Below are 287,288 nucleotides of genomic sequence, written 5' to 3' on the forward strand. Positions count from 1 at the left end.
TAGGCACCACAAGGCAATTGCTGAGCTTAATGAGGCAGCCAGTTTATATCCCTCCATGTTTCTCCACACTTGGGGATACCAGCTTGTTCCATCACTCCATTCCAACTGCAGGGGTCAATACACCTGCCTGCATTTTTACGGGCTTTATACCAGTGAAATTTCTTTCCCTCCATCCGTTTTTTTTTTTCTCTATAACAGAAGTCAAAACCAAGAGGCAAAACTCTTGCTCAGGAAATTAGGCAGCAATGGCCTAGAAGGTTCTGTTTTACACTCTTTTACAGGCAGATTCAGCATTGTGCTGAATAATGGGAAGAAGACACTGAGCAACTATTCACATGTCATCATATTAGCTCTTCAAGAAGTCTGTCCCTCTCCCATCTCCTTAAATATAGATTTTCCTGTGCAGATATCAAAACCAAGATCAAAAATACACAAGCACATTTTAAGTGCTTGTAGGCGCAAGGTTAAACAGGAAGCCATCCTTCAAACTTATGACTGAGTTGTCAATACAAGAAATGGAACAAACGTTACTGTCTAATTGTCCTCTGTGACCTCCATGTATATTAAAAACTGCTGCTGTTCTCTTCTTTGCCAACTGCAAAGGTGAGTGCAATGCAGCAGTCTGCAGATTCTGAGTATTGTGAGACATATTTCTCAACTACAGCAACTCACTTGATTCACTCACACCTACAAGATAAAGCCACACCATGTAGGTAGGCAGGAAGGACATTTTTAAGTAATTTCAAATACAGGCTCATGGCACTGAGGACTCTTTAGAAGAGGTGGATCTTGGGGCTTCTTGAGTGCAAAATAAAGTACAATGGTTCATGAACTAATGTCACCAACAATTCATCTTAAATTTAGACCTTGAAATACCAAATGCTACTGAACTAAGCATGAGCCACAAGCTATTGATGAATCAATTAAGACCTAACAGATTGAGTGCTTTAAATATTTTTAAAGTATATCTGAACAGCTTAAGTCATGTTTCAGCTCCGCACCTTAAACAAATGAGTTCAAAGCACTCAGCCAGCAAATCCTAGGATATTGGAGAGTATTTCAGGAAACAATGGATTCACTGAAAGATAATGGATTTACTACCAAAGTGCCTAACGCTTTGCTTGTCAATCCTCATGCCTTCCTATTCTGCTTTCCTTAGGACTGTTAATTCCCTCCATTCTGTGGCTCTTTTTCTCCTTTTGCCTCTGGATTTAACTGTGTCCACCTCTTTTCTCTGACCTTCCCTCCTCACCACAAATCCTTTTCTTCAATGGTCTGCTCAACTCCCATTATTTTGATCCACCCAGGTCAACCACACCAGGTCAGCCCTGCTATGTCCACCAGGGCTTGGCATAAATTTTGCAATTGCTGGCTACTCAGCACGTGTGCAGCCAATCACCACAGTAAGTCCTGTGTCCTGGAGAAGCTGAGATGCTGCCAAGCCAGTGACAATTGACTCCTTGCTGATTATTGACTCGTAAGGAACCACAAGCTTCCTGATCCACAACCCCACTGAGCTCAAAAGCAACATAGCTGAATCTGAGAAACATTGATCTCACCTCCAGCTGTGGCCAATACCAAAAGCTTCAGAGAAACAAAACACCCTTTATGGGCAAATACGCCAGAATTTGCTGTGATCAGATGGACAAAAACTACAGCTAAAAGCAGGTTATGTGACTCTTCTAAAAATAACGTCGAAAAACTCACTTTGTTTTGAAATATACTTCAGCAATATCAGGTTTGGAAAGAGCTCCTTCCTTGTGGAGGCAATAGTAGAGAAAAGCTTCACAACAGTGTTATTTGTAGATATATTTGTGAAGACGAGGATTTTGTCAATTTCACTGAGTGGTGACTTACAGCAGTGAATCCCACCTGGATTTTCATTTGAGCTACAAATTTATCTTCCCTGTAGCATCAATTACTGGGTATGTTTTTACCATGTTTTCTTCAACAACACGGTTTGTTTCCTTTCTAAACTATAAGAAGAGAAGAATATCTCTTACTTGTTTTAGAGATCTAAGCCACAAGAAGAAAAAGTAATTTTCTCTCATAAGGCTTATAACCTGCTTCTTATCATGCCCTTACCTTCTAAAGTTCCTATTTAAAACAGGGACACAAACACAGTATGACCAACAATGAAAGGTAATACATTGCTATCACTTGCATTCTCTGTACTATTCTTTTCACAAACTCATGCTTTATGTTTTATTTTTGCCCACTTCTGATTTGCTCTTAGAGGCATCCAGGACAAATAATTGATTACATTCTGTCATGTTGAAAATTAGTATTTTCATTTTCATTTTCTTCTTCCATTTGCGATCCATTATGGCACTTCAGGTGAGTAGCTTTCTAACAGTTTTATGAGACACTATGGCCTTTGAAAGTCCAAATAAATAATTCATACTAACCTCCAAGGTTGAAGAGAAGTTAAATCCCCTTGACATTTTAAAAAATAAGGGCACTTCTTTATGAATCTTATTTTCATAAGAAAATTTCTGATAATGCTTCAAAAAATTTTATTAAAAATATGAAAGAGAATTGTGTTTTCAAGTCCATTCCCACACATGAAATTCCTAAGGATAACTGAAGTGATATCAGTATGAACTTATACCAGTAGAGTACTACACTTATACATTTTTCATTGTTAGTATTTCTAACATAGAGCTGACTCTTCCCACACCATCATTGTCAGGAAAATGTTTATTGCATCTTCATCTAAAACAACAGAAGACAGCATTCCTGATTTTCTCCAGAAAAAGTTATTTTCTGTACAGAATACCAATTATCAGTTCTGCCAGGTGGCACAGATCAGACAAAGGAAGAATTAGTAGTTTAGGCATAGCAGAGTTCTTGTATCACCAGTGGCTCTCTTCATTACTGCTTTTGGTCTCAGTTTTCAGCAATATTGTCAATTTTACAGCAAAGTTCTTCTTTTCCTATCTCAGACTCATGGTGTCTTACTAAATGCTAAAATGAATAGAAGAGTATCTTCTATTAGAATCTCTGTATTTCAGCCTTATTTCTTCAGATGAAACAGCAGAGACTGATGAGTTTTGGTGTGCTTGTATCTTGGCCTCTCAAACACTTCCAGAAAGACACTCCATAGATTTCTACGAGCTGAGTTTTGGGTTCTCCCCTTATTTATTCTCCTGTCGCTGAGACAAGTGAACAAGTGAGACACAAAAACAAATTCATTAAATTAAATTAATAGACAAATGGAAAAGAAAAATTGTCTATTAATAAGAAATCACTTACCAACAACATGATCATTTAAACTTTGGCAGACCCTCTGAGATGTATTTGTAACCAGAAGGAAAAATAGAACAAAATAAAAAATTAACTAGTCTCTGTTGCTGGCAGAAAACAGTGAAATTAAATTGCAGGATATGTTAGCATTGAAAATCAAGTCACCCTGACAAAACAATCCCTGTCTTTTTGTGATTAGTACAGTTGTCACAGTGACAAGCACTTTTGCAAAAACCTTCCAAATTCTACACTATAGTTTTTAGTCCGAACTTTCAGCAGATATGCATCTGCATGTACTTTCATATCCAAAATCTCACTAAAACACCTAAGATTTTTTTAAAAGTCAAGTAACAAAATAACCTCTTGGACTTAATTAGCTTGCTTGTACTTGGACTATTAGAAGAAAATCCAAAATTAATGCTAAACTGTATCAATTATCTGGTGGGTTTATCGGCAGTTGAGCTGCCAGCAGTTTTAATTTTTCCTTTCAATACAATACCACCTCTTAAGCATTGCAATGGGTTTTTTTTCCTTGCCATTACTAATAGAAAAGCAACCATTTTTTATCTCCCCACCTGCTGTACACTTTCCCTTGAATGTCTCATCATCTTCTGTGAGCAGATAAAACAAAAAACTCAGTGCTTTCCATATTATCTGACACTGTTAAAAATTCAACACAACACTCTCTGTCACTCCTGATGATGCTGCTGCAGGCTGCATCACTGGGTCTTCACATCTACCAGACATGCACTGAGTAACACAGTGACAGCAGCCTTGTGAGCCCTTCTTTCTTATCCATTCCTTTGGGAGAGATCTGTATGTGTTGTGCAATATCTGTCCAACCAAGTGAAAATATCATATTTCAAAGTAATTTTTCTAACCCGTCTTCCCACTTGGGATGGTAGAGGCTTCATCCCTGGAAACATTCAAGGTCAGCTTGAATTAGGCTCTGAACAACCTGATGTAGTTGAAGATGTCCCTCCTCATTGCAGTGGGCTTGGACTAGATGACCTTTAGGGGTCCTTTCCAATCAAAACTGTTGTGGTAGTCTAATTACAGCACACTGGAATTTATATCTCAAAACTTCCACTGAATCCCAGTGTTTCAGTAAGTCAAACAGATATTCCCATTAGATGCCTGACTCTTAAATTTTGTCATGCTTCTCCCTTGCTTTCCTGTTCTACCAGCAGATCCTTCTCCCAGATGCTCTAGAAGACTCTGAGCTTCCTGCCCAGAAACAACTTTGACACTGAGTTCCCTCATCAATATATATATATACATCCTTTATTAATCTAAATCACTGCTTGAAATCCATCTTTAATATTTCACCTAGGAAAAGAAGTCATATAGTTAATGACAGCTTGAGGCACAAATAGACCATCCACCAACTTATAAAAACAGTTAAACAGTGTAAATGTGTCTCATCTCAAAAAAGATTTATTTTATTTTCTCCTTTGTGTCTCTTTTGAGGTCACATCTTTCCTTAAATTGTGCATGTTTATGCCACACTTAGCACAGTGGGGATCCCAATCTTGGCTGGGCTGGGAGAAAAACATTACAAGCATTAAGTACAAATGTTACACATGCTTTATTCTGATGCAAATAATAATGTCTTTAGAAGAGGAAATTTGATTACATAACTTGACAATGTGATCAGCTAAAACTGTGGTCTCATTGCTTGCATACATTGTATTATTAACTGTGTTCTTAAAAGTTATGTTCATTAAATAAAGTCCTAAATATTGGACCACATAAATATGCAAGCATAGATCACACCATGTTATTACTCTCGTCTTCCTAAGCTTTGTTTTCCTTGTAAGCAATCCTTACTATCAAGAACTATCAAAGAATCCTTACTATCAAAACTATCAAAGAAAGCCACGTCAATCCAAAGGGGCATCAATTATGTGGCTGGGAAGAGAAAGACACATAGTTCAAGTCACAGTTTCCTTATTAACACATATTTGCTGACACAAAGAGGTTCAAAAGTTCTTGCAATTCAACAAAACCTTTGGAGGACTGAGACTTGGGAGGGGTCTCACCACAAGCACCCCACCAGCCCCCATGGTGCTGTGCTCACATCCCTGTTGAGCCCTGGTGCTGAAGGGACAAGTCCCCTGGGGACAGCGCACCTCTGCCCAGGGCCAGCCTCCTGTCCTTGGCTGTTCCTGTCATGCATATTCGCTGCCTCACTCCTTAGGGCACAGCTGTGCACATGTGTGTCACATCCAAGATTGGTCTATGAAATACCACTGGTGAAGTATGAAGCAACAGAGGGAGCAGAATCTGCACTTACTCCTCTCACTTCTCTCAGAAACCTTGGCACTGAGGTAAGCCATGCTCCCCACGCTTGTTCTCTCTCACACATCAAGGACCTTGCAAACAAATGGCCACATAAATCCAGACACATGTTGGTCTCCATTTTACGCTCAAATAGAAAAGACAGAAAAATCTAAGAGCAACTCAACTTTTAGGGAACTCTCTCATGACAATCCCACACCCGCTGCTCATGGCACGCTCCTGAGAGATGTCTTTGAACACTGCCAGGCTGAGGAAGGAATTGACCTGCATCTTCCTCTTCCAGGGATAGAAGATTTTATGTGGACCACCACTATTTCTTCTTAGCTGCTACCTTTTTAAACTAAACATCCACACCTCCTGCACTTCCTCCTGCATTTACTTTCATCATGACTAGTCCATGGGCACCCAGATGAGCTAAGAGCAATTAGCAACCCTGCCAAGGTCATCCGAACAGCACAATCTACACATTCACTATGCTTATGAATACTGAAACACTTACACATGAGATTGTCACAGCAGAGGTAGTTTCAGTCATGTGCATGTCCTTCAGCCCTCTCCAATTCACAGGCAACTCTTTCTACCACTGATTAGTGCACGTGGATAGTGGATAGATAATGCAAAACAAAACTATGAGAAAGTTTGAGTTATTGCCTTAACTATTTCAGATTTTCTTTTTCCTCTAAGTAACTGCTGAAGTAGCTTTGTTGTTTTATTTCTTTTAAAAGTGCAAAGAGATGGGGTTTGTCTTCAAATTTAACTAGGGACATTATTAATAAGTCTTTTAAAGCTAATATTTATAAAAGGACAAAATCAGACATCGTCATCATCTGTCACTGAGGCTCTACGTGACTTTAGCTTTGCTCTGCACAGCTGGGCTTAAAACAAAAGCCTAACCACAGACATACAGCTCTGTGGTCATCTTCCTCAAACAATGAAACCAAAAACTTTTCAAAGGACATTAGAGACATTCCCTTTTTGAAAACTGACACTGATGCTCTATAATATAGCCCAGCTACAGATAAGCAAGTTTGCTGAGGCATTGCAGCTGAAGAGGGGCATCTTCCTACTACATCTGTAACAGTCAGCAGCTCTTGTCAGTACAGATAGGAATGTTTTAACTGCTGAGTTTTACACATCAGCCAATCCCCTACCCAAAATTAAAGCTGGGGAAAATGGCCATAATTGACAGTAAAGTTTCTTTCCATGTTTCCTGCCCAGTTGCCTAACTTTTATTACAGCATAAAAGAGAAATTACTTGATTCCACCAATACAATACACATGCTTTACTGTAGCTCCTTTCTGCCTCAGGCATGGCACAAGTTTAGCTGAATTATTCTCAGGAGAGCTATGGAAGAGATTATCCATATGATGAAAAAAAAAGAGCGGGGGGGGGGGTGGCAGGTGGTGGGAGAAGCAGCCAACAAGCAGCCTAACCTTGCATTATCCATCTGCAGAGTCACTCAGCTGTCTGCTCTGAACTGTGTCCTTAGAGCAAATGTTCAATGCTGCTGTTAGTAATGCCACTCTCATTCACTCAGCACTGATGGGCACTGCAATCATTACAGAAAGATTGTTCTATCTTCTTTATTTTAAGTATCAGCCTTCCAGCCTTTTCACATTTCAATGGAGGAGCCTTTCCAATTTGAGGTCAGATGAGATACTGCTGCTAAGACAGAAACACTCATAGTATATTAAATATCTGACTTACACTTGGGGGAGGTATTAAAATACACCAAATACAGAAATGGACTATACTCACTGACATGCTGCACTTCAGGACAAAAAAAAAAATTTCTTTTTTTATTATAAAAACTTGTTAGCTTTGAATCAGCAAAGACAATGAAGATCAAGATCTTTAAAAGTTTGTGTTATAAATGCATATTTTCAGTACTCTTACACATAATTGTTCAATAAGCTTCACTGAAACCTTTCCAGGTGAAGAAGAGGTTAATTGTTCAGTGAAATGACAGAAGGTAAGCATAAAATATAAAGATCCATGATGCATATAAAAGAATTGGGAGACTTGGTTTCAAAATGGCTTACATTACTCACGAGTGACAAAGCCTCATGAGAATTTTACAGGTCACCCTAGGTGTCAATGAGGCTGCCATGCCCCAAGACACCAATAACTTTTGCATCTCTCCATCTGTATTGCTGCATTTCCTTAGTGCCACAGGTTTAACAGAGGCTCGGAAGAAAATTAAATTGTAACTCCTAAATAGAACCTAGTTCAAGCCAAGCACCCTTCCATTCTGGAAGTTAACTCTTGCTGGGAATCTCACCTACCTAATAATTCTCTGGCACATAAGAATTTGGAGCACTAGGCAAAAGTGGGATTTATACCACTATTAAAATAGTTCCTCCCTGTGACAAATGCTACTGTTAATTTTAAACAGATTTCATGCAGGTCAGGTCATTATTGAAGTTCAGGATTGCATCAAACACAGCAACCACAGCATTGGTAATGGTCTTGTCTGACCAAACGTTCTGAAAGCTGCTCTGGGAGTGTGCCAATAAATCCAGCAGGGAAGTATTTGTGGGTAAGGAGGCACAAGTCAAATGTAGAATGTCAATTAAGATTAAGCACATAAATATTGTATCCCATTGATACATTGTACATGCAATGAAATGCTATTGAGACAGTAAGATCTGCAACTCAGACCATTCAGAATTTACAACTGGGGTACTATAAGAAGGAACTGCAATCACCACTGAAGGGGGGAGCATAAATTAGGATACTCCATAAAGAAAAAGAACAACCTGTGCCTACATCTGGACAACCTGTGCCTGTGTCTGGAACAGATTTGTGCAGAAAAGGCAACCAGAGAAAGCCAGAAACCTTTTCCAAGAGCTACACATTTCTTCCAACAGACCGACAGCTAGGGATTACCACGCGCTGCCCTGGCAGGAAAGCATACATGTTCATGTGTCAGTCTCTCAGAAAGCAGCCCTGACCTGCATAGTGGCCAAAGATGGGGAAAATCAGCCTCTACTGACTCTCATACAAGCTTTACATGGGATAATGTTTCAAAAGCTGGCCTTCTTACTGCACACTTTGAAAACATACAGCCAATGTTTCTCACATATTATTATATTATATTATATTATATTATATTATATTATATTATATTATATATAATCCTACCTGCCAGTCAGAATTCTCACTCTTGCCTAATCAGTGTAGGCTGGAAGATATTGGTAGCTTTTTATAAGAACAATATTTCTTACCAAATTCAAACACTTTTCATATGTTTCATATGGACAGATGAAGAACTGAATTACAAAGCACAACATTTTTATGTGGTTTTATGACTTACTGAATTATCATTATGAAAAAAGGTCTGTATTTCATAACACAGAGCATTGAAAGGCCATCACTTGGGTATTATTTTTCACTCATGCAGTGGGAATAATACTAAAGGACGATTGTTGACCAAAAGTTTGACCATTTCTACTCATAAAAGCAGGAATTAAAACAAATTTAATGCTCTATTACATCTCACCACTTTCCGTGACTTTTATGACCACAGTTTTCAATTAAATTTTTTCTCTTTCACTGATCATCATGGAAAAAGACAAGAGGGGAAACTGATTAAGACTCTGTTAGGACCTGTCACATTTAATAACATTAGGTTTAGGTATTACCTTCTAAATCAAACAAAACCCAACAATCTGAGCCCTAGATTTCCTACCCTGCAAGGGGACCTTTACACAGAGAAACCCCAAGGATCACAGGGAGTTAGCAGAGTTTTAGGATTGTGATAACAGGCATGACACAGGCAATGGAAACGTGGACTTAAGAACAAAACAAAAGGAGGGGGTGTAGGAAAATGGGGAAGAAACCCTCTATCACCACTTGTCTGTAACATTCTTAAATATTACCAACGTGAAACATAAAATAATGTAGATGGAATAACTATATTTAGGTTGGTGGTCGCTCTCTATCACCACTCTCAAAAGAGGTATTTGTACATCAAAGAAAGTAATTTTTCAAAAGGATGGTGCTGCACAGGGCAGAAATGCAAATGTCCAAGTTAGATTTTGAGCTAAAATGCTAGGATCTCCATTAGTTTATGTTGTCTGTGATTTCCATACATTTCCCTGCTGAGGGCAAGTTATGCCTTAACAATTTTTACTGCATCAACTCTCCTTTTAGGCAATCCAAAACCCTTGTTTAAAATTACAGCCTTGAAGTGCTGATAACCCTTAGGTAAACAAGATCTAGTCAGAAATGCCTACTGAGTGCCTTCAGAAATACATTGACTCTGTGTGTGAGATTCCTCTTGTCTCACTTTCATATTCTAAAATGTAGGCTTATGGTTGACACTAATGGTCCCCCTGTAATTTAGAAAGGGAATGCAGGTCTGTTCCTAAGAGTGATTCATTTAATCAGAAAATAAATTGGATATACATTCTGCTGGAAGTGCCTGGTCTTTCTCCACTGCCTACAAAAAAGCCTGAGGACAACACAGCTAAAGAAGAAATATTCATCTCCAAGCACTTAAATGGCTAATGGTGAGAGAGAAAAAAAGCTTACCCCAATTGTCTATGGAGTCCACAGAGCTATAGGTAATTTTGAAATATGAAGTTCTCTGATTAAAACATTTCCCAGCAGCCAGTTTCCAACATTTTTTTATTCTGGCAAGCTTCTATAAATTAGAACTACTAAGAGGTGAATGTAGGCCAAACAGATATAGCAATATGACATTTTATAGGCAGTTTTTCAAAAATAAAACCAAATGGTTTTATTCACAACTTATGCAAATTGGAAAGATGTTTAAATTAGAAATGGAACTGAAAAAGAAGACACTTACAGAATGGCATGGGCATTCACACAAGGAATGAAAATTTATTGGAATAACTCCTTGGAAAAAAAATAGGTCTGAAGAAAAGATGGGAGGCATTACATTGTAACTCCAAGGAGATAATGACAGATTATCAAATTTGTACTCATTTTCTAAGTTTTAAGCTCACACAGACTAAAACTCCTTGTAGATGCCTCAAAAGGTTTCTTCATCATGGGTAATCTGTACCTTCAAGAGACACAGTTTTATGCACAATCTTATACAGCACTTTGACTAAAGGATATATACTTTCTCCCCAAAATTTTATTCCTGGGTGAGAAAACAGACCTGCAGGCCTTCATTTTCCCAGTTTGGAGTAGAATATGAATTAATTTTTTGCAGTTTCATAGTTTAAAAATGCAAAAGGAGTCTGGTGTCCCATTTAACACAGATTGCAGTACTTCAGTCAGAAATATCTTCAGTACCTGCGTTTTGCTTCTCTATCACAGAAGGCAATGGCAATGAGACAAACTTTGCTTGCTATGATTAAAGCTGAATTGGATTGTGTTCCACTGTTACACTTTCCAGTCACTTAGTACACAGTCTTTGGATTTTAGAAGAAAATGCCTGCATTTTTTCCCCTTCTATTTTCATCTAAAAAGAACATAAATCCATAGAACTAGTCATTAGAAAAGCTATTCCACAAGCAATTATTGTAAATCCATAGCTTTCAGATATACATGCAGTGAAGAATATGCATTCCTTACATAAAATGACAAAAAACTGGTCTTCATGCAAGCCTGAAGTTTGAATAGACTCTTGCTTTTGGTACTGGCTGAGTGTTTCTAAAGGGAAAAAAAAAAACCCTATGCAAAATAAAACCAATTATGAAATAATATGTCATTGAACTGTATTTTTTCCCCAAACAGATTAGTCTATGCTCTGAAACATAAAGAAGATAATCCTCATTATTTGTTTTCTAATGTGATCTTAGTTCTTTTAGATGATTATTCACAGAAGCAATTAATCTTCTTGGATTACAAAATCTTCTTGGATTACAAAAACTATTTCAAAATTCAATACTCAGTACAATCAGATGCTCCTGTCTATATCTGGGATGTCAGGTGTATATCCTAAAGCTCCCAGGGAGGTGCACTGTTACTCAGCATGATAGAATACATAATTTTAGTCATAAAGCATCCCTATGAATGAAAGCAGACCTACTCTTAAAAAGTATTTTGTGGAATATGAACTCTCTTATTTGGTCAAGGACTCTAGCCACACATGAGACTAAATCATCTTGAAATATAAATGAGAATACAAACTAATTCTCGCACATTTAACATATATATTCTATTTATAGGCTAAAGGTGAAAAAATAATGTGCTGCAGAGAAACAAAGTATATCTGTACTTATGGAAGAATCACCAAGACCGCTAGCACCATATGTAAATTGCACTGCAGGAGAACAGAATCTTTTCCCCCGTGTGACTCTGAAAAGTGTACCTTCCCCATATTTGATTAGATAAATTCCCTGTAATTGTACTTTTTTGGATGATCTTTTACATCTAATTGTAATCCTAATAGGCCTATGTCAGCACAGCCTTTGCAGCCATAAATCTTACTAATGACAACATCTTTAAAGCTTTTTTGTTTCATACCCCAAGCACAGCAAAATTGTCAGCTCAGTTCATGAAGAAGTGACAGGCTATTGTTCTTCCTTGCATTCATGATCAGATCATTAACACAAATTTAATGCCCATAACATTTTAGTGGCTTTGATTAGGTATAGAAATCTTACTACACTACGTAAGGGACAAAAGTGTGCCATCACATTGCAGAACACAAGTGAATGCTCACAAAAATCCAGTTGTTATTTTTTAAAGGGAAACAAGAAAAAATTGAGCAGGTCATTAAAAGCAATCCTTTCCAGCTAGTCTTGAAGGATAAATACTTTTGTTTTGAAGAGGAATACATTAATTATTTATTTTAGTCAAAAGAGAGCAGTTTACATTAATCCAGGTTCTTTACCTTATGCCCAGATTCAACTGACTGTAGGCTATAAAATTACTCAAGGGAAGTTTGTTTCATTTGGATTAGCACACATATTTAGTGTATAACTCATAATACAGAAAGATTTCACACTGGGACTGAGAGAATGCCTTTTAATAAAAGAGATCTGGATTGCAATGAAGTCATGAGACTTTCTAGTCAATGGTGTATGAAATACAATTTAAAAATTGGTTATTCCATAACCTATGTTTCAATATCAGCTTAGGAAAAAATAGACTTCACTTTCTTGCAGAGCAAGTTGACTTCAAGTAGTAAAAAAAGAGCAAATGGAGCTTCAGGCTGTTCTATACGGTCAGAAGCAAGAAAAACCTCAATACAGGAATAAATTTCAATACCTAAAGCATATTAAAACAAAGGGGTTAAGCAGAACAGTTAAGTTTTTGGTAGTATTTCCTCAGGTCCCTAATCAGTCAGTAGCACTAATATGTTTTCAGTAAAGATTTCATATTTACAGCCCACTGCTTTCTCACATTCAGAAAAATACTTAAAGGGAGGTACCATGTTCATATTTCTTGGTATGAAGCTGTTTCAGGGATTATAGGCTGCTAAAGTATGCAGCCAGTGGCAGGATTAGAATGCTGCTATTGGCACAAAAGAACAACCAACAAACCAACCACAAACCAACCAAAAAACCCCAATGAATTTAAAAACATGTAAAAGGACAGGAAAGAAGGACTCTCCTGATAAAGACCTTTGCCTGAGATTTGATACTGGAATTTATTCCTGCCTTGTGACTTAATTATCCTTAACCTTTGTCTGTTTGTAATTATCCTTAACCTTCCCTGTCTTCCCTACCACCATAGGGTCAACTTAGAAAGTGCAGTTTTCAGAACAGGGATGTCACTCTAGTGCCCTAAGTGAATTACAGATTTATAAATATATAGGAATTCAGAATTATCACACAATGTGATAGCACACATCTTGTAGCACCCCAACCACATATGCCTTCTGTTACATGATTCAGATTATTAAACATGTGAGTTTTTCTCATAAGCCTCTCGAGCTGAAAAGGCATTCATCTCAACTCTGCAAGCTGCCTCTATGGCTGGAAGGTTAAACATATTTTTAGGTTCTGAAATACTACTCCAGTGTAGTCAGTATTCTCTGCCCACACGCATTTCCTGTGCCTTCAACACGGCTTCTACAAGTGATTGTTGGAATATGTCCTCAGTCAAAAGTGAGGCAGCCTCTCAAAATTTCCTTGCAAATGAAATCCAAGAGGAAGAGCCTGCAGGCTTCCTAGGCATAACTGAAGCCTCCTCTCAAAGAGGCTCTGGAGGAGACAGCATTTACAGCATCTTGTTTGCATGAATAATGTAAACCATCAGGGTGGTGTTTGTGCACAGTGAAAAGTAACAGCATCGTGCTTACATAGTATTCAAAGTGTCCAGAGGGCTTTCAGATCAGAATTTTCTCAAAGTACAAGCACAAAATATTTCTTTTCCTAGCTGCTGGCTCTGAAAACTTCAACTGAAAGTAGATCTGAAATGCTTACATTTATTGCACATTGCAAAGATTTTGTGAGCCAAAATGCACTCTAAATTACAGGTATGAAACTTCATTTGTCTTCAAGGCGTTTATGTCTACCTTGGAAATCTGTCCTATGTCTGAAGCTCTGTTAGCAATTGTTGATAAAATTGCTAACAGAGGCAGAATCCATTTTGCCTTATTACAACCACAGGTTCTGTGATTTGAGCAGACATAAAGCTGTAATAAAGCCTTTTTATCTGAGAGTGGTGACGACCAATACTGAGTCAGAAAATGTCATTTCTATTCTAATTTCTCAGATACAGCTGCAACTCCAGGAACTACCGTGAATTAATTATGTAATGATATTCCCAATAAAAATAAAAAAAATTTTTGAAAATTACTGGCTTTCACATGTGGCTTCTGGCACTAGGAGGAAAATGCCAGTGTTAACTTCAGCTCAATCATTTGGGGGGGGCACCCCATAGCTGGCAGTTGTGAGACAACACACATTTTAGGTAGGCAGAGAAGTGTGGGGGAGCTGCCACAAGTTCACCACAAAACCACAGCTTGTGTGAGTCCAACTGGAGTCCCTGCTAAGTGCTTTATACAGCTGTAAATCCATATGTCCTCCTGAAAATCTGCTGTTACTTTGTGTAAATCCCTAGCACTCTTTAGCCTATGTGACCCTTCTAATACAGAGACATGTAAAGTGATAGCCAGATTATTTCGATTTCTCCTCCATCAATGACTACAATATTCCTTTGGAGTTACGCTCTATTAAGAAACACCAGCAGAGATCAATACTCAGATCTTTATCTGTTTCAACTTTATTTGCTTATTCCCCACTGTGCTTTCTGTGGGGGAATGATATCCAGTACTTTCTGGTTTACGGGATTGTGAACTGCACCAAGATAATACAGTTCCGGAGAACTGTTTGTCTGAATACTAAACTCATACATGTAGGGCTGAAATTAAGATAAAACTTTGCTTTGTTGATAGAGAAAGAAAGTAAATTCAGAATCTTTTTCTCTGCTCTAATCTTAGCATTTTCTGCTCAGTCTGCATGAGGTAAAAAATTTCATATCTTGCTATAAAACCTTCTTTAGAGCCTCTGTGGCAGCACTTTACAGCAGCATTTGAACCTGGAGGAAATGGATGAGGCAATGGAAGAACCTGCAGACTGCTCTGGATAGACGGTCTCTTCCCAAATTCCTGTGCCAGCTAGGAGCATGGCCCCTCATCCTGCCCTTCCCTCCTCCCAAGCCTCTGACCTGCTGTCCCTCTGCTGAAAGTCATTGTCCTCAGTCTTTTCCAGCAGAAGGCCTGGCACACAAGCTTCACACAAAATCATTATATCTCAAGTGTCTCACCTCCTCTGTGTACAGCCTTAGGAAAGCAGGGCCCTTCTTCCACCAGATGCTGATGAGAAATACAAGGCAGTAGCATCTCCCACTATCCATTACTGGCCAGCTGGAGCACAGGTGGGAGAGGGTTGGCTGAAGGCATGTAGGTATTTCTTTAGATGTTCAGATCTTCACAGACAGGTAAGGAGAGAGGCCCGAGTTTCTGGAACCAGGAACCCCCACTAGCAGAATCATCAACTGTGGGATTGTTAAATCCAACCATGAAACCAGCACTGTCAAGCCCACCACTAAATCATGTATTTAAGCACTACATCTGTCTTTTAAATTCTTCCAGGGATGAGGACTCAGCCACTTCCTTGGCAGCCTGACCCAATGCTTGATAACCCTCTCCTGGAAGAATTTTTCCCTAATATGCAATCTAAACCTACCCTGGCACAACTTGAGGCAATTCCCCCTTGTCCTGTCACTTGTTGCCTGGGAGAAGAGACTGACCCCCACCTCACTACAGACTCCTTTCAGGTAGCTGTAGAGAGCAGTAAGGTCTCCCCTCAGCCTCTTTTTCTCCAGGCTAAATATACCCGGCTCCCTCAAGATGCTCCTTGTTAGCCAGACCTTCACCAGCTCTGTTGCTCCTCTCTGGATACGCTCCAGCACCTCAATGTCATTCTTGTAGGGAGGGACCCAAAACTGAACAGAGGATTCGAGGTGAGGCCTCACCAGTGCTGAGTACAGAGAGAAGATCACTGCCCTGCTCCCACTGGCCACACTATTGCTGATACAGGCCAGATGCCTTTGGCCTTCTTGGCCACCTGGGCACGCACTGGCTCATGTTCAGCTGGCTGTCAACCAGCACCCCCAGGTCCTTATCCAAGAGGCAGATTTTCTACTGCTCTGTCACAAGCCTGGAGAGTTGCATGGGGTTGTTGTGACCCAAGTTCAAGATATGGCCCTTGGCCATGTTGAACTTCATAGCGCTGACCTTTTCCCATCTGTCCAGTCTGTCCAGATCCCGTTGCAGAGCCTTTCTGCTCTCCAGCAGATCCTCACTCCTGCCCAGCTTGGAATAGTAACACATGCCTGAGCCTATGGGCTGCTGAAGGACAGTCAAGCCCAGGCACAATGTTGTGCCAGTGCAACACTTAAGCATAGCTCCCTCTGGATGCATCTGCATAATTATTACTCAGATACTTTCAAATTGTACTTTGAGTTTTCACAAGAGCAAAAATTTGTATTTTTGGCAAAGGTGCCAGCATCAAAATGACTGGGTGCTTATATTCCTAGCACTTCCATGCTTTCCTCTGTGTCTTGGGACTTTAGAATATGGCTCCTTGCCTTGCTCTTCAGTTTTTCTGTGAGCAAGAATTGCTCTATCCTCACCACGGCTTTTACAAGTCTTTGTTCATTTGCAGGGCAAATATCTAGTGAATCTCAGCTGGAGGATCTGCATTTAGATTTATTCTTCCAACATGCCCACCCCAATGTGTGGGACTTAGTAACACACCCACATACTTAGAGGGGGCGTTCATACTTTAGAAACAGGCAGGCATCCAAGAGCTTTGCTGGATCAGGATCAGAGTATTCGCCACCAGATGGCACCCACAGGTGGAAAGTTTTTATTCCCTTTATTACATAGTTTTATGATTTTTTTTTGTGCAGTAGTGACTAGACACAAGAGTATTAGGTACTATCTCAACAGCTGTGATTGTTTCTCATTTGTTTAAAACAATACAACATTTTAAAACCAAATTATTTATCATTTTTATCTGAGTAGTCGTGTGAAAGCAGGTGCATCAGCAGCACAGCACACAAGTCAGTCATATGCTCCAACACCACATTCCCCTTCTGTTCAGACCTGTTAGCCTGCTGCATGTTCTTGTGCTTTAAGATCCAGCACAGCCCTGAAGATTCCATTTAATTTTATCCACAAGCACCCCTAAGTCACAGGACTGTGGACTGGGATGGAAAGACTGAAGGGCATCAGAGGCACCAAGATGAGATGCCACAACTGCTTTCTGTGTATCATGTCACTGAGACACAGGTTAATAACTAGGTCTGAACACATTGTCTGCAGCATCTTCTTCTGAGAACTTAGTAACACATCATTACAGTCTGTGTGATGTCAAGCTGTTGACATGTCAGTAATCCCAGCTCTATTTTATAGTTCGCTTTTGCAAAGCCAAATGCCACTCTGCTATGATCACAGGTATTCCCAGCCATACAGGAAAGCTGAGTCACACAGACACAGTTTTAAACCTGTTCATGTTTATAGAAGCTATTGTCCAACACAGTGGGAGGTGTGCATGCCCCTAGAAAGTTTTTTCAACGAACTAGCAGAGCCTGAATATGTGCCTCAAAGCATTTGGGCATGCTAGTCACAGAAGCTCAACACCTCATGGAAATACCTCCTGGCTGTGGGCAACAAGCACACTCACATGGGTGTTGAGTCACAGAATGACAGAGTAGTAACAGACAGGATTTCACAAGAGAGAAAAAAATCCCCAAAACACAACACAAAACTAGTGCCACGTTTTCTTCTAGTACACGAGAAGATATCCAGATCTCCAGAAATCTTCATGGCCATATACTCCCTTACTCCTACATCAAGTCCATACTCCTAGCATCATAACTCACCTATAATGGTTCTTTACTTACCTGCTTTTTTCCCACAGGTTGTGCCACCTTAATGCCTCATGAAGACTACTACTACTACTACTATTATTATTATTATTATTATCATCATCATCATCATCATCATCATCATTATTTTCAGAAGAATTCAGAAGAACTCAGAAGAATTCATCTAAGTACTCTCCAGTTTTCATATCTCTTTATTCAATCCATTTTAAGCAGGTTCCACTATGAAACGGAGGCTCTGATATGGAAAGGTACATTGACATACAGCTTTAATAGTTAAAAGCTGTTTGCATTGTTTTTAAACACAGACAGCGAAATTCAATATAGACAAATATAGAAGGATACAAATAGAGAAAAACTATCTAAGTTTTAAATCTGTAGGAGAGGGCTTAGAGCTGACTCCTGGCCAGATTGAGATCTTCAGCTTATAATAAATCATTTAAAGAAAACACCAGCATGATACTGAGCAGAAGCCAAAGTAAATGTTCAGAATTATGAGAATTCTACCATGGTAGCTGGTATGTTTTGGATTTGTGATGAAAACAGTGTTGATAACAGAGAATTTTAGCTATTACTGAGCAATGCTTTCACAGAGGCAAAGCTATTTCTGCCCCTCATGCTGCACCACCAGTCAGTTGGATGCACAAGAATTTGTCAAGAGGAGACAGCCAGGACAATTGACCACAAGTGACCAAAGGCATGTTCCATACCATGTGGCATCACACCCAGCATACAGAAATGGAGGAAGGAGAAGCAAATGGGAGATGTTCTGAGTCACAGTGTTTGTCTTCCTAAGTCACCATTATGCCTGATGGAGCCCAGCTCTCCTGGGGATGGCTGAACACCTGCCTGCCCATGGGAAAGAGTGAGTGAACTCCTTGCTTCATTTTGCTTGTGTGCACAGTTTTTGCTTTACATATTAATCTGCCTTTATCTCAACCATGAGTTTTCTCACTTTTACCCTTCTGATTCTTTTTTTCATTCTACTGTGGGAAAGAGAGCAAGCAGCTATGTGGGGCTGAGCTGCCTACAACAGTAAACCCTGGTATGCCACTACTTACATCTCTTCATGAATACTCTGTACTGTTCTTGTGCCACTCTCCATAGCAAAAAGGAGCTCATAAAAAATAGCAGAGAAGCACAACAACATTGAAGCCAATTACAGAAGTTGTCTGAAGCCTTTTTCAGAGTTATTCCCATTACAAAGAACTGAAATTACTTATAGTCTTATATCCAGAGTCCAGCTGAGGGTGCATTGCAGAAGGGATCTGTGGAACTGTGAAGATGTGAACAATGAACAAATAAATGTTTGGAGTTCACCAGCTCAAGATGATGAACCTGTGTAAAAGTAAGTGTGGCAGAAACATATGCAGGAGAACACACAAATCAGTAAATCCACATGAGATTAAAAGGGGATTGAACAAAGAAGAGAATACCAAAGACACGATGTCGTTCAGGAGCTGCAATATGTTAGACAATAATCTAGGGAAATATCACACTGTGTTTGCTCCTCTCTTACACACTTCCCTGCACCTTGCTTCTCAAATCAAGGTTGTTCTTGCATCCATTTCCATTTTTAAAGAATTACAGAAAGCAGTTTCCTGGTTTGTCACCTGCGTAGTAAATGTCAGGGTGGTTTCTAATGGAAATAGTAATTTGCAAGATGCTCAAAAATCCATATATATAAGCTTCTATTTAATAGAAGAATCTCAACCAAATGGATTAATCAAGCTATTATTGTTTATGGGGAATCATTGATGAGCACAGTGGTTTGCAGATGTATTAATTACTAATCCTACAGATCTTCAAAACACAATGTAGACATGGAAGACAGTCCACATGAGAAGTATAACCAGTGCTTGCCACTGCCTTGTCACTTCCAGGACAATTTTGTTGTATAGCCTAAACTGCAGAAATAGAGTGAACACCCATGGAGAAAAGGATAACCAAAATGGGGACAGTGTTAAAAGGTTAAGCAAAAAAGAAAACACCAATAAAGTTAACAAAGATCTCCAAGGAAGATTCACAAAGAGGAATTGTTATCAACAGGGCCGAGTCAAGAAAGTACCATGGTTAAAGGAAATACAGCTTTCATTTGGGGAGGTGAAAGAAAAAGGAGCTTTTAGCTCCTGGTCCTTAAAAAACTATCTGAAAAAAAACCTCACAAATAAACAGGTGCAAATAAAACCTCTGTCTGGAGACCTCTCAGTTCAATAATTCTCAAGAAACTGAACTGGCCTATCTAATTTATTAGGTTATTAGCCCCAAGAAACTAGGTTTTAAAGAGCCCTAGCAACCAAAAACCACTAAGAGAGGGTCTTTGCTTACATATCACTTTTATCTCCAAGGTCTCTCAAATTCTTAAGGTACATTTACATTAGACTAAAAACAATAAACTGCCTTCCTCTCACAAAACCCCAGCCACAAAAACACAGAGAAGAGCCATTTGTGCAACAGAGAGGCTCTTACCTGGAAGGCAGACTCCTGGCCTCAGGACAGAGAGGAAAACTCTCTTGTGACTCCTGCTTGGTAAACAGGCATCACCCTAAATCACATTAATTAGTTTAATTTAAGAGTCTCACAGAACAGTGCACAGTGGCAGGAATGCAATACTGCCGTGCACAGCAAACGGGAAATTGCTGGTGGGCAGTTTTTCATTCCTGTTCATCACAGATCTGAGTGGATAAAAAGTGCTGGTATTTTCCTGACTGTAACTGAGTACCAAAGTTGATACCTTAAGAAACAAAAGTAGAACACAGGAAGGACTGTGAATGAAGAAAATATAAAATATGAATGAGAAAAATGCTGAATTGGCTTAAAACAAGAGGATTTAGACCCTGTAGCCCAGAGCAAGCCTGGAGACTGGCCACAAGTTTGTGCAAAATAGATATTTAAGTGGATCAGCAAGTTTGGAGATTTCTTTATTGATATTTTGACATTGCTTCAAACTGTGTTACACATGTAGCCCTCTATATCCATAAGAAAAGTATAAACATTCAAACAGTGGATATTTTTATCCCATCTTCCTTGTGATTAAGTTGGAAGGCTGTCAAGGATGGACATCAGATAGGCACAACATATTTTCTAGGCTATTTCTGAGCTTTTCCTACACTGAGAGTGCTGGGGGAGTGACAGTTTAGACTGCTCCAAAACCACACAAATGGGCTCTCAGTGTGGGATGAAGCATCCCTTTGGAGAGCTAATTGAAAGAAGCAGTTCCACAATAGCTGCTCAAGGCCAGATCTCTATTGAAGACAGTTTGGCTAAAACAACTGTTGACAAAGCAACCAATATCCGAATCAGCTGCTTGAGCCAGCCTCTGGCACACCCTGCTCTCTGCCTTGCTCTGGCTGGAATGCAGAAATTGCAGGTCCCTGTGTGGTGCAGTGGTTCCCAGTGCTTCATCTCTGCATTCGGGGCAAAGAAACCCTCCAGTTCTGGAAATGTAGCATGCTGGCAGTTGATCCCAGTGTATTAAGAAGTGCTAGATCTAATAAGTCGTATTTATAGGTTAACATTGGGACGACTTGAGAGATAATATCTATTGTTAGATCAAAATGCAGTAGCTGCAAATTGTTTAAAAAGGAGGTGTAAATCTACATGTGTTCAGAGATTTAGTTCCTCAGCTGGATGCTTGCAAAGTCTGCAAATTGGGTGCTGTTTGTACTGATTTGAACTTCTTTTATCACATTAGAACTACCTCTGTGGGAGAATGAGTGTCCTCTTCCTCTCAATGCAGTTAACAAAGCAAAATGATCAGAACATTTTCCCTGCAAAATTCCTCATTAAAGGATGTTGATGGATAAGCAGAAAATAATGTGGTGAGGAAAGAAAGACTATTACTCCACAGATGATTTCCGCCCCCCCCAGATCAGGAATTAGATTCCTTAATTTACAGTGATGTGTTATGGCATATCCATCTAAAAATAAATAATATAAACTTATATCAGATTAAGTCATCTTTACATTTTCTGTGTAAATTAAATCAGATCTGATCTGGAATTCACTGACACAAGCAGTGAACTCTAAAACGCTCTTTTCATCCAGACACTGTTCACAGAAGAACTGCACTCAAATTATTTTCACTCTTTTCACCAACTTAAATGTCAAAAGAAGGAAGATGCAAAAGTGCACATGAGGGCATATAATTTTTCTCATTCCAATAATTTAATATATTAGTGATATAAGTAGCAGCTATTTTAAGAATGGAATATATGCATTTCCATCTATGCCTTTCCAAAACTGCTTTTCTTACTGTACCTAACAGCCTTTGCAGTGCTCTCCACAAAGTATAAACATAATTAATTGATTGTGGTCTGTATTAAACTACTCCAGCAGGGGACATCACACATGCAGCTGTCAGCTGCAAAACTCAATTCTGTCCCTCTGAGCTTTGTCTTCCACATTTACATTATGCTGCACCTGGAAGACATTTTTCACCATTACCAGACATACATAAACTGTAGCTTGAAAGTATAAATAAACATACAGAGGAGCTACTCATTAAGACTCAAGCATCTATTACAGACAGTCATCAGCACCAGACAGCACTAGACATGACAAAGGATGGCTTTCTCTTCCATTTTATTAAATCTGTGAAAATTTGTAAGTCTCCTGCCCAAAGATCAGTTGTCTCAGATTTTCACTTCTTTAGCTCATTAAATTACAACCAATATTACTTATTTGATTACTGGACCTGTTCCTCATGAGAAAGTGGTGATCATTTAATACATCAGGCACAAACGTTGCTCTGCATTCCACTCATTAGACTACATCAACACCATTTGCATATGTAAGTTAGCACTGTGGAGTGTCCAATTTTTCCCATTTGTTCAGCAGCTGAACATGCATGGCAGTAACTCAGTCAAAGTCTGCCTGCTGTCAGAACCAGATGACAATGAATGATTGGGTGACAGTGGATGACGTTCATTTCCTTTTCTTGCATACTGATGATCATCAAGCATAAAATTGCAAATTTCTATTAATCTGGGACTTCTGAAAGTCTGCTGAAACCTGTTTTAAATGACTGCTCAAGAAATAAGAAGCAACAAAGTGTTCATAGATCAAATTGCCTACTAACAGGGAAACATACTCCAGGTAAATCAGCTTGAAAATAATAACAAATAATAACAATTTAAAAATCTAAGAGATTAGTAGAAATCTGAATTGGAACTTTTTCTGCCCTGTTTAGTTAATGCATTTTGGCACAGATTCATAGCCTTATCTCCCCCATCAGCACTAATATTTTAACTAACATAATTCATTTAATTATGGGTAAAAGCTGAGGAATGTTCATTAGTCAGACCATAAGACTAGTTTAAATGTTTTAAATTGTTTTGTTCCCTGACATAGACTGCCTTGAATCTGAATTTTTTTTTCATCAATTTTGTTCTAAATTTGCTATGCCTTCCTCTCTATATTTTGCCGTTGTAAGTATACTTATTCTGAAAAAAGTTCTAAATTTGTTAAAAAAATACTAGCCTGATCTGCTTTTATTTTACTTTAAAACACAAATGTACTCTTTAAAGTGGTTATATTTCCAGGTTTCATATCTTACAGATAGTGAAACATGGTTGGAATATGCACTGTCATAACTTGCTAGGACAAAATAACTTCATACTGTCTGTGAGTGGAGGGTTCCTTCTTTTCTTTTTTCACTCCAGGTTGCATATTCCTGTGCTCAGAGGGTCACAGAAGGACAGAATCATTAATTCATCTCCCTGAAAAATAGTAAGAACCAAACAGAGAGTAAATAAAAATTGAGACAGAAAGTATCTCTTTAGGATATGGAAGTTCTTTACACCATTAAATCTCTAGAAGATATAGATTCCCCAGGGGCTGGGGAATAGCACACAAAGCAGAGCCCAGGACATACATCTCACTTACACTGCTCCTGGGCTTGGGCCTGTCTATCAGCTCTGCTATGAAAACATTACCACAGCATAAATGTTTAATAGTGGAGAGAGACAATGTGATTGATATAACTAGAGAGCAAATCCAGTCATGTATTGACTGCGCTATTCCACTTCCTCTGCAGCCTGACTCTGGGACTTAATGAAAGAAAAGGAGTACATTAAATTCATGCTGACAACAAAAACCAAAGCAGGGATCTTTTAGCTATTCTAGGAACCATCTGTAAAAGTTAGTTGGCTTAGAGCAGCAGTAAGCCAAAATCTTCATGGGGAAATATGTGGTGATGTAATGTGGTCATCCCAAATGCACAGCTATAAAATTCTGTAGCACACCACACTTTGCAAGACACTATAAAGATTTTATGGCCATGCATCTGGGATGAGTGCTTTGTTCATGAGTGATGGAGCCACCAGTGAGTTTTGTAAGTCTTTGCCAGAGGAGCAGCATAGAACATAAACATTTTTATAGGACTCCACACCATCTCATGTAGCAATTTGAGGACAGACTTTCTCATTTTTACTTATTTTTGGTCCCTGTTGGAAGAGTAATGGTTAGAAACACTGTTATATGAGGAACAGCAGAACCTGTTTCCGTCCGTCACCACTCCCTTCAGCAGCTAAATATATAATGGAAGTTTTATCAATTTGGTTGCACAGTTGTAATGTGACTTACAGATGCCTACAGATTCATGGATATATGCTCAAGAGGAGTCAGGAAGACAGCAGTGGCCACTGTGCTGGCAGACTTACCATCCCTCTGCTTCCATAACCACTGCACCTCTGAACACATCACAGAACAAAGTGGAAACCATTCCATTGCATTCCTTTTGATGGGCTCTGTGCTTTGTGGGTTTTCTGTAGATCAAGTTATCCAGCCAATGTACAACACAGTTCCTATATTTAAATTTGCCCTGTACAAATCTGGGCCCCACAGCAACACAGTGACCTCATTAGAAGGTAATTCAGCTGGTCTCCTTCCCCATTTTACAAGATTATCCAACAACCAGATCCTCAGAGACCTACTTGAAAGGAAATGCCATTATATACATCCAGGATTTCATCCCATGTGTTAAAAGGGAGCCTGGACCCACCTTCAAAGAAGTACTTGGGACAGTATCCAGTCTGGAGACTGCCATGGGAGGTCTACATCATTTGAAAGAAGCAGAGCTAAACCTCTAGAAGCCAAAACCAGTATGATTTTATGAAATTACTTCCTTTATTTTCTTATATTTGTATGTTGTATTCATCTCTCTTGCATGCAATAGTGGTGGCCTTCTCTGCGGCTAGAATTCAGGAGGCATATTGCTGTTTCTTCCATGCATTCTTAAGTACACTTAATTTAGTGAAGAACTAATCAACACACAGTAGTTTAACTGGTCATCCTGAATAGGGCAAGTTAGCAGCCAGACAAGGTCTACTGGATCCTTTTTTTTCAAAAAAGTGGTTTGTTTGATTTTTAAGAGATTTGTATTCTTTCTTCTTCACAATCTTGTCAAACTATTCATCAAGAAAGAAATACTACTTTAATTGAACAAACTTCCTTTTATATTGTGCTCCTTGACTGCTGAAGAACTAACTATTGTTGGGTTCTGCTGCCAGTTTTAACATTTCAGAATTCTGGGGACTTGGTTTGTGAAAAAAGCTATTAGAAAAATATGTCACAGCATGCACACTTTTGTTAATATATGCACTGCTGTATGTATATCTGTATAAAACATATTTTAGTACTTCAAGTAAAGAAATAAAGTGCAGAACAGTTTGAACAGCAAATGTTCTTCAACCTACAGAGAGATGGGAGGATGTATTAATCAAATGGGTTGTATAATCTATGACAAGATTAGAGGGGGCTACAAAAGAATACAAAAGAACAAGAATAACAAGAAAACCAGGACCAAGTAGTTCATACTGAGCAAAAAACTCCTTTTTACATACTAAAAACCACAAGAAGATGGTATATATTTCCTTTTGTCATACATCAACAGAGCTGCTTAACAGGCTGCCGTCACCTGAGTAAAACTGGGGGTTTACAGGTGGCAATGAGGTGCATAGATGGCAGACTTGCTATGGTGTAACTGACTTAAATTGGTCCATTGAGTGCTCTATTGCTGGCAATCACAGGGAGAAGAAAATACTCCAATGTGAACTTCAACTTTAGGTTATGTTCATGGGGGCTGACAGACATGAACAAAATTAAGTGTCTTTTTCATTGCTCACAGAGGACACCTGATATGGAAATAATTTGGAGATGACAGGCACAGAACCTCACAATGCCATTTCCAGAATCATTTTTCAGCATAGAGCTGCACTTTAAACTACTGTCAGATAATCAAAATATTTGGGAGCAGCAGATGATACTACCACTATCTGATGCTATTACCTTTTTGCCAGAGACCATCAATTTATGTCACTGAAGAAGAAGAAAAGCAAACAACAGATGAAAGGATGAACCAGTTGCTCTCTTTTGATCCAGTGGCATGATCTAAGGGAGACCCTCAGCATCCAATTTCACAAAGTGAGATTAATGGAGTCCCGAACCATCTGCCTTGGCAGATGTTCATCAATTGCTTTGGGGCGGGGTGGGGGGCTTGTTCTGCAAACTATGTGTGGTTCAACACTTCAACACTGAAATCAGTGCTTTGTACCTCACCTTGGACACTCCTGAATGTCTAACTTCCCTCCTTAACAAATTGAAAGTTTCAGCAGTGAGAGACAACTCAACCAGAGATGAAGAAGAAATGTCTGGGGAAGACGCCTATTAATCACTGACCATGTGGTTTGCAGAGCTGGGCACGGGTCCTGTGTAGCAGAACCAAACGTAAAAACAGGGAGCCATTTCATACAGTTCATTGTGGCCCTGACAGCACCAAAGCCAATTTTACAAGAGGGTCCAGCACATGGGTAAATTGAGCAAGGCAGTATTTAGAAACATAGTTGGAGGGCAGAGGATGGAAGGACACAGAGTCTTTCAAAGATACCTGTCGCTGTCGAGCAGGATGGGAACAGAGAACTCCAGATCAGAAGGCAAAGAAAATGAGCTCTGATTTATTTCAAATATACCGCTCTATATATAGAGAACATCGAGAAGACTAATTTCATTGGTCTTAGAGTAAAAACATGTCACACCATTGGTGTGCAGTGAATGATGCACAGAGGCAGAACATTATCTATAAACAATGTGAATAACAAGATAGATTAGAGAATTATTTACATTCTTTCCCAACTGTTTCCCAGGCTCTTGCCTGGTTAGAAAACCTTTCTCTTTCTCTCTGACTGAGCTGAGAATATCCACAGATACCCACGAGAGTCAGTCAGGCTCTCACACCTGTATAGACACCCTTTCTCAGCAGCTGGCAGCAGGTTCTCCTCTGGTGCTTTAGGAGAAGTTTATCTAGCTTTGCTCGCAGTGAAGCGTGAGATTAGGTTAGACAAAATATTCACATGGCTGTCTCAAATACCTTTCTGTATTGCTTTTCTCTACTGCTAAATGACAGTGACTCTGTATGAAGAAGGATTCTGGTCAAGTATCACAGTATTTCAGAAGAAAGGAATGGCAGGTGCCATGAAAAACCTAGCTGGAAACAGAATGTGAGGAACTCACTGAGGTACATCAGTAAGCTTACATGTTGTCCTGGAGATGAAAGCAAAGGGCTCAGTTTGAGTTGGATTTTTACCTTAACATAACTTCAGTGCAAGTTAAAACAAACAAACAAACAAAAACAAACAATCTTTTCAGATGTGCAGATAAGCCTACAGAAAGGCAAAAGGGATACAACACTGGAATCACAAACATGGCTAAGGACTCCTTCCACAGGGGCATGCATGGTAGTAAATCCTTCATCTGTAGGTGTCTAAGAATATAAGGACAGAAGGTAAGGGCATCATGTGCAACACCAAGAGACTTAATGCCCACTGATATTTCTTTTTTAAGTGGGCACTTAACTTTTACTAAATGACTGATTTACAAAGTCCTGTTGGGTATTTAAAAAAATCTAAATACTTACAGCTCATTACCATGCTTTTATCAGCACACAGCTCAACATGGTACACCCCTGGCTTGCCACTGGTAGTCTGCAAATACTGTAAAATAGATCGAGCAAAATTAAGCACAACACTTAAAGTTTGCCTATTTCTCTAAAAAAAAATGTTAAGTGCTTTGATTGTTCGAGTCGTATCTTCTGTCATGAGGCTGTTGGTGAAACCCTACTGCCCTTCAGTGGCAATCCTACTGCCAATCAGTGGCAGTGGCTGGCAATCCTCAGTGCAAGGCTGCCTTGATGTTCAAGGTGGATGACTTGCTAACTCACAGTGCAGACCTCTGCCTTTCCACTATGCTTGCATATTAGTTTAAACTGGTAATTTCTCTGAAAACATCCTGCTTACCTTGGTAAATGAGATGAGGCTTGTTTATTACTTTCTTGTCATTCAGAAGTTACGCACTTAAAGAAGAAGGAAGACTTGCGAATAAAAGGGAGAATGTATGGAATCCAACGTTGAAAACTTCTACAAATATCTCCATTAATGTCATGTTTTAAATCAATGTGTTTTCTTTACCTATAAACAAAGTCAAGTGAAAAAAACACAAATCATGCTTGGGCAATCTAATATCCTATGTATTCTGTCTTCTTGTCGTACATAGTAAGGAACATGAAAAATAGATGAGGAATTGTTAGCTATATGCTGCTATCAAGCTGTATGATGGCACAGATAGGACATAATTACATCCCAGCACTTCAAACAAGCCTGTGAAATCTGGGTCTTGTACTGAGGCCATATTTGAGTTGTAGCTGGTTTGGGATCCATTGTCTCTCTCTTGTGTCTTTTGGAGGGCATGGCGCAGAAAAACTTATGGAGGAAAACCTAAAGGCAAATAAGAAAATGAAGCTATTATTTTTTGAAACATCAAATGAAAGATACTTTTAACAATGGAAAATTCCCCAAAGGGAAGGAATAGAAGGCCTTTTATTTGACTCAGTAAATATGTTCAAGACTGATGTTCAAGAGCTATAATCTTGCATTGACAGAGCAATGGACTACATCACTCAAAGCTTTTCTGTTTGCTGTGGACTGTTTTTTTCCTCTCCTAGTATAAGTCTGCTAAAATTTCAGATTGACACTGTTGTAACTGAGGAGAAGGGGTCACTGTAGTTTAATTACCTAAGATTCTCCTAGACAGGAGTCACACCCTGAGCTCACATTACTGCTCTCCCTCCACTGTGGAATGCATTAGACTAAAGTGTCATTCTCTCCCCATTCCAGCACATCCCTCATTAGCTTCCAGCAACAGGGTCAAACCCCTCAGGAAAATGGTCCTGAGCTACCCCCAGGTGGCTGGGATTGACATGGCTCATCAACCATCCACATGACATTACATGAAACAATTTGAATTTGCAGTGGAATACCAAGAGTGAATTTCAATTTGACTGCTCCACTTCATCACCATAAATAGTAAAACTCTTTGCTTGGCCCTGTGATCCCTCAGAGGCACAGACACACATATCACTCCCAGTGTTTCAATGGTATCTTTTTATGAGAGAGAAAAACTTTGTCTCTTGCTTGACATCAGTGAGTATTGAGCATTACGAACAGATCTTTCACAAGATCCTTCACAAAACAATTATATTAATTTTGTAATTAAAGAACCTGTGAAAACAAAATGCAGTGGACACAGAACTGAACAGAAGAGAATCAAATAGAATTTTCCACAGGCTTGCCATACCTCCAATATGGCAAATCACCCTGAAATGTAGAAAACCAAACAGCAACAGTTCTACAGTTAGGTAAAACCTTCATTTCAAATACTACCAACAAAGACAGAAAATATAACCTGTTACATGTGACCTCTTCTTGGTTTTTTATTTAAAATTATCATGAGATCTTTAGCTTCTACCCAGCTGCAAGTCATAAACAGATAAAGTGACTCATCTTATGGCCTTATCCAAAGGAAAACATTTCCTAACAAATCACAGAGCCAAAGTTGAAAGCCCTGAGGCCATATCTATATCTACACTAGTAAAGGAAATGTGCCAGGGCCTGTTTTCTGGCTCTGAGATCAGCTGACACATGTTGCCACATCTTCTACTAAGTTCCCTTAGCCTCCAAAACAGGGTCATCCAAGGTGCCACAGGAAGTACAGTCCCTGGCATTTACTAAGTCCCACACTGAGCCTGGAAAGGCTTTGAGAAAACGCTAGTTACTCTGGCTGAAAAGAGTGCCAGGGTCTATATCAACAAGTGCCTGGGAATGTTGTGACATCATTTATTTCAGCAGCATAGGTGCAGCCTAAATCTCAGTTATCAGAGCTTTAAATCTGTAGAAGGAATAGCAAGGCAGGAAGTTAGATCTGGGACTTTTACATATGGGACTATCTTTAAACTGAGTGTCTGACTCATTACAGAAAGAGGACTCACTGTGAAAGTCACAGTAGGATTAAGCATCCTGACATTTGAAAGATGTTCAGATCTAAGTTATCTGTGTCTGAGATTATGCTTAAAGTATATCTCTAACTGAAACATTCTGCTGACATCAGTCTTGAGAAATGAGAATAAGGTACTTTCCCACTGTAACCACAAAGGTAATATTAATGCTGAGAGACTATTTTACAGTGTTACTTCACTGCAATAGAACCAGTACGGAATTTATTGTACCTGGAGAGCAGCCTCAGAAAATCTTAAAAAAAAACCTGTGAAACTGACCTTAAATAGCTCCTTGGTTATGAATGATCAGCCAAACCCTTGTGTTCTGGTCTGCAATATTCCAGAAGCAGACTGAAACATAGAACTTCAGACAGAGGTATTGCAAACTGCCTCTGATTAGGGAGACCAGTACACACAAAAAGATTTAATCAAACGCTGAGCAAAAGATCAAAGGGAATTAGAGATGTACAGCTCTGGAAAGAAGACCAGATTTCTTTCCTCTTTGCCTCCTATGATCCCCAATTCCTTTTAAACCAGCAGGAATTCCAGAAGATTCATGCCACTGACAAGAGCTGATTCTGTCTGTGCTCCTGTGTCTCAAAAAGAAGCTGCTCTCAAAGATAAAAATCTACACAGTTCTCTAAAATCTGTTTATTCATATGTTTTTAAAATTAAATCTACTCAGTGGGCAAGGCACTTTACTCAGATAGTCAAGAGAAAAGCAACTCACACAAGGTAAGTAAGCAGGAGCAAAGTGAAAGGTGGAGCTTGGCAGCTGCTAAACATAAACCCAGTCAGGGTGTCTGATTGCTTTTTGTTTCTCACAAGTCCTGTGGCTCCCCTTAATTTCAGGGATGTATCTACCACTCTAATTGCTCCCACAGCTGCTGCAGTCATGGGCATTACCCCTGCAACTCCTCCTACTTCTGTAGAAGGCAATGCATGAGCAAAATGCTGCAAGGCTCTCTGTTTCTCTTAGAGGAATGCAATCTCACTTCTCCTTGATGCAATAGCAATACTTTAGAGAGAACTATCAATAAGGATAGGAACTAAACCTTCTTGTGTGAGGTGTTGTCCAAGTGATTAAAAAGCCCAGATGCAAAATGTCAGCTGAAAGACAGAGAAGCATCACAGCAGTTGGAAACCTCGGGAAAAGACTCATAAATGGTCTTCTCATTCACTGGAATATCTGTATTGTGTGGCTCATTTTTCCTCTCTGCCTATTTGCTCTATAAAGCCAAGACCTGAAATTTAAATGGCTGCTTGACATGTCTGTTTTAAGCAATTTCACCTCAATGGACTTCCTTCATCTTTAGTTGTTTATCAAAGTGCTGACCCTTGAACTTTATTTCCCTACTAATCTTATCTTTTACTGATCTCTAGGAAGCTGACATATGGATCAGTGTCACCAGAGTGACTGAACAAAGTAAACTTAATAATCCAGTCTGTGTTTTTACATATTTACATAGAAGGGTGAAGCAAATGCAGGAGACTAATCTATGTTTGATCTTAAAGGACATGAGAACATGATGTTCTGATTTTGCTAGATGAAGTCATTCTGCTTTCTCTACTGTCCTTATTGTAAAATCCTAGAAGTGCTATAAAGAATACTATTTGAAAAATAAATGAGTAGCTCATTTCAAGCCAATAGGTGTATCATGGCTTAAATATAAACTTGGTAGCAAAAGGCTGAGAAGTTATTTATTCAAATAGATGTTACTGACAGGTTAAAGTAAGTGTCTTTAAGCTTCTTTTTCTTTATCTTGAAATATTTCTGCTCTAAATATACCTCCTCTACTTCTGCTTCACAAACATTGAAATAATCTTTTTTCTGCTCCTGATCACAGCTGATATAAACAGTTGAAAGAGAGAAAATGTTAGGACTGATAGTACAAAGGAATAAGGCAACGCTATGCCTCCTTTTCCTCCTTTGCCTCCTCCTATGCCTACTAACCCTGTTCCTATAGACACAACTTCTGCTTTCTTCCCATTGACTGAAGGTTAAAATGAGAAAAATCAACACCCATCACTAATAATAAAATGTTAAGAAAACAGTGGAAGCTCTCTCTACATTTGTAAGAAACTCATATTAAGAAGTCAAGGTGGGAGGGCAAGGAGGCACTTTCCTCCAAGGCAAAACTTAAATGTCAGTATAGATTATCAGCTAAAGCTTTGTTATTTTGTGCTCATTCCTATGCCAAAAAATCCAAGCACTGGCTTAATAATAGTAATCAAAACATGGATAGAGGATAGATTGCCAGTGTTATTTTCTTCAGGGGATTGGAATAAGCAGTATAAGCAATCTCCATTTGCTGATAAATCTGCACCTATATTTGTGTATTTTGTCAGTATGATTAAAAAAGCAAACCTTTCCCCAGTGTTGGGTAATACCTCATCTGGAAATCACAGAAGAGAGAAATCGTTATTTATATGCCAAAGAAAGGGCAGAGAAAATACTTCAGTAGATCCCTACTTGTAAAAAATGTTTAGCCTTTGCACCATGTACACGAGTTGTATCTGCAATCATTATTTACTTATGTTAACACACAGCCTCTGCCATTTTTCCTGTTGCCATAATCTCTAAATTCAAGGACAGTGCATAGTCATGTAGACACCAAGTCACAGATGGCACTGCTCAGGTTTTTACATGCTATGCTATAGGACTTTCCTGGAGAAAAATCTGGTATCGTTACAGGTGGCCCTAATGTGAATACACAAAAACAAGGTTAAAACTTATTAATTGGTTGGTCAATGCCAAGGCAAGTCAGCTGGAAGTGTGGGTGTCCGTCTGCTCTGGGCATGACACCGTAGGCACAAGGGTCTGCTGTGAAACACTGTCTCTGTCACAAAATTACAGACCAGAATGTCCTTCTGTTTCATGTTCACTAATTCCTGTGACAACTGACATTTCCTGAAGCAGGAAGCATGGAGGGACTCAATACCAGATCCAAACCACAACCAGCTACTTATTTTTCTAAATTATGTCATTCTCCGTACTTTCACTGAGAAGTATAATCTAAGCAGAAATAAAGAACTTGCATAATCAGTACTTGGTTATTTCCAAATAATATAATGATCACAAAAGTCACTACCATACATTGGATTTTACAATTTCTTTCCTAGAGAATTTCCCCATATATACTAATATTTCTTTCTAATTGCTATCAGAAACAGTGCTTCCACCCTCCACCTCCTCAGTTCTCAATTTTTCTCACCATGTGAGAAAATGTTTCCCAGCCCCAAAACCCACGAACTACTTCCCTAATTTCAAAATGACAGCAATACAGTGTGACAGCATAGGCAAGGGAGCTAGAAACTTGAGAACATGCAAAATGTCAAGCTAAAGTTTTCATTCAAAACTGAAAATGAGCTTTGGGTATCAGTTCTACTGTTCAAAAAGCTCCTTCCTTCAGCTTTCAATTTTCATTTGATTTCCAGTATTTTCTGGTATTGGAAAAATACACAAGATCAGAGCCAAAATAAAGGAAAAGCTGGTCCTAATGGTATGCTCACCACTTTTGGAAACAGAAGTTCACAAGAGTTTGAATCTGCTTAGGTGGCTGGAAAATATTCATATTCTTTAAGTGCTTTTCCAAAGTGAACTTTCAGTGTTTTTGACATGTAAGTTTTACCAAACCTGCATGTTTGCCTGGAACCCTACTCAACTCCTAAGCAGCTTTTCTCATTGTTGCGCAGTACTGTGGTATTCACACCACTTTTGACTTTAGAGACACATAGTTCTCCTACATATCCATGACAGAAATTGATGCAAGTATAAAAGTAAATGCCCAATTCTACTATTTTAATACACATCCCATGTAATAAACTGTTGGGCTTCAATCCCACAAACTTGCATACCTAAGAAAACTAGTTTCCTTTAAATTTATGGAAGAAATTAGGAACCTAAAATCTTTCCCTGTTTGTTTTCAGAAGCAGGTTGTTAACCACACGCTAATGTGCTCTTTATAGATTTTTAGGTAAAGAGATTGCCACTTATCACTGACTTTTGAGCTTACAGGATGTCATTCATAGTAGTTCTTTCTCAGTAATATCTTGTCTCATTATCTGCCTTCCTTAGGGAGACTTGTTTGAAATCATTATTTTTAAACTAAAGCCCATGTATTTTAAACAACCTATTCCACTGCATTTCTTGCTCCTCCTTGACATGTCCCTGCCCATGGAAGGGCACAAAAGATCCCAGTGCCTTCCTTCCTGGCTGCAACTGAGTTTGACCAGTGCAAATCTTTCCCTCCTGGGATGCTAACAGTGACATCAGGTACTATCACATATCCATTCTGTCATTTGGCTACTGCTGAGAACAGGATCTGGAGACAGCCAGACCTCTAGTCAGACACAGAGCGACTGCTTTTACCTAAATTTGTTGGTCCCATGTAGGACCACCAGGTCCTACAGGCCTCAGATGGGTGAGGAACAGTTCTCAGAGTGAAGGGCTTGGCAACATTGTTGTTTTAAACCAGTGCAATTAGGTCGGTCCCAGCCAACCTCTCATGGCACTGAGCTCCCAGTTGGCATAATACTGCTGTTCTGAAAGTAAGATAAAAGAAAGCCACACAAACCAAGCAATTAAAGCTAAAATTTTTTGTACCTACGTGAATCTCAAGGCAACATTTGCCAGGGATTATTAGTGCTACAGTGAAGAATTAAAAACCTCACTCCTAGGATTTCTGATTAACTGTCTTCCTGCTTTCTTCTATCCATTGCTCTGTCCTAATATTTTAGTTGTGCAATTACAAAGCCTTGCCTTGTTAACCCATCCCACCTATCAAACCATTTTACCTTCCTAGTACAGTATTTCAACATCCTAATCTTATTGTCCTGTGTTATATTGCGTACCACCTTCTATCAGATTTGATGGTTTTAATCCTAGGTCCCCGCCTTTCATTTCTGTTATGTCACACTGTTTAAACATTGCACTTGTGTTTGCATTGTCCTCTGTAGACTGTCATCCATACACAGAGTATTTAAATGAGAAAAAATTCAAGGTCAAGTAGAATTTATACACAGTTACTCCACAGATTCAATCATTTTTTTGCTGGGTTAACTGAACAGTTGTTAATAGATTGAAGCATCAATACAATTCCCATACAAAACCTAAAGGAAGACAGGTTCCTTTCCCTGGAAACTTTTATTTCAAATTATTGATCAACAATATAGTTAGGATATACTAAGCATATATATATATATATAATTTAAATAATGCACTTAAATCGGGTCATTTCTTAGGAGACTTTTACCCAGTCTTGCTTACCCATATTTCAATCTTCAGTTTTTCGTTTTTTGGTGGTTTTTTTGTGGGTTTTTTTTTTTTTCTTTTCTGCTACTTATCAAAAACAAAAAAAATTCTTTCTGGACACATCTAAGATATTTGCATACCACAATGATATTACCTGGGTTTAAATAATTTTCTAAACTAAGTTGTTGATGTTGTGGTACAAACCACCTAGTCATAAAGAATTAGTAGATGATGCCTTTTTCAGGGTATTGGAAGCAATGTCTCTCTCACAGGCCTTTGTGCTCATAGGGTACTTGAACCACCCTCCTGAATATCTGCAGGAGGGATGGTAGAGAAGAAAGAAAACTCAGGAAGTTTCTGGAGTTTATGGATGATAAATGCCTGGACTGTGTGCACCAGTACCTGCTGGGGACCAACTGACTGGAAAGCAGCTGTGCAGAGAAGGACCTTAAAGTCTTAATGAACAAGCTGAGCAAGAGCTAGCAAAGTGCCCTTACAACAAAAAAGGCCAATATCTCCATAAGGCTGCATGAGAAAAAGCACCACCAGATGACTGAGGGAGGTGATCCTTCCCCTCTACTCAACACTGGTGAGACACATCTGGAGTGTTTGGTCCTCTTCTGGGCTTGCCAGCAGAAGAAAGATGTGGACATACTGGAGTGAGTCCAGTGAAGGGCAACAAAAGTTACTAAACTGCTGGAACACCTGTTATACAAGGAGAGACTGAGAGAACTGGGACGTTTAGACTGGAGAAGAGAAGGTTCAGAAAGATCTTATGAACTGAGTCTATAAATACCTGATGGGGAGAAGTAAAGGAAACAGAGCCAGACTCTTTACAGTAATGCCTCATAAAAAGACATGAGTCAGTGGGTACACAATGAAAAACAAGAAAGTCTATTTAAAAATAAGAAAAACTTCTTAATTATAAGAGTAATTGAACCAGATTATCCAGAGAGGTCACAGAGTCACAATCCTTGGAAATATTCAAAATCTGAATATACACAGCCCTGACCTGCTCTAGGTGACCCTGGACTGAGCAATCTCAAGATACCTTCCCAAAGTCAGCCTTCCTCCATTTCTGTGAACTATCTTTATTTGAACGCTCAGTGAGTAGGTTCCAATCACCCAGCCTTAGGCAACCAGTCTGCCCTTCCTTCAGTGCTCTAGATGGGAAAGTCAAAGGTCCTTCTCTAATCAATAGAGTGATGCTAATGTCTCCAGTGGCAAATTTTACCTGTCTAAGCATGAGAGGCTTTTTAGTTAAAGCACAAGACTGTTAGCAAAATTACACAGACTGGAATTCATCCATTGATTTTTGACTGAAGGCTACAACTCCAAAAAACCTATTGAACAAGGGAATTTAGCTGAAGTTCAAGTGTTGTGTTTATCAGAGAGTTATTATTCAAATAACTGGAGCTAGTACAGAAGTCTCATCCATGGCTGTTTATTGTAGCTTACCACCATTCAGCTGGTGCACAATTATGTCTTACCCTTAACTGTGAGTGTACCTAAATCAGTTCTGAGTTTGGAGTTATGTGATGCAGATGACATTTTCTGTTATCAGAAAGCAATTCCAAGTCCCCATGCAAATACACATTCCTGCCTACATAATTTTTTCCTGCCCCCACCATTTTACCTCTATAGCACACCTTAAAAAAGCAACAACCAACTCACTAATGCAGCAGAAAATAAATGTTTTTTTCTCACTAGATAGACAGTTTTTCTACTAATTGAGCAAGTTCGCCCTGGCTTGGAGCAAGATCATAGGAAGCACATAGTCAGCTCAACAAGAGGTCAGGGTCGCAAAGCAAAGAATTGTAGGTAAAACAGGAGGGAAATGGGACAGAGAGTGATGGGGTCAAACTGCCCTGGAGGCATCCCTGAACCTCCAAACTGGCTCAAGCCATATCACGTAGCTTTAGCCTTAGCAAACAATCGTAATTCCTAACACCCCCAAGCATAACCAGGTGAGAAAAACAAGACTTCCAGTCACAGACAAAGGAGAATATGGCATTGGAAGAATGAATCCACAATGTGAATTTTCTTCTTCAAGCACCCAGTACAACAAACTGTACACGGGGGTCCTCATGCAGGGGGATGCAGGACAGCAGATGATCAAGATAAATGTCACTAGCAGAACAAGGCAGGCTCCCATGTCACATTGGCAGGAGGAAAAGCTGAACAGGACCAAACAGAAGGGAACTTTTTTGATCTAAACTAGTGGGTTGGCTTGATATATCACAAGAGAAAGAACCAAAACAGGGAAAGAAGTTGTTGCAACGTATGAGGCACGGTCCCCAGAAGTGGTATATCCAGAAACATTTATTAAATGTGTGTATATAAAAGCGTACATAGCTTTTCTAATATTTTCACTACCAGGTTAGAATAGCATGAGCCAGGATAGCCAATAGGATAAAAGTTCAGATGTCTGCTAGCCAATAATATACATGATCTATTCCCAAATAGCAACATCAGCTTTTTTTTCCCTTAGACAAGAGATTGTGTAACAATTTCTTCTGCAAAACTACTGTGCTTCTGCTACTTGTTATATTTTAGAAACTTTGTTACATCTCTCCTGACTTGACTGACTAGTCCTTTCTTTCCTAACTAAAAGGTCTTTGTTTTCTTTCCCTACATGTTGTGATAGCTGGTGCTTCATTTTAGGCTTGCACTCATTTCCATCAATATTACTAGACTTTAAACAAAGTCCCACATAATCAAAACAGCTGCTAAGAACAGAAAACTACTCCAGGTAATGTACAGTATTATTTCACATCTTCTAGGAACTTCTGCATCCAAAAAATAGCCCTTCCTCCCTTCCTAGTGGTGTCATGACAAAAACATGCTTTTTTTCCAAACTAAAGGTATGAAATCCTAAATAACTGTGTAAAAAAATCCAGAAAAATACCATGTCTGTTCATGTAATTGTACACATAAGATTTTTTATATCCAAAATCTGAGAGTTGAATCACTGAGGTTAAAAAGCTAAAAATCCAAAATCTAATGTCATGTTTTGTTTCTGAATACACAGAACCACATATTTTTTTTCATATTTTCTCTATTCTAATTTAAAGCATTTTCTGAGAAGAAACTGACAGCTCTCCTGAGTTCTCTTGATATTCAGCTGTTGTTCTAAACATAAATTGTACTTTGAACACTTTTTTGTTCAATGTGATGAAATATACAGTTTTTACTGTTGAATTTTATTACAAAAATAAAGACTTGTCATTAAATTATTCGCTAATTTAGGAAAATCACTGTCAAAATCACATAATGATTAATAAAATCATTATGTGTTAGGTAAAACTTTTGGAAATCTGGAGCTTTAAAAGTTATTCAAAATTAAGTTTTCATATATAGCAATGAAAGAAGCTTTCCCACTCAGCAAGGATGTCACTGAATAACAGCATCTTGATGAGGTACCTTTTCTTGGATTTGTACATGTGAATAACCAGTGGGTATAGAATTAATTTCCCGGACCATATATCTGTTTTGTTTAACTATTTGAGTGCCCTTGGCATCACTCTGTTACATGCCAGTCACTACTCTCCTAGGTAATGCACAGACGTGATTTGGAGGATGGCACATGCTTGGCACTTGTCCATATGGTGGACACATAGACACTTTGAGCAGACTGAACTCATTCTGCAGTAAAGTGAGATTAAAACTCATGCTGGGAGATACTGAGAACAGTCCTCTGTGTAATTATATACATTAGAAGTAGCCATAGGGTCCCTGGGAAGCATTTTGGAAAACTACCAGCCTGCTCATTGACCATTGTTTTAAACCTACATTAAAGCATCAACTTCGCTATAGTGGCCCTTATAGATGAGCCAGTGCCTGTGCCCTCTGGCAGATAGTGCAGATATATAACATAAAGATAGTGCCCAGCTAATAACTATGAGGTTTTTGTCTTGATCTTCCTGTTGTTATAATTTGTTTGTTTCAAGCATTTAGTCTAGTACATGTTGGGAAGAGGGGGTTCCAGCCTGTTTCTGAATTTAAGATTAGCAAACAAGAAAACAATTTCACTTTCCTGAATTTATGATTAGCAAATAAGAAAACAATCAAGGCAAAGACAGATAAGACAACTGCAAGTAAGAAAACACCAGAGCGCTATAATTATATTTGTTTGCTTGATTAGATTGCAAATAGGTATTTTTCTCTCACTCAGTAATTCTGTGAAATGAGTGAATTGATAAAAATAAATAAATGGTAGAAAGGCATTATCTGAAGCATGAGCACAGGAGGAGTGAAATCAATTTATTCAGAGATGATATTAAACAAGTGCTGAAAAAAACCTTTTAATACTTCTCCTGGGTTTTTAACTATTAGTAATTATGTGTTACCTGAAAAAAAAAAATCTCAGCATTTAAAAAATATTTTTTGATACAAGACCAGGTGGGATGAAACTCTGAGCAACCTGATCTAGTTGAAGGTATCTCTGCTGATTGCAGGAGAGGTTGGACTAGATGACCTTTAAAGGTGCCTTCCCATCCAAACAATTCAATGATTCTAAGTACATCTTCTACAGATATGGACAGGAAAAAAGAGCAGTGGCTCTTGAAATGCAAATTAGGTGACAACATATACGAAATATTACATAAGCATAACTGTCCACCTAATTAAGGACAACAGACTTGTACAGGGAAAATTTTAAAAAATTCTGAAAACTGGTAGCTAAGATCCAATAAATCAAGAATTCCTTAAAGAAATGAGAACTACCTTAATGCAGAAAATAGAATAAACCAAAAAAGCATAGGTGGATAAATGATCAGTTTTTCAGTGATCTAAAGATCAAATCACATGGAAACTGTAAATTAGGCAGAACTGATACAGCGGAGTTTGAAAGAGCTTACACAGACAAAAGGAAAAGAATGCAAAGACTGTGGCTGAAAATTAGATATCACAAGCAAGAGAAAATATGCATATTGAAATGGAAAACCAAGGAAAGATTTTCTGCTCTGTATCTCTTAGGCACTTATAGTCCAATGCTGCCAAGAAAGAAAAAAAAGCCACTCCCATACCAGGCAGTATAATGAAAGGAATAAGTGAGGCAGTTAGTGAGAAAGGAGTAAGAAGTCAGATGCAGGAGAGGAAGACCAGACTAGAAAATACTTTTATAAATTTGGCTGTTTTCACATTAGTTTGGCCTAATGAGTTTCACTTTCATGTGTAATAAACAAGTACCTTGACAACCTCAGAACCATTGGCAGCTGCCACTTAGAGTTCATGAAGGATGGAGAGATATTCCAGGAAATAAGGCAAATGTAATGCTGGCATTCTTTCTTCGGATAAAAACTGAAGAAAATAATCAGTGTGTAAGCTCCTAGAAAATGACAATGAAATAAGTAGCAATCAAGAACAAACCAAGGCAAGGAAATCTCATCTCCACCTGTGATGGAGTAATAGATCTCACAGACAGGGGACAAAGTGACAATGTTCACTACCTTTGAAATACTTTGATATCAGTATAGCTTTGGGCACTGCCTGAAGTGACTTTCACAAGCAGCTTAGAAGGTGCACTACCACACCACAGAGGTGTGTCTGCTGGATTGCCTAGGAGTCTGGCCCAGGTCTTATGTTAGCACCACTTCTTGCTTGCACCAATGGTTTAGATCAAGGAATACATACTGGGCTTGCTGCAGGCAGGGTTGCAAACACCAGGGGATGGGATTAGAATTCTAATCTATAGCCTTTTACCTAATACAAAAAATGGTCATGAAGAAAAAAAGATGCACTGCAGTCAGGACAAATAAATAAAGGTCTGTGCTTAAGTAGGAATAATCCACTACATAAATACAGAGTGTACAATAACAACTGCAGCAGTTAACATGGAGAAAAGGATTTGGCATTATGAATTACCACCTGAACTTGCATAAGCAATGTCATAAAGTCGCAAAGAAAGGCAAGCAGCATGTGAAAACCAAAGGCAAATAAGACCTAGAAGCATGACCACCCACTGTCAGCACAGATGAATGCTTCTGTTAAGATATGGTAGTACAGAAAAGCACAAATACAACATAAGGGAAGACCATGTCATGTCTTCCCATTGGAGGCTTTATGCATTAGTTAGACAAGCTCCTATTGGTAACTGTACAGCTGTGGCTGATCCTGCCTTTGGGTATGTCACTGGACTCTGTGGCCTTTCAAGCTACTCAACCTTACATCTTACGGTTTCTGTCATCAGTGAAACCTTCCAGCACAGCCTAAAATTGCCATGGCAGGACTGCCTTCACCAGAGCAGTGATGAGAGCAGCAGTGATGCGGGGAGTTGTCCTCTAAACAGAAGTGAAATGATTCTTCTTCACCTCTCTCTATGAGGTCTGGTTTTAGAAGGGAACTCCACTCAAGTACTGTACTACTACACTGAACAAGATGTAGTGCTTTGACACATTGAAACTGAGGGACAGGCATGTTGCATCCTGGGATAAGAGAGAACACCGCACAGGCAGACATATCCTGATTTCCTTAAAAAAAACAAGAACAAGAAACCAAAAAGCCCACAAATTTCCTTGCATTTTGTCTCAGGATTTGCAGGGAAGGAGAGACTTAGGGAGAACAGCATGCATCCATTTTAAGACAGCAATGAAACACCTGCACAGATGAGGTGCCGAGTAAAATCAGAACTTGAAGGCTGTGTGTTCAAATTTGACTCACATCCTCCAAAGAAGGTGACAAAAGAAATTGAAATTTCAATTCACCAGTAGTGGCATAATGAGTTGGGCAGAATGAGTTGCATAGATAAGAGACTTTAGAGACTCTGAACAGAACAGGTCATGATAATTGTGGCAAGTCCCAGGGGCTGCAGGTGAAGACTTTTCTTTGTCTCTCTCTGCCTTTCCCACTTCCCAATTCACTTCAATTGACCTTCCTCTTCCTTCCCCAGGAGGAACTTTCCCAGATACTGAAATCCAGTCATGTCTAAATGACTCTCCATCTTCCTTCTCCCACAGAAGCTTCCCTCCTGCTCCCAGTAATAGTTGTTCATCTATCTGCCCCTCCACCTTTTCAGGTGGGTGCCCTCTTGCACCTCTCCACAGGGGTCTGGGCAGCAGTTGCCATGGCCCCTGTTGGAAGCAAAAGGCAGAGAAGGGAGTGATGTAGCAGGGCAATCTGCAGGAACCTTTCACCATCCCATCAGTGCCAGCAACAACAGCAGCTAAAGCCTCTTAAGGCAAGGAAAGAAACAAGGACAGAAGTTGCTGCCTTCAGCACTCTGCTCCTACAGGCAGCTGCCAAGGTTGGATTTATAGAAAGCCCACCCTGGCTTGTCTCTGGTGGCAATATACCACAGTGCCTGCTGCCTAAATAATCCCCAGTCTTTGAGCTTTGCACCCTTTTCCTTGGGGAGCAGCTTATCCTTCTTGTCTTTATACCTCTTGCTGTGGGTTGGTTTGATTTTTTTGTCATAGCAGAGTTTCAGTCTGTAGCAAAGCCAGCATAATGGATGTCCCGATGCCACAGACACCTTCATCATACACAGCAAAACAAACAGAAAGAATGTGAACAAAACCATCAAAAAGTGTATGATGTGTCTTTGAATCATTGCTGGAGAAAATCATGAGGAAAATAAATAAAAACATTCAAAATTCCTGTTCAATTAAATTGCACAAATAGTACCCGAAGCAACAGATACTGGAACAGAGCTGTTACAGCTAAAACAAACAGCTTACACACACAGAAATTAGAATTCTTTCCGTCAGTGCATTCTTGAGTCTAATTTAGCTACAATGCAGCAGAACTCACACTGCAGTAATAGAATATTGATTGTACAATGTTCAGAGACAAAGAACTCATGTTGCTGAACTTTATACACATGCATGTTGTTGCAGTAAGAATTCCACATCAGTATTCCTTGCCAAATGTACCAAATCACCATGGGGCCTGCTGATGATTTAATTACAAAATATAGAATTTTCAGTGGGACAGAGTCAAGTTCTCATTAAACTAAAATTCCAGTAATGGAAATGACCTTGACTAAAGGAAAAGATTAAATGTTCAAACTCAGGAAAGTGTGATGCTCAATTAGTTCTACTTCTTTGCTGTTTATTAATATATAGCAATATACTTCAGAGTTGCCAGCAACTTCTCTGAAGATGAATAATATACCTGTAGCACAAATTTCACATCCTAATTCAAAGTAACATGCATTTTTGTAAGTCTTCATGGGTTTGAAGCCCAGTGTTAAATGAGTGATAATTAACCAGTGGTCACTGTACGAGCATTATTCCTCAGAAAAGCTTTCCAAAACACTTCTTCAAAACAAATCAATCATAATACAGGAGTAATTTGAGACTAATGCAGGCTGCTTGCCCCACATTCCTTGCTCCTATCTCTCCTACAGGCCACACATCCCACTCCACAGCTGGGAGGCACCTCCAGCATCCACTGCTGCTCAGTTTCTTGCTTTTGTTTCACCACTGAATCTAATCACCCTCCAAAAGATCATCTCTTAACTCTGTAGGATTTCCTGACAGTGGCATGAATATAACACTTATATTATATGTATTTTAAGGCAATCTCTATGTAATGGCAGTTATAAAAAAAGGTATGCAGAGTCAAGCTTTTCTTTGAGGTTTTGTTTCATTTATGGTGGTGGAGGGAGGGTTAGACATTTAATCAAATATCACTGACAACTGCAAGACACAATACTGGACTGATGGTCTGATCCCCTAAGACAATTTCTATATTTCTGTTTTCTCATTTGGGAGGGAATAACATTATTTTGTTCACTGAGCAATATCCTATTGAGGATGTATTAGGAACATGCATAGACATTGAGCATACTCTGGGTCTACATGTATCTTTAAAAAAAATCACTGGGTATAACTTTGAGACACAATACTTGCGGTAATTTTTAACTATGCAATGCACAGAAGCAAACAAGTTCTATATTCTCACATTTTTGACTACAGATGTATTTCAGTAGCCCATGTAATAACATTTACTGTTAAAATAATAGCATAGAAATAGAGTGAGAGCCTGCCCCCATCCATTTGCTTTTCCTCTCCCATTATGCTTTTACTGTCCTTTCATCCTGCAGAGACAAATGTTGATTACTCCCCACCAATTACCATTTCCCGCTACAATATACAGCACAGGAGTAAAAAAAAAAATATTACAACCTGTGTTTTTGTCATCTTCTCTGAGTTCTCATTAACTGTTAACTACATTTGACTTCAGAGGCAAATTTCCTTTAGAGGAGTAGAGATCGGTCCCATTAGAAGTTCAACCTTCCAACAGTAACAAATATTTCCTTTAAAATGCTTATAGTTATTTAGAACCTAAACATGTCTTAATTTGACCTAAGAATAAAAACATAACATCTATCTTTTTGATTAGTATTCCTTATGGCCTTCTATGTAATTACCTTAAAAGGGTTTACAAAAGATACTGCTTGCAACCAGCTTTTGTATCCCTTTGTATTGTCCCTTCAAGGCATTAGTTTCATATACTATAAAGCACAAGAAAGATGCCTTTATTACCACAATTCATTAGAATGTGCTAAACAGTGGCAAATGAAGAGGCATTTTTTACAATTATTGTTATTACCTAGTGTAATTCACATTTTGCTGACTAGAAAAAAAAGTTATCTTTTAAAATAAGCTTTTGTGGGAAAGAGGTGCAGAAAAAGCCTGAAGGCTCTTTCAATTTGCAACTTTGTGTTTGAAATCTATTAACCTGTACCAGCACCAGCTTAACTAATCTTGAACATTTTTGCAAGAAAAGTGCACCAATCTTATCTGCCATCTAAGACACCAGCATGGAAAAAAATAAGGAATTCTGCTGGAGGAGCTAATTTCAAAAAAATAATCTTCCCACATCTGGAAATATTTTCTTAGTGGATGGACAAAGTACACTAAGAGTTTTCATTTTACATTCCACATTTTAATAGTTGTCAGGATTCAAATGACAAATGGATGAAGTCCCTCCTAAATTGTTGTGGAGCACCTTCTGAGGGAAGAAAAAGCTGTAGAAGAGCCTATCTGGAGTAGCTCCCTTAGGATTTTGGCTAGTAGAAGAGAAAGTCCTGCTGCAACACAGAGAGCTAAGGAAGCTTCGTGTTTGACAGTGTTCTTTAACCCACTGAGTCAGATTCCCCAGCAGTTGGTTAAATGGGGAGATACCTCCTTTCATGCCTCTGAACACTTGTACCTGAGAAAAATTTGTTCTGGTAAACAGCAGGGCTACCTCTTTTCGTGCCTCCATGGGGGGAGCACAGATGGAAGAAACTGCAGAACAAGAGATTTAGCCCCAGTTTCCCAGCACTGCCAATATCTTGGGTCATTTCCTCCACCTGTTAATAGTCTGCTGAGCCTAGAATTTGTTGCCATGTCTCTTCTGCAGCACAGAGAAGACATCTGTCTGAAAGACTCTGCATTTGCACAGGAAGAATTCAGGGTGAGAGATGAGCATCATAAGACTTCAATAAAAGGAACAGCACAAGATCACTGCCATTGCATATTACATGTAAAATCAATAAATTTTGTCCCAGTAATAATGACAAAAGCTGAAGAAGGCTCTGAGGAGGCTCAAAGTGAATAATTTTTACAAAAATATAAAATAAATTATTAAAATAGCTTTCTATGTCTCAGAAACAATGCCTGCAGTAACAGAGGGTGGAAGAACCAGTCAGATCAAACTTCAGGACTCCTTAGGTTAAGTGAACAACAGTTCCCAAATGAAAATTGTGCATGCCCAAGGAGTTGAGATCCTGTGACAAGATGCTTCTTGAGGACTTCCAAAGCAGAGAGACTTCATTCACACTAGGAAACAGTCAGATGTTTTTAGCTGTAGTTTAAACAAAATAAATTAAAAATATAAATCTGCAGTGCTACGTATCAGCAGTCAGCTATGATGGGATCATCAGAACTGGAGGTTCAGGGAGTCATAGCATTGACAATATTCTTCAACACATACACAGTTGCAAGAGCCTTTTATAGAAACCCCGAGGCCAAAGCCATGGAAATCATCAAGCTCAGAGAGGGCTGGCTTGTCCCTACAAGTTCTCTCCCAGCAATAAGGTATCTGAGAAGTTGCAAACATTTTCCAGTGTGGTTTCCCCCAGAGCCACATAGATCCTCTGTGTATTGGATGGACATCTATATCATCTCCAGAAGGTCAGAGAAAAGAGAAACTCTGACACTAGAAGAGACCAGAAATATTCATAGAATCATAAAATTGTTTGGGTTGGAAGAGGCCTTAAAGATCATCAGTTCCAACACCTCTGCCTTGCGTTAGGGACACTTTTCACTAGACCAGGTTGAACCATTCAGCCTGGCCTTGGCCACAACAGGGTAATCTGTTCCATTGTCTCACAGGGAAGCATTTTTTCCTAATATCCAATCTAAACCTACTGTCATCCATTTTAAAGCCATTCCCACTTGTCCTATCACTATATCTACTACTTGAGAGAAGACAGAAAAAGAAGACCAAAGAAACATGCATTCAGGGATGCCTGTGTTTGGTGAGGTATTACTTGTTTCAGTGACAAAGCATTTTGCAGTTAGTTCATGAATAGAACAAAGTAATTGAGGCAAACCTAAGAGAAGAGCAGACTGGATTTAGACCCAAAAGATGATGTGTGAATTACATTTTTGTTCTAAAAATGAGAGATTGTCCAATAGCAAAAACCACATTCCACAAATGTCCAAGATTTTAAAAAGTATTTGGCAGCCTGTGGTGCAATTGACTCTGGACCATTTTAAAGTAAAATAGCCTGCCAATAAAAACTATTACCATCATCAGGGTTTTATGTTAAGGTACACATTGTGTGGTCAAAAAAAATGCAGACTTGATCATTTTTTTTAGTGGTGTCAAGTGAGGGTGTATTTCTCTTTAGCACTGGCACCAGCTGCTCAGTTAAAACAAGCACATACACAGAGCAGGCAGACACAACACTGGCACTGCCTGTCTTGACTGCACATTAGGAGAATTAGGTTTTAAATAAAGACACTACTCTTTCCAGTAACAGAGTAGCTGATTTGGAAGCTGTGGCCAAAGAAGATAGGGTTAAAGTTCTGACAAAATTTAATTTAAAATTTAAAGATTTAAAATTAAATACTTGTGAGAATGTGTTTTCCCCTTTTCTCTTTCTTTGAGTGGACATTTTGCCAGGCCCCTGATAATTTAATCTGAATAAACTTCCTCTCTCCTCATGGCCCAGAAGACAACAGCTTCCTCACCCTCTGAAGAGATGCCCCAGTCCTTGTATCCTCTTCTGCATTGACATCTCTCTAGATGAAGTGCTCCTTTAAAGCACACCCATGTAACAGAAATCAGATTACATACTTTGAAAGAGACAGGATTTTTTTTCCTCTCAGAAGGAAAAGCATTACTAATTGGTAAGGCCAGACTACAGGCTCTCAATCCTATTTCCATTTTAAAATGCTGATGTGAAGCCTGGAAATCTACCCATGCACAAGAAGGCATCAAAATGCCTTCAAAAGCGCATAAATCAGGAAAATACCAGGCAAGTAGGAAATTAATTTTTAATGAATGTTATAGCTGGCCACAGAGTTCAACAGCATTCTATTTCTAAAGGTACCTAGAAGGAAACCTGGGGCACTTTGAAAACAAACCTAGAGTCTGTCAATGTCAATGTATCACTGGGCAAATAAGGGGAAATTGAGGAAGTGGATGGAGTCATCTGTTAAACAGTGTGTTGAGAGGAAACACAACTGTTTTAACAACACATAACACCAAAAGGATACAAGTGAACCAGCCCAGACAACACAGAGCTCTGCCTGTGCTTAAAGCAGTGTTCAGCCATGCAGGACAGATTCAGAGCTGCCTATTGGCTTTTTGGATAAATGAAGATTTAATTCATCACACTGCAGTAATTGATGCGATACACTGACTTGTAGTCAATCCTAGGAAGCTTCTGGGTGTAGTTTGTAATGAAACCATTGAAAAATGGAATTCAGGAGTAGTCAAAGGGGGAATACTTGAGAAGACAGTCCACTCTTTTGTCTGAGGAGATTGGAACAAATTCCAGTCTCTTGAGAAGTAATAGAAGTTCCATTAATTTCAAAACCATCCAATTGTCTTACAATTGTAAATGGTTCCTTAGGGACAGAAGCAGGAATAGGCCTGAACAAAAAACTCACACACTTTTTCCTTTTTTAAAAATTATAATCACCAGCTGCTTTAGTCATGCAAAAATACCACTTGCAACATAACACAATTCCTTTTTAAGGAAAGTAGTCCTCCCTCTTTAAATATTTACAAAACAACATTCTAAAAAAAACCAAGATTAACTTTTGAAGCAGACTGCAAATGTTAAATTAATTATATTGCAATTCTTAATTATTTGAACAATTTTAGCAAAAATTTCAGTGTGATTCATCACCTGCTATTTTTGTGTGTCTTTTTCCAGAGATCTCATTCAATAGGACATTGAACTGACATCTTTACTACACAATTCTTTCCATGTGTTCTTGAGAATTCTATATGTGTATATTTCTTCTTATGGATTTCAGTAGGTTTCGACCTCTTATTAACAACTTATCTGAATAGCATGTTCATTTTTAAAAAGGCCTTTTTTCTTGTTTTTCAGGATGTGTAAATTTAACAATAATGTATTCTGTACCAGCTCCCCAATAAGATAAAACATATAATGACATTATCCAGTAACTTGACTATTTTACTGACTTTATATTCTGGCAGTACGTTTCATGCCTCATTTGGTAGAAAACTCATTAGACTAGGGCAAACTATGTTTTAATGCAATAGGTTAAGACTTCTTCCCCAACTAACTTGAGTCAGTCATTTTCTGTACTTTCATGCTCAAGTTAATAAATTGCCAACTTTAAGCTCCACAGTTTGCTCTGATCTCCTTTACATACCACTTATTGGTAGCTCTATATTTTGACAGAAAAAGAAGAGATGAAAGTCAAATTATCCCCTTGGGTTCATGGAATAAACGTTGCCATTATATAATCTGTATTCTTATGGGGCATTATATTTTATTGAGTTCTCAAATTGTGACAAGAGCAGTCACTGAAACACAGAAATGTCAATAGAAAATAACACTGAAGAGCAAATAGCTGAGAAATTTCCAAGCCAGTTTAATAAGTTTCAGTCACGATTTTGGATTTGATAGCTGAAATCAATTGGAAGATCTGCTAGGATCTAGTATATTTTAACATCAGACAAAACTAGACTGCTAAAATGCTTCTTTATATATATATAATTATTTATTTATTAATAATTCTTTATATATATAATTTTACCTGGTGTATGTGTATGCATATAAGCATGCACATGCAGTAGGTTTTTTGGTTAACCAAGTGACTATCCAACTAATGGAAACTCCAGAGTGGATCCTTCAGCAATTCTGTGTTGCAAGCTTTAAGACACCTGAGATCAGAGTGCATCATGGCTCTAGCTCCAATATTCAAAGAACTGACTGAGTCTAGACCTGAAAGTAAATAGAGTAACTGGCAGAAAAGCACTGAATTCCTATTAAGGTCATCCAACAAGAGTGCAGTTAGCAACACATTATTTGTCATTATAAAGCAAAAGCCGACAGGACTGTGGTTTCATGATGTACATTACACGAGGTGGAAAACACCAATCCTAGTATTACAATGCAGTTCCTTGGGAACAAATGTGGAAATATTTGGAAGAAAAACAGCATTTTCAAGGATCTAACTATGTTAGAGGATCTAGAATGCAAAGAATAAATGTCTCTCTAATATTACACCTTTTTTCCTAAAATTGCATCCCTAGATAGGTTCATAGGATTGGACAATCACAGAATACTTAAGACATCTGGAAGCCATCTGGTTCAACCTTTTCCTAAAGCAGAGTTTCCCAGAGCCATTGCCCAGATCCATCCCCAAAAGGCTTTTGAATATCCCAAGGATGGAGGCTACACAACCCCTCTGAGCAACCTGTGCCAGTGCTTAGTCAGTTATCCTGACATAACTCAACCTGGATGGGGGAGTTGCCCTGCTGACCCAATGGGGAAAAGGCTTTTCTTTATATCTCATTTGAACCTCTCTTGCTTGGTTCAGTCAATGTTCCTTGTCTGCCTAGTTCCCTCTTTTCAGTCATAGCCCCCCATAGGTATTGGGCAGCTGTTACTAGACCCCAAAAAAATTGTCCCTGAAGACAAATTGGACCTCATCCCTCAGCCTCTCCTCACAGGGTAATCCATTTCCAGGTGTTATTAACTGTTGATTTGTCCCCATTGAATTTCCCACAGTTTGTTTCCCTAACCATGTGCCTTTGTGCAAATACAGTTCAGGAGGTGTCCCTCTGCATAAATTCTGGAGCAGCCACTGGGCCACCACAGCCACTGATATCTCTTTTATGACAATTCCTTGGCAAGGGTGGGGCAAATAATCCACATTTTAATCCATCCCAGTGAAGTGCTGAGAAATCTTCATGAGAAAAACTGTATGTAATTATCTCCACTGATTTTACCAGGGTTTGGTATCATCACTTGAAGTCATACACTCACTGCAGGTCCACGTGTACACTGCACACACTGCTGTCTGCTATTAGTGAGATTGCTGTAGCCCAAAGGTGCTATCACAACAGTATATCTAAAGGAAAAAAATTATTAGGAGTAATTTCTAGGCCAATAAATATCAGCTGAGGGAAAAGGAAAATGGGCTTGTATTTACTTAGGATTGCCTACAAAAGTTAGGGTTTGAACACTGATATGAGCATGCATAGGAATGACCAACAGAAGATAATTTCACTTTGCACCTTTGATACCACCTCCAACCTGCACTCTTCTTGTTAATCATTCCAGGACAAAAGCCCTGAGTAAGTTAAAACAGCTACAATAGAAAACCAAAACCAAAACAAAACAGCCAACAAACAAAAAACCAAAAACCACAACAAACTCCTGACAATTAAATATGTTATTATTATTATTCCTCAAAGAGGGAATACACATCTCCCAGGACAGAATCATTCTGTTCTGGATCAGTTACAAATTTCTGAGAGATCTATGTATCCACTTAGACAAAAATCAAGTGATTCTGCTAGGCATTGTCTTAGCACCTCACTCCTGGTTAGGTCTTCTGTCTCCTTTGGCTCTGAATTCCAGTGTTCTGTTTCTCCCACATCATGGCATATGATTTATTTGGATCTACATCATTCCTTATGTGGATCTAGAGATAAACCTTATTACAAGATAAACCTTTATATACAAGTAAAAGCAGAAAGTTGCAATAATAAATATAAACAATTTTTGTGTACCACATAACAAATGACAGTCTCTACATAAGGTTTATTTGGTACTTGTTGGGATGACCTACATACTTTTGCTTTGGCTTTTGCTTCTCTTGAGTAATGCAGGGATCTCATGCTCATGCTAATAAATTCTTTATATTACACTGCCATGTCTCCCCTTTACATAATTCATCATGCATGGTTTGGGTTTTTTTTTGTCCTGTGTTTCATATCCAGTCCAATGCACTTCTGTTTTCCTGAGGGAGATGGATTGGAGAAAAATACGCAAACAGAAAAGAGAGTGTGTTGGCACAGCACAGAGCTTACTTATGCAGGCACACACAGCACATGTTCTCTCTAACTGAAGCTGTGCAAGAGTTGAATAATTCTGACCCAGCACATCTGGTTTAAAGCATTGGAACCACTTAAAAAGTTATACATAAAGCAGGAGAAGGAGAAAAGAAAACAATATTAACTCCAGGGTCTTCAGTGTGCTTTTTTTTTTTTTTTTGAGAAATAAGTATCCCGCCAAGTTGATTCTCCTTAGCTTATGTAAATTCAAAAGTTACAGATGAAGGTCACATCAGAAATATCCTATCAGGATTTTTGAGTGAAGACTCATTAAAAAGAAATTGTCTCCCCAGAATACAACAATGCAAAAAGCCACGTTTATGTGCTTTTCACAGTGTCCCTCCTGTATACTCATTTTGCATCCTTATCATGCATAATATTTTTCAAGAGCCTTTAAGGTACTGTGAACAAACTGCAGTACTCTGAAACTAATTAATCTGTGGCACATTTGCAAGAAGCAACTGCATCTCATTATAGATATATACTGCTGCAGTGAAAGAACAGCTTAATCTTCCTAATATCTAGTCTTACAGGGTTTATTACATGGCTTCTGGGATGCTAATTCTTCACTTTCTTGACTATTTCTCTAATGATTGATAAACATTCTTACAAAGATGTTCAGGTGAGCTCATTACTCAGTTTTAAGCTATTTAAATTGTGATTATTAATGACTGTGAAGTGTAACAAAAGCTAGCATGCAGGTGTGAGGCCCAGTCAGAATCAGAGGTTGTAGCATTTCCTGGTGTCCTGCTTTGGTGCCTCTCAGTTTACTGGGAGGTCAGCAGCTACACTGCAACCTTGCAGGTAAGCACACTAAAAATAATAAGAAAGGAAGAGAGGACTGTGGTAATAATCTTATGTGACTGCAATAAATATTAAAACAGTATCACAAATTACTTTGATTTAAGATAAAGCAATCAGACATTTGTAAGGGTTGCACAGATCAAGTATGAAAATCAGGGTTACAGAACAAAAAAATGGTGCTGAGTTGTACTCCATTAATCTCACTAAAGATAAATTCTTCTCCCTCCCATATCCTCTCTTCCATGCACTAGTATTTTTCCAGTGGTACACAATAGTAGTTACAGAGGGTATTTGCAGATGAAGTGGAAATATTAATTTTAAAAAGTGAGAATCTACAGCTCTGAAATCTCACTTTTAAAAAAAAAAATGTTGACCTGTCTGTATTGGTGTGAAAACACAAAGCTGCAGTTCTTCAATGCAAGCACCACCCGGATAACACAGATTTTATATTTGTATTCATCTCTTCATAATTTAAACTGTTTTTTATGGGTGATTCATGCTACCTGTGGTACCATTTTCATAAAAAAATAAAATCTAAAAATAATCCTCAGATTACTTGGATGTTTGCTAAGTGGCTGATTTACACACAAATACCTACAACCCTCTGTATCCATGAGGGTATGAACAATATGACTATTAGTGTATGAACAATATTTGTTTTGCACGTGTCATAATTTTGTTGGTTTTGTTGGTTTTTTTCCCCTCTGTGTACTCTGTTTCAGACCAGATCCAATACCATATGATAGAAACTTTTGCACATCATAAATATTCATTGTGAAAAACTGCAAACAACCATTGCACCTAACAACTATCCAACTCATTTAGTAACTGATTATAGCTATCAAATACTTGCACAGAAATTAATGTACAAATATATGCAGAAAAGAAGACCAGTTTTAGGCATAACATATTTGCAAGGCGTACAATACTCAGATCAAATCCTTACACAAATATTTGCCCCAGATAGACTTCCCCCAAGATAGTTCTCCCTTTTTTTTCCTTAAGTTATTTTTGTTTTCCTCTCAGCAATAGCAGTATTCACAGTGCATAGCAGGAAAAAAGCTAATTTAGAAGAATGAATCACCAAACCGTTTCAGAGCCTGTCAATATCATATCAATACTTCTAATTGCTATTGTTTATGTCATTAACAACCCATTCAAATAAAACTGTTTAACGAAGATATGTTATCAGGTGTGGTATGTTACCATGACAGATTGATTGTGGATTCCAGGAGAGATAGGACTTCAGAGGGAAATCTCCTCTTACTTATCAAGCAGAGCTGTTGAAACCTTGACACTTCCAATTTGCAGAGATGTATGCAAACCTTTCCTTTGGCATGGATTCAAGCCTCCTGAATTTCACTGTGAGCCTTAGGTTTGAATTAGTCCAAACCCCATAGTAATGCTCAGCCAAAATTGTTAATTTATGCCAAATTCACAGAGCCTTGAATGGTTTCCATTTCTTGTTAAATCAGTGCTGTACAGCTGGCTTAAAAATTGGCTCAGGTTTGGCAGTAAACTCGCAAATTAAATCTGACTCGGTTCTGTACCCACACTAAATCATGCCTGGTAAGTGCAAACCCACACGGGGAGGGGCAATGAGGGCTCCCACTGCAGGGAGAGCTGGAGGAGCAGCCCAGGGGCAGATATGGAGAGCACACAGCCCCCAGCTGCAGCAAGTGTCCCCTTACAGCCTGATCTGTCCTGAAATCACTTATCAGATGCTAAGAGGCAACCAGTGTAGGTGCATACAAGCATATCCTCCTTTCTGCCATGGAGATTCCTCCTCCCCAGGCACTGTCACATTTGCCTTCCTTACATTTCATCTAGCTGTTCTGTCCTCATTTTGAGAGCAATTAATATATCCCCATCATCTACCACTGACTAAATTTCAAGGACAAAAACCTCCAGATACAATTTTTGTTCTGGATTAGAGCTGCCTGAGGCAGATCATAGCAGCACCAGCTCCCTGGGATTGAGTGCTTTGACCGACAAATGAGGACTGTCCACCTTGGGACAATGCTGGCAGTTCCCACTTCCAGCTTTCTGCTCCCCTTCTCTTCCTCTGCTGTATGGGTGACAGAGACCCTCACGTGGAGGCACTGTGCCACATAATGAGGTGAGCTGGCACGCATTCCCCATTGCCTCAGTACAACCGGACACAAGCTAAGGGAGCCAAGCAACAGCGGCGGAGCCATCCAACAGGAGGGGTGAGAAGCTCTAACAAAGAGTGGGCTGAGCAGACAGTCGGGAGCAACTGTGGCTTTCCCCTCTTGTAAATCTGCACAGTTTCTGAAGGCAGCAAGTCAAGTGTCAGGAACATTAAGTAACCTCTGCTAGATCTGTGGTTTCTTTCCACAAAATTTAAAATGGGATTTGCTAAAACTCAGACACAATTGCGAAAAATGAAGATTTACCAATTTTTCAATAACACTTTCCAGTATAAAACAAACCATGAAGAAAAAAACGTATTCAAATCTTTATTTGTCAAGATAAGAGTGGAATCCAAAAATCACTTCAAGAGCAACTTAGCTATAATTTTTTTCACACTTTATTACAAAAAGTACATTGATATAAACATGTCCCCCATTTTGCCCAAACTCTTTTGTAAAGTATTCACTTATTTTTCTGCATTCACAACACCTAAAAGAAAAAGGATATTTAGTTCTATCATACAGTTGTCTGTTTCAGAAAGTGCCAGCTGATATCTAAATCCAGTATCTGTGACAACCAGTTTGCACCCCATGTGCACCCATATCAAAGCTGTAAAGTCATTTGACTTAAACCAGCAGCAAAGTAATAGAAAACAAAAATAAACGTACATCAGAAAACTTCAAACTTTGAGTTTTATTCTGATGATTGCCTGGGCAAAGCACACAGCTCCTGTTTCCAGATGTGCTTACAGTAAGCAGTGCAGCTGCTCTTGGTTTCAGAGTGATGCAATGCAAATGAACATCAGCAAGTGGTCTGAAAACAGAGGATCTTAATTTTTTTTTTTTTGTCATTTTTTAAAAAAATTGAAAAAACCCAACAAAAACAACAACTCTTTTTGTCACAATGGATGTCTTTGCAAGAAATCTTCATTAGCAAACCAGTGAGGAAATGGCCCTTAGAGGAGACATGACTCCCACTCCAGGAGGGGTGAGCTTTGCCCCTCAGGGCAGATGCCCAGAGCAGGGTTGACAGTAGAGCCTGTTTCATGTGGCCTCCAAATGGCAGTAATGTCTGAGTGGCTGGCCAAGCACCCATGTCACTCACAGGACAATGCTCTGAATTCCCATACTTGGAGAGCTGAGTTAGTGGGGCAAAAAACAAGACACCTGGTGTTTTCAGCTCCTCATACCAGAATATCCGTCTTTATGCTTTCCTCACCTCCTGCTATCCACCTCAGTTGCCTTTCTGCCTCAGGCAGATATCAGAGAACAACGTTTATTGCAGGAGACCTCAACCTGTGTACGGTTGCTAAGTGCCACCTCGGTCGATAGAGGTATTGCTGACAATGCTAAGAGTCATGAGGAGAATGATAGATTTTATAACAGAAAATGTAGACTAAATTTAGCCCCAGCTTCTCACATCTGCAGAAGTTAGAGCAAAACACTGATTTGTGGCACTGTGATGAAAGTAAATGTAGATGCAGTGATGGACCCTGAAACCAGTACGCTTTCCTGGTTATTAGAAATACATGTTCTCCTTTGCAGTGTCTCCACTCACACTCCCTCAGAGATGGTACCAAAGAGCTTCATAGAGAGCCCAGCAGGGCAGCATGAAATACATGGGATTGTGCACCAAGAAGGAAAAGTGATGGTTTCTAAAGGGATGCTGTGTGCCTCAGTCTGCCCACCCTTTGCAGCTTACAAGAAAATACTCCTTAATCAAATCCTTTTATCAAACAAATCCAAATAATCCTAATGGGAAAGTAGTGTGTTTAATATGTCCTTGGTATGCTAGAATGGTTTCCATTAATCCTTCACATAGTGTTAAGATTTCAGCCAACAGTCATTCATTTTATTAATTCATTTTGGAATTTTTAGTAATTTCTTTATCTCCTGCTGTTTAACACACCACCAAGAATTTTTCATTTCTACTCCAGGATCTATTTCCTGCTTTATGTTAAAATTAAACCTTTTTCACATTTATTTTATAATGAATTTATTTCATTTATAGAATAATTATGCTAATTCTAAGTGAATTTATGATCATTTAAGGATGCAATTGTGATAGTATAACAAAATATTGCTGTTTTCACTGAGTCGTAGCATTTCCAAAATCGCTATTTTTATGAGAGATAAACACCTCCAAATTTATGAAGGCTATTACATGTTTAATGAGAAAATTAAATGATAGCAAGGAGAGATAGAAATTGATACATTTAGACCAGGAGTAGAAAAAAATCTGAAATAATCAGGATGATCCTTTTGACAGAGTGAAAGTTATATTCTACACTGTTGCATAAGCTCTACATAAGGATAAGCAATGCCTGTCCTCTGACAGAGACACTACTAGGTTTCCCTGTCATTAAACCAGAAACAAATTGCTGGAAACCCAGCCAAATAGTTTCCTTCAAGATTTGAATGTGTAGCTTTGGAAAGAGCACGAATATTCTGTAAATTATTCTCTGGAAGGCTGTTCATGCGAGAAGTTATTGCAGAATTACTTGGTTTACTATGCACTTATGTTGGTCAGTTTGTACATGTTGACAGTCCCTCAAAAACAGGATAGAAAAAAGGGGGAAGAGAGACATATATCTAGGAAACTGGGAGGTTTTGAAGTGAGGAGAGTAAAACTGACATTAAAATGATGAGCAAAATGATGTGATGCAGGAGAGATTATAACCATCTGTGCATATGTGCAAAGCGAGGTGCCACTCTATTCATGCTGCAAATGGAAAATCATGGAAGGGGGAAGACAGTAACGTCCTTTAGTAACTTATGGAAGAAATGAGCTAGTGCAGTTCTCTTTGCACAGTCAACGCTACCAGTATGTTCCTGGCAGGAGAAAAGAAACGGACCAGTTGAGCAACATTTGGGTTATTAGTAAAAAATGGAAACACTAACTCAAAAATTCGAAGGGAGCAGCAAGACCCTGCCACTCGTACAGATGATGCCTTTTTGCAGAGAAACAAGGGGCAGTCCCTGAGCTCTGAGCATGGCTGAGGTGGGGAACCCTAGGCACACAGGTGCCAGGCCAAGAAATGGGATGCTTTTTGCCACAAGCCCTGAGGCTTCACCACTCAAAGAGAGAAGAGCAAGAAGGACATATGAGCCCCAGGGAACTCTTGGAGGCAGTCAAGGAGGATTTTCCTTTCTTCCAAATGGGCAAGTGAGACCATCCTATAGAAATCAAAGGATTCTGTGATTTTTCATTCTTCAGCAAGAGAAAGTGTGGTTTGCTTTCCCTCCAGCACTGGATATTTGAGCTATCCCAACAAAAACACCCCTTCTTCTTTTCTCGTTCTTCCTGCTGTTTTTCTTACTCTGCTCACAGAAATGTAAATTAGTATGCAGGGTAGAAGGCAGAGGGGAATGAGGCAGTCATTGCAGACTTAAAAGAGGAGACTTTGGCATCTTGGATAACATGATGCAAACAAGAATTCTGAAGCACAGGAAGAAACTAGAAACCTCCCTTGCCCAAGATAAGTCAAGGGAGAAATTTTTTCCTTAACCTGGAAATGGACAAAAAGATCATATGGACAAAAAGATTTTTCTTTACATCTTCTTACAGATGGTACTATGAGTGTACAGTTGAAATCATCAGCATTAAACCATAAGATATGAAGGTCACTTATCTAAATTTTCCATCCAGCCCTAAGCAATGTAGATACTAATATACACACTCATTACTTTCAAAACTCAGATGACTCATAAAATGGGAGCTAAAATCTTCCATTTCCCAGCATTATTGTGGTATTTTATTCGTTAAGACTATAATACGGAGCAAATTCTCCCCATCATCAACATATTTTTTTCACACTGTTTAAGAAATTAGGAGTTTGCAACAAAAGCTCCCTTTCAATATTGCTAATTTTTTTATAACCTGCCATATTTTTACATTGTTGTTTTTATGACTTCTCAATTTCCATCAGTATATTAACAAAGAACCCTGCAACAGCTGCTTTCTAAAATATCATAACTGTTACTTCACACTTTTTAGTAACACCAAGGATCAGGCTTTGATTACTTTGCATCAGAGCTGAAGGGGCAGGACTAACTCGATATTCTATGGCTAAGTAACTTACTCAGTGGATGAGGAAAAGGCTGTGGATGTGCTTTATGCACTTTAGTAAAGCCTTTGACACCATTTCTCAAAGCGTTACTCTGGACAAGCTGGCTGCTCATGCCTTGGCTGGGGTTTTACCCAGCTTACTGGGTAAAAAGCTGGCTGGATGGCCAGGCCCAAAGAGCAGTGGTCAGTGGGGTTACATCCAGAGGTCAGCAGACACAAGTGGTAACCCCAGGGTTCAGCAATGGGGCCAGTCCTGTTTAATATCTTAATCAATGCTCTGGATTATGAGAGAGCGTGTTCCCTCAGTCAGCTTGCAGGCAATACCAAGCTGGGCAGGAATATTGATCTGCCGTAGGGCAGGAAGACTGTGGAGGGATCTGGACATGCCAGATCCATGGGCCAAGGCCAATCGTATGAGGTTCAACAAGGCCAAGTGGCGCGCCTTGCCCTTGGGTCAAAACAACCCCAGGCAGCACTACAGGCTGGGGGAAGAGTGGCTGGAAAACTGTCCAGAGGAAAAGGACCTGGTCAACAGCCAGCTGAAAGTGAGCCAGCATGTGCTCAGGTGGCCAAGAAGGCCAATGGCATCCTGGCTTGTATCAGCAACAGTGCAGCCAGTGGGACCAGGGCAGTGATTGTGCGCCTGTAGTCAGCACTGGTGAGGCCACACCTCAAATCCTGTGTTCAGTTTCAGACCTCTCACTACAAGAAAAGCATTTTGATACTGGAGTATGACCAGAGAAGGGCAACAAAGCTGGTGAAGGTTTGGAGCACAAGTCTTGTGAGGAGTGGTTTGAAGGAACTAGAGATTTTTAGCCTGGAGAAAAGGAGGGTCAGAGTGACCTTATTGATCCCTACTATCACTTGAAAGGAGGCTGTAGTGAGGTGGGGGTCACTCTCTTCTCCCACGTAACAAGAGACAGAATGAGAAGAAATTATTTTTAAGTTGTGTCAGGGTAGGTTTAGACTGGATATTAGGAACAACTTCTTCAGGAAAAGAGTTATCAAGCATTAGAACATCAATATTGTCCAGGGAAGTGGTGCAGTCACCATCTCTAAAGGTATTTAAAAAATGTGAAGATGTGTCAATGAGGGACATGGTTTAATGGTGGACTTGGCAGTGCTGAGTTAATGGTTGGACTCAATGATCCTAAAGGTCTTTTGCTACCTAAATTATTCCATGATTCCATGACTTGTCTCCAGATTAAGATACCTACATGTAGTATTTTATCCAAGTTGATTATTCTGGAGATGAACCCCACTCTAAACCCTTAGTAATGGGATTGCATAGGACTCTGTTAGTCAACTGTGTGCATGGCAATTCCAGGTTTTTTTTCTTCTTCTTTTTTTATTCTCTTTTTTGTTTTAGGAGAAGACAGCTCTACAGAAGTTGATGTGACAGTTCACATTGTCTGCACACAAGTATATATGCACCCGAGAAGGTAGCAGTTCTTTTCTCTGTATTGATGGAATTTAATAAGTTCATATAGTTGTTTTCCTAATTTCCACTTATGAGGGCAAAGGTTAGTGATAGATAATTTTTCCTACGGGGTTGTAGCTTTTTCTCTTCATTTGTTCATATTCTATCTAGGCTGTTCTATATTTGTCATGGATGTCTCTTGCAAAAAAGCCACTGACACTACTAGATTCAACGTTGTAACAGGCTGATTTATCACTGTTAGAGGTATTTTATTTCATCTTGACTAAAATGACTGTTATTATTAAAGCATTTTTCTAATTCTGAGCTATTTACTTGTTCAATATTTGATAGTTTTGCAAGATAAAATCTCACAAAGGCCATGGTTTTCATATAGTTTGTTCATTTTCTGTGGGCCCATTACCTCTGTGATTAGTAACTTCTGTGATTCTTTTAATGTGACCAAACAAAACAAGTAACCTTCCCACTCAAGGTACCTTTTGACTGAAAATCCACCAGTGCACCTCTATTTTCCAACACCAAGCACTCAGTTTTCACACAGGAGATGTCAGTCAAATCAGTCTGACTTTTACTGAGAGCCTACTCTCAAGCTTTTATATCCTCAGGGCATTTCTGTAGTTCCATTTCCCTATAAACAACAAAACCTCACCAGCATGCAGATCTTTGTGGATATTTCACTTCCTTAATATCCCACTTCATCATGAAACATATGAAGTAGGGATATATGAAGTATACCAGACTTCTCCATGGAGATTGGATTAAACAAAAGAACAAGATAAATAATTCAGCAACACTATGAGATCATATTTTACCTCCTCATCCAATGCAATTATGGTCAAATGATGCTTGTCGGGGTTTGAATGTGAAGTCCTTTAATTGAAGAGGGTCTTTGTGAATAAGTTAGACTATGTCTTGGCAACAAAGAGAGAAAGACATTTCTTCCATAGTACTGAGATTACAGCTGCATAAACCAAACATTCAGCCCTCTCAGTGAGTGAACTAACCAACAAAACCTAATCCCCAGTGCTTTCCTCTAAACTGACTTGCTCTCCATGTGCTACAGGAAAGCTTCCCTCTGTCCCCTCCCTACCTAGGCACTTTGTGCGAGATGAAAGTGATGGGAGCACCACACAACCTCAGCAAACGCTGCAGCAGTCAAAGCTCACCACTCCTTCCCACCTCCCCCATGCCCCAGCAAAGCACTACCAAGGTCCATAACTTTAAGTCTGTCCTGACAGTTTTATTGGGCCAGAACTACAGTGCTGATCCATGCTGGATTCAGCTGCTAGCCTGGATGACCTTTCTGGCTTGGCTCTCACCCTGAGCACAGATGCCTCTGGGAAGTTTCAGCTCCAGTTCACAGTCATGCCAAGGAAGTGGGCTGTACATCTCGGCTGAATTATTTTGCCTCTATCAATCACCTTCTGACTGCAATGCACTTTGGTGATGTTCTTCCTTCTCAGATCCTCAAAAGTAGTCCTCATCCTCAAAAGTAGTCTTCTTCCAGTGTATAACCTTGTGGTTGCTGACAAGACAACAGTTAAACCTGGCTCGGTACTGTCATTAAACTGTCATCTAGTACAGCAGCCATTTTTGAGGATATACTCTTTGCATCTACAATGCTTTGGCTTATCTGTACCAGCCAGAGGCTCCTCAAATACTTTATTCTTCATGTCATGCCTCAGGTGGCAATCCCCTTGCCCTCTCCTTCCAACCTGCAAACAGATTCTCAATAGCTTGTGTCAGAATGGGGGTTCTGAACTTCCTGTTAAGCTTTTTTTTTTTTTTTTTTTTTTTTTTTTTTTTTTTTTTTTTTTATTAAGCAAAGTCCACACAGGTCTATCACAAGTAATCTGAAATCTAAGAAATTATAAGCAGTATAAGCACTCTAATGATGTAGACCTGCATATCAAAGTATTTTCTTGAGTCATATCTGCCCACACTGGCAGGTGACAGGAACATCGCACTTCATTTGGCACACATAATTATAGTGACTAAATCAGTTTCTCAGTGCAGGGGTGGTCTCTCAAGTCCAGAAATTGTGGAGCAAAGATATACGCAGATACAAAAAAAAAAAAAAAAAAAAATCTCAAAACTAAAAGAAACAATAAAGTGATGAATGATGAAAGAAAAAAAATGCCTAAAAGGAAATCATGGTGATGGCCTTTCCTTTATGTCTTCCAGGACCTGTGCATTAATCAAAGATCTGGCTATGACTAAAGACTGGGAAGAAACACCTTAACAACCATAAGACATGAAACTCAGTGACTTACTGGTCTACTTCTGGCCTTAAAATCTAAGATTACCTACCCACCTAAAGCCTTGTACAAGATCAAATTGATATTAAGGGCTTGTTGTATTTAAAGTTTATAAGAAATGCAAAAAAAGTAAACTTTTTAACCTGCACTTCTGTTCTGAAACAGCAGCAGTCTCAGTAACTCCATTGTTCAGTCTGCCAGTAAAAGTGGAGGCACAGAGCAGATGGGTTTCCTGCCTGCCAGCCCAGCACAATTTTGTCCTTTGCATCACACATAGGGATAGTAATGCAAAAGTTAGCAGGCAAAGGTGTTCACATGCAGGAAAAACAAGATCTGATCCTTTTTCCAGGTGTCCTATCACAGCAGGGGGAACAGATGGGAAGATCAGCAAAATCTGGATGCACAAAAAAGCTGCTCCGTTGGGCAGCTTTGAAAATATGACCTTCCAAAGAGAGCTTCCCCCTAAAATCACTGGCTTAACATTGCCTTACACTGAAAGGCAATTTCAATAAAAGAATTTGAGGTAAGCAATAGGTCTGATATTTCTGCTTTTGTTCTTGAAAAGGCAAATTTACAACTGAATTAGTCATTAGAAAGTCAATCCGCAGCTGTGACAAACAAGCGAAGAGCTATTCAAGTCACAGCATCACCAATAGTATTAATGATCTTGGTAATGAAAAGCTGATGAGTTTTAACAAGTGTTATCTGACACACAAGATAAATACTATTAAATATGAAAAGTCTCTTTAATTACATGTGGAGTTTAGAGGCTCCTAAAACCTGAGCTCATTGGTATGCTGCCGACCCCTTCACCTGTCACTGGGCAGGATAATGCCATCACTGAGTCACTGCCAGCACCACCTGAGCCCTGGCTTTCCACAGCACATGGAGGCACGGGACTTGTGTTCTGGATCTTTCCATAAGGAAGCCATAGGCTCAAGGCAATTACAAAACCAGTGCTGGTTTAGTTCTGTATGAGTGGATGGCAGACCTCCCAGGCTGACAAAAATGTTATCACATTTAAATGGATTCAACTGTGTGTTTGTTTTTCACACGGAAGAACCTTACAGAGATGCCTATGTCATGTTTTATGCCTTGTAGTCACAAAGGCATATTGTAGCTCTTGAAAGAGATTTAGAAAGGCATAGTCCAACAACATAGTCAATTCCTGACCAGGTTTGTAATTTAGAATTCAGCAGGCTTTTGTTTCAGTGTCTGTGATAAACACTTTGTCCAAATGCTTATAAATACCTGTCTGCTTTCCACTAAGATGGCAAGTGTCTGTTTAAGAAAATACATCTTTCCCAACTTTCACACTTCTTTACACCTGTATTTTTATACCAGAATTTAAAACAGCAGATAAAAGATGAGTCTTTTTCATCTTAATAGGCATCATGCTTTCTTAATATTTACAGTGTTTCAATTAAGTTGTGTTGGTGAATGAAATTCAACCTGCCCTCATGAACAACAGAACCACTTCCTACTGCTTCTATTTTATGGCAGGAGCACAAGAGAGAAATACAATTTTATAAAATTTCACCTCTGGCTATACTGTCCCTTCCACAAACCTCTTTAAATATCCTCATATTTAACCTTAAAAAAGCTGAGTCATTTTCACGCTAGTATGGAGGGTAGGCCTGGGGTCCAGCGCATCTCTTGAAGGGAATGGAATAATGAACCTTCCAGACATGGAGGGATTAAACTCTCAGGTGAATGATTTTTGTGCAGTATTTTCTTAAATAAATTAAGTTTTAGTTTTTATTAAATCAGACCATTGGTCCATTTATGTCTTAAATGCACATATATCAATATAATTTGTCAAAATAATATATATATTAACTAAATTTTAATAGTATATATACAGCTATAATTAACATACTAAAAAATCCCAGTTTCATTTATGTCCTAGGGTGGCTGTATGATGCCTTTATCCCCAATCGTCTGCCCTGTTTATGTTGAATAATAAGTTCTACACCTTTAAGTCTTGTTCCAAGAGTGAAAGGAGGAGGGAAGAAGCTCAGAGTTTGTTTTCAAAAAACTCACTCCCTCCTCCACATTCCTGCTCCGGGACGGTGTTGTCTGCGGACGGACGGACAGCGAGACAGGGCTCTCCTTTGCTTTTTCTAGTTAGTTTTAGCTAGCTGAGGCAGAGAAGTTCCCTGGACTGTGGTTTTTTTCCCTTTCTCTGGACCTGCTCTGGACTGAACACCAGAAGAGCATCAGCAGCTCACATCTGTGGCCCAGCGGGCCGGGCCTGGGCCGCGGCATTGCCAGCGCTGGAGGGACTGGTCAGAGACTGAGTGAGCTGAGCTGCAGCCCGGGGGGATTTGCTCTGAATTTGTCTCTCTTGGAGTGGCAAGAAGTCTTATTGTTTAGTATTGTTTAAGTTCTCTTGTTTAATAAACAGGTTTTTTCCACTTTTTTCCTCCAGAGGTATTTTTCCCGAACCGGCTGGGGGGAGGGGCCAATTGAATCTGCTTTCCTAAAGGAACCCTTTTGTGGGGGGGGAAATCTTTCCCCAAACTTGCCCTGAACCAGGACAATTTAACAGAGAACTAAAGTAAAAATACTCTTAAGCCAAGGTCCTCTGAATGTTTCCTATCCAATCTCACTTTTTTGTTTTCTGAGGAAGAAGAAATGAGCTCCTAACAGGTATGTATATAAGACACATATAAAAATATTTGGGATGAGTTTCTATGTCTGTCATCTCAAATTTCCTGGATCCCCTCAGGTAGGAAATTATGTTTCCTATTCATTTTTCATTTATTTAATATTTATTAAAACATTAGTTCATATTTCATTGAAAACAAATTCTAGACATGGTAGAGAACAAACTGGGAGCAAGTCCTAGAAGAAGGAAGTACAGAAGGGAAAGGGTGCAGTAGAGAATGAATTTAATGAAGTAGCTTCACTTCACTTACCAGTTGTTTGAAAACAGAAGTAAAATCCATTTCTCCCTGGCTTGATGACACTTCAGCTGTAAGTCCTATCCTGCTCATTTTCACTGTATGGCACCAGCACTGAAATGCACTGGTGGGGATTAGTGGTGCTTTGAGAAGCTATTTGGGTGTCACACAGGTAAGCAGCTATGCTGACAAACATTAAATGTCCAAACTCCAGTAGAAGCCAAGACCCTGTCGTGTCTCCCAGGCTGGGATTTTACAGCTGGTGCCGTCACTTGCTCTGGAGTCACTTCTGGCTACTTTTAACAGGATCATGCTGTACTGTACAACAGATTCCATTCCTAATTGGCAAAAGTTGCAAGACCTTACCCTGTAAAATGCAATGTTTTTCCTTTGATATGTTCCACTCTATTGTTGCCAGGAGCTAAGGACCCTCAGCCCTTCCAGGAGTTGTTCAGATCACCTCAGGATCCAGTCTGCTTCAGCCTGTTAACATTCCCTGTGCATTATATTATTATCACCATAGAAACAGAAATAAAGTGCATTTGACTTAAGGAATAAGCACAATTAATATTTTATAGCTCAAATTTAAAATGCTTTTAACTGTTTATAATCAGAACCAGATAATCTCAAATTTTGAAATTATACAGCGGGTTTTTCTTAAGTTTTAAAGCTGCCTCCATTAAAATCACTGGACATGTTAAAGACATGCCTTTGACTTTTAATGTGAATAAGGCAAACTCTTAAGTATTGATCTACCCCCAAGATTTTTTTATGAATGATGGGATACAATATCCCCATGAGAACATGGTAAGAGTTTCACATCTTTACAATATCAAAGAGCCTTGATGTATTTATTACTTACTTTGTACTGCCCTAAGCATTTGAGATGCCAAAAGAGAATGCTGAAAGGAAGGGTATCAGCAAAAAAAAACACAGCATGAAAAGGATGTGAGGTTTTTCAGAGTATCAAAAGGAGATGAAAAGTTTAACATATTTAAATATGGAATTTCTATGGAACTATAATTTTAACCATTGAACTGAATGCTGTAATTCATTACAGTTCTGGGACCAACCACACTGCAGCAGCATGTTAAAAACACAGCACATAACCAACCATTTGTCAAAACTGGTCAACCTCATGGACAGCCTTGTCTGCAGATACCCACCTGAGCAAGCAACTCATTGCATTGCCAGAACTGTCTTTGCACAATGCTTCTGGGTAGCAACATGCATTAAACTTTTCTGGTCACTCTGCAGTTCCCAGCACAGCTCGGTGGCACTGTGGGTTGGGGCAAGACACCAAATTGCACAGTGAGCAGCTTCAGCATCTCATTCTGAGCTCACTGTCTTCCTTGGGGAAAGTCACAGAGTAAAAGCAGTATGCTTTGTGGCATGTCACTGTGCACCAGATTTCTGGTGCCTTCAGACACCTGCCAGCTTAAATCACCAACACAAACATGCATACACACATGAGATACACAACATGTGAGTTGTCCTATGCAGCAGACAGGCTGACACCATTGATGCAGTGAAGCCAGGGAAAACATGTTTGTGTCCCATCATCTCAGTGAGTTTAGGATGCTCCTGCTCTGCCCAGAAGGCTCAGTCAGAGGATCAGTGGAGCACTGTTTGTGTTTATTGCCACCTCCATGCCTTCTTTTCTCCAAAAGCAAAACTCCTTCTGGTTCCAGTGTTCTTCACTATCATCAGAGGATCTCATCATCCTCATCAAGTAAAATACCAAAGACTCCTGAGACAAAAATATTTTATCTCTCAGGAAATGGAATTGTAAAAAGAAAGAATTAATGGTTCATCTGGTAAAAGTTTACAACGTGTTTGATCACACAGCAGTCAGAAACTGCCTTAACCTTCTCTCTGCTTTTAGTACAAAGGGCAACACAAAGCCTCTAAAGGCAACAAAACCCAATGGACAGAGAAATACATCATACATGGGTGTATTGTAATTCACATGGACTTTGTTATGGTTTACTTTTTGTTCAACCCTGCCTTAAAAATAATCCCTTAAAATCACATGGAGATTTGTAACCACAAGTAAATGGCACAAATGTCTGTAAGCTGTGCAGCAAACACAGCGCGAAAAATCAACCAAAACTTAGTACTTGGAGTTATAAACTACAGAAATATTAAGACCTTATGTAGTAATAACTTCATAGTATGCCATCTGGGAAATAAACACAAATGACTGGGAGTGTTTATTTTTCCTATTCTAAAATAACCCCTAATGCTTTTTCATTTGATTGGTTTTGTTTGGGGGTTTTTGTTTAAAACCAACAAAAACAAACTGCTGAAACAACACTGCAAGAAGACATAAAAAATTTACATATTCCCAAACACAAAAATGTGCATCTATCCATCTATCCAATATACATTGTAGTATTATCTTTACTCCACTATAGAAAGCAAAGTCACAAGAAGCAATAAATATCTATTCATTTAAAATGGAATTAAATTCAGCGAAGAACTTGTTAACATATTTATAGTTGTACTCTGCATTCTTCCATTTATTTACAAGTTTACATCAAAATGCAGATATTACAATAATTGTAAAGCATTTCAGGAAAACTGGAGATATTTTACTCTTCTTTTAAAGGCAGCTGGGCAGCAGAAACAGAAATGTATCAAGACACTGTCCAAAGGTGCACGGTGAACCATTATCAGAAGCAGAAACCAAATTCAGAGACCTGACTAGGGGAGAAAATATAGCCAAAAACTTGAGTTTAAAAAAATTGCATAATTGTTGTAGAAAGACATTGGGAAAGATCCCCCAGTGTCTCCCATGGGACATGGAGGAAGATAGGGTTTTTATTGTCAGATTCAGAGATACAAGAGATCTCTGCTCCGCTGCAGCTGAGCAGCTCTGTACTTGTACAGATGTGGGTAAGAAAAGGTCTTTTCCCTGGGCTACAAGAGATTATTAGGATTTCTACTCAGTGTGAATGTCCCCACACTACTCACTGCTAGTGCCTTCACTCCAAATAAATAAATAAACAAAATGAACACAAAAAGATCTCATTTTTCTCTCAGTATAACTTAGGAAAACAGAAGAAATCTCAAAAATTTTCATATAAAGTAAAATACCCAGGGTGTTATGTCTGGGAGGTATAAACTCCCCAAAAGGTACTTTTTTTATCCAGACCATGCTACTTTTGTATGCTCTTACTTCTATATGTTTCTGTCAGAGAAACACAGAAGCAGTAGGACTGGGAGATGCAGCCAAATGCAGCCACCTGCAGATACTAGGAAAACCACAAAATATTTGCTGGAGCAACAGATGCCAATGTTTAGCTTGCTACAGCTATTGAAGAGAAACAGGAGAGGAAAAAATCTGAGAAAAGCTTCTGTGCTTAACTTACTGAAGGATGGAGAGATTAAATTACAAGATGGTTAAATAAAAACGTAAATCTGTGTTCATATGTCTTTTCTGGGAGGTATAAAATGTGCAGAATAAGCAGGAACATATAGATTGTTGTTTTCCTTTGACTCAAGCCACAGTAATATTTCTGGTCTCAGAAATCTTCACTCTCATTAAAAATGAGGTGTTCCTGACAGAAGTTTCACATTTTAGAAGTTTTAAGCCTGAGGGTCAGAGCTGCAGTGCGTAGGAGTTTCAATAATGTGAAGTGAAACAATGTAAATAATGAAATCAATGGGAAAACTCCCAGAGAATCTAGCTCCTTGTGGACCCTGCCATAAGACAGTAAGAATACATCCAACAGAACTGAAATCCTGGGTGGAAAATGAATTTAGGAAAATATATTTCTACAGCTCTTAATATAAAAAGACCTGTGGAAGGAATTCAACCATTTGTCACAACAATGTCCCTCATGACAATGCAATGACCCCCCTCTCCTAGACCCCAGGCTAGCAGCCAGGTGTGGCATTTGTGCAGGAAAGCAAATTGTTACTGCAGAGAGAAGCTATATTCCTTGATTGTTGGGCATATTGACAGTAAACCTATACTTTCTGACAATGAAGACTTTTAAAATTAGTTTTCAAGGTAAAAGGAAAAGAAAACGTCTGCCATGAGAAATACACTGGCAGGAATGAACAGATGGTAGTGTAAATAGGAATAGGTCAGAGCTTTCCTCTTCTTGCTGATTTCTTCTCAAAGGTTTCATTAGATCAATGCCTGGAAAAGCTGAGAAAATTTTAAAGGCTGAATAAAAAGCAATATGGAGTCATTTGAGAAAAGCTGGGTTATATGTAACCACAGAAAATAAAACAAAATGTACTAGGAGTGTAAAGATATTCTGCCTGTCATGTAAAGAAATACATCTACTTACCCTCTTTTTCATTATTTGTCTTTTCCTGTTTTTCAGTTTAGTGGAATTAATTTTGGATATGGTGATCCCTTCAGCTCCACTGTTTGGCCACGGCTTTTAGAGGATCCAAAATTGCTGGGTATTTTTCTGGACAAGAACTATGATCTGGGGATTGGTTAGCATTCAGCTTTATTAGACAAAGAAGTAAAGCACACTGACTTAGTGACCTGCACAAGGAAACAGTGGAAATCTGGAGCAAAACTGAGAAAGAAACCCATATATTCCCAGGCAGGATTCAGCACCAAAACATATAGATCACTCTTTGTCACTACCTCAGTGTTATCATAAAAACAGAACAGGAATTAAATTCTGACAAATAATCAATTATGTAAGCAAGGCAATCTGTCTTGGGAAAGGAATGTTTTAATCACCATTTTCCTCTCGGTCTTTCTCCAAAGCCTGATGACTATGGTATTGCAAATCAGGAGCTCAGGTCTGGCAGAATAAAGTAGAAAAGGATACAAGTTCTTTGGTGTTATGACTTCAGTGAACTTCATTGAGGTTACAAAAATGCAGCAATTGTCCTCTGCATAACTGAAAGGCTAAGGCTCATTGGAAATTCATGGGATGATTTCTGATTTCTAACTGCTTATTGCTTCTCACTTACTGGTATCCTGTTAAGGACAGGAGAAACACTGCTGCTGGTCACTCTTGAAATTATAATGAAAAAGTTAATTCTCTTGGAACTAATCAGATATTACACATCGTTCTACAATTATTCTATTGAACAAAGGTCTCTCTAAAGAAAAATTAATCTAACACCTCTAAATGATGCAGTCACATGTATTCTCAATTGTCACAAATAAGAGATCTATTCACCCTCTTAGCATCAATTTTTGCTGCATGGTTTTGTGAAAATAGTTCTCTTCAAAATTCATAAGATCTCTGTGTTCATTTAATTTCAGCTGTTCTGAAAAAAAAATATTAGTACTTTGCCAAAGATATGGACCTCATTTTTTGTAATGAGGACTGTCCAATAGTTGGATGAGTTCAAAGAATCTCTGCCTTTTTTAATTCAAGATTGAATAGCATTAAATCTTCTTCTGAATCCTGGAACTATAAAACCATCTGCCCATAGAGTTGTTCTAAATTTCTCATTATTTTAGGCTGCATAGTGTGTGTTTTCTGTTTTAAATTACAGTGCTGCAATTCACATCCACTGGCAGAAGAGAGGAAACAGAAAAATCTTAATGCCTACTAAAGTCTGATGTGCTCAAGGGAGAACAAGAAGCATAACAAGCTGGCATTATTGCCCTTGTCAGTGATTTTTTTTACAGCAGGTGTGTTGAAACTTGTGCTTGCTGATGATAGATATATTAAATCATATGTCTGAAAGCCTTGACTCAACACCTCTCAGTTGTAAGGCTCATCTTGTGGTTCCACACACTGAGCAGAGTACTTGCACTGTGTTGTAAAGCACCCAAAGATGAAGGAGCTGCAACCAGGAATTCTCCGGGTGATGGACACCAGTGTAGGCACTTTGTATTTTTCAGACTGACCAAAATAATGCAACAATACACACAGAAAAAAAGCTGACATCCTGTGATGTTCCTGTTGACATATCCTTAAGGAAATCCCACCACATTCATGAACTAGTGTAAAATAGTCTAGGAAGGAAAGGAAATCCATATTTTAAGACAAACTCCTTGCTGGGAATCTTAGAAGTCCAGATCTGATATAGTGCTTTTCTCTGAGACTTCCCACACAGGTGGTGGGCCACTGTGTTTTTCTTTCTCATCTCCATCCTACTGAGATCCAAGGAAACAGCTACCTACAGCCTTCCCACTTGTTGTTAAGATTTTTCCATAAATCAAGTGAATTAAAATTTCCTGCAGAAAAAAAAACCTGGTGGCCTGCTTCAACTTTCTGTTATCCCTTCTCACAAATAGTGCTGTATATCCACACAGGGAATTTAGCTTAAAATGTAATAGCCATTACATCTTTTAAGGGGGAGCCTAAATTTTTCTATATGTATTTCCTAATTCTAATTGAAGAATGTTTATACAGCCTGTTTAAATAATTGTTTCCTAGCTAACTTAAAAATCATACTTCTGACAAGCAACTAATAAGCCACAGCAGTTAGCAGTATAAACTTTCTCCTAACAAACATAAACTAAGAGTGACAGAGATATGGTATCTGATTTAATTACATCATAGAATACGATATTTAAATGAGGATTTATTTAAATGAAGTTAATGATGTCTGTAAAGTGTTCTCAGTATTTAAAGAAAAAATGGTGAAGGGTTCAATAAACTACTTACTACTTCTGTTACTGGGGAGAAATCTCAAACAAAACCCAAGAACAACCCATATCTATGCAACATGCCACCGCATTCAATCAATAGTACATTCTGCTTTAGATGTAAGAATTATTTGTCAGAATTCAACTGAAAGTTGAGCCTTGGTGCTCTCTCCCATTGACCACAAAAACACATTTGTCTCAGCGCTTTGACAGCCGAACAAGCCAGAATGCATGAATGATGCTTAGAGATGGCACTTGTGAATGTAATGCTTCCCAAAACCTGTTCAAGGACACATCATCCTTGGAACACACAATTCCTAATTCTGTCAAGTTTGGTGTCTCCACAGGTTATCTCTCAAATCACTGTCACTTGTTTAACCTAATAGTGTCTTGGGACAACTTCAGAGGTTAACTGGTACATGAAGATATTTTGGCTTTCTCCCTCTCTGCATATTCACTTCAATTCAGCTGCAGGTTTCCCCATCACACCCTGCTTTCACACTTCTATGTCCACATCAAACAGTGATCCAGACATAACATGGAGCAGAATAGGCCAGACCTGAGCTGGCTTACAGTGAACACTGCCCAGCCAAGCTGACCTATCACAACAAAATGTTTGAGAGCATTCCTGGCCTTAGTCCCAGCCACCTCCACATTCCTGCATCTGTGTCACACTTCCACTAGTGCTCTCACTTCTGGCTGCAAATTATCTGCCTGCACACACCCCTGCTCAGCCCCCCCATTCCTGCTTTGCTTGGAGGGCTCCTGGCTTCACCCATTGTTGTCCTCAATGTAGGGAGGCAAATGGCAAAAAATGGAGACCCCAGATTTCACTGCCATCCATAACCTGACCCATTGTGTGTTTTAGAAAGGTATTCTCCAATTTGATGCTGTCACTAAAACCCGGTGCTGTTCAGTCCCCGCTACATCCTCCCCTGCAGCAGGACAAAGGAGAATCGAGGCACAAAAGGTAAAGATCACAGGCTGAGATGAGAACAACTTACTGGAAACGGCAATGAGATTAGAAAACAAACAGTAGCAGCAACAATGGTAATAACAAAAGTGTACAAAAGAGAGACTGGTTCATATGCAAAATGTTCACCACCGAGCCCCAGACCCAACCACCCGACCAAAGCCACCCGGACCAGAAGAGTGCCCTTCTCCCCGGAAGACTCCCTTCCCCTGCCCTGGCGGTGATGTGAGGTGGTGTAGAATAACCTCTGGGTCTGAGCCATGACACCTCCTGGCTACTGCAAAAATTAACCCTGTCCCGCCAGAACAAGGATACCCGTGTACACAAATTCATCAGCAGGGTCAGGAGTACATGTGCAGACATCGGGAGTGAGCAAATGTGCTCCATCCACTTTTCAGTCCAGAAAGGGTTGGCACTCATCTCAGAGGGGTCCATAGTCCTGAACTGGGACCATTTCTCCTTGGACTGACTGACTCACAGTACAGCAGGGTGAAGGTGATCTGCATGAGGAAACAAAGAGTGAGTATTAACTCACTATCAGCACAGCAGGGACTGGAATGGTCTGGGTTGGAAGAAACCTTAAAGATCATTTAGTTCCAACCCTCTTGCCATTTGTAGGGGCACCTTCCACCAGATCAGGCTGCTCAAAGCCTCATACAACCTGGACTAGCTTGGGCTATCCACAATTTCTCTGGGCAACCTGTTGCAGCGCCTCACCACCCTCACATTTCTTCCTAATATCTTGTCTACATCGACCCTCTTTCAGCTTGAAGCCATTGTCCCTTGTCCTATCACTACATGCCCTTGTGAAAAGTCCCTCTCCAGTGACCCTTCACGTATTGGAAGGCTGCCATGGTAAACAACCCCAGCTCTCTCAGCCTGTCCAGCCCTGCTCCAGCCCTCTGATCATCTTTGTGGTCCTCCTGTGGACCTGCTCCAACAGATCCATGTCCTTGTGCTGGAACCCCAGAGCTGGAGACAGCTCTCAGCTTCACCAAGCTCCCAGCCTCACTCGCACCAAGAGGTGAGAGTGGAGTAGATGAAGGATTTGGGTGAGATTTTACACTCTAATTTCAGACACGACTTTTCAAGTGCTCAAATGGTCAGTACATTGTCAGTTCACCTCTAGTTATCTGCTTCTCTCACCTCAGCCCTGCTTTGAAAATGCAGACAGGGGTAAAAATGCCTTGCCTTAACTGTAGTCTTACAGTGTTCAAACAGGCTGTCATTTTTCTTATAGTAGACAAGTCAAAATGACAAGCCTTATGCGTGTTGTAAAAAATAGTATGCCATAAAATGTTATTAAATGCATCTCCACCCAAATAACGTTTCATCTAAATCTCCCTCTTCTCAAAAGAAACTGAGCTAGTTTACTGGAAAGTGATAAAATAGCATGTTTTTTGCTCAGTAAAAATTATAGGTAATCTCTGCAATTTTTTTGCTAAGACTAGTCTTCCTGTACTATGCTTGTAATTTGTCATTTTTACCCTGTAACTATCCCAGCTATCTGCTAAAGATTCAGAAAAATTCCCTTTGCACAGATAGAAAAGAGATTGCTTTTCACAGTCCCAGTCCTGCTTCACTCTCAGCATGGGAGAAGAAGGGGAATATCATCCTGATGATGGAATTCAGGCAGTCTGTAGCCAACTTCTGCATCAGCATTTCAACAAGGAAGAGGCTGCAGGACCAAATGCCATAAAGCTTTGCCTGCCTCTGGTCCTTTAGGCAAAGGGGACCTGTTCCTGTTGCATCTTCCCATCTGCTCCTGTGCCCTGCAAGCACACAGTCTAGCCCACACTGTAAAGCCCACACTAGTAAAGCACTGCCTGCAAGCCATAGGGCAAACCATGGCGTGCTTTATTCTGTCTATCCTGCAATCAGGCATGTGATAAGGTGGGGATGGAGAGAGGAAGAAGCCCACTGACACCAGGGTGCAGCAGCTGTGCCAAAATGCACTGACCAGTGTGCTCACTAGCACACTGTTGCTGATCTGTGGGCAGTCAGGAATTAGGATGTGGCCTTCTGCCTCATTTTCTGATCTGTAGTTAACAGGAGATAAGGAGATTTTGTTCTTCCTACTGGTGCTGCTGGAAATAAAGCATTTGTAGGAAAGCAGGGTTATGTCACATAGTTAAAAGTACTTATTTTTCAGGGTTTTTTTTACAAAAGAAATATACATAGTGCCTCTTCAACCTTCAAGAATTACTTTATGGTCTCTATTATTAAGTCTTTCTTATAGCAAAACCTTGTGAATCAGGAGGAAGGAACATGACTAAGCTCTGTGTGGAAGCTGCCCATACTGGATACAAGCATAGATCTACAAGGCCCTCCAGATCGTGTCCCTTCATGCACTGGAGTCAACCTAATGTGCAGAAAAGCTCCTCTGAATGAAAATCTCTCATAAATTGATCCAAAGTTCATGTTAAATTGTAGATCAAAAATCCAGAGGGAATTACATAATCTTACTAAAATTTCTTAATAAATGCTATGTATTTCAATATCTGTCTCCTTCCAAGGAAGATATAAAGTCATTCTACCATCTCCCATCATTCTTTAGGTCTTTTACCTTTATATTTAAGGCAGATTGAAATGGTTGAAAAATTAATCTGGCAACAGATTTTACTTTCATAATAATAAAATTGCATTCCAAACAAGTCAGGAAAACAGGAAGTGTGTGCTGGGGTGGAGGGGGATGTCCATATATACCAGTATTTTCTGACTTGAGGGGTTTTATATTATTGCTGAGGGGTTTTGTACAATGCAAGCACAGTAAATAAAATCCATTAAGTACACGTGAGAAAAATCTGTACGTGGAACTAGAATTGTGGTGTCAGATAAAAGGTGCTGGCTAACAAAAAGATTGTCATGTGACATTCAGAGAAACACTTTTGCTTATATATTTTCTAGAAATATATTTATGCAGACCTCTATCTCACCTGTGTGAAAGGCAGAAACAATTCCACTCTATTTCTACACCACCAAGTGCCTTATCCTTTCATTTTTGGTGCCATCTTCTTCCCATTGGACTCTGCTTCTTTGAACTATCTCTTTTATAACCATATAGACAAAGATATTTTTCCTAGTTAAGGAGCTCATGTGAAAAATAAAAGAATGCCCACTGGTTTTAAGCTGTGCAAATGAAGTATCTATGGCTTTATTTTCTGGCTGTTCTATATATGCTGACACAAAGTCAGCTCTTGTAGAATATAAGTTATTCATGAGGACAGTCTCATTTGCCCTAAACAATGCTCTGCTTTTAATTACATTGCCACAGAACAGTTGAACAACTCTCGGGAGTCTGAAAATATATTTTAAAAAATTACTTAGCTCAGACAGGACTTCTGTTTACTGCAAGGTTGTACTTAAACAATATATTTCTATATAATGATACATATGTAGTTAAAGACATAGATAATAACTCTGGTAGGCATGCATCTTCTTGCCTGGTGTTGCATCGAAGACACCTCTATGACTCCTTCCTAGAAAGCAGAAGTACAGGAATGCAGTACAGTTGAACAAAAAATCCCCAAAATTTAGACCTTGCTCCTTCCCATAAATTTCAATTCCAAATGCTATTCACTTGGGCCACATAAGCCCCACTGCTATAAAAGGTGCTCAAGTCTTTTGCTTTGCTTTGGGCCAGTTTATTTTCTCACAGATCTCTATCTGGGTATGTAAATTTTGTACTTCCACAATCCATCCTGGATCTATCTGTATAGCATAGCATAGCTGTCTGCCCTGTGCTCCACAGTCCTGTTTCCCTAACAATGCACGTATGTTAGAGCTGTGATTTCCTGGGAAATCAAAACACAGAAATGAGGGATGAAGTGTGCGCACGAATACATCCCCACATTTCATACCTGATCAATGAGCAGGAAAGAGCTCCTGGTACAGGGGCTTGCTCTTTCCACAAGTTTCACAGATACTTACGATAACAAGGAAAAATAAACAACAATTTAGTAGGTAAAGGTTTTTAACTTCTCTGGGACTGTGATGTTGTTTAGGCTACATTAAGCCTGACAGTGAACAATCTGGTCCCTGTAATTGCAGATATGTAAACTGTAAAAGAAACAACTTAAATGCCTCAGCTAAAAGCTATGACCAAAGTCTTACCAGAATACTTGGATAACAAAGATCATCCTGTTCATTCAGAACAGTAATGTAACACACGGTAAATTAAAACAAATGCAAGATAGAGCAGTTGGAGTCTTAAACACCCAAAAAGCCTCTCTAAAAAAAAAGTTTATTTTCTTCCCACTAATTTATAATGCAAGAGGAAAAACAGACTGATCTATTATAAATTTAAAAATTACAAATTTAAAACCTGACACTGAAATTGCCTTTAGGTTTTGTTCCTGGTCCATCAGCTCAGCAATAGAATCAACTCTGCAAAGCTGTTGTCTGGTTAGAACTTGATGAAATTAAGTTACTTTTTAAAAATATGGTACCTAGAAATTTCACACAAGGCCTGACTTTTACTCATAAAACTTTATGAGTTTTAAAAGACTTATTTTTAAATCATGCTTTTAAATACATTGTTTCACAAGCAGTGCATTCATTATAATATAAAAGCATAAATAATACACTATAAAAAAGATTTTGTTAAAGAGCACAGCTGTGCTAAAATTCTCAAATGAAATGTTTACATGAGATTCCAATTCAGTCCGCAGAAGTTTACCTGTCTGGTTCTTGCACTCACTGTTAAAGAATAGAAGAAGAAATTGAATAGTTCTAGTATTCTACTTTTAGCCTCCAGATAGTATTTTCTTATTCCACTGACATTCAGACACCAGAGATTACTTATTATGCTATAGGTGTATTATTTACTGTTAAGTGCAATTTTCAGCCCATATATCTTTATTTGTTCACTTGTTTCCACTAAAACAGTATCAAATATTCTTGCAGCTAGCAGCTTCCTGCAGTTTGAGTATCTCATGTGCAAGAAAAAGAATGTGCCCATCTGAAAACCACACTTTGTGTTTCATATAGGGCTGTTGTAATTACACATAAGCAAAGACATATTTTACTGATATCTATTCTACATTTCATACCCTGTGAAAGACCAGCATATAGCACTTGCCCAATGGAAAGCTAGGGAAGTAAAACTCACACTGATAAATTCCTGCCTCAGAAGACTAATGTTTATCATGGCAAAGTGATGAATAAGCAGACTAAATTTGCTCTGCAATAAAAGGTAGATTCTAAATCACAAAAGGCATGTGAAAAATCACCTTTGTGAAATGAAAGAAAATATCTAAGTCCAGGTACTAAATAATAAGACCATCAGGGATTCAAATTACTCTCTTAATAAGTAACGGAGCCTGAAACTTTCATCTCTAGGTCACCTGTTATCCAGATAAATTCAATAATAAAATATTATTTCTGTTTAATGACAGCTTCCTGAACAAGAAAAAAGAGCATGTCTAAAGGTAAAGGAAGCCCAAGGACAGAGGGAGTCCTTCAGTTGCAAATCCACTGATTCAAAAGAAGACACTTGTGTTAATGCTAGCTACAACAGATTTCTATTTTTTTGCCCCTGACCTAATGGAAAAAACTACTGCCATAGTATATTTGAGTAAGCTGGGAAGTTTTTCTCTTGAAGCATGTTAAACTATCTGAAGCATGTTAAACTATCTCTGTTCTTCACAGTGATGCATCCATAAGGAAGGACATTCCCCACACACAAAACTTATGTCTACCTGAGCCACTGCTCAGGAGAGGCTTTGCGTGGAGATGTCTTTTATGAGAGAGAAAGAATTTTTGAGGGTAATGTAACAAGCAGTGGCTTGAGGAAAAAGGAAAATCTCCATGGTATTGGGGGCCTGACTCCATTCTTGCTTACAGCAGTTTAAAACCAGCTGAACAGCACAGGTTATCAGTGCCCAGCATGAACATTCCAAAGTGCATGAGCACTGCCAGACCAGGCTGTGGATACTCTCTTACCTGTTCACAGGGTTAAAAAATCCTTGCAAAGCTGAAAGTCAAAGGATGGTCAGGACTATAGGATGTAAATCATTGGGGGCAGAAAAAGATCACTTATGAGCACTACAGTCAAGAAAACTTATCACGAACAATAGCTCAGTGCATGTCACCACTGCTTTTGAACCAACACTGTGATGAGAACCTTTCAGAGTGCAATTCAGTTTCTTTCCATTAATGCAGTGACTGGAAACTGCATACATGTCCTAATGTTTTACTCAGTGCTTGTGAGAGGACTGTAGGAGAGAAAAGCCTGTTTTCACTAATAGTTCATGCTTTATGAGCAAGGATACAGACAGGCACATACTGCTGTCAGGCAAGAGTGGTCTTTCTATTGATATTATATACCAGTTAAATCACTTGCCTGCTCCCCCATCCAATTCAAAAAATAAAATCTCCAGAGCTTTCCTACACCTCTGGAAGAAACTACTGGTGCTTGTCTGCTGCTCCTAGGCAATGATTCAATGATTACTCTATAAGCTCCAGGAATTTTCTCTGTTGCAGATGGAGAGAGATCATCTCTTCCAGAAAAGATTCAGAACAAAAGCTCAAAGCAGCTATACTTTATTAAATCTGAAAGGGCTTGTCTTTTCCACTGACTACACAGGAGTCCATGGGAATGATACTTACCAGAGTAAGGGTAGCCTTCCTCCAGAGTTCACCCTTTCCCCTTACTTTGTCTATCTTTAGAAGGAGCCAGAAAAGGAAAGAGAAAACTCAACTTCAATTTATGTTGTTTTGTAGGTGTTTCTATAACATTTTTTAAGCAACAAATTATGTTAACATATACTTACTGGACTATTTAGTGTCTTAACTTCCTAATTCATGGGCAAGAAGAATGAAAAATTACAACAGAAGAAAAGAATCATCAGCTGATTCTAATATCCCTATTAAAAAGTATAATATCACCTTAGGAGACAAATTTTTCTAAGACAGCAAGACCATTTATGGAATTAAGAGTTCTCTACCGATTGTTTATATTTAATATAAAAATGGCTTGTAACTATTTTTGATTATGGAATACTGCAGAAAACTTTCTGATACCTAGATATAACTGCATCCAACACTCACTGAAGTTTCTCAGTAACCTTTTAATGCATTTTAGTCTAATGAGGAAAACAATTAAGGTAAAAGAAAGAGGGGAGTAGTGCTCCTGACTACCTATATACCTGGGCACAAGGAAGAAGCTGGAAAATTAGTGGGATCAGAGGACTTAGTTAAAGAACACTCAGAAGACTGTCAAGCATAAACTTTCCTCTTCTTGGTTTGTTTCTTTGTTTATCAACATTATTTCAGTCCTATATTGCACTACATTCTGAAAATTCATCTTCATCAAGGCCCAAGCAGAGCTACACCACTCTGACTCAGTACTTGAGACTAAGTGAAACTGAAATACATTTTAACAGTCTACAGAGCACTAGAGGTTGACCTCAAAATCCCTTTTGATTACTATACAACCTGAGCATAATTGATTTCAGGATTTGATTTATGTTTACAAACACAGAAAAAAAAACCAAAAAGGCAAGCACTTTTGCTCGTCCATTCATTGGTTCATTGAAGTTTTATGCATTTCAATGCACACAGTGGAGTTTTCAGTCACAGAATCATGGAATTAATGGTTTGTGTTGGAAGGGAACTTAAAAGATCACCTAGCTCCAGCCCATCTGCCATGGGCAGGGACACCGTGTAGGAGGCCAGGATGTTCAAAGCTCCATCCACCTGGCACAACTGCAGCTGGAGAGAAGTGTGAGCATGCGTGAGAGGAAGAGCTCTGCAGACACCAAACTCAGTGAAGAAGCAGGTGCTGCAGGCTCTGCAGGAGCAGAGATTCCCCTGCAGCCCCTGGTGAAGACCATGGTGAGGCAGCTGTGCCCCTGCAGCCCAGGGAGGTCCCTGGGGGAGCAGGGATCCACCACAGCCCATGAAACACCCACCCTGGAACAGGTGAATGCCCCAAGGAAGCTGCAACGCCATGGGAAGCCCCTGCTACAGGAGAGCCTTGGCAGGAGCTATGGGCCTGTGGAGAGGAGTGGCTGTGCTGGACAAGGCTTCTGGCAGGACTTGTGGCTCCACGGGGGACCTAGGCCAGAGAAGTCTGTACCTGAAGAATTGCACTCCATGGAAGGGACACATGCTGGAGCAGTTTGTGAGGAACTGCAGCCTGTGGGAAGGACTCTCATTGGAGAAATTTGCCGAATACAGTGTCACATGAGAGGGACATCACACTGGACCGGGTGAAGTGTGTGAGGAGTCCTCCCACTGAGGAGAAAGGGGGGTGAAAAACGTGTGATGAACTGACTGCAACCTGCCTTCTCCATCCTCCTGCACAACTGTAGGGGAGTAGGCAGAGAATTCAGGAGAAAAGCTGGGCCTGAGAAGAAAGGAGGGGTGGGGGGAAGGTGTTTTTAAGATTTAGTTTTATTTCTCATTATGCTACTCTGATATGACTGATAATAATTTCAATTGATTTTCCCAAGCTGAATCTTGTTAGCTCATGGTGGTAACTGGTGAGTGATCTCCCCCTGTTCTTATCTCAACTCAGAAGCCTTTCATTATATTCTTTCTCCCCTGTCCAGCCAAAGAGAACAGTAACAGAGCAGCTGTGGTGGATACCTAGCACCCAGACAGGGTCACTCCAACACAATGTATGATTTTATTACTATTTCAAAAGCATTTGGCTGGTATTTTTTAATTTTAAAGCTGGTTACTTCCCAGATTCCCAAATGCTTAGACTCCCTTTGCTCTATTTCTCCATTTCAATGACAAGCAGCTCAGATTAAATCTCCACAGCTAAAAATTGAAGGAGCAAAGGATAAGGAGTGCTAGACAGGCCTGACACAGGACACAACTCAGCAACTTCTATTTATGGATCCACTTTCCATAACCACCCATCCTGTTTTGGGAAGGACAGTAGAATAATTCACTTTAGGTTAATGCATTAACCTAAAGCAACCCATCCACATTTCCCTGTTCTTAGTAGTATGTCTGCTTTACTTACGTGCTGAGGCATTCTTCTCAGTATTTAATTCTCTGCATTAACCATTCACATGCCACAGAGCAGTGTGGTAGAAACACTGCTGCCCTGGTGGCTTAACCTCCATCAATGCTTATAAACAGATTCAACTGCAGGGAACAACTGCTCCTGTGTAGAATTTGTTAGTCAAGGGTTCAGAGCACACAGATTATTTCTACATCCCAGTAAGAAATATAACTGACTAAAATAGGATGGAATTAGGTAGTATATCTAGCAGGAGTAACAGTCACAAAACTGTCTCTAAAGGCAACTCTGAAAGGCTTACATCACTTCTGCATTTTCCGTGGTTACTGTGCACCATCATGGTTAAATCTGGATGATCACAGGTCAGTAAGGCTAAGAAATGCTGATGTGTAGAGGACATGAGGGATAGCTGGCTTAAGGTCTCCTTCTTGCCTCTGGCTAGTGCAAGAGACAGCTATAAAGGCATCCTGCCCAGCTATGGGTTGTGACTATAGCTGACAATTCGTAATGTCTTGTGACACCATCTGGTTTCCTGACATGGTGCCCCAGGGATAGATTTTTGTTCCCAAAAGTCTGCTTTGTGTTTATTCCCTCTTTTTCTTCCACACAAACACATCCCTAAGAACTTCTCTCTGCTGTCACTTTTCCAGCAGTCCATTTACCACGTGGTCCATATTCCATGGACAAATCACTATATTTGTGTTGTCAATCTTGAATTATGGTCTGTCAGGCCTCTAGTTTCCCCTCACAGAAGAAAAATACTGCACCAATGACCCTTGCAGAATATACCAATAGAGCCATCTCCAGGCTGGGGGGAGATGTTTTCTTCTGTGCAGGTTACAAAAGGAAGGGATAGTGCCCACTGTCCTTCAGGACAACTGGATACAGGGACACACTGTAGGTAAGCCTGTAGCCTGAATGTGGCACCAGCCCATGTTCCTAATCTCCCACTTTTGTGGTGAGATGCTGATGGGCTTACATGAAGCTATTGCCTGACTGGGAGACCAGAGGACGGCTACATGTGGCACAAACACACCAGTGATGGAGTGAACAGCCAGAGGTGCAAGAAGACCTTGTTGGTAAAGGTGTGGTTGCTGAAGTGCCTTGTGGAGATCCCTCTACAGCCTCAGTTGGACTCTTAATAGGACAGGACTGGTGAGAGGCCAAGTCACCACTGGCCTTCCCCACTGCAACCATCCTTTTCAGAAGCAGAACAAAACAGCATAGTGCAGGTCATTCTGAGGAAAACACTTAACTATTAATTTTTCTGTGGACCTGAGTTCTGCACTATCATGACACTATGAACCAAAACAGAAATGTGAGGCAACACAAGACAGAAAATATTTCTTTGAAGAGATATGGTGAGATTGTAGTAAAAGACATCATGACACCAAACCATTTTTGATAAAGATTTTTAAAGACCGCTCTGGTTTTTTTTTTCAAAAGCAGTCTGTTCCAGCTCTCACAGAGGCAAAGGATAGGTCATGCCAGCCCAAACCATTAGAGAAATATTATTTTACCCTGCTGTTTGCTAGGATGGATTTATTCTTTCTTCCACTGCAACTAGAGAGAAAACTAAATTACTCACACTTGCTTAAATGTGATGTGGTAAACTTTGTTGCCCATCAGAAAACACCCCTCACTGGTAAAAAAAAAAAAAAAATTCTAATTTTAAAGATCTGTTTTTCAGGGCAGTTTGAAAATCAAGGTCTTCCTAATATAGGTCAACAATAAGGTGTATGCCCATGAAAATTAATTGCGTCTATGCTAACCCATTGGGGAAAAGGGTGGAACAAGGTAAACCTGTATTAAATGGGTGATTCTAGGAGCATGACAACCTTACCCAGATGCCTCATGCTGTTCTGTTTGGAATTTGTCCTCTGTGTTCATGTACATACGTTAACAATTAACTAATTTTGCTGTCTCTTGTCTGTTGATTTGAATATATAAGGGGAAAGAAAAGCCAATTTTTTTTTTCATTTGAGCAAAATAGCTAGTTGCAATGATGAGTCAAAAATAAGGAACAGACCATGCATATTTTTCAAATGTAGCCAATCACTGGTTAACTTGAGAAAATAGCAGATATTACCTCTTATGGTGGATATAATATCTAAATATACTGTTGTTCATTCACTGTTAGACTGTTACTTTCCACATTTGCAACTGTGCCAAAGGCAGATTCCCACCCTGCTGGCAGGGACATTAAAGGAATAGTTTGTATAAGAGAGAACTAGAGAAACATGCAGAGGCATGAAACTACTAAAATCTTAGAGGACCTTGTACCACTTGTCCCCAGCTTTGTAGATTTGACTCACATACAAACATTAACTCTTTTCTCAAGACATGCATGGAGACCTTCATGCCACATATACCAGTCTGAAAGTCAAAAATACATTATTCAGTCTTCTGCATCTTTTTTTTTGAGAGAGAAGGATTTCCTTAAAAACCATTTGCTTCTGACTCAATAATTATCTTCCCTTTTCATCCTTAAATATTTTACTGAGTCTCATCTTAAATTGAAATCTGCCTGTCAGAAAGCTACTTCAGTCTTGTCATTCTTGTGTTTGGGATCTCACACTGCCTGGTGCTTTTGAGGGACATAATGCACTCAAAGATGCCCTGTATTCAGCAAATCATTATACACTGCAAGCTCAGGGTTGCAGCAATGAACCAGAGCATCAGATGACATTGAAGCTCGACAGCTGTCAATAAGGCAGAAGGCTCAGAGACAACTGGACGTATGTGGGGGAGAAAGGAGACCTGTGTTTCAGGAACACAGCCAAAGAAGTGAAATAAACCAGAACTGGCCTAGGATACATTGTGGTATACTACAAACTCCTGGGTAAGTAACTGAGCATTGAAAATGAGGAAAATTTAATTTCTAAGGAAAAAAAAGCTAAACTTTGCACCCCAAAACAATATTTCACCAGGATATCAAGGCAAACTCCATACATTAGGTCTCACTGTGAAATAGATTAGCTCCAACTTTACAGTTGAGGAAACTAAGGTTCACCATCACACAGACAAAAAATGGCAAAGCTATTTTTCTTATCAGGGTTTTCAGTAAGATATTGGTCTAGGCAAACAGCAAGAGCAAAGGTCAGATTAGCACTGATTTTTTTTTTTTTTTCTGCATCATTTAGCCCAAGTGGTAAATCAAACAAAGACGTTTCAGCAGGATAAGGGATCAGATTTGAACCCAGGCTGAAACTCCAGGATTTCATTTAGGGAAGACAAATAACTGTGTAAGATCTGAGCAGTCACGTGTGCATTGTGCGCACATGCACCATCTGCCAGTTTGCAGCCAACAGCCATTACTTGGGGAGGGATTTTGCAAAGAAAAAGAATCATACAGCTCATCAGGTGGTAGCTGGACACTTCTGATGCAATATGTGTCAAGGTGAGTCAGAACATACATGGCATAAATAGGAAAGCAAAAAAATATTAACCCTTTGTCACCAAAAGGCTTCTGTGGCTTGGAGTAAGAGAATCCACCAAGGGCTGGCTGATGGAACTGGCCACACTTTTAAGCAAAAGTCTGTGAAACAAAAATGTGTCCTAATTACAAGCACTGGGAAAAAGTGCACCACTGTATTCCAAATGAAGAAGCCAGTAAGCAGTGGAATATTTTCAATAGGAAAGATTAACTAAAAAAATATCTAAATATTGCTTATAACCCTAAATCCATTACAGATTTACAGAAAGAGAAAGAACCTTTAAAATGGACTCAAAAATTAAGTATATTCATAGTAATGCTGCAGTCAAACAGGGCACAGTCAGTAAACCACATCTGTACTTCTCTTAAAATGTGCTGTTGATCAGAATTAACTCATTTGGTTAGGGAAATACATTGGGAAGAGAGGCACAAGAACACCACTTCCACTATTACATGAGGACAATTTATATAATCCGTATGTCATCACATGTGTTCAGGGTTAAAAAAGCTCAAGAACATTGGTTTTTATGAAATAGTCAGGGAGCCATTGAATAGGGAATTAAAATTTTGTACAAATTAAGCATAGCAAGTATAAAAAATAAATGAGTAATTTGCAGTGTCCTTTGTTTTTAAGATTTCTTGTTGATACTTTTAGCAATCTATTATAGCATATTTTTACTCCTTAGAAGGTTTATCAGGTTAGAAATCTCTGCTCTAACCACTTTTCCTTCAGGCTACACACTAACAGAGCCAGATCTGTTTTGCAGCCAAGATGAACAGTTATTCCAATTTAGTGGCTGCTAAACAGCTGTTGAATGGCTAATGGCCGTATCTTGTTTTCAGCCAACACCTCTCCCCCCTGGTTCAGGAAAATGAAACCACCTTGGAAAGGACAGGAAGGCTGTTTTCCAAGGACCCTCTTAAAAAATTTTGCCTTCTTGTCTTGATTTAATCTTGTCAGAATCTAGTAAACCCATACCTATTAATGTGATACCCAAACTTAATGACAGTGAAAAAAAGAGCTGCTGGGAGTTCCTTTAGTTGCTACAGTCATGGTTCTGGCATAAGACATGTTAGTGCTATTGGAGATAATTAAGTCCAAAGGAAAGCACAGCAGTAAACCACTTTCAGTCACTTGCAATCCACTGAGATTTGTCCCTTAAATATATGCCAAATTTGATGGCCTTTTACCTTTCCTGGGGATTGTGGGTATGAAGTAGGAGTCAGGAAGGAAAAGAACAGCAGTCTCACTCTAGGTAACAGCAGTCTCTCCACTTCTGAAGGAGGAGTGAAGAGAATATGTACCTGTCATGACTTTTAATCTCTTAAAGATCTAAGGTCCAGATGGATTTTCATGGGATGTCTCCAAACAATTTCATCCTTAATTGCTATGCAAATAATTGCATGAGATTCTGAATCTTAAATGCTAAAATACCATAAGAGCTAGCTTCCATTTCTTAGTTCCATGGTTAAAATTTTCTTCAAGGATGTGAACATCAATAAATTTCTGGAAAGATGAATAAAGTTCGTAGTTCTTTTTCTTTCCATTACTTTTATATTTGCCTCTACCTTGCACATTGAAAACCAAACAATGTCTGCTTGCTTTGAGGGAGTGCAAAAGTCTCTCACTATACAATTGAGATAAATACTCAAATACTAAAACAATTATAAAAGGATAAAAAGCCAGAACCAAAGTGAGATATTCTCAAAGATGCCATCTGAGGCTGAGTATAATATACTTTATGTTACTACTGAATACAATACTGGAAGAAGTCACAATTCAAATTCTAGATTCAGGTTTCTTGCAATGTTGAAGACAATTATTTTAATCTTTGATGTTTTAATAGAACAAGAGTCAAATATTTTCTTCAGACAGGATTTCCTGCAGTTCATTTTCTGTGCCTTCTGAAATCTTGGGGAGGAGAGAAAAGACAAAGCTTTTCTGCCCTTAGCTGGGTGCTTAGCTGAGTGCTTCCAGCAAAGCTTCCCAAAAAACACTGAAAGCTGCATGCACTATAGAGATTTCTTTTGGAGAAATGAATGATCTTCTCTCTCAGGTACGGATGGAAGATATTTCCAATTATACTGGTAGAAAACAGACCTCGCACAGAATTGACAGCCATGCCAGAAAAGAGTTGAAAAAGCGTTTATGAAGGTTTGTGAGCCTACAGCTTCATGTTCCTGATACATTTATTTCTACAGTATTTATAAAATTTAGTTGGTTAGCCACAATCATCTCATGTGTTAGGTTAGAGGAAATGTTTGAGAAAGAATGTGAGAAAATTTAATTTTCTTTCTTCTATTTTTCATCCTCACACAAGAGACCAATCTTCAACACCCATCTCATTGGGAAGTAAATAATCGGGTGTCTTCCATCTCTCAGACTAGTGCCCTAGCTCTTAGGCTGTAGGCTCCTCTGGGAGTAGAGAATGCTTCCTTCAGGCTTGTTAAGCAATGTACGGTGGAAAACTTTTCTCCTCTTTGCCTTCAAAGTCCTGCACTTGTCTCTGAGTCATAGCACTACTTCAAAATGAATAGTGGCGGGGGATGTACATGTTCCAGTGCAAAAGAGGATAATTTGAATCCCCAAAGACTACAAAATATGTCAAACACACATCTCCAACTCCTGGTCAACACTTCTCTCTTCTGAGCTCTTAAAGAAAAGCATCAGGCAGTCCTGTATTCTCAAAACACTGAAGATTGAACAAAGTTTTTGTGGCTGTGAATCACACTTTCCTCACAGACTGAATTCAGAATTTGGCAGCCAACCATCAAAATCAGAGAGATAGAGAGCATTTCATACACATCTGGTCCTCAAATGGTCAAAGCTTTCTTCCAAACAGCACACTGGGTGTTATGAATCCAGTTTGTGTGCCTTGGGAACCCTAAGTCTGTGCCACGTTACTTAATCTATGAAGAGCTGGATGTCTAAATTGGGTTTATGAGTCACATTCCCAAAGGCAAACATATTAAAAGTATCTCTGAAAGCTGTGTTAAAGTATTGCATTTCAAAAGGAAGCTGTCAATGTGTTTTTACAGTAGTCTTAAGTAAAACATAACACTGGGAACCCCTTGCAAGGGAGTGGCATTGTTACAAACTCACTGTCCAAGAAGATGTATCAGTAGGTATCTCTGCCTCGGCTGAATGGGCCCAAAAGTGGGACAACTGTTAATTCTCTTATATGTGGCATGTATCTTTCAGACCAAGTTGGCTAATTCCTTATCACTAGATAAGATCTAAGGCTGGAACCATGACAAATTAGGTATAAGTCAAGAAAGAAAGAAAGAAAGAAAGAAAGAAAGAAAGAAAGAAAGAAAGAAAGAAAGAAAGAAAGAAAGAAAGAAAGAAAGAAAGAAAGAAGAAAGAAAGAAAGAAAGAAAGAAAGAAAGAAGAAAGAAAGAAGAAAGAAAGAAAGAAAGAAAGAAAGAAAGAAAGAAAGAAAGAAAGAAAGAAGAAAGAAAGAAAGAAAGAAAGAAAGAAAGAAAATATTATGATAAGAGTTTGTTTTTTTTCCCAGGCCTTTCATTCAATATGTAACAAATTTCCCCATTCAGAACATTTATTACAGAAAAGAGCCTTGCTCCTTATTTTGTAGATCTCCCTCTCACCACCTCTCATGTATCAGTTCTACCTTTCTATAAATGCTTGACCTGTTCATGATTGCTGGAAAATTATTCCTGATTCTGCAGCTGAATCCACAGGAGCAGTATTTCCCCCCATGGGAGGGATACAGTCCAGTGTTTTGTTGGTATAACCAAACTGGGTAAGATCCTGCCTTACCCAGCATAGCAAAACAACTGCCCAGAGACTGTTTTTTTTCCCCATTTTAGCTGATGTCATCCAGGAAGTAATGCAGCTTGACTAGCAATAAGTATCAGGCAGTTCAAAATCCGCTAGGTGGGTGTGCTGACAGAGTTGTATTCGAGGAGGCTCTTCAAGTGCAAGTCCTGGTGCAGGCAGGTGAGCTTTCCACTGCTGTCTCTAGATTAATGCAAACACCAGGCTTCTCTTGTTTGTATTTTATTTGGATTTTTTGACACTGTTTAAGTGCCTATGAACATGATTTAACTTTATAGCTGAACTGCCTGTTGACACAGCCAGTTGAAAATGAGCATTGTATAGCCCTTCAGTTTGCCACTTGGAATCAAAGCTATTTTACTCTGAGCTACTCCTTGTAGCTTGAAGTAAATTAGTGACAAAAAGCCTGAGGAACTTGTATATCAGTGTTGGGTTGAAGCAGTTCTTTTGTCTTTCAGTCTCTATTACCCTCGCATAGTGAACAGCTTTGTATGCCAGCAACTTTACATGCTTCAACAGTCCCACCGAATAGTTCCCACATGACCTTACTGGTAACTGTAACATTAAGTGCTAACAACAGGAACACTCTGCATACAAAATTTTGTGTCCTGCTCAGAGAAGGAGGGATCATCTCATCACAAAGGCTTGAGAATTTCACAATTTCCATCTATGCATACAAAATCTTTCTTATTGCTTCCCTCATGCTCATGCTCAGGATGTCCCAAAGACAGTGATGAGTGTGGCAGTGAAACCCCTGGCATGAGTCCACACTTGGCCCCTAGCACTTAGGATGAACACCAAAAGAAGGCAAAAGGCTCATTTTAGGAGACATGGAAGCAGAACCCCATGTGATAGTATTTTCTACTTCTGCATCCGTTCATAAAGTGCTATAGAAATATGGCAACCTAAGGAATGACTTCAGAATACTGAAGGAAGGCATTTCTTCCAGCAATAACTTCTGCCTCCAAATATTATCATATAAGTAGTGATGAGTTTTGAGGGCAATCTGTGAAAAATATTGCACGCCCACATACACAGTGAGTGAAGCAGTATATGCTTGCTGAAGCTGAGAGTGGTATTTCACCATTTAGGAAGCTTTTTCATTAGTCAACTGTCTTTCAACAGCTAAACCCCATATTTGCTACCTTAAATGTTGCTTTAAAAAAGAAAACAACAACAACAACAACAAAACCCCAAAATCACCACAGATTCTTAGATTCTTATCTCCTTTTCCAAGCAGTCTGATTTCTTCAACCCTAAACAATTTTGTCTTGGCACAGCTATTAGGCTACGTTAAACATTTCTGGGAAATGTGTGTCAGAGTCAGAGTGCTCATTGTTTAGTTTGAGCAATAGTTTCACATCTAAATGTGGGGAAATGTAACTCAGGAAAAAATAGGATTTAAACCAGAATAAAAACGAAATTGAATTACTGATCTCACAGAATATGAAGTTGGGTCCCTGATCCTTCAGTTTCATGTATAATCCTGAAACTTTACAGAAGCATTTGCTTATATACTTAGGGGAGTTTTGCAGGACTCACTCCATCATTTCTATATAACTGTCTTCTCTGAACCTGTTTTTAATTAATCTGTTACATATTCTAACTTCTAAAGAAAGGGATTTGGAAATGCATTGGGCAGCAGCCTTGCTTTATTCCTATTAAGTCAGTGGTAAAACTCCCCTTAATTCCACTGGGAGCAGAATTAGATCCACGCCAAGCCCATTTTCAAAATCATGTCTTTAAGGCTTACACAATGCCTTCTCCCTGCCCTTGCTTAAAGCACAGACTTCCCTCTACCGTCATTTGTTTTTTTATTTTTTTTTATCCCTTGCAAAATAAAGCCATGGAAATACGCAAACAAACCAACCTCAGTGTCCTAACCTCTGGCACCAACATATCTCACTGCTTTCTTTCTGACTGTGTAGTTAACATTTTGGGGGAAATGTTTAAGATTACAGTGCTGAACTGCTGTGAAACTCTAGGTAGACTCTGAGTATGTTCGAAAAGAGTTGGAGATAAACCCCTGGATGTTGGCTGGGTTCCCATTTTCTGTTAAAGTGACACAACATTTTATTCTTCTCACATACCTGCTGCTTATTGCATTGCTCTGTAACATGCGCAAAAATAATAAATCGGTATCTTATTTTTTTTGGAAACTTTCCCTCTCACTTAATGCTTGGGGAGCTTGATGTAGTAATTTGATCTGCTACCAAACACGGTATTTCCTTGTGCCAACACACGATGGTCTTTTCATTTTTATTTGCATAGATAAAAAGTCGGATTTTCACATTACACAGATATATATCCTACTACCTCGGACAAGGTGCACTTTTACCTACAGAAAAAAAAAAAAAAATTAAGCCCTGTTTTTCTTACAAATAATAGATTAGGGCTTGTCCCGACCGGTGGGTCAAGAGTTGTTCCCGGCCCCGCCATGTCCCCGCTCCCCTCGCACCGCCCCCCGGCCCAGCGCACGCTCCCGGCCCAGCGCACGCCTGTGCACGCGCACCCGTGAGCGCGCAGGCCCCCGCCGCGAGCCCTTGCGGGCGCACACGCGCGTGTGTGTGCGCGCACCAGCGTGCACGTGTGTGCGCGAGCGCGCGCCGCCGGCATCTGCCGGTGCCGCGCACCCGCCCGCTCCGGGCCGCCGCCGCCCACGGGGCCGAAGAGGGCGCGCCCCGCCGCCGCCGCTCCCCTCCGGCCGCGGGGGTCCGGCGGCGCCCAGGGAAGGGCATCCCGCGGCGGAGCCCCGGGACGCGCGATCCGGCAGCGCCCGCGCCCCGCCCCCCCCGCCATTGGGCCGGCGGCGGCCCCGCCCCGGCCCGCCCCGCCCCCGGCCGCCCGGCAGTTCCGCGCGGGCGGAGCGGGGAGCGGCACCCGCGGCGGCGGCGGCCCGGCGGCAGCATGGGCTGGAGCTGACAGCGCCCGCTGCGCAGACGCTGCCGAGCGCTGCCGGCGGGGGAGCAGAGGGAGCGCGGCCGCGGGGAAGGGAAAAGTTGCCGCGTCCGCCCGGGGAAACTTTGTGCATCCGAGGCGGGGAGGGGGCGGCGGAGCCGAGCCGTCCGGTGCGGTGCGGTCCCTGCGCGGCGGCGGCGGGGCGCGCAGCGCGGCGCTGAGGCGGCGCGGGGGTCATGCCCGCCTCCAGCTTGCTGCCGCTCTTCGGTAGCGCGGCGGGGCCGGGGACGCTGGGCGGCCCCGCGGGCAGCGGCGCGGGCGGCGGGGGCAGGAAGGCGGCGGGCCCCGGCGCGTTCCGGCTGACGGAGAAGTTCGTGCTGCTGCTGGTGTTCAGCGCCTTCATCACCCTCTGCTTCGGGGCCATCTTTTTCCTGCCCGACTCCTCCAAGCTTCTCAGCGGCGTCTTCTTTCACTCGGCCGCCCTGCAGCCGCCGCCGCCGCCGCCCGGCGGGCAGCCCCGCGCCCCTCCGCAGCCCGGAGGCGGCCCGGCGGCGGCGGCGGCCGCGGGCGGGGCGGGCAGCCTGGAGCGGATCCGCGCGGACCACGAGCGGGCTCTGCGGGAGGCCAAGGAGACGCTGCAGAAGCTGCCCGAGGAGATCCGCAGAGACATCCGCCAGGACAAGGAGAAACTTCTGCAGGACGCCCGCGGCAGGAAGGAGGCGGGTGCCCCCGGGCTGCCCCAGCGCCTTTTCCGCCAGCCCGTCGGTGCCGTGGGGCAGGAGCCCGCCGACCCCGACGTCCGGCAGAGGAGGGAGAAAATTAAAGAGGTGGGTGGTGGCGGCTGTCGGTCCCGCTCCGGGAGATGCGCCTCGACACTCCCGCGCGGGGCAACAGGTCTCTGCCGGGTCTGGCGGCGGTGTTAGAGGACCCCTGACCCCTCCTGCCGCCTTCTCCCTGCGGGAAGGGGGTCTTTCTGGCCGGCTGTCCCTCGGTAGCCGCAGCGCAGGTCGTCGGCGTCGCCCGCGGTTGCATTCTCGCAGCCCGCGGTGCGTTCCCGCTTGCGGGCCCGCGCTGCCGGCTCTGTGCCGGCTGTGCCTCCCTCCCTCCCGACATTGCCGAGTTCCCCAGCTGTTGCACCGAAACCCGGGGAGAGAGCAAAGCCCGACGAGGGTTGACAGGCTATGGATCTTTTCGCGGGGCGCCGAGGGCTGGGGACAGCGACGCCGGGGAGAAGGAGCGGCGCGGGTCCGCCTGCGCTCCCCATGGGACGTCCCAGGCTCGGCCGGTGAGCGCCAGGTGCCTCCGCGGGGTGCGGGAGGCAGCGGGGCACGGCCCCCTGCCCGTGCCGCACTCTTGGCAGAGGAGCTGCCCGGGGCTGTCCGGCGCCGCGCGAGTGCGGGTGCAGGTGCGGTGCAGCGCTCCAGAGGTGTCGCGGTCTGTCTCGGGTTCGTGCGGCTCACTGTTCGGCGGCACCGGCTGTCTAAAGAGTTTAGGGCATTTGGCGAAATACAGTCAATTTAGGTTGCAGCAGTAACGGGTCAGAGCTTTGTCTGCTTTGACAAATTCCTTCAACCGCCTTTTTTCGGTCCTCCTGCTCGGTTTGTTCAGGTACCGGTTTAAATCCTTCCTTGCAAAAATTCTCTAAACTGTGTCTAGGTAATGCTGTCGTGGGCAAAGCTTGACAGGGTCCTCTAGCAGAAGAAGAATTTACTTGATAATACAGTTCAACTTCCCATCAGTGCTGGCTGGTTTATTTATCGAACTGACAATTTCAGCTGCCTGCAGAGATTAGGGTTTATGAATTAATTAGTAGTATATATTTCATGTTCTGTGGTGATGGAAATGAGATAGGCGAGAGACTTACTGCAGAGTATTTCAGTATTTGTAAAACCTGGTTAGCCTTATTTAAAATTATTTATTTTTATTGTGTGTTTGTACAGAGTGCTCTGAAAAGCGAGCTGTGATATCACATGGAGCATCATATAATAAGCTCTCACAAATATCAAATTGTGTTCTGTGCTCTGGAGTCTTTGTGTCACTTTAACTATTTCAGCAAATTGTGTAGCATAGTTTTAAGTCATTAGCAGCATGTACCAATGCAAAGGTATTTTGAAGGGAGAAACTCTTAGGAGTACATGGTACAGACCACATCTTGAAGTGTGCAGAGAGTATGTTGTCTTCTGGTTTAGTAATGCAGCCTCCCCGAGGCATATGGAAAGTTCAAAATACCAGCAAACTTTTTCCAGCTATGCGATATTGCCATGTAGAAGTATTTAGAAGTAATGAGGCTCCAGACCTGATGTACATGATTCTGTGGTACAGAAGACTGCAACAAGTAACTAAACAGGAGGAGGAAGATAACACTTAAACATACTGCTGTCCTGCTGGTCCCACTGTGTGCCAGCTTGTCTGAGTTATCTTTTATTACACATGAATATGTGTGTGTATATGTACTTACAAACATATGGCCAGTATCTCTTCAATTTCTTAACCCCTTTCCTTTCCATCCTCTTTCTCCTCCGCTTCCACACAGAGCATCAGTTTCACAGTAGCCTCCCCAAACCAGAGTTTTGTCTGTTTAAGCATAGGAGATGACACAGAGACTGCACTTTTGTTTCCAGATCTTTGCTTTCCTTCATACCTCAGTTTAAGTCCTCAATACTGAGGGTTGTTTCTGAGAGTTTCTTTTCCTCCTAAATCACTATGTGACCTTAACGTCTTGGTTCCTTACTTGCTTTGGCATTTTTGCAGTACCTTGCCTTGTTTGATTTTTGCCTTTTTTGAAGAATATGGTTTTTTCCATTGAGAGTAAACCAGTGTTTCTGTTCTGTGCTAACTTGCTTCACATTGTTTCATGTGTTGGTTTTTTTGTTGCTTTTTCTCTTTGTCTTTTTGCAAGTTTTAGTCCCTCTTTTTTTTTTATTGTTACCTTAGTGTCAAAATGAATTTATAATCTGCAGTCTCTTAAGCTTAGTTTTAAAACTTTAAATTGTTTTAAATTGTATTTTTTTTAAGTATGAACTTTTGTACTCTACTGTAAGAGCACAGAAACCAGAATTATCCCTTAAAGTTCTTCTCTTTGTGCCCAGTGGTTGCACGCTGGAGATGCAAACATAAAAAATCTTTTTGCTTTCATACTCTTTTGAGCCTGGAATTCACATCTGCATTGTATGATTTATGTCATATATCTGGTCTAGAACTCAAAATTTGAAACTAGTCTTAATGATACTTTTTACAGAAGGAAGCAAGTTACTTTAAAGGAAAAGAATCCCCAAAAATAAGTTGGTTCTTCCCTGCATTTCTGTTCTGGAAGGGCTCTATCCTGCCAACATGCTGACATAAAGCTGAGAGGGGAGATACATTAGAGGTGTTTTGTCCATTTACTGTTTTAAATTTTGACATGTGTGTTTAGAAGTCCAGCCAGTACAATATCATTTGCAATCACAAAGCAATGAAATGCTGTGACTTTAGAGCATTTCTTGCCAAGTTTTGTAGTAGAAATTTTAACCACTTTTTCTACAGCTTGCTCTTTTATGTTAGAAAAAAAAAATACAGGGCAAAACTTAATCCAAGAGGGAAATTGAACTTCTCTTAGTATTTAAACCAACATAATATCACCAAAAAGAAAAAGAAATGCTAGATGCTTATTGAGCAAGTAAAATACTTGTGGAAACATGGAGAACTAGAAATCCTGTTGCTATCATTTCTTTTCACCCTGTCAGAACAATATGGTTGCTCTCAAGGTCTGTGTGTGGGAACTGTCCCTCTGTGTTACCTCTGGGGCCTGGCTGTGTGCAGGGAAGGGATGTGAGCCAGAGACCAGCAATACTAATGGATGCTGTGCTAGTCTTCCGTTTCTCTTCTGTTGATGTGTTACAGGCAAACTGAGAAGAAAGAGCAGTACTGCCAGAAGTGGGGCTTTCCCCAGTACTTCCTGTTCAACTGCTGTCAGTTGCTTGTGGCTGCTGATTTTTTTTACTGCATGTTGCCTGCCCTGGGTGTTGTCCTCATGCAGGATGCCTCAGGGAGGCTTGAGCAAAGAAGCACGCTTTGAGTATACCAGCACACTTGCATTTGCCAAACTCTGGTTCTTCTGTCAGTTCTTCCAGTACACCCATGACTTGGAGCAAAGTCTGGGTCCCTGGTATGCCTGTGGCAAGTGCCTCCTGTGGTATCTGTTCCCTACCTGGAAAAAAGGAGTGGAAGGCAATGATGATTCCATTCCACTCAAGTGCAATGTCTTCCAGTCTCTGCTCTTGTCACTGTTGGTTATGGCTGGACATCATTATTCCTGATGTCAGGGGAAGACTTGCAGGTGCATAGGTAGTTGATACAAGCAAAAGAAGTGATTAGAAGAGAATTATAATAGTGGAGAGAGGCTATGAAGGCAGGAGATGTACTCTTTTAATTAGGAAAATCTGATTTTGAGTCTTCTCCAAGTCTCATTCCTCTCTCTTCCAAGGAAAAATGGTGCTGGAATTATTTAGGTGTTAAGCAAACAGCAAAACCTAAGCTCTTTTTCAGAGAAAAAGAATAGAAACAATGAGTGAGCTAGCTTAGGTACTAGAAGCTATATAATCACATTAGTGTGGTGCTCTTCCCAGACTAATTAATCCTGCTGAACAGCAAGCTCTTGGTGTTGGTGGAGCACCATACTAATGCAGCTGTGCTGTTCTTGTACAAGGTAACTAGCTTGGAAACTGTTCATGGTATTGATCAGAGCTATTTGGACATGTTTTCAGGATAAAAGCCTCCCTGGTAAACTGGGATCAATGTCTGAAGAGCATGGTCATGCAGTGCTCCAAGTACTTGCACAGCTCTCAGCTGTTGCAGTCATGTAGTACAAGTCCTGCAGAGAGGAATTTGAGCACAAGTCCTTTGAGCTCAACAGGGCAGTCGTTGCAAGTCAGCAAAACAGACTCTGCAGCTTCCCTTCCTGTCTTTCTGTAAAGAAATGAATTGAGGTGGCCTTGGCAGTGTGAATTCTGAAGATTTTTAAGTCCTCAGTTTTCATTTTTATGGTGGCTTTTATGCAGTTTAGATAGAAGTGTCAGTAATGTTACAGGGATGTTCAGCAATGTCTTGGGGAGAGAAAGCTTGTGAGCATGGAAATAAAGCACTAATCAGAGATCTAATATGTGCTTTGTATGAAATACTTGGACATAATCAGACCTCTTCATTAACAAGGAGTGATGGCAAAATTATGGATGGTCACTCACTGCTGTGGAAGGGCAGTTGGCCCCTTATGTTTTCCTGCATGCTTCCACCAGTTGTTTTCCTACTGCCTGGTATCCTGGTGGTGGTGCTAAGGAAGGTCCAGTGCCAGGCTGGATGGAGTTTTATTACCTTATGAGGGTGTTTACATGACAAGGTGAGCTCACTAATATTTCTTGCTATTGGAAGAGGAGGAGAAGTCTCTTCATACCAATTTTGACTGCCTTTTCCCACTATCTTCTTTCTGTGACTTTCACTGCATCCTTCCATAAGCTGCTTCAGATCTGTAAGTCAGCTAAAAACTGTCAGAGGGGAAAAGAAATTGGATGGATTTCTGCTAAACTTTGTCAGGTTGATGAGTCAAAGGTGTTAATGAAAGGGTTGACTTGGTGCTAGTTTGGCTCTGGTGAGGGAACAGGTGGATGAAAGGTATGAAAGCTACTTTGAGTAGCTGTGTCTTAGCAGCTGGTATCTGATCTTCTTGCCTAAGTTCTCCATTAAAACTGAATCTCTCCAATGAGACTTTTGCAGAGCAAAGGTTTTATCTACTGTAATCATCTTCAGCAGAATGAAGCATTTCATTTCAGAAGGTTTACCTCCCAACCCCTCTTCTCATTACAGAAAAGGAGAAAGGAAATACAGAAACAGGAATTACTGAAGTCCCAGCTACTGTAGACCAAAATTCAGAGTGGTTTTAGTGAGAGGAAGGTTGTGAGGACCTTCACAGGAGAGGGAACAGTTAAAATGCAGCAGTTTAAGTATTGGGTGGTTTGAGTTTCAAACAAAAAAAGACACATTCCCTGATGGTACATTTCTTTAAGAACATGATTCAGTGAAAGGAAAAGAGTTGACATGTAATGAGTAAGCAGTGTGCTGATTCCTGCCAACATGCTGATGATGCAATCAATGCATTTCGAAAGAAGTTTTCCTGAAGTATCTTGTGACCTTAATGCTGACATGTTATAGTTGTCATTAAGTTTGTTGAAGTTTAAAATTAATCTTGTTTTTTTCTCACCCAAAGCTTTGTTTATTTACTTCTAATCTTCTGTATTTTTGTATTTGCTATTTCTTTTTGAGTATTTGATAGTGCTTTCCTTCCTGATAAATACTGTTTGTGGGGTTTTTCTTATGGTTTTATAAAAGTCACTGAGGATGTGAATAAAGTGCCTAAAGATGGGAATCATATATGGTAAGCTGGAGGTGGCCAGGGTTGCCTTATGATATCCAAAATGTCACAAACCAAGAAGTTAAAATGCTTGCTTAGGGTTAATGGCATTACAGGATGCAGAGAAGCTTCAGCTGTGTTACTGAGTATGACTCACTTGGCAGAACCTATGGACAGCCAGCTCAACTTGCCAACCAGATGTAAAGCTACCACTGCTTTTGTTGGGTTTGTGGCCTGGCAGGGTAGGGAGCTGAAATGGTTTATGAGAGGTCTGAGCACAGTGGATGCAGTGGACCCCACTAAGCCACTGCATTTGAAAGGAGAGGAAAGTAGAGGTGAATGGTCTGAGGCATCTTTATGTCCCCAAAATATGAAATAGGGGTATATATTTGCCAAGTTAATGTTCTTCCTGCTAAGACTCCCTAGGGTCTTTTTAGGGAAGGGCATTGTTTCAGGTGAGTTGTTTCAGGTGCTGCTTTGTTTGGGTTGTTTTGTTTTGTTTGTTTGGGATTTTTTTATGAGAACCTCATAGCCTTCCTTCAGTCCAAGGATCTTGGATTTGAACTTGGATCAGGAGTTGTAGGGGTGTTTCACTGTATAACTGTGTGCATATCTGATTGGAATGGGGTGTGTTCCTATATTCATGTTTTTACAGCTTTGCACCTGTTTTCTGTGTGCTAAGAATAATATTTAATTTTCCTATCTTCAGACTTGGTCTGTATTCTCAACAGGTAAACTTACTGAAACTAACTGAATGTCCTTTATAACCAGATCCTCAGAATTGTGGGGAAAAATGAAAAGGCTTTAAATGTTGGGTGGGAAACATCTAGCTTTCACAAAAAAACCAAAAAAAAAAAAAAAAAAAAAAAAACAAACAAAACAAAACAAAAACAAACAAAAAAAAAACAAACACATGATTAATCTTTATCTTTCTGTAAAGGCAAAATGTAAATTCCAGACACATAGGACTCTTCATGAGAACTAAATAAAGTGACGTAAACATGTGAGGTAAAGCTTAAAATGGAATATCCTCCTGTAGTTCAGCAGAAGTTACATTCTCATGGTGATGATTTTGTATTTAATGCTAGTACAGCAGCCTATGGTAGCCAATTAATAGAAAGAAATAGACTAAATCTTAATGTTAGTGAGTACAGTTGCTTAAGGCTGTAGTCCTGTGCTGCAGGCAAGCTGAAGCAGAAAAAAAATCCACCTGTTTATTAAAATCCACTGTTAAGACCAAAAAAGGTCTTATCTCATTCAGGGAGCAAATAAGAGTGGTAGACAGCCAGGCTTTGATACCCTCCTTGAATGTTAATGAAAGCACAGGATTTATGAAAAGGTAGTAATGGAGAGACAGAAGACAGTTCTTCTTGTGGAAAATAATTAATGTCCTTGCAGAAGGACCTGTGTGACTGTTGGATGGACAGACCTTTTCTTAACGTTGTCTGAAACATACCGCTCTAAGGATTGCTGTGTTTTATCTCCCTCTTTGCTTAGGTTGGGGTGTTTTCTAGCTTGGGGAGCCAGCACAAGAGGAAATTTCTGCGGTTTTCATCTTAAAGATAATATCTTGATAAGTATTTCCTTTATTTACAAATAACAAATTTGTCTTCCTAGCTAATTTGACACAGTAAGAGTAATACTTCAGGAAAGTGGCTTAGATTCAGTGTTCGCTCTGTCTTAACAGTGCGGCACTTACTCAGGCAATAAATTGCCACCTGAGGTGGTACAGAGATGATGAGACACTGGTTGTGTGTCTTTTTGGTAACAAACTCAAGTATTCAGATGTGTTTCTGTGTAAAGCAGGTTTGAGACATTCAGTTTTGAAGGATTTTTTGGTCTCTTTCTAAGTTATTTACAGAACTGTGATTTTACAAGTGAGGGAAGTCAAAGAGGGGGGGAATGAGGCACTGTATATTAAACAATATGGGCAATGTACCAGATGCTCAATATACTGATTCCTTTTGTGTGAAAATCTATCCACAACATTATTCAGCTGCTTGTTTTTTGTTGTTTTTCTTTTTTTCACTGAGTTGTTTGGGCTTTTTAAATCATGTGATATGAAGATTGTGCACGCTTCTGAGAGGCATCTTCTGTTTTTCTGTTTTCCTTGACTCTTTTTAATCATGTCTGCAAGTCTGTTATGAAAACATAATTGGTGAGTAATGAAGCGCATGCTTCCCCGAACCAGATTAAATGAAACCTTTTACAGACTTGTGGTTGAGCCGCAGTTGTATCGCAGTGCTTGGCAGCCTTGCCTGCAGAGTCCAGAAGGCTTTGCTGTTGAGGGGAAGCACTTGGGTGCTTTTCTAGGGCTGAGAGCAGTCCTGTGACTCACACAGGGTTGCACAGTGTGCCAGGTTTCAGAGCAGAATGTGGAGACCTGGCTCCTGTTCTCTGTTCCCCACTAAACCAGGGGCTGTTGCTCTGTGCTGGGTGAAGGCTGTCTTCACTCCCACCTGTGCTGCAGGTGTCCAGCATGGGCATGTCAGTTCATTAGGGACAGTTTAAATCTGAGCTTTGGGGTGTGATGTATGATTGCACATGAGCAGCTTTGCATTACCACTAAACTGCTGCTAAATGCATTATTTTATTGCAGGGACAGATTAAACCTGAGACTCCCTGGTTCCATGTTTTGGTCACGATCTTTGTAAGCTTTTGAAGCAACACTTGAGTGCTGTGCTCCAGTGCTGTTACGAAGGAAGGCATGTAGAGTAGTAAAACTCCTAGTTTGCCTTTCTTGCATCTTGAAATCTTCCATTTGAACTCAGTTGTAACCAAGAAAGGCTTGCATGAAATAATATGACAACTTGCTGTAACTCTCCACGGTAAGCTTTTATAGCTGGTATTTATGAAGATACAGGTATTGCTCATTTTGATGCCTCTGATTTTAAAAGCTTTTCAGACAGATTGGATGAGCACATAACCTGCTGTTACATTCTTATAACTGTTAAAATTAAACATTCACAGTCCTTGTGGGAACACTGAGATATGCAGTCTCTTAGGCAAGGGTAACTACAAGTGTAAAATCTATTTTCATTTGTCTTCCTATCCTTCTTGGAAGCTGCATGTACCTTGGTTTTAAACTTGTTTTAAGAATACAGTAAGTGAGTGGACTCTGACTTACTTGAAACTTGGGCCCTTTCTTTTAAGGGCAAATCTCTAATCATGTAAGAAAATAGGTGAAAATCAGAAGAGATGGTAGGCAATACCATGCAAAGGACTGAAAAGATTCTGTGCAATGAATGAGCTGATTACTGTGGAACATCTGGCTCTTATAAGACTTTGTGTGCATCTCAAAAATACTTGCAGAAGAATCAGCTTCTTTCTCTGATACTGGGTAGAAACAGTTTTAATGGAAAAATATGCAGCTTTGCACTTCCCATGTGAAGATACATCATGCTGGCAATTTAGGGTAGAGGCAGTACTATATGTTTTTCATATGAATAAGTAGAAAGAAAGAAAGAATGTCTGATACTTTCTTCCCAGAATTTTACATCATCTCACTTGTGTAAGGGTGATCGTATTGCTTGGCAACATAAACCCTCTTTTTCAATTATTTATTAAAAGTCAGTGTCTGTTTTTAAAACATTGAAATAAAATTACATTAGATCAGTGTGGCTTGCTTCTTTAATTAGTATTCAGGCCACTGTGAGACTATTTTTTAAAAGTATCTGCATACTTTTGTTTTACTTAGTTCCCTGCTTAATATGAATCTTTGCAAATTTCTTTTGTTCGGGGACTGCTTTCTTCCAAGGAAATAGGAAGTAGCTAGTGTAAAAGAATATCAGACTAAAAAAAGCCATTTTGCTTTCAAAGTGTAGTGCTTAAGGAGATAGTAATTTTACTATTCAGTGATAGACACATGCAGATGCAGACCCAGTCTTTAGCTCCGCTCGCACTTTTCTCACTGCCTTTGAGCGCTGACATCTGTTGGTGCAGTGAATGGTGGTACTGCTGATAAAGCTTTGCCCATACTGCTGCTGTCTGTGGGGAGATCTGTTGCTTGCTACTGTGGTTGTAGTTCTCCACCCATCTGTGATTTTAAGAATTGCACTTGAAATTCTGAGTTGGACCTAGGTAGTAATACTAAATTCTTTAAAGCTTAAAGAAGAGAAATAGATGTTAATCATTTACAGTGATGGATTTCTGTCCCCCACCCCCATCAAGCAACACAAAACCTAATTACCATTTAGAGAGTAGAAGAGTTATACATATTACTTATTTAAAAAGTTATACCACTTCAAAACTGCATGCTCCTTTCTTTGTTCTGGTGATATCGTCTTAAGAATCACCATGGGAAAAACTATGCCATGTAAAGACCAACTGCAAATTGGCTGATATTTTTGTCTTATTCTCTAAAATCTCTAGAGTAAGTGTGGCAGTGAACTTGAACTGACTGAAAGATGTATGATCTTGTCATGGGCTGAAGTGACATCACAGATCAAGAAGGGCACTTCAGAGAAATAACCTTTATGAAGAAAAGCCCATATGTCTCTTCAAGCAATTTCTTTAAAGAAAAAAAAAATCATGTATTGATAGAGATATATTCATATCTCTCTCCACATGTATGTTTTGCATAAGAGTAAAATATGTTGTGCAATTGGTCTGCTGTCTGTAGCTAAGAATGCAGTTTGCTGGGGACAAGCTCTGTGTGGTCTGAAAAAACACCTTGAAAAAAGTTAAAGGCATAGGATTTGGTTTTTTTTTTTACAAATCATCATATGTATTGAAAATATAATTTTATATTTTGCTTGTAGCATACATATTCTACAAGCAAAATCCGGAACATTAGGATGAAGCAAAGAAATCCTTTTGTTTCAATAATCAGCTTTGCTTAAGTTATTTTCTTAATATATAAATCTAAATATTGCAGAAAGTAGATGTTCCCTAAGAAAGTTTTCAGACTTCATGGAAACAGTTTCTATATGCAGCCTTATCATCTGTAGGCATTACGGAGACTCCGTTGGTCTGCATTTATGCACACTGTTAGTCCTAGCTGTTCTTTTTCCCAGCCTTCTGCTTCCCACAGAATTTTATTGTTGGGAAGGAGAGAAATTCAGGCTCACTACTGGACCTCTGGAGTACTGATCTCTTGCATAGAGCAGAGCTGACTTCAAAATAAAATTGAGTTGCTCAATCTTGTGCACTCAAGTGTGGAAAATATCTGCAGAGGGAGATTCTTCAGCCCCTCTGGACAAACATATTCCAGGGTCTGAAGACCCTTAATGTAGGATTTTTGAATTGTTATTGTGTGTAGATACAATTTCTCTTACTGCAACTGGTGACACTGCCTTTACTCCTTTCATTGTGCCTCACTGAGATGATCTTGGCTACCTTTTCTACCTTTTTATGGGTACCCCCTAAGTCATTAAGAAGCCTCTATTTTCTAGTCCAAACATACCCAACTACCTCTTTTTATAGGTCATCGTATTCTCCATAATTTAAAAAAAAAAAAATCTCTGATTGTTGCAGGGGAGCTGAAAACCAGGAACAGGGCTTTTACTTGAGGCATCAGGAACATCACATGGAAAGTGTTGATTGCTTCCTATCACTAGCATGAACTCATGCTAACACTATACAGTTCACCTTCATCATTGTAAGGATGCCTTGCTTATTTGTGTTCAACCAGGTGTTCACCAGGACCCTGAGGACATCTGGCCCAAAGCTGGTTTTTAGCCTGTAAGTTACCATTATATACTTAGGCATAAGATAATTGCATTTGGTTTTATTTGGTTTCAAGAGTTGGTCAGCAGCTCATGGGGTCATTCAGGTGGGAGCCCTCTTGTCCACCCTCTTGGCTGCTGGAGTTTGGGTTACACGTGAAGTTGGTGACTGTGTATGTTTGCTCTTTTGGTCACTTGAACCCCAGAGACACGTCACTCGTAGCTAGCTGCTAGTTAGACTTTGACCTGTTTACTGCTGTCTGGAGAGTGCCAAAGCAGCCACTTTTTCATGAGTCTTGTCCATTTCTTTTTCACTGCTTAGTGCTAAGGCAGGACTGTGTCAAAAAGCCTGCTAAAGTCAGGGGAATTGTGTCTGCTGTGCTGCCCTCATCCACAGAGCCAGTGGCTCAATCATAAGTAACTGAGTCGATTTGATATATTTTGCCTTTGGGAAATTTTCCTTGCCATTTGCAAAGGTGGCTTTGTCCTTCATATTCCTGGAAATAGAATGAGGGAGGTTCTGCTCCATTTTCTTTCCAAGGTTTGGAATAAAGCTGTCTTGTAATTCTCCAGAATTTCCTTCTTGTTTTTTTCCTCAGTTACCAGTGCCTGTTTGGTTTGGTCCTTCATTTGTTGCTGATGTAAAGGCACCTCCTGTCCTCTGGCAGCTTCCAGATGAGTTTTGGCTTCCTTTTCCCTGGTGCCCAGCCAGTGTTTCTGAGTTGCTGTCGGACATCTCCCTACATCTCCTCCTCCCCCCTCTTCCCTGGGGGCTTGTGCTCCACCTGAACAGCTCCGTATGCAGCCACTGCTCTCCTGATGTGGCATATTGAAGATCAGTGAGATCTCCTGGGCACCTTAGCCCTACAGGGGGTTCTCCCATGGGATCCTGCAGATCAGGCCCCTGAAGAAACTGAGCTCATTCCCCTAAAGTTCAGGGTCTTGTATTGCCCTCTGCAGTTCTTTCAGGATTGTAATCTCTGCTGTCTAGCATTTTAATAGACTTGGGGTTTAGACGTTTTTCATTCATGCATCAGTTGCTTTGAAGCAAGCTTTTATCCTGGGAGTTGGGGTGGTGGAGGAAAATGCCAATGCAGCCTTTCCTGGCTATCTTGCTGCCTCTCTGTTTCACTGGGGAAGCCCAGGAGGCGACTGTATGTTAGCTCAGCAGATATTTTTTTATTTAAAAAATAAGGAAATGTTTACCGGACAAAGAGATTTGGTTAATACAGGGACTTGCCCTTAGAATTTTTGAAATACAAGCTATTGATGGAAAATAAAGCTCTTAGTTGCAGCTTTTGCCACTTTTGTGGCTGTAGATGGGCGACTAGCGCACTGACAAAGTCTGTGTGCTGTTTTGAAATATCTTTCCTCTGAATACCTCTGATCAAAACATCAGTCACCTGATGTTTATACATTGCAGATATGAAGCTAAGGACATGAAAGCTAACATAGAGTCGTTTCAAAGTTGGTAGGTTTGGAGTTTGTATTGAAACTTACATCTATGCCACGAAAGTAGGTTTAAAGTGCAGTTCTGTCTGATTTCTTTTTTATGAATCTAACTCCCCTAGCTTATAAACATGTATTTTTCAAATAAATTTCCATCTGTGTTTTGTGACTTATTATGGGGTTTACAGGAGGAACTGTAAGTATTTTTACAGTGGGGTTGTACTATTGAACTACACACTGATTCAGGAGAGTCCAACTCATCAGCATTTGATTTTCTGTCACTTTTGACATCATAAAGAGGGCTGGCTTTACAGAGGCTTGGTTCTGAAAATGAAGTCTTTCTTTACACTGCCTCATGCTCAATGTCCAGACCCACTAGTCACTTCTAAGAGGGTTGGTTCCCAGCATTATAGAAATAAATGACCATCCCTTCAATTAGACATACTTACTCTGATTTTGTGATGTGAGAAGCAAAGCTCCCTCTATCTATTCCTTTTGCCCCAAATTTATGGTCCTTTGTTATGGGACCAGTGACAACACATAGTTTTTATTTGGGCCTATAAGTGTGAAAAGGTAGCTGTTTAAAACCTATAATGAGTAATTTTGGTAGGAACTGAGTAAGTCTGAGGAAAGGGCTTTGAGGTTTTAAAGAGGAGTTAAGCTTATTTTAATTTTCATTAGACTATTTTTTCTTTAAGTTTTCTACTGTACCTGACGATGGAGGTTTCATTTCATCAAGAAAGTACATTGTTTTGGATGTTCAGCAATCCAAAGCAAGACCAGTGGCTGCACCTGTCCACTTCTACATTTTTGATCAGTGACTTGAATCAAAAATTCAACATTTTCCTACATAAGACTGATCCTCCAGTCTAAGCTAGTGAAGTCACACCATTTTGATCTCTTGCATGTGAAAAGAAACTTTTAGATGAATGGTCACCTGGTGGGCACTAAGAGAACATTTTTTTTTTTTTTGTCTGCTGTAGTCTTCATCATAAGAACGTAGAGGACACAAATATTAATAGAGCTATTTTAAACACATAGTAGTGCACTGCAAGGTATTACATGTGTTCATTTCAGAGTACCTCTGCAGTAGCTTCATGGTGTGCTAATTACCCATTACTGTGTTCTCTGATGGGGGGATTTTGCTGAGTCTTTTCTTACCTTTTGTTTGAGTATAGTATTTTTGTGATGCCAGTTTTATTCTTTATTTTTCATGAGGAGTTTCTCTCACTTCAGATTCCTGCCAGTGTTTGCAAAATGTGTATGTTTTCTAAGGAAGGCACAGGACCAGTGGCTGATGCCAAAGACAAGTCTCCAAACCAGCTTTAGAAGTCCCCTGTGTTCATGTGAATGCTGCAGTGTAAATGAATGCGGACGTGATCAGCTGCCTCAATGACAAACACACTGAAGTATCTGTTTTACCAGCCGTACCTTATGTCCACGCATAGAAACATTCCCTGAGAACTTTGTGGCTGATTTTACTGCAGCATCACCAATAATGAATCTCTTGTGCTTGGTAGCTAGGTTGTCCTTAATCCTGCGTTATGTGGGGAACTTCTGCAGGCCATGAATGTGCTATTATCTAGAAGATAATAACTTATTCATAATTTCTTTTGGATATTCCTGCTATGCTGTAATATCTGGTTTCAAATATGTTATTTCTAGGAAGCATCCTGGGTGGCATTGTACATGCTGTAATCAAAACAAGAGAGAATTTGTGACATGTTATGTTTTCTTCTTCCTGCCTCCTCAGTCTCACTCAAATTTCAACTTCAGCCTTTTCCATGGACTTTACTAAATTTTCTGATGGGATAAGGCAGACCTGCTCATCTTTCGTTTGAAAGTTAGTAACTGGGAATGTCATGAATGTACACATTTTACCAAGGAAATCAGCATTTAAGAATCTTTGGAGTGGAGGAAGATTTGTAGATGTGTCTGGGTATATAAATCTGTATGTCTGTTAATGAAAAAAAACTAAAGAAAAAGCTCATACTCTGATATGTGGAATTATTGGCAAAGAAGTAAACTCAAATTGTAATTTTTATTATGTAGCATGCTTTTCTATAGTGTGAATATTTCACAGCTGTTCCTGCTTGTATGTGAAACTGAAACTTGAGAAAGGCCCTTGTTTTGGCTGGTGAGTAGGGAGGAAGTGTTTAGCTCAGATGATGAAAGGTAGCTATTGAAACTTAGTATGGAGCTGTATATAAAGGTAGACTGATGACTATTGTATAAACTCTAATTAAATTTTGTATTATTCATATATTTTGCCTTTTGCCCTTTGGATAAAGGCTCTGGGGATAAAGAATATTTTTGGTCTTCAGAAGGGCTATTACCAACTAAATATAGACCTCTTTGGGCAAGAGCAGTATTTGCTTGCAAGTCAGAATGTGCTGAAAAACAAATTTTATTCACTACTTTACAGCTTTCTGAAAATTCTTATCAGCACTTCTCAATCAGCATTTTATACAAGGTATTTGATAAGAATTTAATTTCTACAGTTAATTCTCATAGTTAATTTCTCACTTTAGGACATTGCTCAGTTTCCTCGTGCCCTCCAGCTTTTGTGTGATGGTTAATATTACTGAAGTAGCAATGACCTCAGTAGTACTTCTAGGTGAATTTAAAAATAATTTGGGATTTTATAGCATAATTTAATTTCTTTTAGCATCTGCCTCTAAACCCACTTACTTCTGTTTCTACAGAAAAGTAGGGAAAATATGTATTGTGAGAAAAAAATGATTTTTGCGTTTTCATGACCTTTTAAGATCTGTACAGTCAACCACTTTCCCCAGATCAGCACAAAAACTTGTTCTTTTTGTTCTCCCTTGGACTTTGGCAGTACACTTAAAATTCTAACCAGCTGTGGTTCTGCTAGATCAGAGCTGGAAGCGAAATCACCAAAACCCCACTGCTTTTTTGGCACACGCTTTGCCACTGAAAAATCATCTCTCCTGAAGTCACAGTGTGTGTACTGGTGTTATTCACAGAATAACATGCATGTGCACTTGGTGCCAAGCCTTTTGGAGCACAGGGGGCAAATATTTCTGAAAGTGAATGAAGATCACAGAATATTTCTACTTTTCCTTGAAATTTGGGCATAGATTGGACATATATTCCTTTATTTACTTTGTAATGTGGACTAAAGCCATGCTAAAACTGTAGTCCACTTTGATCTGTAAAAAACATACCTTCCATTATGAACAAATTATTACAGTAGTTTGCTTCCAAGAAGAGTGTTGCTGTATAGAGATGGGATCACTGAAAGATCCCTCCATCTGGGGTGAGGTATTTGAACTCTCCCACTGTCTACCTTGTAAGGTAGCTGTGACACGATGGCACGGAACTGGCATTTCCCAATGATTTCTTAAAGCATTCTAATGTCCCTTCATTAGTGTTGGGAATGAAGACAGAGAATTAGAGGGAGCACTGCAGTGAAAGTGAGTTTCCTTTCTTTATTGCTGTATCTGTCGCTTTCAAACATAGCAAATGATGCTCTGCACAGACTGCTGTTCCTCCGAAAGAAATCAGTAAACAATTTCTCTTTAAATCAATGAAAAAGACACCAGACTGCAAATATTAAACAAGTTTTTCAGGGCATGTGTTTTGGAAGACTATAGTTTTTGAATTTGAGTTTATTTAATACTGTCACGGAACTTCAAATGCAGACATATTTCTGAAGTGCTGCCTCTCTTGCAGACCCTTCATTTTACACTCTGCTTGACACTGCCTTGGGTTTAGTCTGCAGTCTGATTACAGCACTCACTTGCACCAGCAGGCGTTATTGACTTTTGATGCTGACTTTATAACTTCCTCAAAAAATGTAAAATACTAGCTCAATATTTAAGCTTGATAGTTTCTGCTCTGGCATCTGGTTATTACCTATTATTAGTGAGTAGCAGAGACATTATATATAAAGGTAGGCATGAAGTCAGTTAGAGAAATGGGAAGTCTGAGCTGCTGCATATTTTATTATAGTGGTGTATTGTGGGACCAGCTCTCTGGTTTTCCATCTTGGGACAGAGGTCGTGATGTGAGACCAGTTCCAGTAGTACCACAAACCAGAGCAAAGCCTTCTCTCCTGTGCTGTACAGCCCAAAGGCTTTCCTGACACATCTCACTGCTCTTGAATGGGACATGAAAAGCTCCAGGCTCTTCAACACTCCAGCTGTGGGCCCTGACTGGTGTGGCACTTCTGGAGGGGCCTGCTTTGATGTAGCTGGAGCAATGGTTAGTGACCTATTTCAGAGTCAGTAGCAGATGAGCACACTGCCTAGTAGCTCTTGTCAAAGCTACTACACTAGTGTGTGTAAAAGGACTAAGCTCAAAGCTGATTTTTCCTCAAAGAAATGACAGCCTTAAAAGAATATAGGCTATTAATGGGTACAAGTAGAATACAAGGAAATGAGTCTCTTGTGTTCATCAGGGTAAGGCAGTGATAGAGTTGGCTTGTTTGTTTTTACGACTGACAGATGGGACAATAAGATTTCCACTGCAATATTCACATCAGTACTTTGTTGCCTTCCTTAGCTACTGCAGGTAAATTTTTAACTCTCAATTAACCATGTCAGCTAAAAGTTTGCAAATATGCTTAACTGAATGTGCTGGGTTGACCCAGATGCCCACCAAAGCTGCTCTATCTCTCCCCTCCTCAGCTGAACAGGTGAGAATGAAAGGCTTGTGGGTAGACATAAGGACAGGGAGAGATCACCCACCAGTCACTTGTCATGAGCAAAACAGATTCAACATGGGGAGATCAATTCTGATTAGGGTAACGAAAAGTAAACCCAAATCTTAGAATACATTTCCTCCACCCTTCTTTTCTTTCTAGGATTAGCTTCACTGCTAATTTTCTTTGCCTCCTCTCTCTCCAGCAGTGGAGAGGACAGTGAATGGGGTCTGTGGCCAGTTCATTGCACATTGTCTCTGCTGCTCCTTTCTCCTCAGAGCCAGAGTACTCAAACTCTTCCTCAGCTTGGGGTTCCTCCAGCAGGAGACAGTCTTTTCCAAACTTCTCCAACATGAGTCCCCTTCCCACAGGCTGCAGTTCTTCATGAACTGCTCTAGTATGGGTCCCTTCCATGGGGTGCAGTCCTTCATGAACAGACTGCTCTAGTTTATATAAAGAGAATGATGTTCCATGGTATGGAATATCCCTTTGCCCAGTTTGGTCAGCTGTCCTGGCCGTGCTCTCTCACACCTTCTTGTGCACCTGCTGACAGAGTCTGGGAAACTTGAAAAGTCCTTGACTTGGATAAGTACCACTTAGCAACAACGAAAACATTGGTGTGTTATCAACATTAGTCTCTTACTGAATCCAAAACTCAGCACTGTACCGGCTACTGAGAAGGAAACTAACTCCATCCCAGCCAAAATCAGGACACCAATACATACAGGTTTTCCATCCCATGTGCTTGGGAGCCCTAAATCACTGGACACAAGGAATGATGAATTGTTATGATTAACAGGAAGCAACTAGGATACATTATGTCCTACTCTAAACAAATTATGTCAGAACCTTCCAATGTGTCCTGGTTTTAAAACAAACTTAAACAACCTAAAAACATTGTTAATTACAGATCCAAGCCACAATGTTCCGATGAGATCTCTGTGTGTGGTCAGTCATCTCTTTTACATGTGGAGAAAATATGATTCAGCATTTTGTGAAAGTGAGCAGACAATATAGACTTAACAGATGTGTCAGGAGGTTTTTTTTTTTTATCATAGTTTTTTTTTCAAGTGGTCATTACAATGAAAAACCTATGTAGTTTTACTTTGTTAGTCCCAAACACAGCAGCAGAAGAGCATTGGAGGAACTGAAAAGTCTTTCTCAAATTCTTTGAGTAAAACATTTCACATTTTTGTTCAAATGTTGTATTAGACAGCTATTTCTTCCTCTTTCATTTTTTGAACAGAGATACTGTGAAAGAATAAATTCTAGGAATGAAACCTATTGCAGTTTCGAGAAGATTGTAAGAAGCTGTCTAAATAGCGTGTTCTATATCTGTCTAAATGTGTTCAACTTCTGTGCTCAAAAAGGAACTTTGTGTAGTTCTGGTGGAATGCTGTATCTTTAGAAGGACTGAAACCTCTGTTGTCCTAAACTGTCATCTTAGACATCTAAGGCATGTTAATTTAACATGCTAAATGCTATATTTGAATCTGTAAAAGTTAAAAGTTCTGGATTTCTGAAATTTGATCCTGAAATCAGTACATGTGTGGAGACTGAGATCATAGGCAGGTAACCTGCTCATCACTGAGAGTCAAAAATTGCTGCTCATGAACTTGGTGTGAAAACTGGATACCATGATAGCACATGGCTATTTTATGTAAAGTTTTTATGGATGGATCTAATGAAGTATTTCAGAGAAGTTCAGAATTGCTTCCCCATATTAAAATGCGGGCACTGAGATTTAAAGCAAATTAGCTTCTTCTAATTAAAAAATAGCAGATAATTAGAAGGAAATATATCATACTTTTCAGTCAAGTCAAGTCTATTCTCCACTACAACAATCTTTACCAAAATGCATAATAAAAGGATATTTTGTTTCAAAATTTTAAGATTAAATAGAGTCCATGTTTTTTTAGGAAAGCACTGTAATTGGGAGAAAGAGGTAAGAGTAAGACATCCATTTTTATGGTGTACTTAGTGATGTTATTTACATCTATTCTGAGAAATATGCCTGTTTGTCAAATATAAGGCACATCAAATTAAACTACTAGGTGATAAAACCAGAACAAACCTGTTCTTTGCACATTATGGTGCAGAGCTGTAGAGATCATTCTGCAGGATGAGTATAAAAAATTGAAACAAGCTCAGAAAACAGTTGAGTAATTTCGTGGAAGAAAACTCTCTACTGGGCATTATTAATCATGCAAGCATCACATCTGGCTCCAAAAGTCTTCCACTCTGAGGCTCTGAACACTCCTATTACTCATAGGAAGTGTTTATTTGCTTGTACTATTCATAAGCATTTGTTAGGGGTAGGAAACTGAAGTAGATACGCCTTTTAGACTCTGATCTAGCATTTTTTGTGTTATCTTCTGAGAACTGGAATAGTTGTTGTCTGCTTTGTCCTGAGAGAAATCTATTTTTGAGACAGGAAAAACAATCAAAAAAAAAGGTCCTGAGTAAAGTTATTTGCATTGTTTCAGAGCGGTACAAACAGAATTCATAACTTTCATGAACAGAGTTCCATTAGTATTACCCAAATGCTCAGTGAATGAGCTATAAACCTGGGGAAAGGTCTGCTCCATCTGGCATATTTTAAGACCTCAGGAGATCCTCTCTAGCTGTTCCCTCACCTGCAGGAGGGAGAGCACGCAGCTGCCTCCTCACTGCATTGATGATGTGCCCTCAAACACCCGACTTGTCTCTCCTCGCATTCCCTTCTCCTGTTCTTTGCTTTCCAAGTTCTTTCCATTTGTCATCCTCATCACGTCCCAGTTAATCAGCCTTTTCTCACTGGTCTCAATCCTGTTAAAAGCTACCAGTCTGTTATCTCTAGCACCTGCCTGCCCTTTGTCCCGTGGCTGCCTTGTCGCGGTGCCGCAGGACAGGGTGAGCCATCTGCGTGTGGGCTGCTCTGTTACCTGCGGCATCTCGCACTTGCCGGGGGTGTTATCTCGGCAGAGGCGCCTCCAGCCTGGCGGCGCCTTTCTCCTGCTGCCCTGCCACACAGGAAGTCTGGCAGTCTGTAATCCTTTGCACCTGCACCCCTAAAAAGGTTGCAGAATAATACAGTTCACACATACCTCAATGTTTATGAAACTGAAGATGTAGCTGGAGGTTTCCTAAGGTCTTTCTATAGGGAGAACTACGGTTGTTTGCATTGGAGATTAAGGGACTTGGAAGCTGGAAAAGGATAAACTTGGCAAAGGGGTTGAGCCCAGAGCTGGATAGAGAACATTCCTGGTGGAAAAATTTGTGATATAGGGAAGAAATGTGAGACTAAAGAACAATATATTTATTTTCAAAAAATGTTTCACCCAAAAGTAGAATCTTCAGAATTTACAAGAGCTGCTCGTGGGCAGGCAGTAAGCCAGAAATGAGAAGTGACAGGACCTGTCAAGTAGGCTGCTGGGGAGGCTCAGTCCCTGCCTGCTCTGCTCCTCAGCCATCAGCCTGCCTGGAAGGGGCTTGTCAAATTCATCTTTCTATCCATAGCAAGTGAGGTTGGTGTGTTTTTTGCTTGTATATGTTTGGTTGGTTGGTTGTTTTCCTTGCATTGAGGGAGAGCTGTTTATAAACATGGGAAATGGATTTTCAACAGCAAACTTCATCCCTGGCTTTACTCTACCAGACACTTTGTAGCTTGGTGACCTGACATAGGTATTTTTTTTTTAATTATTATAATGATTTGGATGTTTTCTTTTCACTTTTGCCATATAATTATGCTTATCTTTGAAGTATATCTTTGAAAACAGCTGCAGCAAACTTCCTAGATTATTTTCATAAGATGGTTTGGGTTGGAAGAAACCTTAAAGATCACCTAGTTCTAAGCCCCTAAAGTTTCAACTTCAGGCTGAACTGTCCAAAACAGTTTGAGGGAGAGCAAGGACTTTGTCTCATCTGTTCTGCTTACACCACGTACTCTGATTGATCTCCTTAAGGAATCTTGAAATGCAAGTGAGGAATCAACAGAGGTTCTGGGAGACTTGTGTGGTTTTACATGCCTGCCTGAAAAAAGCAAGAGATTTAAAAAAAGGAGTGGCTGAAAAGCAAGTCACATCCACAGTTTTTCCTTTCTCTCAGTAGCTGGCTTTCCTGTTCCTTCTTAGGAAGGGTCAGAAATTACAGGTAGTTGTTGAATGCATTGTATTATGGAAAAACATTGCACTTTCTGTGTTTTTTTATGGTAGCTTATGTATTTGTGTGAGGCACCATATCTGCTGAGAAACTGTAAGTTTAGATGGCAGTGAAAAGCTAAAATTTTCACCCATTGGGGGAGATGGGGTTGTTTAGCCTGGAGAAAAGGAGGCTCAAGGGGGATGTGATTGCTCTCTACAACTGCCTGAAAGGAGGCTGTAGGAAGATGGGATTACTCTTCCCCAGGTAACAAGCAATAGGACAAGGGGGAATGACCTCAAGTTGCACCAGTGGAGGTTTAGGTTGGGTGTTAGGAAAAACTGTCACAAAAATATAGTCAAGCATTGAAACAGGCTGCCCAAGGAATCCCCATCCCTAGAGGTTATTAAAAGATAGTAGTTGTGATGCTTAGGGACATATTTTATTGGTGGTTTTAGCAGATCTGAGTTAATGGTTGGACTTGGTGGCCTTAGAGGTCTTTTCCAACCTTAAATATCCTATGACTCTGTAATATAAAGTCTCTGCTGGGTGTGTGGGGTGGAAGGTATCTCCTAATAAAAGTCATCGTGCCATTATCTGTGTTATAGATAGTGTAAACTAAAATTACATTCCATTTGTGCTGTGAAAACTGTACTTGACGCACTTTTTGTTAACAGCTTAAGAAATGCAGTATGAAGTTTGGGCCTCTCTGACCATCTGCTCTCTCAAATCCTTCAATGTTAGGTTGTCACTGTATCTTCTGGCAATGATTCTTGAGTGTTTGCCTTTTCAGTAACAAATCTAATTGTTTGTATGTTTCATTTCTTCCTTTTGTCTTCTACAAAGTCATTCAGGAACAAACCTTACTTTTTTCATCTCTTTATTTTTACCTTGTTGCCCATTTTCCAGTCTTTCCATTGAGGAAAATATTTTCATGCCTCTTAATTGAATCCTTTCTTTTTCTTCTGTATCCTCCACTGCCAGGAGGTGTTTGGAGCTGACCACTAGTATCCTTGGTGGCTGTTTTTATCTCACAATGGCTTTATGGTTTTGCATTCATTTTCTTGTACGACTGAGCATCTGATTTCTTTTGACTGTCATGAAAACATGATCACAGGCATTCTCCATAAGCCTGTGACAGTTCTTCCCAAACTCAATGGAGCTGATGAACAATTAACTATCCTATGATTTTCTATATCAATTATATCTGCTTATTGCTGAGGAAGATTTGGATATATAAGAAAAATACTGTGTAAAGCACTAATATGCCATGAATAGCATATTACTGGAAGAGATACTACCTAAGGGTTAAATTAACTTTAGTACATAAAAGCAGACTTATTTAGACTTTTAAGTTTGTTCTTAAGCAGCACCCTTCCACAAAAGGATTCATGGCATAGTTGTACTTCTCAGTACAAAGGCATTATTTCCAAGGTGCCGTATTACTCCAGCCTGACAGAATAGAGATACCAGTAGGCATATTTCACCTGTTGGGTATGGGGAAAGTGTCTTATTACTGTTTTTTGCAGATGTGTTTATGTGAACTGGAAAGTTAATTTGCCAACCCAGCTGCTGTTTTGTATCATGTATATACTGTGGTAGTGGAATTAAGCAAAGGCGTAAGGTCCGAGTGTCCTGTATTTGGGGAATATGACCAGCACTGATTGTGTCAGGATCCACAGGCCACCTAATCAAATAAATGTTTCAAGAGGAAAAAAAAATGCCACACAAAGAATGGTCATGTTTAGGCAGTTTACAATCTCCATTTCAATTACTATGATAAAACTGCTGAAGGAAAATAGCTGATACATGTTTCCTGTTTTGCTGGTTATTTCGTTGTTTGCACAGCTAGATGTGATGATTAATTTACAGCAAGAAATTTTCACCTTAGAAAAGTTGCTACTGTGCAACCCATGTTTCCTGGAGATAGGGCTGCAGAAATAAATACTTCTTAAAATAATATTTTTTCTGAAATCAAATGCAGCCCTAGAAAAGCTGTTTGATCAAGTCTGACCAAGATAAGTAGATGTAAATGTGAAATGGGCAGAAATCATGAATTTGTAGATGACACTGGATCTTCATCACATTTTGCCAGGGTTTGACTATCTTAACTGTTCTTCTTGGATCTTTCTCTACTAATGCCATAAGTAAATAACTCTTACTTCCTGTCAGAAATGAGCTGGCAGTGTTTTGCATAGCTGATGTATTTTTTTCAGTGTAGAAAATACCTTGAAATATTTCTGAAGGCTGGGAAAAGACTTTAACAATTCATGATTTTCATCTGGAATATTTTAAACAGCCACAATCTTGGACTGAAATTTGAGTTGTATCATTGTTGATCAGGAAAAGCAAGTCAATTCACTCGCGGTGTAAAATGTGCATAAATATGTGCAATCCATACTGAATTTGGTGGGATTGCAGGATAACTTGGTCTGGAGGTATGAGAAGGTCCTTGATCCAAGGTCAGACAGGGCTGCTTAGGTCTGTGCCTCCACAGTGCTGGAACCCCCCAGAGCAGAGCTGGCACAGCCACCCTGGGCAGCCCACACCTCTGCCTCCTTGGCTCCTTGTCCTTGTGCACCATCTGAACCCTGCTAAATTTCATTAAGTTCTTGTTGGCCTGTTCTCCAGCCTGCTTTGACCTCTGCCAACAGCAGCCCTGACTCCCAGGTTGGATTTCCTTCCCCCACCCCAAAGTGGTTGCCTACAAGCTTGGTAAGGTTGCACTCAGGCAAAATGAGCTACATAATATTCTTCAGGCATCACCTGCTTTTGACCCAGGTGTTGTAACCGGTTTTCAGCTGCTGGGAATCAGTCCCATCCTTTTGCCCTAATCCCAGGATATTAGGCTGAAGAGACTTTCTGGTGGTAGAGGTAATGATGCAGACTTAGCCCTTGATCCATGCAGTAACTGCGTATCTGATTAGTCTATGTAAATACTCTTCAGTGAACAGGCTCTCTGACTTTGGAAAGTGCAGTTTCACCGTGGCCACAGTAATGAGCTTTAGCAGTGAAGTACTTCAGCTTCTCTAACTGGGTGCTGGAGAGAGGAGGGGAAAGGAAGGGCTGGCCTTTTGTCAAAGCTAATGGCCTGAGCATGGGTGAAGTATTTACTGTCAGTACTCAGCCTTTTCGAAAGTGCCCTGCACTTCATGAATTCGGAGGCAGCATCAAACTCTAGTATGTTTCTCATTAACTGGGAAACTCTAGTCGCTTTTGTATCTTGTTTGTGTTTTTACTTACTGTTATTAGCCATTTAACTTAAGTTGGTGATGGCCTAAATCTACTAATAATGCATGGCTCGCTGTTTCATTTTTTTTCTTAAGAAAAAAAAAACTACAATTAAAAAACATTTCAAAATACTTGCTTCAATCAAATACAAGCAAATAAAAGAAAATACGATTAAAGAAACATTGCTCTTAGAAAATACATCTGAAATTTTGCCTTTCAATGCCAGTCTGCCATTCATCTCACTACTAAAACTTCTTACCATCAAGGATACTGTCTTGTCACTTCCAATTCCCTGGTATGGAAGCAGGATTGTGGGATGAATGTAGACTAATTTTTTCAAGGGGGAAAAACTTCAAGAAGTTTGTTGTTGCTTCTTTCAGTTGTTGTTCCTGTCTTAAAAGACATGCTGGATAGACCTGGATATGCTGACAATTTCCATTTAACAAGGTGGCCAAAACTTTGTTACTGACTTTAGCAGCAGAATAAAATTTAGAAGCATATAAGGGGAGATGGAGGTTCAAAATGTGTGAGAGTACCTTATTTCATTTTTGTGTATGTTAATCATGCTCTGAAACAGCAACTTGAATCACCTCGATGTTAATCACTTCCTGTGTCTGTGTTGTATTGCATAACAATGCTTATTATTGTACTGCTTATTTTTTTATTTGCATTGCCCCTGCTGAGATTGGGAGCTTCATAGCAGCATGGTTATGGAGTGCCAGGTACCTAAAAACAAGTAGGACATACAGTCCATGCCATGAATAATTTATAATCTAATTAGAAGCAAAACTTACCAAATCATTTCTTAAAGAGTAGTAGGAAAAAGAGAACAAAAGCATGATTGTATCATGCAGGTGCAAGAGCTGAACTGTTCACACTGTTCAGCTTGGGAGTTCTTGGAAACTGTAGCAAGTCATAAGCAGACCAAAAAAAAAAAAAATGACACTGAGTGGGACGAGTCTATGTATACCACTATTCTTCATAATAGTAGTATTTCCACAAATTGCTTTCTTTTTGCCTTCCCTTTTATGACATTATTCAAATTGTTCATGAACTTCAGAGGCTGCTACTCATTCTGCAATTTCTTTATACAACTCTTCAATGCTTTTCTGTTTTAAGTGAAAATATTTGAGCTTTCTTTCTGGTTATTGTCAGTAATGAACAATGACCTGAGTTCTTCCACATTACCTTATAATGTGATGTGTTTCTCTTTTAATGGGTGTTTAATTAACACAAAACGTCTTTGTGATCTAGTTCTTAAAAAAATAACAGTGACTCTCCTTAGATAAAAAAACAGAACAATAGAGCATCACTGACTTATCCACCACAGAGACATAAGAAAGAAATAAATATCCATACTGCTGAAATAATAGGCTGTCTGAAGAAACATCATCTATCTCTTGTGCTAGTGATAAGGAAATACTTTTCCCCTGTATCTGTTAAAGAGCCCATCTGACTTTTGATATTAAGTGTTGAAGAAGACAGCCTTGGAGAAATACAGTGGTTTTGAGTGACAAGCTGTAGGCTTCATTTTTTTTCTGAAATGCAGATCTTGGTAACAGTTGCTAAGTTGTAAGGTAGAGGCTGTATGGCTTGTTCTTTAGACTGCTCTTTTGTTTGCAACTGGATGAGTTGGACAGTTCAAGATTTCCGTCTTGTTTATGAATGCAGACAGAAATGACAAGTGGCATAAGTTGAAAAAGAAGATTTTTATTTATTAATTTAAATTGTGTGTAATTTCACAATACTGTACCTCAGTACTATATTTTCTTTTCTTTTTCCACTTAGTCTTGTAGTTAGTGGGAACGAGTGGTTGGTTCACCCACTAGTAACTGAGAGTTGGAGGAAGAAGTTCAGCAGTATCCTAATTGATGCTTTCAAGGCAGATATTTTCAGGAAAAACTATTTAAATACCTACAGAACATACTCAAATCCTAGCTTAGCTGGGAAGGGAAATAAAAAATAATAATAAAAAAAAAGATTATTCAAATCCCTCAAGTGATAAGGAAATAGCATTTTCTTGCATATCTATTTTGTTTTCTATACTTTTGGTGGAAGACATCTGGAGCTGAGTGAATGAATCTAAAACTGATGTACTCTGGCTGGTTCAAAGTAGGATGGATGCTGTTATTTGGGTAACTATATGGGCAAGATTTTGAACTACCCTTTTTTCTATTTCTCTGAAATAGAGAAATTTCATTTGTCTGCAATTAAATGGACTTTTGGTTATAGTAAGTGCAAGGACAGTGCTTTTTGTGGGAAGGGCTGTACATTTTTCTTGCCTCCTTGATTAGTCAAGGAAAGGGTCACAGGATATTTCTGTGCTGCACGAAATAGTTTGTTTTTCTTGTAGCTGTACTGGTAAGATGGCCAGGTAAGAAGCAGGTTGTAGATATTGGCTAATATAATATACTGACTGAATGATATTAATATAAGAAGTATGCAGGTAAACTTTTCTTTCAGGTTTCTCTGCCTTATCACTCTTGTGTCTTCTACTAAAACGAACAATTCAATAGTTAATGCACTGTAACGCCCAGCTCTCAGAAGCTAACAGTAAAATATTCTGGTATCTCCAGTTTTTCAGTAAATTCCTAATTTTAGCAGTACATTACTGTTAACAAAGAGAGATATTTCAATTATATTCGGTTAACAAAGAGAGGTATGCCTGACAAATGAGTAAAACGTGACTTGTTGTCATGGACTAGTTTCATATGTCATACAATCATTTTTCAAATTAATTTTTTTATGCAGACATCAAAGCATAAGGGCTGCTGTTCTTATTAGTTATTTCTTACATGAAATAGTCTCTTTTTTCTTGTGTATTTGTGCATTAAATAAAATATGCAGTAATTGAATAAGTGTAGAAAATACCTTACCTGCAAATTTCCTGTTCTCTTTAGTTACCTATTAATTAGAATTCTTGTTACAGAATTAATAGGATAATTGATTCCTTTTAAAATGAGTAACAGAATGAAGCACTGTGCAGAGTCTGTCCCTGGTTAATAAATGATGCCCAGAACAGCATATGATGAATATTAGTTGGGTAGTTTAAGACAGTCCTAAGGAGGCTTACAAGATACTGTGAGGAATTGAAAATATAAGAATAGAAGTTTATCTGTAACTTAACACATGAGGGAATAATACTTAGCATTTCTGTAAGGTTTTCTGTTTGAGGAGTTTGAAGTGCTTTGCAATACAAAAGATGAATTAATTCTCAGAATAGGCCTTGAGATTTTTATTTTCTATTACTTCCTTTTTTTTTTTTTTTCTATGCAAATGCTAGATTTTTTTTATTTTAATTTGTCCTTTTGGGCAAGAAATGAATTATTTGTGAGATACCTAAATGCGGAGGAGTAGTAGGATTTTGCTTGCTATCCCTTTAATGCAGATCATTAAATACAGAACCCTATAAAGTATTCCATGATATGATGTGCATGTTTAATATTAATGGAAAATCCTGTAAATCAGTTTGGCTACCTTAGTTCTGTTGCCATGGTAAGAGGTACAGGTATTTCCCCCACTTTGTGTCTGGCAGTGCCCTACACTGTGGGGCAGCACTGCTGGATGAACCCGTGGGTTGTTAGGAGTCCTTCATCCCTATGACAGTGCACAAGGAAGATGTGAGCACCTAAATGTTCCCCAAACCCTTGTGTGCTGCTTAGTAGAAAACAGTGGCTGGGAATCCTTGTTGCTGGCCCATTAACTAATACTAAAGTCTCCCTTGTGGCTTTTCTTGGCTGGGTAAAAGTCCCATCAGGAAGCACTCACGGGAACTCCTCCAGCCAGCCAGGGCTTCAGAGCGTGGTTATCATCCACCTAAAATAGAAATGGTGACACTTCATCAGTGACTATGACACAAATATTGACACTGTGTGGTTTGCTTTTAACTCAGGATGATGCCATTAGGAAACGAGGTTATAAACACCAAAAATCTGTCAAGCTCCTGATTTGCAATAATATTCCTGTTGACAGATAAGAAGTGATCGTTTATATGAAGGTTCATAGTGACAGGATTTATTTTACATGTCTTGAAGGAGAAAAACAGATTTCTGTTGCCAGTAGGGAAAGGGAGTCTGTCATTTGTACCATCTTCTGTCAGATTCAAGAGAAAAAAAATAAACAGTATCAGCTGAGATGAACTTGTATACATTTGAGATTATTTCTTCAGCTTTGTATCTGAAGTAAGAAATAGTAACAGAAAATAGCTTAAAATAAAATTCAACTATAATCGCTAAGTTTTAGTTTGCAAATTAACTTGAGACACAATTCTACATGCAGAAAACAGTGATCTGGATAGAAACCAGTTTTTACTAGTTTTCTAGTAAACCTTGGTGTTCAGTTAAAAAGTTAACTTTAAGTTTCATTTTATAGAAAGTTGGTTATAGTGAATTCTGTCAGCAGTCCAGCATAACAGTAGACAGAGTAACTGAAGGAGCCTAAAGCAGACATGTATCACTGTTAGTCACATCTGCATGTTTGCTTAGATAAGGTTATAAACTAATCAGTGAAGAAGTAACTACAGTAGAACATCTTGCATGGAATTTCCACTATAGAGCAAGTCTGAACACACTGTGAATACTGATAAAAATTACTTAAAAAAAAAAAAAAGTCAAGGTAGTAATTAGTGATCAAAACATTTCCAGATGGAAAAGCCATTGGAATGTGTAAGGATTGCATGCAGAACTGCAAGAAAAGATTGAAATAAAAAGTTCAAAGCACTACCAAAGCAATAACAGTGAATATTGACAAAGGTAACAAAGGTCATGCTCAGAAAAATGAATCTGCAATATAGTTGTGCTTACTAATCCTAGAAAAAGTGTTATGTATTGAGATAAAGAGAAAAGTCACTTATTACTTCATGTTTTCTAGATGTGTATTATTCAAGAGAAGCTCAATAAACTCATTTACTAGCTTGTATTTCTTTAAAGTGCAACGTTATACTAAATATCATTGTGAAGATGATGAAACACAAATGTAATACTTTTGATAACTAAAGAAACAAAGGCTGTATATTTCCAAAAATGACTCACTGTGGTAATCAGTAGATTCAGTAAGAGCATATTAGACAAAGTTTTCATATATACAGCATAGATTTTTGAAACTGATAGTGAATCAGCTGAAGGTGGATCATAAAATTTTTCACAGAGAAATCCTAATTGGTGGCAGTAATTTCAAAGGTAGTATTGCATTTGCTAATAATAAATTCTTGTAATGTTTTTTTCATCTGTGCTGCAATTTGGTTGGTACTCAGTGGCTGTGAAAACAGTTGAGAATGTGTTTCAATGGGCTTTGGGCAAGGTGACTTAGAGAGTCCCTTCCAACCTCAACCCTTCTGTGATTCTGATTCACTGAGTCTTAGTTAGCTTGTGGGTTAACAGTAATGGGAAGAAAGTAAGAATATAAGGTTTTCTAAAACTTGAGGTTTTGCTAATATTGATGTAATATTTCATCAGAGCAAAGAAACCAGAAGGTTGTGTTGTGGTCACAAACTTCCTGCACTGATGAGACACTGTGGTGGGTTCACCAGGGCCAGCAGCCCAGCTTCCACACAGCTGCTGGCCCTGGTGGGCTGCAGGGGGGAACAGGAAGAACGAAAGCCAGAGAACTGGTGGGTCAAGATAAAGCCCATTTGTTAGGTGGAAGAAGGAGGGGACAGAGATCAATGATGCAAAGGCAATCACTCATATCCTCCTGCAGTCAGACTGATGCCCAGTTGCTGAACAGCAGCCACCTTGGAAAACTGCTTTCTTCCTCTGCCCCAGTTTTTGTTGCTGAACATAATGTTAACATGGTAGGAAATAACCCTTTGGCCAACTGGAGTCAGCTCTCCAATGCTGTCCCCGCTCTCAATCTTATAGCCACCTCCTCCATTCTCCCTCTCAGGGGGAGTGGAAAAGGGGCAGGAGCTGGAAAAAGAGAGAGTCTTGCTGTGTTACAAGTGCTGTTCAGCAACAGCCAAAACACTGTTGTGCCATCAGCATTATTTCAGGCACCAGTTCAAAACGCCATATGGGCTGCAGTGATGGATGCTAACTCCATCCCAACCAGACCCAGAACAGTCCTCAGCCATGCAAGTTGATTTGTACAGGAGGAAAGTTCAAGTGGAATGTCTCTTGAGGTTTCTTACTAATTTTAAGGACTTCCTTAGCATTGCTGATACTGTGGAAAAAATGATGTTTTAGTTCCAGCAGCAAGGAGAGAAGATGCAGGGAGACTAGCTTGAATAGTAGTTCTGGCAAGGAGTTTAAAAGGTGAGAATAACTTAAATGTGTAGAAAGATCAGTGTAAACTGAGAAAGAGAAGATTATTTAAGCTGGGGGGGAGTTAATAGAGACTATATAAACTGTTAGATTTTCTTCAGACATTTGTTGCGGGGGGAGGTTTGATTTGAGAGGGAGTTGTTTGGGGTTTTTTTGTCTCTTAATTTCTTGAACTTTCAGTTACCTTAATCTTCTGCCTTCCTCCTCTGTCTTGGCAAGATTTAAATGGCTCTGTTGAAGGTCAGGATGGTACTATTTCATGCAATTAATCCTTTCTCTCCTTTAATATCCCAGTTCTAAAAGGTGCTTTAATTCTTTTCCTGACGTCCTCTTTTGCATCTCCCCCATTTATATGTAACTGCTAAAAATAAACCTTATTAAGTTATTATTTTCACTCCACCTGGTACTGCAATGGTTTCCATCTAAACACCACTATTACTGTGCTGATTCAGCATCGCTGTTGTTTTCTGTCAATGTTTGAATAGAACTGTATTTTGCAAATTTCATGTGACTTACATGTCCTCTCTAGGTTTTGTGTTAGAGTGCTTTGAAAGATGCCAGTAACTAAAATACCAACAAATGGAAGTGCGTTATCATCATCTTTTAGTTGGCCAGTATTATGACTGCAGGAAAGGGTTTTGTTTTGGCTTTCACAGAGCAAGGAGCTGTCAGTTGTTTCTAGAGTTTGAAGTTCAATGAACCTTTCTGAGCTCCCCAGTTCAAGAAAGACAAGTTACTGGAGAGTGCCTAGCAAAAGACTATGAAGATGATGAGGAGACTGAAGCATCTCTCTGTTATGAGGAAAGGCTTAAGGGAACCTAAAGAAGAGACAACTGAGATGGGAATTTATCAGTGCATACAAATATGTTAAGGTCAAGACAGGGGTCAGACTTTTCAGTGGTGCCCAGAAACAAGATAAGTAGCAATGGACACAAACTGAAACACAGGAAGTTCCATCTAAATTTGAGGAAAAAATATCTTTACTGTGAGAGTGTCAGAGCACTGGAACAAGCTGCTCGTTGTGGATTCTCCTTCTCTAGAGATACTCAAAACCTTCTGTGGGTGAACCTGCTTTAGCACAGGGGCTGGAAGTGGTTGATCTCCAGATCATCTCTCCTTTCCCATCCCAACCATTCTGTGATTTTTTTTTTTAACATGTAGTAAAACTAGGACTGAGGGATGCTTCTATGCAAATGTAGCTCTGCCTATTAACATCCTGGAAGACTAATATGGAATTATTTTAAATAATTTTATTAGTTGTACTGTAGAGGAGTTTGACAGTATCAAGAATCATCTAGTCAAAAGCTGTTGGAGCCTTCCTCATTGGGAATTTCTCTTTTTAACATCATCAGTAATGTTGTGTTGATATACCAGATGTTCTTAGTAACTGTGCACTTTAGAATCAAGTGATCAACAGCACTTATACAAGTAGTCAGAGATATGATCAAAAGACTCCTTGTGAATTACCAAAAAAAAAAAAAAATCAGGAGATTTGGTGATATCCCATGCAAATAAAAAGATTAAAACTGGAAAGATAGATGGATTTCTCAAAAAACAAAAACAAAAACAAACAAACAAACAAAAAAAAAACCACAAAAAAAAAAAACCACAAAAAACAAAAACCTGTTAAATTCATTTCTGAAGTACCAGTGCTAGGAGTTTTGCCTAAGCAAAGAATTACGTTGGTGAGCTGGGTCTATTAAAAGTGCTCCTCAGTATTTTAGAACCTTTTCATTCCTACATAGAAAATGAAACTATTTACAGATAGGAAGTTAATGCAGTGGGAAACTTAATATGGTTTTGTAATTTCCATATTACAAAAGGGGGAAAGAATGTAGAGTATTTCTGATTTATTGAATCCTAGAAATTGAGACTTCTTGATAGGTTAAATGCTCAATGTCGCTTGTGTAGCAAGGCAGTGTTGAGTAAGGTAGAGTTCTTTGGCTGCTGTATCTGCGGGCTCTTTGCCCAGTAACAGAGTAACACTACAATCTAACAACTTTTTTCTGAAGAGCCATTCACGGTTGTGTCTAATTGGAATGACTTATTTTTAAACACTAGAGGGCTCACTGACTGCTTTGGGAGCTGGCTATTGCTTTCAATGTATGTCCATAAATCTCCAAATGTCTAAACAAGGATGTCCTAAACGTACATTTTCTTAGGGGTAAATTTACTCACTAACCTCAGTGGCTTTGTCTAAATCTAGGCTTTCTGAAAGAGTTCTAAAGAACACTTTGATTAGCCAAAAGAGATGAATTTGATCTGCTCAGTAAATTCTGGTAGGGTTTTTTGTACTGGAATATTTCCTTAAGTTTAGGCAGAACAGTGCTTTTTGGTTTATTGTTTGTTTGTTTGGGGGTTTTGTTGGGTTTTTTTCTTGTCTGCTTGGCTTGCGGAATTCACACATTGTAATTTCCTAGGAAGCAATTAAATAAATGTACCTGAGTAGAATGGGAGTTAGGAGAATGGGAGGAAATTTTTGTAAAAAAACCCCAACAACACATCTGATGTTCACTGGCATACAATAATAAATATTATTAGAAGGTAGTGTCTACTGTCTGGGTTATCTTCCTGTCATACTAGCTCAGGGTTGATGAGCTATAGGGTAATCAGAGTAGTTTCTGCTACTAAATCACACATACATTTATGATACAATATGATTGAAGCTTCAATCCATGGGGAAAAACTAAAGGCAAGTTCTGATTATGTCTAGAACATCTTGTAGCATCACATGCTTTGTGACTGTTTGGCTGTACTGAACAGGTATGCAGTTGTTCCTGCCTTTCCTTCTTGGTAACTGATACCCGTGACAATCTGACTTGGGAAATCAATCAAAACAAAATTGATACTCAAAACAAGAATATCACTTGCAAAGGTTTCTGTTTCCTGAACTGACTTGGTTTGGGAATAGATGACCACTGTATTTCTTACGCAAGAGAAGCAGCATAGATGTGCTAGAAGAAAAAGGATGGAAAAAGGATACCGACATCTGACGTAGTGTAGTGTTGGTAGTGGCTTGAGCAATTATAATGTTGTTATAATACTACATCTTTAGGCCCTTTGATTCAGGCCACTTAATTACAAGTTTAGTTTATTAAAAAAAAAAAAAAAACAAAAAAAAAAAAAAAAAAAAAAACCTTTTGTGTGGTGTACCCTGATTAAGATTAAGGAAATGAAAAGATTCTGATGTGATTGCATGAGAAAATAAGCTTTGACAAAGCTTAGTATTTAGCCTCCCGAAATCTCTGAGAATTTGTATGTTGATATCTAATGCTGACCTTGCAGGTCTGGGATATGATGGCAGGGCAGAGTAAGTCTTTGTTGTATGATAGGCAAAATGACCAGAAAATTTCAATTGGTAAATTAGAAAATATGCTGTGGACAAATGATTGGTTTCATGCAGTCTTGATTCTTGTAGCCTGGGATTGGGAAGAACCCATAGTCATAAAGCTGGCCAGTTGGCTGCCTACTGCCAGTTCTGCTTTGAGACAAAAAGCCCCATCCTGGGAGAGTTCCTAAGCCATTCTGCAATGAATGGGCACAGGTCCTGCCATCCAGCATATCGCTGCCAGTCATGGCCTGAGACCATTTCCACAGGGCCTTTGACTTGTTGCCTTTCAGCTGAGATCTGGCACTGGGCTAATCTTTTGGTTGAAAATACTCAGATATCAACTGCTGTTGCCAATTTTTGTATTTGTGAAGCTGGGCCTGTAGTGTAGATTAACATCTGTAAATTTTTCTGCAGGATAGATGCACATTTTTTCTCCCATTAATAGTGGAGAAATGTTTATTCTCATGAGTATGGCAGTATTGTAGAAAATCTGTTGTCATTTATTATAGTATGGCTTAATGCAGATTTTTAATTGACATAATTTCTCTGAGGTTTGAGCAAAGGAAAGAGGAAAGGAGAAAGTGCAAGATTACTATTATCAGCATGTCCCAAGGCTGCTGCTTTTAAATTTAGGATTGTAACTGTTATTTAACAAAATTATCCTTGACACTCAAGGCCTCAAGAAGAGATCTGAAAGCAAGGACAGAGCAGTGTTGTCATCTGACAGCCTGAAGCAGTATCTCTGAAAAGGTCTGAAATTGTCACTTTTTGTCTAGAAGATAACCTCTGGCATTCCCAGCACTACTCTGCCTTGTGGAAGAGGGGACAAGGGACAGCAATGAGGCAAAATCTTTCCTTCTGTTGCATAAAGTAATGCTGCTTGTGGTGACCTTTAAAGAAGACTATTCCTGAGCAGGTGTTAAAACTGGTGGTTGCCAAGGGGAGGTGTTGGACCTGCTGGAGTGGCAGTGGTTTGTCACCAGGCTGCAGAGCTGTGTGCATTCTTCTCACCACATGTTTGGGGAGGGGCTCATGGGCTCCTGGACATGCACCTGGACTACGCTGAAAAAGGACAGTTCACACCAGATGTATCTGGTGATGGTAGTGGAGAGTGTGAGCTATTCTTGAGTAAACCCACTTCCCTGACTTCTGTGTGGATGCTCCCTGCTCTTACCACTGCTCCTGAGCTCTGCAAGGCTGTTTCCCGAAGCAGTATTTATCTGTGGTGCACCTCTTCTTGTGCAAAGTATGATTTGGTGGTGATATGTTAAGTTGTGTAAGTTTTCATCTCTTTGTGCAAAATGACACATGAAAGTAGCTACAGATGCATTTATAGTCATAAAAGATTGCATCGTAAAAACCTCAAAACATTTTCTAGGTGTTCTGCCTGCCCACTTTACCATCCTTCTATTGTTACTAGCTGTGCTGAGTTTGAACCAGCTAGTTTTATGCAAGCAGGTCTCTGCCAGAATCTGAAAACTACTGTAAGCTTTATGTTCACCTTAAAGAATCTAAAGGTTCTAGGGGGAAAACCTTATTTAAAAATGTTAATTCCCTCAGTTTCTGAGATATATGCTTAAGGGAAGTGAAATCTCAATTTAATTTATATATGACACAATAAATTCCCTTCCTAAAAATTAATTATTTTTGATTGTGTATTGACCATAAGCTTGCAGGTAAGAAAAGTGGAGAGGACAGTCATGTAATTCTTACAGCAGCCACCCCACTGCCACCTGGAAAACAGTGCCACTGTTACTCTTTATTGAATATTTCATATATCTAATACATACAGCAGGAATTTGGTTAAGAATTGAATTAAATGTTTTTAACATTGAGAATATTCTCAAGTTAGTGTTTGCTGTGGCTTCTTGCTAAATCAACATTATAATCCTGCTTTCATTTCCCTACAGATGATGAAGCATGCCTGGGATAATTATAAGCGTTACGCATGGGGATTAAATGAACTGAAACCCATATCTAAGCAAGGACATTCGAGCAATTTATTTGGTGAGTAGAGTGTATTTTTGTGCTTAGTGACGTTAGCATAAAACAGTAAATCAGCTGAAAAGCTTATAAGTGATAAACATGTTTTCTTACTGGTCCCTGTCATGCAGTATGATGTTTCTTGCTTCTGTTATGTGTAAAAAATAACAGTAAATGAAGGTGCTTTCTGTGACTTTTATAGATTAGTGTCTGAATGAGAATAAATGGAGCATGGCATTGCTGCATGATAAAAATATAGTTTTGCTGCAATAAATACTGTCCTTTCTTAAACATTTACTATGGAAATCATTGGTGCCACACTCAATAAGCAGGCAACTAAAGGGGAGGGGGTGGAGAAGAGGAGAAATCATATACAAGGAACAAACAATACTCTCTACACTCATGAAGGTAGCTAAAGCTCTGTGGAGTTCTTAGGCATTTATTTCCATTTCTTATAAAAATTTGTTGATTTGTACCAGACTTCCTTATCAGGCTTTCTTTTTCATTATTATAACTGTTGTTTGCACCTCTAAATATTGTACAGGAGATGTTAAATAAAGCACAAGTTGTTATCAGTGCAGAACAAATATGGGACTGAAAAGTTCCAGTAGGAGAGGCACACTGCAGAAATCCAGTGTGATGAGGCAAGACTTCCTCAGTGTCCAAGTGGGACTTGTGGCTGAAGAGAAAGAGCATTCTGAGGAAGCATAAATACAGTCCTATGAATGGTCATTATCTTCAGTTTTGCAGAAAAATGAAGAATTAAACTGTTTGACACCAATTTTTCTATTCAAATAGCTTGTTTTCCAAACAGAAAGCTGAAAAAATTACTAATTTCTATAGCTGAGACAAAATAAATACATTATTTTGATATTAACAGGAACTTACTTTGTTGAATGTTAGCAAAAGATAGCTTGAAGTGGAAACATTTCCTAAAACACCCTAAATAGAGCACTTATCAAATCCCCAACTATATTTGGAGGTTGCTTAGAGACAGTAGTTGTGATTACAGAAATAAGTTGGAAAGTACAACATCTACATTGATCTTGCTCCACTGCTTGGCTACGCCAAGGTAACATAAAAAATGTTAATAAGTAATTATTATGTAGTTAGTTATTGGACTACTTTTTGAGTTCTTGAAACCGGAGTAGTTTGAGTTAACTTCAAGGTTGAGTCATCATGCTTCTGTTTCCTTCTCTTCTCTAAAAATGAAAGTTATTTATTGTCTTCAGGAGAATGATAGTTGTGTGAGTTAATATATTTGAGGAACTATTTAATGGAATTCTGTTTTCTCGCAGTACAACAAAATATGATAAAACTTCTCAAAAATTAAAACATCTAATGTAGTTTTATTTGAAATCAGAAGTGGTATAAAAATTCTAAGTTTTGAGTTAATAGTAATGCATGGATTTGCAGAAAAAGCTGTAGATGGGAAGTTCTTAAGCAGGAGTTCTGTGGATGTTGCATAAGTCTAAGTCGCTTCAGGCACAAGTCTCTGTGAAACAGAACAAGTGTTGAATTGAAAAATAAAACTGTATTTAAAGGAGTAAGAGCCTGAGTCAGTCTAAATGCAGATCAGTTTCTCATCATGGTCACCTGGTATATGATTGTCATGATCGTCTTGCTGAGGAGCTTTCCTTAGAAACATCATCAATCTTATTGATCTTGGTGCAAATCAAAATAAACATTAGGTCTCTTTCTGCTGAATTGCTTTACAGAATACCAAAGAGCAGCGTATCTGCAAGCAGGTCTGCCTCATAAGTTACCCTTGCCCAAATCCATAACTACCTTTTGTTCTTTACAAACAAAACCTTGTTTCTTTAAGCATCCTCACATTATTAGCTCTGATCATTACCTTCATGTTTGAATTCAACAAATGCCACCTTTTTCATAAAACAATAAAAGGGTGATCTGTTTATGTGTTTCTTCCCTTCATGAAAGGACAGACACGTTTCCTTATCCTCCTTGTTTCTTATTAAAAAAAAAAAAAAAAATTGCAAATGGTTGACTAATTTAAGGTAATTCTGAATTGTATTAGTGGAGAATAGGTTACCTTCAGCTCTGTGTCCTGTGAATTTCCTCCCAACCTTCAGAAATCAAGTAAGACCTTCAGTTCACTGTCATCCATCATAACTATCTCCAGTTTACCAAGACTGTCTTTTCTTGCTGCCAGGTCTCAATTGTTTTAAAAATACAAGTTGCGAATCATCTTGGTATCAGTAAAATACAGCATATTTCATTAGGCACTGTTTGATTTTAAACTCTTCTCCTCCTTTGAATTAATTGCTGCATTTACATTGCTTTGCATATACTGGGAGTGGCTGTTACGGGATAAAGACTTTTAGTATCTCACTGTGAGGAGCAGCAGAGTCCAGTGCTGTGTGGTGCTTTATGGTGTATAAGTTACAGTACAGCTCTCCTGACACGGAAGTGGAGAGTTGTTTTCACATGAAACTGCTTCTAAGCTTATTTTTGGAAATGTAAATGCATGGCTCCTTTCAATCTCCATTTTGCAGGTAGATTATAATGACTGCTGTGTCTTGAAGGCAAGTCATAACTGTCATGCTGTGTTTCTCAGAAGGACAAAAGTAAGATGGCTTTTGAGAGGTATAATTACACATGGATGTGGCTTAGGCAATAACATCATGAAATACAGACACTATACCAGGGCTAGGAAAAGAGGAAAATGGCAATTGGGATGTTGATAGGAGAAAGGGTAGGGTAGGGACAACTGGTGGTTCTAACTTTGGGGGAAGGCAAAGAACCCTGCTTTAGCACCTTGTACAAATTACCAGTAGTAGAGCTATTCTCTAGCTGAAGATTTCTTATTGAACTTGGAAAATACTTTTTTTTTTTTTTTTTTTGTCCTAAACTCAGGCCATGAAAACAAATTGTGATATCAAGGAACTGCCTTGGTCTTGCTGGTGTTCTGCAGGCAGTTTTTGTGTAAGGGTGTATGTGAGGAAGTCTTTAGACTGGCAGACTGTAGATATATTAATGTTGCTTTCTCTCATGTGCACACCAAGAATAATATACTTTTAGAGAAACACTGAAACATTTCTCCTTGAAACCAGTGCCACATATACGCCTCTGACACGACAATGTCTTTCCAGCACATTCATGCAATGTTTTTATTTCCTTTGTACTTGCCATGTTAGGTTTCACCATGTTATAGCAACTATTTGAAAAGACAGAAATATTCTTATTGGTTTAATTATATGAAGTGTACCACTGTTTCTAGATTAATTAAATAAATTGGAGTAACTCAGCATCTGTTTGCACCATGTCTGTCCATTAGCAAAACAGGGCATATCTCCTGGTATGGCTTCTTCCATGAGTACTATTTCTTCTCTGACCGTTCCTAGTAGAAAATAGGCCGTGAGTAAGCGCTGTTACTTTTTAATACTTTAACCTTTATGTTTCAGGTTTGAAAATGTTCAGCTAACAATGTTAGCTGAAGCAGAGATCTATTAATCTATTAATCTATTAATCTATTAATCGATTATTAATCTATTAATCTTCCTGTTGTGAAAGTGGAAAAATCACAGTTTTGCTTTTTTTGTCATAGCACTCTACCAGCAGCCCCTCAAACTAGGAGCTATTCCTCTTTAAGCCTTCTGAACTAATTTTGAAACTAATGAGTGTTGCTGCACTAGCAGAGAACTCTTTCTAGAAGTGTTTTCTGCACTTAAATGACTGTAACTAAAGGGCTTTTTTAATTATCTGAAGCTGTGTTTCATGTGCAGTATTGCTAGTTTGATATTGTAACTTGTAGGCATGGTATAATTAATCTCTGCAAGTGAAAAAGGACCTTTTCTGGAGGCAAAAAGGGAGGTATTTAATAAATACTCACAATCTGCAAACCCCAAAGTACTATAATTTAGTAAGATCCTGCTCCTCCCACTTTGAACTGTTTTTTGTCATTTCATTTATGGAGTGTTGAGGTGTATGAATATTTTTAAAGCCTGCCAAAATTTATATCCAAAACTGTCTTGGCAGTGTATAGCAATATGTATTTTCAAACTCTAATTTTATTAATATAGCCTAGGCAATTATTGTATATGTGTTTAAACAATACATTAATTTAAATTGAAAGGATTCAAAATCTTCCCCCCACCCCAGTGTTGTTTGTCTTCACTGTTCCTGCTGTATTCCTTGAAATTTTGTGTTTTGGTATGGGGCTTTAGTTTTGGAAGTAAGCCTGATATCTATCTCAACTAAATTAACTTGTGTAAAGAATAACATTAGCAGATATATGGATGAGCTACTCAACACAGCATTTTGGAGAGGAGGTCATGTTGCACTACAAAGACAAGTGTATTGTCTTTTTAGATTTCTAAACAACATTTTTCAGGCTGCTACTGGCCTCTCACAGGAATCTGTTACTGCCACACTCTCAAATTACTCCTCCCAATGCTGAAAAATCAAATGACCAGATTTGGCAGTGCAAATAACTTACTTGGGGTAGCTCTGACAGTAGCAAACTGCAAACAGTTCCACAAACCCAGAAGGATTTCCCAACAGGTGATAACTGCACTTAGAAAAAGAAAATGTTCCTAATTTAAACTGGCACTTAGTGAAACAGGAGATATGAGTTAATACACAGAATGAGCAGACTTGAGCTCATAGTAAGTAGTAAAGCTTGACAACTTTCCAGAAAAATATGTGAGGGTCCATAAAAAGTGGCATAAATGGGATGAACAGGATTTATTATTCCTTATGGGGAATGATAGCCTTTGTAAGGGATGGGTGGAGATAGCAAATTACTAGACAGCAGGTTCAAACAAAAGAAGGTGGTTCATAACAAAACATGTCGCTGAGCTGCACAGTGCCAGAAGCGTGGTGGATGCCAAAGGCTTCTGCAGGAAGCACAGAGATAAGCAATGAAGGAAAAATTATTTCAACTTTATCAAATTCAAAGACACCAGAGCTGGCTCTAAAATGCACAGATGTATAAAATACTGGAGATTTAGAAGAGCGTTCTAGAAATATCACTGTATTGTTTCATGTTACAGATACGAAAAACTGGATTTGTTAAAAATCGACTTAAGCTTTCTTTCCCCACTCTGACCAGGTGTGAATAGTCACTCAAATTAAAAGTGTTAATATTGCTGAGGGTTTGCCAGTACTTAAGTCAAGAGTTTTGTGTTTTGGCATAGCACACTTTAATAATTAATCACTCTTGACACTTTAAATTGCTAATGATATTGCATAGGAACCTTTTCAGTGAACTTTAAATAAACGCAAACACTGTTCTAAGATATGAGTTAGCTTTTGAAGCAATGCTCCAAGAAACCTACAGCACAAATCAAAATGTTACTTTAGTCCAACCTGTGTGTATTCTCGAATGCCAAGCTTGGTGTGCAAAGGATGGGAGGAAATTTTAAACTATCAAGTGCACCAACATGCATTGACTCTGAAGTATTCTATTTCGGATTCTTCTGGTCATATTTAAAAGCCTGGCCTTGACAAGTGAGAACTTATTTTGGTACATGCTCCAAAGGGTTTGGCCATAAGCCAGGTGTGGTTCTTAAGCAATATGGCCATATAAGCTCAGCCACAGAGCTGTGCTAATAAGGTTGTCATTCACATCCAGAGCAGTTCTCCCTGCAGTGGCATCCTGGAAACTCATACAAAGTTATTCATCCTCTGATCATTCTTCTTATTCTGCTCTTGCTGCCCAGTCCTGAGATGCTACTGCATTCTCTAATGTAATCTCTTCTTTTATTTGATGTTGCATCCCGGAGTTTGGGTTTAGATGAGGGTTTTTAATTTATGTTAAAATAAGTCAAGTTCTGTAATCCCGCGTTTCCCCCGTGTTGTTCCCCCCCGCGGTTTCTGGCCCCATGCTGCCTGCTGCCGGATCCTTACCCCTGTGCCGCTCCTGTAAGCACCCTGCCGTCCGGCCCCGGGAAACCCCGTGCTGGCCACCCCAAGCCACACAATCCCGCTCAGCCCGCTCTGGCTCGGTGCTCGCCCCTGCGGGGTTCTCTGGTTGGTCGCTGTTGCTGGCGTCACCGCCACGGCAGCCGCCCCTATTGGCCGGCAGGCCGTGGATCCTCTCACCCCGCCCCTCCATAAAGCCCTATCCCGCTGGCAGTTAGGCGCCATTTGCTCCCATGCGAGTGCTGGGAGCGGTCGCGTCTTTCCACCGAACCGTGCCATGTGTGACCAATAAACCGTTCCTGCCAAGCACGGAGTAAATGGACAAATTCCTTCCTCTTTGCCGGGTCCCTAGCGCACGGTAACAGAGACTGGCCAGCCCACGCACCCGAGACACGGAGCCGTGTCCGGGAACCCGCGGCAGCAAACCCCGGCAGCACGTGGAAGCTACGCCACAGCCGGGCTCCCAAGAGCTGCGTGCAGCCGGGGAGAGCAAAAACCCACGCCGCAATTTGCATGCACATACACTGGCACTGTTAGATATTAAAAAGCATGCAGTTTAAATGGGCTGACTGTGCGTTACCCAGAGGAGATATAGGCTACCTGTGCTTTTAATAAGCTGTTGTGGTTAATAGTCCACAAATCTTATTAGCAATATGCTCTTTTTTGTTTTCTTCCAGATCATTGCTTAAGATTTAAAGTGTTAAACTGGAAAGGAAGTTATGTAGATGTTTCTCGATTGTCTGCTGGAAATTCCGTGTTGACTGATTTCTTTTGCATTCTTTTGAGTTAATAATAGGCTATTTCATGTGTTCTCTATTAATCCCTTGGAGTAAATGATGCTGTAAAAAGGAGAGACAAAAATAAAGGGTTAACAACAGAAGTAAAATGGAGTATATATGAGTACTTGGTCTGGAGGTTTTGGTAGAGACTAATAATTCTTCATTTTGGTAGGCTTGTACATCTGGTTATCTCTTTTGTCAAAATTACTCCCTTTGAGCTTACGTTTTATGAGTTTTAAGTTCATTTTCTCTACTTTGAGTGTGTATATATATTTTTTTTTAATTATCTGCAAAATTTATCCGTATTTACCTGAGGTCTATGAATTTTATCCAAGTATTGTGTGTGATATCCTCCTCCTGCCTAGGGCAGCTGTAAAACTCTACCATGGTGACTGCAACTTGGCTCACACTCTGTAACACAGTGCTCACTGTTAGTCAAATTTGTAGCAGTACTGTAGATGTATAGGAAAACAGTCCTCTTGTCCAAATATTCTTTGTCACGAGTGTGTACTGTAATTACCTAGCAATAATCTTTGCTTCTTGTTGACCATGACTGCTGTGTAATTCCTTGGGAATGTTGTGTAGGAACGAACAACAGTGATAACTATATTAAATAATTTATATGCTGTGCTTTGAGAAGCATAGCTTATATAGGCTTGTGAAATATTTGGTCTTATCCTATAATAAGGAATGTTCATTTAATTTCTTTGCACTCCTTCCCCCAACCCCACCACTGGTTTGTCTGACTGGTTATTAATGAGCTGTTCAGCATCACAATTTCCATACTACTCTCAAGTTTAAGTTATTCTGTTGGCTGACTGAGCATAAACTGCAGTTGTTCACAAGTCATAATTCTGGCCTCTAAACTGACTTTGTTCTTTTGTCTTTTATCAAGAACTCAGAAGTACAGCTGTTTGAGACAAACTTCACTAAGTGTTACATTAATTGTTTTATTCTGTTTTTTGGATCCTTCAGAATAATCGCAGAAATAATTTCAAATAAAGTAAGATCTGCTTGAGATTCTAGCACTTTTTCAGTCTCTGCCCTAAGCAGGCCACATATGCCAGATAATAAATAGGTGACTCCAAGGGCAATTTCTCAATAAGTTTTCTCCTTATTTTCTCCTCTTTTTCTTCTGACTTAGTAGTGTGTTGCAGCTCAAGTACTAATCCTTAAAATTGAAAGCTTAACTGTTTAGTGGTGGTGTTAGTTGTATTACAAGAGGATTATCACAAAGAATGTCTTTGCATGGTGAGCCTATCACAATCCACTGAAGCAAGTCAGGTTATAGATGATTTTGCTGTAAGTAGAGCTCAGTTGTAAAGGTTCACTAGGAACTGCTTTTATTGTATGGAGTTACCAGACATCTCCAGAGCTTTTGCAGTAGTGATCTTGAGCAGATGTCCTCCAGCAGTTTTCCACTCTCACTTTCTCACAAGCTCAGGAAAAATATAAGTTGCTTAGCCAAGTTTGAAGGAATACTTTTCCTTTAATATTAGAGAAGGGCAGCCAAGTTCCAAATAAGCTCTTGGAGGATATTATGTTTTTCTTACCAAAGTATGCTGCAGTTTTATTAGTGGAATATCTGGGGGAAAAAGTAGAGATTCCTTCCTTCAGAGTAGGAAAGTGGCATTCCAAAAATAGGTGGTATAAACAGCTGCTAAAATAGAGCAAGTATCTGATTCTGTTAAATGTACCAAATAACTATTGTAACAACATCAAATACTGTTTTGCTTAAGATGGTGGAAATGGAAAATTATTTTTTACCTGGAACCTTAATTTAAGGAAATTATGAGGAAATTATGTCAATCCTGCTATATAGAGCTCTCCAATTGCCTCTCTGTTTTATATGGAAGCAGAAACCCATGATGGCAGTAACGCTTTATATTGACTGATATAGTAGCTTTCTTTCTTAAATATGAAAAATTGAATTCTGATATTTGATAAGTTTATAAAATTAAGTTTACTTTTTCATCAGGTATTTCAGAGACAAGATGATAATCAAGTTCCTTAATTAGTTGTAGCTACTATCTTGTTATTCCCCTGGTACAATCAATTCCGGAATGTGTAGTCAGCTATTCACCTGACTCATTAGCCCTGCTGAGGGAGACAGGGATTGGACATAATGACTTTCTCTGTTGATTGCAACCTAAATTATTTTGTAATTCTAAATGTTTCCTTCTGTATCAGAGTCTTCTCTAAAATATAACAGTGGTCTTTATTTCATTATGAAAACTGCGGGAGCCAAGTTAGGAAGTGAAAGTCTTAGTAGAGTGGTCAAAATTGAATTTTTGACATTATCCCATAAATAGGAATTGAAACTCTTCCTAGATAAAAATGGTGTTTTGTAAAGGTCAAGGTAAATTTGAAGTAAGCATGGGAAAGTATTTTGAGTGACTGTGTTTTCTTGAACTCCACCATCTGCATTAACCTTTCAGTACAGGATGATGAACGTTTAATCCGTTCCAAAGCCAACATACTGATGATATTTCATCTTGTAGTGTTAGGTCAAGGCTAGCTCTTACTCATCTCTGTAACAGAGGTAGAAAGGTGCCATTTTTGCTCTGAAAACCAGTGCCTTGCTCTAAAAACCAGTGCCTTGCAGCCCCTCCTGAGCTGACAAATCCATGTGTGCAAGTTTGCCTTTGTCTCCCCCAGTGCTGTCTTGTGCAGACTGTACTTCTTAAAGGGCTTTCCTAACTAAAATGGGATCAGTACTCACCAGCTTCTTAAAGCATTACGTATCTTTTTGAGTATAAAAACAAAAAAGCAGCTGATTGTTTTCATTACAAACTGGAAGAAACAGGAATTTCTCAGTTACCGAGATTTACTGGGTTTTATGTCATTTTACAGTGAACTGTTCTATCAGTGGTTTAAAATGGAAAATTATGGCTGAAAATGCAGTGCATTAGAACAGGTCTTCAAAAAGTTAATTAGTGGAGGAAATACTTAAATATTATGATGTTTGTTGTGGCATGGGAATCAAAGTAAGGGCTGTGAATTACTAGTTACCACTTGAATGCTTATGCACCCAGTTTTTAATTGGATTAATTGAAATTGGATTTTGACATTAGAATTAATTTAAATTAATTAGATCTAACTGAAAAGTCTTCTGTTGGAAAGTAAATCACTGGCTCTTTGTGTATTTCAGGTAACATACAAGGAGCAACAATCGTGGATGCCCTTGATACACTATACATCATGGAAATGAAAGAGGAGTTCAAGGAAGCCAAGGAGTGGGTTGAAAAAAACTTGGATTTCAATGTGGTAAGGAGCATTGTTGATTAACGTTTAATGCTCTATTTAGTCTACAGGAACCAAATGAGGACTGGATTCTCCTATTACAAGCATAATGCAAGGCTAAAGAATTTAGATCATTGATAGATAAAACAAGGCAGGAAGCTCTAATATAGGAAATCTACTGTTCTGCTTATATGCTCTTTTTCAATCAGAGAGATTTAGGTAGATGGAAGGCAATGTGCTGGAATGAAGGAAGGAAAAAGGGAATAGAGTATTTGCCATTGTAAAGTTAAAAACAGCCTTTTCAGGTTTTCTGGATAGAAGAATTGGGACCCGTCAAGCATTAATTTTTTCATTATGTAAACTTTTTACATTTTCCCTTTATGAAATCTTCCACAGATTTTAGTTTATTGAGAGACACATGCCATACATACTACTTAGGTTCTTTTGTCTACTCCAGTAAAGTTGATTATCATGAGTTAGGCTGAACTATTGGCACAACTGAGCTGCTTTAGTTTACAAAGCATCAGGTCCTCACAGCTGCATGTGCAAATCACCCTATTAAGTGGCAAATATGCAGCTGAGATCAAAGTTCATTATTGAAGCTTTTATTCTAGAAAGGCCTTGAACAAGTAGGAACCTCTTCAGTTAAAGGCAAAGTCCTGGGTTTGGTATTTTTATCTTTTTTTTTTCTTTTACCTTTTCTTTTGAGCCAGAGGATTTATTGTTGGGTGCAGCGAGCTGATGATGCAGCTCTGATCAGTGTGGTAAAGTAAGCACAGTACACTGAGCATGTAAAAGCTCTTGTAGTTAACACGCTTAATGTTAGAAACACTTTCTGAAAACAAAGTACTTTTTCTAATAAGTTATGCAAAAGTGAGGTTTAATTAGGGTCTCTTCCATGCTTGAGAATTAATTACCCTTATAAGAAGGAGTTAATAAGAGTGGATATTACATAGTTTATGTAAGCAGTAATTTAGTATGCATTTATATTTACATTTATAATGTAAATAGAGGATATTAAACAGTGCTCCTGTGTAGTGTCAGAAGCCTGAATGGCATACTAATTTTATTTTGTGCATAAGAATTTTTTTCCTAAAGGTATTTTTGTAATACTAAATTCCTGTCTTATTAGCTTGGTATTATCAAGATGTTTAAAAACCAGGATAAGACAACAAAAAATAACAAACTCCACTTAAAAGGATGAGCTGAGCTCTACTTGGAGGAGCATTGTAAAGCTTTGTAGTGTGATTTACATTATTAACATTAAAATCTTTGAATTTACATAAATCTTGCTATATTTGGTACTGGTAACTTCTAGATGGTATTGCCTACATTTCCTCTTTTTAATGCATCTGGGTTTTTTTCAGTAATGCTTATAAGCTAAGAAAATGTCAGAACTTTTGTATTCCACTAGTTGTTCAATGCTGGAGTCAAGCAGATTTACCAAGGCAACCTCACAGATAACACTGACATGCGTCATGAACACTATATTGTTGCTGATATTCCTGTAAATAGCAGCCTGGGGCCCAACACCTCACAAAGTTATTTTCATAATATTTCATAATCATATGTAATTGAATCTTACATTGGCATCAGCAGCTAGTAGATGAATTTTCCCAAACTGGAACAAGGAAATTAAAATAAATAACTGCAATGCCAAATTTAAAAATGGATGTCCATTTGTTTAATGGCTGGATTGTTGGAAGCTACTCAACTTGCACTTTAGTTTTCCACTTTAAGTATAGGTTTTAGAGTCAAATGCCGCTTTGTATTCATATCTTACCTTATCTGTTTAAAGAACAGCAGTTCTCTTTTATGTTTAAGCATTTGTCATGTATCAGGCCTTACGTGATATATTCTGCAAAAATGTTATGTACTCTGTTACTTGCTTCTGTTTTAGAAACCTTTGTCCCATGAAAGTGATTTATTTAGAATAACTGACTCACTGACAAATCCTTAAGAGTTATTTCTTCTGAGTAGTATAAACCTGTGTTTGATGTTTCTGATCATTTCCTGGGCAGCAACTGTTTAACCAGTATATTTGGCCTTTATTTGCATGAGTAGGATACGTTTTTCTCTTCATTTATTCTTAGAACCATATCTTTCAAATCTTTAATTTTCTTTAAGATGTTCTTTGCAAAAATTACTGTGACTGTATTCTGTAGCAGAATTTTTTCTCCCTATATTCTCTCTCAAGGCAGCTGGATATAGGAAAATTTTACACACTCCAGAAGATGCTCACCAGAATATTTGGCCAGCACTCACACCACTCTCAACACCTGATCATAAAAGTTACCTGGTGTCACTTGGTAAAGTCAGCACTAGTTTATCCACATGAAAGGATTTATGGAATAAAGATGACTTAATGGGAAATGGCAACATTTCTTTAGGCATTAGATTTCAATCTTGCAGTTCAGTGAATTAGATGTCAGGGTTGCTCTTCTTTACCTTTCCAAAGATAGGTTTTGATTTTGAAGGAAAATTCTAGTTAAGTCAGCAGTACCTTTCTTGGCAAACCTGTGCATTTTAGTAAACTTGTCAGTGGGTATGTTTAGAAGCTTTCCCTTTTGGAGTATAACACAGGCTATTTTCATTACAGCTACAGCTGGTAGCCCTGTGATTTTATAACTGAGATATCCACATTGCAATGCTTGGAGGTTTTTTATGTCGCAACTGCTGACTTTTTTTTTTTTTTTTTTTTTTGAAACCTTGCAGAACTTTGAGCTAAACTGAGCCATTCCTTCAGGAATTAAGTTGCATTTTCTGATTCTGTCAATATTAGATGTAGTCATACTTTTGTAGAGAGATGACATTTGCAGTGGCTAAATCCGTGGTCTTAGCTTTGAGTAGCACGATGGATATGTGCTCTGTTCTCTGTTAAATCACTTCATCTCTCTGGGGGATTCATCTTTGCTCTTCTAATTAATATAGCCAAGGCTTTGTTCTGACCTCCCCACACAGGCTGCTGCCCACACGCCCCTTCACAGTGCACAGCCCAAGGCTGCAGCAGCTGGGCTGGGCTCTGTATCAGCAGGTTACAAGGCAGGAAAAGGGAACTAACTAGTCTTTCATGGGATCTTTAGGGAGCTTGGCTGTTTCCTAGCTACAGCTATGTATACTGCTTGCTCCTCTGCTCTCATTTTTTCTTATTTATTTTAGAAGCTGCACACACACACACACAGAGAGCTTTCTGAAGGAATTTCTGTACCACCACCCCACTTCTGCTTCACACTGGGGAGGAAAAAGCTATTCGTCTTTGCAGTTCAAGAGCCAAATAACATTGAATACATGCTTGGGGAGAGAGAGAGAAGAAAAGGGTTCTTGATGAGGCAAATGAAGGGGTCAGGTGTTGGGGAGTAGTGGTGCAGGAGCTGAGCCATATTGTACAGCAGTGAAGGTTTGGGAGTTGTTAAGCATTGGAATTGATGGTGCTCTGCATCTACGCCCAAACACACCCCAGTATCTTTAGGATGAGTGACTAAGTGATCCATCCCCCTCTTCTTCAGCCCTGCTGAACTCCTGTGCAAAAGGGCAGTCTTGCCTGTACTGCCTCCTGGGAGCAGTCCTTGGTCTGCACAGTGTCCTGAAGCATGTCTGGGCATTGACTGGAACAACAGGGGCCCCCACCAAGACCAGAAGGTGCTAGCAATCAAATTGTACATGGGACAGGGCTTGAATTCATACCCTGACCAACTGACCAGCTGTCTGATGGAAGTGTAGCCAGACAGGATCAAAATGGGAACAAGGTATGGAGCAGAAAGCCATGCACTTGTTCAGATAAGAGGGTAATTGGGAAAGTATGAAGGGCATTTCATTATTTGCCCTCAGAGACAGGTACTAATGAATTGAGAAACTGCATAAACAGAAGGGATTGAGTAAGAAGGTGAGGGTACCCTCAGTCTTGTGTCCTGTGAATGCTCTTAAGCATTGGTCAGTCACTGTATCTGATTTTGTATGCCACTTTTGAAGCTTGAAGGCTAACTTACCACTTATGATTTTCATCTTTGTGCTTAGCTCAGCAAATCTGAGTATCTTTCAAAGAGGTTTGGTCAGCAGCTTCATGCAACCTAGAAGTTTTGTGAGCGATATGTCTATTATACTGGTGAAAGTGGAGAAATTTGAAGTTACGGGCTTTTTTTTCTACTGTCATGTATAGACTAGCATATCCCCTTTCCAAGGTCCGAGAATAGCAAAGGCTTCCAGCATTTATCATTGACTCAGCTGTATCTGTGGTGTGGTAGTCAGTAACAGGACAGACTTCCAGACTTCAGTTTGCTTATTTCAAACTTCAGCATTTACTAATCTAAATCCTACTATTCTCAAACTGTAGGTATTATGATTGACTTGTATTTAACAGTCCACAACCTAATGTTTTGACTTGAAACATTATAGTTTTTTGGCTCTTTATTCTTCATGTTTTTCTTCCTCAAGTGAGAAAGTCAGGAAGTTTCCTAATACAACAATTTGGAACAGCTTTCCCATTTAAAAGAAAAGAAAAGAAAAAAAAAAAGTCGTGGGTCAGAGAGAAATCTTAAGAAAGCCAGCAGGTGAAAATGGTTCTTTAGTTTGTGGGACTATTTGATTATTAGTTTGCCACATAACTTATTAGTACACTCTAAATGCCAGACTTCAAAGTGACTTGATTTTGTTTTGATTATGTATAAGAACCTATTTTGATGGGCTAAAAGGAGATCCTGCAAATTCATTACTAAACACAGTGCTTTTGCTGCTAGAGTTTATTAATGCCTTCAGTAGCACTTTATTTTTGTGCTTGTTGAAGATCTTGCAGTTTGCCATGCAGGGACTTCAGCAAGGTTAAATAACATATTATGCAATAACCAGGCTTTGACACTTGGGATAAAAAGGTTGCTAAGATTGTTTCCCATGTCTTTGGGAACTGAATATTTTAGCAAGCTGCCAGTAACTTTCATTTGTGGAATATGAATTAAACTTTTTTTCCCCACAATTGCAGATACTTAAAATCTTGTTTAATTACAATAGTTGAAAGTGAGCTATTGTAATACTATCCACAACTCTATCATAATTCCTAGGCTGCTTGAAAATGCTAGGATTTGTTGCTGTTCCCAACCTTTGTGCTTCAACAGGGGAATATTATTATTTAATAGTAATAATAATTGCAAGTTCATCTCATTTCACAGGAAATGTGGGCCCTTTGTGTCCACTTTTTAGTCTAGAATTATATACATTATTCAGTATTGTTCAGTATAAGGTCCCTGGTGTTCTCTTGCACAGCTTGTTAAACTGCAGGATATGGGCTGCTTGCCATGGTATGTGTGCATGGGGGGAGTTGCTATATTCCTTGTACACAGGCACAATAGATGGAAATGCAGATGTAATGGCTGAAGTTCTTTACACTCTTGATAGTACAAGAACAGAAGAACCAAAGGAAAGAAAGTTTTGGAAGGAATCTTTGCAATAGAGAAGACTGAAACAAATTATATGTTGGGATTTGTGGAGTTATTTTTTGTTATCTTTATAAAAACTAAGAGAGTAAGCTCTTTATCAAATATAAATTATGGTGATTTGTTCATTGGGAATACATTCATCTGTGTAAAGAGCGCACAGTATTTTCTCCAGCTGAATTTTGAGTGGCAGAACATGTAACCAGTGCTGCTGGTGAGTGCCAGGTGGAACCTAACACTGGATAAATAAAATAGTGTTGTGTTTCAAATGTTGCGTTTGTAAGGGAGGGTGACTTCCCACGAGAAAATACAGATGGAAATCATTTTGGCCTTGGTCTGTGAATGTGGAGAGGAAGAATATGAAGAATGAGATGCATTAACAAAATGATCCAGAAGGATAGGAATACTGATTTTTGGGAAGCTGGAGGAGTTCAATAGGGAAAGGCCTTCAGAAGAGCCCAGTTGACAGTAGTTTGTTGTCTGAACAATGTTTTCAATATTAAATTTAATATAAGAGCCGTTTGAAGCCTCAGTAGTTTGCCAGTTGTAGTCTTAATCCTCTGGTTTAGGGAAGGGTGAGGTCAAGTGGTGAGATGCAGCTGAGATCAAATTGGCCCTGTCATAGATTTGCAAATAAAATAGAAATGCAGAGTAACACAGGGTAACTAATATAAGTCTTGGCACTTTATTCTGCCTGCCCCCTCCTCATTTGATTATATTTGTTGTTTTTGAAGATGGGTCTTGCTAAGGCATTGCCACTCTCCCTTTCTTTAAAAGGAGTTAGTATAATACTAACTAGTATTACAGTTAGTATTTTCTAATTATATCTGTAATTTTCTCCAGGATCTTGAGTGTTTCTGAGCTATGGGCTTTCTTCTACTTAAAAAGGAATTTTAACATAACTTTGGTGTTATATGCCTAGCCAGCAATGTAAAGTATGTTGTATGTCTATGTCAAAATAATTTCATCTTTAGAAGCTAATCAAGGAAACCAGATGAAATTCCAAAAACTTGTCACAGCTTTGCTCTCACACCACATATTGGATTCATACATTGCTTTTTATTTTCTATATTTTCCCAAGTACAGTGATCAGAAGTCACAATTTCTCTGGATCTTGTATACTACTTGGACTATTCCATTTATGGTTCAAATAGTGAACCATAAATGTTCAATATTCAATAAATTATTGAATAAATATAAGATGAAAGACCACATTACTTGCATTCAGCAATTAACATAAAAGCCCTGGAATTAAACCAAAAACAAGCTATTCCCAATACACATAACTCTTTTCCACGTACCTACAGACTTTCAGAATCCTTTCTAAAAGGGAGGCCTGCAAATACCAGATCAAACTGATGTTTAGATGTTAGTGCAGATGAGATGTGTACTAACAAAGGTGTTTCAGATATTCTCATACAGAGCACAGTCTATTTGGGGTACTAATGTAAAGACCATAAAATTGGAACTTATATTATCCAGTTGTTCAGAGCTGTCTTTTACCCTTGGTACCTTAAAAAGCGAACATCTTAGTCATCTTGAAATATACATGTCCAGTCACTTTACCTTACAGAATTCCCATTAGAAGTAATGGACTTAATTCAACCACTTCTCACAGACTTGCTATGTAAGTGATACCATAACTGTTTGAAGGAGAAGGCTAAATTTGAAATAAAAAATAGTTCTCACCTCTACAGATGATGAAGTAGTAATTTTGGTAAGTTCAGATGAAAGTTTTTCTGATATATTTTGGTACCGTTAAATAGATCATAAGGTATTCATATACAGCTTGATCTGAGAGCAAAATAAAAAAAAACAGTATTGCTTACTTACTTAATATTTAACTGCTAAGTAGAAATATACGGACTTATTTGTGCAAACTGTATGTGGATGATTAAATATATGAAAAGAGGGTAATGATCAGGGTGTGGCATCTTCTATGTGTCATATCATACAAAAAATTTAAAAATCACACAAGGAAGAAGGGTAAAGTTGGTGTAGCAGAAATCATCTACTTTTAGGACAAGTTCATTTTTCTTAACAGACTACTTTTTCACACAAACTTTCCATGTAGAGGTGTTTTCTTTACATGAAATTATAAAATTTTAATTGTTTTTCCACTTACTGTTATTTGTGTACTGAGAATAATATAACCTGGTACAATGAGTTTAAGAGTAACTATCAGGCATACAGCTTTCAAATCTACCATTAATGAAATTACTGTTTCAGTGTTTCTCTGCTTCAGTGGCTTGCATAAAGATTTTGGTAAGAGGCAAATATTTCAAATGAAGGTTCAGAGGTTCAAGTGACCTATTGGGAATCTGATAACATTAGAACAATGGTTGCCTTCAAGAAGTGTTCTGAAAGATCACCCCTTCAACACATGTTCAATATTACAGTGCAATTGATCTTTGTGGATCAGCAGTAAAATCTTTATTTGCATTCCTTCCTAGTCTTTTTGTTTGTAACTGATTTCCAGAAGCAGATGTCAGTGCACACATACTGAGCCTTCCTTAAGGGGCCTTTGCACTCCTTGAAAGATAGCAATGGTTCTGTGAGTTAAGTGGTCATATTTAAATCCAGAAAGGCAAATGTGAAGTTCTGGAGACAAAATATTCAGGTCATACAGCACTCAATTTACTTCAAGCAATTGAAAATCAAAAAGTAATTTAATTCGGTTCTCAAAGGAAACACAAGTGTCTGGGATATCTGATTAACTCATTTCCTCATCTGACACCTACCTCTTTACAGCTTCAACATTCCCACATCAAAGAAAGGTACTTGGAATGTGCTAAGGCTCAGGATTGAAATGGAAAGAACCTGAACTTTTGAAGAAGGTTCGCATATTCATATTCTCATACTATTCATAGGAGTTTCAGCTAGCTCAATCTCCATGGAAGAGAAGCCACCCCTTTAACTCATTTGATCATCCTTTCTTCAATCAGATAAGGTCAGATCAGCCTTTCTTTAGTCAAATCAATTCTCTACTAGCTGTATTATGTGTTGGATTTTAAGGTAGACTTCTGTATTTAATGTACATGTGCTGTAGTTCCTACACAGGAAGCCTGCTTAGCAAGTGAACAGATGCATCATCTAGTTAGTTCAGATTTCTAGAGAATTTTAATGTTTTCATATCCTTCTCCCCGGGTTTAACATGGATCATGGCATAATAAAAAAGCCTGCACAGGAATGTTGAAGTTGAGGTGAATACCTGTTTCCATTTGCCTTATTGCTGCATTCAGTGAGACAATGACTGAACACTTGGAAAGAGAAATAACAGATTTTGAAAAAAAAAGGCATTTTGGAAACAGAAATTAAGCTGCAGAAATTAAACTTTGTTGTTTCTCTTAGAAAGAATAGGGGAGGACCAGTAGGGGAGAGCAGTGACAGAAGAGAAACTGCAGATTTCTAGAATACTCAAAATAAACTTGTAAGAATGTTATGTTCTGACATAACAGCAAGATAATTTTGCAGTCTCAGCCCATGATGCCAGTCTGAGTTTTCAGGAGTCAGATGTGTGTGATGGCTTTACTTTGTCGGCCCCTTTGAATTGTGCTCACGTGTATTAAAAAATTATACAGGCACACACATATACACTATATTAATTATATATTAATCAGAGTAATTCTGAATGGAAATTATATCCTCTTTTTAGAGGGGGAAGTGTAGAATACATTTTAGAGGAGAAAAGTTGATTTCCTGAGTGTAAACCAACGAGCATTGTAGCAAGTCTGAGAGTGTGTTTTGAAGCCTTTACCTTTACAATTTACAAAATCTCACCAGCTCTGCAATGTGTCTAGATACCTTTTCTTAATCAGAGCACCTTGGAAACTGAAAAACATGAAGTAATATTTCTATTAAGTAGCCTAGTGCAAGTTTGTTTGTTTTTTCTGTAAAGCCAGTTTACTACAACTCAAAATCCATAGAAAACAGGGAGCAACTTTTTCCCTCCTACATAAACTGACATCTTAATGCTTAAACTGGAAAAGCACAAAACCTAGCTGAATGAAAAAAGCCTGCAAGCCTTTCAGAAGAAAATCCATCAGCTCCACCGTGCATTGATTTATATTAAATATAGCTATAGTGTATGTTGGCAAATAGAAAATGGAAAAGTGACTCAGTAGAAGCAAGAGCAACCCAGGACATGTGAAAGTCAAACATCTTTTTTATGTGCCCAAAATTTTGGGACACTGTTGGGTGCCTTTTTACCTGCAGAAATACAGAAATAGAAAAAGTAGTAAAAAAAAAATCCAAAAATTAAGAAACTTCACTAGATCAACTTTTCAGCTGAATGCCTCGAGCGGATTAAATGTTATGTGTTGGGGTAAAATTGGAATTGACTTAATAAAGAACAAAAGCATGTGAGACTCCGATTCCTCATTTATGCTCAAATTTCAAAAGGCAGGGAAGAATGTGCTTTGAGTTTTGAGATAGATACTGGCTGGACCAAGTCTTTATCATTGGTAAAAGATTCATCTACACCAGCTTGAAGAGGGCTATCACTGTAATAGCAAAAGATCATCTTCTTCCTTGTGAATACACATAATGATTACATTTTTTTAATGAGCATGTAATTAACTCATTCTAGTGTTACCTTCTATTTTGCAGTAAGCGGCACTTAGACTGAAGTAGGAAAACACTTGATAGGATATTTTGATCAATACTGATGATCTGTCTGAGATGGTGTGAGGGCAGGTAGTGTGGGACATTAGATATGTGGATTTAGAGAAAGCCTTATAGCCCAACAGAAGAGATGAAAAGTTGAGCAGGCTGAGGATATTTTGTGAAAGTGAGGAAGAAAAGGAAATGCTTTAAATTCTTATGCTGGCCTTCGCTACATCTTCTGTTTTGCTATTTACAGTTGTTGTGCCTTAAAACCGGTGTGTGTGTGTATATATATATATATATATATATATATATAATATAATATATATATATATATAATTAATATATAATTAATATATACATATATGTAAAAATAAACCTCTACAGAAATAAATTTATGTTTATTTCAACAGAATGCTGAAATTTCCGTATTTGAAGTCAACATTCGTTTCGTCGGTGGACTACTTTCAGCTTACTATCTTTCAGGAGAAGAAGTAAGATGGTTTATATGACATATCATAATCTAGATAAGTAATTAAATTTAATTTTAATAATTTTATTTATTCAAATTAAATAATTTCATTTATCCAGTGTTTAAAACTTTGAAAATGGCTTGTACAGTGGAGGACAGTCCAATGGGTCTTCTTGCTTCTGTCGCTGCTGCTTTCTTTAAGTCCTAAAGCTATTACTTCATTTAAGCGTTAAATGATATTTTGGGTTCTTTTCCTGAGTGAGAATCACAGCCAGTACATCTCACGGGACTTCATGCTAGAGTGTGTAATTATGGAGTTCCTACTCTATGGTAGTGGTAGGTTTGGTGCATCAGGTTCCTGCTTCCCAAATGGGTTTCAAGTGTACCCTTGAACTGATTTAAACTCTTACTTTCTGTTTGCCTACCTGAACCTGAGGCTTCAACTCATATGAAGAAGGCATGTTAAGAAAAAAAAGGCAACTATAAACCCTATACATGTGAATGTCTTTAAAGCATTAATAACCCATTAATCTCTATTACCTGTCATGGTTTCTGGAGATAATGAAGATGCAGTTTCATCTTAGAGCTTTGTCTAAATGCAATTGCTTGTGTAATATTTTTGGAGAAGGCCAAAAGAGTCACAGGTACCATTTTAAATGACACGTATTGTGGTATTTTCAAGTTTTAGCTTGGCAGTTGAAAAGTCTTTAATCTTACTACTTTAAATTCTTGTTTCTGTCCCTGAATGTAGTGTTTTGTTGCAGGATTACACAAGTTTGTACTCTTTAACCATAAGCTGAATTTATTGTTCCTTAAATCCAAAGCAATTTGTGGAAACTCCACAAATCCAATTTTTTTCATAAGTAAATTTCCCAAATACTAGGTAGAGCTCTGTTTTGAACCTGTCCCTTTAAATTACTTAAATTCTATGGTTGTGCGTGATTAATTTTTGTTAAAATTTATCATTATATTAAAGCTGTTTTAGCAGGTACTGCTGAGTCATGTACCTGACAAAGCAGTTGTAAGGAGACAATGTTCCTCTGATACTTTTATGTCTTAACTAGACTTACCTGCTTATTTCACATGGATCTGTGCTGAGTGTAGATGGTATGGAAAAGACATTCTTGTCTTAAAATGCACAGGTTTTATTATTTGAATTGTCTTGTAATTTTGGGGGAGAAAAATGCAGTCAGACACTTAACAGTATTGAAAAAAATTGAGAGGTGCTTGGGAGCTGGCTTCTGGATCTTTGCTAGATACTGTTTTACTTATGTTTCTTCTCTTTTCACTGGAGATCTACTTGGGAAACAGGTGTGGACTTTTCTAGCATAACCTATTGGTACACTTAAATTAACCAATCCTGACAGAAGCAGAGGATAATTCGTGGTAGATGAATGCTTATGGGCCTTTACATCAAGTGGCAGTTTGTCTGCCAAGAAATGCCTTAATCCTTTTTCATCAGTGCTGGTGATCTCCTATGTATGTTGATGGTTTATGCCCTGTGTCTGTTAATGTACAGTTTCACTTTCAATCAACGTGTATAGTTTCTCCTAAATAACACCTAGTCATTGCTTCTCAACCATTCCTTCATCCTCAGAGAGGCAGGTTTATCACCACCTCTCCAGCTAGATTGAAAGCAGCACTCGTGTTCCAGTAAAACACTTGCACAAATGAAATGAGGAGGCATCTGAAGCAAGAGAAAGTGTTTCACACAACGGGTAATTAAATGGAACTCTTTGCAGTGGAACATCGGTGATAAAGGATGCGAGTGCCCATTCTAAAATTGATGGACTCAGTAATGAAAGTAAAATGGGCTCTTACATACAGAGAAGAGGTTTATTATTAAGGAGGATACCAAGCTCTTGCAGGCCAGGAAGGGCATTGTCCATGCTTGCTGCTGGTTCTCACACTCTCTGTTAGACATCTGCAGTCCAAGACAGAGCGATGTCCCTAAACAATTGTTCTGGTGGCTTAGAGAGTGCAATTCAGCATGCTCTGCCTTCATCAGATTTGGAGAAACTTCATGATTTGTCTCCTAAATCCCAAGATGCTGTGGCAATAGCCAACCTCTGCCAATGGACAGAATGGGATGCAGCAGGGTGAGGTTCTCCCGTATTATGTGGGTCTCTTCCCTGCTGCTGCTGAGAGGTGTGGAAAGGCCTGAGGGCCCCAGAGGCTGGCTGCCACCATAGAAAATATACCTTTAATAATCTGTTAGTCCATTACATTAGTGGGTGTTCCTAAAAAGGTAGCACATGCTAGTGTGCTACAAAGGTAGTGCATGCCCACTGCTTGAAGGATTAAACTTCCTCAGTTAAAAGCTCAATTAATTCTTTATCAGATTAACTGTTCAAACATCTTATATTTGCTGTGCTCACTTACCAGTATTCTAATTAAAGAAAGCTGTGTTTCAGTAGAAGGAGTGATGGAAATAATTATTGTTTGTGCTTCTGAATTACATTTCCATGGGTAATGATCCAAAGCTGCAACACATTGTATGTTCCATAATCATTTGTAAGTCTAACTAATCACAATTAAAGAATATGCTATCATACTGAGTAGTTCCTAAAACATCCTACTCACATAATAGTTCATTTAGATAAAGTCACCAATGTGAATCATTCTAAAAATGAACAAATTGAATACTTTACCCCTTGATAACTATATGTGCTGCTCACTTGCAAATAGAGCCATGAGATGCTCTCTGTTAAACTTCCTACAATTTCTACCTTACTAGAATTAATATGAAATACCTAAAAGTGCTAGAAATGTCATATGCTTTTTTTTTTTTTCACTGTGGTATCTGTAGAAACCCAAGCCAAATAGAGTTTCAGTCAAATATCAACGTCATTTGTAAAACAGCTACAAATATCAGAAAACTTGATTTTAAAATAACTGTTTAAGTGCTGCTCTTTTTTTGTTGGTGGTTATATTTTTGTTTCTTTTGGGTTTTTAAGTCCCTAATAATAATATTGAATGTGAATGCTTAATTCCATAAGTCACTGACTGTAAAGGATTATTAAAAATAAGGCTGGCTCCTTAAAAACACTGCTAGTATTGAAAATTTTTTTGTTTGTATGAAAGTATCTTTAGGAAACTGTAATATGATAGATTTATCCCACAGGATTCGGACAGACTTTTGTTTTAAACTTTCTTCATAATTTTGTTCAAATTAAACCTTAAGTACAAGACATGTCTTACAATCTTAGAAGATTTCTCATTTAAGTAATTTTTTGGTTTTGAAATGAAAAATAAAATGTAAGGGAGAAATTTGTTTTACAACTGCCTTGCTGTACTTACTGGTGTGATGTTAAATTCTGGTATACCAAGAGTTAGGAGTATTGCATGCAACAAGGTCCTCTGTTCTGCAGACCAAGATATTTTTGCACTTCCAAATGTAGTCATGTAAGGAGATAATTTGTTAACTTTTGGAGGAGGACAACACAGAACCCTCAAACAGCAACTAAGATCTTTCTTGGAATTCATGGAATTTACAAACATTACTTCTGAGTACTTTAATTTTCACTGCTGGGAATAGCTGTGATACTGGTGCTGAAAGTCATGGTAAATGTATGGCTCTGCTCTTAGTCCAGTCAGGTTGGTTCAGTCTCTAGGTCTTCTGATTTACTCATAACTGGTTCTAAAAGGCACTGCTAAAGCTAAGTCATAAGGGGACTTTTTTTATTTGAAGGTTGGCTCCACAGTCAGTGAATACATTGCATAGGCAGAAATTGAAGGAGCTTTTAATTTGCTGTTTGTATGAGCAGCCACAAAGTTAATCCAAAATGCTCGGAAGTCAATAAGGAGCACATGAGTTTCAGATTCAGCTGGTAATTTCCCAGATTCCTTTTAAGCTTTTCTGTTTTCTGAATGGAATAAGTAATTTTTTTTTCCCAGAGTTAAAATATTTTGGATGAAGCAGCTGTTCTTCCTGCATAATATGCTCATATTGCTATTCTTCTCCATGGCATGAAATGTAACAGATTTGTACTTTTTTTACTGTGGCAGGATAACCTGTTTGAAAGAACACTAATTTATTCTTACCAGGGTGAAGGAATAACAAAAACAAACCAAAACAAATTAACTCCAAAAACTCCAAAACAAAACAAAAACCAAAAAACAAAACAAAACAAGAAAAAAAAAACAAAAAAAAAAAACAAAAAAAAAAAAAAAAAAAAAACAAAACAAAAAAAAAACCCAAAGAAAAAAACCCAAGCTGTTCTTCATGACAGTAGGTTAAGAGTTTTATCTGTTACTCTCTACCAACTGTTATGACACAATTATGTTATGAGAAAGTTATGACACAATTAGTTTATATCTGCATTTAGAGTTGGAGTTACAGTGCCACTGTTCAACCTCACTTGACGATCTTGGCTTCCTGTCTGACTTTCAGACAGACCTAATCATTGCTCACTGTAAACCACCATCCCTCTGTGATTGTCGAGCTGTCTTGCTAATGAGGAGCAGGCATGAAATAATGATGCAGATGCTATTGATCTACAACTGTCTTTGCCAGGCTGACCACAGAAGATTGCTGACTTCATATAGTGCAGAGACATTCTGCAGAATTTAGCTGTAGCTAGTCTCTCCCTCTCTTGTAGAGGTGTCTCTTCAGAGAATATTTAAATTCCATTAATACAGAAAAAAAAATCATAATTTAGCAGTCTTGAATGGTAGGAGAATTAAGTTTTTGTCACCTATACAAAGGTATTGGCCTTTTCTGCAAATTGTGATTAAGTTCCAGTGTATGTGCCTTGGGGATCTGAGCTCACCAAGTGTGAGCACTGACTGCATGTTGTATCTCCTGCTCCCTCTCACTTAACTTGACACTAGTTAACAAGAGGACTTTTCCTTTTATGCCTTGGAAGCTTGATTTCTAATGCTGTTTGAAACTCCAGGCATACTGTATCAGCTTGATCACTTCTCTGTGAAGCCACTTAACTCCTCATTAATGATCTTCACAGATTGGCAGTACAATTCCCTGTGTGATACAGAAGACTAGAAGACTTCAATTGCCTGTAGCTTTCTACAGCCCTGTTTTCAGATTTAGGGTCCCACCTACCATCCATCTGCTACCACTTTTAAGCAATACATCAGTGTTTCACTGGTGTCACGTTTTAGTTCCTGTAGATCTCTGAAATGATCTTTATGCTCTCTTTCATTTTTATAGATTTATGATTTTTTAACTTGGTATTTCATTGAATTCTGGAGCCATTCAACTTGGAAGTGACCTCAAAAGATCTAGTCCAGCTTCAATATTGCAACAGTCCATTAGGCTTATTCTTTGAAGAACCTTCTTGCATGGGAACATGCCTAGGCTCTTCAAGACCAAAAACAGGGACAAGTTTGTCTTTTTGGCAATGGCTTTGGTTCATGCACTGTGCTCTTTCAAACAGACATCTATTGTTTCTCCTGACTTTCTAGCAGGCCTCATATTTCTCTCTTTTTTTTTTTGACTTTAAACACTTGTTCTTCAAAAATTACATTTAGCCTGACTTAAGAGTTTTTATTTAACTTGTCAGTTTCTGTATTCCTTACTTGGACTCAATATAGTTTTACTTTTAATTACCTTCTTTACAGTCAAACCAAAAGAAGGTAAAAGTCATCTGAACCTTTTGATTTGAGAATTTTTGGACTCTGAACCTCACCTTTTGTTCTCCAAATCATCTCCAAGCAATTTAACTTTGTGGCTGTTTCTAAATTCATTTCAGCTAGTCATCTTGATTCTCTTTCCAAACTTAAACATTACCAAAGTGAACCTTTTGTTTGAAATAATGTGTTGAATTGGGGCATGTGGCCCCTGTTTGACATACAAACTAAGTTAAGAGCTACTTTTTCTCCTATAGACTCTGAATTTCTGCAGAAAGCTGTCATTACAGTGTATAAAATCAAGGTTTATATCAGCTCTGATGTAGCACTTAACAGCCTACTTGGGGACAGAGAAGGATTTAAAATCTGTTTCCCACAATCACAGTCTGTAATCTCCATTACTATTTCAGCCTCTTCTCCACCTTTAATAAATCTAATGCTGTTCACTTTCTGTGCTAGCTGCATCAAAATGTACTGCAGAATCCCTATGGATTCACATTCTGGAGATAACCTTGACTCCTAAGATTTTCTTTTATGTAGACTGTTCTGCCGTTGCAAGCAGACTGCCCTTCAGTCTTCTATTTCTGTCTCTTAAGTTCCTGCAGTGCAATTACGCTGTCACTGTTGATGAAACCCATCTCTCTTAAATAGGTTCCCTTTACTCCAAAAATTTTCTCATTCCTAACACTTCTGTCCCCTTTCTCCCAGTGCTACTTGCTCAGCTGCTCTGTGCAAGTGTGCTGCTCAAGCTGGCCCCACACTTAGTTCTGAAGAAGATTGGAAGAATGGTAACAGAGATGTGGATGTCCAGTCTTGCACTAAATTAGGATGCAGCTTCTAGGTTTTCCTTCTCTTCCCTCTCTGCTGTGGGGTTACTGATACCACCCACATATACACTGACAGGGAATTGCTTATGGGGTCTAAGTACCTGCAGCCTGATGGAGACTCTGCCCCTGTACCGCAACCAGGCGCCACCACCAGGCACACAATCAGCTGCCATCACCAACAGTTTTTGTGCCTCAGAATGAGGGCCCTCAGGCTACTCTGCTAATGTAAAGTGGGAATAGTGGCAATTAGCCTTAATTCAGTGAATTGCTGTCTGCTGGACTCCAGCAGTGGGTATATTTTGCTTTTGTTTGTCTATCATCATTTTGCCTATCAGTGTGAATACCCACAGCAGGAGACTGAGAAGCTATGGCGACAGCTTGCTACAGCTGCAATAACTAAGCCTGCTATGAAACCAGGAATCAGAGCCCAGGTTTTGGTCTGAGAAACATCAGTTTAGAACTTCATCCTGTACACAACTTATGTTCTTCACTTTTAGTGGTTTTCCATTTGTGTAGCAGAAAAGGGTTTGTTTGGGAAGTTTTCTCCCAACAACAAAAAAATTTACTTTGTTCCATAGTAAACTTATTTGACATGTTTTTGCATTCATGTGTTGACTTTAGAAATAACCCAAAAGTTCACTGCTCATTACTTTAATTTTAACTAAAATCCCTGCTCACCTCCACACTACTGTAGGCTGATGGTAAATTGCTAGAAAGAAGAATGGATTATAATGAGACCTAAGAAATACTGGATTATGATTGTAACAGCTGGTATATTTGACACAAGCTCATGAGCTATGTTATTAAGTAGAATTCAAGCAGCTGAGAGGGAGCTGTTTGTTTCTTCTGAGGATTTGGCTTTCAACTAGCTCCTGCAGTTTCACTTCATTCTGGTTCTACAGAACAGTTGGAGAGAGAATGTCTGTCAGAAATAGTAGTGTAAGTGCTTTCCCTTTGAGCAGCAGCTTTAGATAGACCCGAAAGAAGAATTCTTTGCATGTGGGTTGATATGCTGTACAGAAGAAATTACATGCTATTAGCAATCTCTCCAGAATCACTAGACACCTGCAAAGAAATTGTTTCCAAGATATTTCTCTCTTTTATTTATCTCAGTTTCCAGTTCTGTCACTTTACAGCACAAAATGCAGTTGCATAATAAAGAAGAGTAAAAGGAGGGTAAAAACATGCTGTCTGAAGACGTGGTGGAGTTGTTCTGCAGATTTAATAGAAAATGTGCAACATATGGTTAGATACAGGGTTCTGTGGAGCCATTTGCAAGCAGCATTTAGATTGTTGCAAATATACTATTCATATCTAAATAATAATCCTTATGTATAATTCTACAATGAAGAATTTTAATTCTTTCTGCAAATGAAAATGAAAGCAACAAAAAATATCTCGGTGCTGACAGTGGGAATAGATCAGCATTAATTTATATTGCTTAAATTCTGAGCTATGTGAAATATTTGGGAAGTATATTCTCTCTGTGGATGTGGTATTGAAGTTCAATTAGGTGATAATAATAGATGTTATTGAATCATGGTACTGATTTTTTACAAAAAAAAAAAGTACATATGAAAATATTATTTTACTCTGGGTGTGGAGTAACTCTTAATTTTTTCATCCAAATATTTCACAATGTATAACTAGTGTATGTGAAATTCCATTTTGTGCTTTGTCTCTGTAGATTGAGTCTGAGGTTATTTTTCATTAAGTTGGGAGTTAGGTAGGTGATAACATCCTTCTCTTATTAGCTTAGAGAAGATAAAAGCATAAACCATCCAGTAGAAGATTACCACGTTTTTGATTCTGTTGGCAGCTATGAAGACATTCCATGAGATTCCCAAAGCTGACTTTAGCAAAGAATCTTTCTATCTTCATATCTCTTTTCAAAAATTTAAATTACTTCTAGTAAAAAATATGTAGGCATATTCTTAATGTTATAAATACAATTCGAGTGAACAGAAATGTGTGATGCAATTTGGGAAGTTTCTTATCCAATTAGCTCTTTAAAGGATCAGAGTAGAAATTCATTACATTACTTTGTGCCACCCACAAATTCTGCTGCTTCAAGCTAACTGAAGATCATTAAGAAGATTGAACGCCTGAAATCAGAAACAGACAGACATCATTGCTGCTCTTGCATGCTCTTCATATCTCCAGCAATAGGTAGAGATAATGGCATCCTTGCTCCAGGAGAAACAGAGACTCTTTTAAAAGTCTCCTTTGCACTTGCAGCATGTCTTGCTCAGCAGATCAAACATGAGACACATACAAACAAGGTTCATTTGCTTTAAGTTAGCACCAACTTTTGAGATCAGTTTATGGTGAGTGCTAATTGTCCTGTGGAACTTTTTTTTTGGAAGGATCAATTGTTTGTTATTTTCGGGCAACAGAAATCTGAAAGATGTATGAGTAGGGAGCTTTCTCCCACACCTTTCAAAAACTGCAGGAAGCCACATGCTTTGTTTGCCATTTGTTTGTAAAAATGCAACAGTTGAATAATGTTGGTAAATGTGGTTGATAAATGAGTCCAGTTGCTGTATCATCTGTGCCAAATGCTTGCCTCTGCCATACTCAGACTGTGTTTCCACCCTATGTGCAAATGATTGAGAAGGAATTTGGAGATGGCCACATAAAAAATCCTGTGCCACTTCCAACATGATAGATGCCAATGGGATTTTGTGGTTTTGGCAGGTGATTGCCCCTAAACAGAGCTGTCATGAAACATTTGAAAAACAAATCTTTATTTTCCTCCAATCAGTAAATGTAAGGGCTCATTTTGCCCAGGGCTAAGTTCACAGAATTGGGCAAACTGCAAACTTTTCTTAAGGCAGAAACTGAGAAGAGGATGAACATGAAGAGTTGAAAGCTGAAAAGCAGGAGTGGTATGTAGTGCCAGTGTCTCATACAAATCTTGCTTGGTTTCCTCAAGAAAAAAAATAATTTAGCATATAATTATACAGCAGATTCAGTTTCTTAGCTCACTGTTTACATTGCAAGTCTTTTGTCAACTGGTATATAAGCTTTTGTATTCCCATTGGTGTTAGGTGGTCAGCCATCTGACTTTAATTTCCTAGTAGAGCAAGAGATACAAGAGAGGTCAGGAGGTGGTAAAATATTCTGAAGAATTTGGATTTTGTTTTATGTGTTTAGCTCTGATATTCTTTACTCAACACCTTCAATTGCTTACATTAACCCACCCAACCGTGATGAACGCCTGCAAATAGTAGCTAATTAAAACAGTACAGTATGAGGGGGCTCTTGTCATTCAGCTACATGAAGGCTCAAAACCCTGTTTTAACATCCAAGTCTTCTGTAAACTGACATAACTCTAAAGCAAACAGGGACAATCACTCTAGCAGCAGTGCTACTGGAGTAGAGTCAACCTTCAATTAACAAAGAGCTGTTTCTTTCTGGCATAAAGGGCCAGTTCTGTTGTTTCTGATGTTTCAAATGCATTGAACTGCCAAAAATACTCTATGACTAGTTCATCTGAAGAGCTAGATGTGTCCTGTTTGTTTCTTTTCTTCAATCTTTAGGCAATCATCTGGCTTTGCAGGCTAAGCAAAATAACCATACTAGTTGCTTTTGGAAGCTGTTTCAGTCCTATTACTGCTTTGTAGTTGTATTGTCCCTTGGGGCCAAGTTGTCTTAATTTTTGCAAGCTGACTAGATGATTTTACAGTCCAGTAGATCCTAAGGATCATCATGTGGAAAGGATATGCTATGAACTTCACTCCCTTCCATTTCTCTCTAAAAACTCTTTTTTTGTTGTTTTCTTCAAACTAACAGCTGCAGAACAGAGTCGGCAGCTTACAGTACCGTTTCTTAATGGATGCTATTTTCCCCAACTTGCTGTTAAAAACACTATTCATAGTATACAGACAATTTCAATCTTTTTCCTTTTATCATGCAAAACTAGTGAATAACTGAAACCTTCTCATCAGTATTTGCTGCTTGCAGGGTATCTCTTACAAACATGATTTAGTCTGTGCTCAGTCTTTTCTTTCCAGAGTTGCTTTTATTTCCATTTATATTCTAGAGGGAAGAATAAATAATCTTCCGGATTCCAGGCAAGATTTACAACTGCTGTAATGCTTTGGGCCATCATTGCCACACTGCTGCAGGAAACCACAATGGTGGTTCTGAGCACGCCTGAGCAGAATTAGTTCAATGTTAAATGCCATCAGCTTTTCTGATTTGCTTGAAGGGTCTGTCTTAAGTTAATATGGTTATTAACTGACCCAAGGTCAAAAGTAAAGATTTACTGAGATAGCAAGAAGGACTTACTCAGCCATATTTTTTTTCTTGATAGACTGTGACAGTTGTTACTAGAATTAATAAGTGGAGCTGGTGACTAAGATGCCCTTTTTCTAAATCATACTTTGAAGACTTTTATTTCTATCTAATTCTGACTTGAAATTACAGTTAAATGTTTTAACTTACATGCTATTAAATATAGAAATAATTTAATTTCTATTAAAGTGTGAAAGGCCTTCTCTCTAGAAGTGGCTATGTGTAGTGTTCAGTTAAAAAATAAAATAAAACACTACAGCCATGTAATGAGTTTTTTAAAAAAATTGAGAGAGTTTACATGGTTGTCATGTGTTTTGTTTTGGTTTTTTTTTTCCTCTGCTTCAAGTGGGGGCATGGAAAGCAATGTACACATGCTAATGAGCACACTTGTAGTCTTTATGAATACTTCCAACTGTTGTTTCCTTCAAATATGTTCTGCATTCAAAAATAGTTTTAATCTTTATAGAGGACAATTTATGGCTGTTTAATTACAGGAATGGTTTTGAAGTTTAGCTCAGAAAAAGTAAAAAAGTTTTAACTGCAGGAAATTCAGAGAAGCAATTGAATTGCTCATAAATTTGACGTGCTGGCAGCTCTGCTGCTCAGTCAGAGGACTTGTTTCTGAGTCATTAAGAATTGGAAATTCTTATATTTTAGTCAGTTTAGTTTTATGACTTGTCCAGTAAGAGAAATAGTCTTACAGTAAACAGAAAGGAGTTGGTCTGCCTGATAATTTAACTTACAACATAAAAGCAGCTTCTTAAATCATAGTTCTCTCTTGAAGCCTTCTGTTTGGCTTACATGAAAAGAACTACAAGAGTTCACATCTCTTGTATTTAATTTAAGGAAAATATACAAGCACTTTATTCAGGCTCATTTTGATCCTGTCCATTATTCATCAGACAATTCAAGGACTATTGTCTGTCAGAGAAATCTCAGTAATAAGAAAGAAAGCACTGAGTTAGGAGACCATCATCTTTTTGTCCTGTTGTATAGAGGAAGATTTTTATTGTTACATTACTTATATAAAATGCCATCTAGGTGGTGTGTCAGAGGTGTTGCAGGAAAAGGAACCTGCAGAGTAAGCTCAGTTTTAACCTGTTCCTCTCCTTGAATAATAACAACTTAAGAATTCATCAGTGGAACTGCTGGTGTTACCAAACTCACCTGTCATGGGGTAAGGCTCAGCTGTTCATGGTTGCAAATCCAAGCTGCACTTACCCAAATGGCACGTTCTCATCCCATTGTTTTTAATGGAATTTACCAAAGCAAGTTTATTTGTAATCTGAGCATCCACTGAAACCTGAGGGCTGAAACAGCTAAAACAGTTGATTTCTGTCCCATATATCTATACAAGTGAGGTAGAAGTAGTCTGTAGCTGCTGGTGGTAGAGAGAGCTCGATGAGAGAGTTTTGTGATCCAATGGCTTTTTCATAAGTGATCTATGCTGTAGATCTAACAGAAGGACTGTTGGCACTGTCTTTGTACTTGTGATCATTCTACTTTTTTCCAGTATCTGTGATCACAAAATCTGGAAATTCCTCTGTTGACTTCAATCCTAGTATAAGGATTAAAAGAAGCACTTTACTGTCTAAACATGGGACAGCCATAATATAAAACACTAATTTCCAGTGAATACTCGTTATATTTCATAAATGCTTAAAGAGTATAAGAGACGCTCTAAAATAATAGTGTTTAATTTAATTTGTTCTCCTTGTATCCATGAACACATCAAACTAATGGGCAGTGGAATGTGGAATTGCCTATGCATGAAGAGGAGCATAGGGTCTCTGGCAAAGGACATTAGAGTAATGCAAATTAACTCCTTAGGCTTTTAGTGTTTAATGAAGACTGTGTAAAGCCTGGGACTCCATAATTCTTTGCCTAAAATCATGGCTTGTTTTTAAAACTTCAGTATTCAAACTTGTCAGTTTGGATTCTCATCATACTTTGTTTCTTGTGGTAATCCTTTCATAGCTTGCATTACATGTGGCTCACTAGTTATTAGTTGTCCTTATTGTTGTTGTTATTATTGCAAGTTTACTGCTTGCTTCCTTCTAAATCAAACCACTAATAACAAGACAAGATTCTTGATAAATACCTTATTGCAGGGTCTGCTGAAGATACAGCTTGTCACTTAGGCGTATACTATGACCCTGCCCTGTCCATGTCCTGATGCCAAAATATACATATGACATTTATATTAAACATCAAGCAGAAACTGAAACCCAAGAGGTTCCCTTTGAACATCAGGAAACATGTTTTTACTGTAAGGATGACTGGGCACTCTAGTGATTTGCAATGATTGCCCAGAGAGACTGGGGAGTAATTTGTCCTTGGAGATATTAAAAAACTATCTATACATGCTCAGGTTCCTGGGCAACAGGCTCTGGGTGGCCCTGCTTGAGCAGCACAGTTGGACCAGATGACCTTCAGCACTCCCTCCACACAGGTCTCTTCCAACCTCAACCATCCTTCTGTGAACTTTCACTGATAGCTTCATAAAAACACAGCCCTTGGCTATCTAGAGCACTTTGCATGAAAACAACAGGGGAAAGGAAAGCTTTTCTTCCTTACTGCTACTGCACTACTGCTGCAGCACAATTGCTGTAGGGCAATGGAAGTAACTCCAGAAAGAACAAACCCCGAGCTGGCTGGAGAACTCCTACTCTTTGCTACCTCGTCTGAGGACACTGTCAGTGTAAATTTTAATCATTTGAGGACCAGCATCTGAATGATACAAGTAACTGGCTTAAAATACTTGTGATGATGTCAGATTAAGACTATGTAATGATTGAGGAAGACCATCTCTTTGAGGGCAAACAGAACAAAAAGACGGAGTAGTTACTTGTTCCATTTGCTCAGTGGGCTGCTCAGGTTTGCTAGTGGTTGGTTCAAGGGTGATGGCAGAATATGGAAAACCTTGAGTTTTGGTTCTTTTTATCCAAGGGATTCAAACTGATAAGAGTAATTTCATTAAGCTGTTGTTCTGGTGTTGGAGTAAAATATTAAAGTGAGTGAATGAAGTTAGGAAAAAAATGAATGGAAGAACAAATAAAGTAGGCACCTTTGGTACCCTGTTCACATTGTTATGCTGGTGTAATTGATAATCATCACTTAAAACTCTTGCAAGTGTCACATAACATTGGCTGAAACAAACAGCTCCCCATTTGCTGTTGAATTACCATTAAAAATAAAATAGAATTCCTTTTATGTACACAGAATGATTTTAGCCTTTTCTGTAACCACCACCATGGTCTAGGAGTGTAGTTTAGAGTGAAGGCATCACTCTAAATCACATAATGGTATTGGAATTAAAATATACAGTCAAATTTACAAGCCTAGGAATGAATCTTCTGAAAGCACTTTATGCTTCATTGAGGATGTAATTATTGATTCCTCATGCAGTTTATTAGGCTACTCCACCCCACCCCCTGCTTTCACACAGATGGTGTTGCAAATCACCTCTCAATGGTCACCTGCTTGAAAGGAAAGTTTCATATGCAAAGTGCTGTTCTTTGTTTAGTCATGATAGCTTGCAAGATATAAAATGAGGCAGCTATTTAAATTTGTTGTTACAGCACTTGAGCTGGGTACACAAGATTAAATAAAAAGCAAATTAGGAAGCAGATGCTTGTGGCTTAACAGAAGAATTGAGCTAAAAGATACTCTTTGTTACTGCTGGATATGAGTAATTTTACTAAGGCAGCTGTTTCCTTAATCAGGAAGAACACCAACCCCTTAAGATGACATCCAGGTGTTTTCTGTATCACTTCACAATATAATGAGTTTCCATTTTATATGCCATATTTTTAATTTCAGTCACATTCACTTATATCCAACATACTTTCAAATATATGTATCGTCTTCCTGAACTATAGAAGACCTCACTACTAAATACGTGACATATTCTGTAATCTTGACGTCCTTGCCTGGTGTTAGTCTACAAGCTGCTTCCAGTGCTGACAGTGTCTTTCACCAGCATCCAAACATGTGAATATTGGACTTCCACAGATTGGAGAGGGCTTATTTTGCTGGGGACAGAGGGGCCTTGGGAAAGAGTTTTTTAGTGCTAGTGTCTCTTCATACTTTAGTTGTACAGTTGTATGATGTCTCTTAAGTGGTGCCTATTGTTCAAAGCAGGACATACCATAGTGTTAATTCATACGGGTTAAGATCCTCTTCCTCTTATGTGGATATTGTGTAAAAACAGAGACTTAAAACTTCCACTAGCTCTTAGTTGTGGGCTCAGTCCTCCATCATGGCTGCTGACACTTTTAATGCCTGCTAGCTTGCCATCTGTCCTTGCTTGAAACAACTGCTTTATTTGACTGGAGACCTGCAGTTCCAGGCTTTCTGTTGCTGATAGGACACAAAGTTTACATCCCAAATCTTTGACCGTGATTTGCTGACACTGAGCTATTTCATAATTTATGTATTGGGGGTGGTGTGGTATTTTAGAGTCTTAAGATTTGAGCACAGTTTTTGCAGGTGTGAGTCTTGTTTACCTGTACTTGGGGCCTTGGGAGCCAGTTGCCAGCGCTCAGTTAATCTGTACATGTGCAGTAAATCCAACTCATTACTCTTTGTGCATGCTGCTTATCGCACCTCTTGAAAAATTAAAGCTGGCCCGAGTCAGGGGTGAGGAATTCTCAAAGGCTTTTGTGAGTAACAAATTCCTTTTGTTATTACAGGCAATCATTGCAGTTTGTTTACTGCATTCATCACCGCCTTTTCTTGAATTATTGCAGCAGGGATATTATTAAATGGTTGGTTCATAAGCTCTCCAGTGCTAGCGGGTTGTAGCTAAGCTTCTAATTGTTCAAGTATACATAAGCTTTAAAAAAACTTAGGCTTCTTGACGTTAGTAGATAAATGAGCAGTTGTTTTTTCTCCTGTAGTCTAAAAGTTCTTCCTTGTAAATGGTTCTTGGAGTTTGTGTAATCAATCCTAAATGCATATGAAAAGTACAAAATAAAATAACCAAATATAGCAGGAACAAAGTCTTCCTTTATGATTTTTTGAATTCTGCAGTTATCTAGCAATTCTTGTCTTCATTTTAACGTTTTAATGTGCAAGTGAGGTATGGAAAACTTACTGTACATTACGTTATTTCTTTGGTTTATGCCTTGCACTCTTTTTTGACAAGTTTGTACAGTTTAATTCTGGCCTTTCTAAAATAAGATTCTCAAACATAGTGTATCTACTTAGAAATTCTTTAGTTAAAAAATAACTGAAGTAATTGCATACATTAGCTGCTGCTGATAACTTGAGGGGGCTTGTGCTTTTGAATGTGCATTTGAATGAAATCTGGAAATCTCTCACTAATCCAGTTACTTCCATTTGATCCAATCTTTTCCACAGAGGGGATACTCTTCATGGTACTGTGTCTTCTTTGGTACAGCAGTCAGCTAGAAAAGAAAATTAATTTTCTTGCCGCCAGTGAAACCGTAACAAAAAAAGGCTAACTGAATAAAAGAAGGGATTTTTTTTCCTTTTTTAAAATCTAATCTAATTTATGCAATAAACAGTTTTTTAATGTGAACTTTCTTCTACAAGCTGGTGACCAGCATATTAGATTATTCTGGAAAGGGTAGTACAAATCTAAAAGCTTACTCATGTTTGTTACTTCCTGTAGTTGTGAAAAAGACACGTGCTATTCTAGCAGTTTGCAGGTGAGTGGTTGCTCACAGATACCACAAGCTGCCTGAAGCTCTCCAGTAAGTCATTTTCATATTTCTACAATCACTGTTTTCAAAAGGTTTGTGAAGAGTTGTACAGATGGGCACAGGTGCTTTGGGTTTGACGTTATGCTTGAAAACTGGAAAGCCTTCCCAAAACTCAGAATGGTGAAGAACGTGATGCTGACTGGTGTCGATGTGTGCCATTGTGTTGATCAGCTCGACTGATCTTTGACTACTGTAGGTGTAGCCTCAAGTGGAGCCACTTGTTTTGAATGCACTGTCGCCCTCTTCTCTATCCTGGTAGGAAAACTTGAGACTGGGTGTAGTCCTGGAGGTGTGCTCATATTGGTGTGGCATTTCACATGCTCAAATCCAGCAGGACCAGGGCTGGCCCAGAGCTAGGAGATTGGTCTTGAACACAGACTGTTTCCTGGGGAAAATGCTCAAAACACATTCTTGACACTTGTGGATCTAGATGTACAGAATACTTCTACAGCTGTGAAAGCCCTCTTTGAAGACCATTTGGCCTCTTCTGTTGGCACTGATGATCACACTGATGTGACTCATTACAATGCTTGTTTCCAGAAATGTTATTAATTGTCTCCACACCTTTTAGCACTGAATATTCATAAATTGCTTCAACTCTGCTGGAAACGAGGACTGAATAAAATACGACTCACTGGCACCTGCTAGTGTCAAGGTGACAGTAATTGTAAAAGCACTAGTTGCTGATGAATTAACACCAGCATCTGGGTAACTTATCCAGTTGTCATAAACACTGAAAATTTGTTACAGGAAATATGTTTCAAGTAATATTACAGTTAGGTATAGTATCACTTGGTATTGCAGATAGTGGCAGAATTCAGCTTGCACTATTTCAAGTATTCTGTTATGTCAGGTGGAGTACCACAATTTTGGTAGCATTTTTACATAACATGTAAAAATAAAACAAATGTAAACACAAGAAAAATCCTGGATTGTCTTTCAGGAAAGAAGGTATTGGAACAAGTTGTTCCAATAAGAACAAGAAGGTTCTTTTTTGTTAGCAAATCACTTTGAACCCAAATCAACATTTGTTATGCTGAGAGAATTTCTATTCAGTGTTCTGAAGAGCAGGAAAGTGGCCTGTCCCTGTTCATTTTTCTGCTCTCATTTTCTGCTCTTGCACTGAAATATTCATTCCTTACCCTACTGGGAAAGGCAGTCAGGTACAGGAAAGAAAGCAATAAATCTTACTTAGTGACTTGTCAGTTTTTATCTGTAAATATAAAAACAAAAATGATAAATGCTTAATTTGATAGAATTAGAAATGTTGAGAAAATGTCTTTGTCAATTGAAAAAAAGATTAAAATATAGTACTCCTTCCTTTGATGTTAAATTTTAACTTCTGGTTCCCTTTATGTGGAGGACTTCTTAAGGCAGAATTCTGGCTGTTCTTTAATTTATGATGCTGTACCATGTTATGCCTTTTTTAAAATTAGATGTGCCACATACGCAATTCTAAGATATTTGTTTCCTGTGCTTTCTTTTCTTCCTGATTAGCCATAGCAATTAAAACTACAATGAGGTAATCTGACATTTTCAAAGAGATTTGTCATTCCAGCCAGAGGAAACATTTTTGTTTATCCAGAGGAGATAACATTCTTGCACCATAATGAAAGCCAGTGCTCACCAAATGACAGGTCTGGTCTTTGCCCTGTGGTTGCATCTTTGCAGGCAGAGCCTTGTTTCTTTTCTCTGTGGGAACACTCTTTTCCTTAATAAGATTTGTTAATGGACGGAAGAGTCTGCAAGATCTGATTGATTGTGGTGTTGGGTGTTCTAACATTAGCATCACAGTTCTGGATGTATGATCTCTTAGCTAGTTAGTTTGTTCTCTCTCATGAAGACCAAAAATACTTATATGTATTTAAGAAATATATAAGGCTATCTAATGAGTGAGAAAATAATATCTTGTTCCCTGGCTTGGTGTATGTGTTGCCAATGGAATGAACAGACTGTAACAGGAAAGACGAGTGTGTGCAGCAGTAAGTGGATTTCTTGTTTACCTACCAGTGCTTACTCAAATATTGCTCAAAGATTGCTGGCTTGGAGTAATGGTGGTGGTCTGACATGACTTTTGTGTTTGTAAGGGACCCAAGACTGGTAACTCAAAGGACAATGGAAGTGCTTCTTTATTAACCCTGAGCTTATTTTAACAATTCACAGTCTACTGATATAAACAGAGATTGAAATAGAAAGTATAGTAACTCTATCCTCTGTCTAATCTATTGTATTATTATAGTAAATATCTAATTTGCTTTAGTGCTGATTTTGAGTAAGACTGCAGAGTGTGAAGGAATCTCTACGTATTTCATGGAGGAGTCCATCTTACAGAAAACCTTCACATAGTATGAATCAGCATTATACTTTTAAAAAATGCTGGTAACACCTTAGAGTTTAAAAAGATAATTTTCTCACATCCAAAGTCTGACTACTATCAAAAATTAGGTTAAAGAGAAATGCTTGAGAAAGCATTTCGTATCCTGCCCGACTTTATAGTTTTAAATACTGATCATGTATTTGTGACTTCTGTCAATTATAATTTTCTTTCCTGAACCACAGTGCTTCACTTAAGAGTAATTTTCCTTGTTGTAGTATGGTGTTTAGTTGAATTAAGTATCAGTGCAATTTTTAGTGGCTTCATTGCTCTTTAAAGGTAATCATAGTACTTTGCTGTGAATCCTCAATTTAAAAGAAGGGGTTGATGGCAGTTAGGCTTACTCTGTGCACCAAAGGGAATGCTAATATGCCAGGTAAGTAACTCTACAGTCCCCCTTCTTTAAAAAGTATGCTGGCTAGATATGATAGAACACTGGAGAAAGTGATAAAGGCCTCAGGAGTGCTTTGTGAACTTTTATATTTTTTGGATGAATATTTAGACTAAACATGGAGTGAAGGGTGGGGTCAGGTATAGGACTATGACAGCTTTTCCCAGTTCTGACCCAGTTGGAGTACTTCATGTAGGTAATCTTTCTGCTGGATGAGCATTCATGAGGAAAAGCCAGGAAAGGCCCTTGAGGCTCCAAAGATAACTACTGGGTGGGAAATTTTGCCCTGGATGTTTTCCTTTATTATGTATAATGTCTCTGATTTTTGTGCTCTGTCATTTCTGCCTTTGTTTTGTGCTTCTCGTAATGGCTGTCATAGTTTGTGCTTACCAAACAATCACTTTACTGGTGGTAGTGGGGAAGGATCGGGGCTTGGCAAAAGTTGAAATTCAATTCAGAAGCAGAGATAATAAGTAGAAGTTCCTATTGTTTATTTACTTCTATTACCCCCCCCAAAAAAATCTTACCCAGCACAATATTTATTTCTTGTCCAATACTGTAGGTTTCTGCAGAAGAAAAATACAGTGAACATTGTGGATGATGTGCAATAATTGCAGCACCTGCTTTTCCTATTATTATTATTATTATTATTAGCTTTTAAAGTTGCAAATTGAGAAATAAAGGCGTTCCTTTATTTATCTTCACCTTTTTACCCTTGCTGAAAGAGTATAATTTTACTGCATGAGGCTACAATTTATTGTGCTCACTCATTCAGTGTTGTAGTCTTGTCATTATTGTCTATGCCATTCTACTTCATAGATAGTGATTTACCTGTCAGTTGTTCAGCCACGTTAAATAAGACCTAGAGGTAAAAGTAGACAATGTCCATAGTTGATTTTTATTTTTACCTTTGGAAGGAGAAGGAAAATCACCAGCATGCATTAGTAATAACCTGTTGAAATTCTTATCTAAACAAGAAGTGCATCTTCACCTCAGCACTTGTTTCAAAATTGTACAATTGTTTAAAAATATTTTAAAATTCTTTTTTCCTAATAGCCTACTATGAAAATTGTTTAGTGCATTGGAGGAGGTGCATTTTGGACAAGAAAGAAGTTAGACTGCCTGGCTTCACTGTGTATTCTAATGTTGGTGTTCAGGGCACTAGCTGTGACAGAACTAAATTACCTTTTCCTTCTATATCCATACATGGAACAATATTTACTGCTTTGTATTTAATGTGTTTATTTTTTGATAGCCATTGTTTGTGACATTTCCTTAAAGCAGGCATTTTTTATTTTGAGAGAATTTGTGTTGTTTATGTATAAAATAAATACAGTACAATTTTAAAAATATGTTAGTTGATAGAAATAGTTCAAAGTAAAGCATTATTGCTCTACATCACATTTTTGTCCAGAAGCAATTATTGTAAAAGATCTCATTCTGGGCTCACATCTCACATGTAATGTTTTTAATGATGAAGGATTGATATAGCCTGCAAGGTACAGCAGCTACTGAGCCTTGCTGCCTCTGCTGCGGTTAAGTGTGTGTGTTTTGAAGGGGAGATCTCCTCTTGTCCTTACATAAACATCTAAAAAGAATACAGTGGCACCTTTAACAGCATTCCATAAGACATCTATCTAGCCCCTTTAGGTATGGCTAAAGGTAGGGGGTTTATGCTGTGCAGCAGATGCTTCTACAGAATGTCAGGGTCCTGGTGTGCCCACGGCTTAGGAGGATGATTGCAGCCACTCTCCTGTCAGTACTTCAGTGTTTCAGGGCAGAGAGGCTGATGAGTTGATCACAGCATATGCTGTGAAAGGCTGAGGGAGGCCTCTCTTGTGCTAAAAGACTAAAGGATAGGTTTGGCTTCAGCAGACCAAGGTGAAAAATGTGGCTGTGAAACGAGGGAAAGCTTGTGCGCTCCAGGTGGGTTACTGTCCCTTGCTCCTCCCAAGGAAATCTGCTAAGAGGTGATTATGTTCTGCACCAACTCATTCTGAGTGTTCACCAAGGCTTTAAGCCTTGGGAAGACTGAATTATGTGCTGGATAAAGATCACAAATCCATAACTAATTCTAATCAGAATCCACATAATTGGTAAACTGGGAAGTCAGAAATATCATGGATTGTGAAGGGATTTCCAGGCAAATTGTTTTCCCTGCTGCTTTGCTTCAAGTTTCTCCCAGCACTCTGATGCCATCCACTCAAGAAAGTTTTCTGACTCCAACATAATTTGGCTTGAAATTACTTAACCTCCCTCAATATCTTTTACTGTAATTCTAAATCTTGGACTGTTGCCAGAGAAATCTTGAGATCTGTATCATATGGAGGGACTGTGGGATGGGATAATCTGGAGCTTCTTTATAGTAACATGATTGTTCCAGAGTTTTATATTTACTCCTGATCACATATTTTTCAATAATAAAAACCTTCCTTCAACTTGGCTTTTAGAAAGTAGTGTTTCACAGATTGTATTTTATTTCTGTAGAAAGAAATTTCTTAATTACCTTGTTTTGCCCAGCAAATGTCTTTATATATTCACATAAACATATATGCATGGCTGCACCACAAGATGCATCAGATGTACGAACTGATTTCTAATACATAAATAAATATAAATCCATCATAAATATGCCTGAGGAGAAAAAATTAGTTAAAGGAACCATTATTAGAAAGAGAGAACAATGAAGGTGACTTTGCTATTTTGACTACTACACCTGGGATAATCCCTTTGAGTGTTGCACAAGAACCCAGTGTAATTCCAAGCAGATAGGCCTTGAACATCCACATATTGAAATCACTAAATAGGTTTCTATATTTAAGTTGGAACAATATTGTTTCTAATTAAAAACTCTCTTACTAGAGCACTCAGTGCACAAACAGTAATGTTAATGTAACCTGAGCTGAGCTGGCAGTTGAAGGAAAGCAAAATCCTCTTTGTTCCAGCTTTTTAACTAAAAAGGACACAAAAGTTCCTCTTGTTAAATTAGTCTGTCATTGTGGGTGTATGGTAAGCACTTGGGGTCTTTCTGCTTGATGTTTTTGAAATGGAAGCTGAAACTCTTTAGATGCTGCATATCAGTTAAGTCTCATTGGCTGCAGGGTTATATTCCAATATATAATTGATTAATTGTGGCACTGACACTCTCTGGATATAAGCCAGCTGAGTCCATAAAGACTGCAGCGCTGCAAAATGTGTGAGGTTTTTTTTTTTGGTGATGTGGAGGGGGGGTGTTTTTGCCACAATCTGCCTGTGCAAGGTTGGCAGCACAGCAGCCACGTGGCGACGCAGACCAGGCTCCCACAGTGTGCTGAGCCCCGTGATAAACCTGACAGAGAGCAAAGGTGGCCTTGCTGCAGCTGTGTCCCCAGGCTCCAGGAGGACGTGGCACTTGGGGCAGGGGGCTGCTGGCCAGCCAGCCAGGGTGCAGCAGCATCCTTGGCTCGTGGCCCCTTCCCTGGCTGTCCCTGCCAGGTGTGACCTGCTCTGCAGTGTTGGGTCTGACTGTACTGCTGGCTCTGGCTCGATGCCAGTGGTGCCAGGAGCAGGTCCTCTGGGCATTGTCACTGTGTGTTCCTGCTGTGTGAGTTCTCTCCTCACCTCTCAGGTGCAATGGAAACAGACTGTGCTGCTTCGTTCCTTTGACGTCACGCTAAAGGAGCAAGGATGCTTTGTTGTGCTGAGATGGATTGTACCTTATGCTCAGTAATGATATTAGCTAAATTAATTTAGTTGGAGCAACAATGCATTTTCCAACACTTGGTTTCTTCTTAACTTTCAGATTTTCCGAAAAAAGGCAGTGGAGCTTGGAGAGAAATTGCTACCTGCTTTCAACACTCCCACTGGGATACCTTGGGCATTGCTTAATATCAAGAGGTAAAACTATTGCTTTTTGGTGACTAGAACACATAAAAAAATTATGTTTAATCCATCTTTGCCACAAAACTATTACAATTGCTGCAGAGGTTTTGTCCTTCTGGTTCTATAGTTTAAATTGGGAAATTTAAGTGGATGTATGTTGCACACAGAAGGATACATACAGAAATACATTTATTCGTTGCAGAACAGTGTGTTTTTGTCAGTTAGTATGTTGCTCATCCTGAAGTCCTTTTAGTGTTTAGGTAGGCTAAGAGCATTACGACATGTGCTACTTTGAAAGTTTTCTAGCCACTCTGTACTCTTATTTTTACCTGTTTTTAAACGTGGTATAAGCATGTCCTTCATATCAAGAAACAAGAGGAATACTGGCTACAAGAGGCTCACTGTTTTCTACCCTCTCCCAATGAGTGGTTTTGCTTTGGGCAGTCATGGTTTGAAGGCAGCTCTGTGTTTGCTGCTCTTTAGGAGATGCTTGCTTTCCTGAAGTCACTCTTGCCTCCAGTATCTGTCTCCAGACATGTCAGCAATTTCTTGGTCCAACACAGGACTGCTACCTGTGATACTGTGCTGGTAAAGAAAAATGGTTTCTTTGCACTGCTTGGTGAAGAATATTGAAAATTACACCTGTGGGGTGTATTTGTGTATTCATAAGGATACATCAACTTTCTTCATACTGATAATAAACCCCAGCATCACACATCAGAAGAAGGTGAATAAAAAGGAATTTCACATGTGTGTGTGATGGTGATGGGGTTTTTTGAGTGGCTGCCCCTTAACAATCTGCTGTTCCCTGCTTGCTCTGTATTTAGGAGTGCACCTTTTCCCCATAGTGGGATGGACATTGACATGTTGCTTGATTGGCTGTGTTTGCTTCTAGCTTCCCAGTAAACTGCTCTGGGTCAGTCCTACAGAAACCTCTGGCATGTCAGTTCAGACAGGCCTTTCTTCCACCTTCCTTTCAAACAGCAATGAGGTAGAAAGCCAAAAAAAGCACATCTGTGTGTGGGAGCAGGAGAGAGTTAGTGACTCCTGAACTTTCTCATCATTGAAGGGGCTGGTTAACTGCTGCCTGGTGATAATCTGTGGACTTTAGCTGGTTACTTACATGCATGCTAACAGTTTTTTCACAACAGCCTTTAATAAGTTCTGCACAAGTTCAGCAGTACAGCAGCTTGAGGCATGCTGGTTATTTGTTTCTAAGCTGTTAGAGAAAATTCTGAATACAAAAGCCTTGCATATGTTTGCAATTGCAAAACAATGATACCTTGCTCTACACAGTATATTTAAGCATGCTTAAAGTATTCAGGCTAAAAATACATCTTTTATATAGCCCCTATCTAAATCCCTCCTTAACTGTTAATATTTTAATGTTCTTTTTGCATATAGTTCAAATTATGTGGTCGATCTTTATGGTTTGTTCCTACCTTCTCACAACAAACAACTGCTGTGGGGCACTACAGATGTCAGCTGCAAACAGTACAAGGTGGTAATGCAAAAGAGATTCATTTCTTACCTGGCACAAAAGTGAAAGAGGATTTCTGCTGAGATAATTTCCTTTGCTGTGGCAGAAAAATTGGCATGAAATGCTGGGTTCTTGGTTATTCATTCTGAATCCTTGCACATCTGCCTAGCTTTGACCTTCAGTAGATGACTCTTCCATAATACTGTGAGTAAACAAATATGCTGTCATCCAGGCTTAGGAACTGCTAAGCCACTGAAGCCTGCATACATTGCGGATCTAATATGCCTCATTTCTGATTAGTATTTTGTTTGATTTTATTTTGATTTATGCTTCAAATTGGAAAACACAATAGATTATGGATGACAGTGGTTATTTTTAAATTATTATTTCTGGATTAAGAGATGAGCTGGATATTTGTTCAACTTTGCAAATTTTCTTCAGAAAATAGTTGGTTTTCTCTGCTCATCCTGTATCATCATAGCCAGACTTGCTCTCTCCTTGGATGCCTCTGTGTCTAAGCATATATATGTGCTTTTGTCTCCTTGCATACCAAAGACATCCAACTGAAGTATTATTCTCTTTATCTTTTCCATTGTTGCTGTTCATCCTGCCTGTTTCCTCACCACTTAGTAATCATGGGACACTTACTGTTTTGTTTGTGGAACTCTTATTATCAAATATGATAAAAAGTTCATTGTACTATTCTTCAGCTAAAAATACTAGCCAATTCTTGAGTATGTTTGCTTGAAAAACTTCCTTTGGTCTCTAAAATACAATTTAAATAATTAGATAAGTGGTTTCTAGGGGGATTTCCTTTTCTTTCTTTCTAAAATTTCAGTTGCACTTCCACATTTCTGATGTTGCTTTGTATTTTCAGTTCACCTTCAGCATCTGTTTTTCACTTCTGCTTGTGCTGCAAAATTTGAAGTTCCTCCTATGGCTCACTTGCTTATTTAAGTAAACTGTGTGGATATAGCACTTGTGGACTCTTCTGGCTTAAAACAGGACTGTAGAGAGAGAAGTGCATAGAGCACTGGTGGGTTGATAGACAGGTTTGAGTCTTATTTTTGAGGATAAGAAGCACAAACTGGCAAAGCCAGTTTTATTTCTTTATTCGCTTATTTATTTTCCACTCTCACACAAATCCTTTGTTTAGATATTTCTTCTTCAGTACTTTTAAAATGCCAACTATAACAGTTTCTGAAAATACCACTAGATCCCTTTTTTCTTCTTCCTAGTAAGCTGTGACAATCTGGTTTCTCTATGCTAAAACTGTCATTTCTCTTTTTCTCTATAAACTTTAAGGAGTTTATGACTAATCAATCAGATTGCTTGTGTATTTCTGACATTTACCTCTCAGATTTATAGAAATCAAAAAAATCTGAAATGATAACTCACTTAGTGAGTTAAGTAATTTTAACAAATACCCAGACTTGCATCAAGTTTGCAAGATCAGATCATCTTTTTAACTCATCTACTTATTATTACCCCTGTAACTATTAAAGGGAGAGCTGTATGGGGGTTGTTTTTTTGGGGAAAATGCCCAGCTGTCAAATACAGAAAAGAACCAAGCTTGTTATTATGCTGTTGAATCAATCAGGAATAAACATCAGAGTATACATAAAAGTCTGTGCTTTTTTCTTCCATCTGAAAAGATGGAAATTTTGTCTTTAAGTCACTTTTTCCCCCCTTTGAAAGCAGACCTGTATATGGATTTTAGTCACTATTTCCAATAAGACCACATTACTCTTTGCCAGTAAGCAATCCAGAAGAATTTCTATATGAAATAATATATTTTCCATTAAATGTTTGCTCTATATACCTTGACCAGTTGCATAGTTTTAAGGTTATTTATGGTGCCTTGTGCGCTGTGATGTAGCAATACTGTTAGGCATTAAAGTGCCTGCCTTGTTATGAAGAATCAGTGTAGCATATAACCTTTAAGTGCATCTGAAACTTTGAAAAATAGTTGCCTTAATGAAAAAGTTTAAAATAGAGTAAATAATATTTTTATAACTGGAAACATAATAACCTGGAAATTGAGGTTTTTTGTATGTCCAGCCTGTTTATAAGCGTTGTTGTGGCTAAAGGGGATACTGTGTCTGTTTCTCTGGCTCAATGACAAACCTAAGTTATATAATAATTTCTGGCTTAAGGTATCATGGGAAGTGTTGTATAGAAGGAAAAGCTGTGAGGTGTTGTTGGAGTGAGTCAGGGTGGGAATGCGTAACAGAAGTTAAAAAAGAGGAGTTTGAAATACATGTGATTAAATTGTATTGAAATCAAACCACAGGGATTGGTAAGATTTACTTGACATATTGTAGAATGTTTATTGTGTCTGGTGTCAGTTCAGGATTATTTGCCTTTTACAGTTTAATATTGATTGTACATAAATAGTGGGTCTGAGTTGTATTCAATATAACATATTTTATGAAGTGAAATAGCAGGGGCCTTGCTAAATGTTTTGCACAAAGTAGTTATTCATAGGAAACTGAGGATGGAAGCATCAGAGCTGTAATATTTATGTCACTTGGATGTTGTCAGCATGATTTTAAAGCAAGGTCCTCTTTTGACTTTCAAAATTACTATTTTTTTTTAATTGCTAAATTTTGTACAGCACAGTTAAATTATGCCACCAGTCTTTCCAGTCCTCAAAGTGTTTAGTTTAAACAAGACTTTCATGGCACTTCTGAGCCCTTGTAGCCACTGTGTATTCAGAGCAAGGAGATACACCCATAGCAAAGTTTCAAACACTGTTCTTTATCTCACAACACTTGGAAAAAAAAATAGCAAAAAAATTCACCCATAGCTTTTTTTATTTAGAACAACTTTTTACCACCAGGTAAGATTTCTGTTCTGTGACAGCAGTGCGAAATAGGATGGTTCTCCCCACCATGTCAGCTTGCCCAGCAGAATCTGGCTGTTTGGAGAGGGGTTTTATGCTAAAATGCTATGGTTTTTGGAAGGATGGCACACACAGGTGATGTTGTCTGCACTCACTCTGGTGAGTAAGTGAGGCTGCTGGTGGCAGTGGTTTAGGTTGCAGGCATTTAAAGAAGCTTCTGTGTCAGCACTTTCCACGTAGGTGGAAATGTGGAAATTTACCAATAAACCAACCACCTTGGAGATATGAAATGTTGGTCTTTAAACAATGGGATTTGCTTGAAAATATTTCAAAGTTTCAAAGTAATTTCAAAACATGTTTGAAGTCTCATGGTCTTCAAAATGTCTTGAGTGTGTGGCACTTCATTAGAAAAACTCCAATATTCTTAAGGAAAGAATTCAGCATGTAACAGAATGTTTCTTTTTTGAGTTCTGTGACATCTCCAAAATGTCATAATCAATGCGGTTTGTAAGGGGGTTTTAATGCATTGAGAAAGTTTGAGAATATAACCAAGGGATCCAAACATGTAAATTTAGTAAACCTTTTTGGCGGCTTGATTCTCCCACTTACAGTCAGAAATGCCTGAAATGTGATTGATTGTTACATTATTTTGCAGAATTTTTGTATGATACTATATTATTTAACAGAATTAGCAGTTCATGCTTTTACTCATGACACAAGATTTTACCAAGTGAGGTAAGAAGCACTTTCTTGCAGAGCTATAACCAGGATGGATAATTTAATTTTTCTGGTTTGCTAACTCAAGTATAAAATTAAAAAAAAAAAAAAAAAACCCTGCAGAATTTGCAGAGATTTGCAGAGTTAAGTAAAGGTTATTCTTCAAATTTGACTGTATTTGGCAAAAATAAACCTATTTTCAAAGAGAGTTTAGAGATTAAAAGCTTACACTGTCTGCACAGTTTGTTATTGTAGAATCATGCAGAAGCTATGTTTAGATGAAATCTTTAATTATATCCCTTCTGTCTAATTTTAGCATAATTTTAGAGGAAGAAATCAAAATTACCTAAGAAAAAAGCTAAAAGTAGCAGACATACTTTATAAAGGCTTTGTATGTGTGGTTTTGGCAGATGACTCCACTGATGTAATAAAGTGGTAATAATAACAAAAAAGGATTTGGATATTGAGTTAAACACTGAGATTTCCCCTGCAGCAAAACAGACCAATGGAAAGCAGACTTTTGCCTTCAGGCATTTGGATCTCAGTGTGGATTTGTATTAGCACTGGATGCAAAGAGAGAATCCTGGCTGAACTTTGCCTCTCTAAAAATTATTTGTTTTGTGTTAAACATATGTTTTACATAGAATGATCTGCTGTCTGGATATACCTATCTCTTTCCATTGACTAAAGAAGACCTTGCACAATTAATTGAAAGCACTGACATCTTGAGATGAGGAAATTAATTACATCCTAATTTATAAGTAACTAGTGACAAGGATGATTTCAGCAAAGGGTACATTTTTTCAGCACAGCCATTTCAGTTCATTGCATGATTCATAAACAAGTTTACATTTCTTGAGTCGATTGAATGTAAACCAACATGGAAAAATAGTTGTGCATGTTAAATAACAGAAAATCAGAAATTTCCATGTTTTAGGACATGTTAGAACACCACAGGAAACAAATTCCTTGCCGCATCTTTGCCTCATCTGGAATTCCTTGCTGTGTTTTTACCTCAGCTGAAATGAGTAGCTGGTCCACATTGCATGACTAGTGCTTTATATTCAATATTCAGTATATTTGACCTGTGGTGGTATCTGATTTACCATTAAGCAATGTAAAAAAATCTCATTTATAATAATATCACAAAAATTTCATGAGACAGTTCAAGGAATGTAGCTCTTTGTCAAGAAAGAAAAAGAACCAAGAAAAATATTATTTTGGTGATAGCCCATAATGATAGGCTTTATTATTCAACTAGCAGCTTCAATTCAATATTGTAATGCAGAATTTGTGTGGGAGGCTGCCCTCTGGCAATAACACAGGAAGAATTTGGGACTTATTATTATTACTGCAAAATATCCTTCTCAGTTTAAGTGCTTTTTTTATAGCCAAAAGAAAGATTCTAGTCCCAGATTCTAAGTTTAAACACTCTTTCCCCACAGTTTATTAGTGCAATGTAAAATGAATATAGATACTTGCAAGTTCATAATTATCATATTACTTATCTGTGTAAAAGCTTATGTGAGTATTAGTTATGGTACTCCTCAGCACAAAATGTACGATTACAAACACTTTATAGATCTCTGTGGTGCTAACAGTAGGTAATGTTCTTTTACAAAACCAAACTAGCCTGCTGCCAGACAGTCCCACAGAAACCAGCTGGCTACCAGAGGCTCCACTTCATAGGCCTTATCCCTCATCAGCAGACACTCCCCAGGGTATCAAAACCTTCCCTGACTATCATGAGATTTTGTCTTGATGGCTTAAAAAATGGGGAGTTGCTTTTTTTGGTATGTTATTTATATAGAGGATACAAAGGTTTTCTGTGTCAGAAAGGGGGAGGATAAGCAGGTTGAACTGTTTTGTGTCTTGTCCTAGAAGAAATCAGGACTAGGAAGTTCATATGCCAATTGGTGGCATGTACCAAGCATGTACATCCAATTTCCTGCCAGTCTGGTTGTAACCAGCCCCTCACTGGAATACAGTGACAGTGGGTGGGAAAGTTGCATCAGATCCTCAGTTTGCTTCCTGAGAGAAAACCATTCTTGCTCCTCTGCAAGTTTTTGAAATTGGATTTATTGAAAACAGGATTTTATAAATGAGCAGATGGCTAAGGGTGTTGCTTGTGCTCCTGCTTTAGCTGGATAAGTGCTGTTATCGCCTCGATATTGGCAGATAATCAGGAGTTATTTGTATGCCATACCTTCCGGTTGCCTAGGAGTTGCAAGGGAACCCTTAGTGTTGAACTGCCAGTTACATTTGAGAGTTGGAGTTGTTTGTGAAGATGTGCAGGATGAGGCTCAGTTCCAGATGAGATACATTTGCATGTTGCAGGAACAAGCTCCTGCTGGAGTGGGGCACTGCAGAAGGCACTGTGAAGCAGCCTGAGGAGCATTTATCCTGCCCTGAAATCAAGTGCCCAGGGCCTGGCTTTTCCTTCGCTAATACTGACTGTGCTGGGAATGCTGACACCTGAGTGTAGGCACATTAATCTTTGCTCTTGGTTAAAGACCATTTCCCTTTTAATTGCTTGTATCACGTATGACCTAATTTTCACCTGCGTATTGTGTAAAGCAGGATTGTGCCTGCTTTAAGGTACAATCATTTATGGAAGAGTTGATCAATAAATCCTAGTTGTCGAAGTGTATCATCTAGTACATTGTTCCTTAAGATCTTAAATATACTGAAATATCTGAATATTCTGTAAAGAGTGCTAATCAAGCCTATGTGTATTTTGGTATACACTGGGGGTGGAGGAGGTGTGTATGTATACCTCAACACAAACTTACAGATGTTTTTACATGTATTTATAACATAAGGGCAAATTGGCAATTGAGCTTCTCTAGGGAAGCTTGTGAGAAAAAAATATGTAATAAAAAGCTTGTGCCTGCCTTTGCTGCTGAAAGCTATATACTCTCTTAAAATGCCTTTTCTTATCTCGTCTTTCACAAATACAAAATTACTTTCTCTTTACCATTCCCCAGAAGACTTCATGAACATTAAAAATCACAAACACCCAAATAACAAATATTGTCAACCTTTATTTGTTGCTGACATTTGCTCTTCCCTTTCTTTCACACTTAAGTTGACCATGTGAAGACTTCTATTAGATAAAAATAGAATAGGCCACCACACTTTGGATGCCACAATGTCATAATTCTCATATTTCTACACTCATCTTTTACAAAGGAAGGAAAGTGAGGAGAGGGAAAAAATATACATTTTAAGCAGTAATGAGGGTGGAGAAATAAGCCAAATTTTGGGCTTAATGAAAAATGAAAAAATGGTGCATTGACTTTAGATGAATAATCCCTTACATCTTATAAAAACACCTTTTGTTACTAACGCAGATATGGACACAGATAGGGGAACATATGCTCTTTGAATGCTGTTTTAATTATCTTTGCTGTATTTATAATTGAATGCTCTTGATGAGAAGTTTGATTAACTTTACCCTATATATCTATAAAGTTGTTTTCCTTTACTAGTTCTCAAAATTTCTTGAAATATATGCAAGAGTCTGGAGCCCTTTTGATGATTTTTAATGACAAAGTCAGTCAATAAAGGAATTTTACAAGTCTCAGCAGTGAAGGTTTTCAACAATGCACCTATGAGTAAACCCTGTTTTCCTGTTCAAAATACCTTTGTACATGGTATCCACTTCTAAATTTTGTCATTAAGAAGATTCTCTAAGAATTCATTTTTAAGCTTTTGTGGTTTTTATACCAACTACACTACACCAAATTATAATTTATAATTTATTGGCCTTATTACAACACTTCATTAAAATGTCAGAAGATTCAGCTTCTAGGCAGGGTATTGGTGCAAGAGCTGTGCATGTGGTGTTCTTCATGTATGGAAATAGCTATGGCAGTTATGTTCTGCAGCATGAATTAACAAAGATTGATTGCAATCTGTTTTTATTAACTCAAGGAAGAAAAGCAGTGTAGTGATATTAAGAAAATTAATTATAACTTTCTAATCTAGTAATTAATGTGCAGCTGGGCATGAGTGCAGTTAGTGCATTTTAGTAATTTGGCAGTCCTCACAAATTATCATCATCCGTTTTAAGGTAGACAACTGTTCTCTAATCCTTGCTCAGATTTTTATAATCTTTAGCATTTCAGAATGATTTTAACAGCATAGATGTTGGATATGGCCTTTTACCATAATAACATAAGCTGAAGTTCAGCTTTATCTTTCAGAACTGAGGATCAGTTGTAATTTTTAGAACCATCTATCATTCTTTTCCAGTGTTGTCCTGAAATCTCTTCTGAAGCAGTTGTATGAAACAGTGATTACTGGTCATTGACCTACATATGTTGAAGTGTCTTAAAATGCTACTGAGAATTTAATGTATTCTGTAAATTGAGATGCTTCCAATTAAATAGAGTTCTTATGATAATAACTTTCAAAACTAATAAAGTAATATAATGATGTTACTAAAACTCTTATTAACTTAATTTTGACAAATTAATAAATGTAACCAATGCAATTACTGTAATGGTCATACTAGTCTGCATTTTTCATAACCTATCCTGTATGTTTTTCAGAAATGCAAGGAGAAAATAGAAATTACCTAGGTGTGTTGAATTAGCATGACAAGGTGACTTGAGGGGGAGAGTAATTGTGCCCTTCTTGCTTTCTTTATGAGGCATGAAGGTTATTGTGGGTCACCCCATGCTCAGAGCCTCTTGTCTATTAGGAAATTAGACTATACTGAACAGAAATTACAACCAGGATCCTAGCAGCAAAACTGATAAGAGAAAATGCTCTTAAGCAGACTGCATGGTTTTGCAACTATCAAACCTGATCTAGTAAAATCTATTAAGAATTGTAATCTTCTCAGTATGATTTATATTTAGTCTTGTTTTTAACAAGTGATTGGGAAGAAGCACAAAGCATCTGTGTAGCTCAGATGCTGACGATGGTCTAAACCTATTCAGTATCCTTACACTGTCAGTGAACATAGTTAAAACCACCTGATTTATTTACATAACACTTCTAGGGAATTTGCTCTCTTGTTTTAGGAATTTTGTTCTTAAGTTTTCATTAGGAATGCATTAGAGAAGGTGCTCTGGGAGACCAAAAGCCAGGAGTTTTCAGTCCAGTGAATCTTGTCCTTTCACTTCTTTTGTGACAAAATTTCAACAGAAAATGGACAACATTTGCCAGAAGAGCTTTTCTCCTAGTACTTGAGACATTCTCCAGGAATTCAGTGGGCTTGGGTTTCTCACTTCTCAGACATGTGCTTTTCCTCCCGAGGTTATTGCTTCCTTTAAAAGTATTAGCTAGAGAATCCAAATCGGATATTACTGACAGGTGAATAGTGGGCAGGTTATGCCTAAGGGCTTATGGATAACTAAGATCAAGAAATCAATGTGGGTGTCTTCATTAGTAGGTTAGTTCAGCTCAGGAGTTGAACTTCTTAAGTGTCTCTCCCAGTCTTCCCCACTTGCTTTGCTGTGTTTTGTGAGTAAATACAAAAGTGCCTAAAAGTGGATATTTGTTTGGCACTGTTGACCTGCTTGTTCTCAAGCCACGTGGGGATCACAAACCTGGTTTTGGATAACTGAGATAAAGCAAAGCCATCTATATCTTTTATTTGATCCAGCTCAATCTGAGCAGAGAGCTAGCCAAATCAAATATTTTAAGCAGAAATTAAAAGATTTGACTGCTCTATAATGACAATAAAATGTACAAGGGGGAGGGGGGAAGTGAGTTACTGAGGCTGTAATCAAATAACAGCCTTGGAATTTTAGAAAGGACCTACTCAGAAATTTTGTTGGGTTATTGGAAGAGAATAACATTCATGCAGATCTCATGTCAGTTTTGCTTTATGCATAACTCTCAGATACACAAAACAAAAAACAAAACAAACATACAAACTAAACAATCACAAAAAATCAGACATTAAGTATGGAACTTGCAAATTGTCTGAGGTTTGTGGTTGACCTTAATGACTGTGAATAAAGCATGGTGGTGGTGACCATCTTATGCTGGTTATTGATTTGTGTTTCACAGCCAGTGGCATATCAGTGTTTTTAGGGCCCTGAAGTATTCCATTTTGTTCTTCATATCAAAAAAAAAGTTTGAATAACTAGCTTGCACTTCAATATTAACGAATGGGCAGCACTGCAGTTTATTGCATTAGTTATATTGAGCAAATTACTTTGGAACAAATCAAATGAATAAAGAATATAGTGAATTTGGCTTTCTTTCTCTTTAGACACATGATTGCAAATAATTCATATTTGAATTGTGTGAATAATTGAATGGCTTGAATCTGCTTCAAACCATTTTGTCAATATCCTACGTTTCTAAATTGTTTTATTTTCAAATTTGCTAATTGTTTTCTGTGAAGTTACCAATGTAACACAATTTTCATGAGCATTTGCAGTAATAAAGCTCAGTTTGCACATGGCAAAACAAAAGTAGTTACATGACATGCAGCTCTTTGGAGAAAGAAGTATTTTTAAGTGTCTTATGTATTCTTTGAAGTCATTCTGTGATGGATTAGGCAGTCCAGCACTGTAAATCAGTTTGATCACACTGTATCTTTCACTTAGATCAGCTGCACCTTTTTTCTGTGCTTTCATGTACTACAAGATATTACAACTGACAAAGAGTCCACATTAAAGAATTAGTTCATAGATATGTAGGATAAAATAAAACCCTAAATTATATCCAGTGCTGTGTCTCATTCAGATGTGCTGAGAAAATTGGTGGTTGCAGAACTGACATGGGTACTTATGTCCAAAAGCTCCTCCAAATTCAGTCATGTATATGAATGCCTCAAGGCTTTTTGTAGCTATCTGAAGTTTTTCCTCACAACATTAAAAGGTATGGAATCTTAACTGCAAAACTTGCATTTTTCTGTCAGGCCATTATTCCCTTGAGTCCTGTCACTGGTCACCACAGGGAAGAGATCTGTATCTGCCCCTCCTCTTCCCCCCACAATAAAGCTGAAGACTGTGGTGAGATGTCCCTTCAGTCTCCTCTTCTCTAGGCTGAACAGACCAAGTGACCTCAGCCACTCCTCATGTGGCTTCCCCTCAAGGCCCTTCACCATCCTCATTGCCCTCCTTTGGACACACTTGAATGGCTCAATGTCTTTTTTATGTTGTGGCACCCAAACTGCCCCCAGCACTCGAGGTGAGGCCGCCCCAGCTCAGAGCAGAGCGGGACAATCCCCTCCCTTGCCTGGCTGGTGATGCTGTGCCTGAAACACCCCAGGGGTTGCATCAGGCAACAGGCCAACAGGGTTGGCTGCCAGGGCACTGCTGACTCATGTTCCACTTGCCATTGACCAGAACCCCCAGGTCCATTTCCAGCACTGCTTTCCAGGATAACATTTTCCAGTCTGTCCAAACATCCAGGGTTGCCCCATCCCTCGTACAGAGTCCAGTACTTTCCCTTCTGGAACTGCGTATGGTTGGTGATTGCCCAACCCTCTAATTTGTCAAGGTCTTTCTGCTGGGCCTCTGTCTCCTCAAGGGAGGCAATAGCTCCTCCCAGTTTTGTATCATCTGTAAATTTGCTTAGTATCCCTTCCAGATCTCTGTCCAAGTCATTTATGAAGATGTTGAAGAGTGCAGGGCAAATTTGATGCTGTGTAGGCTGACTCTGCTGGGTTTTTGCCCCTAATATTGCCATATAATTTTGGAATTATTATAGTAGCAAGTAAGTAGTAAAGCAAGTAGAGAATTAATGCCTGGCAAGTCAACCTTAAAAATGAATAACCCAGTGAGCAACACTTTGGTGATTGTGTTCTGCCTTGACTGACTTTTAGCTCACTACAGACTGACTTTTGTAAGCACAGGGAAGAGTAGGAGCTCACTAACCTATCTTTATGTTGCAGAAAACATTCAGCCTGACTTCTTATCCAATAGGTAGATGTGGACTCTCTTTTACGTGTTGAGTTAGGTGGATGCACCTAGCCAGCATCCAAAATATGTGGTGTTCTCGCTCTAATCTCACATAAAAAACTGAGTGTCCTTGTGTTTCCTTCTTTTTAATGAGCAGACCTTGACACTGTAGCACACCATAGCCTAACTGAGTAGATCTGGCTTAGAGGATGTGGTATGACTGGATATAATTTTAAAAAGCTTCCAGAATAGTCTGTTGTTTTATATTAAACAAGCAGTAGTAAAATGCATGCATGTTGCTGTAGGAATCCATATAGCAGAGGGTAAAGACAAAATGAGACTTGTACAATGATGGGCTAGTTTGAGACCTATTGAGAAGGAAATAAAAAGAGGTTAGCAAGACAGCTAAGTAGTTTGTTCCAGCAATTTGCCTTCACTGGTTTAAACTTCATGTTAAAATGACGTTTTTATTGTTATAACAGTGACACATCTTTAGGAGGAAATTAGTTAATAGGAGGGAACAATCTTTCAGCAAATTAAATGAAAGGCTGCTACTTCCACTTGACATCTGTGAAGCTGCTGCTACATTCCTTGGAGTAGTGCTTAGAGAAATAAATGAGGAAGTATTCCTTATAATTGAGCTTTAATGGTATCCATATGCTATATATCTTGTAATGGTGCTCATGTTGTGCAATTTCTGTGTAGTATAAGAAAATTCAAAGGCCCATTAATGTAAATGTCTTGATTCAATTCTGAGCTGTGGAGAGGCTCATGTGTTTTAAATACATCCCACAAATTGTGGTTGGTGGTGCAGCAACTCTGACAGTCTTTCCAGCTGACCTTTCAGGTTGGCCATTTCATGTCATACAGCAACCTCTGTAGGTAATGGAATCTACTGGAACAAAGATTTAAAAATGTATCATTTTGAATTTAATTCCTTTCAAATGAACATTTTCTAACAGGCATTAGAACTTCCAGTCTTTCAGCCATGTTGTTTCAAATCATGCCACAGTGTTCTACTGAGGCCATAAATGAACAGTTTTCTTTATTTTTTACCCAGAATTCCCTTTGTAAATTAATTGAGTTTTGCTTAACTTTGTCAGCATTGTTTTAATGGATAATAGCTTTTGGGCTGGTCTTTGAAGGCTTAAATATGTCATTTGAATATTCAGCCTGTTGTATGGTTAAGGCTTACTGGCATTTGAGATTTTCATGAGTAGTACAAGTTCACAAAAGCCTACTTATGAGTAAATTTTGTTTGTGACACAGATTGGTTTGTTGTTAATTGGTCATGAATTGACTAAACATGTCTTAGGTACTTCAGATTATTAGAAAAAGACCTGGTGCTCTCCACAGAGATCACAGCTGCAGCAGAGGTGGTTCTTCATGCTTGCCTCTTAGGGAGGAGAAGGGAGCCTGGCCTTCTATATTCTATCCCTGCATTCACCCACACATCAAAGAAAATTTGGCCTCAGATTGCTGGCCCTTGAAGATACCCTTTGGAAATCTGCCTTCCTGAAAGAGGCAGGACTGAGAAAGGGCAGTCATCTCAATTTTTTTATTTACCCTGATCACTTTGACTTGGGCCTGTGTGTTGCTCTCATATTTCCAAATATGTAATGTAATGTGTCAAGATTACTCATAATAGACCTAAAGATAGTTTATTTTGGTGGTTTTTGAGTTCAAGGTCTCTCTGGTACTGAAAAGGCAATTGTGCACATTACCACAAGTACTTACTTTTCACTGACATTATCTTTCAGAAGTGTCAAAAAAACCAAACCAGTATGCCATATCTATCCAGAACATACTGTGTCCCAGACATGATCTTCATTGCACTGGAAAAACAAATATGGTACTTCTTATGTGACAATTCTTGCAAGATACTCCATGCTATATTATTCCAGTCTACAGCTGGGAATACAGAAAAGAAAAAAGGGAAAAAAAAAGGGCAGGAATAAAAAAAAAAAAGTTTGAAATCCTGATTCTTTCACTAAAGCCATCAAGAGCAGTGAGGGATTACAAAAAACATTTAAAACCTTTGACCAAATGTTTTGCTGGAATTGGGACAGAAACCAAATTTTCTTAAATGCTTTATAAAACTGTACCATCATTGTTCTCATTGATAATTTATAAAAGAAAAATAGCAATGTACTTTCCCTCTGCATGTTGTTAATATGCAGAAGCTTTTTTCAAGGTGATTAGTGAAACTCTGTGTGCTGGTACAGGAACAAAAGGTATACATATTGTCTTCAGCAGGGTTCCAGAAGTGTGGGGTTTTTTTTCTGACCCTTTTTGTTCTATTACTTGAAATAGTAATATCTTCATGCTTATTTCACTTCGTCCTTTATTATATTATTTTCATTGTATTCATTAAAATCCCATTACTGTTAAGAAAAGCTTATTTGACTACTCAATGTCAGGTCCTTTATTATCTGATAATCTGGTTTACAAAATCCTCCAAGGAATATCTTAAGTGTGGCCATGAGTATTAGTGCATTGATTGTGATAATGTATTTTAAGTACTTTAGAAGAAATGTTTGGTACTTCACATTTTCTGTTCTACCAAAGTAACAAATGTCTTTAAGCCTTTTTCAGCTCTATTGGATTGTTAAGTAATTGGGTGGAAAACTTCTTTCCTTCTTCAAGATATTTACTGTAGTGAGGAATTGTTGTAATTTAATACTGCAAAAAGATTATGGAACAAAATTATTTTTTCTTTAAAAATACGAATCTTGACTAATCTGGCTTTCCTGAATTTTTGAAGTAACGTTTGTCTTTTTTTTTTAGTCTTCAACTTTTCTTTATTATGTATTCAAATTGTCCTGGATCAGAATTTTTTAGTGCATATGTGGGAATTAAGCTGTATTGTGCTGTGCCTTGTCAGCATCATTGGTTTCTTGTAAGTAGCTCACCTGTAAGATGAACAACAGCTGTGTAAAAGTACTTGTTGCTTGAAGTAATAATAAAGAGATTACTGATGAAGTTCAGAGTTTGGTAGAACACAGTTGAATAAGTGGTAATAGAAATTCTTATCACAGAAAACATGGAGTAGTGTTATTTCCTCAGGTAAAAATCAGACCTGTATTACATTATGTGTCATTTTTTTGTTTCTTTGTGGGTTTGGTTTTTTTTTTCATTTGCCTGCTATGCAGTAAAAAATTTTCTTGACCTTACCTTAATTAATGAATTCAATCATCTTTTAGCCATTGGTTTTCTGTGATAATGCAAACAGCAATGAGCTTGATTCACTTATAAAAAGTGAACAAATAAAATATAGTGTTAATTAAACACAGAGCAAAAGCATAACATTCAGACTCAGAATCTGATAAATACAATGCATAACTTCCTCTAGCCTAGCGCCTGAAACTAATATCATTTTGAGAAAAATAGGGATGGCCCTTTATTGTTAAATTGCCAGGATTATACTGAATAAATGTATCTTCTATAAATGTATAAAGATGGGGGGATGTAAATTGCATGTAAGTACTTCTTTAAAATATTGACTTCAATTTTATTTTTATGTGGTTAGTAAGCATTGAAGGACGAAACTGTGCATAAGAAAATGTGTCATTTGCTGGGAAAAGAAACTTTTTTTGTATCATTGATTTTTAGAAAGAGAACCAGCTTTCAGTCCCTGAATCTGAATGGTGTTAATAGAAAGGATTTATACAGTGGTGCAGGTGTTTCAGTTTGCAGGCTGGAGGGATTCCCTGCATTCGTATTCACTTATTGTCTCTGCAACAGTTTTAATGACAGTTACAGGATTTTAATGCTCAATCAGTCCCTGTTGAAGCGACCACAAGTCTTTCTATTGGCTGTGAGTAAGGATCAAGGCCTTAGTGACTGACCGTGAGTAAAATAAATGTTTATCTGATCCCAGAACAAATGGATTTTTATGACACAGCAATGTGTGGGTAAGGAGAAACAAGATGATTGAAGCAGACTGGAAGAAGAAGACATTTATATTTTTCTTAAAGCATTTGTCAAAACAGATTATGTCTTCCACAACAGTAGTCTGAAAAAGACTACTTTTAAGTTTTTTTAATCTAGGGAAGCTGTCCCTTTCAGTGAACCAGAAGGCCATTTCAGTAGAGTTTCACACAGCTGTCACAGCTTCTGTGACAGCAGATACTGAAGAGAGGTTTCCCCCAACAACAGTGGTGTCTCTATATTGTACATGTTTAGATTGATACACATACCCACAAATCCATATGCAAGTGTAATTTACAGCATTTGTTAAGTTAATGTTAATATCTGATGAATATCACAGCTGCAGGTCCTGTGACAAGCTGTCCAGTATGTGAAACCACTGTTGATCCAGCAGCTGTATTAGAAGGAGAAATAATTGACTGTCAGTCAGCAAGCCTTTGACGTAGGCTCCTTGCAATGACTGGGAGCTACAAAACGGCTTGAAACAGACCTTTGCAACTTGTCAGCCTGTTATTTTTAATAATGGTGCCATGCCGTTAGTGTAATGATTTTGATTCTATGTTTCAAGCATTTAATGGCACCACATGCAGCATCAAGCACAATAAATGTGACTAGATGCTTTGAAAGACTTTAACCTGAATGACTGTGAACCCACATAAAATATTTTTGTGACACGAGAAGGTAATACGAGCTAATTGAGTTCAAAGGAGAAAAAGATTAAATCCACTTTTTAGATTTACTGTCTGATGTTAAGGAATGAATATGAACTGTACAGACAAGAGTGATACAGATATATTTTAAATGACTGAGACTGAGATTAGGATTATTTAGGGTGTTGAAAAATTAGTGCTAGGAAGTGGGAAAGTGGAAATTAGTGGCAGAGAAATTACATGTAGCTGTCACTTGCCAACTTTGATGCTTTGAATCTTTACCTGTTCTTTTAAGTCCTCACCAAACTGAAAAGATGAAATACTGGGATTTTGTCCTGTCCAGAGATCAGTAGTGGCTTTTTTGAAAAACTGATACAGCCCTTCTGATAGAGAAACCATTGTTTTCACAATGTTTCAGTACAATAATACCCTTGACTGGGTTATGAATCTTAGTCTGAATTGGAGGAGACTGCTGTTGCAGGATTTCCACCAGACAAACTGATCTCGCTGCCTTCACTTGAGGATGTGTGGAGACAGTTTGATCTCCAGTGACTGGCAGTGAAAGAAAGAATATCTAGGAATCTGAATTGAATATTTGGAATTGACTGGAAGAGCAAGAAGAGAGTTGTGGTACCAGAAAAGAACAGAGCAGCCAAAAAAAAAACAAAAAAAGCATCAAGCAGAAGAACAAGAAATAGGGAAGTTCACCAATTCTCCATCCTATTCCTATTTCTATGTTACCTAGTCACCTCCTCATAGCAAGTTTACAGACAGAGGAAGTTAATAACATTTCTTGGAAAATGCAACTGATAAAGCAAAAGAACAATTTAGTGGAACTTGAACATCAGTTATTAGTAAAGGAAATTGGATGTGGGATAGAAACTAACTGAAGTCAGAAGTTAATTAAGTAATCAGGGTGGAGCAGGGATTTATAGAAAATCCTCAGGAGAAAAAAAAAAGGATAATCTAAAAGTTGAATGTTGGAAAAGTAATGTAGAACTGGAAGCAGAGCCTTACAGAGGGATGTACTGACTAAAGTATATCAAAAGTGCCAAATGCCATGGCTACAGTGGTTTTAAAGCAGCAAGCAATCTTAATGTGAAATGTGAAGTTCTAAAATAAGCTTTAAACTTACATAGTTAGTTTGTCTTCTAGTATTAAAAGGCATGGTAGAGAGGACAAGAACAGAGATAAATGGTGTTTCTCATAGATTCTTCCAAAATTCTTAATTATTTTCCTGCCCAGTGAATCTGCCTCTCAGAAGCAGGAGTTCGTTTTTTCTTGCTTTGCTTAGGATGTTTTTTCTTTGGGTTTGGTTTTGTAAGGCTTTTGACTGTCAGTAGCACTGAGTTACAACACTTGCTACAGCAGGGAATTTCATTCTAATACCACCTTCTTTTATTCTGTCTTAACTTATCACATGGATGGCAGAACTGTGAAATTCCATTCATTACTTTCATTTCCTGTTATTTTCAGTTCTCTTTGGGGACCTGATTAAAAGTAGTCCATGCTAATACTTATTATCTCTGGCATTGCTCTGTTGTGTTCTATTCCCTCTTGCTTTTTTAGCCTTTGGAATTGATTAATTAAACCTTAGTATATAAAGTAATGGGAAGCACAAATTTTTTAGTTTATTCATTAGTGTGTTGTGGGAGACATGTAGGTCTGTGCTGTGCTCAGATAACTTTTATGGGAAACTATTATGGTAACAAGTGCAGTTTTAGTGCAGTTTTAGATGGTGACACTGAAAATTACATTTAAACACTTTACTTGTGTCATATTGATATTTCAGATCATGTAATGCCTGACTAATTGTCTCTCCCTTTCTCCACGTGCGCATGTAAATGTGAGCTTAGTGATCTGTTGGTTTGCCACAGAGTGCCAGTTCCACAAGCTTTGATACCCCCTAAGAGCACCAGTAAAGTGAGAAGTGTCATGGGGCAGGCAGCCATAAGGAAAGGGTTGTACGAATCCTGCCTGTAAAATCCTAAAGAAATGCAATCCTTTTCCACAGAGCAATGTTAGAGGAATTTGATGTAAACAAAGCAGCCCAACAGTCTGGATGGACTGTTTTGTAAAAATAAGACAATCTGATTATTTTAAGTGTCAATAGACATAATATCACTAGATCTAGATGTCCAAAAACCATGTATCAGACCACAAAAGAAGTATACGATGCTATCTGGTTGTTTTTGGAGCCCATGGAGGAGCTGATTTATTTTTAATCTCAGCAGCTGTCAGGCTTCAATGCATTCAGTAAAGCATGGTCTTCCCAAAGGCAGTTTCACTGGCCTTTGCTGCTCTCCAGAGGCAGATGAGATTGTGTCCTCTTTGCTTTGGTTCTCTCTGGCATTTTGGTCTCCACCTGGGTCTTGGCTCCTCCTGTTCTATGTCTGCTGTTTCCGTTCACTGTAGTGTCGTCTCATGTAAGTGTTCCCCAGGAGCCATCACTACTCTGACCTAATCATGAGCAGATACCTTTCACCACAGAGAATATTTAGTGGACTTTCATGTAGAATGACTTGAACATGGAGCAGACAGAGCTCTCTTGCCATCACTGTGTTCACCACTGCTGACTGACCCTTCAGGGAGGTGGGGAATTGTCCTGGCAGAGGCCATAGCACAGGCAGGTACTGGAAACTTTGTACTTCATGTACCTCCTGCTCACCTTCTGCTTTTACATTAATAGTGCTCTTCAGTCTCTGTTTCTGTTCTGTCCAATTTCAAGAGAAATTGTCTGTTGGGTGGTCACCTTGGTGAAGATCAGTCCACTGGATAACATTGGAACATTTTACTCTTTTGCCTGAAAGTACAGTAAAGAGACAGTGACCACTGTCAGCTTTAGAGGTCTCTGGGTGTGTTTCCTTATAAAGATAAAAGGCAAAAATTGGACGAGAGTAACTTTTCTTCTTGGAAAATGTAGCTATAAACATTGCCTTTGAAGGACCTGATGAACTTCATGGAGAAAAGCAGGGATCTTGTTTTAAAATTTGTTTCATATTAGCATCTTTTGTGGGCTGTGCTGGTAGTTTCCCAAATGATGAACAGTTAGCCACAGCTATCTGATTTTCCTGCTCTCATTCCAGACAGATGATGACATGCATGTGTCTCCAATACAATGGATGCATCTCCTGCACTGGCATCACTGAAGTGGCCAGGAAATCAGCATATATTAATGCTGACACTGCATATGAATAGGCAAATAGACAAAATTGATGTTCTCAAACTAATAGCTCTGAGGCTGTACCTCTTCATTATCTCACTTGTTGCAGTAAAACACATTCGTGTTTTGTCTGACATTGTAGACATATGTGGAAATCTTTTTTATTCCCTGTCATCCCATAAAATTGAGTAACCACTTGAGTTAGTCTTCCTCCTGGGGTTGTTGATGGTACTAATTCACTGTCTGCCTCCTCCTGCTAAGTCAGCATCCCTAAAGATCATCTCTCCAGGTAAGAGCTGATATCAGTTTCAGAGAGGGCAGCTGGGCTGAGCAGGAAGCTGCCAGCTGGGCAGTGGGGCAAGGGCAGCAGTTAATACATTTATTGTCACAGCTGAAAAACTAACCAGCTGTTAGAATTTGACTAGCTATGCTCCTTACAAAGAGAAATAAAACAGACATCAAAAACTACCCTGCAGGCTAGCTGGCTGATTTTCAGTATCTTTTTCAGCTGTCTCCAGCTGTCGAGACAGTGAATGAGAGGTGCTTGACCAGATTATAATCATTTTCCTGTCTCAGAGAGGGGATACTGTGGAAAAGTCAGAGCTCCAGCAGGAGTCTGGATGCCTTGGGTGATTCTGGGACCACTTAAACCTGCAAAACGTTAACTGTCATTTACTGGAACCCCATTACTAGATGCTGGGGTTAGAAATACACAGTTACTGTGCTAGTCCTGTCACAGGTTCCCCAGTTTGACCCTGCCTTGGCAGCTCCCACCACAAGATTTGGGCAGAAAAGTTGAGTGAATGCCAGTGGTGTGTGCAAACATGGGATTTCTGTACTTTTCTTTCTATTCTCAAACAAGGGTAAGGATGATTTGCCAGTTGGGGGAAAACAAAAACACATTAAACACCTTTGAAGCATTAACAAATAAATCATCGGTTTCAGTGCTTGTGAAGACAGGCCCTTAAACCAAGATCCTATATATTGTATTTCTGGGGATGGGGGAGAAAGAAGTAAATTTAAAAAAAAAACATATATTTTTAGCATTTAATTTATCAAATAGAGCCATTGAAACTTTAAGCAAGCATTGCCTGTGTGCTTCATAGTTGGGTTTGGTTTTAATTTTGCTTTAAAATATTAATCTCAAAACTCAAATCATACAGCATAATTTATTAGCATTCTTAGTTAGCTGCAGTACTAAAAGGAGAAAGATGTAGCTCAGGAGTTTGAAGGGGACCTCTTCTAAGGAGTTTTAACTGATCCTTTAACTCCCCCAGTGTGGTCTGTGGTATTGAATTTAGCCTCTCAGCAAGTTGTTAGGAAGAAATATGTGTCTAATCACCAGCATTGGTTTCTGGGAAGAGAAGCCACTCTACTTTTTTTTTTTTTTTTTTTGTGACACATTGACAAATGGTTCCATTCAGAGCAAGCAAAAAAATTCTTCTTATGAAAGTATTGTCAGATGTGGCAATCCTAAATAATGCATAAAACATTAGATTCTCTATGAAAATGGCCTCTGAGAATCATCCTTTTGGCTGCCACTTGTCTCCCTTTCCTAAGGGATCACAGTATGGGTATGGTTGGAAAGGACCACAGTGGTCCAATCTCCCTGCTCAAGCAGGGTTATCCTAGAGTACTCTCCCCGAGGATGCCACTGTAATATCCATAAAACATTTTTTGCCCAGTATTTGCTTATTTTTATGTTGAGTGTGTGTGTATATTTAGAACATATTAATTGTTGGGGTTTGAGTTCAATCATTTGCCTAGCAATTTCTAAAAGCAATTAAGTTTTATTTAGCATTTTGATGTATTTTTTGCCATCTATGGCTCTATAGCAACTTCATCTTTTAAATATATTTTGTTTAACATCAAAAATAGATACCGAGTATGTAAATGAAAAACCTGATGGTTTTCTGACCTCTCTTCATTTGTTCTAAGGAGACTTAGTTGATTTAATTAAATTAAAATATTATGAAAGACTGGTAGTGACAGACAAGAAATACACCAAAGGCTTTGGCAGTGTATAGACTGAAGGGTTTTGCAATATATAAACACTTCATTAGAAATACTGTAACTGGACACTGTGTATTTATACTGACATTTTACAAAAAGAAGACATAATAATGAGCAATTCTGCCAAAATGGACTGTGCCCTTGGAGATAGTTCTAACTGGATTGAAATACTAAATTGTAGAATGGTTTGCATTGGAACAGACCTTAAAAATCATCTAGTTCCTAAAAAAATCATTAAAGATAAATTGTGAGCTAGGAAAAAACCTTTTCTGTAATTAAAGATTTTAAAATATAACATTACAGAGTGTTTATCTCCAGTCCTCCCTTTTGTTATGTGTATTAGCCTGTAGAGAGTTAAAAAACCCATCTGGTACCTTTGAAACTAATTGAAATTTTGAGATTTGGGCACCTGGCAAGGGGTAAATGTAGGAGACTGGTCTCCATGGGTTTACTCTGTAACAGGAAAGAATCCATCTTCAGTTTAATCTCCTCTGTGAAGTGATTTAATTCTGTTATCTCCCTGTACTGATTATCCCTGTACTTTGGGGAGCCCCAAAGAGATGAATTTCTAAGAATACCCTTGCTGGAGTTGCAGAGCTCTCACATTTCCCCACCTTCTCTCGTGGCCAGACCTGAAGCTGGCACCCAGCGTGGCTGTTGAATTACTGTGTGGGGTTTCAGCTGTGCAGCCAAATGGCATGTGGTCATAATTTTAAGACTAAAACATGGAAAAGCAATCATATTATGGTTTTTAAATTGTCTGGGGACCACAGGCTTCCTTTGGGGAAAAAAATGGGGGATGATTTGTGGTTTTCTTTTGTTGGAACCCAAGGTGTCCCTCAGACACTCTTGGATGTTCCAGGTCCAGGTCAGAAGCCTCTGAGGCAGCCAGAAACCCCTGTGGTTTTGAATTTGATCCATGGAACAATTTACCAACTTTGCAGGAAGAACAAGAAATCACAAAAGATATTATAATAGAAGTAGTCACAAAGTGAAAGGAAGGATTTTTGAGTGCTGTACAGGGGGGTTTTAGGCCTTGTACAGAGGGGTCTGAGTTTTGTACATGGGGGTCAGAAGTTCTAAGATGGAGGGATTTGGGCGTGCCCTGTCCTCCTTTCTCCTTCCTATCCTTCGTGTTCTTAATGATGTTGGCACTCACAGATTGGTTTAGAGTAGAAAGTCACTGTTCAATATAGGTGATAGGCATTAAGGAAAAACTATAAACATTTAATACGTAATGTGTGATATAAAAGATGGCACCAGCCCCTTGGGAGAGAGAGACGGAGAGAGATGCAGAAGGAGGAGTCAGAGAGAATGCCAGGGAGCCTGTGTGCCTTGAGACAACATGCAATAAACTGCCTTGAGACCAGACGACTGAAGACTACTGAGTCTTTCTTTGAAGGCACGGGTTAGAGGAGAGACTTTACCACCACCCGGAGTCACCCCAATCTGGGGGTGATTCCGACATTCTTTGACAAAAAAACCCTGATAATTCTACATTACTTCTGGTTTCAAGGCATATTTGCTTGGGGGTTGAGACTCAAGGAGACACATGAAGTTCATCCTGGGGTGCTGGGAGGGGAAAGCTGCAGGAAAGTTTGTGTGTCCATTGCAACACCCTCTGCCTGTGTCTCCATTTGGAAAGGTGTCTCTCTCCTGGGTGTCTGAGCGACAGCTGGTGGTGTGGAGGGACGTAAGCCAGGTTCTAAGGACTGGGCTGGGCACCACTCTGCTCCTGCAGAAATCCTCTTAAAACAGGATTAAGCCTAAGCAGTTCCAGTCACAATCTGTATTTTCCAGGCAGATCCTCCTTGGCCCCTGAGCACTGTTGGAAGTACCAGGCACAGCCTGCCTGCTCCAGCTCTGGTGAATCACTGGACCCCTCTCAGTGATTTCTCTGTCATAGCGTTTTGCATTTTCACCCACAATCGCAGGGTAGTTTCTTAGAGAAAAAAATCAGCTTTAGTAAAGTCCAAAGTGGCTCTTGGGACCTATTTTCATATTTAATTCTAAAACCTTTTTCAACAATGTTGCTGCTGTGTCTCTTATTCTTGCCTTTCATATTTTTCCTTGCTAAATCTGCAGGATACTGACTATCCTGTTGTGCTGGTGCATTTTGCATTAAATATTGAAATTCTGACTTCTTGCTCTGCCTCCAGCTTGCAGAGTTGTCCTGGCATCCTCCAGGAAAGGTCGGGGTATAATAAACAAGTTGTCTGCAGAGAAAACAGTTCTGCTCGCTGATGACAAGAATTTTGATAAGTGTTTTGACCCTTTGAAGTATTTGTGCAGTTTCCCTGAGGATTTGCTTTTCCTTTCAGTTGAAAATTAGCTGCTGCTTTATATATATTGGGGATGTAGTATAATTTTTTTAAACTCTTTAAAATATGGTTGTGCTTCTGAATTTCAGAATTTTTAAAAAAGTTTTTAAAAAAGCAACCTTTGAATGTTTATATTTCCTCTGTGGTTCCCTCTCTTGGTACACTCTGTACATTTTAGAAGACGTAGTGATCTCATACTTTCTGTTCTTATGTACAGATGAACCAACAATGGTCTGCTGGAAAAATACTGAATTGAGTTACCAGCAGCCCAGGTCAGTCAGGCTCATGTTTCCCAAGAATGAATGACAGTAGAATTACAAACACTGGTTTTCAGATTCTGTGGCACTCAGTGTTCAGAAACAAAATTTATAAAATCAGTGAGAAATATTATAAACCAAAATATTATTCTTCTCTTATCCAGATCCTCACTTCAAATTTGTCTTACTTACATAATAAAAGTTATAATAAGTCCTAAAGTTCTCTGAATATGTTACAGATTTTTTTGTGTGTTTTATGCAGTGTAAAATATACTATTTTAGACACAGTGATTTTAGATTGGTTAAAATAGTAACCTATAAACTGAAGATATTTTAGTACTCGTCTGGATCTTCAAAGTAGTTTGAGCAGTGTGTCTCCTTCCCTCTTTCTTTCCTGGAGCATTTTATTTGTAACTCTGATGTCAGTACACGACTGACACTTAGTGCAGGTTGTAGTGTGTATCAACATAAGAAAAATTGAAAAATTCAGTGGCAAAGTAAATTACAAAAGAAAGCAAGACAAAAGAATGCAACTAATAAATAAGGATGAATTTAAATGGAATCAGAAGCAGTACCATGGCTGTTCAGTTAGGGTGAGGGAATATAGAAAACTTACTGTTCCGTTGCTCCCAAAGATGAAATATATCCGATGAAGATGATCAGTTGGCTGGAGCACCCCTCCTATGAAGACATGCTGAGAGAATTGGGCTGTTCAACCTGAAGAAGTGTTTGGAGAGACCTCACAGCAGCCTTCCCTGCTAAAGGGGTCTACAAGAGAGCTGAGAGAGACTTTGACAAGGGCAGGTAGTGATAGGACAAGTGGGAATGGCTTTAAACTAAAAGAGATTAGGTTTAGATGAGATACGAGGAAGAATTTTTTTCTATGTGAGGGTGGGGAGACACTGGAGTCAGCTGCCCAGAGAACCTGTGGCATGAAGTGTTCAAGGCCAGGTGGGACAGGGCTTTGAGCAACCTGTGAAAGCTGTCCCGGCCCATGGCAGAGGGGTTGGAACCAGATGATTTTTACTGTCCCTTTCAACCCAGGCCATTCTATGGTATGAGAAAATACCAGACATCCATAGCTGAAGGTTGTATAAAACAGTGCAAATTATGGGTACTACCACTTATTGAAATGAGCTTTTCAGTGACAGATCTTGCATCTGAAGCTAAACCAACACATAGCTTTGTTATTTTGCAGATTTACCAGAACTACATTGATGCCAACTGAAAAAAATGAAAGCTGCGTTAAATAGTACATAAGATATAACACTGATGTTTCTTTCTACTTATTTTTAGTATTAAGATCAAAGAATGCAAGTTTGTAATATTCAAACCATCTTAAACAAGAAGAATCTTCCACTCATGGCAAAGTGTACTGCTGCATGCAGAAAACCTTTTGACAGCTGTGTTTGGAAATTTTCCTTGTTAACAAAACACACTACATCAAAGTGTTCTGGCAGGTTGTATTGATACCAGCAGACACTGGGGTGGAGTGCAAGTAGGAACTCTATTACGTTTTCTGTCAATTTTGGTTGATGCCTTGCTGCAGGAACAGCTCGATGTTTTCACTTTGAGATTGATTGAGAAACTTTATAGAAAAAAGCACGTGTGCTTTTTCCATTTGTACCACAACATAGTAACTTTTCAAAATTCAGAGGGTTTTTTTTTTTTTCTTCCTGTGAGCTTTATGTCAGCTCTTTTAATCTGGGTGATTTGGAAACAGGATAAAATATTTCATCTAGAAGTCAGCAGTTAGAACTTGAGATGGTGTGTACCAGAGATGGGGTCTGTTCTTAGGTGAATAAGCAGTCTGTAAGTTCTTCAGACTGTAGAGAACAGGTTTCCAGACATGTTATCTGCTTGTACTCACTGTAATCCTGTTTCCTGTAAGATCTGATGCTTTTACATTTCCATTCAAAAAAAATCCAAGCCACAGTAGATTGAAGTGCAGACGGCTTGTAAAGCAGGTGTGGGTTTCTCTTCACTCTGTAAAAAGTGCACTAATCTTTGTAAGATAGATCTTAAAATGAGATATTAAGATACCATAAACTTGGTTTCTGTTTCAGTCACACAAATACCATATCAAATTGGGATTGTGTGTGCATCATTGCAGTACCCTGATTTCATTGTGTCATTGATTTTGGTTTGCAGCTGTGAAGATTAGAAACACTTTTTGGGCAATTATTTATATCAGAGGACTTACATGTGTCCCAGCCTCTTGCATCCTTATGGTCAACCAGGGGAGCCTCATCAGATCTCTTTCCTTTGTGCTCTCTGTGCCTTTTCTTTGCTTCTGAAGTTTGATGGCTTGGTTTTATTTTGTGTGTCTGGCAGAAGCCTCAAAATATCATTTGATATAGCTAGCAGGGAGATTGAATTAATGGAGTCTTAATTTCCATGCATTGGTTAAACTTCAGTTATAGATGATCTTTTGAAGAAGAGATTTTAATGTATCTGAGAACTTCCATCATGATTTATTGGGGTTTTTGCTGGTTTGGTTTTTTTTGAGTCACAATTTAACACAGGAAGAACACAGGAAGTATTTTCATGGTTGTGCAACTGCTAATTAATAACTGTAGTGGCTGCTTATGTATAAAAGTAAAACTAAAATTTTATTTATATACAGATGTGGTTGTGTTTAATGCTCTTTACAACTTGGAAATGTGGAAGACATTCCAGTACCTAATAAGTGTATTTTACATAACATTCATCCTAATAATAAGCCAATCTAATATGTCATTCTTCACCTAGGTGCTCCAGAAGCTAGGTTTTCTTTAATTTCAGGGTTTTTTTTCTGAATATTGCTGTTGGAAATTTCAAGGGTGAAAAAAACTCCACCTTTATGTAATAAAACTTTAGCAGACTTGCTGTCCTGAGTCTCAAGCAGCGTTAGTTTCTAGTGGGATTTAGTAATAAATGTGCTTTTCTCTATTCTCAATACAAATCCTAGGATTAATTTTGCTGCAAAGTATCTTTAGGTTGTAATTAAAACTGAAGTTACTCATCCTGGTACAAGTGCCCAGACAGAAAATACATACTTACCTTACCCTATCAAAGTGTCATGCATTAAGAAGTATATGCTGCATGTAATACTTTTAACTTAAAGCTTAGTCTGTATATATGCATTAATTTAAGTTAATAAACCATAGTACTGTAGATATTAGAGTTAGAATTGGAGAGTGTTAAGTACAGGGGAAAAGAGGTGAAGTATGAGAATGCTTTCTTATAATCAGTGGCTTTTTTGTCATGTCTTTAAACATGCTATCCTGCAATGAAACACTGCTACAGTGATAAGTGTGATAGAGGCATTCGTGAGCTAAAAGACTGGGATGTTGCAAGAAGCAACTGTACAGCCTAAGCAGAGCTGGACTGAAGTAATTCAAGGTCCTGTGGGGAAATCATGGAAGGCTGCTGAAGCATGGCTCCTTACACACATGTTAAGCACATTTTAGATTAATTATCTTCTCATGATAACGGTGTAGGTCCTGCCTATTACATTTTATTAGCATTGCCTTATAGATGCTCATGATTGTTTTCTGTCTTTCTCTTCCCCCCATCTTAGTGGAATCGGTCGAAATTGGCCATGGGCCTCTGGTGGAAGCAGCATTTTGGCAGAATTTGGGACTTTGCATCTGGAGTTTGTACATTTGAGCTACCTGTCTGGAAACCCTGTCTTTGCTGAAAAGGTTAGACTGCTCTGTCAAAATCATGTTGTAAAAGATAAATCACTTATTCAGAGACTAATATCAATGGGGAGAGATTTGGATTTTCCTCAGCTGTAAGCATTTATCACATTTTCCCTAATTACCTTGGCACGTTTTTGTATTAAAAAGTCAAAAGTCTCTTCCAAAATTATTCTGATGTATGTTCTTGTATATGGCCCCATAAAACATTTAATTTCTGTTTATCTTCTACATTAGTATCACATTAAGCAATCAGACTCTACAGCTTTCTTCAGTTCTTTACTTAATGGGGTATAAAAAAAACCTGACATTATATTCAGGATAATAACTGATGCCTAAAGAAATCAAAGCACCATAGTGATTTCAGCAAGTTTACTCTTCAAAATGCTGTATAATGTGACTGCTGTCAGTGAGGTCAGAAAGCCCTTCCATTGCACTGACCTCTATAAGAAATATACTTGGAAGTCTCTTTGGGGAAGGAAAAAAAAAAAATTGCATCCTTAGACAAAGCAGTTGTTGTGCATACTAATTCGTCCAAAATTTGATAACATTGTCTTCTGGATACTTTTTATATACATGAGCCATGGAAAGAACTCCTCTTTCCCTCAACTCCCACCTGAACAATTTTGATTTGCTTTTTGATGTACTAATAGCCAGCAAGTCCTGTTCTTTATAATACACATTAATAATTTCTCTTCATTTTATTTCCTAATTACAGGTACACTTGTTTTGATTTTGTATTCTTACTGCAGCCAGCCCACATTACCTAAAGCTGATATTATTGACTTAATAATCTAATTATTGATGAGACTCCAAATGTTTAGCAGTAGGTCTAAAAGCAATAGTCAAATCTAAAATTATTATTGGGTAAGAACTGAGTGGCTTTGCTGCGATACCATTGTCAGCATTGGAATAAATTTTGTGAAGCGAACTCCTAGCAATTTTCATGTATTTAGGGGTAAATTTAAGGACAGTTTCTCTAAAATTTGAATGGGGGGGGGTGGGTAGGGAGTGGCAGCACTGAGGAATAGCCAGAAACAAATTTTCAACATAAATTAATTATCTTGTGGCATTTATGGTAATTTAATTCATAACATGTGTTCTACTAAGAGACAATGAAAGTGTGTATCTTAAAAGTCCTAGCCCATGGTTCTTCTACACAGTGGCATCATGCTCTAGCTGCAAGATGCTGGAAATCTGTTTATGTAAGCTATTCTTAAAACTCTTTAGAGAGTACAATTCCAAAACCTTCAGAGACAAACCATTCCAGGGCTGCTACACTTGATAAAGAAGAAACACTGGAATAAGCTTTGTATGGATGTATTCATAGAAGAACTCATTAAATGAGGTCTAGGACTCATTGCAGCCTGGATTTGGGCAATGAGTAGTGTATAGATGCAGGAGGCAGTTTGTGTACCACAACAGAAATCCTTCTGCAGCTTGGTATAAGTTATCTGCTTTTTCAGTTGCTACTTCACTAGGTCTCTAGGCACTCAGGGGTTTATAATGAAGCTGTCAGTACCTTTTTGTTACAATTTCTGGCCTGCAGTGCTCAGGGTCCTCATTCTTCCAAGCTGCTACATTTGTTTTTCTGTGAATCCTAAAATTCAGTATAACTCATTTCATGTGCTCTGCCATGGATTGTGCTGCTGGATGGCTCCAGCTGCTGAGCATCTGGACTGCAATTGTTTCCCCGGCAGAGCAGTGCTGGCAGAGCGCTCAGGGCTGCCTGGGTCCCTGCTGCTGGGCAAGCTGGTTGTGTAAAGCTCAGTCAGTTCCACCCATGCTCTCCTTTCCAGACAAAACTCCTTTACAGAGCACTTCCACATCTGAACTAGGTGATAAGCTTAGTATTTAATAGCATTTCTAATTTAGGTATACAAGGAATATAAATGCTGATGTAGCTGAGCTTAGTTAAGGCAAATAGCCTCAGTGAATTTCAGTATCCTGGGGAGAAGGGGGATACTCCTCATGGCAAGTCCTGAACTTTGGAGCTTGCTCCTCTTGTGTTGTTTCATGGCTGACAATTGACAGAGAAACTCCAGAGGTTTTCAGGAACTTGTTTGCATGATGATATCAGCTTTTTCAATAGTGATATGATTGCACAGAGGTGTTTGGGTGTGTGTGTGTGTTGAGTAAGATCAGGGGCGTTATTTTTAGGCATATTTACACTCCTGTATTTTGTGGGGAAAATGGATAAGTGCTCAGTGTTTTGTACCTTCCACTAGGTAATGAATATCCGAAAAGTTCTAAATCGCCTGGATAAACCAGAGGGCCTTTACCCCAACTACCTGAATCCCAGCAGTGGCCAGTGGGGCCAGCGTAAGTAGCTGAAGTCTTTGCTACTATGATCTGTCTATCAGCATTCTCTTTGCAATCATTAACTTCTTTCAGTTACTGTTATGTGTTTTTTATATAAAAGGAACTTTTATAACGTACAGAAACTCACTTTATATCTGAGGTTCTATATAATGTAAAAAATACTACAAATATAAAAAAAATAATTTTACTTGCTATATTTTAATATACTTTTTCTGAGCTTTCAGTATGACTGTGGAAGCAGGGAAATGTATGAATATGTATGACTTGGGAAAGGAATTTGTGGACTACAGAAGTCTCTTATTCAAAAATCTAAAGTGCTCTCTCAAGTAGCTGTGTAAGGGAACATTATCAGCTTGTCTGAATCAAATTCCACATTTTCAGAGTTGTGTGGCTCCACTGAAGGAAAAAAAAAGTAATAAGACAAGTCTTTCCAGTTAATACCAGCTGCAATTTCTGTTGAAATTTAATGCCACCAACTGAGGAAGCAAACTAAACAGAAATGTGTCATAGCATTAATCCCCTGGGAACCATTACTGAAGATACCAAAATTAGAAGGAAAAGACTATAAAATACTTGAATTACTTGAATTCCTTAGGCCTTTCATGATGACTGAGCCTTTTCTTGTTGTTCATTGCTTTCTCTGATCTCCACAACATGTTGAAAGTCTGCACAGCATGCAGGGTCATGATTCTAGAGACCTAACTGCTTTTTCCACTTTTCCTGCTTAGGATCAGTCTGCCACCATCCTATTCATGCAACTCTGTCTTTTTACTTTTTCTTCCTTACATTATTGAATGAAAACAAGCAAGTCATGGTCTGAAAAGATACGGGCAGATTAGCTGGGCCTGTAGATTATCAGTGTGTGAGCTGGTTGGGCAATACAACAGAGGGAAAGGACTTGGAGAGGTTTGTTTAGGATGTAGCTAAGGGGAAAGTGAAGTTCTGGACTCCTTATGGGACTGGCCACAGTCTGAATAGATAATTTTCACAAAGGCAAAAACAAGTGTCTGCTCTCTTCCATACCTCAGACAAATGCACCCACCATCCACTTCATGAGAAGCGATGGATCCCCTACCCACTCTCCACCAGGCAGAAGTAGGGGACCTTGAAGACAGAGGGGAGCAGAAACAGGTTTGTGCTCAGGCTAGCAGAAGAATTCCCTCCCAATATACCTCATCTTCCCAGGCATCGTCATACAATAGTTATGAGGCCCTGGAATCTGAGGACTGGGGAAATGAGAATGTGCACAAAGGCCTGTCAGGCTGGAGGGATCACCTAAAGTAAGGGAATGTTGGAAGGAAGACTTTCCCTTGGTCCAAAAGGATTGTATTAGAGAACATCTAGGCAAACTTTATATTCACAAACCCATGGGACCTGATGGGATGCATCCATGAATGCTGAGAGAGCTCACAGGCACGATAGTGAGGTGCTCATTATCATCTTTGAAAGGTTGTGGAGTTCAAGAGATGTGCCTGAGGACTGGAAAAAACAAAGCATTACCCCAGTCTTAAAATGGGCAAGGAGGATGATCCAGGGAACTACTGACCCATCAGCCTTACCTCAGTCCCTGGAAAGGTGATGGAGAACCTCATTCTAGAGGCCATCTCTCTCCATATGGATGACAAGAAGTTGATCAAGAGTAGTCAGCTTTGGTTCACCAAAGGTAAATCCCTCTTGACCAACCCAATTGCCTTCTGTGACGTGGCAGCTACCTGGATGGATGAGGGGAGAGCAGTGGATACTGAGTTTAGTAAGGATTTTGACACTGTCACAAGATTCTCATAGGCAAACTCAGGAAGTGTGGCCTGGATGAGTGAACAGTGAGGTGATTGAGAACTGGCTGAACAGCAGATCCCAGAGGGTCGTGATCAGTGGCACAGGGTCTGGTTGGAAGCCTGTCACTGGTGGTGTCCCCACGGGTCGATACTGGGCCCAGAATTGTTTAACTTATCCATCACTTACTTGGATGAAGGGGAGATGCCTCCTCAACAAGTTCTCTGAAGACCTGGAATGGCCGATATTCCAGGGTTCTGGGCAGCACTTCAGCAGGACCTCAACAGGTTGGCGAGATGGGCAGAGAGAAACTGTCTGAAACTCAACAAAGACAAATGCAGGGTCCTGTACCTGAGGAATAATAACCTCAGGCACCTGTACATGCAGGAGGCCAGCCTGCTGAAAGCAGCTCTGCAGAGAATGACCTGGCAATCCCAGTGGACAGCAAGGTAGCCATGAACCAGCAGTGCCCTTTTGGCCAAGAAGACCAATGGCATCCTGGGCTACGTTAGGAAGAGCATTCCCAGCAGGTCAAGTGAAGCAATCCTGCCTCTTTACTAAGCCCTGTTGAGGTCACAACTGAAGTGCTGTGGCCAGTTCTGGGGTTCCAGATTCCTCAGTACCAGAAACAAGTCTGTTAGATGGAGCAGGTCTATCAGAGGGTAAGAAAAATGACTGGGGACTGGAGCACCTCTCCTTTGAGGAAAGGCTGAGAGAGCTGGGCTGGTTCAGCATTGAGACAACTGAGAGGGAACTTTATCAATGTCTCTTAAGTATCTGATGAGAGGATGTCAGAGGATGGACCAGGCTCTCCTCCAAGTTGCCAAGCAATAGGACGAGAGGCAATGGGAAAAAACTGATGCACAGAAAATTCTGCCTGAATATGAGGAAGAACTTTTCTGTGCAGGTGACAGAGCACTGGAACAAACTGCCTGTCTGGGAGAGGTTGTGGAATGTCCTTCACTGGAGATATTCAAGAACTATCTGGACACAATCCTGTGTCATGTGCTGTAGGCTAACCCTGCTGTCACAGGCAGGTTGGACTAGATGATCCATTGTCATTCTTTCCAAGCTGATCCATTCTGTGATTTCTGTGATTTTATTGATTAAAATCTATTTTTGAAAGCTTTGTGTCACTCTGAGTTAAAATGGTGTCCAAAAAGGTTGTGCTGATCAATTGTATTTTCCCATCAAGGCAAATGCCATTTCCCTTTATGAATTAGAAGTATGCCTGTCATTTCTCAGTCTGCTATGCTGTGAGGCTTCCTGCAGGTCACTGTGCCACAAGGCCTGTGGCAGCTCAGCATGCATGACCATCAACCGTGGTTGCATGTTGGTATAAACCCTGACATCCCTTTACAGATCTGAAACGTGTGCCCAATTGTAACACGTGTCAGTTCAGCACAGACATAAAAACCTCCCCTGGAAGTGTTAATCCTACAGCAGTAGGTACTGGATTTAATTAGAGGCAATCTCAGCACCTGTGAGGCAGATCCAGTTAACTCCTTTCTTGGCTTCCCTTAGCCACAGAAGCAGCTTTTTGATGCTTCATGAGAGCAGATCTTTCAAGTGGCTGAGACAGTTAGTGGCTCTGCCTTACGTATTTTAAAGCTGTCAAAACACTTATTCTGCCTTATGACCTTTGTTATTTCAATATTTTTAATATAATTGCGTCTTAAGCACTCTTCATTCACACGAAATGCCAGTTTTCATTGGTGTGCACAGAAAAATTTATAGCGTACATGAGCTTTGTTTTCCAATAGCGTGCAGTGTTGATGAATAAATAGCTTCCCATGCCTGTGAATGATGGGTGCAGATGTTAATGCAGGTCTATCCCTGCCTGGCATGCCGAAGCAGCAAAGGCAAGTTCCATCTTGTTACATCTCTTTCATATCAGTCGCCTCCATTCACCAACAGTGATTAACTAATTTTTTTCCCCACAGGGAAGATCAGAATGTGATATTTGAAAAATATGTTATTTGAGATTGCTTTTCTGGGCTGTTTTCAGCTGATTACAACAGAAGGGAAAAACCAAACAATCAAGACCCTTAATTGGCACAAGACAGAAATATTTTCTCTTAAATAAAAGTGGAGAGGGACGAATGGTTTCTGAATGTTTCTTCTCCAGTAGTGCTGTAGCTGTGAAGGCCACTGATGGATCTCTGCCATTGTTCCTGTAAATTCATTTAGCCCTTGTTATTTTGACAGTAAACTGACAGTGATTTGCTGCAGCATGCGTCAATTGGATTTGTCTACTGCAATAATGTATATAATAACAGGGCTTATTATTGATGAAACTCTGCTTGTGCTATTTAGTTTGCAAATGTCAGAGGTTTCTATGGTAATTTATTTAAACTGTAAAGGTCATTTAAATGCTTCTGTTCAAAGATCAGCCTTTTGATCACAGGAAATGTTCCCATTGTTTTAAGAAACCTCTTCTCCTTTTGGATCATGAACATTTAATTCAAAAAATGGTGTTGTCTTCCCAGAATTTCAATATATCTCATTCAAAAGAGGTTGGAGAGGAGGAAAAAAAGCAATTCCAAACCCAGGTTTGATGGTACAATATATTTGGTAGGCAAAGGGACAGGATACATTCAGAAAACTAAATTTTTTTTTTTTTTGCATGTCACAGGCTAGTGGAGGAAAAGGATGCTGTTGATGTAGTTGGAATAGACAAATATCTATCTTCTACATTTGCATGTCTTTGCAACCTATCTGGAAGGTGAAGGGAGGTTTTCCATGGAGAAAATACACAAAGGGGTATAAAAATAAATTCTCTGTGTTCCTTTGAATTCTACCAATGGGCATAACTTTGAAGCTAAGATCAGTTGGGTGTCAGAAGTGTGAGCTCATCACTCACCCCTCTGCATCTTGCTTTATGAGATGGATCATCCCATGCAAGTTTTTTTTTTTGTTGTTTTCTCATGGCCAGAATGTTGTGGTATGACTCAGGAACTTGCAGTGTGATCTGTGTAATGACATCATCCTGGATTTCTTGAGTGGAATTAGCAGATCCCTCCTTTGCTGTAAAATTGACAGTTATAGATGAGTAGTCCTGGTAAAGCACTTTGAAATTTTTCCCTGAAGACTCGATAAATGCCAAATCACTTAATTTTGCCAGGGAGCAACAAGTTTCAAAAGCTAACCTCTAGCTACACTGCTTAACTTAATGGAGCTTAGAAAAACACTTCACATGTATGTATAATTGTAATATTTAATGTATTTAGGGGATCTATGCTGAAATCATGATAACCCATCAAAATTTTGCCAAGAATCTTTTAGGTTCCTGGACAGTAAGTGGGTGCAATCTTGTACAAGCAGGTGAGAGCATCACTAAATTTCCTGTCACTGGTGCAACTGATGTTGAATGTCTGGCTGGTGTGGTGTTAGTGTTTCCAGAGTCACGTCCTAAACCATGCAATTGAATAATCACAGCATCTGTAGTACCAGATTGTTTCACATAGTAAGCATAGGGCAGAATAAAGCAGTGTCACAGCAACAATCCTCTTTAGATGCGGTGAAGTCCTTTTTTTTCCTTCTAAGCCACTGCTGAGTTCTGAGAGCAGTCAGATGTTTAAAAATGTACTATTATTTTTAAACATATGGCTCAGCATTTTGAAATACCACTAAATAACCTGAAATTCAACTCTGCAGTAAGGAGCTAAAAGCCTTTTTTATGAAGTGACTTAAATGGAAAGTTAGTGACTAAAAGAGCAATGCCTGCACATCAAGGGAAAGCCTTTATCAAATCAGAGAACACTTTCTACTTTTTTACCCTTTTAGAATTAAAAAAAAAAAAAAACAACAACTTAGTTTGACATGGTTTTGTATGGAATAGACTACATGAATTGGAATGGACACATATAAATTGTTTTCTCTTTGCTGTGATCTCCTGCGGCACATTGTGGATATTAAATAACTATGGCATTTTAGCTAGATTAAAAATATAGCAATAAAAGAAGTAATTCTCTGTATATACCGGTAAAGCTTTTCCTGAGGTTCCAGGCTTATGTTTATTAAAGATGTTGTAGAAATAGATCATTAAATACACTGTTTCAAACTGTAATTGTATTTTATTGTCCTGGCTGAAGATGAAATTGCTGTTCAATCTCTTTCTTCCCTATTAAGATCATGTCTCCATTGGAGGGCTTGGGGATAGCTTTTATGAATATCTGCTCAAGGCATGGCTGATGTCAGACAAGACAGATGAAGATGGCAAGAAAATGTATTACGATGCTGTTCAGGTAAATAAGACATTTAAATCTCCCTTTCCATAATAATCTAATATATAATAATCCTAAAGAGACAGTCTGTGAGGACAATATGAGAGATTTATGTATTTGCTACCACAGGGTGTTTTTTCAAAGAATTAGTTTCTGTTTTAAAAAAGACATCTTCAAATAGAAGTGCTAGAGGAATACAGATACTGCGGGAAAGGGGAGAATTTTGAAGTATAACTGTTATTTTTGTTTTACTGCAATATAGTCAATTGTCTCTGGAGGAGAGAAGTATAAAAGAAGCAACCAAAAATGCATCTTCAAGTAGCTCTCAGACAGTAATTCAACTCTTTTTCCTGAGTCTTTTCTAAATATATATTAATCTTGTCCTTTTCCTTTATATCCAGGAGGGAGTTCCTCTCTTGTGTTCAATTCTCTCATGTGTTTCAGCCATAAAAAGTGTTTTGACTATGGTCCACACATGGCTCTATGTGTTATGATAGATAATTAGAAATTATAATAGGGGTGTCATTTCACAATGACATTTTGGTACAAGAGCATATATTTGTCAGCTTCTGTGAAACAGCCCAATCGGACACAAGAGAAGGTTTTATAAAATCAGAAATGTTCAAACTTACATTTCTATATGCTATTCTATTTATGATCCTGCTGGTCTGCACTTTGCTTTGTTATTTGTGGTATTTCCTTAATATGCTTTTTTGGGGGAAATAATGGGTTTGTGACACCAGATTGAGACTTGGGAAGTATTCAGTTTAAATGCTTATTTACAGGCTTTCCTTCCAATCCTGAGCAAATTACCTATTTTCTCAGTTCTTTGCTTTCATATATATAGATATATATTTAAAAAGAGGATAATATTACTTCTTTTTTCCCTATCCTTTCATCTGTTTTGACTGGAAGCTGTCTAGGGCCAGGGCTTTTATCTCTTATTAACTGTGTGTATCTACAGTGCCTCTATAGACAAGGCTTTGAGATGCTAAGCAATATCTGCTTATTCTTTCATCTATCTGGATACACACTGTCCCTAGGGAGGTCATAAGTCTCATTTTACTTTCCATACACAAAAAGTGGTGGCATTAAAAAAAATACAACCATGGTTGCTTATTGCAACAATCTTTTTTTTCATTAGAGAGGAAAGTCAGTGTGAAGATCTGAGGGAGGGTGTGATCTCTGGTGGTTGTAAATTTGACAACCAAGTGTCCTCTGCTAAGGAGATCTTGCCTTTAATTTTGAAAGTGCAGATTTGGATGCAGTCAGCCTCATCTTCAATGCTAGTGTGGTTTCAACTTCAGAGCAAAAGGTGGATCTTAAATTAGGTTTGAGTGCATTTGAGGCTATAACATAAGAACAGTGCTGTTGTAATAGCTCAGCCATTGGGTTGGCAGCCAGAGAGAACAAAGTGTGTGAAATTATCAATTCATCTTACCATAGAAGACATTTTGATGCTGCTTCTAGCATTCTACTTCCTCTGGTTTAAAAACATCAGGTTTTTATTGAGAGGTCCCAGCAGGGAGCAGAAGTGGTGACAGCCCCCACTTTACAGGACCAGTTCTCCCTGCTCAGATTTCAGCTGGAGGAGCAGAATCGCCTGTTCAGCAGCATCACTGAATATGCCAGTACCAATGACAGGATCTCAGCTCTGCTGCATATGACTGTATTTAAAGTACCTATTTTCTTAATACTTTTTAGCAGTACTAGCTCAGAAAAGTCTAAGCATCATGTCTGACCAGACTGTTAGTGTTTGAGAGGACATGACTAAAACCAGATTTCCTGATGCTGCTGGCTGTGGCTATTTCCAGTATTTTCTGATTGATGGCACTCCTGTTGCCTGTTTTCTGTACTGAGGTACATCTGTACCAAAACTGGAAGTCCACATGCTGCATTAGGAGTTGCAGCTTGATGTTGTAAAGTAGCTTGTTCAGAAAGCAGCAGCAAAGTTTCTGCCTCACAGAAGCTGCAGGATGATTAGGCCCCACTGAGATTCCAGGTTCTTCATTGGAGTAACTATGCTGATTTGAAATCCATCTTGGTACTGACTTCATTGCTATCGATCCATAACTTATCTAAATTAGAGCTGATTTAGGTGTCTGTGCAAGCTGCAGTCTTTCTTTACAACTAAGGCTGCAGGGTTTGGGCATTCTGAGTCTGCTTGGTATTTTCTTAGAGAAATTTCCCCCAGCGCTCTCAGAATCTTTTTAAGACTATGCCAAAGGGAGCAGCATGATTATTCCTGGCCATTCAGTCCACCCACCAGATTCTGAAAGAGTGAAGGCTTGATGCCTAATTCAATATCTTCTGCTATCCAGAAACCATAAATGAAAATATATGGTGAGTTATATAGTTCACTCTGAAAAGCTGAAATCTATTTAGATGGAGCTTAGGGGTTACTTTTCACATTGTTCTGTAAATCTTATTTAAAAAAAAAAAAGGAATGCTTTCCATTAGAATTTTTGTATAACCTATAAGTTATATAATGGCTTAAGTTAAAAGCAATAACTAAGATGTCAGATTAGGTTTAAAAACTGCTTCTGCTTGCCACAAAAATGCATATATGGCTGAAGCCATTTAAAGAGTTTATTTCTAATGGGAAAAGGGACCACAATAGTCTTGTTTGAATACCAGAGCATAGTATGATTGTATAAGGCCATCACAGGGATTCATAAACTGTAGAATTCACACAAAAAGACAAGTGAATGTATTTTTAATGTAAGTTAGTTTTTCTCTTTTGAAAAGTAATACAAATAATGTCCTGCTTCACATAATACATGAAATAAGAGATCTTTCTAAACTGGTTTCAATGGATAGCATGCAACATTTAGTTACAGAACAAATATGTATTCAGCTTTTAGCTATATTTTGAAGAAATAACTGCCAGTAGAATAATCCACCAGTCTTTGCAAGTATCCAGGACAGGAATCATCTCACTCTTCTCAGTTAACAAGCTGAGACACAATTGAGTAGGTTTATAAGAGAACATAAATTAGAGCAAAAATGGTCCTTGTGGGTTCACTTATATCTAGTCTAGCAACAGCAGTGTCATAAGGAACTGCATCAAATCTTTCCCTCTTAAATGTGTCAGCCCTCATTTTCTAAGCTGAAGGGCAATTTTCCCTCTATTCCTGTAAATAGATTGTCTCTTGATGTCTGATGGTCAGGTATCTTTTCCAGATTTTCCCATTATATTTATTTATGGCCATTTCTGCAATCTTTCTGCATCTTACATATATATTTATTCTCTCTCTCTGACTCTGCCTTCATCACTTTCTCAGTGTAGTTCTAGAGAAGTGACATATATAGAGATGATGAAAAGAATGGTAACTCACCCCAGAAGAACTTCACAGGAAAAGGGAAAGTCCTCACCAGCACTTCCCAAGCAGCTCCGTTCAGTGCAGCCCTTGGTGGCCCTGTGGTTTCAGTGAGGTAAAGCAGCTGCTTTCTGCAGTTTTACTTTGTGTCAGGGTAGCTAGCTCACTTTTAGACATTTAGATTTTTTTATTATTTCTTAATGGGTAACAACTGCTCAGATGATCCTGACAAGAAAACAAGTGATTTCTGCAGAAAATAGCACATGGAAATGGAAACAATGGAAATGGCCAAAAGAGGAGCATGTGTTGTGAAGCAGTGCCATGGCCACTCTGCCAGATTTCAACACCATTTCAGAAATTGCTGCTAGGCTGGGTTGCACAATTAAGCAATCCTGTCAATGCAGTAAACTTCTGTCAAAAGAGGAAAAAGTAATTTCTGGCCTCAGGATTCAGACAGAAAATATATAGAATTACTTTTTGAGAGGGTTTAATTTTTTCTTGGCACATTGCAATCTTTGGCAGTGTGCAAACTGAGTATATATCAAAGCTAGTCTCCAAAGGTAGTGATTGGGGGATTTTGGGTATATTTATTGGGTATTTTGATTGGGAGATTTTGGGTATATTTATTGGGTATTTTGATTGGGAGATTTTGGGTGTATTTAACTGTCAGCATTAAGTAGTAAATATTTTTCAGAGCTTTTGATTTCAGCATTTCAGGAAAATAAAAAAAATCCATGGAGACTCTTTTCTCCTTGAAAGGAGAGGGAAAACAAAGTGTTGTTAGCAAACTAAAAACGTGATATTGGCAGGCATTTTTCATCTCTGGAGTTTTGTGAGGATATGTTTAACTGAGGTGACAGTCTGGTGGCTGGTTTGTGCTGACTGCAGTCTCCATTAAGCTGCTTGAAGTGGTTTGCTGTGTGATCACAGTGGGCTTAAAAACTGCATAACTGATGTGGACAATGAGAGAACTGCAACAACTCAAGTATAATGGTTTGTCATACTGGGTAAAGCTAACAGTGATTAATGACTTGAATATTCAATACTTGAGCACTTCTTAGCATTGAAGAAAATACAGAAACAGGGCAGGCAGGATGCTGCAATAGCAGCCCATCTTAGAATGAAACAGTTGGTACCCAGCATTCCCACTGCATACTTTGTTTTGAGTTGGTTTTTTTTTTTTTTTTCTTTTGGTGTAGGAGGTGGGAGGCAACTTAACTGAATGTAACTTAAATGTGCTAAAATCAATAAACAGGCAGTTTTGTCAGCTGTCATGTTTAAAATACTTATCACCCAGCTGCACTGGTGTTCTGCACAAAGAGATAGTATGGCTGCATTATGTAGGAGCACAAGATTCATTACACTGAGCAGACGAGAACGTCCAGAGGACTCACTGCTTCTTGTTATTCTCTTCACTGTATTTCCCCTCTCAGCACGAGTTTTCAGACTCTCTACAAATGCTTACACAAAGCATCAAGGCTAAAGACAGGCTTCTGCAGATTTTTTAACTGTTAGTGATTTACTGGTAACTGCACAATGTCTTAAGTTTCGGACCAGATAAAGTATTTATTTAAATTTTTGTTTATTTATGGACTGTCAGGAGAAGCAGAAAGCTTTAATGTTGTTAGAAGTCTTTAAGGAGGATTTCAACTAAAAAAATATAAAGAGAAATTGTATGGGTTTTGTTCATGGCTTTGCTCTTTTCAGAGCAGCCATGTCCTTATTAGTCATGCTATTTTCCCTTCTCTTTTCTGACAACAAAAAAAACTTGCCAGAATTAACAGATATCCTAGAGCACTCAGATAATGCACAATGTAACATTTTGAGAGTGACTTGATTTGATTCATGCCAGACCATTATTACTGTTTTAAACTAGGAATAAATTTATCCTTCTGGTAACATTTAATACATTTAGAGCTAGAGCATTGGTGTTCTGAGAGACACTAATAGATCTATAGAGTGAAAAAAATAATGACTTTCAAACACAAGTAAATAGTTGGTTTTTCCCTAGAACTTAATCATCTTTTTAGTGATCAAATGAATAGGTATCACAGTAGTTAAATGTTTGCCAATGATTCCCCTTTAAAAATTTAGGTACCTCCATTATAAGCACTCATATTTCATTGCACATGTAAGCTTTTCTACCTAGTATGTCTAAAGTCCAAAAGAAATAAGTGCTTTGGTGCTTTTAAAATGTTTCTTACATTTTGTGTTTAACCAAATGAAAGTTCTTTTGTGTTCAGATTTCAGTTCTGATTTTTAAAGCTCATTTTAGTAAGCAGTGAGCACCTCAGCATAAGACATTACTTTTTTTTGGCAGAAGTATTTAAATTGTTTGTAACAGGGACTTGCATTTCCTATTCCATCAATAAACTTTTTGTAATGAACTCACTGGAATTTGCAATAAAGGATAAATTTGATTAATTGCAAAGGTTGAGAAATAAAAGTATCTATTGCATTAGATCAACTAAATAGAGAAAATGTAAGGGAAGTAAAAAAGTAATAAGAAAGCAAACAATTTACTTAGAAACTCACAGAAGTAAACCCACAGTAATCCTGACCTGCTGCTCTGTGCTGTTTCAAAGCAATAAAATGTACTGGTGCAAGCTGTAAATATTAAAATAAATAAGTAAACAATTGACATTATACATCTTTGAATTGTTGGAAATAACACATGGTAGAATTCTCTTTCATTCTCACAGTTGCTTCAAATGATCAAAATAATGTTTATGAAAATTCCTAGGGGAAGAAAAATATATTAAAAGTTTGAACAGAGGTAATTTATGGTGCTTTGTTATGAAGATGCCTGCAGTGTTGTAATTATCCCCAAAACAGACATTATAAACCCTTGAAACTTAGAATCATATTTTTGAAGTTTCAAATTTATTAAGGTATGGAAATATGGAACTGTATTGCTGGGCAGTTTTATCTCCAGCTACAGTGACATCTTGAGGCAGGAAATGAAACCACCTGAGTTTTGTTAAAACAGCAGTAATCACTGAAATTCATTAATCATAATTAAGAAGATACTGTAAAAGGAGAGGTAAAATGCCTAAGAGCTAGAGGCAGCAGAACAGTGGGGTCGCATTGCTGTTTGAGGTTTGTAATTTGTTATCTCAGCTCCTCCAGCAGAGTTAACACTTCTGTGGCACATGTCTGTTTAGAATTTGAGCAGCCTTGAGGAGCAGATCATTTTTCCTAAGAAGCCTCCACCTGTGCTCTGCAGGCATCTCAGTTAATGTTTTTGTTACCTGTCAGTGTAATCCACTGTAAAGAGAGAACACCTGTAAAAATAAGCGTATTGATTAGTTTTTACATCATTTGAACAGAGAGATGATTCAGTTCTGGGTCTTCTGTGTTTCCCTATAAACAATACATTCTAAACATTCAGTACATTCTGAACATCTCAAAGGGCTTTGAAGGACTTTGCAACCACAAAATCAAGTCAGGGATGGACTGAAGGGGGTGGTGAAGGCATAATTTAAGATGTGTGAAAAGCATGAAGACATGAAGAACTGAATGAAGAAGAATGGTTATTTATTAGGAGGGTCCAGTTCTGCTTAATTTTGCAAGGGTAAGAATTGGCAGTGTAATGTGTAGGTTAAGGAACAGGCTGATAAGCAGAGAACACAAAACATATTGCCTTAACAATGAGGGCAGGAGGGGGGAGGAAATCAGGTTGGGAAAAACTGAAGAGTTTCTCCTTTATGCTGTCAATAACAGAGATCACACAAATGTGCAATTTGCAGTCCTGTAGTTGAAACCATTCCTAATTCTCATTCACTGTGACAGATAGGCAAGGGCATAATTTTAACATGCAAACTCATGAGAAAGATACCACTAGTAATGCAAGGAGCACTTGAGTCACAATTCAAACTGTAAAAAGAACTGTTAGTGTTTCTAATTGAGTGCACAAGCATTTATACAGTTGTTGCATCGAAGGAATAATTTCCCATAAGATGGAGAAAAAAGTAATTTGGCTGAAGGCTTTACTGCAGTGAGGTCTGTAAGCAGAGCCTTAGGTAAAAGCTTAAAAAGAAAAATTGCCAGGAACTGTATTAGCTGTAAAAAGTTACTCTGGCTCTAAGAGCTTATGGGTACATGCCATACTGTATACCATACCAGCTTTACATGTAGTAAATAATGTATTTCTTTAAATGTCTGTAGAATATTTATTTACCTTTAGTTTCCCACTCCTTTTTTGTCTACTGCAGCCTCAAATCAGGTTGTCTCAATTTTTTTTGTTTCCTTTTTTTTTTTTTCACTCCCAGTTAGCATCTGCTATTGCTTCCTTTGGTAACATATATTTGTAGCTACCTTTCACTTGCTCAGAGCTTGAAAGCTTCCAGGAATGAGGCGTCCACAACTTTGCTGGGCTCCAAGTTCCAGTGCTTTACCACTCTCACAGGAAAGAACTTTTTTTTGATATCTCATCTAAATCTACCCTCTTTCAGTTTGAAGCCATTCCCCCTTGGCCTGTCACTACATGCCCTTGTAAAAAGTCCCTCTCCATCTTTCCTGTAGGCTCCCTTTGGGTACTGGAAAGCTGCAGTTAGGTCATCCTGAAGCTGCCTCTTCTCCAGGCTGAACAATCCCAATTCTGTCAGCCTTTCCTCATAGGAGAGGTGCTCCATCCCTCCACCTGATCTGCAAACAGTGCAGGAAGGAATTATTTGTAGTTGGGGAGCAAGTTGAAATAGACCTGCAATTCAAATAAATATGTCTCTTGAAGTGAGTATATAATTATATCAAAATAAAAATAAGTTTATTTTAAGTATGAAATCCAGACTCAATTGTACCAGACAGATCTTTTCACTTGGGTGGATCTTTGTCACCACACTACATATATTCTCATTTTATGGTAACTTGTGTTAGTCACTTGATTTCCCTGCCAGAATTGCATCCAAAGCACTGCAGATAGCAAGTAGCAATCCCCTATGGGAACATAACCCTTCCTTCCTATCCTGCTCTTAAACTTCAGATTTCATGTCTAGGTAAAAATGCATCGTGACCGAGCATGCTCTAAACAAAGACACTGGTACAGGTATTATCTAGCACTCAGGGACCCAGGATGGTACAAAGCATGACAAGGCATCTGAGCGTCTGTAATATATCTAATAACTACCTCATAAAAACAGCTTTAAATAAGATAGTTACATAATAAAATAGCTTTTAATAGACATATGTACCAGTTCTTAATAGGCCCCATTTATAAAACAGAGATGATTTGCTTTACTAAACACGAATACTTAAATTGGAAATATATTTTTATTTTGTGCCATTCTTGGTATCAATCAACATCAATTTGTTAGTTTTTTAACACCAGTTTGTTAGAATAATTTTAAAACTCTTGGAAGTCATCCTTTTTCAGCGTGAACTATAATCTTGAGCCAAAAGAGAGGAAAAAACTTACCAACACTAATTGGTATCACAAAATCCATTTTTATACTACAAGAGTCAACTCTGGTCTAGTTAATATAGTTCAAAAGTGCATCATTGCTGTTATGTCAGTCAGTTACAGTAATACTTCATTCTAGTTTTCAATCATTACTTCAAAAAAAAAAAAAAAAAGCAACATAGGTAGATTTAGTTATCAATCTATTTTTATAGTTGCTTACTTTTTAAATAAAATTCTGACCCAACAGCTAAGTGACCAGTAGAGTTATTGCCTATTTTTTAGAACTGCTGTTTTGGTAAGATGGGAGGTACCATGCTGAAAGGTTAAATGAAAAGTCATTAAACTTTTTCCTTTCTCAACTTGGTTCTAGGTTGTTGTTAGAATGCCCAAATAGGTCTGAAAGCTATTTCCTGCAAAATTATTGTGTGTTTTTTCACCTTTCCCCTTTCACATCTAATTCCTCTTTTTATAAATTAAATTTTGCAGGATTTTTTTTAAAGCAGAATTTGTTTAAAGCACAGGAATTTTCATTATTTACTTCTGCTTTAAAATTTAGGTATGTTTTCCAGTAGGTACCTAGTAGTAAAAGAATGCAATCAAGGTGGAACAAGGGGTAGAGGAATTTTCTGAGCTAATAGTGGCTCTGGATCTGGGCAGAAAACATCCTAAGTGTTTTGCACTAATATTACTGAAAAACAAAGTATAGTTTTCAATGTCATGTTCTTGGCAGAAAAAAAAAAAACAGTATGTAAAAGCTGCAATTATTCTGCTGATGCTTCTAATTTAGGATTTTTCATGCTTATAGGAACAACTTTTACAAATGCTTAAATGGGGAGAACTACAATCACTACTTTCTCTTTAGAAAACTTTTTTTTAAATCCTGGCTTTTTTGTTAATAGTTGTCTGTAGTGATATTTTTTAATGTTTTTTCTCTTGTATAATGCATGTTGAATACTGTTTCTGGATCTTATGATTTCAACGGAACAACCAGAGCACTAATGGATAGCTGAATGTATGACAGAGTTATCTCCTCTTCATCACTTTTTTTTAAGAGTAATATCTTACTTTCTTTGTGGGCTTCTAATTAATTTGCTCTTCTGCATCTCCTCTGTTGTTTTAATTCTGTTCCTCCCACAATGGCAGGTTGCCTTCCTGGATTTTGTAATTTGTGACCATACATTGCTAACATCAACGTCCAGTTCCCTCTAGATTTGTGTATTTTTATTCTGCTTAGGGTTTTTTTCCAGAGATCTCAGTGAGACCCTGCTCTTGATAGATAAGTGGAGGATTTCTGTTTGGGAGGGGAAACCCACTGGACTTCAGGAATCCTATCTAGACTCAGAGGCCTAACATCATTCACTGCACACACTGAGCTGTGTGTTTTGAATATGAGTTATGACTGCATATAATTCACATTAAATTATATCAATAGCCACCTCCTTTAAGTCAGAAGTAAAATGAGAAATACAGAAGCTGAAGTGATCGCTAATAACTATTGAAAGTTAAATTGCTATTAAAATCTAAATTACCTGAAACTGCTCAATGTAAAAGGGGAAAAAATAAAATACTTCAAAATTTGAAGTGTATTTTGTAGGTCTTTCCAACATTTTTATAAAACACACCCTGTAAATTGCTTGAAGTCGAAGCAAAATTAGTCATCGTTACTGAAGTATGTTCATTTGCCTTGGTTTGGCTGCACTTTGAAATTATGCTGGCTCCTATTATCTATTGCACTTTATGAGCAAAGGCAATAGAGAGCTAAAACAACCAAACATACAAGACAGCTTTGTCCTTTGCACTTTACCAAATGGGCCTTTGGTTTGACATCATGTCCTTCTGCAGGCTATAGAGACCCACCTCATCCGAAAGTCAAGCGGGGGCCTGACGTACATCGCCGAGTGGAAGGGCGGATTGCTGGAACACAAGATGGGACACCTCACTTGTTTTGCTGGAGGCATGTTTGCTCTGGGAGCAGACGGAGCCCCCAGTGACAAAACAGGCCATCACATCGAGTTGGGTGCTGAAATTGCCAGGACTTGCCATGAATCCTACGACCGTACGCGTGAGTACCATGTTGCAGAGTTAGGCTGCACGGCTTACCTTCACGAAGGCAGCCACTGGTGTTTTTGCATAAAGCTGAATGAAAGTTGTAGCACAGTGAGAAGCGTTCATCCCTTCTGAGCAAATGCTGCCTTGCTTTAAGAGTAACTTTTAAATGGCTGCTCTGTTTTATAAATAATTTCTGTGTACCTGAAGCGTATCTCCTCGCTGTAGTAATTGACGTGACAGTTACATAACAGTAATTAACAAGCTTCTTTCTGTATAGCTGAATACAAGAGTGGGACTCTGTTCATTTATGCATCAATATAGGTATTACTTACGTTTTATGCACAAAAGAATATTTTTACACTCAGTTCTGTTGATACAATAGAATAGTTCTGCAAACAATAGAATTGCACAAAGAAATAACCCTTGCAGCATTTTAGGTCCCAGAGTGTATTTTCCTGTTTGATATAGAAAAGTAAATATCCTCATCTTTTAGGTAAAATTTCACTTGTTGCTAGTTACATGAAGTCTTCCAGAATGCAAATGTTAGCATCGCTGTTCAAACTGTAACTGCCATTTAAGGCATTGGTGAAGAACAGCTCTCTCCTACTCCAAATTATTTATAAAATATTAAAAAAAGGAGGAGCTGCAGTATCTTTCATAAATCACATCGTTTTGGGTAAGCTGGCTTTGTGCCATGTAAAAGCGTAGCTTGATTTGGTAATTTGTGGAGTTCGATTTGGTTACATAATTTGAAACCTTTTTTAATGCCTTTATTTTAGTCTGTGCTTTTTTATTGGCTAGGAATGAAACTGGGACCAGAAGCCTTCAGATTTGATGGGGGTGTTGAGGCCATTGCTACAAGACAAAATGAAAAATACTACATCCTACGACCAGAAGTCATAGAGACCTACATGTACATGTGGCGCCTCACTCACGACCCAAAGTACAGGGAGTGGGGATGGGAAGCTGTTGAGGTAATGCTCTATTGGACTTTTTTGTTGTTAAGTCCTAGTAATATTGTTAAGTGAGCTATTGAACAATACCTGGACACTGTTCAGCAGTTGGAAGCTGAAGATTTATTTTAAATCAGAGATATCAATTCAGATTTCATTTCATTTGGCAAATTTATTTGCCAAATAGATGACATTTTGACAAAACCAAGAACTGCTGATATTGTATAATAGAAAAGTACCTTGTGATTTTTCCTTCTTAAATACTTCCAGGATTGGGTGTCACATTTTGGATGTACTGTCCAAATGTACATTTTGCATGTGACTGGAAAGTGCATACATGTGTCAGATTTGGGCCTTGGATGTGGAAATAAGTTTTATGAAATGTATTTTCAGTAATAGTATGAAGGTGATTTTAATTAAGGTGACAAAGGCCAGGATGAAGGACTAGATAGTGCCAAACAAAACCATGTTACTTTCAAGAAGCATAAAACTTCCTAAATGACAACAATCTCATCTAGATTTGATTTTTTTTGTCCCACTGGTCTTTGAGCTTCAAGCAGTCATGCTGAACCTAGCTATTTGTGTTTGTCTAGCACAAGCCTTCCAAAAGGGCAGCTAGTCTGCCCTGCAAAGAATGGGCTTGCCAAATCCATTGTTTCCCTTATTTCAGCAGTTAATCACTCTTAAGGTTGAGAGCCTTTTAGGTTTACCATGTTTCATCCTCCAGGTATGGGTCCTTATTACACTTCTCTGGAGTTCACTTCTGTCCTCCTCACAGTGATACTGCCCTTGCTAAATTAGCTGACATCTCATAGGAAATACAGCAAGCTGAAGAACATTATTTTTCTGGCTCTGTGTACTTAAGAAAAATGAAAAAAAAATCAAAACTCTCTGCAGTATTTTGTTCACAGTGACCTCTCTTGTACAAAGGTATTTCTTTCCAGGATTTCAAAAATATCCTGTTTGTCAGTTTACCCAACACCTTTTGCTTGTAGAAGTGTATGATTACAACCTTCTTGGAGGGGCTTACACCACTAGTTATAGAAGGTTGCTCTACTCCAAGGGTAGAACATGTAGACTTGTGTCCTACAGTTTATCATCCATAAGGGACTCTGCTAGAGAGCTATTACTGGGTTATGACCCCATAAACCCAACTCCCAACAGCAACCAAGATCTGTAAATGTATTCAATATTCACTGTAGATACTGATCATATCAGAAATGTTGTGCAAATCCTGTTGAGCATTGTGGAAAAAAAGGTTATTTCAAGTCTGGTAATTAGATATCCTCCAGGAATTAGATTTAAGGCAAAATCTGATTTCCAGAAAAGAATAGTGGTATTAACTATGCTTATGCTCTCAAACTTCTTGCCTGAATATTCACAATTGTTCCATACTTGCACTGAGCACTGTATTCAGCTAGGTAGAGAGTAGTTATTTAGGGCATTGTATTTGCCTCCCTCAGGTGCTGGCTCTGGGGGGCCCTGAAACAATATGCTTCTGAAGTACTAAATCCAAAGCAATTTGGGTTTTAAAACCTCTAATTTAGAAGGCTGTTCCCTTACTTTCTTCTTTGCTAACACCACCCATAGGCACGCATTTTACTACTGGAATCTTCCCAGGCTGATTATAATTGGCAGATTTACAATGACTGTTTGTGGAAGTCATCCCATCAGGCTTCAGCAATGCCAACTGTTCCTTCTCCAGGAGATGTTTTTCCTGACTCATTGTTACTGCCCACACTGATAACGTTGTTACAAACAATTGAAATGTTTTCCTTATTATTATTTTTTACCCATTTGGTTCATTTGTTTGTGTTTCTTTCAAGTTGGTACACTTGTTTGCATCCTTCTCACTCCCACGTGTCCCTTGTTTAACATTCTTGTGGTTATTCTCAATCTGGCTCTAACACAGCCTGTGTGGGGGAGATGCAGCTGGTCCCTTTCTGCCCAGGGCCCATCTTCCACTGTCCTAATGTGCAGCTGGGTGTTTCACAAATACAAATCCTACAGCTTTCCAGAACTTATGCAGGCAGTTGTAGGTTTAAAAATCTTTTTTCTTCCTGTCCTCTCTTGGTGTTTATAGCCATACAGCTCTACCTTGTACAGTATTTCTTTGTTACAGCACATATCATGCTAGTTTACCATAACTATGTCATACATAAATTCTGTTCCCTCTTGCTCCTTAATATTGCCCCAAAGAGCACTTGACCCATTCTGTACTCAGGGAAGCCCCCAACCACTGAGGGTCATTGGTTTAATTACCAGTACCTGTTGCACAAAGGGGAACCTGAGATTGAAACAAGAAAAAAGTGGAAACAAATGATCAGACCATTTGGGTTTTGTCCAAAAAAAGTTGTTCTTCACGTGTTTCATGTCCACTTTCAACTCATTACTCTGACAATAAGAACTCATTAGGTTTTTTTTCCAGTGCCCTTGTAGTAGAAAAGGAGGCTGTTTTAGAGTAATGTCTTCTAAACTCTCTGACAAGTCTCTTAAGTCTTTCTCTAACTTTATAGACTAAAAATATGCTATAGCCCCCCCATTTTTTCTTTGTGAATTTGCTTTGCTGCTTTGAGTCCAAGATAATTTTGTACGTACTTCAACAGCTGGAGAAAATGCAGTTATGACCACCAGCAATATCCACTCTTACTGAGTCAGAAAGGTTTTATCAGCTTAGCTCATGAAAGCTTCTCTCTCTGCATTATAAATGTGGCACATATTTTAAATTTTTAGCACTTCCTTTGTTTTTCCCTTTATGATAGTTTGAGACTGTCAGCCAGTTTTCACTGTGCTTGATGTTTTCCATTACTGTATCATAACTGATCCTAGCCACCCTCATTTTCTGAGAGCTAATTATTTAAAATGTGTTTGATTGTTTCTTCCTGCCCCCCACTACCCCTATCACTGTGAACATCACAGTACTCTCAAACTGCAGGAAAGGACACAAAAGCCCATCTCTGCCAGGATGGCTGACAACCTAGAGCCTTTTTATACTACTAATCCTGCAGGTGGATGTCCCGTTCCTTTAGTTATGTGGAAAGTAGCTTTGAGGGATGAGATGCTTCATATTTGCATCAAGCAGATACCACCAACTTCCCCCATACAAAGAATGCTCTTAAGTACATTAGAGCATATAAATGGTAAATGTAATTTACTTTTATTTTACCTCTCCCTGTTTAGAATGAAGATATTTCCTTGCATAGTAGCCTTATCCTTCAAGTTCTGCTTCTGCTGTGCCTTGAAAAACATCATCTTTTGTTTGACATTGAAAATCCAGACACAGATGCAGAATTTTGAATTTGTTGCAGGTTGAAGTAGACAAGAGGGAAGGAATACCAGCCAGAGGAAATTACTTCTTTAAACTTAAGTATATTTGTCATTTAGTAAATGTGTCCAGCAAAATTAAAGAACCTAAAGACACATAAGAAAAGACAAATAGGCTGTTATATTTCAAAGGATCTCTTCTGGAGAAAAATCCCTTTTAAATATACGATAGGCAGCTTACTCTCTGGTGAAAACTAAGGAGAGCCTGACATGCAAGCCAAATGTGTGCACACAGCTACAGGGACTCCAGCAAAATCAAGGACGTTTAGGATATCTACTCACAGCAAAACACAGATCTTAAAGAGTCTTTAGAGCAGGGGAAGGTGATGAATACTTCAGTAATTATTAGTGACTCTTAGTCCCATCTGTCTTCAGAAAATACTTATTCTGCCTAGTTTAGATATATCCTCTACCTTGCTTTTTAGCTTGTGTGTTTTGAAATGCAGCATCTTTCCCTAAATAAAATCTACACATCCTGTACTCACTTCAGTGATATTTGTAGCAACTTCAGAAAGGGAGGAACCAGTTATCTCCTGGCTCTCTCTTCAAGGGGGATAAAGCCCCAGGTATTCCTGCCTGAAAGTTGTTGTTCCAATACCTTTCAGAAAAATTTCCACCGAAAACACCTTATTTTACAGTAGGGTGGTCCTGAGTGAATGCAGCCATCCACAATCCTTACTATCATTTTCATTGCGAGAAGTTATTTAGGGTTAAGTAGCATTTTCTGAATTTGGTTTTGAATAATGAGTTGTTTTAAATATAATCATCTTAAATTCTCTTTATTCCTTCCTTATACTGTCTGATAACAGAGAGTTGTCTTAAAAGAGAATAAGAAAAATTAATAGAGTAAGAATACTTGTGGCCTTGTTAAATACATAAATTATTAGGAAAAAACCTATTCATTCATATTTTTAAATATAATAGTGATAAGATAACCAATATTCAAATAAAGTATTGGATAGCAGTATATAAGTTATGGCTCATATATGGGCATAAAGGTACCACCTTTCTATTGCAAACACCTAAGATAAAGAAAAGCAACAAAGTTTACTAGTCTCACTGTATATACCTTCTACAGATCCAGAATATTTTTTGCCCTTTTATCTCTTCATCAGATCTTTTTTCTCCTTCATAAATACAGGACATTCATGTGGGCAGAAAAGAAATTTCATTGTGAAATAGGAATCAGTCATCTGTTTTACACCTTTTAACTGAATAAAGAATTTGGAAATCAGCTAGAGAAAAACACATTGCTATTGTTACAGCTAAATTATGTTAAGTCTTGGCTTTCTGTCTACTCCTGTGTAACAGACAAAGCTTTTTCAGAGAGGTAGCAAAGAAAAATATGACTTCTGCACAAGAGAAATTCAGTCATAGCCCAGTATCAGTGGTTTCCCATTGAAAAATTAAATAATTGCAAGGAGAAGCCATACAACTTACAGAGCAAATGGAGAGTTGCCTTTCCTTTTTTTTGAAGGGATTTGCAGGAGGCAAGGAAAAGACTGATCTTTAGTATGGTGTTCAATTATGTCACAATTTTAAGTACCAAAATATGACCAGAAAAGATATAGGTAACACAATTTCCAAAGGCTGGGAGATTGGGAGAGAAAGGCTATTGTTACTCCTATTAAAAAGAGTAAAAAGAATATAAGTGAAAATCCATATGTCTTTAAATCCTTATACCCATACATCTTTCCTTCTGAAAGCTGCTTTGTGTTCACTTTTCATTCATTCATTTATTATTTTGCTTCTCTTCCTGAATATGAAATTAGACTGGCATGTCTGTGTCTTTTTTTAAAGAGTTTTCTATCTAGACATTTACCAAGTTTTCATCTCTTTATCAAAAGAATTGTGGCAATTGTTTTTTGCTAGTTTTATTGTCAAACAGAAAAACTGACATATTATTCATTTTGTTAATCCCACTGATTTGGGTGTTCTCTTCCCTGCTTCAGGCACTGGAAAAACACTGCAGAGTAGACGGCGGCTATTCTGGCATTAGAGATGTTTATAACAATCATGAAAGCCATGATGATGTGCAGCAAAGTTTCTTCCTTTCAGAGACACTCAAGTAAGTTAAGGAAGTTGACTTTCATTAATGTGAAGTAGTTCTGTTTATCACCTTTACAGATAAGTATTTCTCATTAGTACCCTTGACACTCTCACATAACAAAATTTGAGTGAAATAGCAGAGCTTTCCTTAGGTGACAGGAAGGAAAATTGCCTTTTTTTTTTCCGGCTGTGTCAACAAACTAAATTCCCTGATTTCTGCAAATTATCTTTACTTCTGATAAAGGTACTTGATAGTTTTTGAGACATTGCATCTCCTATCTTTGATAAGATCTTATTATATATGCCAGCGCTAATGAAACAAATTGACTAGACAGAGAACTTAACAGGCTTATATTGCATACTTTTAATTCTAAAACTTTAGTAAAAGAAGAAAAAACAACTTCCTTGGAAAGCTTGCAGGGCCTCTTAAGAGAAAAAACCAAAAGCTTTTGTTATCTATCATCATCTCCTAAATTTTTAATGAGATTAAAGTTTGATCTTTTCAGTTCTGGGGTTTTTTTTGCTGTGCAAGAAAAAATCAGTCATGCCATCTCAACAGGAATTTTTACACTCAAGTAAATTAAATATGAATTATTATGTGTTTTCCTGAAAATCACTTCCCCGATGTGGTCTTATTTCCTGCTTTTTTTTTCTTGCCAGGTACTTGTATTTGCTGTTTTCTGAAGATGATCTTCTTCCATTTGAACACTGGGTCTTCAACACAGAAGCTCATCCTCTCCCTGTTCTTCACAAAGATGATGGAAATAAAGAAGAAAATGAGAAATAGATGAAGATTAATTTATATTTTGTTTCAATCCTTACGTTTCCAGGACTTGGGCACATGATTTGGTTTTAAATTCCTAAGTTAAATTTTTTAATCAAGTGTTTTGCAGTCTGATTTCTTTAACAGTAAATTTTTATGAATGTACCCAATTAATTATGATAAAACCTTAATCCTCTAATTCAGATTAATACCTTCTTAGAAGTGAAATAGGGTATCTTCCCAGATTCTGTTAGGCTGCAGTGTCATTTTGGCCAAAAAAGCAGATAGTCTGCATGTTACTTGTCTCCTGTTATGCTTTTAATTTGACTGCAAAATTCTTCTCTCCTCTGTGAGGAGATGTATGCTTTAAGCTGTAATATTTTGCCATGTTGCAAAAAGCCATATTGAATTAAGTATAAAGAGCTTTTTCTTTTTTTTTTTTATGTTCGATATTAGTTTGTTTTGTGTGTCATCCAGGACAAATCTTGTGACTGTGACAGCCTCTTCTTATGCGGGTCTATCATTACTTGCTGGAGTATCTGATGTATTTCATTGTCACTGAAGTCTACCTAGGGGTATTTTCATCTCATGCAGACACAACTCTGAAACTGCAGTATAAGTTGAAGTTAGAGTAATCTAGTTTCTATGGATTTAAGCACATTAGTTAGCAGACCTTAGTTTTTCAGGTTTTGATTAGAATATTGTAATAGAATAAATTGTTTCCTCCCTTTTCTAGGTGGTGTTATTCTTATGTCTTTAGTCAAGCTACTATGGAGTAAAATAAGGTAGTCATTTCATATTAGGAAAGGGACTATTAACCTTCTTTATATATTTAGTCCAGTAGCTTTCATTTGGTTGGTTGGCAAAAAGAAAACCACTCAATGACATTTTCCTGGAAGCTTAGAATTATATCAGATACAATTTGTTTGTTTTTCTGTTACTTTTGCAAAGATTTAGGTAGGTCCAGACTTGACACCAGACTTGATGGTTAATTGTCACAAAGCAATTTGATGTATCTGTATGAATAAAGGTAGACGTTCAGATGCATTGAAGAAAACCTGTCTCCTCAAAAGAAGATAAGTCATTCAGAGAGGAAGTTATCCTGCATTGAACTAAAAGTTTCTGACAACACTGTCTTGTCTTAAGTAACAGAAATGCAATGTGCTTAAAAAATATTCCTTAGAGTAGAGACCTGACTTACTAAGAAAGGTAACAGCTTTGCCAAAAATGTTTTGCTCTGTGGCATCACCAAAGGGAAAAAGAAATGAGGCACTATTAATTCCTGTTTCTACGTGGTTTCAAGCAGTTTACATGATTTTTAACTCTACCTGTGTTTTCATTTAGTGATGGGATGACTTCCATACATTTCAGGTAGGAAACACCTGGCTTGCTATTCTGAGAAAGAACATTATTCGTTGACTGGACTGCAGTGAAACAAATCTGGTTCTGAACAGTAACATTCTTGAATGGTATTTAGTAGGATAGCTTACATGTCCAGCATTGCTAATCACAGCTGAGGGAACACATTTGTTTAGGCTTTAAACTACATTTTTCCTATGCTGATACAGGTCTGCAGTGGAGGTTTTCTTAGGTAGCAGTCAAAAATAACTAATTACACTTTCATATATAGCAGCTGGAAGCTGACCCATAGAGTTTGCCCTCAAGTCTGTAAAGACAGCACTGCCTGTTGCCTCCCCTGCTGACAGAGGAGATGGCATGTGCCACACAAGCTGCCAAAGACATTGGTGTGGGGGGCAAGGCAAGGATCCACTGATGCTCCAGCACGGGCTTGGCAGAGCTGGGCATTGCTACACGGGAGTTATTGGGGCACCCTGGTGAGCTGGGCCACCCAGCACTGTGAGAATGGATAGAAATGGATGTGCAGGTAAAGCCTGCTTACACAGAGCCAGCCACAGCAGCTCAAAACTTTTTGCTCCACTGTTTTTTTATATTATTATTTTCTTTTTAAAAGTATGGATTCTCTTATGTCACAGCAGATTTCTGAACCCAACCAAGCTAGGATGAGGTCTTGACTCTCTCCTCTGTTGAAAAGCAGAAATTCTGCTGCTTTTGATTTTCCAGAATTTGTACCATTGGAGGACTATACTTCACTGTATTTCTTTATAAATGGTATTTATAAGGAAGATTTTTTTCCATCCCCTGAACCACCATAGCTGTGGAATAAAACCAAAATATTTCCTCTCTTTTTAACATATAACAGTAATTACTTTTTTCTTAGTTATGTTTACTGGGTCACCTGCTGCTACTGCCCCCCACATGCATGTGCTGCTTTACACCTCATCTCAGTTAAATAACTACTCAGACAGAAACAGTCTTTGAGAAGTCTGTTTTCTAAGCCACTTTCTAAGTGGTTTTCTTAACCAAGGTTTACTTCCCCCAGCTGTCTGTAGTGATGTTGCTGGTACTTAGCAAGCTGAAGGGAACAGTAGAGAAGCAGACAGGTCTTCTCCACATTTCAAAAGCAGGCTTCAGTCACACAGCTCTATGTGCATTGGGTCTTATGTGCTTAAATATAAAAATCATGGTTGTTTCCTTGTAAAACAGACATTTCACATGAATTTTTCTTAGCGTGGGAGTTAGGATGATTTGAAAGAGCACAAATTTGATGTGGTATTGGTATTCAGGTTGTATGTACAAACTGCACTATACTGTACTTTTTGTAAAGTAATGTAAGTAGACGAGAAGATTGTACAACATGTAGATCTGCCAGCTGTAAGAAAAAAACTTTTCATAAACTGAGAATATATCCATTTTTTTTTAAATAACCCCAAAGCACCAAAGTTAGAGCAATCATTTTCAAATAGTCCACTGCTTGTTAGATCAGTAAGATAACATGCATTTTAATTTCCATTCACGTAACTAACTTCATGGAAGTGGCTAGTGATGGTGACTTTGTGCTCCCGGTCATTCGTAAGAGCAAAAGAAATTGCTTATTGTTGGGGGGAGGGGGTGGCAGGGGGGAGAAGACAGTGACATGGACACATTATCTTTGCATAAACATACTGCCCACACTTCTTCCATTTCTTTGTAGCATAAGAATGCATTTAAATCAACATATATTGAGTCCCAAGAGGTAGATCCCTTTAAATGGTACCAACAGTGTTTCACAGGGACAAAAATTTTTTTGATTGTTTGTGAGATAAATATTGCATATGTGTTGGTTATACACAGATTTTTGCAATGCTCAATGGCTCACTGTTTCTATGGTAACTTCATACATATCCATTTCTATCATGTATTTAAATTGGTTTGATTTGTACATATTCCATTTAGTCTTTTCATCTTTATATAAACTGAAATTATGGAATACATAACAGATCAAGATGCTTAATTTTTAAGAACTTATATTTGTAAAAATTTCTCTATTGTGAATAAAGTCTTTTAATATATCTGTTCAACTGGTTATAGTTTTTTTTACATGTGCTGCAGAAGTAAGTATAGGAATCTGCTGCATATTCTGGTTTAGCTGCTGTACTCACAAATTTTTGTCAGTACTCTCTGTACCTGTTAAGATGCTGTTCTTAATTAATGTCAGTGTATAGAATTTCTACCACTGAAATAAGTTTCTAGGAATTTTTGTCAATAAAATTCAGCATACCAAATGTATTTTGGTAGAAAATGAGCCTGCTAATGAAAAGAGAGAAGCTGGAAAGTGGGAGGTGGCAGGCAATAAGCACAGTGAAGGTCAGTCGCTACAATTCATGCTCTGCACAACACAAGTGGGCAAAGCTAAATGCCAGTTAGGAGCAAACAGTGCAGTAGAGATGACAAGGCTGTCACAGTGCCCAGTGTTACATGACCATGTAATGAAATCCTGTCGTTAGCCCATGCTCCAGAGGAGAGGGAAACAGTTGTCATAGGAACTGTAACTATTTTGTTTCAGAAAGACGTTAAGATTTCCAATCTAAATATTGAAATAACAGCTACACCTCCTGGATAACCTTGCTTTCTCTGTTTGGTAGAAAGCCTCCTCCCAAGATGATACTGAAATAAACTGCTGTGGTTTTACAGAACAGTCTCAGTAGTATCAATTTCTGTCAAAAGACCTAGTCATTAGACTTGCTTAAATCATTTTTGAGGGTAGCTCTGAGATTTTTTTGCAGCAGTTTCAGCTACACAGTGAAGTCTTTGGGGCAGTCAGCAGACAGTGTCCTCCTGCAGCTGGCCCCAGGACTAGACAAACTGCTACTCAACAAGGCAGACATGAACTAATGCAAACCTTCCTGCAGACTGGGATTCAGAAGAGATGTAAATGCAAGCCTGGGTTAGAATTTCAACCAATTTAGTCTCCTTAATTGGATGCTTGGTGTGGCTTGTTTTCTGCAGGGGAAAAGGGAACTAGGACTTAGTTGACAATTAGTCAAGACAAAGAGGATTTGCCCCATTTGCATTGTCCTGTGGCATTCCTCTATCACAAGAGGAGCTCAGCACTCACATGATAGCATCTGCTATGGAAACAGGCCCTCATCTGATCTACCTTAATCTTGGGATTAGTCTGTCCTTGTTGATCTCAAATGCAGGAGGAGAGGTCACACATTGAAAAGCAAACCGTCAAACCCAGGAAATGGTCACTGAGACTCAAGAGTTCTGCTCTGAATACTGCAAGAGGTAAACCACAGGGTTTTGCTCTCCCCTGGGTTTATGCATTCATACACGCACTGAATGGTGGATGGAACAAGTCCCACATCAGAATCCAGCTGGAGCCCAGCAGGCTGTTAGCATGCAGCATTATTCCAAAGCCAGCACCCTCGTGACCCTCATGTCTCAGGTGCCTCCTTCTCTGTCTGCATCAACTCTCACTCACCATGTAAACTCATCATAATAAACCCTCCCACTGGAAGCTCCTCTAAAACTTTCACGTACTCTCCAAACTCTGTGCACACTTTGTGGCCAAGTTGTGGAAGGTTGTTTACCTTCTACCATTCTCGTGCTGACATTTTAAAGGACCCCTCTCATTATTAATATTTTATGCCTTCATTCCAGTTGTGTGTTGCTTTCACATCATCAAAGTAGGTCAGAGCTATAATTAGTCTTGAGCACCTCAAGTTAATAAAAGTTATTTAAAAAAAAAGTTAATTAAAAAAATTGGCAGTGTGCTTTTAATGTACTGTAACAATCTTGCCCAGAAAAAATACTATTGTCCACGTCTTACTTTAATCTCAAACCTGAACATTTCTCACTAAAAAAGTGAGAGAACATGCAGACTCTATTTGTGTTTTATACTAAGATATATTTACAGATCTAAGCAAACCTTATAACTATCCACTTCTGCCATAGGATTTGATAGATTGTAATATAGTTCTCAGTATCTAATTCTCACTTCTTTCTCTTCCAAAGCAAAAAATGAGGAGGTAACAGTGCCACACTGAAATATATTAATATTTTCCAATAGAGCATTAATTGGATGGTCATTGCTGAAACCTGCTTGGGCAATCTTCCACCTTAATATCCATTCTGTCACTAAAAATGGGCTAACAGAGAAATTTCTTGCATCAATGAACATTTTTTCTTTCTAAAAATAACTTGTACAGCAAGAGAACCAGCTCCATTTAAGTAAGTGGCAAAATTGTTCATTTTAGCGAAGTCATTTTTTCACTCAGAGAAAACAATTCCATAGAATTTTACATGGAGACTTGTGGAGTGGATGCAGCTGAAGGAACACTTGAGGAAAAGGCAGCAGGCATGCTATGTTTATATTTTCTTTCTTTTATTTTTTAATATCCTACAGATTATCTGTTTCTCAAATATGGTTTAGACAATAAACATCATGTATGAATTTATTCTCACTAAGCAAACTCTCCATCTTCTTATCAGTCAGAGCTGTTTTTCCCAGTGAAAACAAATCAGTGGCTTCAATTCAGCTGTTGCTTGGCTTCTTTAATGAAAGTGTGCATGTCTTAACTTGAATAGCTTCAACAAAATTTGAAGCTTTCTTTTCTCTATCATTCTAAAATGTTTTAATATATCACATATATCACTCTGTTTCCAACACTGGCTGCCAAATACACACAAAGCCAAATCTTTGGCTTTCATATTTTGCATACAAAATCCTGCAGCCTCTTTCCATTTCTCAGCAAAAACTTTATACAGCCAGACACAGTAGCGAGTTCCCATTTTGTGAGACTCCATTAATTTTATGAAATATGCTGACAACTACTTGCAAGCATGACATAAATATTAAATGTTAAAATAGAAGTACACTTGTCAAATAAGAGGCCATTTTGGTATGCATTATTAATAACAACCATTTCTACTCCGTAGTGCCATAAAGGTAAAGTAAGTTATGTAGACACATTCTCTTCCTGAAAATTTTTACAACGGGAGATAAGGTAAATCTAAGTCACTGGGCAATTATTCAAACATGAAAAGGGCATAGGGAGATCAGCAGTGAAAAGAGTAAGGCAAAATGGGTCACTGACAGCACTGGGTTGAAAGGAAGATGGCAAAGAGACAATGACATAACTTATAAACAGGAACCACTGCATCAGGCAAGATGACCCATGAGAACAGTAAGGTACTTCAGAATGGAGGAGGAGAAGGAATCAGAGATAATGTGCATGAATCACAAGCTGGGCACTTCAAAAGCATCATCTTCAGACAGGCCAAGAATTGAAAAATGGCATTTCCTTTCAAGGACTGGGGCTTACAGAGTAGACATGCTATAGAGGGAAGCTGTAGTGTGCCTGTTCTGCATCTGCAAGGGCACTGACTTTGAAAATCACACATTGAAATCAGTCATTGAAAACATTTACAACAACCAGAAATAAAAATATTTTAAAAACATTACCCATATATTACCCTGCAATGCAAGATGGTCTCCTGTCCTCTCACAACTCCAAAATTCCCCTCCCTCATCATGGTGTATCAATGCATCTCTGTGCTTCCCCATGGCAAAGGAGGCTGCTGGATGGCTGAACATCTGTCTGCCCATGGGAAGCAGTGAATTAATTCTTCATTTTGCTTTGCTTGTGTGCACAGCTTTTGCTTTCTCTGTTAAAGTGTCTTTATCTCAACCCAGGAGTTTTCTGGCTTTCACTCTTCCAGTTCTCTCCCCGATCCTGCTGGTGGGGGAATGAGGGAGCGGCTGCCTGGGGTTAAACCACAACACCAGGAAAAGTTGCAATTATTTGTGCATAGCTTTCCTTTCTTGGGTTATTAACTCTCTGTCCTTAGCTTCTTCACATTCACTTGAACTCCTTACTGGATTTATCCTTTCATTTGGAGGTGGGAATCTAGAGGCATTCTTCAAGTAAATCACCGAGAGATGCACACAGACCTTTAAAGGTTAGGAGAAATGGAGATTTCCCTGAACTCACACAGCTCTTCCCTGCTACCCAGACCTCAAGCATTTGTACAGCTTCCTATATTTGAATTGGCTTTTTTTAAAATCCTGGTGGCAAATCCCAGCCCAGGCTGCAAAGCATAAGAATTAGCACTCCTGCTCGAGTGATCACTGGGGACTTCAGAAAGTCCTAGCCTGAAGCTGTTTGTAGTGTTTAGCCAGAGCCCCAGTTTGTTGTAAACAACATTTGCAGATCTGCAGCCTGATGAGCTGATTAAAAGCCCAGAAGTACCAAAAGTACTATATGTGATAGTAGTGACACAGCAGCATCTTCAGAGTAATTTAGGGGAATGTTATAAAGAGGCACAAAGTATTTTTCTGTCTCCAGTTACCAGCCATAATGCGTAAAAAATTCATTAAGAAAGGGCAGCCTGCCCATCATCACCACTCAGAGGAACCAGAAAGCCCACAAAAATGAAAAGAGAAACATAATCATTATATTAATTACTGATAATGTAAGGTTTAGCAACTCCATTTCCCATTATAATAGCCCAGCTTCAAAAAGACTGATGCAAACACATCTTAGGAAACAAAACACCAGTAAAAATGAGCCAGTCTCCTTGCTTAGCTTTCTTAAGAGCCTAAAATTGCTGAAAGTGACCAGGTTAGGCAAAAATGGACATTTTGTGGGATTTAATCCATTGACACCAATAAACAAGCATTACCCACATTGCAGAACCAATGCATTCTTGCTAGTCCCATAGATTTTTATAAAGCACCTACTCAAACCTTTGAAAACCAGAGACCATCTCAGAGCCAATCCAGAACTACTCTCTTGCTCCACCTTCAAAAGTAAAACACACACCACCACGACTGTCCTTCCTCACAGTGGCAGAACAAGGTTCCAAGGTTCTCCAAAGTTATCAATGCAACATCTTTACATCTTTGCCCAAGTCTCTCATTTCAGGCAATCTCTAAACATTGAGAGGGAGCTGCCCACACCACAGAGCAGAGCCCTGACCCTCCTTTAACTTGGGGATTTTCACAACATTTTCACTAGTAACAGTCCTGGAAGGAAATTCCCAAGCACATTTCATTTCATTCCCAAGTATTGACATGCCTTCAGTCCAGCTTATTTGTCCAACAAGGTAGGTGCCTTAGAAGATGATGTACTTCATCTGAGTCTCATAATGCCTACTCCCACAGGCCCTAATCTTTTCATTACTATATAACTTTAAAACCAAAGGATGTTTGCTTTTCTTTCAAGATTACTTTCCACTCTGTCCCCAGGAAAGATGTGAAGACTGCAATACACTTGGAACAAATATATCAGCCACAGGAGAAGGAGAGGAGGAAATGCTCTTATTCAAACATAGCAATAGATCAGCACCACACCAGAGTCCTATTTTCTGGTGCCTCACTTGGGGAGAGCAAATCCCTCTACAAACTAGCCAAGAATTAGATCTGTATTTACAGGAGGCAGCATGTACACCACGCACACTAAATGACTCACCCGAGGTTACAGAGCCAGGCAGTCAAACCCCCTCAGCACAGCTGCCAATTCTCAGCTCCACTCAGCTTTCCAGCTGCTAAACAATAATCTTCTTCCCATCCCCATGTAAGACATGAGCCAATTTTACTTTTATGAGACTAAATTACCTCTATTCATCAACTGTCGCTGTAAATGAGTTACTAGTGAACTCTCTCATTTCTCAAAATTTTATTCACAAATGTCTTTATAATTCCGTTTACCTGTATATGAAGAGATACACGCTGTTTATACAAGCATAAATCAGGTATGATTTACTTTGCATTAAGTTGCTGTTTCTTTTACTGCTGGAGAAGAGACAAGTGTAAGTAGTAAAAGCAAGCAAAAAAATTTTTAAAAATTAGAATTGGAGAGACTATGGCTAATATGCCTTAAATGGGAAAAGGTTTCAGGAGTCAGACTCAAAGAGACAGCACCGTGAAGCAGCAAGCACAGCACACGTCCCTCAACATGTGGGAGCAGACGTGTGGTCTGGCCTCCTGCATCCTTTTTTTGCATTCCCTGTGAGGGAAGGAGGACAAGGCACACTCCATTCAGATTGCTCCACAAGCAGTTGGGTGCAATCAGGAGTCTGCCACACAAGAGTGCAAGAATAACCATAAATAAATTGGTGCAAAGATATACTCAAAGGGATACCAGGAGATACCTTCATCTTCCACTATGCACAATGAGACAGGGCAGCAGGTAAATGGTCATGACCTGACAACACTACTGAAAAAAATATGAGATTTCTAACCATAATCCATTTCTCAATGGTGATTTAGTCTGGCCATGTGGGTTTGTACCTCTCCAAGGGCTTTCTATCCTCTCAGGTTGATTTCAGACAATTTTTTACCAGAGATAAAGTGCTCCAGTTCCACTAACAATCACACACCATAAAAATACAACACTAAGAAAAAGGAGAGGGGATTTATGACAGCTTTTGATCCCATCAAATGTGGTGGTGGTGGTAAATCAGTTGGGAATATGGAGCTGCTCACTTTAGGAAAAATAGGAACCACACAGTCAGACATCAGTAACTCACGGCAGCACTGCTAGCTGCTCTCAGCAAGAGGGATATCAGGCAGGGGTGGGGAGGCAACTGCACCCCAGCAGGAGCTGCAGTATTTTGGAGGCAGCAGCAAGGGAAATTAGCAGGTTGTGCTGTGCAAGGTCAGGTCTGTAAGGAAGAACCTTTGAGCAAAGACTCTTCTTTAAGCCAAAGAGAATAAGTAGCTCCTTCGCATCTATACCTGCAACCAAGTTATTTTTCCCTTATGGGAATGCCCAAAATGTGCCAGGTCCTTCTCCTAGCCTGAGAAGGCTCCCTCCATTGACAGCTTATACTTTAATAAAATGAAAATGAAGTCGTAATTTCCAAATAAGCATCTCTTATGCCTATGAGGGGATTTTTGTTTCCCCAGTCTTGTGACTTTTTCAGGCTGTTTTTGACCTTCTTTGATAGCTTGGAAACTATAGTCACATCAGGTTTTCTGTAGCCAAAACTTTAAAAAAATCCGTGTAAGAACCATATAAAGAAGATGAATACTTAACAATATTTTCTCCTTCGCTAAACAGAAATAAGCAAAGCCCTGGGAGTTGTTTGGCTTTTTTTTTGAGTTTCATTTAAGGGCAGGTAAGAGAGGAAGAAAAGGATCTTTTACTAAAAAGTAAGTCTACTACAGTTCAATGGATTTAGAATTCCCAAGTTTTCAATTAAAACCTGGATCAAAGTAACAATGAATGCCATTTGGAAAGCCCACATTCATCTGAAAACAGAGACTAATAAATCCAGAGCTTTCCAAAACCATCACATTCAGCAGCCCCACAAGGGATGGAGAGGAACAGCACAGACCTGCTCAGCCAGTTGGGCTGTCAAGTGGCTTTTATTTCCCTGTGCGAAAGAGCAGGAAAGGTGTTGAGCAGACAGATGACCAAAAAATGGGGGGAGGAGGGCAGAACATCAGAGGAAACAAATTCATAAGAATAATTTAATTTAGAACATAAAATTAATCAACCAAAATAGAGGAACAGATGTGAAGGGATTTGAAACTCCTTCTTGGATCATATCCCCTTAACTTTACTATACTGACAATCTGAATGTGATCTTATTTATTCAGAATATTGAAACCATATTAATTAAGCAATAAAATGCTCCAGGCGGCTTGTTGTTAGGATTATTTACATACTATGCGTGTTAAAGGGGGAGGAGGAGAAATTAGTATCTCCATCCTGAGAGGTGACTAAAGGCTAGAGGAAACAATTCCAGGCTTTTTATAGCATGAAGGATTCCTCTTTGCTGTGTTGGAGCACTTGCCACAGTCAATTTTTCAAAGACTCTGATAATTAAGATATGTACTTATACAAGCAAATATTTGGCTGTCTCAGTGCTGCTGTTATCTCCCTTGTGAAGCTGAGAAAACCAAGGCAAACAAGGGAATAAGGAGATCTGAAATTTCCCCTCTCTGACCCTGCTAAGGAGACTAAGCCAGGCATCTGCACTAACCACAAGGTGATTAGTACAGCGAGGACAAAGATACAAATCTAGATGAGATTTCTGGGGAGCCTGCCAAGGAACGCGTTGCTTTCCCAAGCAGAAGCTGTGCCACACTTCACGCTGCCATATAACTGATATGCAACCTTGGCAGCAAACTACAGAGCCCAAGGAGGGGCATTGGGTTTGCCTCTGAGGTAGCACAACAGAGGTCACATCACTAACTTCCCTGGCTGGCCAGGCCTGCCTGGTGTGCAGGACACAGGTGAATTCTGCCTGTACAAACAAACTTAACAAACAGAAATTACGAGCAGGAAAGCAAGGAGGGAGTTCATCAACAGGTACTTGCCTGAATACTTCAGGTAACAGAGGTAATAGGAAAGTAATTTTCTTTCTTCACACTAAAAGAGCTCACTTTATAATCCTTGCCCTGCCTTCAAGTTTAGCAGAGATGGTTCCACAATCTTTTCCAGAAGGAAAGAAATAAACTCTGCTTGTGTTGAAGCTGGATTCACATTTAAGGCACACTGCAGATCTCCCAAGCAGCTAACAAGCACGGGCCCTCACACCTGTGTAATTTACTGAGACAACTGCATCTGTGCTCCAGGTGCCTTCACTACTTCTTAACTGTTTTCCTTTGGAGAAGGATGAACCATTACCACCTGAGCTTTTCTTCACAGATTTAGGCTTCCTAATCTGATGTACCAGCCAGTCCCTGCAGAGCAGTGAGAAACTGATGCCTGAGTAAGTACAGCTGAGAGAGGCAGGTGGAACCTAAAGTCTCTCATGGCCTGGGCTCAGTGTCCATGACCAGCAGCGGCAGAATGATGCTTGAGAGGACAGAAGACAGACAAAAAAAAAATCAAAAAGCAGTTTATATGAGGAAGGCTTAGTCCTGCTGGGAGCCCTACATGTATATCATGTTAGTTAAGAGCATAGACTTCATCGCTGCTGTGGACAAACTGTTATTTTCTCTGTTGAAAAGTTTATACACATCTTTTCTCTTGCAAGAGAATGCTATTTTATTGATTTCCCTTCAGAGACTCCTTGGAGGAAGGAGACTTCATTGGTAAGAAAAAAAAATTTCAGCCACCAGGGTGACAATATGATAAGGTGCAGCAGTTATTCTGTCTACCTTGGATACAGCTGCTCAAAATGATCTTCCCTCCCCCGAAACATTTTCAAGGATGTTGTTTTTCTCCCACAACCAAAATATTTGTACTGAAAACTGTATTCTACCTTGCCCTCAAATAAGCATCTTGTCTATATGTACAGTCATAGGGAGACTATATAGGCTCTATATTCCAGGCTATAAAAAGCCTGGAATTGTTTCCTCTAGCCTTTAGTCACCTCTCAGGATAAAGATACTAATTTCTCCTCCTCCCCTTTTAACACACATAGTATGTAAATAATCCTAACAACAAGCAATCTGGAGCATTTTATTGCTTAATTAATATGGTTTCAATATTATTAATAAATAAGATAGTCAGATTGCTGTACTGAAATCCAGAAAGCCTATGTTCAGTCAGTCACAAAAAGAGACAACACTGAGGAATGAGTAGAAGAGTTTCTATCAGAGCAGGAGATTACTGATCTAACTCAGTTACCTGGGAGGCCTGAAATGCTATTTTAAATTGTGTCATTACACAGTAAGGAATTAGAATTATTCATCGTGTCTAACCTAACCTCATTACAGCTTCCACTGGGAATAATTATTTCAAAACATTTCTTGCTCTTCAGAACCTAAGGGCACAATTATTGAGTCTTCCTGAACTTGGCTCAAATGACTTCTCTAAATTCTAGGGAGCTGCTCTGGCTCCCAGCACAAAGTGAACCTATCTAAAAACTAAACTTATTTGCAGCAAAGAAACACAGACAGCTGCTTTATACAATCACCTACATGCCTGGCCTCACAATCACATCACAGCCTGTCACTGTGTCCCTCACATCCCTTTCCATCCCAAAAATGCTTTGCCCCAGGTGGAGGACCTCACCTTTCAAGTCAGGGCAACGTCACTGCTAACAAACTGTTACAAAGCAGACCTACCCAAAATCAGGGGCTTTTCCACTTTGTCTGACCTTTCCCTGCAGAAATGGAAGGGCAAAGAAATGTGTGTCATCATATACAATTTACAGCTTGGGTAAGTTTTGGAGACACCTCTCACACACCCCTCATCAGTTTCTGGCAGACAAAGCTTTTCTAAAACAATGGCTCAGAGGGAGGACAATACAGACAGTATTTTATTTGTAGAAAATGGGTAATTGCAAATATTTCTTTCAACTTCTTGTCTGATTTGTGAGGATCAGAGTGTACTTATTAAGAAATGTGAGGTCAGCAAAAAACTGCATAAGGTTCTGGCAATAATGTTAGCACAGCTGCATGAGATTATCAAATTACTGTTTAAAGGTGTAACTAGAAATGGTCTCTCAGTAATATTTCAGATTCTTTTCACAAAGATGAAGTTCCAATGAAAATATGTGCTGTGACTTCTATCAATCAGGTCTTGACTTGTCTAATACCATTTTCTATTTTATATATAAATTAGCCTGTTCAGAGCTGACCTTTGTCCTTTCAAGGATTTTTAATGTTTTTTTTAATAGATCTAGAGAGCTGACATCCAAAGAGAGTTGAGGTGGAAGATGTTCTCCTCTAGTGTTTTAAACTCAGATATCATGTCTGCTGAAAAAAGGCACATTATATCTTCAGCTCAGGAATATTCTTTTACATTGTTCTGATCTAAAATTATGACAAGTACAAAATAGTCATAAACATTGGTTCTTTTTCCCAGTAAGCTACTTAAGACTTCTGGAGACAATTCAGAATTGAAATAGCCTCTCCTGAAATTAGCAGACATTAAATTATTTCATCTGCACAAATAAACAGATTGTATACATTTCCTGATTAGCCAGAAGAGCCCAGCAAGACAAGATTAAGTAAACCAACAGATGTAAAAGCAAGACATAATATCTCATCTAAGCAAAATGTTGAAGTGCTAAACAAAATGAATGAGGACAAAAGCATTTCTAAAAGTGGCCCACTGTTTGTCTGTATGTTTCTTAATTTTCAAAGCTCTTATCAAGTCATAAATAAATTATATTTTTATTTCATAGAGCTCCAGTAACCATTATTTCGTAGTTAGGTTTGTTATCTCAGATTTACAAGGATTTCAAACTACAACATTAATGTATTACACAGGTCCAAATCCATTTGTAACAATATAAATAAACACAATATAAGCAATAGAAACAATATAATCACACCACCAATTTTCAACAATACAAAACTTTTATGTTTGAGCTTTGACCAGCGTGCCCCAGAAACTTTGGTCTGCTGTTTGAAAATTGACCTCTCATTCAAAACATGCGAAACAAAGACTATTCCTGTTAATGAAGGAAATGGGCAAGGTTTCCTTTCAATGCTCTGCTAACTTCTTTTAAGAAAAGATAATTTTTGACACTCATTCAGGAAACCTTTTATTAGTACTAAGAACTCTGAATGATCCTTCAGTAATCCTACTGTTGTTTTCATCAAAGAACAAAGAGAGTTCAGGAATATTATTTTCAACATATGCATATTCTTATAGCATGGTATATATTTATATCAACAGACCAGCACCTTCATTGCACTTAACTGTGAAAGTGAGAGAGGAATGAAGATTGTACCAGTTTTTCAGCGAGGTACATAGTTCTGGTTTTAGGAGGCTTAGAAGCTGGTGGGTTTGGGGTTGGTTTAGCCCTGCACTCAGCACTATAAAATTCCAACCTGGTCCAGTAACACATTAAGCACTTTGTTATCTCAGTTCTTCCAATGAGACAAAATGCAAAATGAAACATTTTAGGGCTCTTGGAAGCATGCCTCCTTCTACAAATGTGGTTCATTCCTCACTGCTATGATTTGTACCAAAATTCTTCACTCTGCCCCCAAGCCAGATCTGGTTATATCCTCAGTACCCCAGTCTCTTGCTTATCTGCCTTACACTAAGAGATGGCCTGTTAGTTGCTGTCAGGACAATCAGCTAGAGCATCAGTTAGAGCATTTAATAAGTTAAAGATTAGTGTGTGATCTCTGAGGCAAGGTTTTCCCTGCACACATACACTATACACACAACTTGTAGCTATAAACTTCACCGCAGAAGCGTAAATCAAACAATAAGATACAGCTTAAAACACTCCAAAACACACTAAGCGAACAGAAGTTAATTCTGCCCTGTTGTAAAGAAAAACAAACAAACAAAAAAGTACATTTAATTAGAAGCAATTGTGTGTGAAATGTTTTACAGCCACTCAGCACTGCCACAGCCTCTACAGCGTGTGTGGGTGAGCTCTGACAGGGCTGTGCTGCCACCCTCTGTCCTCAGCCCTCCAAGTATCAGCAGTTAATATTGGGGTGAAATTAACTTCTCCTCAGCCTGGAAATCTGGGAAGGTTAAATTCTGCATCGTACAAGCAGCTGATGAGCTATCAGAGCATGAGGGATCTTGGTTCACTTCCCAAATATATTAAGGTCTGCTGAACATCCTAATGCTATCCATAACACTGTGATTACAGGACCATTTGGAGGCCTGTGGTAAAAAGTCTTAGCTCAGAGCCTTGATGAAGCAGCTTGTGAGTACCTGCAGCTGCACTCAGCATGTCCAAAAGGAGTAAAACCCAAAGCTGACTCCACACTCATAAGGACTGAACCAATTCTGCTCTGGTGATATTGTTTAGGTCCTTAAAGTCACCAGGTCTGTTTTATTAGTCCACGTTTACTCCATGATAGCCTTTAGAAACAAATAAACTTAGGCATTGTTACATCCCTATGTTTCCTGGATTTCAGGGTGTGTTTATTCAGTATGACTCGTTTGAAACTGGAGAAAGGCATTGTATGTCCCAAAATGTCCCAAAGGATCACTGCTTTGCAAGGCTTGTCACTGTAAAGAGAGGCTCGGGATTTTTCCTTCCACACTGTCAGGCACTGACTGGCACTGGGTATTTTCCATGAAATTGAGAGATAGGCTATTTTGTCCACAGAATCCTCTCCCAGACTGGACTTTTTGAAGGATTTCAACTGCACATTTGTGACTTTGTGAGGGAGTGTAGAGGTCTTAACATAGATGGAGATTTGAAAAAGAACACAGACCCTAAATCATAAAGGAATGGAGCAATACCTTAATCAAGAGGAAAGGCAAAGCAACTTTCACCTTCCTGCCTAGAAAGTGCCTGGCTCCAACCTTTCTACTCAATGCCAAATAACTCTTCTAGTTCCACTTTTAAGCAGGTTTCATCAAGAAATCAAGAACTTTGACAAGAAAGACCAGATTAATAAACTCTGAGTGGTAACTAGGTCAAATACACACCTTTATAGCCTAGCTATATAACAGCAAGAAAAGGAGCCCTGTGGCTGGTGACATGGGAGACCTGAGCAGAATATAAACAGCCCCATCCTCAGTCTGTTAAACTCACTTTTCCATAAGAACTGTCAATGCCTCTTTTGAGGGATTCTGTCTGCTCTGAAAGGAGTGCATAAAGCATATCATTAAGCTGAAAAGAAGGATAAATGCCAGTAAAACTTTCTCTTTTGTGTTCTTTTTCCACTGGAAGGGGAAGATACAAACTGTAACCTACAACAACAAGCTGGAGTCCAAAGAAAGCTGACTGTTTCTTAAAAGGTTGTCAAGCATTAACAATGTTCTACCATAAAGCAGGAAGCTTACATGGAGACACTTTTACATTGTGTTTTTACACTTTTACACGGGGCAAAGCAGTGCCCCAATGCTTTGTAAAGCCTAACTTTAGGCACACTTGAAACACCTAGGCAGTGCTTTGCAAACTACAGGGAAGAGGGAGGGGAAAGACCTTCAGGGTGGGACAAAGTCATATGTAGTTATTTCTAGATGGCTTTGCCCTGTTTGCCCTTCAGTGTTTTGCTGTTTCTGCTCATTTTTAGACTGTGTCCCCCACAGCACTATTATGCTTTGCAATGTTTGGAAGTCATAAGTGCCCTTTTGCACTCATTAGGGCTCTCAGCAGAAAGTGGCTGTAAGTGTAAAGATAAGTAATGATGTCAAAGTGTCTGGCAAGAAAAGAAAGCAGAAATTGTGGAAGAAATTCAAGGAAGACACAAGGGAGTGTGTCAGCCTCTCCTTCCTGGGCAGGGGAGAGTTCATAAATTGGCCAGGGGTCACTATAAAGTTGCTAAAGCCTCCCATCAGCAGGCTGCTGAGCTCTGTTTGGGTGGGAGGTGGGAGGGAAGCACAGTAAAGCAGGCATTGCCCTTTCACAGCTACAGCTCCCAGTCATGCCAAGCAGAATGACAAAACCACTGTCATATTACAGTTAGGAAGGTCACCTTTGTGGGTGCTTGTGACTTTAACACAAGCTGTAAGGGCCACACCAAGCAGAGGGTGCACAAGTATACACACCCACATGCACAGGTAAAGGTGAGATCTAAAGACATTCTAGCTGTGCATGGACTTGTGAGGCTAAGGACACATTGTAAAAACTGTAATTGGTGTGACTCCACTTGGAGACCTCAAAATCACAACCTTAGAAAGCCCCAGGAGATATGAGTAATGCATGTGTTCACTTGCATCCCCACTAGTACATAAAATTTTCTGCAGACGGGAATCAACATTTTCACTTACACCAATGACAGCCTCTCTCCTAGAGGAAAAAACAGCCTTGTATGAAAATAGCCTGTATTCATTGACTCTAAGAAAGAAGCAAACATTGCTTTTCTCCTCCTGTTGCTCATCAGCAACTTCAAAATATCTCCTAGAAGACAGAACTTTCCTGGCCCTCTGACACAGAACAGCTCCTTCAGTTTTGCTCCTTGCAAATATATTGCTTTTCCAAATCAAACCACAAAGTGCACCACCAGCATGAAGTCAGTGTCTCAGCTTTATACTCCTTGCCCTCTGGCTCTCAACACAAACTTGAGGCTTCACTGGGCTTATCTGCAACTATTATCTCAATACCATTTCTCTATCATACTTATTGTCTAATTCATTCCAGTTCAGCTTTCACCCTTCTCAGCACCAAAATCCCTCCTGAAATTCCAGATGGCATCTTCCTTAGTGAGGTTTGTGTTGGTCTGGCTTAACTTATTTTACCTTGTCTCAATTTGTTTGTTCAACTACACCCTTATTCATAAATGTGCGCAGACTTGGTCATGACAGTTGAGTACATCCTGTGTGGGTCAAAAATCTTAGTCTTCTATCTTCCATGAACATATTGAAAAAAGGAACCAAAAATTCACACTTCCATGTAAAATTCTTTGTACTTTGAGTTTCTACAAGATCTGTAACAATGGAGGTCTCCATCTTCACTGAATACCGTGTGAAAGACTACTGCCACCTCTGCTCTAAATCTGCTCTCTGAGTTTTGTGATGTGTCTCTCATTCCTAATGAGGGGGACAAAAAGGCACATGAGTAGCAGTTCACTACAGGGAGAGATGTGTGCAACCCACAGATGCTGAAATAAAAAGGATGTTGCTCTTTCCTACCAACTTTGGCATGAGAGCTCTTTCATCACCATTACTTAAAAGGCCAACCAAGCACCCCAGTTGCTCAAATATAGTAAGGTGAGTGTCTCCCTCCCTCCCTTCCAGTCTGCCATCCCATATTTTGCCACTGTTAGGAGGCAATCTGTCAATGGCTGCAACTTCTAAGGTTGGACCAAAATTTTCTTCCAGCAGTCAGAGTTAGCTGGCAGGGAAAGTGACAGGCAGACAGCCTCCTGTTAGTACTGCCTAATGCTCCGGCTATCAGAGGTAATTTTACAGAGAAGCCTAGAGATAATTTTTCAATTTGCTCTGTAGTAAATCAATTGCAGCTCAGTAATCAAGACAATGGCTGTAAAATTCAATGTGTGCAGTGTGTAAGTGGAGTGAAGGTTTCACATCGCAAATCTGAATCAGAGCAGACTAATAGTACTTTCCCTTCAGCCTATGGAAACCCCAGAAGGGCCTCTGAATGTGACTGGGTAGGAGCAAATTACTGCTCCTGATACTCTTAAAGATTCTTCTTGTTTCTGATGAAACTCCCAGTGAAATTGGTGTAGACAGGCTTCAGTGATAGAGTGAGATATGGAAAGGCATAGTTGAGATCAGACCCTTCTAATAGAAGGACTGAAGGAACATTTAGGGCTCTCGTAAATTGGGCAACAATTCACAGACACCACAGTTGCTCTTCTCTTAAGATCTGTGATTCAAACATAGCATCCTAAAGGTAGCTATGTCATTCCCATGTCAGTAATTCTCATGTGAATAGTTTGGAACAAGGTTCTGTCTTGAATTTTGGAAGGAGGAAAACTAGCAGAAATATGGCAGAAAAAGAAATAAAATCTAAATACCTGATACTGTGACCTTAAAGTGTAACAAAAATTTTGGGCAAAGTCTTCTGTGGTAGAGAGGGATGTAAGTTATAAGCAAAGCCTTTCCTGATTCCTCTGCTTCCCAAGAAATCAGGTTTTCTCTAAGACTGTCAAATTTCTAAGAGGTTGTGAGGCCCCAAAGTTTGGTTTACAAAAATATTTCAATTTCACACAAAACAAGAAGGAAGGTTCTATACTTTGCACTTCAAGAGACAGAGAGTCCTCTTGTATGCCCATCATTTTCAATTCATTAATCATTTATATTTCTAAGTTTACATTCAAAAGGTTTGCAACCAAAAGGTTTGAGAATGTCATAGCAAACTTCTCTTTCCTTTACTCTGAATTACATGAGTAGGCTGGAAAATTACAGGTCTTTCTAAAGTAGAGAGATGAAAAAAGATTTTAAAAATATATGACCAGTTCCTATACTAATGTCATGGTGCAGATAACTGAAAAGGGTTATGCTAGTAAATATAACTTCTCCTAGAGGCAAAGGCCATACCTTAGAGAAAAGAAAAAAAAGGAGAAAAAAAGAACAAGTTTTTTTTTTCCCCCCCCACTTCACACACTTACATTCCTCGGGGTTGAATAAAGCAGCTCTTCACTAAACAGGGAACAAATTTCCAACAGGCTATACCACATACATATGTTGAAAAGGTTTTACCTAAAGGAACTTTAAATCCTGAGCATATAAACATTCTAGAAAAGGACCAGCAGCAGAAACAAGGTAGTTAGTTTTCTGCCTAGAAGCTGGCATCAGTGTATCTTGTATAGACCCTATAGCAGATGGTTTCTGTCTCGGACAACTTATAGTCTACTAGGGGGAAAGACAGAAAGGTAACGATATTACAAAAATCCCAACAGGGAAAAAAAAGGGGAAGTATTTAATTTGCCCAGAGTAACTGAGGAATGCTACAGCCAAGTGAAAAAATCTCTAACTAGTCCTTCACCCACAAGCCTATCCTTCTTTCTAGCCACTAAAGGAGGTTAAATATCTAAAGAGGGCTCAAATATTTTTCTTTTCTGCTGCTGAAATGAAGCCAAAGAACTTTCTGTGATTTCTTGTGGAATAGTGTAAAAATTAGCAAACCAGGATAGATGAAGATAATACTACAGTTATATATGGCTTATTTTGCGTATGAACATTTGCAAGGAAAAAAAATTAGGTGTTTCATAGCTTTGGACAGATGCACCATTTTTAGAGGCAATAATTTAAATTCGTTGTCAGAATAAGCCTATCTGCACTTTAGCCTAGTAATTTATCTGTCTGGGAGAACTGCTTTTGCACAGCAAGCACTGCCTACTTTGTTAGTGAATACTTCATAGAACTGGCACTGCAGGCTGATAAAATCCAATTCATGAACACACAAGATCCAAGATGCAAGAAAGATAGTTTGGAGACTCTTCTAGTTTTATTAGTACATTGATTTGTAGAACAGTTTTTTAAAATCAGATCTCTATTCTAAGAGAAAAATTAAGAACACTCAATCTGCACTTGCCTATTGGATTGCTGGAGCTGTCTTAGTACTGGACATTCACTTCAGGTACTTAAACCTGAAAAAAGAAAAAAAGCTATGTATTGAATTTAAATATTTTGATGGGTTTGTTAACTATTTTTAAACAAGCATGTGGCCATATATCCCTCTGTTTCCATAAGTACCACAGCCAAATATATGTCTCTGGCAAGTTGTCTATGGCCAAAGGTTTTAGCAAATTAAGGAAAGCATTTCAAGGCCCACAAATGTTGTTTCATGCATCTCTCAAGACCTCTGTTTTCTCACAGTCATTGCCTGCTCCGTGAGAACTGCCGCTTCAGGACCTTGTGTGATAGAATAGACATGGCAGACTTAAGCTGGAAATAATAAGTAGCACCTAAACGTCTCCCAGCCACTAAAACCAGCAAGACTATGTGGGACTGCAATTTAGACCCAGGCAGGAGACATTGCCATGGTTTAACCACAGCCAGCAGCAACTCAGCCCCACACAGTCACTCCCTCCCAGTGGGTGGGTGACAGAGTGAGCAGAGTAAAAGTGAGAAAACTCATGGGCTGAGATGAATGTAGTTTAATTGTTAAAGTAAAAGCCTCACACACAATCAAAGCCAGACAAGGAATTCACTCACCACTCCCCATGGGCAGGCAAGTATTCAGCTATCCTCAGGAAAGGATAGCTCCATCACCTAACGGTGATTTGGGAAGACAAATGCCATCACTCTGAACAACCCCTCTTCCTCTTTCTTTCCCTGGCTTTATATGTTGAATATGATACCATATGGTAGGGAAAAATCCCTTAAATTTGTCAGGGCCAGATGTCCTGGCTGTGTCCCCTCCCAGCTCCTTGTGCACCTCCAACCTATTTGCTGACAGGGCAGTGTGAGAGGCAGAAAAGGCCTTGACAATGTGCAAGCACTGCTCAGCAGAAACTAAAACATCCCTGAATTATCAACACTGTTTCCAGCACAAATCCAAAACACAGCACCATGCCAGCTACCATGGAGAAAAGTAACTCTCTTACACCAAAAGCCAGCAGACATCATGAGTCTGTGTGGGTTTTCTAGTATTGCAGTATTTTCTCTCCAGGCCAGGCATGTTTCCTCACATATAATATGAAAAACCTGAGATCAGAGCTTCTCTCTTCAGTGGAGATACAGACCTTAGACTCATACATCACAGGGGTTGCCTTCCTGTTCCGCCAGTGTAATTCTCTCATTTTCTAATTTATATGGACTGAGTCATATATCTATTTCTATTGTCCAGCATTTCTGACATGTCTGACAAAGCAAAAATACCCCAAAATATGTAACTTAAAAAAAAAAAAAGGGGGGGGCGGGGGAGCAGGAAGGGAAGAAAAAGAAAGAGGGTCACTTTATTTACACAAATCCATAAATCCTGAAGACAGAGCAGTCATCTGGTGTGAGATTTCACAGTATTTAGAAATTCCTCTGGCAGGCTTTCTATACCATTGAGTAAAGGCTTGACCATGGCCCAATTCATAGCAAAGAATCCAGGTTTCTTCTGCCATGCTCTGAGACAGAGAAGTCAGCCTTCTTTCCAAGAGAGTATGCAACGTGAGTTACATGAGGAGTTAGGTACCCATTTGTCTTAGTTAGGTACCTATTTGTTTTTGGTATTTCTAGATACCTTGCTTCTCCCACTGGTGCCCAACAATCCCCTTCTTAAGCACCGTGCATCACCTGAAAGGCCTAGGAATGTAGGTCCAAGTTGAATATTTCCCTCTTTTTTTTTTTTTTTTGCCAGAAGATCACCAATGCAACAGCATGTTGGACATGTTGGATTATTTCAGCCAGTCTTATTAGCATACCAACAACAATCTGACAGTTTACCAAGAGGTTTTTTTTTTACTCCTGGAGAAAAACTGAAACCAGGTGAGTTAGAAAACTAAGCTGGAACACCACACACAGAAGATCCTGTTAAAAATTAATCTGTGTGAGGCACAGTGACTGACATGTGCAGTACCCATGCAGCAGTTCTAGACTTTTAGGCAGGTTACTTTTCACCCTGGAGGAATTATTAACCTTTTATGGGACCATGTGTCAAGTTCTACAGAAAAATGAAATTAAAATGTTTTCCTCTCCAGCAGGTCAGAAAGTATCTTCTTCACTTCACTTCTTCACTCTATATTTTAAACAGAACTTCAAGCTGTTTTATATTTAGAACAGCAGTTCAGGTTATTTCCTATTTTGCCTGATTAAGGCAAGAACCTCTATAACAAGGATTTTCAGGTACTTCTGCAACTTCCATGCAGTAAGATACCAGTCTTCACATTGAAGCCCAAGTGTTCTTCTGTGCCAAGATCCCTTTCAGGCAATAATTTGGACTTTAGGAGCATTAATAGCCTCTCTGGTTTCTGCAGAATTTCCACAGATCACTGAAGATTATCTCCTTCACTGACAGAACACCAGGAGCAAGTTGATGATTAAAACTGAAAGATTCTGTTTCAATGCAAAAGAAAATATAATAAACAATAAATAAAAAGATAAAAAAGATAAATAAAAGATAATATCTTAGAAAATACATATGTTCTATTCAAAGATATCTCATAAGAGAAGGACTGATAAGAAAAGCACAAATTCTAAGAAATTATTTCATCTTTCTTTTTATTTTTTTAAGAGGGAGGAATTCAAGATTAAAGTCATTCAGCACTGCCCTCCTCACACCCAGAAGAGGGCAAGAGCACAAAACAAAGCACAACACTGAATAACTTGGACAAGTTCCTAGGCAGCAGCACCCATAAAACCTCATTTAGAAGGTTTCAAAGTTAGAGTGATTATTTAGAAGGTAGGATGGATGAAAAATCACAGCAACACAGTATCACAGCTTTGTTCATGGAATGTTCAGATGGAACATGCAGGGAAACCCTCTCCCTTGGTACCCATATTGTTCTGAGTACGAAAACTGTTTACCTTGGAGTGTTTCATGCCTGGAGAGGCAGTAGCCATTGATCACCATTTCTCAATAGATAAGACTGAAAACTTCTGCCAGCGCCACACCAGAAGTGGGATTTGCCATGACCAGTGGCATTCGCAGTATGCTGGCTTATACAAATAACTCATGTGTCTTTCTGTAGGCCTCCTGTATCCAGCTTTCTGTTCTACACTGAATAACAGAACACTGAACTTTTAAACTGATCAATATAATCATGGCCTACAAAGCCAGTAATTTCAGCCTCATCCTTCATTTTACCCCTTGAGACAATTTGTCAGAGTTAGATGCACAATATGAATAAATTATAAATCCTTGTTTCACACAAATGCCCTAATCACCAGTCTAGGAGGATGTCTGTAAGTAAAGACTCAGTCCATTATTCCTGGTCAAGTCACTCAGTGTAAAATAAGTGGAAATCAAGATTAAATGAGCCAGAAGAAGAGCATAAAAGACTGCAACTCTACATTGACTGTAAGCTACAGTTCCAGTCTACTGGGGGAAAGGATTCATTCTCTTCCCCTTCTCCACTAATTGTTTAACCTCAGAAAAATACAGAAAATCCTCAAAGCAAAGACCAGAGCTTAGAGCATCACCTTGCAAGTGAGTGACCTCATCACTACACACACTAGACAACAGCTGAGTTTGTTATTTCAGTCAGATTCAGTTTGTCTCCTGTTTTCTAGAAGAGATGATTTCTACTCCTACACAGGAAGGTAAATAATGCCAGTGCCTATTCTCCTATACAGGAAGGTAAATAATGCCAGTGCCGATCAGCTGTTTCAGACCAGCCACATCTACAGCAAAAGACTACAGCCAAAACCTGTAAACCTATACATTTCTAGCTCAACCTTTTTATATTATAGCCCTTTAGTCACAGACTGTTGAATAAATCTCAGACTAAGTGGACTGAGCCACACTTAGACTCAACAGGAGGGACCGGGAATGGGTTATACTAAAATCAATGTAATAGACAATGGAGCTGTTATTGAGGTACATCGGCAATATTTGAATACTGTATTACCCATAAATCTAATCTTAACAATCCTCATAATCACTGTGTCCTACTTCTTGTGCCTGGCCAAGAACCTTCTCTCAGCTACTCTGCTACTGCTGGTATGGGCACAATTTATGATTCCTGTTCACTCACTTCTCTGCCAGTCATATACACAGCAATACAGAGCAGTGTAGCAGTTCTGAGCTGCTGGAAGACTGAATTTTAGAAAGGTACTGACATTGCAAAGATTCCTTATTAACTCATTTCTGGAACTCTTGTCTCCTTTTGGAGTGATTAGGAGAAGTATACCTGGTTTGTCTACTATTATCAACATAATTACTTCGTTTTGCGTTGCATCTCTTCATGCTTTTTATTCCCCCTGGTCAGTTAGCTGTTCTGAGCCCACTGATACAAGAAAAAGATTAAAGCAAAACATTAAATATATAAATATGTTTGATGGGAAACAAGTGAAGAAGGCAGGGCAGGCTCTGAAAATAGGCCTCCCTGATGCCAGCAACTAAAATTTTAAAACCCTCACTCCATGGAAGCTCATCAAAGGGGATTCTCAACCCACATGTGGGATACTCTCAACCCACATGTTATTTGCTATTGTGCATCACTCCTCACAAGTGGGCTTCAACACTGAAAGACAAATGTCTAGGAGAGAAGATTGATGTGGTAGAATTCACCCTCGGTCCAAGAATCTAGCAGACACTTTCAACCACAATGATTTCCCCTCAAGGAAACAGCTGTCCAAGGATCACAGGAACAAACCTCTGCATCAATACCCCATAGGGAGCATGAGCCTTGCAGCAGTGTGTGTATGTGCTTGTAGTCATCACCAACTCTTACCAACACCAGTGAGGCACATTTGGACTTTCTACAGTGGTGCTATTTAGCTTTGATTTTGAGCCCCCCCCCCCAAAAAAAAAAAAAAAAGAAAAAAAAAAAAGAGGAAAAGAACAATAGAAACCCCAATTTATCTTTAAAACTTCTACCTCAGAGAACCGTTTTCAATTTTGTCAGGTCATTCAGCAATCTTTCAGAAGGAGGAAGGATTTGATTTTGATGAAGATGCAAACAATTAAAATAAAATAAAGTCAGGGTACAGACAAAATGGTTGGATTCTACCTCAGCCTGAACCAAAAGAAAGAGAGAGGCTCTTCATAAAACAAAGCAGTCAATCTCCATGGTTTTATAACCTGTTTTGGCACTTCTGAAGTACACCTTCTCTGCAAGGTGCCAGCTCAGTGCAGTTACTTCCCTATCGATCTGTCTGCCACATCTCTGGAAAGGTCAAGTAGGATGAGGGCCTTTTCCAGTGCTCTTTCAAATCACTTCATTCCTTCCCAGAAAGGGCGAAAACTCTCAGGTGACACACTAATTAATTCAATCTTTTCAGCTGTGAAGAACTATGACATTTATAATTTATTCTGAAAGAAGAAGAACTACAATATAATCCTATTGAAGACATCACCACATCCCTCACCAAAATCTTGTCTTGCACTGTTTCATTCAGACAACACAACAAATGTATCAGGTTTACATTTTGTACATACATCTGTTCTATGCTTGCCTGTTTAAAGGTGGCTTCAGTGCTACCACATACAAATCACATGCATTTATATGAGATAAATTAAATTACAGTATTTCACAACAGTGTCTACAAACTTTTAAGCAGAGCCATTGCAAACGCTTACTTAAGGACTACTACTGAAATAATTTCCAAAAAGCGAGGGTTTTGATTTCTGCTGCTTCAGAAACAGTACAGTTACATATTTCAGTTGGTCGTGGTAGAAGTTCAGTTTATTTTATATTAAAAACAAAAAATTGTGTGGTCAGATAGAAAATTGAAATTTTCCTTCAGGACAATTCAAGGTGATCCTTACAAACAAGACATGTATATAAGAATATAAGCACTGCAGAGTAGTGAAATTTAGGTAAACTTTCAATGCACTATATATTTAAAATGATTTCTGACAAGTGCCCAGATCTCAGACTAAATGAAAACAATCAAAATTCAGACTATTTTCTGTTGTGTTCAAAAGTGTCTTTGCTTTCCTTAGATGCACTCAACAGGTCTCACTATCTCCCTGGCAGGAGGAAGAAGGACCCTTGTAATGGCTTTAAGTGGACAAGGCTGAGTCAACTATTAAAAGAGGTCTAGTTCAGATGCAGTCTGTCCTTCAGACAAAAGAATTCCCATACACAATCTGTCTTCTGTCAACACCACCAAGCAGAGCAATTCTTCAGCTGAGGGAACCTTATCCCTGGGCCAAGGCACAACAGAACCATTTACCGTGCAGCTCCTCGCGGTGGAGAGCCTCGACAGCTGTATGGATGCTGGTGCAGACAGCTCTTGAGTCTAAGCCTCCTTGGTAACAAATATCTCTTACATTTTCAGTGGCTCTGGATGTCCTAGGTCCTTTCAAGAAATAACAACCCTTTAATACTAATGACATTTAAGAATCAGAGTGATTTACTGTAGCTTTTCATCAAACTGCTCTCCTAATATTTCTAGAAAGACTATGTCCTTCCCAGTCTTATGTTTCAAAGTCATCAGCTCTTGTCCTTTGCTGTCCCCACAGCCGTATCAAAAAATTAATTTTAACAGCAGATCAAGCATCAGTGAAGACCCCATTGCTTCTTATGGAAAGTTATTTCACAAGTTGAATGCTGAATGTGGTGGTTTGTAACTTTATTCAACGTTTACTAATCTTACACCTAGCAGTTCTAAGCCCAGTATCTTATCCAGAATCTTAAACAGGCTTTCTTCTATCATGAAGCTTTGATGGACTTTGACGTATTTCAAATTTTAAACATTTTGGTTTTCAGTCTAATCTTCCTAAACTAAGTCAAATCCCTTCAAGAACAGTTCTCCAATCTCTCAATGCCTGATTAATTTATTTAGGTTTGAACTTGTATTTCCTGACAGTGACCACTGGAAGTGCCCATCTGTCATCTAAGAACCGTATCTGCCTTTGCCATGACTGCATCAGCACTGGCAGCCTAGTCAAGTGAAAATCAGCTCATACATCCTCATTTGATCTGTTTAGTCCCCTAAAAGTTCTTATTGTTCCCAGCTTTTTACATAGCAATACACAAAATAATTTCACTGCTGTAACTACAGTCTTAATTCTTTCTGATCAATACACTAATCTTCCTACACTAAGCAGTATTTCCCAAATTTTCTCAGAATTCTATGGCTAGAATAAGTGAAAACACTTTGAAGAGTCCCAAAAATGCATGCTTGCAATAATACACTGATAGCACCCTCTCATTCATAAATTTTGCCTTGGAAAAGGATCTTTCAAAGAATTCTAGAATAATTTAATTTAAAAGGGATATCTGGATATCACTTGATCCCACGTCTCACTCAGAGCAGGGTCAGCTTGGACATTAATTCTGACAACTCCAGCAGAATTCTGACCTTCTTCAAGGATGGAATTTTATCTCCAGACAACTTACTTCATCCAGTGTTTGACACTGCTCACTTTGGCAAAAAAAAAAAAAAAAAAAAAAAAAAAAAAAAACCCCAAAAAAAAAAAAAAAACAACAACAAAACTTAATGACACCTAATTAGACTTTCCCTTGTTGCACTATGTGTCCTTCATCTCCCCTCCTACCACTGTGTACTTGTAGGTGTGGCCTGTCTTCCACAAGTTCCATATTTTTATACTAATTTGTGTATTCTCACGTAATTATTTACAGCCCAGAATTGTATCAAGTGATACAGAGTGCTAATAAAAAACAGCATGTCAGCCTGACACAAAGTATGGTTAGTAAACACATACACCACATTTAATCTCGTTGTCTATATATGCGCAAGTTCCCACATAATCTTATTTCAAAGCTGGTTATAAAGGCTTCTATATTTTGGCAGTCAAACAGGCCTGTAGCAATATGGATTACATTTCTCTGATTAGTAGCATATGTACTGTTTTCCTATTATTTTAGGATAGACTGTAAGCTTTTAAAAACAGACTAACTTCTATTTTCAAAGATTCTCACAGAAAATTTTGATTTTAGCCTCATTTAACTGTGTTCTAACTGTCCTTTATTACTTAACTAAAATCTGAGGCAAATTGTTCCCTCTGTTCTGCTGCCATGCTAACAGCAATGGCTAGCCTGTTTCTACTGCACAGTGCCAGTACACCACCCCTCCTCTTTATTGTTCCTTCAAAGCACACTAGCTACAGCAACTTCTGCCCAACTGTCACTTCACTTAATAGGCCACATTAGTTATTTACACTTCAGGTTTAATTACTTTTACCTAGTTCAGCTCTTCCCTTTCTTTTTACTCTTTAGGTCTTGCAACTATTACTATTACTATTTATAAAAAGATAAAATACTTCCAGGTGCCTCAGCTACCAAGGCTCCACCTTTACATCAGCATCCAGCTCTCAAATAGTGCACGAATTATCAACAAACCAAGCAAAAAACCCACAGAGATAAAATAGTATACCCTCAGAAAATATAATTACCTCTTCAGCAAGAACAAATTTCATCTAAACATCCTTATTTAGTCAGTCATCTCAGTAATTGCCAGCTACTTGCCTTTCTAAAGCTTTTCCCTCAGCTGGCTCTGCCCCATTTACCCTCAGCATCTAGCTTTATCAGCAAAAGTAGGGAGTCCCATCAAGTCAGCTGCAATGTTATTAGTTTATTCATAACATGTAACTCCCAAAAGGGAACTAAATCTCTACCAAACCCACAACTATACAACAAACCAGCAAATTTCCTTCACCCAGAAACAAAGCAGGGTACAGGGGACCAGGAAAGATGATGGTGCAATGTTCTGATCATGAGCCTGCTGCTGTATGGGGGAACCTGTCATGCATCCCTACACTTGATCATCAGAGCTGGAGCAGGACAATAAACAAAACACCCTGTGCTGATTACATGGCAGTGGTCAGGAATGCTGAGGATGCTCTCCCTGCCTACGTAGAGGATATCTAGGGAGCTGGACCAACTGTCCTGCTTTTAACATGTGGCTGCTCAGTCCAGGCCTGCAGGCGTCAACAGTACCCACCACTTCACAGCGTTATTCTGTAGTTCTTGTTGATGTATCTCTGCACAATTATGCCCATCCACAGCCAGACTAATGCCTCCAAAAGCAGGTGGGCATGTTGACCACGCACTGCAGAGTATTTTGTCACCTGTAGTACAACTACAGGAGGTGCACTGGCTCTCAGGGGTGTCAGACTAGGTGAGCACATGCTGCAGAGCTACGTGCTCAAGAAATGCTGCCAGTTATCCCACCACACAGTCAGAGCTGCTGTTCCAGAGAGCTGCCAGTTACCAAAAGGCCTGGGCTACACACAGAGTCTTCAGATTTCATGTGGACACAGTTTCTAGTGAGTTTCTATCAGTTTTTTCTTCCTGGCCCCTGAAAACCTAGGACTATAAAACCAAACTGGTACATTTTGGTTCTTTTGCTTTTTGAACTCCCCTTACTCCCTAGCTCCATGACAAAGTCTATTTATATTCCCAAGGACATTAAACCAAGTGCCTTGACACTCAATAAAAAGTTCTCACCATTACTTATGTTACAGGATTTCGCAGCTGCCTTTTAGCTCCACCCTTCTCTAATACTTTCCCAGCTCCTACTTTTATTTACTCAAACTTATGTTTTCTCCCCATGACACTGGGACAATTTTGAGAGCTCATGCTAGTTCCTCCTCCTAATCTTGCAATTTAGATGACACTTAAGGACTTTCTATTTCCTTCCTCTCCTCCCTTCTTTACCTTGGTTAAGTGTTGGAGGAATGGGAGAAACCTCACCTCTTTCTCAAATGAGCTGGTAATATTTTATTCCCTCTTCCTCTCCGTTGTCACGTATATTGTCAACTGCACCAGATCATAAAAGGAGTAAAGGAGAGTTTTGCTTGATTTATGTAAAGTAAGAGTCATAGATCTCTCCTTAAGATAAGAATTTTTCCCCATTCAAAAGTCAGAACACATGGCAAAATCTAAATCTTAAATCTAAGTGAAGCTGGAGTTCTAAAACATACTGAGTTTATGGCAGATACTGTAGCCAAGCTACAAACTAAATCTTTATCATCTCTCAGATAGTTTGTAACTTAAACTTTGTAGTACAAAACTAGACAAAACAACACCGTTTAGTCACTAAGAAGTATAATACAGAATATAAGGTATTGTCTCCTGTTTTTCTTTTATTGCTAGGCTGTTGCAGGGCACTCTGAAGTATGCCACTTATTTAAGAAACAGACAAGCTAAAGTTACTTTCACTAATTGTTTAGGCCATACCCTTCACTAATGCAATCTGTCAAAAAACATGTTTTGATCTACCCTTTTTTTCAAGATATAATCTGAATGCATTACAATAAAACCTTTCGTTTATTAGCCTAGTTTTACAGAAGATAATTTTTGTATCTATTAATTCTGAATGTCCTCATCAATAGACAAATTATGTAATACAGAGTAAGAGCTTTTAAGGTACACGAAGTAAAAAAACCTTTTAACATTTTCATCAACAGAATTATCAAGCTGATAATAAATTTGTCACTTGGGTATTACTTGTGGATGCTGAGACAAACTGATAGTTTCCCAGGCATCATTCTGGGAAAAGTTGTAAGAAGCTCAGAGAAAAAAATTATAAACAATTCTTATCTTAAGTTGCTGCACCTGGTGTTTGTGAATATGTGGAATGTGTTATGGAAATATGTTTACCAAAGGGTGGTTTCTTAATTAGCCAATCATGTGAAATGTATTAATTAAATGACAATCAGGTCCACCTGTGTTGGACAAGGATCTAAAAGAAGACATCTCAATAAACACAAAGCTTTTTGCCCTTATTGTCTTCTGAGAATGCATGGAGTGTGTCACTTTTTATCTGTGTGATTTCTGACTCAATGATGACATTACTGACTTTCTAGCAAAAAACCTGACACCTAAATTTAAACACAAAAAAGAAGATAAGTGATGTGCTTCAAGTCCAGCAGTAGCTAATAGGATAGCCCAGACTCGATCCTATATCCTTGATCCCAGATACTGAATAAGAAACCTGAGCACTTCTGCACATGTGAGGATTGTGAAGTCTTCCCATGAGCAGAAAGTGGAGAAAATAAATGCAAACCAGATGAAGTCCGTTTCCCTAGTGAACAGAAACACTCCCAGATTCCCTGGAATGCCTTACTACAAAGTCTCAACCATACAGACAATTTGTTGAAACTGGATTGACAGTGGTTACAATTTCTGACCTAGATCTCAGCACAGAAATAGTTTTTTTTATTATGTGAACTTTAGGATTGCTCTGTTAAGCACTCTTTTGGAAAAGATACACTGGCAAAATTTTAGCACTCATGTTTCATATATGCACCATCTGCATAAGTAACAATCTCCATTTGTCAGAAGAGATTAAGACATTGCTTTTGTGTGACTGCAAAAACAAGCTGGCAGCTCACTCCATGATTTAACTATAGTAATTTGATGTACTTCATGCTGATCAGTGCTATATTGTACTTTATTATATTTGTTCATACTTTAAGTACTGCAAATTGGGCAAAAGAACATAAACTATAATATGCAGAAGGAAAACTATCATTTGAATCATCATTTATATCTCTCAGAATGAGTGAAGTGTTTATGAAACACTTAAAATCTAGGGGTAGATCTTCTGTTTTTCCATTGGCTTCAAGGAGATTTATGGTCCTTGAGGATCAGGCATAATACTTCTTAATTTTGCTATGGCTTGTAGAGATAGGAAAATCAGAAGATATTGTCATACTATATCCTTATGACTACAGAGATTTTTAGCTGGTAAATGTGCTGTAATAAAGGAGTTAAAACCAATACCTGTGAAATGGGATGCAGTTCCTTTAGTGGAGTGCAGGATAAATAATTTCTTACACTAAGACCTCAGTAAAGTTGCTTGAATAGATTAATTTGAAAAAAAAATACAAGACTGTTTATGCCACAACAATTTAATACATCTACTCACTCCACTTGTGCCGTTCCCATTCTTTTATGTAATTATTTACATGTTTCTGTAATTATTTGGAGGATGTGTGAAGAACTGCCTGAATTACTCTCCTACTTTATATGCATAATTTACTAAATCATTAAATATTTAGAAATATGAAGTAATTTTAAGGTTTTTAAGGGGTTTTGTTGTTGTTGTTGTTTTGTGGTTGGTTCGTTTGCTTTTTGGCGGGTGTTTAGGTTTTTTTAATTATCTCAAACATCCCATGATGCATGTAAATTTTTCAGGATCTTTTGGTGCCTAGAATGACTTCAGTACTGTAGAGGTAAATTTTATTGAAGTTACTTTTCTTATTTTGTTTTACACAGCAAGCTTTAATGCCTTTCTCTTCTATACTGGGATTCACCATATATCTTAATGAGAAAACCCAATCCAGTGGTGTGGGAAGAGAAATCTTACATCAGCAGCTGTCTTTCTTTTAGAGATGAAACAAGGAGATAGTCCAGTTCAGAAATGCAGATGGTTAACTCTCTCTGCCAAACCTGTCACGTTCTGTGTTAAGGCTGTACATTTCTGAACAGTTTCCACTCAAAGTTTAAACAGTGGGATTGTGTCTTGAGTGTTTATAGACCAGAAATTGAACAAATTGACCAAAAGGAGAGCTGAAGAGATGACTACAAGAGTTTACTATCTATCCAGGTTGTCAGTGAACTTTACAGCCAGGAGGAGTTAAATAAATTTAACTTCTCATTCCTTCTGCTGGAGCAGGAAGTCAAAATAGAATGATAGTTCATCACTATATGTTTTGTTGCTTGCTGAGATTTGAAGGTCTTTGAAGACAGGGAAGAGTCACTCATGCAAACTAGGATTAATATTAAGTTTCAACTGCAGATGGCAGCAAACTCCCAAATATATTTGTAGTCTAACCCTTGTAATCTTTGATCCATATACAAAGAAGTAAAAACCATCTTCTATTATATTAGAAATAAACAAAACTATTTTAAAAGAAGAGCACATTTGCTAAATTAGAAGGTGACACCGCTCACAGAAACATGCAGAATTGTTTAGAAACATCCAAATGTCAGAGGATGATGAGAGGTGACAGCTCTCCCAGTGAAGGTGCCAATCACTTGCATAAAGTCACAGAGAAAAATGACAGGGAGCATGGGCTGTAGATTCTCCCTGCCTTCTGTCAGGCCCTCTAGCAGTCCCTGCAGCTCTGCAGTCAGCAGCAGGAGGAAGAAAGTCTGGTAGAACAGGACACTTATGTGTCCTTGACTCATTATTTAATTAAAAACCATTCGGGGACATCTACTGAGGACACTGTTATTGAGATAAATAATAACCAAAATGGAGTCAGCAAGATTTCCAGCCAGAAGACCGGCCTCAACATCTGTACAGAGGGAGACAATTCACATCTGGCTTCACAGGGGAAACAGATGGTGTGACACAGTGCATGGGCCACAGTGAGGGATGGGCTTGAGTAGAAATCACTGAGTTGGGGAGATGCTGCATCTGCCACTGGCAGGACCCTTGGAACAGAGCAGGTGATAATCTGAATGTGTCTAAACCCAGCAGCTTAGTGGGTACATTAGTGAAAAGGTGGTCTTGAAGAACAAGGAAAAGCTTCACCCCAGGATACAGCCTAAATGGTGCTTTCCTAGAGTGTATTTGAGCGTATATATGAAATTGTTTCATGGCCTTGGGCTATGAGGACGTGCTTGTCTCATTGGTTCAACATCTGCCTTTTTGTTTCTGTACTTTTCTGAGACAACTTACAGTAGTAGAGATGCAACATTCAGTCCATCACTGAAACAAAAGAACAGTGAGACAATGTAGCTGTAAACATTAATAAAATCAGGTCTCATATTTTAACCCACATGAGGGGAATTTCAGACTCATGTTTATTATCCTCTCATACAGGGGGAGCCCTGGGTTCGTGCATCACTGAAAGGCAGGCCAACAGCTTCTATTTGTCCATGCTGCTGAATATAGTTTTTTTCCTATTCAGAGAGGCCTAAACAGATTTGAGACATTCTCTCCTAAACCATTAGGTACTAGTTATAGGTAACTATTAGCAAAGTTAATTGTTGTAGGTTAATTGATCATGTTTCTTTAGTGTCTTTTCTATTCCCTTTTACCTCAGCTCCTTCCTTTCCCTCTATGTACACACCTATCAATTTCCCTAGCACAGTGGGTATTTCTATTTAAACTTCCTTTAGGTTTATTTCCTTTTCTTTCTTCATGGCCAGGAAATCACAGAAGCCTTAATGTGCCTTACCCATGATGCATTATCAAAATGCAATTTGTGCATTGAAAATCCAGTTTGATTTCAGAAATCATACAATAGAGCTTTAAACCCATCAGCTGAGAAACAGGCCTATGGGCTGATTCTCAGCACTTATGCATGGTTTCTTTGTAGCTTCCTTAGCACCAAATGCATCCTGTTAAGTATAAAAACATAACAGGTGGAAAAAAATTTTGAAGTCAATCCCAGAATTGCTGTGGAAGTTAGTGGAGTGAGGATTTCATACTAAATCTGAAACCCAGTGACTCTCTGACAATTGGTGCAACAGCTTATGTTTTGCTTCCCAAAAAAAAAAAAAAAAAAAAAAAAAAAAAAAAAAGCATGCTGTTAGAAACTCAGCAGGACTTTGGAGTTGCTGCTTCCCAAAAAAAAAACCTTCTGCTTTTAATCCACTTTTTCTTGGTATCTTGCCTCAGTGTGACTCCTGAGGACAGAGTCCAGCAGGAACTGAGACTAGGGAGCTCAGCTTGACCATGTCAGTGCTGCTGATGTAACAGGAGGAGGATGAAAGACAAGTGTAGCCACAACTTTTGGGTGGCTGTTGGGAGCGATAGGAAGAACCATTCAAGAAGGTTTCCTTTGGAAATGTCAGGGTCCTGTGGGAACCCATAGGCTACAATGGACCTGAGCAGCTACACCTGGGACCTTCCTCCACTCCTGCCCATGGTAACCCCTGCCTGGGCTGTGTGGAAGCAGTGCCAATCTCCCACCTCTGTCTCTGGCCCTGCCACCTGGATGTCTATTTTTTTCTTAGCTGGCCCCTGTGGTCATATGTTGCACCTTGTTTCCAGTCTCTGTCCCTGTCCCTTGTATGAATTTCAAACCCTTCATCACAGCATTGTCTCGGGTCCTGCCCCCAGCCCATTCTGCTTTAGTTCATGATGGGAGCTCCTGGATTGTCCCTGGCCCCGGTTCTTCACTATCCATCTCAGGGACTGTCATTGAACCCTGTGAAGTCCCCCAGCTCTGCCCTCTATGGTTGAACACACCCACCCATGAGGTCATGGCTAGCACTGGGGTAACCCTCAGGACCCAGCTCATCCTCCCATAGGGAACAAGCAGCTCTCACTGAGCCTAGACAAGGAAAAAAAAAAAAAACAGGAAAAGTATTTGTATTTGATTATGAAGAGCTAGCATTGTTACTTCCTTATGAGCTTTCCAAGGAAAGGCAAGGAGACCTTACTCCTCACATTAGAGTTGGGGGACTGCTGTAGGAAAGGCTCATGGTGAGTGGATAATGAGAACTAAGAAGCTCTGAAGTTTCATTAGCATCTTTGCAGGTAACATAAACTTCTGTCATCACTGCTTGATATGGCACACTCAAGGAAAAACCCAATCTGCATCTTTAACATCTTTAAGGTTCACTTGGGGAAATCTGATTTCATTTCCATCTGTGTGGAGGACTGTGTGTGGAGTTGAACAAATTGATACTACAACAAAAGTGACAACTCTTTTTACTTACTGGACAGTACTGTGAGACTGCAGTTTCTTGAGGATCATCAACACTAATGTCTCTACACTTAACTTGCACTATCTTGTTTTACATCCTATAATAATTCTGAAAGTTACAGGCTTGAACTTATTCAGTAAAAACCAAGGCTCTTGTAAGGAAGAAAAAGCACAACTTTTGTCAAACCTTTCCATTAAGTGCTGGCAATCTTCAGGTACGTACTTTTCCCTCAGTATACAATGGCAACACCTTTTTCTTTTTTTTTTTTTTTTTAATCTCTTTCCTGGTACATGTTTTAGCACCAGTGACCTTATTTATTTCTCTAAATATTGCCTTCCAACTACTAGGCACCAGTGTATGTGGCTTTTTGGGTGCAGGACTCTTCCAGAGGCTATTCATTAGGTTGATGTGCTTTACATTCTGAAAAGCAACTCTAAAATGTATTCTGCTTAGAATACCTTTCCCTAAACTGAATCAGGTGAGCAGATGCAATGCAAATGCAATCACAACATTCCCTAGGAAAACTGAACAAAACCAGAATAAAATCTATAATAAAACTGAGTAGAGCTGATTTTTTGCAAGGTTTTTTGCTGCCCTAGGCAGATAAAAATTATTGTCCTCTTTCCTTATCAGTACTTGCTCTCTTTCAAAATTTTCCACCCTGCCCTGTGCAGCTATTACTTCTTTGGGCTCTGACAGATGCCTCATGGCAAATCTTGCAGGGAGATCCAAAGCTCCTGCACTGCACTGTCCCTGTGCCAGGGAAAAGAGAACGTGTGGCCATGTTTGTAGTGTGCTGACCAGGAGTCTAAGCCATTACCACAAATCCAAACAGTGGGCACCTTACCTGGAATTAACAATAAAGAAAATAAAATTATGCCTCAAAAATTACAATCAATCTGTTAAAAACTACAGTCTTATTCTTACTGGGTCAGTCCTCGCTCCCTTTTTTTCTTTGACCCTCAGTCACCTCATTTGCAGCATGCATGTCCCTGACACAGGAGTTGAGAAATGCCAGCCTAGAACTGGAGAAAGGTATCATGACACACACAGGATACATACACGCCTATGTCACAGTTGTCACATATTACAGAGAATGGGTAGACAAAACAGGTTCCTACTCACATATTTGCAGATGCAAAAATGCAATTACTTCTTTTCTGGGTCGACACAGACTTCTGAGAAAATTTCCTTGAAAACAAAACAACTGGCTCCTTCTGAAGCCCCCAGGCTCTTCACCAGAGCCTCATTACACCACCAATTAATGGGTTTAAGCACAGGTATCCCTGGCTGTGAAGAGCAGCAGAAGGGCAGCACATGCCTTCCCCAGGGAATATGTTTTGAAAAAAGGTAAAGACTGATACTCCCACATTTGTAATTTCTGTATTATTTATATTCTAAATACAGTCTGTGAGACTGGGTAGCTTATAAGGCAATTGCAGGTATTATTTCACTGTATTTCCTGTAAAATTTCTGTATTTTTATTTAATTATTCTTACTGTGTCTTGTAATTTTTTCAGAGTAACTCTATGGAAATTATAACTAAGAATTTATAAATAAAACAGCCTCAGGGGAAGCTGTGGTTTAGTATGTATGAGGCAGTAAATAAAAAGAAAATATTTTCTTTTAAAATCCGGTATATCTTATCTGCTTTTCCAGCAAATTGCTTGGATCCTTTAGAAACACATAAACCTATCAGATTCACTCCTCAACATTATTTTGTGACAGAAATACACATTTTCCCTTTTCTTTCTGTTTTGTGCTTATTTACAGTTAACTTACTGTATATGCAATTTATTTATGTATATTTAGCATAAGCATGTTTATGCATATCCATTGGCACCTTTAAAAGGAAGCCTCGCAGTACCTGGAAGCCACATCGCTCACAAGACAGATTTTTTAGAAAAATCGGCCTTATTTGTAGCTGTCAGCACTCGTATGTGCAAGGGTGCGTTAATTTTTTTTGCCTACGGACAGTGAGTCAGAAACACAAGCAGGCCTGCAGTCTGTAAGAAGGTGCACAGGTCACAGAGCGCTTTCCCTCCCAGGACACCAAAACCTCCCCTTTTCCTGTCACGTTGCTGGGTGGGTGACAGCATTCATGTCCCAGAGACTGCGGTGAGAACTTGGCAAGGCAGGAACGCGCTGGGGGCTGTTGCTGTGAAGGTTAACTTGTGCTCTTCCCCGTGTTTCAGCCGGCAGCCAGGGAATGCGCTTCTCCTGGGTTATCTTTCAAGCTCAGCGGACACGCAGCAGAGGCCCACAAGCATCGCCTCTGGGAAGAGAAAGCGCCCAGCAGCAGGGACAGAGCAATTCACACATTGCAGGGCTCTTGTCTCCGCCTGCCTTCCCTTCCAGGCTCCTCCATGCAACAGAGATCTTTCGGTGAATAAACCACATCGCCCTGAAATGCAATTCCATAGCAGTTCAAACAAGCCTAGTTGGGTATGTATGTGACCAGAAAGGAAGCTGGCTCACCAGCTGGACCGTTTGCAAATTAATCTCAGCAAAAAAAGAGTAGCTAGTTTTCAGCTGATCCCTGGATCAATGCAATTTCCATGTATGCCAGTGTCTCCAGGAAGAAGGTGCAGGAATGTGCAGCCAGGAAAATGAACACAGAACTGCAGCTTAATCCTGGTAAGCCTTGTCTGCCACAAACCACTTTGACTTCCAAGACAATTGAAGACAACTCAGGTCAGGTGTTGCAATCCTTTGTGTTTGCACAAGGTGTTTGCAAAGCTTTGCGTTGCTCTCATGCTGCCACCCATAGTGCTCATACTGACCTTTTGATATGTCAGTTTGGAAGGCTCTCTTCACAGAAAATTACATCAGTAAGAAAAGTGTGCAGTTCTCTGCTCCTTCTACTACCCCAACTGGCTCACAAAGGGATGAGAAAAATTCCAGTGCCAAGGGGAAGAAAGGTGAGAGCGCGCAGCTGAGGGCAGGAAGGAGATGCGGAGGGACTGTGCCAGCACCAGGCTAGCCTGACCTCGGACACTAAGGAGGTGCACACCCAAGCTGTGGCTAAATGAGCACCTTAAGGCAGCAGAGACTGGCGGTGCTACTGAAAGCAGCGCCTCTGTCACCACCGAGCCCCCAGCCTGGGGCTGTCACAGCCTTCTGTGCTGCTCTCCAGCGAGTCTTACCAGAGAACTCCTCCAGGTTAAAAAAGACATATTTTCCAAGATGACTTTTCAGGTCTATCAGAGATTGTGCTGTATATTTTTCATAATAAAGTGCAAATTCAGTCCTAAGCTGTGGAATTTTTGGTACCTTTCTAATTTTGCTAAATTCTATGAAGTGAGTACATTATTTAAATAACCTCCACAGCAAGGGCTCTGTGACTACAGTCCATCAAGAAGCTACATATAGAAGTAGTACCCTACTGTCATGTGCAAGGAATTTATTCTTTTTTTTAACATCCATTGCCTAAAATTTAACAGCATCAAAAAGTTTATTTTGGCTTCTACATTAAAATGAAGAGTTAGAAGATATGTCCACATGGCATTTGTAAAATAATGCAACTATGCATTTACTATAACTGTGAGCATACTTGGGGCATTTTATACTGATTACTTAATCCTTTATACTTCATCATGTAATGGTCCAGTGTATTTCTTGTTACTTAGCTGTATTACTCTAAATTCCATTCCTCAAGAATATATTTAAATAACATTAAAACAGCTTAAGTACCATAAATTCATTTTGGGTTAGCTATACAACACTCCTTAGGTGAAAAAGCAAGAGGTTAGCAGTGAACTGTGAAACTAACTTGTACAAATAGGTGACCTATATTTCGCAGAAATTTTTCATTCCTTCTTTTTCTACATATAATTTTAACATTTTCAGTACTTTCCACCTTTGTGACTTCCATGAGCACTCCATAGGAGAAGCCCCACATAGTATATCACAAGACATTGCACTTTCTGTGTCAGATACAGAAAAGATGTGTATAATGTCACTTAATGGAATGTGCATAAATAAAAGTGATTATATGTACTGACAACAGGATGTGTTTTTCTTGATATCTGTGTAAACATATAATATATCCTTCCATGTTCAGATGCAAAGGATTTTCTAGTGAAACCTTTTCTCCCTGTTGTCAAAGGCAGCTCTGAAGAGGAGCAGGAGGTCTGTGCACTTCCAGCTTACACAGATGAACTCTGGAGCTACCTGCTGCTTGCAGGAATTGGAGTCACCCCAACGCAGCTGACAAGGGACCACAGTGTCAGGCACACCTCCTTATTCTTCCTAGGAGCAGCCCCCAAGCAAGGCACAAGCTAGTGGTCAGGCAGCTGTGTGGAGAGGTGGGAGGCACAGCTTGCTTAATCGTCAGCCGTGTCAGCTGAATATAGAACACAGAAGAACTCTACATTGATATAGGCAGACATTAAAATATATAATTGCATTATTCTAGAGATTCATTATAAAGTTCTTTATCTCAGCTCCTCAGATTTTTAATTTGCTTTGCAAAAGTCACTAGGTACTTCCTGAAGTTCACAGAAAATTCTTCCAAGCCTCCAAACTCCTATGATTTATAACTCTGTGTTTGTTTCCCTGTTCTTTTTCTAAGCTTGCACAAGTCTTTTTTTTTTTTTAAACGTGTGCTTCATTATTTTGATAAACAGATTAAACTGCATAAGTAACACATCATTTTTGAAGTCTTATAGTATTACCAAATAGAAACTAACACTCCCTTTAACAAGAAAATACATTTGTTAAGATTATTTCATACCACATTTTATTTTGCAATTTGGGCTTCTTAACTGTGTCTATGAAGTCTGACATGCTTTTGAACTTTTAGTTTTTAAAAGTTGCAAGTTACTTACAGGCAAAACCATTATGCCTGTGACTGCATATCCATGTCCATTCGATAACATTTTAGTCACTCATAAACTCAGAACATTACTGCTACTACTGAATAGTGCAACTGAGGCTTTCCATTTGCTTTTTTATCATTCAGGCAAAATGTATGCACACATTAGCTAAAGCCATTGCCTCTTTTTTTCAGCAGTATGTCAGAAATCAAGTTGAAGCCCTTATCTATTATTGTCTTCTCTCCATGCATCAGATGTACAATTATCAGAAGATACAAATTATGTGCATCAGTGGGAAAAGATGCTATTTTCTACAAGAATAGCTGTAAGTGGGTGGATGGCTTTAGTAATGACTGAACAAACTAAATTGTAGTGTACTACAGCAATGAGCAATCAAAGAACAAATTTTGGAAGCCTTCAATTGTTTGTGCTAAAACTGTGTGGGATGCCCCAGCTCAGCGAGAGATACAGTCCTGAATTTGTAAAAATTTCCATTCTCTTCTTTTCACTATCTGGCCACTTCTTTCTGATTTTAGATGGACCTGGTGGCTACTGTTTAGAAACAAGAGGTGCTGGAAAGGATTGGTGACAATCCCAGCTGGAGTAAGCAAGTCATGACCAGACAGGGGCTTCGTTTCAGCCCTTACAGCCATTGCATTTTGGAAGTGTTATCTGTAGCACACAGGCGTTTGCAGGATGCCCCCTGTAGTGGGTTGATGCTGGCTGGATGCCAGGCATCCACCAAAGCCACCCTATCACTCCCCTCCACAGCTGAATAGGGGAGAGAAAATATAACAAAGGGTTCATGAGTTGAGATAAGGACAGAGAGAGATCACTAACTGAATACGATCATGGGCAAAACAGACTCGAATTAGAGATATGAACTGAATGTATTACTAAAAAAATCAGAGCAGGATAATGAGAAGTAAAATAGGACCTTAAAAACACCACCTGCCCCCCACCCCTCCCTCCTTCCCAGTTCTATCACCCCCCTCCCCCTTCCCCCAGTTGCACAGGGAGACAGGGAATGGAGGTTATGGTCAGCTCATCACACATTGTTTCTGCCACTGCTCAGGGTGAGGAGTCCTCCCCCTGCCCCTCCCCATGGGTCTCCTCCCGCAGGAGACAGTTCCCCATGAACTACTACAGTGTGAGCCCATCCCACAGGCACAGTCCTCCTCAAACTGCAGTAACGTGGGTCACTCTTCCACGGGGTGCAGTCCTTCAAGGACAGGCTGCTCCAGTGTGGGTCCCCCATGGGATCACAAGTCCTAATCAGGATACCTGCTCAAATGTGGGCTCCCCCCTCCACAGGTCTGCAAGTCCCAGCCAAGAGCCTGCTCCAGCACGGGCCTCCCGTGGGAGGCTGGAGGGATCACTAAGGTTTTGCCATAGTGCTAAAAAGTCTCTCTTAAAGTTTTATTTTAAGTCTGACTGAGAACTTTCATATCCACAAGCATCTTCTGAATGTAAGCACTTTGAAAGCACTTTGAAAATAAGGACTGAAATTCTAATGTGGGGCTTCATAAAGGAAACAAGTGTCAGGAACAGCAAAAGGCTACTTTTGCTCATAGCAGTCACTGTCATCAATGCATGTCTCAGATTAGGCTGTTTCCTAAACTGCTGGCTTTGGCTACAGTCCAGTGCTGGAGTCCTGTGGGAACACAATATAATTGTTTTCTAGATGAAGTCAGTTCTGTAACCCAGAGTGCCATAATTTCTTCTATGCAGAATATAAAATATTATTCATGGGTGTCATGGGCAAAGAGCTCATTGTGGCTAAAAATTTCTTCAATTTGCTTCCTTTTGCCTTCCTGATGGCTGTCATATCGCTGCACGTTGTCAGGAGAGATGAATCCAAGTGTTGTCTCCACCTCTGTGGTACCTGGGTTCAGGATCTGTCTACTTTTGCTCACATAAAAATTACGCAAATGTAGAGCAAAGACTGACCTTTCTGGGGCTCTCCCAAGTAGTCTTTACTGATCAATGCCCACTGTATTCTGATCTGGTCTTCAAAGCCTTAGTGGTCTACATATTAATATATAACCAGTCTAAAATGGGCATAACATTTCCTAAAATAATTTCTTCTCTTGTCAGTCAAGGAAAGAAATAATTCATTCACCATGGACCAACAGTGTTCACTGAGACAGAGCAAAGACAGCCCCAGGTTACTGAAGTGACCTAGTTTCATCCTATATATTCACCACAGAGCAGCAGTAAAAATTCTCTGACAAGTCGTAAGAAAGACTGAAATTTGAAAGTGGTAAATAAGAAGTTTTATAACAGGAAGAGACAGCCAAATGACACAATTACTTTTAAAAAATATTGTAATACCACCTCGAAAAAAACTTGACAAGTTTTTATCACTGCAAATGTTTGCACTAGACAATTTGTTAGTCAACAACAGTTCTTCACATCCCTGAATGAATTAATTCTTGCTTGTATGGGAATTAGGAACATGAGGCTGACAGGGTGTCTCAGCCAAAGTTACCAGAGACATCCCATCTACCTTATGTTGATATTTCTATTATCATATTCCTTTGCTGAAACCTTACAAAAATAAGGGAGAAAGTTTTCATCAAGCTGTAGCTGGTTTTTTAGTGCACTGATACAGTATTTAATATGTTAGAAAAATACTGTTGGTTTTGTCCTACACTTTTCTGTTGCCAAGAGAGAGAGCAGGTGACTCTCTCAGTACCTCTGTTGTGAAGGATTGTTTATGACAATATTCCTTGATGAGAAAGCTTTTATTTTGGTAACCTTATTTTAGAGCCCTAATTTAATCCTGTGGATTCTGGGCTGTCTAGCAAATATTACACAAGGCTATGAAGCAACAGCTCTACAGAAAGTGGCATTGTGCATCTTATATGATGACGTTATATGAAAGCTTTTCTGCTGTCCTGGTCAGGCTCCACTTTGGTATCATCCTGCACATCTGGGAAGAAAGCAATTCTTTTGTTTGTATAACATTTTTCTGTGTTATACCTACAGGATATCTGTCTGAGAAAAAAACTCTTCCCATCATCTTTCCACCTCCCACACAGGCAGAATTAACCGAAAAAGCTTTCCATAAGACTTGATACAATTAAAAACAATCCACCTCTTGATTTTTGCTTGCCTTCTCCTCTTATTCTTCAAACCCTGGTGATGGAATTACTTCAGTTCTTAAATGAAGAGAAGCAAAGTCACAGACAATAGCTGTGTTTTGTTAAATTATTATTTTATTAATTTTATTATTTTTAGACTAGCATTGTTGTTTTGGATATTGTCCTTTGTTAGGAAGAGGGAATGCTTATCACTTAGGATGATGAGTCAGCTAGTATGAGATGTGCTAAAGGTTGCAGGCTAAAAGCTGCAGTGGGATATAATGCTGGTTAACCCAATAGCCATGTGCCAAAAGTAGAGTTCAATCAGTCCTAGCAAAACCAAGGAACCAGAGGGAGAGACATGTCAGATAACCCTTAAATAAAACCAAAACCAAAACCAAAACCAAAGCCATAAATAACGCAAGCTAGTGCCTGTTCCCAATGCTTTCTTTTGAAGCTAGTCAGAATGGATTTGCTAATGCATTGTTGGAACGTGTTCAGCCTGGAGAAGAGAGGGCTTAGAGGGGATCCAACAGCAATGTGCTAATACCTACAAGGGAGTTATCAAGAAGACGGAGCCTTGTAGTGGTGCATGGCAGAAGGATTTGTGACAGTGGCAACGAGAGGTTCAAACTGCATGTGAAAAAAAACTTTCTCCATGAGGACAGTCAGGCAGAGAAGCAGCAGGCTGCCAGGGGAAGCTGTGCTGCCTCCATCACTGGAAGTTTTCCAGCCTGGCCTCACAGCTGAGCCTGTTTAAGGCAGAAGGTTGGTCCAGAGGCCCCCTAAGGTCCCTCCTAACCTGAATTACTCTAGCAGTGCTTAGAATTAAAAACCTGTCTGGGTATGAATACTTTGTGTTGTAACTACTTAGGTGAAAAATATTTCAAGTTGTGTTTTGGTTTAATAAAGAGATTTTTACCTGATGTGGTCTATTGACTTCGTGTCTAATATTAAGATTCCACAAGACATTGTAAGAGCTATCAGAGAATGGAATTGTCATCAGTAAAAAATTGTTTGCTCTAACACCTGGCCTTCCATGTGTAACCCTGTCTTTTCCTTACAAGTAGCATGGAGAAGCAAAATGCATGAAATTAGTTTTGCATATAATGCATGAAATTCCTTTCCTCTTAGACACATCTATTGCCTTAGAACTACGGAGGAGTAAGTCATGCTAAAATGGATTAACATAGACATATATCAATTATTTCTATGATATGTAATCCTGCTTTTTAGCAGTCATTCTACCAGAAAACACTACAAGTATAATTTCTCAAATGATTTTAAATATAACTGTATCTGCATTTCTTTAAAGCTGATCCATGAATTTTAAGTTTAAATTTATAGTTTTTGTGTGAAAATATGTTAGTTTTCAAGTGGGGACAGAGGCACCAAAGTAGAAATGCTGCAGAGCAGAAAAATGAAAGGAAATAATAATGAAAGAAATATCTTAGAAGGAAATAATGGATTACTGGTTTGTTACCACTGTGGTTCGTTTTCGTTTTTGGTTTTTTAATAAATGTGTGCAAGACTGAAAAGTAAGTTCAGAGGCATTGCTGTACAGAAGCACTCTTCCAACCTGAAGGGTGTGGGAAGTACAGAAAATGTCACAACTAATTGGAAAGGATCCAAGAAAAGAGAGAAATCTTTGCTTCATTATATAATAGTGAAGTAGCAATACTTGGTGGACAAGTAATGTAAAATCATTAAGAAGTATTTTTCACTTGTTAGGATGTCAAATCTTGATTACATTAGTATTATGTAATTACTCATAATTAGTATTATGTTATTCTGTACACTTGTCTTGGGATCATAACATGAAATTGGTATCAGTAAGTACTTGTAAGAGCATTGTAAAAACAGTTTTCTCTAGGTGATACAGGTTGAACTGGAGGTCTGAAACTGCCTTTGAAAAAGAAGGATGTTCAGTCTCACTAGATGCTCTGATATTATGCCAAACCAAAAAATAACTGTGTCATCTATATTCTAAATTAGATCTATAGTATTAGAATTACTGATTCTTTGAAGGGCTGGATGTCAGTAAAGGAGGTTTCTCAGTAGTATTCTGTATCATCTCTCTATCAAACTGGTAGTTTATTTTGGTCCTTTCCTAGGATGAAATTACATTTGGCTTATTCCTCTAGTCCAGGACTAGTATCTGGTGAAGGCAACTTCAGAGCTGTGCTCACTGAGGAAGAATAAAATGCAGAAGCTGCAGGAATTCAAATAGAGGTTAGTATTTTTCTCTTCAGCCATGTCAAACCCATTCAATTTTTCATACTTAGTTTCTCAAATATGGAAATACTTGGAGCTGCAGAACTAATCTCTCCTGAGTAAAAATGCATCTTTTTTATTTGCATATGATTTTCTCCTCTCTTTTTATTTTTATAAGAATGGTGTGAGAGAAGAATATGCTTTCAATGGCACATTCCATAAAATATTTTGAGTAATTCATTATAAAATTATTTTTAAATTACTTGGTGTTTGGCATGGCATTTGTTTCCTTAGCATGGGTACCTGATAATGATGAAGACAGAAGTGGGCTACACAGCACAGTACAGAAATTCTAAGATATATGCCTAGAAGTGAATTTTTATTTATACACAGGTACAAAGGTATAATCATCTGTAAGCCTTATTAATGAAAAGGAAATGCATTTAATTCAGCTTATAATTGAAGGTATTGGTAGCCTACTGACAGCATAGTATTTAGGAAGTTCCTCATATTTTCATAAGTAAAGCAATTGAAAATAAGCATCATAATATTCTTTTTAGTGTATTTCATTGATTTTTTTTCCCCCCTAAATCCTACTATCTAAACAAGTTCTCTAAGGTGCAGTTTGGAATTATATTTTTCTTTCTCCAAGGGGAAGTCTAGCAATGGAAGTAAATACCATGATGTATTCCCAGTCAAACAAATTTTTCCTTTACCAACACAGAGGGCATGAACCTGCATACTAATCTGGACTCTCCCAGCTGTGGACACCAAAGTATTCACAAAAAAAACCAAAAAGAAATATCCAATCAATTTAACTAAATATTTATGGGCTAGCTAAAGTAATTGAGGACTAGAATCAAAAATAGGCAGTAGTATAGTTTCCTTAATTTACATGACTGAAAAGGAAAATAAATGGAAGGCAATTTGCAAACCAAACACAAAGAGAAGAGCATGATAATCATGTAAGGCTGACTGATAATTCTGAAAGAACTGGTTTGTGATGAAAAGTGAGTTTGAGAGGTGGGCAGTATTTCTGGATCAGACACTTATCCCTGAGTGATGTTAGAAGAGAGTTAGCAGCTGAATTATGTATTATTATCAAATAAATATTAATTTCTTGCATGAAGAATTAAAATACTCTTTTAATGAAAAAACAGTTGTATATAGATTTTCCAGTAGTTTTCATAATTTGCATGTCTACCAGATGACAACAAAGTCTCTATATTCTTTCTCCAGATATCACTTACATCTTTTACTAGACTTAGATATTCCCGTCTCTCTAAAATAGAGTAAGAATTGTGCCACAGTCTTTTTACTCCAAGAATTTTATTTTAGAGCACAGGTATCGTATTCTCGTGCATGTCAAGTAGGTTATAATTTAAACTGGAAGTCTGCATTTATCTGTGAATTTAAATAGGGTAGTTATGAGCAATAATAGAAATCACTCAATTGAGCGGCTTTCCACCTAGGCAAGCACAAGTTAGTATTCTTCTCCCTTACACATATGGGTTACATGTGACTCTAAAGATGTTCTTTAACATTAGTATATTATAGAGATTTATCTTTTAGCATCGAGGCTTTTTCCACTATATCTGCAGGACATGATATGAGCCTATTTTTATTACAATTCCTGCTCTTGCAAATTTGACATCTCTCCAGAGAACACACTGTATGACAGCTACATGGGGTAGAATCAGTCACTTACTTCTCAATATCTGGTTGGTCTTGCACTCTGTTTTGGGTGCATGCCAAATTGAGAGCTGCTTGTAACTATGATGGACCCATTTGCGCTGCAGCAGAAGCTCTGGCTTAGAAAAAAGGGTTCAAAAAGGCAAATTATTTTACCCTGAAATAAACCAAGTGTTTGAGATTTAAGATATCTTTATGAAGGCTGATATGATTTAGAATATAAAAGTGTGGAACTAGCATATGACCTCTTTCCCCAGGAAATTTCCCAAGATAGTAAGTATTCATTAAGTAAAGTGTAGTCCAGCATCAAAAAGCTTCTGTGGCAAACAGTGCAGAAACCAGCTGCACAACCCATAGGAAGACAGAGCTCTCTGTGGACATGGGGTTTATTAATTACAGGACAACTTTAAAACAGGGCTCTGGTTTTAGAAAATGAAAGGTGGTCCTCAAGTAACTATGCAGAAACCCAGCACTAGAAATTACACAGGTACGCTTCCTAAAGCACTTTAGAAGAAAGGAGGGCGTTTTAAAGATAAAACTTTTCATAAATATTAGAATTACCATATTTTCTTCAAAGTTCGTTTTGAATACTATGTTTCAAAGGCTTACAGATTTTTAGATTCCAAAAGATTAAGGCGTTATTATTCCTAGAAAGTTTATTGTGCTTTTTGGATTTTCAGTCTCAAATAATTAAGTGGTTCTGATAAGCTTGGCAAGAAAAAAGCCCAACAAAACCGAATAACTTTGGACTAATATTAAGCCCTATGAATGTCATACCTGAATGATGTTTGAGAATGCCACGGACAACTCAACTGTGGAGAAATGATATTCCTGATTAAAAAGAAAATCAAAAAACTTTTATCCTCCTGTGAAGTTTTGACAAGCTGTTTGACTAAAGATCAGCTGGGAATTGGACTCCTAAAAGACTTAATTCTTTTTTATTGCTCTGACTGATTTCCTGTCCAAAATTCTCTGCAAGTTATGGTAGGCTCAAAATACTAGATAGCGAAAATTCCACATAGAAATGTGTTTCTGTATTTGGCTGGCAGTGTGCGGCAAGACTCTGATCAAGAGAAAGCTGATCTCAAAGAGCCGGCTTGAATATTCAAAGCCAAGAATGTACCTGCTGGATTGAGGCACTAATCACCAAGCTCAGTCTAAGTGCATGAAGTGAATTCCTTTCCTTGCCTTTCAGGTTTTCTACTTCAGAGACACCACATTGCTCCATCACACTCTTTGACTAAAAAATTCTTTGCGGATATATAACTCTTGATAGTCAGATGCTTTGTTTTATGACTTTCCTTTCTAAGTGTTGTAAATATTTATTTAGCTTTATGTAGTTCTAGTCCTACAAATCTTGAAATTTTAATGTTCAAAAAATGGATTTATATGAAATCTGATAAACTGTTGTAACTTGTTCAGTTTACAAAGAGTTGTAATATTTATTTCAGAATTCTTTTCTTAATATCTAACAGGATATATCTACAAGCAAGTAAACTAGATTTTATTATCATAATTAGGGGCATTTGTAACTAAGATGTAAAGTAAAACTGAATAATGATGTAAAAAAACACTTTTCTTTTTACAATTTTGCCCTAGAGTTTATAAATTTCAAAAGTTGCTCATGAGCATTTTATGTGCTTTGTGCGGAAAAATATAGTTATTATTTGTTTTTTTCTGTTCTTAAACTTCATAAGCAATAGTTTGTAAATTTAAGTACTATTCTGTCATGGAAATTTTCTGTACGTTTTATTCCTAAGAACATTTTTCAATGAATTTACAACCTTTTCCCATAATAATAAAAAATACTGACATTTTGGTGTTTATAAACTAGCTTGATTATGCACCAAACAGGATATGATGCACTTTATGAAATGTAAATGCATGATATACTGAAACACAAGTTTATGCTGATTTGGGGTAGAATGTATTTTAGCTTTCAAGGGAAGTCCTTTCCCAAAGTAAATCTCTTCTAGAAGCAAGCATATGCAACACTAATCCTGATCCCTTCCAAAATTTTAAGTATTACTGAGGGCGTTAGGTTCCCTGTCAAGAACAGGGAACCCTCCATTCTGCTGAATGCAAGCTGTGTTTGCGGCTGATTTGAATTAGAGCATAACGGGACATTTTCAGGCCTGCTGCACTTTAATCCAGACACATGACAATTCTTCACCCTTCAGTTCAAATCCAGATGTCTGGCAAGCAGGTCTCAAATCACCACCACTGTGGATAATAATGGAACAGTCACCAGATCATAAGCATGGGCACTAGAACCTAGAGTAATTGCAGCTTATCTGATTTGGGGCAGATAACTTGCTCTGTTTTCCCTACCCCTGATGGTTTTAGTTACTGTATCAGTTTCATTAGACTACACTACAATCAAAAGCTGTGCTTCTTGATTTTGACAGCTTAATTGAAGACCAGTAATAATCTATAAGTACTCTTCTTTATCCTCCCTTAACCACAATTTCTATGCAACACTTCTAAAAAATGTGACTTCAGTGAGCAACCTGCATATGCAAATAAATCTTAAAATATTGTAGTTTTCAATAGATTTAATTTCAAAAGAAGCCTTTGCCTATTTGAGGGTAACAAAACCTTTACAAAGGCCTTTTTACTTGAATATTGACACTCATGTGCAGCTTTTGGGGATTCAACACATTTTTAGCACAACTGTCAATTTTCTGGAAATATTCCAGTCTGTCTTTCTTCCTTCTTGAAGCATAACCAAAATCCTCTCTAGTCTCCAAATCTGAATGCTCAAATCCCCCAAAATACATTGGCAAGATACAGCAATTTGAATTCATATGTGTCAGGGAATAGACCAGAGATAAGTACATGGAACAGAAAATCCCGAACCAATGTTGGAGATTAATTAGCCACATTCAAAGTAAAACCCTTCAAGCAACCAATCTCCACTTCCAATAACACAGTGAGAAATACAGATGACAAATGTTGTCTGTGTTGCTCTGCAGAATGACCCTGAGGGCAGGATCAGAGCTACACCAGCCATCTGTTTGAACTTTCCTACTGGAGCATTTCTGTGGCTGCTTCCAAGTGATTCCATTGGTACTGAGGGAGAAGGAACACCTGAGCAGTCCTGGTGCTTTTGGTGTCTTTACATGCACTGTAGTTAAACTATGACACTCAGTGTGGCTTTCAGCTGTCCCATCCAACCTTCCACTGATGAGCTCACAAAAAAAAAAATTTACATTTCATCCAATATGCCTGTTGCAAAACCAAATGAATTTCATAGGCATCCTGAAATCTGAATGAGTACATGTATGGGACAGTATAAATGCCAGCATAAAAAATAGTGAACTAAATCCTTGCCCTGCTTAACTCTGTACCCGTGCTTCTATAAACACAGAATCGTAGAATGGTCTGGGTTGAAAAAGACCTTAAAGATCACCTATTTACAACCCTCCTGCCATGGGCAGGGACACTTTTCACTAAATCAGGCTACTCAGAGCCCCATCCAACCTGGTCTTGAACACTGTCAGGGGTGGGGCATTACCACAGCTTCTCAGGACAGCCAGTTTCAAGTGCCTCACCACCTGCAGGGTAAAGAATTTTTTCCTGACATCTAATCTAAACCTACTCTCAGTTTGAAGCCACTCTGTCTTGTCTGTCACTACATGCTCTTTTATGAATTCCCTCTCATTTTTCTTGTAGGCTCCCTTTATGAACTGGAGGGCCACAATTAGGCCACCCCTATGCCATCTCTTCTCCAGGCTGAACAAACCAAATTCTCTCAGCCTTTCCTCATAGGGGAGGTGCTGCATCCCTCTGATCATCCTTGCTGGCCACACTCCTTTGGATGCAGCCCGGGATACAATTGCCTCTCTGGCTTGGGAATGCACATTTCTGGGTCATGTCCAGCACCATAGACAGATAAGAGATGTTAGATCAAGGTGCTGAGAGTAGCACAATTCAGCAACTGGGGACAGTCTCTAGCTGCTTTTTCCTAACGAGGATTTTTCCCTCAAAATGCACAATAGATGTAATAAACACCAACTGGCAATAATGATGCCAAAATCAAACAAACATCATCAGCCAGACAGATTTTCCCAAGAAGGTCAGTGTCTTATTCTCAATCACAGTTGTTTAGGATTTTTTATCACATGTTTTTAATCTGAATAATATTTTTATTGGTCAGAATGATTTTTATATTTTAACCTATAAATCTGCTTTTCCTCCAAAAAGAGAATAAGTGCATTACATTTCTGTACAACAAATCCAGCATATTAAAGGAATTCCCGGATTGAGCTAAGCAAGTCACATTAATATACCAAAGTAATCTTTACCAGTTGCTACTAAAAGGCCATGCAGATTTCCTTGTATTTGTCTCCTTTCTGAGCTCACTGTAGCACTTGCATCAGGAACAAGACAGCCTCACTTACGGCACTCCCTTCCATTTAATTAAGTCCTTAGAGGAACATTACAGAAGTTAGTAAGATTATTTAATGCATCCCTGGGAGAAACTCCAATAGTCTACTAAAGGTCACTGCTTCTTTCAATAGGAATGCTTTCGTTGTAACAAAGATTAATATGACTGTATTAATTGAATTAAGTGAAATGTATTCATTTTCTAATCTGAACAGTCTCCTTAATGAGTTATTGTCAGAGGAGCATAAGAATGTAAAAGACTAACAGTCTGTGAATAAGACTTTCAAATTCAACTTTACTTAATACATCAAATTTTGTTCTATATGTTATTTTGTCCATGAGCAAAACAAAAAACGCCTTCTTACCTACTTGAATAAAAATGTCTTAGGCAGATGATTAGATTTATATTCCAATGTGGAATGCAAGACTGGACATCTCCTCTGCAGTGGATAATTCCACATAATAGAAAGTATGCTAGATTTAACATATGTTGATAAATTTGCATTTTCATGTGCAGAAATGTGCCTGCAACTTGAGTTGTAACAGAGAAATTAAATGAAGCTTTCTCTACATGCCTAAATTTATTTTTAGTATTAATCTAGAAATATTTATTTGAAACATTAAAGTCAGGATTTGGTTTGACATATTTCAGGGAGTGAAATCAACCAGGTTGATTGACACAAGTTGTGCAGGAAAGGGTGGTAGTTCTTTCAATGTCTGGAAAATTCACTGTGAGAGTTCTGCTGGGCAGGCCTGATTTGAAAATCATGTTCTTTGGCCTCTTACTCCTTGACATAAAGGCCAATCCTGCCCCAGAGAGCCCAAACTTAAACTAAAGACCCCTTTGTTCCTTTCCTCCTGTCCATCTACCATTCCTCTGATGTACTCACCCTTGGCTAAGCTTCCAGCTTCCCAGTTTTAGGTCTAATTTTTAATACCTGAATAACATCCATAAGTTAAAAAAGGAGAACAACATAAAATGAGAAGCCTTGTTAAGAAGAAGCTCAAAGCAGTAGCTTATATGTTAAATCTTTGCAATTGACATGGAAGACTACAAGGACTGTCATATCCTATTGAAGGACTTTATTGACAACTTAAACCAAATGTGCACCATGTATTAAAAAAAAAAACAAACCTCAAAAACCTCAAGAAAAGGCAAAATAAAGCATCATTTAACCAGAAGGCTTACTTCAAAAAGTATATTTTGTCATCCAAAATACTGTCCCTACGCCAGAAATTAAGTGACTCATTACTAAAAGCCTGTTACTGAGAGGTTCCATAGGGTTACATGCTGCATCTTGGTGCAGATGGATGGCACAAAATATTCCATACAGGTACTATTACCATTTACATGAATTTTCTGGCTTTGTAATGACCAGTTGTTCTATTAATTTTCTGTCCAGTGGTGATCACTGATAGGTTTAGTTCTCTGTTTTGATGGGAAATCAGGAGAGTTGGTTTTTTTATGTGTGTGTCTGCTTTCTTGATGTTGGCAAAAACTTTCCTGCCCTGATAAACTAGAAAGGGACCAGACTGAAATAGTACTTGACAAAGAAAAAGTTATAAGAACTAACAGAAACAGTAGGATTCATATTAACTGAGGATTCATCCAGTCTTCCCCTTTTGTGCAGCTGAAGAGAACACAAATGTATGAGATATTTTCCAGAAGAAGAGAAAATTGTTTTATACTAGGTAGACTCTTGAAGCATCTTTTTCCCAGTTGTATCTCAGCAACTTTCAGAAAAGCATTGAGGGATTCAACCAACACTTTTCTCTCTCTAAAAGATAGTCAGGTGTAAGCACTGAGATATTTTTTCCCAAAGCATTACTTTTGTTCCTGCTTCTTCTGCTGCTTTGGGGTTTTGTTGTTTTGTTTTTTTTTTTTTTGGTTTTTTTTTCTTTGTCTGTAAAACAGTTTTCTCTGTAATTTTAATTTTCTTTAAAATAAAGCTTCTTTGCTAAAAAAATGTGGGTGCAAGCTTAAAAAACAGACAACTTATGAGTTAAGTATTCAAAGTGAGCTATATCAGAAGAGCGTTACACTTTTCTTATCGATATTTTTCAACTTTTCCATCCTTAACTACACTTTTGTGCTTGAGATTAAAATAATATAAATGTCTTTACTGATTAAAATCAATTGATGGAAAAGAGTGGGTTATTGCTAATTTTTCTAATAAAAACCCATATGCCTCCAACTGCATATGAGGATAAATCCTCCATGTGAGGATAAAAATATTGTGCAAGACAAGGTATAACTTGATTTAAAGAAAGAGAGAAATATCTGGAGATAGTTGCTCATGGGAATCTTTCTGCGTGCCAGTGCACATCTTTACAGTATCTGGAAAATTTTTTTTCAAATAATCAGCAAAAAACCCAATCTTTCAAACATGCTTCTTCACAAGTTGCAGGCAAAAATATTCTCTCCTTCATCATATCTTGACAGTAGTTCCAGTTTGGAACGTTATTATTGCTTTTAGGATTTGGTGACCTAAATTATTTTCCTCACACTAACAGTTTCCTAGATGGGCATAACAAAGACAGCAACTTTATCTGTATCAGATAGGTGTTCACCATTCTCTGCTTTCTTATTCAAAAAAATTAAATTTATGCCAGGTTTTATATACATATTAGTTCAAGATTTGCAGGGTCAAGTCTTCCAAGCTTTGAAAGCCAAGTCAGTGTAGAGCCATAAAATTATAAAACCAAAAAGATGTAAAAGCAAAGATGTACCAGGCAGAGTCATCAACCTGTGTCTGTCCCCCTGTGCCACTGGGTCATATTGACTGAAATCTTATTTGCATACACAGAGGCAAGAAGGAAGACTGAACTACTCAGATGGAGTATCCTGAAATGTTGGTCTGATTGTTCACCTTCCATAAATCACAGTCTTGCTAACTCACAAATTAAAAGGTCATGAGATTATTTCAAAGCTATGAGGATATTTAATTTTTATTTTTGTTTGGTTCTTCTCCTCCCCCCACATATTCTTCATGATTGTATATGCAACCATTGCGAGACAATTTTGGGTAATCTGTTCCTTTACAGATGTGGAAATATGGCCCTGTATATAATTATCTATAGCTAACAGAAGCAGCCTTTGTTACTTGTACACTTGCAAAACAAAATGGTTTTGCATGATTTCTTACACAGAAACCTCAGCATCCTAGATTAACCTCAGCCTTAGCAATGAGGTCTTTATGTTAAAGTAGGACACCATGGGCTTATTCAGTTATTATATTCCACCAGGTTTGTTTGGACCAGAAAATTAAAGCAGGGATGACAGATATGTTTAAGCTCTGTTGTCAGTTTGAATATTTTATACTATTCTTTTAAATGAATAAAGAATTCTTACTTTATGAAAATAATTAAACCTGCATACAAATGGAAGGTATGTATATAATAAATTATTAGTTGGAATTCTGGTAGAAATAAAGATTTTTTTTTTTAAGAATCTCAGTATTTTAAGTAACTAGCTCCTATATTTCGCATTTTTAAGTATTTAGTTACTTGGTTCATACACATGTGCAAAAAAATTTGAAAATTCTCTTCAGAGTTGTAGCTGCAGGCTTACAAATTAAATAGCACAAACCTGCAAAGACCAGTGGGTCAGATTTCTTGTTAACTGTCCTTTCAGGAAAAGCTGCCGACTTCCTGACATCTTCAGAATTGTCAAAAGACATTATCTCAATGAAAGCTTAGCTCTTGTAACACTTTCTGGGTATAAAGAATCAGAGAGGGAGTTTTGTGCCTATGGCATGAAAATGAGGAATACAGTGATTGCACATATTTATCTTAGTCAGAGCTGCGATGAGGTAAATAAAAGAGGGTTAGTGCACACAGAAATCTGTAATCCATAATATTCCCAGCAGATTGAGTGTAAATGACATTTTTTTCCTGGTTTTGCAAACCTCAGTGACGATATTTCATAATTTTAGAAAACATTACACACATACCAGAACATTTGAACTGCAAATATGCAGATACATAGATAGGCAGTAGGATACAAATAAAGGCACAAGTAGATTTCCACACAGGCAGTGTTGTTGATTTTACATCAGAGAAAGCAAAAGCACAAAGTCCTTCACACATGCTGCTATATATCCATAGCAAATGTATAAAAAAATGCAATCTTAAAGCATATATTCACTGACCATATTTTCAAAATAATAAAAAATGTTCCGTATATATACACCAAGAGCACTCCTACATAGTGTCCATAATCCCATGGAGACACTGGATAGATACAAACTGTATCTCACTTATGTAACCCCGTGGTGACAGAGACACCAGAGGTTTCACTGTGCAGCTCTGGAGCAATGATCCACGGCAGGAGCCCTGCCTTGTTCCATGGCTTTGTGCACCCTTCAGCAAACCCTGAGCGCCGTCTCCCCATTTGCCTCTGGATGGCCTCAGCCCAAGCCCTGGCAGACCTTCAGACCTACAGATCCTACTGTACTCATGAGACATTAAATCCCACCAAGGAAAAAAAAAACCCTAGGATCCTGGCTGTGTTGCTGCATCACATTCCTTTTCATCAGCAACCTTAAAGAAAACAGGCTCTACCCTACACATGAAGACCTGAAAGGAAAAGAGCTTAGAAGTCACCATCTGAGCTCTAAAGGCATAAAATATATAAAGAGAAGCTTTAAAAAATCGTAATAACTTAACTACTAAATGGCACGTGAAATATTGACAAAGAATATTTAATCACTTTTTTTAAAAAAATTAAAATCACCTAGACAAAACTTAGTATTTGCATCTCACTAGAAGGAGACAAAAATTCAACAATCTATGTACACAGATTTGAAACAGATGTTCTTAATATTCTTTCTGCCCCTTGTATTTCATCTGTATGAATCACTGCCTGGGAAGGCACCATCTGTCCTTTGTTCTCTGCTGCCAGAATGGGCCACTTCAGAAGGAAAAAAAAAATCGGTGTCAGAATTTCCTGGACAATGCAAATTCTGAGTTAGGGCAACACAGCTACTTCAGATTGGGATTAAATTATTTCTTAGTTTCCTTGTTATCCAAAATAGTTCGGGTTAATTATTTCTTTCATTATAAGAGACTTTTCCCAGAACTTCTGACCTTTTTGAAGACCTTTCTAGTGTGTTGATGCATGGAAATTGCAGAACTCAATGCAAGTATTTCTCTCATACTCCTACAATCAATCTGTAAAATAGTAGCAATATCTAATTGTGCCTTCCGGACAGTGACCAGCTTATGCATCAAAGAACCTCATTTACCCCATGACCTCAGGTTGGCACTGGCAGTTTGGGTTTAGTTGGTTATTTATCATACAATACAAGCACTAATCTCTATTAGCAAGTGAGGCACATTGCTCTGTAATATGGATCTCTTCTTATACTTTATTATTCCACCTACTTCTATGATTTGCAAATTCTAAGTAATGTTTTCCTTCATAACATTGCTGAGAACCACAGACTTAGCTGTATATTTTTGTGGTTTGCCTGTTTGATACCTCTGCCTGCCTACAAAGAATGCAGGCAGAGAAGAGATTTTTAGAGCAGGAAAAAATAGCAGTAAAAAGATAAACTACTCAACAGAGAGTACCAAGGACTCTGTAAAAAAGTAAGAGTGCAGAGGCTGTTAATCTGGGAATCAGATGTGTCCAACCACATTAATATATATATTCTCACAAGGCCAGAGCCTAGCAAGATGTTGAATTCTTAAAGAGGGTGGCAGTTCTCAGGAGCTGCACAGGATGGGAACTGAAAAAGAGAGCAGTCAAACCCAACTGAAGGGTCGTGCTAAATCCAGCTGTGAATCCCCTCTGGCAGGAACCTTTGTTCCATGCCCATCAGCCTGCTGGGCCGCGGCTGTGCGCTGCAGAAGCAGTGCCTGTGACCCAGGAGAGACGGCCGGCTCAGCTGGATGCCTCCCCACTCGCTGGCTGGGTCACGCCAGCATTTGTGAGCTTTCCATCACAGAATCAGTTCCATTAGAAAAAGGCCTTTGAGATAATAGGGTCCAATCTATGAGCAAACACCACCTTATCAACCCGATCACGGCACTCAGTGCCACATCCAGTCTTTTCTTTAACACCTCCAGGGACGGTGACTCCTTCACCTCTCTGCACAGTCCATTCCAACATTTATCACCCTTTTCGTGATGTCCATCCTAAACCTCCCCTGGAGCAGCCTAAGACTCTATCCTCTCGTCCTGTCGCTAATCGCCCGGGAAAACCGGCCAGCCCCTAACTTCCTTCAAAACCCCAGCTAACCGTGCCAGTCCTGTGCTACCTGCTCCAATTTCCAGTGGCTCTTCGCCCGTGCCACCTC

At 38.8% G+C, this 287,288-nt stretch overlaps 1 protein-coding gene across 1 annotated transcript; it reads left to right on the plus strand.

The window, feature by feature from the left end:
* The first annotated feature begins 92,270 nt into the window (after positions 1-92,270).
* Positions 92,271-231,375, plus strand: MAN1A1 (mannosidase alpha class 1A member 1). The gene is made up of 12 exons (XM_053938058.1): positions 92,271-93,120; positions 129,308-129,404; positions 139,197-139,312; positions 149,730-149,810; positions 172,779-172,873; positions 201,668-201,791; positions 204,017-204,110; positions 210,015-210,130; positions 220,670-220,889; positions 221,678-221,850; positions 227,106-227,221; positions 227,863-231,375. Exons 1-12 carry the CDS (start codon positions 92,530-92,532, stop codon positions 227,987-227,989), a joined length of 1,950 nt encoding a protein of 649 aa, XP_053794033.1. The 5' UTR covers positions 92,271-92,529; the 3' UTR covers positions 227,990-231,375.
* Positions 231,376-287,288: the final 55,913 nt, after the last annotated feature.

This window comes from Vidua chalybeata, chromosome 3, assembly GCF_026979565.1.
Source record: "Vidua chalybeata isolate OUT-0048 chromosome 3, bVidCha1 merged haplotype, whole genome shotgun sequence".
NCBI classification, from domain to species: domain Eukaryota; kingdom Metazoa; phylum Chordata; class Aves; order Passeriformes; family Viduidae; genus Vidua; species Vidua chalybeata.

Excerpts from the sequence above, each read along its gene's own strand:
- MAN1A1 (XM_053938058.1), top strand. The coding sequence starts at position 92,530 with ATGCCCGCCTCCAGCTTGCTGCCGCTCTTCGGTAGCGCGGCGGGGCCG. Across the intron at positions 201,792-204,016 it reads ACCCTGTCTTTGCTGAAAAG|GTAATGAATATCCGAAAAGT; the intron begins GTTAGACTGCTC and ends ACCTTCCACTAG. Across the intron at positions 221,851-227,105 it reads GGGGATGGGAAGCTGTTGAG|GCACTGGAAAAACACTGCAG; the intron begins GTAATGCTCTAT and ends TCCCTGCTTCAG.